Genomic DNA, 286,262 nt, shown 5'->3' with positions numbered 1-286,262 from the left:
ACTCCTGAACTTAATTAGATTTCCCATAACAATAGGGTTGAATATTTACTGACTCAAGACATTTCAGCTTTTCATTTTTTATTGATTTGTAAACTTTTTGAAAAACATAATTCCACTTTGACATTATGGGATATTGTGTGTAAGCCAGTGACCAAAAAATCTAAATGTAATCTATTTTAAATTCAGGCTGTTGTAACACATCAAAATGTAGAAAAAGTCAAGGGGTGTGAATACTTTCTGAAAGCACTGTAATTACTGAACATGTCATTTGCGGCGTGCATGATCATGGGCAAAGTCATTGTAGTCTATAATTTAACTTCCCCTGTATGAACCATGCAAGCATGGGCTTGCTTGGTCCTGTGTTGCTCAGTTAGTAGAGTATGGTGCTTGCAACGCCAGGGGTGTGGGTTCGATTCCCACAGGGACCAGTACGAAGATGTATGCACTCACTATTATAAGTTGCTCTGGATTAAAGTGTCTACTAAAGTATAAAATGCTTTACTGCAGCCTACCTACAGCCTAAGGTTGCACCATGTCCATTACAATGTAGAAAACACATATCTTTCAATAGTTATCAATATGCCCAGAGTTTCATCTTATTCTTTTTAACTCTTTCAATGGCAGATTCACGGCTACAATTTATGGAGGATGCCAAAACTTAAAATAGCAATAGATGGCAAAGACAAAGATAGACCAGTGGTTTCCATCTGTGGGAAGTTTTCCCCATGACAAATCCAGCTCCAGAACCAGTCATAGAGCCAGCTGGCTAATCCTTTGAATATGGTGTAGTAAAACAAAAACAACAAAACACAGCGACAACAGATAGCATTCGCTAGCTAGATAAGATTAGCAAGATAGCTAGCTAGCTAGGTTTAGATTTAATTTATTTGCACCAAAGAAAATAAGTGATAAACAACAATACAGATAAAAACAAATAAATAAAAAACGGTGTGCGGGTGGGTTTGGAAGCCCAAAGGCTTAAGTAAAAACCACAAAACAATATACAATACATAAGTACAAAGATAAAACAGATAACAAAACCCACCAATCATAAATGTACAAATAAACCGATCAGCAATCACAAAAAATAATAAACAGTATGTGTTTTGTTGAAATGTGTCTGTGTATGTGTGTGTGTGGTGGTGTGAGTTTGTGAGAGTTGGGCTATATGGAGGAGATTACTGAGTAGTTTGGTTCATCAGGCTGACCCCCAGTCTTCGTTATTGAGGGAATTCTGGCAATGTGAAGATAAGAATTCCAGAGTATGGTACCTCTGTATCTGATAGAGAATTGACTACGTGAGGTCCGACAGAGGGGAAGGTGAAGGTTATCTCAGCGGCTTGTGTTTTATAGATGGATTTCAAAATGAATCTTGAAGAATCCATGGAAGGGTTTAGGTAAACTATTTTTGAGGCATGAGTATTTGTAGACGAAAATGCATAATTGGCGTACATTGATGTCGGATATAGACAATATTTTGAGTTTCCTAAACAAAGGTGCAGATAGAGCCAGGTAATTATAGGAGATGGCTAGTCTTGCAAATGTATTTTGTATGATGAGTAATTTTTATATGTAGGAGGCATATTTACTGGCCCAGACAATATAACAGTAAATGAGATATGGGTCAATTAAGCTATAGTAAAGAGTAAGGAAGCAAGACTGATGAACCAAACCACTAATCTTCCTGATGACACCAACAGATTTCATCACTTTGCTGCAGACCAACTGAATATGATCTTTCCAGGACAACTTTTCATCAATAAGAACTATGAGTAATCTAGTGGATGTGACTTGATTCATATCAGTCCCACCAATTGGGATTCTGGCTTTATCTTTTTTACATTTCTTGTTCTTATTAGTGAATACAATAAAGCTAGATTTTTTTTAACATTTAAAGATAATTAGTTTATCTGAAAGCATTCAGGAAATTTGGTCATGCCTGAGTTGGCTTCATTAATTAGTGAATCAAAATTCTTGTCTGATAAAATCTAATTGGTATCATCAGCAAAGAGAATGGGAAGTAAGACATTTATTTTGTATGATTTTTTTATTGAAACTTTATTTAACTAGGCATGTCATTCTTATTTAAAATGACGGCCTACCCCAGCCAAACCCAGACGGCGCTGGGTCAATTGCACGCCGCTCTATGGGAAATAACTATATAACCAATTATATGTATAATCAGCTATATACGGTTAGCATGCTAGCTAGCTACACTGACAGCTGTCAGTGCCCTATTTGTTGATGTTTATCAACTACACATGAAAATTCCAACAACTAATTTGTGAATATGTATAAGTAGCCTTCGTCATTCTTCGGAGATGAAACCTAAACCTGCCTTTCCTCTCTAGGACAGGACATTACATTGAAATACTGGCGTCCACCCTATCCTATCCAATGCCGTAGAGAAAGAGATAGGTGAAGTCAAACTAGCCCGGTTCATTGGAAAAGGTACATTGTTAATATTTTGTGGTAGCCAGGCTCGGCAAGGGAAGATTCTGCAAATGGAAAAGCTTATTTGGAAGAAGATTAAAAGTCATGTCCCTGGTGCTTATGCTAGGTTGAGGATAGTCATCACTGGGGTCCCAATATCTATGTCCATAGATGATATTAAAAAACATGTGAAGGGACGAAGAGTGATAGAGGCCAAAAGGTTGATCCGTAGAAAAGAGGATCAAAGAAGTGAAAGCTTATCAGTGCTGCTGAGGTTTGAAAAGGTTTTACCTGGAAAAGTACAGATTGTTTCAATGTCAGAGAATTTGTCCCATCCCCATGGCAGTGTTTGAATGCCAAAGAATGGGTCATGTAGCTGTTCAGTGTAAAAGAAAGAAGAGATGTGCCAAGTGTGGAGGGGAACATGATTATGGTGAATGGGGAAGCAATATGAAGGTCAAGTGTTGTAATTGTGGGGGAGGGGGGGGGACATAGTGCAGCATTTGGTGGATGCCAGGTGCAGAGAGAGGCTCAGAGATATAGAATCATTCATGATGTATCATATGCAGAGTCTGTAAAACAGATTGGTGGAATGAATGTGCTGTGTCTCTTTGACACTTTGATAGCGAACATAGTTTTCATTGGTAAGGTTATCAACACGACTCGGTTTGTGGAAAGCACAAATGCCAGGTTGAAGGTTATAGTGGATACGACAAAATAGTTATTGGGGGTAACATATGTTACTGTTGAAATGGTAGAAGTTAGTAGGGATTTATTTGGTCTTTTAATGTTATTTTCTTAGTAGTACAGAATTAAGCAGACCATGATTGATTGCACACTCCAGCAAAGTAGGTGGCGGCATGCACCTTGAACGTTCGTTTGCGGACCGTGATGTCAACTTCCTCTGGGGGGGTCTATAATAGTTCAACTACTCAAATGAAGACAATGACATTCATAGGCTGCTGTAATTATTTTTTAGAAAATAAAAAATAATATGACTGCACTGTTATGTTTCCTGGCATTTTGATTGTGTAGATTTGTTTCTCTGTTGTGATAATTGCTTAGTATTGTACTAGTCCAGTAGGCATATTTACAAAAAACATGAGTGTTGACAAGTTGGCTAGTTTTGTATTGTGTCCTTAATTAACTTTAGGTTACTTGAGGTCATCTCTGTGCATACAGATCCAAGCCCAGCTGTATTTCCAATGCAGTGTGTAATGCAGTGTAGCTTAGTTTTATTCACCATCCCAGCAGCGCAAATGACTCGCTGTTGAGACAAAATCATTTGGGTCGAAAGCTCCGAAAGCCAGGTTCTGGTGACACCACAAAATTTTCCACACTGTATTCTTGTGAAAAATGCACCAGAAGCTGTTTGCAGTTATTGTATGTGTTTCAATTGCACAATTTACAACTCCTTTCAGCTCACAACAAAGTACAGTGTTTTTACTGTGTTAAATCTCCATCAATGCCATAACTATTTCTCCAGTTCTGCTTTTAATACAGGCTTACCTGATAGTGTAATTGACATATTGATGACATTGCTTTACATCTGCTGTCCCTGACAGTGATCATATATCCCACAGAGAGGGGATCCGCTGTGCTGAGATGGCTATGGTATGTCTCACAGACTTTGAGGAGTATGCCAAAGAGCACCTCTCCAAGGCAACCTGGGACTACTACGCAGCCGGAGCAGATGAGTGCTGCACCAGGGACGACAATCTGCTGGCCTACAAACGGTAGGTACCTCTCCCTGTCCTGTAAACTACAAGATATACAATTTTATGTCACAAAAACCACTCAACAACACCACACGTCAAACTAGAGTGCTAGGAAGAACTGGTAACAATGTGACTCAAAAAAATCAATTTGTCTCTGTCCCAGGATCCGTCTGCGACCACGGATTCTACGGGACGTGTCGGTGAGTGACACCAGGACCACGGTGCAGGGCACAGAGATCAGCTTTCCTGTGGGCATCGCCCCCACTGCCTTCCACTGCCTGGCCTGGCACGAGGGCGAAATGGCTACTGCCAGGGGTGAGCACTAGGAGGGGTTTAACAGCTGTAGAGGTTGAGCTCTGCAGATCAATAGCTTTGTTGTCACTGAGTATCCTAGGGGTGATCAACTCAAAATCTCTCTCTCTCTTTCCTCAGGTACGGAGGCAGTGAACACCTGTTACATCACCAGTACCTACTCCACCTGCTCTGTGGAGGAGATCGTGGCTGCAGCACCTAACGGCTACCGCTGGTTCCAGCTCTATGTGTACCGGGACAGGAAGCTGTCTGAGTCAATCGTTCACCGTGTGGAGGCCCTAGGCTACAAAGCCTTGGTCCTCACCGTCGACGTGCCCTACACTGGGAAGCGCCGCAACGATATACGCAACCAGTTCAAGCTCCCGCCGCACCTCAAGGTCAAAAACTTTGACGGGGTCATCCAGGTAATGGTAAAATAAACATATTTTTTGCTTTCTTTTCTAGATCAAATATTTTTAACAGTAATGATTTAACCGTAAAATCATATTGGGACTATTTCTCAGACAAAGATTAATCATAATTTTGGACTAAGAAGCACTTTCAATGAAGAATCTCTATTGAACATTTAGTCCTTTTTAGTCCAGGACTAGGCTTAATCTGTGTCCAGGAAACTAGCCCGTAGTGCGCATAGCAGAGAGACAGTAGCTGCTTTTAAATGATTTAATAAATCCAACGAATGCATTTCCCCTGCGTCCTTCTGTGTGTATATGTTACTGGGCTGTATATGTTTGTGTACTGCATTTTATGTCTGTAGGAGGCTGCGAGTTCTGAAGAGTATGGTATCCCTTCCAACACCCTGGACCCCTCCATCAGCTGGAAGGACGTATACTGGCTGCAGTCTCTCACCCGCCTGCCCATCATCATCAAGGGCATCCTGACCAAGGAGGATGCTGAGCTGGCCGTGGAGCACGGCGTCCAGGGCATCATCGTGTCCAACCACGGAGGACGCCAGCTGGACGGAGGGCCCGCCACGGTAAGAACGGGGACAAATTACACCGCCTCGTCCTCATGTCCCCTCTATTTCACTCTACAATCAGCAAGCCAAACAATCTTTAGTTAATGAAATGGTGATATTAAAGGACAGTACATTTGAGGACTCCTACTGTACAACAATGGAGGTTGAACTCTAAGGGAAGATCTCAATTGCATACTTCTCGCATTCTCTCTCCTTGTCTCCTTCTCAACACCCATTGGATGAAATGCCAGTTCCTCCTCTCTGACCTTCTTCAATGGGTTTTGAGAAGGAGGCTAGGAGACTAGGAAAGAGGACGCGAGGAGTATGCAATTGAGATCTTCCCCTAGAGCTTAACCTCCATTGTTGTACAGTAGGAGTCCTCAAATGAACTGTCCTCTATGTCATGGCTAAGTAAGCTTTTCTTCTCTACCTCCCTCTGCTCTCTCTATCTACCACACAGATAGATGCCCTATCTGAGATCGTGGATACGGTGCAAGGGCGTATCGAGGTGTATCTGGACGGGGGGATTCGCACCGGTAGTGACGTGCTGAAGGCCGTGGCTCTGGGAGCCAAGTGTGTGTTCATCGGGAGGCCAGCCGTGTGGGGCCTTGCCTATAAAGTAACTATTAACGTTGTGTGTCATTGACCTATTAAGTTTAGATACTGAGAGTAACGACTGTCTTGCTGCCTGTGTTTGTTTACTCAGGGTGAGGAGGGGGTAAGGGAGGTACTACAGATCCTCAACGATGAGTTCCGTCTGTCAATGGCTCTGTCTGGTGAGTGAGGAACAAAACTTCTTACATATAATTGAAGGATAATAATTTGAGCCAGTTTGCTACAACAGGAAAATAATTCTACAGCAATAGGAAATGTGAATTATTATGTGGATTATAATTAATGGACATTGTTGTAGGGATTGATACATTTTTCGTTGGAGGAAATCAAGTCAGAATTTTCAAAGTGGAAATGACAAACTTTAGAAGCCTTTTTAAACCTCAAATACACTACACATTTGCATTTCCTGCTGTGCAAGAAAATTCTTAGCAACAAATTAAGATTCTACATCTGTAATTATATTTTTTCCAGTCTGAGATTAAAAACCCTTAGCTATCATTACATCAACCTCATAACAATGCAACACTAATGTTTTGTTGATCTTTCCTCCCCCAGGGTGCAGGAACGTGGCTGAGATCAACAGGAACCTCATCCAGTTCTCTAAACTGTGACTTGACAGCAGGGGTTGCCAGAACCAGCCAGACAACTATGACGACGCAGCAAAACGGAGCTATCTTCTCAATCAGTATAACTTCGAAATAAACCGGAATTTGGGACAACAAAACAATACCTGTCACATGAATCATAATGAACTTAAACTGAATCTGACATCAATCTAAAACATCCTCAACTTTAATAGTGGAATCCAATGTGGCTGCCCGAGTTCTTGTGGGGAAATAACTGGACATTGCAATACAAGCAGCTTCCATATGATATAACCAGCAAAATATGGTTATCACTCAGCTGAGATATGTTGACATGATATAGATCATGCCGTTTACCCTATTCCTAACTCTCAATGGCTGCAGGCCCAGTGTTAACGCATGTATGAGTGAGAGAGGCCTGATATTGTGTCTCTGATATGGTGACTAAAGTTTAGTGAATTGTGAAGGTGGTCTGCCTTTAGATCAATGTCTAACAGAGATCCCTCAGTCAAAGCAGATCTGAGGGTGAAATGATTGATCCCTTCTGGTTTGATTGTAATAACTGTTCTGGATGGTGAGGTGGAATACGGTTGTGAATGCAGCAGTGAGGAGTGTGGTTGATTGGTAGATAGAGTGATGTAACATGGCCGTTTGGCATTCCAGTTCCTAATCCTCTGAGAGCAACAGTGTGATTTGATTCAGAACCCTGGAGACACAATGACATGATCATAGAAATAAGAATTAATAGAATGGACTTGGAAACGCTAACCCTGGCAATTGACTGGTAAACTCATGGGTACACTCGCAATGGCTGCCTGGTGTTATGATACAATAATTTCCATGGTATTTTGGAATGTTCCATCAACTGATTCTGGAGTGCCATGGTAATGTAGAATGTTCATTAAAATTATGCTAACTGATGTGGCTCATGCAATGGAGTGTGTTTTTATAATGTCATTTGAATTGACTCAACAAATCATAGCACAGATTGAAGTGATTCTTCCTGATTTTACATCCTGGCATGGGTACACTCAAAATGGCTGCCAGTCCACCCATTATGCCATCATTGACTTGAATTGAGATGCCCTTTTAATTTATTCTTATTTCTGTGAGAACTACTGTAAAACCACATTGAGAGTAAAATATCATATTTTAGAAGACTTTATGCCTCGTATCTTTCATTCAGTTTGATTTGATACAAAAAAATGTTATGGTGTTTGTTTGTTATTTGTTTCCCCCGTACAATTGAACTCACATTTCTTTAGATGCAAATTATTTGAAACATGATATTATAATTTTAAAAAATATAAAAAATAAACTTATGACACTGTAGTGCCACATTTGACACTAAATAAGTATAGTATAGGAGTCTCTGGAGTTTGAAAGGATGAGCAACAAGTCATTGTATACATCTGTCAAATATGGTGGTTAAATGAAGATGTCCCACCCAGGTCGTTTACCATGAAAAAAAAAAATCAGTTTTGGTCTGCTTAGGGGGGTGGCTCTCCCATAGGCACCAATGCATTAGCAGCTGAGTCTGGTCTGCTTAGTTCATTGTCTGTATATGAACCAGAAAAAAATTGCATGTGGGATGTCTCGCTTTCTCTTCCATCTCTGCATCTGTCTTTACAACACCTAATGTGTCAAAATAAGGGTGGGGAGGGTTAAACGAAATGAGCAAGAAAGAGAACTGACACAGGAAGTGGCTGAGCTCTCGGTTTGCTGTGAGAAACTGACTGTGCTGCTGTTTACCACGCTCTACATAACGGTTCCACTTTGCATCCAGCTGCTGCAGGAAGACATTTAGTGATCTGTAAAGCATTAAACAGATTGCTGTATGTTGGTTATGTGTGTATGCCGGAAGAAGGCCGTCCGGTTAGGGAGAACCTGTTGAAAATAATAACTTCAAGGTAGGTTCCTTCCTTTCCTCTCATGTTTGTTAATGCAAGTGTAAAGTGTGTACACTTGATATAGAGCACAAAGTCTTGCACAGAAACATCCATGATGCAAAAATAGAATATAAACAGAAATTATGAATATGTAGTGAGGTGTAAGTTCAGAGTTCAGAGGCTACTGTTAGATGTAAAAAAAATACTATTGTAATCCACTAGAAACATCAGAAAATGTATTGAAGCATTGAAGTTACACTATAGCAACATACTGCAACATAAATGTTGTGTGAAGTTACAGGAATGTCTTAACATTTACAGCGTACACGTACATGTATACACTAACACAGAGACAGTATGGTAACGATATGATCAAGAAAGCCCCACATTGCAAACATACACCTCTAGCCCTGGGCCTGTTCTGATGAAGTGAGTCATACTATAGAGCATTGAGTACCAGACAACCTATGTATGAAACAAAGACATACTCAACTGTTTCATTTCCCAAATTGTAGTTTGTTCAGAGTGAAGAGGCTCTGAAAGAGAGAATAGAAAAGTATATTGTACTGACAGACTAAACATCAATTTAATCCTGCCCTGTTTTAGTTTTGTCTCATCTCTCTGTTTCTAAGGAACCTTTCACAGAGGGGCAGCAGGAAATCCAGCAAGACACCAACAGAGATGGGGTAGGCTGATCCGAATATTTGTCATTTTTAGGTTTAAGTATTTTGTCAGGGGCACAAATTTCACTGGGGACGGGAGACATGTCCCCACCACATTCTGAAATTGCATTTTTGTCCCCCCCCCCCCCCCCCCCCCCCCCCCAGTTTTATAACTGGAATGTGATACAAAATGAGGAAACGGTGTGCTTTAGGGCCATGCAGACGCCTCCGAGCGGTCGGGTAGACTGTTTGGAGTGTTTATCCGACTGGATAAAATAATTATAATTATGCCCCCCCCCCCACTTCTAAAACCAAAGTTGCACCCCTGATTTTTGTATATGAATCAATGTGAGAATACAAAAGACGATCCACTGTAAACCTTAATGTAAACGGACAAAAATCCAATATATGCACTTTTCAGCACTGAAGATATGAGTTTATGGGAAAAACAATGTCATAGAAAGATGAATGTGATAAAGGGTGGAGTTAATTTACTGTAGCTGAGGATGATACAGCAGCTCTCAGACCCCTGTCGTTGTGTTCCAGGGGCAGTGGAGAGGAGAAAGAGAGTGTGCAGGGGAGGTTTCACAGGAGATTGTCTCGTCTGGGGAGCAGAGGCTCTCTTAGAGAGCCACCCAGACCTCCACCACAGCCTGTCCAACCCTCAGCCACATCTCCGCCCCCAGCCCCGGCCCCAGTCACGGCCACAGTTGACAGTCCCACTCCCCCAGCAGCGAAACCTCCAACCCCTACAGCCCCAGCCCCTAAACCCTTGGAGCTTCCCCCGAAACCCACTGATATAAGCCTGAAGCCAAGCCTCCCTCCAAGGCCTCTAACCAGGTGGTTCAGCAGCAATGAGCATGGCACTACAGTCCTACAGGTACAACCCAACCAGCCCTCATACACCAGGCAGAGATATTAAAGGTGTAATAGGGTTATCCCACATAACAAATACTACATTTTACTATAGAATACTATCGTACTTACTATAGAATTCTATAGTGTCCTGTAGTAAACTGTAGTATACTGTGAAATACTATATACTATACACTGTCGTATCCCTCGATCGTGTAGTGCTTACTGTAGAATTGTGTTGCATACTGTAGAATACTATACTACACACTGTACTGATACGCAAATATTTAATATGCATATACCCCGCCCATTTCCCTCCCCAATATCCATATCCCAACAAATACACTACAGTATACTACAGTCATATCTGCAAAAACACTGCAGTAAATACTACGTATAAAAATATTTTAGTATACTATAGTCATTTTTTTGTAGGATTATTTAGCTGTGAGGGTTGCCAAGATGTATAAGAATCATAGGACGATTATTTCAGTAATCTATCTGAATGGTTGCCAACACCATTTAACATGGAGCGGATCGAGACCATTGATGGAAGATGAATGTTATTCTTCCTTCCAGGGGTTTGAGTTGTTCCGTGGTGATGAGACTCTCTGTGATGTCATCCTGGTGCCTGGGGACAGCAGTGACACCTTCCCCGTGCACAGAGTCATTATGGCCTCTGCCAGCGACTACTTCAAAGCCATGTTCACTGGTTAGTCTGTGATAAATAACATTCAAAGAGGGCTTTCAATTTATGCAATATGTCAATATATTTTTATATGTCAAATTATTTCACTGGTGATTGTTTTAAAATGAGAAAAAAGAAGGAACCGCACACTGCTCTTGATAGTATCACTGCTCTTTAATAAGCTTAATGGCCTCACGTACTTCTCAGAGATTTTGTGAGTTTTTTAAATTAGCACACTCAACCTAGCCCCACCCACATCCGTTCCACGCATCGAATGGGGTTGGAGTCGGAGGAAAACAAATAAGTGCTACCAAATATCACAATATGCATTTCATAAATATTCTTATAAAGTGTGGACATAAAACATGTCTGTAAAACCACAATGAGGACATCGACCTACCAAGCAAGTTTTCATAAATCATTGGGTACAGCGCGAGAAAAACGTCAGAGTAATCTGAAAGCAGCACAACAAGGCTCCACGAAGGGAAAGATGTGGGAGAGGCAAGTGGTCAAAGAGGGGACCAGGAACACAGGCTGTGGACACGGAGCTACAGCAGGACGCGGTAATTAACCTCTCCAAAAAAGTCTGACACGCAAATCTCAGTCTTATCTAAGGACCTCTCTTTTGTACCTACATGTACAGACCAACCATTTGATACGAAAGTAGATCGGTTTATATTCTTTCGCAAGAAGTAAACTTAAGCATGGGTTTTCTCAAAACACTGTTTCGTGCCTAGAAACTCAACAAAGAACTGGTACCCATTTTAAGCCCAAAAGTAAATTCTGTCCTATGGTTAACAAGCAATGTAACAGTTTAGCTTCCGTCCCTCTCCTCGCCCCGAACCAGGGACCCTCTGCTCTGCACACGCCGACAACAGCCACCCTCGAAGCATCCTTACCCATCGCGCCACAAAAGCCACGTCCCTTGCAGAGCAAGGGGAACAACTACTTCAAGGTCTCAGAGCGAGTGACGTCACCGATTGAAATGCTATTAGCGCGCACCCGCTAACTAGCTAGCGATTTCACATTGGTTACATCAGTATGTACGAGAAAAACAAACTACATTCAGAAGAACCTCACTAGAACAGAAGAACAGGCACTTAATGAACTAATGAAAGATTCATCTTTGGTTATTAAACCTGCAGATAAGGGGGTGCTGGGGTTGTTTTAGACTATGAAAAATACAAAGAGATTCAGAGACAACTCAGTAGTGAACGTTTCTATAGAAAACGGAGTGTTGATTCCACACAGGTGTTCGAAAGGGATATATGCTCTAATCTGGAGCAAGCCCTATTAAATAACCTTATCTCAAAACCTGAATATGAATATCTTTGCTGTAAATGTGCCACACATGCCTGTACATTTTGTCAAAATTACACAAACCTAAAACACAACAAGGCAATTATCCAGGCAGACCAGTGGTTGCAGGAATGGACTCAATGGTAGAGCCATTGTCGAACTTCGTAGACTCTTTTTTTTTTTATGTGCAAGCATTGCCATCATATGTGAAAGACTGTAGACTTCATAAACAAGATTTCACTAATAACGGGTTTAACAGAAGACTGTATTTTGGTCACATTAGATGTCGAGAGTCTTACTATTTCAGGTCTGATGATGAACACTATCTCCAAACGAATGGAACATAGATGGGCTCCACAGTCGCTCCGAGCTATGCTAACCTTTATGTACCGAGGTAAAGACAGTTTCAGGTTGGATATTCAACGGATATTTGTGCTTTCAACCCTGAATAGCTCTCAAACCACTTGAGCCACAGACTCCAAATAAGTGTCATGATGTTGGAAAAATTGCACACAACATTGCACAGGTCTTATTTTCACTATTTGACCCTTAATTAGCTTTGAAAAGCTAATAAACATGTGGAAATGTGAGCAACATTTTCTATTCCTAGTTGAATTAGAGAACGTAAACGAAGTACAAACCTTTTTATATTTGAATTTCAATAGCTCCTTGGTCATGTGACCTACTGACTTCAAACATGGTTCAGAATGTACACTCAGTGGGCCTGCACACCCTTAAGTTTGTCCATTTTCATCTCACACGTTTTTACATGATTTGTTTTACTTTAGAGTTTCAATAGCTTATTGGTCATGTGACTTACTGGACTCAATCAAGGTTCAGAATGTACACTCAGTGGGCCTACATATTTCACACCCTTTAGTTTGTCCATTTTCATCTCAAGCAATTTTTCATGAATTTTCTATCTTTTTCAATGTTTCTAATTTCAATAGCTCCTTGGTCATGTGACCTACTGACCTCAAACAAGGTTCAGAATGTCCACTGATCCCCCTTCTATATTACACACCCTTTAGTTAGTCCATTTTTATCTCACACGTTTTTACATGATTTTTTATCTTTAGAATTTCAATAGCTTCTTGATATTGTGACCTGCTGGACTCAAACAAGGTTCAGAATGTACATCAGTGGGCCTACACATTGCACACCCTTTAGTTTGTCCATTTTCATCTCACATGAGTTTACATTAGTTTTCAAAATGTTAAATTTCAATAGCTCCTTGGTCATGTGACCTACTGACTTCAAACAAGGTTCAGAATGTCCACTGACTAGCCTTTTATATTGCACACTCTTTAGTTTGTCCATTTTCATCTCACAAGTTTTTACATGAATGTTTTTAACTTTCTAATTTCAATAGCTCCTTGGTCATATGACTTACTGACTTCAACCAAGGTTCAGAATGTCCACTGACTACCCTTCTATATTGCACACCCTTGAGTTTGTCCATTTTCATCTTGCCCGTTTTTACATTCAATTTTTTAGTTTCTAATTTCAATAGCTCCTTGGTCATGTGACCTACTGACTTCAAACAATATTCAGAATGTACACTCAGTGGGCCTACACATTGCACACCCTTTTGTTTGTCAATTTTCATCTCACACGATTTTACATTAATTTGCCTGCTCTGCCCCCGTGAAGCACAGTGTCACTCACACACCTATTCACTTGGGACTTCTCCCTGGGGCCTTCCTGACCTCCAGGCAGGCCCCCATTGACCTGGTGACCTCTGACTCCTGGCCTCTAGGCCTACACTCCCTGCATGCCTGCCTGCCCTCTCCTTGGGCCTGAGAGTGTATAGCTTTCTCCCTGGAACTACAGCCCTTCAGGCCTCCACACCTACTCTCCTTACCTGGTCAACACCCCTCTCCCTTGGCAGAGTATAGCTTACTCCCTGGAATTACTAAAACGTCTATTGTCCCGCTGTCAGGAACCACGTGCACCCGGTAACCCGTAACGGGCTCTGTGCTCCTGGTGACCCACCCTCTTTTTTCTGGTCACAGACTAAGTCCCCACTCCAACATCCATGGCCTGAGTGCTGCCCCCAACCCCTGAGTCCGGGCCGCCCCTACTCGGACTCTGAGTGCCCCCCAACTTGGGGGAGGCCTCCTCGTGCACCTGGTGACCTTTTGACTTCCACAGCGAGTTCCAACCTGACTCACTGTCCCACCAGAGGACTGCGCATCTCTAATTAGATGACGAGGCATTTGGCTACCTCGAGACTCTTAATTATGTCTCGCCGTTTTCCCCCGCTTCATCGAATTTACTCAATTTGACATAAGTGGGTCACAGCCACCCCGAAGGTGGTTTGAGTGCGAATGTGAAGGGTTGCATGCTACGGTCAGATATCATCAAATTTACATCCATTCAAGTCACGACCAGTGGTATCATCAGAGGCTTTTCTGTCTTACAAACTGGACATCAGTTGCCGCTATTAACCTTCAGCGGACTTTAACTGGGTTTTTACACCCAATCAACATCAAGTGCCAGCGCAATACTTATAGGCTTGAGAAGCAAATGCTCCTCGCAGTATCTAGCGGCACCATCGACCGGGTGTCGGAAGAAGCAACAAAAAATAATCATCCCCTTTAAATAATTTGCTTGCCCAGTCAGCCCTCCGGGACAGAGCCATAGGAACCACCTTTACCAGCGCTTCATCGCTATTCCTCACTTTGACATGAGGGGGTCACAGTCACCCCACGAGGGATTTGAGTGTGACCGCGTCATGTGGGTACGCTCCTTTGAGTTTCATCAAGTTGACATTCAGTGATCCGTGCCCAGTGGGAACCTAGGCTTCTTCCGGCTGTTTTATGGTTCCACAGCAAAGCAATGGGCGTGGATAGTACTACCCATATCAGATGTAGGCCTCCCTCCCCAGACAAGCTGGAGATACCTATCCCCACTTTGTAGGGCATGAGCCAGATCCATGCAATGCCCTATCACTGTGGGACCAATGGGTTTAGTCTCCGCCTCAAGTCTAGTGAGCGTAGAGGAGACCTCCCCACCTACAATGTGTGGGGCCCGCGAGCGTCGTAGCTAGGGAAATCTGCGAGAAGGGCCCGGCGTGTGTCCAGAGTTGCCGCCGCCGGACCCAACCCCCCACCGGTCCGCCTTCGGCCCGCCGACGGGCACCACCCTGACGAACCCCCGCACGCAGCCCCTTGCGAGACCACACGAGAGACCGTGAGATGGGCCGAACAACAAACTTCCAATGGTGCTGAGAGGAGGACGACGGAGCGACTGCTCCCCTAGCCGCGGCTCTAGCCCAGCCCTGCTTCGCACCCCAGCCCGACCAACCCAGCCCTTAGAGCCAATCCTTATCCCGGAGTTACAGACCTTTTTTGCCAACTTCCCTTACCTACATTGTTATAACATTCCAGAGGCTGTTCCCCTTGGAGACCTGCTGCGGATATAGGTACCGCCCGGCGTGAGATTTGCACCGTCTCCCCCGGATTTTCAAGGGCCAGGGAGAGTTCACCGGACACCGCCGAAACCGTGACGCTTTCCAGTGCTTGGGCCCCTCTCTCGGGGCGAACCCATTCCAGGGCGCCCTGTGTAACGGATGTGAAATGGCTAGCTAGTTAGCGGGTACGCGCTACTAGCATTTCAATCAGTTACGTCACTTGCTCTGAAACCTAGAAGTAGTGTTGCCCCTTGCTCTGCAAGGGCCGTGGCTTTTGTGGAGCGATGGGTAACGACGCTTCGTGGGTGCCTGTTGTTGATGTGTGCAGAGGGTCCCTGGTTCGCGCCCGTGTCGGGGCGAGGGGACGGTTTAAAGTTATATTGTTACATTGATTGTTACATCGATGCTGTTTTTTGCATATGGGGAGGAACGGGAAAAGAGCTGTCAGACTTTATGGCATTACTCATTGACATTGACCCCAATCGCAAATTCACTATTGAATGTGACACTAAACGTGTTCATTACCTCGATATGTGGATTGAGAAATCAAATGGAACCCTGTTTACAGCTATGTGTAGAAAAGAAACGGACATAAATACTATATTACAGGGGGACAGCTTCCATCCTGAGGCATTAAAAAGAGGACTTCCAAGACGCCAGTTTTTCAGACTGCTCGGGATATGCCACTCCACAGAGGACTATCTAGAAAAAGCAGCGGAGATGCGCAATACGTTTCTAAGAAGAGGCTATTCTCCACAATGTGTGGATGAAGCTCTTAATTTGGCATTGGGGAAAACGCGAGATGAACTGCTACAAAAAAATACCAACTAGAGCTAAAGAACACTGTAATGTTCACAACCACATATACTTTGAACTCGCGAAACGTGGGAGATGCTGTCAAGAAACACTGACATGTTTTATCATCGGACCCAGCTTTGCCTGCTGAATTTAAGAATCCACTACTTGTTGTATATAGGAGAGGTCGCAATTTACGCAATAAATTGGTCCATGCCAACTGAACTGCCAGCCACAAAAGAAAATCAGCCAGGCTCTTTTACGCCCTCTTCCGAATGGAAGCTATAAATGCAGAGGTTGCGCACAGTGCAACAATATGATGAAGTGTTAATATTTCTGCCACCCACACACGGGAAAACGGTTCCAAATAAATTACATTATTACGTGCTCCACCACCCATGCTATTTACATTATTAAATGTCAATGTGGGCTCTGCTATGCCGGTAAAACCTCTTGTTCTCTCAAAGAGAGAATCATTGAACATAAACGTTAAATTAGGAGAAACGACAGGGATTATCCAGTCGCAGTACATTTTAATGACCTAAAACATGACCTTTCTACCTTTTTAGATTTTGTGGCATAGAGAACGTTAAGATATCAGACAGGGGACGTCATATAAATAATACTCTGAGCAAAAGATAATGTTTTTGGATGTTCACCCCCTGGACATTATTTCCTAAAGGTCTTAATGATAAAATGCCAATGTATGTTATGCTGTAGATTTGAACATGAATTATGCCCCTATTTCAGATTACACTGACGTTTTTCTTGCGCTGTACCCAATGATTTATGAAAACTTGCTTGGTAGGTCGATGTCCTCATTGTGGTTTTACAGACGTGTTTTTATCTACACACTTTATAAGAATATTTATGAAATGCATATTGTTATATTTGGTAGAATTTATTTGTTTTCCTTCGACTTCAACCCCATTCGACGCGTGGAACGAATGTGGGTGGGACTAGATCTACATAAGGGCCCTAATTTAAAAAACTCACCAAAGCTCTGACGTAGACCGTGAGGCCGATACATACAGTTTATTAAAGATCAGTGATACTATCAAGAGCAGTGTGTGGGTTCCTTATTTTTTTCTAATTTTATTCAACTGTTACCATGCACCTGCAAAAAAGATAGCTCAGATGTGCGAGTGTCTTTTGAATTACTGGTGATTATTTTACAATGTGTGGTGGAGAGGATTTGTCGAGGGCATATGCTCCCAAAGGATCAATGATCCTAAGTATGTAAGATTGTTTCACAGACGAGTTCAGGGCTGAGCTAATGAAAGTCTCTCTCTTACTGTACTTGCACTCATCACGTCCACTCAGACCAACCACTATAAAGGTGAATGTGGTAAGGAACAAATTCCAGATAAGGACACTGACACCTTGACTTAAAACGTCCTCTTTTTACATCTCACAATGTTAAAATATACTTGCACTCTTACACCATTAACTGTAACAGCATCCACACTCTATATCTCTCCCTTTTCCTCGCTCCCTCTCTCTAGGGGGTATGAGAGAACAGGATATGAGGGAGATTAAGCTCCATGGGGTGAGTAAAACAGGTCTGAAGAACATCATAGAGTTCATCTACACATCCCGGCTGAGTCTGAGCATGGCCAACCTGCACGACACTCTGGAGGCTGCCAACTTCCTGCAGGTCCTCCCCGTCCTCGGCTTCTGCAACAAGCTGCTCAGCACTGAGGTTAGTGAATCCGGTTACCTACTGTTACTGAAACATATTTTTTTACATTTTTCATTTCACCTTTATTTAACTAGGCAAGTCAGCTAAGAACAAATTCTTATTTACAATGACCACCTACCGGTGAACAGTGGGTTAACTGCCTTGTTAACCCACTGGGGATTCGATCCAGCAATCTTTTGGTTACTGGCCCAACGCGCTAACCACCTGCCGCCCCATAAACAATGGGCAGGTGGATGGGTGGATTGAAGAGACAGTGGAAAGTTTGGCCAATGTAAAGACAGGAGACCCTTCACAAGTTCATCCAGTCTTGTCTGTTTACCTGTTTGTGTGGCAGATCACCATTGATAACTGTGTGGAGGTGGAGCGCATCGCCGGGGACCTGCTCCTGGAGGATGTACAGGCCCACATTGGGAAGTTTGTATGTCAGAACCTGTCAGCGCTGCTACAGTCTGGCCGCTACCTGAAGCTCTCTCAGCCCAGCCTGGCCAATGCCCTGGCCAGTGACAGCCTCAAGGGCTTCTCTGAGATGGAGCTGTACCGCATCGCCCGCTCCTGGCTGGACCACGACCCCCCCACCCGCCGCTCCGCCGCCTACTCCCTGATGCGGCAGGTCCGCTTCCCCCTCATGACCCCCACTGAGCTGCTCGAGATCTCCCAGGAGGATGAGGGACGCGATGACGGCCGAGCGGCCATGATGCGCTCGGACACGGCCTGCGTCAACCTCCTGCTAGAGGCCAGCAACTACCAGATGATGCCCTTCCTCCAGCCTTCCTTACAGACGGAGCGCACACGCATCCGGTCGGACGCCAAACACCTGCTGGCGCTGGGCGGGGTGATGAGGCAGCAGCTGGTGGTGAGCAGGGAGCTGAGACTGTATGATGAGGAGATCGGCCATTGGAGGGCGCTGAGGCCTATGGAGGTTCCCCGCTACCAGCACGGCGTGGCCCTGCTCGGGGGCTTTCTCTATATCGTAGGTGGCCAGAGCACCTACGACACCAAGGGCAAGACGGCGGTGGACAGCGCCTACCTCTACGACCCGCGCTTCGACCGGTGGCTTCAGGTGGCCTCGCTCAACGAGAAGAGAACCTTCTTCCACCTGAGCACCCTGAAAGGGAAGCTGTATGCTGTTGGGGGCCGGAACGCCTCAGGAGAGATCGGTGAGTCACTAAGTGTACTGGATAGGTTTTTACTGCAATCTGTTACACAGAAATATCAATCAATTCCAAGGGATTATGATCTTTAAGGTGCATCTTGAGTGAAGTTATGTTTTTTACTCCTTCAGACACCGTGGAGTGCTACAACCTCAGAAGGAACGAGTGGACATTCGTGTCGCCCATGGTCGACCCCCACTACGGGCATGCTGGGACAGTCCATGGTGACCTGATGTATGTCTCAGGTGAGTTTCTCAGACCACTGTTAGTTACATACAAACTTACCAAACTGTTTAAACCTACAATGTGAAGGCCTGAATTGACTGTGATTGTTGTCCTGATAAAATCAGCTTAGACTGGAGAGGTTTTGAGTTAATGAATTCAAACAAAGGCTGTGTTGTTTACATGTTTTAATCCACTCTTGTCAATTAACAACTTTGATAGACTTTAATAAAACATAGTAGTTCTGGAAGGTTCTCATTCTCATCTTGGTCGATTTCTATGTCGGTCTCCTAGCAACTATGAAGGCCAGGAAACACAAAGACCTTTGGTTGAAATGGGTCAGAGTAGACTTATTTTCCCGACGAGGTTAACCGCAGCTCTCTGAAGAGCAATTGTGTAAATGTCTTGCACACAGACAGCCAGAAAACAGCTTATTCTGAACACATGTTTTGAAAGTGCATGTAGAAAATGTATCATTTTTAATCTGCAATCATTTAAACAGTGGTTTAGTAGTTTGAGCCCAAAAAGCAGGTGGATTCCATTGGAGGTGTTATGGAACATATAGAGGAGGTTGTAATGTGCAGAAGAGGCTGGTGGGAGGAGCTATAGGAGTACGGGCTCATTGTAATGGCTGGAATGGAATAAATGGAATGTAGTCAAACGTGGTTTCCATATGTTTGATACTGTTCCCTTTATTCCCTTCCAGCCATTACAATGAGCATGTCCTCCTATAGCTCCTCCCACTAGCCTCCTCTGGCAATGGGTTAATGGCATAGACATTAAACCAGTAGATAGTGATAGCGCTGACGCCATCCATGTATTCCTATGGAAAACTCCCTTTTCGCATAAAGCCGGAAGTATTTGAATTTGAAGCCACCATATTGCTGAATGGGGCTGAATCAGTGGAGGCTGCTGAGGAGAGGTTGGCTCATAATAATGGCTGAAATGGAGCAAATCGAATAGCATCAAACAAATGGAAACCATGTGTTTGATGTTGTTAATACCTTTCCACTTATTACCTTTCCACTTATACCTTTCCAGCGATTACCACGAGCCCGTCCTCCCCAAATAAGGTGCCACCTACCTCATGTGGGCTGAATGGCACCAAAAAAATCGCAAAGGCACATGATGGAAGTGGCCCTAGCACGCAAAGGATCATGGTCAATGTAGTCGCTTTCATCCTGCCTGAGAGAGTCAACCGGGAGTCTCCTCGTAGCCTGCCTGCCCGTGATTGTTCTGTTTCAGCATGTGGACCTGTGTGACTACAAATGTAGTAGTCAGAATGGATCACCATTTAATTAAATATCTCGATTTCTAGCGAACTTTAAAATAATTCACAGTGGGGATCGAACTTGATCATAATAAACACATTTTAGAGACCAAAACGGTCGTCTACATTTTTTGTGTTTGGCCGTTCTGGCAATCATAATTTACATAGGCTTTCTAGGGTAGACTAGGGCTTTTGGCACTGCTACGTTGCTATACAGTAGCCGACCAGCAGAGCTCGTGACTTCACACTCCAGACCGGACACTGGGAGCCTGGGTAATGGCCACAGCTCTCTGCAGCTCGTAGCACCAGACCACGTCCTTCCTGTTCATACCCAAACATTTCTGGTTTTCACATTACTGCTCCTATCCCACTCTACGCTGGTGGTTGACAGTATGTGTAGGAAAACACCTGACCACCGGCTCACAGTTCAGTTCCCTACACCATCATTCTTTCCTTCTCATGGTCCATCCTTCACATTTACTACCAAAGTTACACTGCCTTCCCCTTGAACTCCATGGATCTGTTAAAGTCAGGGGAAGTGAGCTGGAGTCAACGACCTCGTTGGAACTTCACATGATTATGCATAGTATTGACGTCAGACGGAAGCAGCAAGGACACCGATCGTGTGAAACAGTGTGTCTTCCTAATGTTGTGAGATTTTCTGTTGTTTACAGAACACTGGTGCTGTGAGAATAGAATATCAGGGCCTGCTTAGAAAGTAGGAGAAAAAATGAATGGCTGCAGTATTGCCGTTAACATTGATGAGTATGAGCATATGATGCATGGAATGTTAAGGCATACTTATATGAATGTATTCTTATTTTACATTTATGTATTTCTGTCCTTAAGCTGTTCTTGTCTATTAATGCTCTGTATTATGTCCTGTTTAATGTTTTGTGTGGACCCCAAAAAGAGTAACTGCTGATTTAGCAGTAGCTAATAAACTCTCTCTGACCATGGTTTATGGATTGAAATTAAAATGTTTGTCTTATTAAAACCATAGTATACTAGTTTGTAGACATAAAATAGTATTTTAGTAAACATGTTGTCATAACGACAGTATCTACAGTATCTAATAATGAAACCAATGTCAATTCACTGATCCAACAGGCGGAATCACACGGGACACGTTCCAGAAGGAGCTGTTGTGTTATGACCCAGAGACTGACGCATGGAGTCGCCGTGCCGACATGATGGAACTTCGTGGCCTACACTGCATGTGCACAGTGGGCGACCGGCTCTATGTGATGGGAGGGAACCACTTCCGGGGCAGCAGCGACTATGATGACGTACTTAACTGTGAATTCTACAGCCCTGAGGTGAAACAAGGCAACGGCCCTGATTTTAGTCCCAACAATATGATAAGAAATTTACCACTTTCCCGAAACCTTACTCTAATCCTAACTGTTACTTAACTAAGTCCTATGTTTGATGGTCAGGTAGCCTAGTGGTTAGAGCATTGGGCCAGTAAACAAAAGGTTGCTGGATTGAATCCCCAAGCTGACAAGGTAAAAAATCTGTCATTCTGCCCCTGAGCAAGGCCGTTAACCCACTGTTCCCTGGGTGCCGACGACGTGGATGTCGATTAAGGCAGCCCCCCGCACCTCTCTGATTCAGAGGGGTTGGGTTAAATGCGGAAGTTGAATGCATTGTTGTACAACTGACTAGGTATCCCCCTTTCCCTTAAAGTTTTAGGAACTTTCTGGGTTGTGTGAAAATTACGACCTAACAAGGAACCAATGGCATTTGGAGAAATGCGGACTTCTGAGACCATTTAGAGCTCAGACCTGCGTTTTATATCTTCCCCCAGGTGGACCAGTGGACGGTGGTGGCGGCCATGCCACGGGGCCAGAGTGATGTAGGGGTGGCCGTGCTCCAGGGCCAGATCTACGTGGTTGGGGGCTACTCCTGGAACAGCCGCTGCATGGTGGACATCGTGCAGCGCTACGACCCAGAGAAGGACGAGTGGGACCGGGTGTTCAACGTGCTGGAACCCCTGGGCGGCATCCGGGCCTGCACCATGACCGTGCATCTGCCTGAGGGTGCCGTGGACGACGGCCAAATGCAGGAGTGCCCGCTGGACACTGCCACGAACTGAAAGCTGAGATCAAGAACATATAGATTTAGCTTCTCTGTGTTTGTGATGCTGGAAAATGTGACTTTTTTTGTGGGAGAAGTGGACAATGTGCAGTAGATTTTCTCAAATAGATCCCACAAGGGGTTGGAACCGGTTCAGGAAACACAACAGAAAACCGGAAAATAACAAAACATTTAAAAGAACAGAAATGGAACCGGGAACGAAAGTGATCCATATCCATACTGTTCCAGAACTGAACCGTTATTTTTTAAAGGCATGGCAACCGGTTAATAACGTTATTTTACTTTCCTGGCATTTTCTTCTTGTCCCACAAAAAAATGCAACAAAGTGTCTATGCAAAGCCCTCACTCTGTCACTAAGAAACATATTCCAGTGTCTCCCTGCAAGATAAATCTTTGCCTGTGATTTTGAGTGTTTAGGCTACCTGCCCCCCGTTATTTTTTAAAGGCATGGCAACCGGTTAATAACGTTATTTTACTTTCCTGGCATTTTCTTCTTGTCCCACAAAAAAATGCAACAAAGTGTCTATGCAAAGCCCTCACTCTGTCACTAAGAAACATATTCCAGTGTCTCCCTGCAAGATAAATCTTTGCCTGTGATTTTGAGTGTTTAGGCTACCTGCCCCCCCCCCCCCCCCCCCCCCCCCCCCCCTGACTTTACAAGCGTGATTCAGAAGTCAGGGAGAGATTGTTTTAAGTTAGAGAAGAATGGATTCTCTTTTTCAATGCTAGTTGAGGATACTATAGACCCAGTTATCAAGTTTCATGTTGAATTTATTAACTACAAAAATGTAAGATGTTTTTTATTCTGGTGTCGCTCTGCGCACACGAGTTTGTTAGCTATCTAGCTCAAAGGACAGTCAGTTTCTCCATACAAGCTGCTACTCATAGGTATAATTCTGTGGACCTAATTCAGATAATGCATGTCATAACAAGATGCCCAGATCTTCAAGCCTCCTCCTCAACCCTCTCTCCCCACCCGTAAAATATCAGTTGCATCTTCTGTTATAGGCTGCATTTCTGTCCATCACGCATGTAAACAACTAGTTTGCCTGTTCTATCCACACTGATTGGTGAAGTAATTTAATGAGCTAAATGTAAAAAAAAAAAAACTGTTGATTTCACAGGTTAAAAAAGAAACGAAAGGAATGATATAAACCAGGACTTTTGGGGGGGGTTAAAACCAGTTCAGAACTTTATTTTTCTGGTCAGAACAGTGTAACGGAACAACAACAAAGTGGTTCTCTTCAGGACAAAATGATTGGGAAATCATTTTGGTTCAAATCCCTAGGTCTCACTGCCTCCTTAGCTATGTGGTTGACTGACTGTACATGTAGTCGACTGACTATTAGTTTCCACTCCTTGAGTCTATTTTGTTGGAACTATCTTTGTATCTGAGTGACTTCTGCTATGCTCTTTAATATGAAACATTTATGTTTTTAACTTTTGGCATTGTATTTTCAAACTGTAAATGATGGCTTAAATTATGTTTGATTGATAAAATAGTATATTGTATTGTATATGAATGACTAGTGTATTTTAAGAAATTAAAATGCATACTATGAATTATCATTTTCAAGTCAAACCAAACACCACACAATCTAACATGTCATCCCACTAACTAGTCTAGAGGGGTTGATTGAGTTGAAGGGATGTGAGTTGAACATGGAGGTCTTTGCATGTTTCAGCTGTGACCTTGGCACAGTGACATTATCCTTCATCCTCCAGATAAGACAGCAGAGAGGGAGGCCCTAATACCAGACCAAGGTCTACTAACACGTCTGCTATCACAGGGAGATGGAGAGCTTGTGAAACTGGAAACAAACTCAACAGACACCTAAACCATCTTTTTAAAACCCTCCCATAACAGACATGTCCAGTATGTTACTCTAGAATCTTGAGCTGTTCAAAATGTCACAAAACCACCTGCAATCACATACACTAGGCAGTTTATGAGAGGATAAAACTACTTCAACATATGCTACTCATGACCAAGCTGATCCTAATGCAGATCCGGATTAGGTTTAAAATCTGGAATAAATGACACAGGATGAATATATAGATGTTTTATAGAGCATGTCGAGAATCAGTGGCCAAGCCTGTCAAAATAAACCAGCCAGAGCCACTAAACCTGATAAACTGACTCTGGTTTATCACTGTCAACAGGAGACAAAAACAAATTGTTAGTCAGACGTCGCCTTGACATTCAAGTCTTTTGTTATCCATGGCTGGTCTGGGACCTGTAGCCTTGGCGTCCGTCCTTGGCAGATACTGGGAAATAAAACGTCCCTGTCCTCCCTCCCTCTCTGCGTATGCCTGCCTGTAGACCTTGCCTCACTTCTCACCCCAGAGTGGCAGTTACCGGCACTTCTAGCACATTCCCTCAGGCTAGAAAAGGGGAGTTTTCAGAGAGGGGTGTTAAGTTAGTGTCTGCCATGCCCCCGGGATAGCAGAGGAGTTTTAGGACGGGACAAAGAGCATTGGTCATTCCCAGTGCCTAGGAAAGGGAGTTTTCTGAAAGGGGTAGTAGGTTCAGAGTTTGGACTGGGCCATGTCTCTGCAAGGTGATGTGTGTGTGGTGACAGGAGCCTGTGGGTTCCTGGGAGAGAGGCTGGTCCGACTGCTGCTGGAGGAAGACAAGCTCACAGAGATCCGTATGCTGGACATACATGTCCGACCACAACTCATACAGTGTCTGGAAGGTAAATACTTTACCAGCTCTCCTTCTTTTCTCTCTCACTACTAGGGTTAGTGTAAATATTGATATTTTACAACTTTTCTTTGGTTTGTTTCTTCTCTGATTGGTTTGTTGTCAGAGATCAGAGGGGACACGCTGGTAAGTGTATTTGAGGGGGACATTAGTGATAGTGAGCTGCTGAGGAGAGCGTGCAAGGGAGCATCGCTAGTCTTCCACACTGCGTCCCTCATAGACGTCACCGGGAAGGTGGTCTACAGTGAGCTTCACAGGGTCAACGTCAAAGGTATGATCAGATTTTACTGAAGCTTTGGGTTGGGATTGGCAGCAGACCTGAGTGAAATACACATGTCCAATACTTTCAAATACTTGAGCTGCGCTTGAAAATAGAATTGACCCTGCTGATGTATTCATTCATCTGATATCTTCCTCAGGAACCCAGCTCCTTCTGGAGACATGCGTCCAGGAGAATGTGGTGTCCTTCATCTACACCAGCAGCATCGAGGTGGCCGGCCCCAACGCCAACGGAGACCCCATCATCAACGGTGATGAGAACACACCCTACACATGCTCCCTAAAGTTCCCCTACAGCAAGACCAAGAAGGAGGCCGAGCAGGTCACACTGCAAGCCCAGGGTGAGGTGCTCCAGAATGGGGGACGGCTGGCCACCTGCGCCCTCCGACCCATGTACATCTATGGAGAGGGCTGCCGTTTCCTGTTGGGCCATATGGGAGACGGGATTCGGAACGGGGATATGTTGTACCGGACCTCCCGCCCGGAGGCCCAGGTGAACCCTGTATACGTGGGGAATGCGGCCCTGGCCCACCTCCAGGCCGCCCGCGCTCTGCGAGACCCCCAGCGGAGAGCCGCCATCGGAGGGAACTTCTACTACATCTCAGACGACACGCCGCCTGTCAGCTACTCTGACTTCAACCATGCTGTGTTGTCGCCGCTGGGCTTCAGCATCCAGGAGAAGCCTATCCTGCCCATCCCAGTCCTCTACCTCTTCTGTTTCCTCATGGAGATGCTGCAGATACTGCTCTGCCCCTTCAAGCGCTTCACACCGCCCATAAACCGGCAGCTCCTCACCATGCTGAACACGCCCTTCAGCTTCTCCTATCGGAGGGCTCAGAGGGACATGGGGTACGCCCCACGGTACAGCTGGGAGGAGGCACGCAAGCGGACCATGGATTGGGTGGCTTCCCAGTTACCCAAGGAAAGAGAGAGAAGTAAGGCAAAATAATTGCCCCACGATCTGCTAATAACACATAGCATATAGCTCACCATCCCCAGTCCAAGTGTCTAATCCTCATTACTGCACTCTGTAAAAGTTTATATTAAAGTTGTGTGAAAACCAATCTCTGAACATGTTCTTTCCCGGTCTGTTCTCACTTATGACCACTCAGCCTGACACATTTGATTTCATCAGAAATAGATGGAGACTGACACTGTATTCTCAATCCCAGACACAATAGGCCTACATGTCCTTGACCTAGTTCTCCAGAGAGGAGGATTATTTTCTTAAATAAAAGCTGAACTACTACAGTCTGATTAGAGTTGCAGGTCCATCTCTATAGTCACATGGATGAGTATAAGGGTAGACTAGTATGAATCCATTGCTGAAATGAACTCACCATGAGACACAGTGGGATTGTCACCCTCAGACAGCGGAGTTTTATTATTAAAACAAACAGGCATTGATCACCAGCGAGGTCATGGATCCACGACCCCCCATATAGACTAAGCACTGGGTCCTAAACAACACACTGACGAACGACTGGAGCAGGAGAGGTATGTGGGTACATTTTCATAAGGCTAGTTTACTGTGCCAGCTGAGCTTTGCAAGAAGGAAGGGAAGGAAATTCTCCCAACTCCCATCTCTGTTATTGTGTAACTAACTATTTCAATGCCAGGCATTGTGAAATAACGTTGTGTTCAACTTCATTATTTGAAGTAGATTCCTGCCCTTTTGTGGCCACTGTTGACCAGTAGAGGGTTGAATGACATTTCTAGAACCAAAGTGAGTTATTGCATAGTTATTGCATAGTTATTGCATAGCTACAAGGACTGCTGAAAGGGAAAAGAGAGTTTCCAAAGATAAGGATCTGAGGCACAGTTCACCAACCTAACTGGTAAAGCCAAGTTACCATTCTTGATACTCTTCTTTCAAGACAATGGGCTGGAAACTGAAAACAGTGCAAACTATTCTCAGTATTCTAGCCTTCTACATTACATCTGCAGTAGGTAAGTACAACTCATCTCTATTGCAGAAGCTTTTTCCTAATACATTTCTATTAAATTAATATACTAACCTTCCTCTAAGCATATTTATTATAGCATATGCCATGTTACTGTAGATGTAAAGAATTGTAAAAAATTGTGCAAATGGTGCATCTGTCATTGTTGTTGTTGGTGTTGTTCTCAAGGTTCTTTATGGACATTTCTCCTCTGAACCTGCAGGGGAAGATGAGGAGCCCAGATCAGAATGTGCTGACTTCAACAACACGACCTGGCTGGAGTACCATCAGCAGGGCAGCAAGCTACAGGTGCAGTACCTGCTCTTGACACGCAAGAATACAGACTGTGCCAGCCTCTTCAGTCAGGACTTCCTCAGCAACAACACCTCCTACTTCAACTCCTCCCAACCCACCAAAATAATTGTCCATGGATACAGGTAAGGAGAAAGGGAGGGAGGTCAAAAACTTGCCAAGGTATATTCATACTCTACACATAAAACATATAAGTTATCCCTCCCTCCCTCCACCTCCCCTTTCCTCCCTCCCTCCCAGTGCTCTGGGCAGTAAGCCGTCCTGGGTGAAGCAGCTGGCCCAGGCTCTGCTGCGGGTGCAGGATGCCAACGTGGTGGTGGTGGACTGGGTCTATGGGGCCTCACTCGCCTAGAACATGGTGGTGGAGAACTACAAGGAGGTGGCCATCCAGATCTCTGTCCTCATCAACCAGCTCCAGGTCAGGGCCTCCTCATTTGTTTATGTTTACTCTGACAGCAAATTAAGTTAAAAGTAATGAAAATAAAGGAGGTGTGATGTCGGTCCCACAGAACCATGGATGCAAACTGGAGTCATTTCACTTCATTGGGGTTAGTCTTGGGGCACATGTGTCTGGATTCGTGGGGACCCTGTTCAAGGGCAAGATAGGAAGAATTACAGGTGAGCTCCATCTGTGTCTGACCCATTAACAGTTCCACAGGGCACCTTCTGTCTGCAGAACAAAGCTCAACAGGGCCAGACAGAGACTGGTCACCACAAAGCAGGCTAGTCACTCACAGACCGTCTCATCTCTGGCAATCTGACTGAATTAGGTTTTCAAAGAGAGAGACAGCTCTGGAAAACAACAACAGCTGATATATCTCCTGCTGTAGGTCTGGACCCGGCTGGACCCATGTTTAAAAGAGCCGACACGTTTGACTGTCTTGACCCCTCAGATGCACTGTTTGTGGAGGCCATCCACACTGACTCCGACTGTGAGAGAATAGGCTACACACAAACAATCATTGTTATTGCAAAGAGATTTCTGCTATCATTCCATCTTTTCCTCTTAGGCCTACTCTATTTCAAAAGTCTCACTGTTCACTGGAATGACAACATGACAATGTCCTGGTATCAGCCATTCGACATCAATTATCATCCTTTTCTCTCAGATTTCGGCATCTCCATCCCTGTCGGCCATGCAGACTTCTTTCTAAACGGCGGGATGGACCAAGCAGGTTGCTCGCGCTCCAGGTTTTTGTCAAGTAAGTACGTGTTTTTGCCGCCAAAAATGCTTCATTGGCAAAGAGGCCTAACCTAAGTGTGTATGAATTTCAATATTAAACTTCAGACATAAAATGCTTCATTGGCAAAGAGGCCTAACCTAAGTGTGTATGAATTTCAATATTAAACTTCAGACATAAAATGCTTCATTGGCAAAGAGGCCTAACCTAAGTGTGTATGAATTTCAATATTAAACTTCAGACATAAAATGCTTCATTGGCAAAGAGGCCTAACCTAAGTGTGTATGAATTTCAATATTAAACTTCAGACATAAAATGCTTCATTGACAAAGAGGCCTAACCTAAGTGTGTATGAATTTCAATATAAACTTCAGACATATCAACTTCAGACATGTCTTTCAACTTGTTTCAACTGTTGATGTTATTTGATTATTCACTAACTAAACAGTAAGCACTATGTTTACTAGCCTATAGGCTATTTAGTGGTAAGCTTCTGGCTACCTGAGAATCTTCGTTTGTGATCAGTTCTTGTCTACTTTCCAGTGTATGGCTATGTGATCTGTGACCACATGAGGGCGCTCCACGTCTACATAAGCGCACTGAACGGGACCTGCCCACTGACTGGCATCCCTTGTTCCAGCTATGAGGACTTCCTCAAGGGGCGCTGTTTAGGCTGCCCAGGCAGATGTCCACAAATAGGTAAGGACGTCATCAACATTACACTATTTCCCCAGATATGAAACCAACCTGCTGTCTGTGAGTACGTTGGTCATGCAAATGTAAATATTATAAATAGCCACCTTTTACATGTAGCCTAGAGTAGACTATGCACAAACGATTTTGATCACGTGAAACGTAGGATATTTTGGTAATATTCAAACTTTCCAGCACACTTTCCACGTTCACTTTAGTCAGGTTTCACTCAATGAGAGATAGGGCAACTGTCTGACCTAGCTAGTGTCATGTCTGGTCTGGGCGCACTGGCGCTGCTGATGCAGTGACAGATTGATACTGATAAACCAGTAAATGTACTCTGGAGGCCTTTCATCTGTCATAACTGTGATAGGAAGGGCTACTTTACATCTTACTCTCTCTGTCTTTTGTATGTGCATGTGTCCTTGTGTGTTTCAGGGTTATTGGAGAACAGTGGTTTAACAGTCTTTCCTCTTCCTCAACTAAAGAAGCTTTTCCTGCTGACAACCTCTGCACCTCCCTTCTGTAGTGAGTAGCCAACATTTACCTCTATGTAAAAACACAGACTGGCTGTCCATCAGACAATTGTTGGATGCTCATTATGACACATCCCCACTACTTTGACCTCACAGTTGAATGGTTAAATACAGCAATATCTCATGTAATGATGATCAAGTTACATCCCGTCCCCTCCTCCTCCTCCTCTTCCCCAGCCCATTACATCCTTGTGCAGCTGGAGGTGTTCCTCCTGGACAAGAGTGCTGAGGTGCAGGTGATCTTGAGGACTGGGGGACATCCTAAAACCAAGCAGAGACTCAGGCTGTAGGTACAACCACTAAGCCTCACTGTTAGAGACAAAAATGTATACGCAGCATGATTCACAGCTGTTCACAGTATGATACGTAAACATGGATTATATTCTCAGTCACAGGCATGCTGTGTCTGTCTGCATATCAGAATTCCCCTCTGTTGGGTATAAGTCCTTTCATCTATTTAACACACATGCTTTCACACACTTACCTACACCACACACAACATTCCTGTGCATGCATATGACACTGTAACTCATTTGTTTCTCTTTCAGAGAAGTGGTGCCATTGTGCGTGAACAAGATAGACGTAAGGCGAGGATCTCCATGGAACCATGATTTCGTACAGCTGTGTGAGAATTACTGATGTAGTAAACACACACAGAGCCTATGAACCAGCATGTTTCTTTCTCTCTGGCAACCTCCCAAAAGTCTGAAACTGTGTCCTTTCCTCATCTCCTTTCCTTCATCATCATTGATGTGGAATGCTTTGATAGGTCTAAGCAGTAAGGAGGAAGCCTATCCTTATAGTTATCATTGGGCATGAAGGAAAGGAAATTAGAAGAGTTTTACTGGGACTAGCTCACACAGAAACGCACATATGCAGCTAATAGCTCCCGTTGCAAACAGGTACACACAAACTTTGCCATCCTATAACCCTAGTCATATGTTACTGACGGACCACCTACAGCCAAACAGATTCCAGAACAGTTCCAAACTACTTCTTTACATTTCTTTAATATATTCTAACAGCATTAGTATTGATGTACATAATCATTCCGACGCATCTGAATGTTACTTTATTCAGAGCTTCTGTTGAAGCAAAACAATAAAAGGGGAACTCTGGAATGTGACTTTTGTCTGTACTCAAAGGCTTAACTCTCTGAGTTCTGATAAGCAGGGGTGAGCAACATATTCAGCAACAAATGTGCAACTGTGATAACTGATTTTGAGTGCCTCGTGATGATAAACTTGGAGACAATATTATTTCTGACAGAGGATGAAGGAGAGAAGAGATAGACAATAAAATGACAGGAATGCATTTTCACCAAGAGCTTTATCAAGAAACATTGGCCCCATGAAAATATATGTATATGTAGTCCCATTTTTTTAAACAAAAACATAACACTCTTGTTCTATGTTAATGACTAAATAAATGTACAATGTGTGAGACATCTCACATTCACATAAACAAATGCCTGTTCAATTTGGAATCATGTTTTGGAAAATGTGAGTATGAAGATAAATCCCTTTCTAGCATGCTGTCTGTCAAACTTTATTCTCTCAGATTATGTCTGCACAAACAAACACGATTAACGTGCCCCTAGCTAGCCAACCCAACCTCGGCTGTTAAAAAATAAAATACACATGATTGCTTTAATGTTGAATCATAATCCTATCTAACACAATATCCACATCAAAAGGCTTTCCATCCAGATGAATGGGAGACGTGAGTGACATAATAAAAAGAGGTCTGTGACCTTAACTAATAAATTCAGTTATATAACATAATTCTGTTCAGTGTCCAGGGTTTCACTCTTTCCTATATTGTCACGGACAGATGACACCAGAGGAAGTAAGGTAAGGTGAGAGAGTGGGATTTGGTGTTGGGTAGGTCTGATTCCACCCAGGGCAGTGATGTTTGTGTTCCAGGTCATCTTTTTTGCAGTCGCGCTGCTCATCTCAGAAGAATGCTATATGATATTAATGTGGTTCCTGAGATGTTAAACACTTTGCCAGGTGTTGTGACATCTGATAATCCGCATAGCCTGACTGTAAAAAGACCTGGAACGTGTCCACTGTTTCCAATCCGGTTGAAACCATCACAGCATAGAGGTGTCCGTGGGGGCCAAGTGAGCTCTCCCTCTCTGGTATCGCATTGGTAGACTCCCAGTGGTTTCCTCTCCTGTGGAATCAACTGAGAACACCGGTCATTGACAACTGGTCGGTCTATCATGAACTGTCAAGAAACACAAACTGAACTGTTACTACGGCAACATACCTAATGGCAGGCAGTTCATATTCACCTTGTCCAAGTATAGAGAGTGTTTAATCTTCCCCTAAATGTTATGTACACGTCTCACAGCTCAAATACAGTATAGTGTCGGGTTGCAAGATGATCTCACAACGAAAGCTCCCATTGGTCGAATTACATTTGCATAGTCTTCACATTCCTGACACCCGAACTGGTTAACAGTGAGAGATGAGGGATATATTGACCTGTGATGTGACACTTACCTGGTTTCCATCCAACCATTTAAAGCAAATGAATTACTTGACGCATGAAAAAAGTCACAACCTGGCTGATGGAAATAGGAAATGCCGATACAATTTTATAAATGTTGACAGAATTTGTTCGTTCGACATGGTGGGATCGTTTTGTGTAAGTAAAATTAATTATGCGAGAAATGGCTACAGATTAAATCCGTTATGAATTTCACAGCCAACTGGGCACAGACATCAGTTCAAAGTCTAGTTTTGATTTACATTTGGTTGAGTTGTCAACTAACATGAATTCAACATGAAATCAACAAAAAATATCACCATGTCATTGGGATTAAGGTTAAAAATTGGGTGAAAAAAAATATGAAATGTCCTCATGTTGATGACTTTTTGCAAATCTGATCAGTTTTCCACATTGATTTAATCTTTTTTTTTTTTTAAATGACGTGGAAATTAATTCAACCATTTTTTGCCCAGTGGGAGGGTGGTTAGATTGCACGGTGATGAGCTTAATGCTCCTTGCCAATAAATATCGAGGGTCTTATTCTGGTGACATAATGATCATGCTTGGCTGCCATTTGACAAAAAAATGATCTCGCTATTATCCATAATAATCTCATCATGTAAGTAGCCTGCCCGCTCTTTATCTGCTAGCTGCTGGATAGAGCACACGTGTCAAGACCAGAGTGGGCATATTTGCTATATAACACAACAGTTTTTGTGACAAAATCATCAGTAGAGATAAAAATACAATAGAAACCCATTTAACTTGCATTTTTTTTATTTAATACGAACAGCCTTTTATCCACAATAAGTTCGTTTGATGGAAACATCTCTGGTGGGAGAATCTTTTATGCAGATTTTAGAATATTCACATGAAAATCTGTCGCCAATTGGATGGAAACCTAGCTAATGATAGTGGAGTGATGGGCTGTTCTCTAAGCGTGTCTGGTCTCTGCTTTCCCATAATCCACATCCCTCTCCCCTCTTTCATACCTCACCCCTGTCGACCCTCACCCCTCTCGAAACCTTACCCCTCTGCTTGCCATAGCCACTGGCTAACTGACCATAGATTGTACATGAAGGTCAGCAGCTTTTACAATGACAGCAGAGCCAGAGCCCTCCACCCTCTACCCAGCAACTATCCTAGAATCCAACCCCCCTCTCCGCCCGAAACACGATCTGACCCACGATTGGGTCAGGGAGGATTTTGGGATAGCTAGGGAGGGGGCAGTGGGTAGGCACGTGGATTAAGTGCATTGCACTGGATCTCTGGCTGCCAGGATATCCCAAAAGTTTCCAGCAGGCTCTAATCCTTGTCAGACAAAAACACACAGCTGACTGCCAGCATCCCACCCCCACCCTGCTGTCTCCCCTTCCTGTTCCAAACTACAAACCTCCAACATACATACAGATGGTACCCCATCTGTCTGAACCAACATAAGCTATCAGGGTCACTGTGAGGTAAACGGCTTTGTAAACGGTTTCATAAACTGTAGCACAAAAGTATCTTTCATCTGGCCTGAATACAGGCGGAAAAGGGCAGTCTAACCTAGGAAAACGAACACAATCCAAACACACACACTCTCCACCCATCCTCAGAAGGACGTTAGCTACTAAGAGGGCAGGCCACACACTGGGAGAGGAGTGAGGGAGAAGCTGCAGTATATACTCCCCTACGTATTTATTTGGACAGTGAAGCTCAAACTTTTAATTTGGCTCTATATTCCAGCATTCTGGATTTGAGATCAAATGTTTTCTCCAGTGCATTCGGAAAGTATTCAGACCCCTTGACTTTTTCCACATTTTGTAACGTTACAGCCTTATTCTAAAATGAATTACATTGTTTTTTCCCTCGTCAATCTACACACAATACCCCATAATGATGGCAAAAAAAAGATTGTTTGATTTTTTTTTGCAAATGTATTAATGATAAAACTGAAATAATACATTCACATAAGTATTCAGACCCTTTACTCAGTACTTTGTTGAAACACCAATGCAGCAACTACCACCTCGAGTCTTCTTGGGTATGACGCTACAAGCTTTGCACACCTGTATTTGGAGAGTTTCTCACATTCTTCTCTGCAGATCCTCTCAAGCTCTGTCAGGTTGGATGGGAGCGTCGCTGCACAGCTATTTTCAGGTCTCTCCAGAGATGTTCGATCGGGTTCGACTCGGGGCTCTGGCAGGGCCACTCAAGGACATTCAGAGACTTGTCCCAAATCCACTTCTGTGTTGTCTTGGTTGTGTGCTTAGGGTTGTTGTCCTATTGGAAGGTGAGCCTTCGCCACAGTCTGAGGTCCTGGGAGCTCTGGAGAAGGTTTTCATAAGGATCTCTCTCTACTTTGCTCAGTTCATCTTTCCCTCGATCCTGAATAGTCTCCCAGTCCTTGCCGGTGAAAAACATCCCCAGAGCATGATGCTGCCACCACTATGCTTCACCGTAAGGATGGTGCCAGGTTTCCTCCAGACGTAACGCTTGGCATTCAGGCCCAAAATAGTTCAATCTTGGTTTCATCAGACCAGAGAATCATGTTTCTCATGGTCTGAGAGTCCTTTAGGTGCATTTTGGCAAACTCCAAGTGGGCTGTTATGTGCCTTTTACTGAGAAGTGGCTTCTGCCTGGCCACTCTACCATAAAGGCCTGATTGATGGAGTGCTGCAGAGATGGTTGTCCTTCTGGAAGGTTCTCCCATCGCCGCAGAGGAACTCTGGAGCTCTGTCAGAGTGACCATCGGGTTCTTGATCACCTCCCTGACCAAGGTCCTTCTCCCCCGATTGCTCAGTTTGGCCGAGCGGCCAGCTATAGGTAGAGTCTTGGTGGTAGCAAACTTCTTCCATTTAAAAATGATGGAGGCCACTGTGTTCTTGGGGACCTTCAATGCTGCAGAAATGTTTTTGTACCCTTCCCTAGATCTGTTCCTCGACACAATCCTGTCTCAGGGCTCCATGGACAATTCCTTTGACCTAATGGGTTGAGTTTTGCTCTGACAACTGTGGGACCTTATATAGACAGGTGTGTGGCTTTCCAAATCATGTCCAATCAATTGAATTTACCTCAGGTGGACTCCAAGTTGTAGAAACATAAAGGATGATCAATGGTGGCCTCCCAAGTGGCGCAGCGGTCTAAGGCGTTACTACAGATCCGGGTTCGATACCGACCTGTGACGCAACCGGGAGACCCATGAGGCTGTGCACAATTGGCTCAGCGTTGTACGTGTTAGGAGATGGTTTGGCTGGCCGGTATGTCCTTGTGCCATCGCGCTCTAGCGACTCCTTGTGGCGGCTGGGTGGATGCACGCTGACTTTGATCGCCAGCTGTATGGTGTTTCCTCCGATACATTGGTGCGGCTGGCTTCCGGGTTAAGAGAGCAGTGTGTCAAGATGTAGTGTGGCTTGGTGGGGTCGTGTTTCTGAGGACGCGTGGCTCTTGACCTTCGCCTTTTTCCGAGTCCGTACAGGAGTTGCAGCGATGGCACAAGACTGTAACTACCAATTGGATATCACAAAATCGGGGAGAAAAAGGTGTCAAATGTAAATATAAAAAATAAAGTTATAAGGATGATCAATGGAAACAGGATGCACCTGAGCTCAATTTCAAGTCTCATAGCAAAGGGTACTTACACTACCGTTCAAAAGTTTGAGGTCACTTAGAAATGTCCTTGTTTTTGAAAGAAAAGCAAAAAAAATGTGTCTATTAAAATATCATCAAATTGATCAGAAATACAGTGTAGACATTGTTAATGTTGTAAATGACTATTGTAGCTGGAAATTACTGAATTTGAATGGAATATCTACATAGGCGTACAGAGGTCCATTATCAGCAACCATCACTCCTGTGTTCCAATGGCACGTTGTGTTAGCTAATCCAAGCTGATCATTTTAAAAGGCTAATTGATCATTAGAAAAACCTTTTATGATTATGTTAGCACAGCTGAAAACTGTTGTCCTGGTAAAGAAGCAAGTGTGAAGCAAGTGTCTAGTTTGAGAAACAGACGTCTCACAAGTCCTCAACTGGCAGCTTCATTAAATAGTACCCGCAAAACACCAGTCTCAACGTCAACAGTGAAGAGGCGACTCCGGGATGCTGGCCTTCTAGGCAGAGTTCCTCTGTCCAGTGTCTGTGTTCTTTTGCCCATCATAATCTTTTATTTTTATTGGCCAGTCTGAGATATGGCTTTTTCTTTGCAACTCTGCCTAGAAGGCCAGCATCCCGGAGTCGCCTCTTCACTGTTGACATTGAGACTGGTGTTTTGCGGGTACTATTTAATGAATCTACCAGTTGAGGACTTGTGAGGTGTCTGTTTCTCAAACTAGACACTCTAATGTACTTGTCCACTTGCTCAGTTGTGCACCTGGGCCTCCCACTCCTCTTTCTATTCTGGTTAGAGCCACTTTGCGCTGTTCTGTGAAGGGAGGAGTACACAGTGTTGTACGAGCTCTTCAGTTTCTTGGCAACTTCTCGCATGGAATAGCTTTAATTTTGAGCCTAAAATCGAACACACAAATACTGATGCTCCAGATACTCAACTAGTCTAAAGAAGGCCAGTTTTATTGCTTCTTTAATCAGAACAACAGTTTTCAGCTGTGCTAACATATTTGCAAAAGGGTTTTCTAATGATCAATTAGCCATTTAAAATTATAAACTTGGATTAGCTAACACAACGTGCCATTGGAACACAGGAGTGATGGCTGCTGATAATGGACCTCTGTACGCCTATGTAGATATTCCATTCAAAATCAGCCATTTCCAGCTACAATAGTCATTTACAACATTAACAATGTCTACACTATATTTCTGATCAATTTGATGTTATTTTAAATGGACAAAAAAATGTGCTTTTCTTTCAAAACAAGGACATTTCTAAGTGACCCCAAACTTTTGAACGGTAGTGTATGTAAATAAGGTATTTCTGTTTTTACATTTTTTATATATTTGCAGACATTTCTAAACACCTGTTTTCACTTTTTCATTATGGGGTATTGTGTGTAGATTGATGAGGAAAAACAATTATTTTATACATTTTATAATAAGCCTGTAACGTAATAAAATGTGAAAAAAGTAAATTGGTATGAATAGTTTCAGAATGCACTGTATGAGGAGACAGTACAGAATGTCACCATTTATTGGAGGGTATTTTCATATGTATCTGTTTTACCGTTCAGAAATTACAGCACTTTATGAATCTTGTCCCCCCCCCCCCCCCCCCCCCCCCCCCTTTGAAGGTATCATAAGTATTTGGACAAATTCACTTATAGTGTATTAAATTTAGTCAAAAGTTTGGTATTTGATCCATATTCTGAGCACACAATGACTACATCAAGCTTGTGTCTCTACAAACTTGGATACATTTGCAGTTTGTTTTGGTTGTGTTCGGATTATGTTGTGCCCAATAGCAATGAATGGTAATAATGTATTTTGTCACTTTTATTGAAGCAAAACATGCTAACCTCTCACGGTTACCAATAACAGGGTCAGTTAGCATTTTGGGGGATTATATAGATTGTTTTCAGCCATCTACACACAATACCCCATAATAACAAAGTAATAACAAACAGGTTTTTAGAAATGTTTGAAGAAAATGTTTGAAGAAAATATCTTATTTACGTACGTATGCACACCCCTTTGCTATAACGCTCCAAATTGAGCTCAGGTGCATCAAATTTCCTTTGATCATCCTTGAGATGTCACTACAACTTGGAGTCCACCTGTGGCCAATTCAATTGTTTGGACATGATTTAGAAAGAAACACACCTGTCTATATAAGGTCCCACAGTTGATAGTGCATGTCAGAACAGAAACTATACCATGAAGTACAATGTCTGTACCTCTCCGAGATAGAATTGTGATGAGGCATAAATCTGGGGAAGAATATAAAACCATTTCTAGAGTCCTGAAAGGTTCCAAGAGCCCAGTGGTCTCCTTCATTGGGAATTTTTTTTTAAATATGGAACTATCCAGACTCTGGTTTGAGTTGGCCGTACGACCAAACTGAGCATCTGGGCAAGAAGTACCTTGGTCCTTGGATGAGATGGGAGAACCTGCCAGAAGGACAACAGTCTCTACAGCAATCTCTACAGCAATCTGGGCTTTATAGGAGTGGACAGACGGAAGCCACTCCTTAGAAAAAGGCATGTGAAAGTCTCGGAGTTCGCAAAAAGGCATGTGAAAGACTCGGAGCATAAGGCAAAAGTTTCTGTGGTCTGATCAGACAACTGAACTATTTGGCCTGAATGCAAAGTGCTATGTTTGGAGAAAACCAAGCACAGTTCATCACCAGTCTAACACCATCCCTACCGTGAAGCATGGTGGTGGCAGCATCATGCGATGGGGATGATTTTCAGCAGCAGGAACTGGGACACTGGTAAGGATAGAGGTGACAATGAATGGAGGCAAATCAGGCAAATCCTTGATGAGAACCTGCTTCAGAATGCAAATAACAGACTGGGGCAAGGATTTACGTTCCAACAGGACAAGGACCCCAAGTTTACAGCCCAAGCAATGCTGGAATGGCTTCAGAACAAGAATGTGAAAGTCCTTGAGCGGCCCAGCCAAAGCTCAGACTTAAATCCCCTTGAAAATCTTTGGAAAGACTAAGATTGCTGTTCACCGCCACTCCCCAACTATCTTAAGAGCTTGAGAAAATCTGCATGGAAGAATGGGAGAAAATCTCAAAATCAAGATGTGCAAAGCTGATAAGACACCCAAGACAACTCAAAACTGTAAACGTTGCCAAAGGTGCTTCTAAAAAGTATTGACTCAAGGGTGTGAATGCGTATGTAAATAAGATATTTCTGTCATTAATTTTTCTATATATTTGTAAACATTTCTTAAAACATGTTTTCACTTTGTCATTATGGGGCATTGTGTATAGATGGGTAAGGGGGAAAAATCTAACCCATTTTGAATTCTGGCTGTGACAAAATGTGGAACAAATCAAGGGGTATGAATACTTTCTGAATGCACTGTTTGCCACTAACTTTCTCACGAGTCATTTATGATTATCCGTAATCATGGTAGCATCCACATTAATGTAGAGGTGTTCACAAACATATTCTATTCTTATTTACACTAAAAGTGACTCAAATGACAACATTATTTATCATTCATTTCTATTGGGCACAACATAATCCAAAAACACAACCAAAACAAATTGCAAATGCAGCCAACAAGTTTGTAGGGTCATAAGCTTGATGTAGTCATTGCGTGCTAGGAATATGGGACCAAATTTAATACACAATAAGTGGATTTGTCCAAATACGTATGACACCTTCGAATGGGGAGACTAGATACATAAAGTTCTTTCATTTCTAAACGGTAAAACAGATATGTATGAAAATAGCCTCAAATAAAAGGCGACATTCTGTACTGTCACCTCATAAAACATTTGATCTCAAATCCAAAATGCTGGAGTATAGAGCCAAATAAAAAGTTGCGCTTCACTGTCCAAATAAATACGTAGGGGGTGTACATGTAAAGAATTATAACAGCTAAAGTTTTGGGGGTGGAGAGTTTGAGACTTAAGATCTACATTGAGATGGAGTGAAGGTAAACTTTAGAAACAAGAGACAGAGGCCTTTAGGGTTGGGTGGGTACCCAAGAGGCGAGGTGTCCCAGTTCTGCCAACTCTTTGATCAATCCAATGTTCTTCCTCTCAGGCTCATTAATTTTTACCAAAAAATGTATCGATTTTACTAACTCACTCTCTAAACTTTCATATAATTTTAGAAGGCGAAAGAGCAAGCAGTGCATAGCCTCTGTATAAGATAGATTGAATATGTAAGATAACAAACAGAAAATCATTGCAAAGTTTAAATGAGGTTCTTTACCACATGGCATGGCCAGACCAAAGCTGGATTAGTGAGTGGACACAGCAAGCAAAACACACACGCATCCCCTGCCCAGCCCACCCTCTCACTGCACGCAGGTGTACTTACATGTATCTTAAGTAGTGGCCCACTGTGTTAGCTCCAGCAACCTGCCATCTACCTCAAATAATCCCTCTCACTCCCATAATCCATTAAGGACCCGGTCATATCCGCAAAGTCTTCCAGGACCAGGCTGGTAGAGTCCTCACCAGATGGCATCTCCATGTCTGAGGGCTGGCGCTGGGATGGTTGACAGGGGGTTGGCAGAGATGGGGTGGGGGTCTTCTCTCGGATCTGCAGCCGGGGGGTCAGGGGTGTTGGAGGCTCTGACCTCTGGTAGGCTGGAACCGGGTCCACATCCACCACTGCTGCTTCCTGCTGCTCCACTGGGGCTACCTGGTCCCTGGCACTCCCACTACCACTATAGACCTCACCCTCGCTGCCCAGGGAGGAGGGGGCCAGGACATGGTAGAGGCTGGGCAAGCGGATGTCGAGGCGCACACCGCTCTTAGCGAAGAGCTTGTCGTTGAGTGAGTAGAGCTTGTCGGCGATGTCGCTGCCCAGCATGATGGAGAAGAGGCGGGCAATGTAGCGCTCCTTGGACAGAAGCATGTAAAGGCGGCACCGACGCCATGAGATGTAGCGGCAGTCCGTCTCCGCTGTCAGGGTCACCTGAGGTTCAGGGTGATAGATGGTCAGGGTGAGAGTGAAGGGAAAGGCTGAATGTTCATAAATTGATGAATGACTGGATGAATGAATGGCGAGCATTTGTCCAGTACCTGAAAGTTCCCCTCTTCGTTGGGTCGGAGAGACTCCCACTCAGGAGAGTCCAGGAACTTGTGGGGGAAGATGTAATGGAGGAACTGTCCATCCAGAGACACACGGATCCTACCAAGAAGAGCAGGAAAGGACAAGGTTAGTAAGAGAGAAGGAGAAGGGAGAAAGCATGAATAGGTGATGATAAGAGAAGAGAGAGAGGGAGAAGATACACATCACTAGACTTGATCCAAAACCTTGAAACAAGTTAACATGAATATCTCTGTCCTTAACCTCAAAACTCAAGGGAAGTGATCCTATAGAGAAAAACATCTATTCTTGGTTTACAAGTCACAGACATTCCCTCAGTGCTCTTTCAGGTATGACTTCACGTTTATGGCATTCGTTTGAAGTCAGTGAAACCTGGAATTGTTAGTCATAAAAATGGCATAAACAGACGTCATCTTATAACACCAAATGTTATTTGCGAACGATAGTTAGCTATCCCGGTGTATGAACATTTAATTTTAGAGGTCGTATAGGAGTTAGTTTACTGTGTTGGTACACAACCTCAGGAGAGCACCAAATATAAAGCTATCACAACAACTTAACAGCAGCCAACAGACCTGGGTGAAATACATCATATTGTTTAAATTACTTGAACAGCGCGTCATTTAATTTGCCTGGTACAATGGAACCAATGGAATAGTCCCAAATGAGCTAAATCAGGTACACCTCAAATACTTGAAAGTAAAGTATTTGACCCAGCTCTGGCACCTTGCCACTAAGGGGAGCAAGTACACTACAGTGAGTCAGTGACACAAATACTCTGTATTTTACAACGTCTGGGGCTCGGATAATATAACCACACCTTCCCAAACCCAACATACACACACTAAATTCAATCTTAGCCAACAAGCAACGGAGTCACTCCTTAGGACACATGATCTCTTGAAAGTGTTCCATGTTTAATTATATCGTTGGTAAGTAATATCCCTCTCTCAGGTTTCCATGAGCCCTAGTTTGGGTCATTGTCGTTGTTTGACAGACAGATCAAGAGATAAAGCACTATGCGGGGAACACTAACCACACTCAGAACATTAACTTTTTAGTGACAATTGCAATTGTCACTAGGAACACTCACAACAACATGCCAATTGCAATCTGACATCAGCAATTTAGCTAAACTACAATTTACTGTTACTCCAGCAACTTAACTAAAACAAGACTCCAGTCTTTTCCAATATCTACAGTAGCATACTACCAAGAATGAACACTGGAATTAGGACTTCCACTGGAATGTACACCTTTCCCTCACTCACCTCCCAGACAGCAGAAAGGAGAGCTGGTCAATGGGCGTCTTGCCCTCCACCGCATACGTCTCCTCTACCCCTAGTGCTAGCACTTTGTTCTCACAGGCACACACAATGTCTTTGAACACCTGTACGGGAACGTCCAGAGGCTGGTAGACGGCTGAGTAGAGTGCCAACAGCTCCTCGCTGGCCAGGCCATCCTGTTGCAGCCTGTATACAAGGTGGCAGATCTGGAGCACACAGGCCACCAGCAGTAGCAAGTTCCAGGTGCACACGTCCACCCCACACATGGTCATCCAGCCCCACAGGGCCAGGCAGGTGAAGGCAATTGTCAGGAAACCAAATATGAACAGGCAGCCATAGGCGCCGCTGCCTCCCATGTACCCAAGGAACAAGACTGTGTTGCCCAGGTGGTAGAAGGCCCCCTCAGTGTTGTTGGTCCAGCCATCGCATGGTGGATGGCCGAAGAGAACCGCCTCCAACAGGGTGGAGTTGTCTGCACACATGGTAAGGGAGGCTGTTATTCCAAACATCTAGTTGTTCAATAAGTTTTAAAAAGTGTGTTATATTCCAAAGTTTACAAAAGATACCAGAGGTCAAAGCTGGTAGAAAAAGGTTGTCCTCCACTGAAGCTTGAAGTTTTTGTTGCTTTATCAGTGAGACTGAACAATTGTCACTGGAGTTGGTCTACTTCTCAAAGGTTGTCAAAACTGAGAAAACGTTGAACAAATTATGTTCCCTTACATATAGCTGGAGTACACGATGTCTTTATTCAGTTATTACACCATAAATACAATTGGAATGGATTTATCACATTGTGCGTCTCTCCCTCCCTCTCATCCCTTCAATGATTTGTCAGTCTATAGATTTTCTTTCTATTTCTCCTCACCCATTTGTTTGCTCTGGAGTGCTCAGAGTTGGCAGCAGAGAGAGAGAGAGAGAGGAGAGACCCCTAGAAGGCTAACCATGTTTGGAATTGAAACCCAAGGAGTAGAGCCACAGACAGAACGCAGACCAGCTACTTAACATAACACTGCTGGAGAGAGGGAGGAGTGAGAAGTGACAGAGTTTATTAGTCACATGTGCAGAGCAGCAGATGTAATTGCAGGGTACAGTGAACATTTTATGCTCCGGGCTCTACTGGGTGCATATAGAGCAGCTCTGGTCATGCCTCCAGGTAAGTCACACCAAGAGGAACTCTCCCTTCTGCCAGACCTAAACAATGTTTTCACCAGAATCACTATTTGCCCCTAAACCTCACTGGGCCAGAGAGTGGGTACATATTTAGAGATTCTGAAATAGGTAGAATTACAGAGTAGATCAGGTTTACATAATGAACCCCCTTCCCCCATAGTTGACATACCATGCCCACCAGTCAGAGGACTAGTCCAAGTGTTACTGGAATAGGGGTTGTGGTGAAGTGAGTGGCTTTGATCATACCCCTTGGGATATCAAGACACAAAAAGCTGTCAGACTAGAACGTGCCTTCACACCACATAAGATGCGTGCATTTGCTCTGACCTCTGCTGTTAAAAAATAATAAATTTAAAGTTAAAGAATTTTCCAGAGTGGACTTTTCCTTTAAATATATGCCTTTTGGAATCCAGCACCCAAATACTTTCTACCACAAACATTTGAGCACACCAATTCCTTTTAAAAATTCAGATGTGCGAAGTGTTGGCTGGAGCAGAAGTTATTATAAGCCAAAGTGCATACCAGAGCAGTTGTCACCAGTCAGCCTTGAACAGTAAGAACATCAAAGGCCCGTCCTACCAGGACGGTTTTGCAGGGTGACAGGAAGTATAGCCGGCCTTTTCTCATGTCTAGTTATGTCTATGGTTCAGCATAAAATTAGGATAATATTGCATCCTTAACACTTCCTACCTGTACAATTCATTCAATTGCGTTTCATCCTGTCATATAAAATCAAGTACTCGAGTCAAATTGCATAGGATATTTATGTCACTTAAATCAGCAGAACATTCACATAATTCTGAAATTCAGAGCATTAAAAAAACATGTCACTCAGTGGAACATATCTTCCATCATGACCATCTGTGCAGCGATCACATCTTCCTTTCATGTTGAGGTATAAATAAAAACACGTGGAATATCCCAGGTCCCTTTAAGACAGCCAGCCAGCAACAACACTGCAAGAGGAGAACAGTAGTGTCAACTTTAACAGAAATAAACCAGGAAAGGTCATGAATACAGATCAGAATAGAGAAAAACAATGGTAATATACACAAGCCTGTCCCCAATCCTGATGCAAGCATCATTTATTTAATTACATTTAAGTCATTTAGTAGACACTAAGAGCGTCATACAGTAGTGAGTGCATACATTCACACTTTTTCCCCCTTCCATATTGGTCCCTGTGGGAATCGAACCCACAACCCTGGCGTTGGAAGCACCATGCTCCACCAACTGAGCTTCACGGGACCTCCTTCAAGTCAATCCCAGAGAAACAAGTTCTGCACCAACACCAAAAGTTCTTTACTGCCATCCATAAATAATAAACACAACAGCAGTTGTTCACATCAGCAGTTTGATCAACTTTAGCAGAAAAGACAGCAAAGGGTAACATGACCCTACAGAGGACAGTGAAAAACATGCAAAAGACAGGTCTGCAGTCATTGAGTCACTGCAAACTGAACTGCAGCATACAAGTAAAACCACTGGAGGATCCGTGATAAACCAGACAAGCTGAACTGCAGCATACAAGTAAAACCAGTGGAGGATCCATGATAAACCAGACAAGAAAATTCAATACATATTTCCCTCTAGTGCCACACCCACTCCTATTGCATTGAGCTGCATCTAGGACATAATGTTCTTTTCACAACACAAGAGACAAAATTAATATGACAGTTCTGCTCCAGGGCATGACACTTACCAGTGACTCATTATATAAAGTTAAATCTTGAATCCAAGTGCCCTCATACAATCCTTATGTGCCTCGATGAGATCTGTGCAACTTTCTTCGCCTTTCTCAATGATGCTGAAACATAGGAAATGGTCATCAGCAACTGCATACTCCAAAGACAAAGAGTCCACGAAAAAACGTTCACTTTACACGAATGCAATTCAAGTTCAAATAAATTGTAAACATACCACGCATCCCTAACTTTCTTAGTCTCTGGGCACGCACAACAGGGTTTCATTGGTTTCTTCTCCGTGCCCTCAATTGCAACGGGCTCGACGCTGGCAGCAGATATGGTGGACATTTTTCTGGCTGTAACAAAGTGAAAATGGGGGACAATAAACGGGGAAACAATGTAGCGAGTCAGCGTTGCACGAGGGGATACTAATAACGTTACATGCATTAAATTAACATTCCTAAATATATTATAGTAGCTCCCAATTTGATGGCAACATTGTAGCTAGCTATTAACTCAACACTAGCACTTTCCTATAGTAGCTGTCAGTTTGTGTTAGATGAACTATGTTAGATGAACTAGCTAGCTATAATATCACGTTGAAGTTAAAGTTCCAAAATTATAGGCAACTAAGTTAGCTCTTTGCTAGGCTCTGGCTTATAAAACAGCACACGTCAGGGATGCTAGCTATAGCCCACCAGCTAACAACTACTGTTAGCTAGATGTTGGAAAAATATCACTCATACTTAAAACTCTTACAGTTCTCCCACAACGTTTATTAACGAACAGCGCGCGATGAAACATTCACGAGAGAAACTATTTAACAACACACTAGTGGAAATAATACTTATGTAACATACTTAACTGGCTGGTAACCCTTCTTGCACAGCGACTCCGATTCACGTGTGTCCTACTCTGTCCTTCCTTTTCAACATGGCTGACCCAGGCATGTCTTTAAATGGTTGCGCTAAGTTTCTGGGACATGCAGTTTTAATTTCCGAGCTGCAACAAATTCAATTGACAAGTGTAGGCCATTCTACACTTACACTGAATAAATATCCCAAATGGAATTCCATGCAATTAGCGTGTATTATGTGGTGTTGACGTTTTCTCATGCACAAATATTGTGGAATGGTTTAGACTTCATTTTCCAAAGAGGAAATGTAATATAATTTAGGCCTACATGCTTTACCTGGATCGCGTTCAGCAGGACGCAACATTTTGTTACATTCAGATATAAATATGCTATGTAGAGTAAGGAATCACGTCCATAGCATTTATATCTGCAATGTTCCAAAACATTTTCGTACTGAACACGGCTCTGGCATGTGTGTGTGAGTGGCTGTGTTGGAAAGCATCAAAACTGTATAGAGCAGCACAGTGGAGGTGTCGTAATACCCATAAAACCTAGCGGTCAAACAGGGAAATGGTTCCAATCGTTTATACACCATTCATTTTTCCCATGGGCTATTTTAGAAGTACTTAAAATAAGGTCTGTGTTTTGTGTAGCCATACCCTGGCGTGAGGTTTTGATAACCATGTAAATCTCTCCCAGACAAGGTAACTTTTATCAATATATTCGGCTTCTATTTACTCTCATATTTGAAAATGATACTTAGCATTGAAGTAGACATCATGCAAGACTACAAATCCCTGCAAACTCCAAGCTCCAGCATGTCATCTCTAGCTAAAACCTTTGCTAAACAGGTATTGTGTCAATTTAAAACTGGCATAAGACAGTTAACAGAATTGTCAATTTAAAGACATTTTGCCAATTTATTAATTATTACATTTAGTTAACATTAGATTGTTAATCCAGAGATTCTAACCTTTGCGTCGCTTCAGCAGTCTCGTCCAGATCACCATGGTATTTGGAGTTCTTTATGATAGCCACATTAGCAGCTAAATAGCATAATTATTGGGAGGGTAAATACAGCTGAATATATTGATAAAAGTCACCTCGTCCTAGAGAGATTTACGCGGTTATCAAAACATCATGGCAGGGTAAGCCTACACAGCCCTTATTTGAAGTGTTTCTAAAGTCCCCTTTGGGAAAAATGAAAGGTGGAAAAACGATTTGAACCATTTCCCTGTTTGACTGCTAGGTATTATGACTCTATTATAAACTGGGTTTCGAGCCCTGAATCCTGATTGGCTGACAGACGTGTTATATCAGACGGGTATGACAAAACATATCATACCACGGGTATGACAAATAATATGAGACGAATAATATGATCTACAAATAAAAATGAGTAGTTATTTACGGTGCAAGGTGATTTGTAGATCAGTCAGTTGGCAGTTGCCTGCACTATCGGCTGCAATGTCGAACAAGCCGCGCGCGCGTGTGTGTGTGTGTGTGTACACCTTACTGGTAGCCAACGCTGCTGCCATGATTACACACGTAGATGCCTCTGCAAAGGCCTTCAAGGACAATGTGTTCTCTGAGGAAATAGTGTAAAACGAGGCGTGGACAGAACAATGATTTCAGTGGATTTATCAAGGGTTGTTGTCATGTCCTATCATATGCAGTATTTCACAGGTGAATCATCTGAAAGACTACCTGTCCTACAGAAAGCTTCCCAAGGCACTGAGGCTTCGCATCACTACTACATGCAGGGAAATGGTTTGACGAGAAGGACACGCTATTTGGTGTCCAAGTCTTTGAAAGAGGTAAAGGTGTACAGTATGTCTATACAGTATCAGTCAAACGTTTTGGACACACCTACTCATTCCAGGGTTTTTCTTTATTTTTACTATTTTCTACATTGAGAATAATAGTGAAGACATCAAAACTATGAAATAACACATATGTAATCATGTAGTAACCAAAAAAAGTGTTAAACAAATCAAAATATATTTGAGATTCTTCAAATAGCCACCCTTTGCCTTGATGACAGCTTTGCACACTCTTGGCATTCTCTCAACCAGTTTCACCTGGAATGCTTTTCCAACAGTCTTGAAGGGGTGGCAGGTAGCCTAGTCATTGGACTTGTAACCGAAAGGTTGCAAGATCGAATCCCCGGACTGACAAGGTAAAAATCTGTCGTTCTGCCCCTGAAAAAGGCAGTTAACCCACTGTTCCTAGGCTGTCAATGAAACTAAGAATTTGTTCATAACTGACTTGCCTAGTTAAATGAAGGTAAAATTGTACAAATTTAAAGGAGTTCCGGCACTGGCTGCTTTTCCTTCACTCTAAGGTCCAACTCATCCCAAACCATCTCAACTGGGTTGAGGTCGGGTGATAGTGGAAGCCAGGTGATGCAGCACTCCATCACTCTCCTTCTTGGTCAAATAGCCCTTACACAGCCTGGAGGTGTGTTGGGTCATTGTCCTGTTAAAAAACAAATGATAGTCCAACTAAGTGCATCCAGATGGCATGGCGTATTGCTGCAGAATGATGTGGTAGCCATGCTGGTTAAGTGTGCCTTGAATTCTAAATAAATCACTGACAGTGTCACCAGCAAAGCAACCCCACACCATCATACCTCCTCCTCCATGCTTCACAGTGGGAACCACACATGTGGAGATCATACGTTCACCTACTCTGCGTCTCACAAAGACATGGCGGTTGGAACCAAAAATCTCAAATTTGAACTCATCAGAGCAAAGGACAGATTTCCACTGGTCTAATGTCCATTGCTCATGTTTCTTGGCCCAAGCAAGTCTCTTCTTATTATTGTAGTCCTTTAGTAGTGGTTTCTTTGCAGCAATTCGACCATGAAGGCCTCATTCACGTAGTCTCCTCTGAACAGTTGATGTTCATATGTGTCTGTTACTTGAACTCTGTGATGCGTTTATTTGGGCTGCAATTTCTGAGGCTGGTAACTCTAATGAACTTGTCCTCTGCAGCAGACGTAACTCTGGGTCTTCCTTTCCTGTGGCAGTCCTCATGAGAACCAGTTCCATCATAGTGCTTGATGGTTTTTGTCTTAAAGTAATGATGGACTGTTGTTTCTCTTTGCTTATTTTAACTGTTCTTGCCATAATATGGACTTGGTCTTTTACCAAATAGGGGTATCTTCTGTTACCCACCCCTACCTTGTCACAATACAACTGATTGTCCACAAATTAACTTTTAACAAGGCACACCTGTTATTTGAAATGCATTCCACTTGACTACCTCATGAAGCTGGTTGAGAGAATGCCAAGAGTGTGCAAAGCTGTCATCAAGGCAAAGGGTGTCTACTTTGAAGAATCTCAAATATAAAATATATTTTGATTTGTTTAACACTTTTTTGGTTACTACATGATTCCATATGTGTTATTTCATAGTTTTGATGTCTTCGCTATTATTCTACAATGTAGAAAATAGTAAAAATAAAGAAAAACCCTGGAATGAGTAGGTGTGTACAAACTTTTGAATGGTACTGTATATAAGTATAAAATATTTTCTGGGTAATAATTAAGTATCTTACTGTAATAGTTTCCCATTAAAATTTACAAAAATTGTTTTATCAATACATAATTTTGCTAGGACTGACTGGGAGTGTTCTCAGTGGGGAGAGAAAACTGAAAACTAGCTGTTATTGCCAGAGAGTTTTGGAACACTCTTTGTTATTGGTCTGTTAACCAATTTACCACCTGGTTCCAAAACTCCTGCCCATGCAAACATGCTGATTAGAAGGTCCTGTGTAGATTGTATTTTCAACCAGCAGATATCAGGGAATAACACTGATTTTAAAAATGTAAATAATAATCAGCTGTTGTACAATATAATACAAAACACAGAAAAACTGAATTTTGACTGCACAGAGCCTTTAAATAAGGATGGAAAGTCATTGTGACGTTGTAAAGCTAATTGGCTTTTCTTGTTGTTTTGTGTTATCCAGGAGATCCTGATAGTGATGTGTGCAGCCTTGATGAACAACACGCTCATGTTGAAGAACCGAGATGTCAACTTCCTGAACGCCGTTCTCACCCAGCTGCAGTTCGAGGTCTTCCAGGAGGCTGACATCATCATCAGGCAGAACACGTCCAGAGACCGCATGTTCTTCATCGAGCACCGCCAGTTCCTGGTGAAGACCGACTTCTTCCAGAAGGAGCTTATTGAAGGAGACTACTTTGGAGGTGGGCTGGGAAAAGATCCCTGGCCATGTGTGTCTGTCTCTAGAGTTCAATTTTCTTCATAGAGGAAGACCATGATTAGCTGAACCAGGGCTGGAACAAAAGCCTGCACACTGTAGCTCTCCGGGACTAAAGTTGGTACAGCTGCTTTGAAATGTGAGTCAGACTGGTCTGACGGCAGCGACTCACAGCTTTGTCTGTCTCTGTCCCACAAAGATCTGCCTCCTGACCAAAGGAAGCGTTTGGCAACAGTGCGAGCTATGACCATCTGCCAGCTCTTATCCCTGCACACAGACAGCTTCCAGCAGGTCCTAAAGGCCTTCCCTAACGTCAGGAAAGATCTGGAGATGACTGCCCAATAGCGTCAGGAGGACCTAAAGAGTGAGAACATTTTGTCTTCATTAAAGCCCCTCTTCTGCTGCTTTATGTCTCAACAAATGTAATACTCACTCTTCATTCAAAGAATATATACCTTTCTTCTTTTCAGAGGCACAGCAACAGAGTGAATCCAAACGTAAAGATATGCAGAGTGAAAACTGAGGAGATAACTGAGTGAAGGGGCCTCGCACGACACCATTCACTAACACTTAGTTTAAAAAACAATGTAGAACCGGTTTACATTTTTTGTAAATAAGATGAACAGATGCGGGTATATTGTAAACTGTGGATTCATTTCTTACATTTATAATTTTTTTGACAATATAATAAAAACAATTTGAAGAAGAAAATGCTATATCCATTCATATTGTTATGGAATATTAAAACAAGAATGCATGTAAAACAAATCCAATATTCTTCTTGTATACTAAAATAACGTTTTCATAAAGGCAAACCAACATGAGAAAATCCAGTGTAACTTTGGATGTGGCATGTCCTGAAATAAATTTTTGATCTATTCAGCAGTGGAGGCTGCTGAGGGGAGGACGGCTCATAATAATGTCTGGAACAGAGTAAGGGAATGGCATCAAACACATGGAAACCATGTGTTTGATGAATTTGATACCATTCCACCGATTACGCACCAGCCATTACCACGAGCCAGTCCTCCCCTATTAAGGTGCCCCCAACATCCTGTGGCACTCAGGTTGCATCAAAAATAGAATGCATAAAAATACATTAGGCCAGTCGATTGATATCGACCATGTTATTTGGAATGAGTGTAATTTTGTCTTGTGTGACCTTTACTTAAATCGGATTGGCAGGAGTTAATTCCTTTTACCGGTTACACTAGTAAGCTTTCATTTCTGACAGCACTGTGACCCCATCTGACACTCATCAAGCATTTACTGGGAGCTTAGCCAGAAGAAATGGCATTGTAATATAATATACAGACATACACAGATCCCATGAGATAGCATCCCAGATTAGTAGGTGTGCACAAAATATGTTAAAATACCAAAACCAACAAAAAACAAGAAAGTTGTTAGCCTATTATTTATAACAAATTTGCTGTTATAGTTTTAACATGTAACTATTGTCCTGGTTAAATTACTATTTTAATTATTCAGTAGTCTACTGTTACCATTACTAAACCTCACCCTGTGCCCTGCTAGTTGTGTAGTTCAGATGACAATAATTGTGATATTCAAAACCACCCATTGTATTCAGTATTAATGTGATCCAGCCTTGTCTTTTGACTGGGCTTGATTCATGCTTGCATGAAGCGGAGATACTGAATAGTTGATGAGCCGGGAGGGAGAGAGAGAGAAAGGATGAGGGGGAGAGAGAGAGAGAGAGAGAGGGAGAGGAAAGTCTGGCATCCGCTCTCCTCCCACCACACGACTCAATAAGCCCCGTCCACAGGAGCTGTGATGGAAAATTACCCTGTGACCAAAAAGACAGGTCAGTTTAGAGCAAAGTTAGACTCTACTCTTCAGCAGCCCAGAGAAGGATGGCCAGCGCAGTCAGCTGAACAGAATAACCGTGTGCTGCTTCTGGCATGGAGAACTCCCAAGCCCCTGTCGGCAGACGCACAGCCAGCACCTGTGGTTGGAGAGCTGTCTTTCTGCCTCAGCTGAACAGGCAGTCTCTATCTGTGTACGGCAGCGAGATAGCTGTGGAGAAGGAATGTATACGCCAGCTGCAGAGTGGAGTCTGGGTCATCCACCCATTCAGCCCCATAAGGTATTCTTCTCCAGCTACTGTTTGTGCTGCCTTGGCATTTTGTCTGTCCTAGAACAACACAACAAAGTTAGACCTAAGGGAGGTCTTGGCATTTTTGTCTGTCAAAGAACAACACAGCAAAGTTAGCAAAAACAGCAAAGAGCTTAGGTATATGCCAAAGAAAACACTAAAGGGTGTTTCTAACAGTGATTCTAAGAAATGCGTGTGTGCATGACTTTAATCATGTACATACCCTTTGTTATTGTGTCTTGTAGGAGTTACTACATCATGTGTATGGTTGCCATCACATTCCTGAATTTGATTGGGATCCCCATGGAGATAGCTTTCTTAGACGGGTACAGTGGAGTGGGCTGGGAAGGTTTCAATGTCTTCTCAGACACTCTGTTTCTGATGGATGTGGCTCTGAATTTTCGCATGGGTATCATCTCTGAGGACAGTGAGGTAATGAGGCGCTGACTTTACTCTATTTTCAGACCAGACCCAATCTGCGATAGTTGTATAATCCCTTTCCACGAGCATGCAAACCCAATCTGCCCTTTCTGTATTCGTTTCAGTGCATGTAAAGGGACAGATTAATTGAAACCCTGGCCCATGCGCTAAACCTGCAGCTGTTATTTGCAAGAGCGAATTTTTTTTATTTTTAAGATAACGTTTCAGAGATAACTATTTATATAGATTAGGTTTGCTTTTGTGTTATATTCTTACATGAAAATAACAGGCGCAAACTTTACTGGGGAGCAAGATGCTTAGTAAATATGTTCTGAATTGCACTGTGCACAGATGATGAAACATGATGAAACGTGACTGTGGACTCTTTTTATTTCATAAGAAGGAAATACGCATGTAAGGAGGCTGATCAAGCACCAGGTTGTGTCTTATTCTGTTTCAATTTCATTCCAAACTGGTGTAAAATATTAATGTGAAAGTTTGGCCAATTGACGACCCTGTCAAGTTTATATTAATGCACTTCTCTATTAGTAGCTTCTGACGTACATTCTGGATGGCATCACCGTCTCCTTTCATTTTGGCCAGAATCCCCAAACATTTAGCTTCAGTTGCATTGTTGAAGTATTCATTCATTTGTCTGAGGAATGCTGCCAAGCACTAATAACAATCAACTGAAAATATACTGTCTATTTTTCAATTCCGTAGGTGGCTATACTGGATATCAAAAAGATCCGTGTGATTTACCTAAAGAGTTGGTTCATACCAGATGTGATTGCAGCATTCCCAATTGGCTACATACTATTAATCGCGGTAATGATAAATTATGATACATCCAGCATCACGCTATTATACAGTAGTTCCAGTCTATTGTAAGATCAATACATTTAAAAAATATTTGTTTATTTCTGTATTTTTATTGTGACAGGAGTTACAATCCCACAGTGACACCTCCACCTCAGGTTCCAAAGCCAGTAGAATGGTGCGGATCCTCATGTTTGTCCGAATCATCAGCCTTGTCAGGCTCCTCAGAGTCTCCAGGCTTGTCCGCTTCTTCAATGAAGTTGAAAAGGTAAATTATGTTATGCTACCATCTCCCAATGCTGAAAATACCACAAAGTCAAACCTCGTACTACAAATACATTTGGCTAAAAAGAATACAAAGAAGTACAGGAGAATAACTTTTGATTAGTGTACACATTACTTCTAGATTATCTTTGCAGTCTAATTAGTTCATTTTTATTTCCATCGTTTTAATTGAGTGCCTTTGTTTCTTTCTCCATAGGTTTCAAATGCCAACTTGGAGTATGTTCAGCTGTTCTTCCGCATACTGTCTTTGTTTATGATGATGTTTCTGCTGTGCCACTGGAACGGCTGTATCCAGTACTTTGTCCCGATGCTGGAGGAGTTCCCTTCTGACTGCTGGGTCAGACAAGAGAAGCTGATGGTAAGCCCCACACCTACTGAGAAGTGTAAGGGTTTGGCTACATTTAAAGGGTTAGTTCACCCTATATAAACAATGTAATATTTTCCAGAATGCCACGGTCGGTGAGAAGTATTCCTTTGGAGTGTTTCGGGCTCTCTCTCATATGATCCAAATTTCCTATGGCTCCAACGAGTCACCAACAAGTAAGGACTGCTGATAACCTCTTGATATTCTGTTGGCACAATAGAGCATGTCTTTCATATATACTCATACAGTATATTAGACCCGTGCTATTCCAAGACTGTAGTGCCCGGAGTTCAATAGCCAAGTATTACACTGTATTTATGTGTGTACCGGGTGTTTTGCTCCCTAGATGAGGTGGAGCTGTGGGTGGTCATGACCAGTATGCTGTCTGGGGCTCTAATGTACACTGTACTGGTGGCCAACGCTGCTGCCATCATAACCAACGTAGACCAAGCAGCAAAAGCCTACAAAGATAAGGTATACTACGTATAATGGAAATGTAAAGCCTTGGCTTTAACACCGACGACTCGGCTTCAAACTCGATCACATAAGCAAGGAACTCTATTGATATGTCACTTTTGATTGTAATGGCATGTTATTCAAAGTCCACCACGTCTGATAATCCACAGATGAATCATCTAGACGACTACATGACCTTCTTGAAGCTTCCTAACGACCTTCGTCTTCGAATCCAGAAGTACTACGGGGCCCGCTATGGGGGGAGATGGTTTGACGAAAAGAACTTTCTAATTTCAGTCTCCTCAGCTTTGAGAGAGGTACTTGAATCAATCATATTCTATTCTATTTTATTCTATACAATTTAGGTCCTACTGTACATTACACAGACCTTATACAATAGTTACACAAATGTACCGCTATAAGTATAAGTACATAACTACATGAAGTACGTAACTACATTCTACTTACCTATGGTTTCCTTTGGTTAAGACACCTTTGTTTAGTAGTGGGACCTGCCTGTCTATTTGTGGAACTTCTGTTTGTCAAAGTTCTATTTGTGGAACTTTATTATGAAACGATCTGAAAAAAAGCTCTGTGTGTGTGATACAGGAGATTCTGACAGTGATGTGTTTGAGCCTGCTGAACAACGTACCCATGTTCCAGAACCGAGACGTCAACTTCCTGAACACAGTTCTCCTCCAGTTTCAGCATGAAGTCTTCCAGGAGGATGATGTCATCTTCCTACAGAACGCGCCCGGAGACCGCATGTTCTTCATCGAGCATGGCCAGGTCCTGGTGGAGACAGACTCCTTCTCGCAGGAACTGGCTGACGGAGACTACTTTGGAGGTCAGGCTCAGATCCGAGTAGCTCAATCCAGCATCATTCATTTATTCCTTCATTCATTTGTTCAGACTATCATTCTTTTCATCACACAAGAGATTGGGTAATCTAGAAATTCTGATTGTCAAACCTCATCCCCCATCCGTTTTCTTACATAATTGAAAAAGACCCAATCCCCCACACTTGTTATTCTTATTCTCCTGTTCTACATTGTTTTGCTGATTTCATCTCTTGGGACTATGCAGGATATGACAAGGAACAGTGGGCTTAGCTGATATGCTGTGTAATAAATTGAAATTGTGTTGTTCTATGCCGTACTGGTTTACAGAGACCTGCCTCATGACCAAAGGAAAGCGTTTGGCCACGGTTCAAGCTCTGACCACCTGCCAGCTCTTCTCCCTGTCCTCAGAACGCTTCCAGATGGTTCTACAGGGCTTCCCTGATATCAGGAGAGACATGGAAAAGTTTTCACAGCAGGACAAGGAATATGTGCTACATCTCTAGTACAGTGCGGCCATTTATCAACAGTAGTGGTCACTAAGCCTGGTTCTGGAGAGGTACAGGATGTGCAGGCTTATGTTCCAGCCCAGCACTAACACATCTGATTCTGTTAGTAGAACTAGGTGTTTTAGTCCTGCGCAGCCTGGAGCTCTCCATGACCAGGATTTGTGACCACTTATGTATTGTGTAGCTCAGACTTGGTATTGTGTAGACTGGTCTAAAATTGTATTATACTTTATATATATATAAAGATTTCATTGTTATTTATTTGTTCAACTGTGCATCATACAACCCTTAGTCTGGATTACTAATAGTTATACTCTAGATCCTCTCTGGGTGGATCCAAAACAGTATATGATATTGTTGCTTTAACTAAGAGTGTATTTCAGGACATGTAATGATTAAAATATTTTTTGGGTTTTTGAAAATGTATTTATTGTGAAGAAATATTATTAGAACTGTTTTTTGTTTTTCTAATTTCCTTTATCGTGAAGAAATGTCAATTACATAATACAAGGGCAAGTCAGTTATGAAACTACCGGTATGAAACAGCAGAAATAAAGAGGAAAGCATGGTTTCAGTTGACTGTGAACATCTGGAGTTTTTTTAAAGTAGTGCATTCATGTGTGTCCAGCCTCAGCAGATGTAGCACTGCAGCAGCTGAGCCTCAGCCCGCAGGCCTAGCCAGACACCCTTTCTCTTATCCAAACACACACACGGTGCCCGAGGCCAGCCTGTGTTTGTACCCGTACAGGTAGTAGGATGCTTGGGGGAAGTTACACTTCATCTCCATATTGTCTGGCACCACGTGGATGTCCACCGCGGAGCACAGCCCCTCCCGCAGCTTCTTCAGCATGCGAGAGGCCATGTACCGTCGGGCCTTCCCCGGGTCTTCCTCAATAGAGGCGTACACCTTTGGAGGCAGGTTGGGGATCTTTCACTCCAGGTCCACGATCAGCTGGTGGATGCGGCTCTTATCCAGCGAGCTGGGCATGTCACGGTAGCAGGGTGCCTCAGACAACACGGACAGGACGTGATTGGGCTGTAGAGTGGTCCCCCGGACCTGCCCCCGTCCTCATCCAAGGGCCCCACGGCAGAGTGCACCATGACAGCCCAGCGCAGCCAGTCGTATTTCTTCTCCAGGATCTTAAAGATGCCGGCTGCTGCCTCCTCGGGGGCTGAACGCCTCTGCATGACCTCCTGCAGCTGCTGACGCACATCCTTCTCTGCCTGCTGCAGGAAGTAGCCCGAACAGCGCCCCCAGTAGTCTTCACCTTCCCGTAGAGGGCGCCAATGCGATCAGACCAGGTCTTCATCAGCAGGGCCTGGTCTCGGCCTGTCAGCAAGGCCTGGGTGAAGAGGCACAGCAGACCCGTGCCCAGGACAAAGTTCACCTGCAAGGAAAGGGAAGAGAGGCTGATAGAACAAAACCCATGTTCTATGCTGTGACTATATGACTCGTGTTCAGTAGATTCAAAAAATGGTAGAGTGTTGGCCCACTTGGATGATTGGTGCTCTACTATACTGAACAGACTGCATTTTGTAGAATCAGCATTTGGAGAAGCATAGCACAAAGCTATTTATGATTTGAAAAATCTGCTGCAACCGCAGTGGCTGGGATGATTCTTCAAGATCATAGAGTGCCCAAAATAGCAGGTATTTAATCAGTATCATACATCATACATTTTGCTGCTATGTTTGTGCCTGATAAGTTATCCAAGGTTAACATAACAGATGTGGTTGTATTTTTACCAAGGTGAAATAAGGTTTTCTCTCTACACACATTTTCTGCTCGCTAGGAGAGGAATGCAAACAGACATCTGACCTAATTTTGCGGTGTGACGTACCAAGTGTTGGACGAGATAGGGGTGAGCTTTGGATATGCAACTGCATTACAATTACCACTATATATTTTGAATAACAACACAACCTGTAACTATTTTAGTGTAAAACATTTAGGGTTAAAATCATTAGCCTGAGTACCAGTCTGTTTGTGCTATCATGCCAAAAATGTTTGGCTTGACAATGACAGCAATGGAGTTGGCAAGAGAACAAACATATTTGGGACCAGGCTAGAAAATCATTAACTTCATGTCTATTTTACAAACTATTTTAGTCTGACAGTTGGATAAAGCATGGCTCCCAGGCAAACAATTTTGTTCTTTGAACGTCATGTCTAATTTTGTTGAACTCCATACACTGTGTGCAAATGATTTACACATTCAATGGATAGAGATATTGAGAGTTGAACATAATGATAACTGTTGCCTGTTGGACATTGTGTGATGGCTGACCACGCCCTGACCCCCACTGACCTGGACACAGAACTCCCTCATCTCCCAGCGGTTTAGCCTGCTGTGGAGCATTGTCAACTGCCTCTCCAGCCGGTGCTCCAGGATGTACTGGAGGACACCTCTGTCTCCCGCTTGGTGAACTCCTGCTGTGCCCTGACGGCCACGCCCAGCTGGTAGTAGACCACGGCCAGGTCGTCCTCCAGGAGATGGACCTCTTGGCCAGTCAGAAGGCCCTGCCCTACAGCACCCAGCTCCTGGTCTATGTAGTCCAGGTTCTTCATGGCCAGGTCTGTCTCGTTGGCTAAGGCACTGCCACCCAGGTAGGTACAGATGCTCTCCACAAGGGTCTTCATGGTCTGCATTACTCATCTGTCAGAATGATTCTTAGTGCATGTCTGTAGTGACCTTCACTGTTTCCTAAGTATTTATACACTCTCCAGCATAATCAGGGATCTGATAAGGTCCCTCCACCTCCCAGCTCTAACCTTCCTCTGCACTCATCCCCATATTGTTTTTATTTACTTTTCTGCTCTTTTGCACACCAGTATTTCTACTTGCACATCATCATCTGCACATCTATCACTCCAGTGTTAATTTGCTAAATTGTAATTACTTGCTACTATGGCCTATTTATTGCCTTACCTCCTCACGCCATTTGCACACACTGTATATAGACTTTTCTATTGTGTTATTGACTGTACACCCCAGTATCTCTACTTGCACATTCATATTCTGCACATCCATCAATACAGTGTTTAATTGCTAAATTGTAATTATTTCTCCACTATGGCCTTTTTTTGCTTTACCTCCCTTATCTTACCTCATTTGCACATACTGTATATAGACTTTTTCCATTCTGTTATTGACTGTATGTTTGTTTATTCCATGTGTAACTGTGTTGTTGTTTGTGTCGGACTGCTTTGCTTTATCTTGGCCAGTTCGCAGTTGTAAATGAGAACTTGTTTTCAACTAGCCTACCTGGTTAAATAAAGGTGAAATAAAAAATGAAAAAAATAAATAAGCAAAGGAAGTGAGTCTAATGTAAATTTAAAGAGGTATAGAAAAATTGTTACTCATGGATGTTACAAATGTTAATTTGGAAGTGTATTACAAACTCTTGGCTTTGAAGTTTGCTTATTGATTATTTTGTGAGTCCACCACACAATTATTCTAAAATTATCTCTTGACCATATCGTTAAAAAAAAGATACTGTATATATCGAAGTCGTCAAGGACGGCAGGTGGCAGAATTGCATTTAGCTCGAGATGCTTTCTCTTCTTCTGTCTTGAGAGCCCTGAATAAACCTACTTCCGTTAGATTCCGGATGTGGCGCCAAATTTGAAAAATATTCCTGTTTCAACTTGTATGAATTTAAACAGACAGCGAAAATTGATTAAATTGCCGTTCAAGATAATACTACTTTTAGAAACATATCTGCAAACAAATGGACTCGTCGGCACGTTTTTTCTCTAAGTTGCGAAACCTAGCCGTGAATTTGGAGACCGAAACTGCCAGTCTTCAACAGGCACACCAGAACTACGACGATGAAGGTAACGTTATGAAACAGACTTCCACTCAAATTTTATTTCGGCTAACGTGTCTAGTCAGTCAATGAACCACCAGTGACTAGTGTATTCCTGTATACTGTAAAATTGTGTTTCAGATCATAGCACTGAGGGTGCGGTGCGAGTTCTGCAAGAGCTGCACTCCGAGGTCAGGGGACTCAAGGTGACTGTCAATTTAACACCTGCTGAGCTGTTTGAACAGCGCTGTGTAGCTTATATAGCTATGTGATTCATTAGTATACAGATATTTACATAACTGGCTTGTTTTGCATGCCTAGGGCCAGGTGAAGGAGCAGCTGGTGCGCCAGCAGGCAGGGGAGAATGATGTGAGGAGCTTTATAAAGACGTGTATGGTGCTGAAGCAGAGGACCACAGAGGACATCCAGAGACTGAGGAGACACTATGAAAAATATGGCTACAGAGCGCCTAAGAGCACACAGAAACAGTCAGGTAGGAAAGTATCTCTATTTAACACTTCACGTAGTATGTCAATCATTCAGTATTTGGTTTGGTTTACTTGATATGCACTCAGTGTACAAAACATTAAGGACACCTCCTCTTTCTATGACAGACTAACCAGGTTGAAGCTATGATTCCTTATTGATGTCACTTGTTAAATTCACTTCAATCAGTGTAGATGAAGGGGAAGAGATGTTAACGAAGGATTTTTAAGCCTTGAGACAACTGACCCATGGATTGTGTATGTGTGCCATTCAGAGGGTGGATGGGCAAGACAAAATATTTAAGTGCCTTTAAACAGGGTGATAATAGGTGCAAGGCGCGCCGGTTTGAGTGTGTCAAGAACTGCAACGCTAGTGGGTTTTTCACGCTCAACCAGTTTCCTGCATGTATCAAGAATGATCCACCACCCAAAGGACATCCAGCCAACTTGACACAACTGTGGGAAGCATTGGAGTCAACATGGGCCAGCATCCCTGTGGAACGCTTTCGACATGTTGTAGTCCATGCCTGACGAATTGAGGCTGTTCTATGCACCAGGACTTGTAACAATTTCCACATAAAATTTGACATAAACATATTTACTTGAACAGTGCAGATGCAAAGTTTGGTAACAGAATGACGGCACAAATTAGTCCTTATGCGTAGAGTTGTATGGTTTTTAACTTTGCAATCACTGGTCTTTGTTTGATGCTGACTCAGATTTTACACGTTAAAATGTCAATCTGTTACTGTGGAATTGCCCATTTCTATCTGAATGTTCTCCTCCTGACCTGTTGGTTTATCTAGATATCTTGTCTTTCTCCCACAGAGTCGAACGGCCAGGAGGCAGAAGCTTCAGAGAAAGAGGACGAGGATGAGACCGATGGAGGAGAGGAGGACCAGGAGGAAGGAGAGGGATACCTCACCTCAGTGACCCCTCTGAAGATGCCGCCTCCGCCCTTCATTGACCCCTTGCGCACCCCCCAGCTCTCTGACTTCGGCCTGTCGGAGATCCACCTGAAGAGGGTGTTGGGTGGCACAGTGTTTTCCAGCGCTGAGGCCCCCATGCCTCTCCCTCTGCCGTCTCTAGTCCTAGCCATGCAGCCGCCCATGCCCAAAACGCCCAAGTGCACCTTGCGTATGGATGAAGATGACGACCTCTTGACCCCCCGCATGGTCGACTTTGGCCTCACGGAACACACTGTGTGTCTCAACAATGACTTCACCATGGACCTGCAGCGCAAGAAGCCCACAAAACCTCTCAGGTGTGTAGTATAATACTGTTCTGTCTGGCTCTGATTGACTCTCAAATCCACTACTTGGCTGGTTAACAGCTTCCAAAGTTTCACCCAAGTTCCTACAAAAATGAATACCGTAAGTAGAATGTCCTGTGCTTTTAGTATTATGAATGGTGCTGTTTTGTTAACAGCACAGCAGTGTCCTTGGGCTTGGGAGCCATGTCACAGAGACCGGCACATGTCCTCTCCACCCCACCATCAAACTCCATGATGTACAGCCTGGCTACCATGGAGTCCCCCGAGCCGCCTGTGTTTTGCACCCCAGGTCTGAAGATCACAAAGTCTCAGCGACACGCTCTGTCCCCTCCTCTGCGGGGAGAGATTGACCCAGAGTCCCCCTGTTGCCTTGGCAACCACCAAGCCACCCCTGAGGTCCCAGCATTTGAGACACCATACATCAACAGACTCCTTAGCACCAGAAAGGTGTGTGTTACTGTCAGTTGGTCAACGTGTCTGTTTGTTTATGCATTTATCTATTTATGGAGGCATATGGACCATAGACAATAAACTACAAATTGCACTCAAATATAGTGAGTAACTGTCATGTTGTTACAGGGTGAGAGAAACACACAGGCAGATGAAGACCAAGATCACTCAGAACTTCCAACCTCCAATAGAGGTTCCAATCAAGCCTGGTCATATAATGTGTCAGAGATATCAATCATTGGATGTACAGAGGAAAAACTTACACCGGAGATGCCAAGCCTAGAGTCCTTTCTGAGCAGCTCTCTACCCTATGTAAGCTGAAACCGCTATAAAGGCTTACTTTCCCCCTGTTGCTGAGGATGTTGGTATAGTTAAGTTTGAGAGCATATATTTTGCCTCACTGTCTCCCATCTCCCTGACTGTAGAGGGGTGGTGGTGGAACCAGTGGAGAGCAGACTATGGGGTCAGGAGAGCCCCCTCTCTCTGTCCTGGATCAGGATGGTCCCACCCAGACATTCAACCTGGGGACCCCACGGGTCAGAGGGGACTACCCCGAGCCATCCACTCCTGAGATGCCGGACCTAAGCTCTGTCACACAGGACATCTTTAAGGTGAGTGGACTGGAGACTTGTGGGATTCAGAGTATGGCGTAGATATTGGAACTGTGCCTTCTCTGTCCACAGACAGTGGAGAAAAATGCTTTGTCTGTACTACTAAGTGTGAGTGTTTGAAACTTTTAGATAGCGTTGTGATTATAACTACTGTGCTGACTGGTTCTGATGGGTTTGTCTTTCATCTTGCAGCTCATTTCCCAGAGCAAGAAGCTCCCCACAGCAGTAGTTCAGCCACACCTCAAGCCTTCAACCCTCCACACTGCAACAGGGAAAGAGAACAGGTCAAATCTTACTGTGTCAACAAAGAATGTAGAATATGGTTATTATTAGCGTATCTTCAAAAGCTAAACTGTCACCAAAATCAATAGATTACTTGACATGAAATTACTAGTCATACCTCTGCTCTCTCTGTGTCGTTCCTCCAGGACTCAGAGTCTGGCTGTGGTGTCAGAGAGGGAGTTCCTGAGTCTTCCAAGCTACCTGAGACAGATTCCTCTGTCCAGCCTCAACCAGGCCATTCAGAAAATCAACGGTGCCAAAGAGGAGCGAGGCCACAGTCAGTCACGGCTTACTGCTTTTGTAAACCATTAAAACTTAACTCACTGAAATTATGTTTTCATATCTCAAGTGGAGACACACAACTATGCCCTCTCAGGATGCCGTTTTAATCTTTTTTCATTGCATTCCATGCCACTCTCAGGAACTTAAGTGACTGTCCTTCTGAAATTCATCTTATTGTGACGCTGTTGCTCCTCCTTCAGGTGGTGATGCGGGCCATGCATGGTTTCTGATGGAGGAGCTGAAGAGGATCACGGGGGTGGGCACCAAGGCCCCCATGTACTTCCTTTGTCTGACTGAGTTAAAGAGGCTGGAGCATGTGCAGGGAGTAGGAACCAGCGCCATGTACAAAGTCCTGTCAAAGACACGTACCTGATCTGAAGTACAATGACATTCCCTACCTTCTTAAACCTCCCAAAGGGCTCAACACTACTGAGTGAGGTCCTATGTATTGACTCCCCTTAATAGGCCTGGGTGCCAGTCTGTTTAGCTATCATTCACTCCTTGTCACTCCTGTCATGCTAAACATTGGCATATGACAGAGTACAAGGAGTGAAATGTTAGAGAAACAGACTGGTACTCAGGCTAGAATAGGCCCAAAATGGATTCATTATTTTATTTTCATCTTTGAGAACTGTACAAATGTTTTGTCTTGGTCTTTTTAATTGTGTAGGTCCTTCTGCTCACAATGCATGAATACTCAGTCCATTTAGCATTTTCGTAGTTTTCTATGTGTATAATTGGTCTGTATGTAATCTCACTAATAAATACATAATTATGAACATGATGGCTTAGTTCAGGATTGAGTGATCTTTTTAACAATGTAGCAATCAATTATAACAAGTGAGACATTTGAGCATTATAAAATGCATACACAAACTACAAAAAATCCCAAAGAAAGACATGGTAGTATGGTTAATTTCTACATAACAATTTGATGATTTAAAAAAACGTCAGTAAATAAAATAACACTGATCTCCTACTTCTATGCAATTGGGGGACATGTTGAACCCCAGGCAGGCCTTCTGGTATCAATAGGGTCTCGTGTCCCAGGAGAAGGGTGCTCTGTTAGGAGGGGTGACGGTGATGTCCAGGTAGTCTCCAATCTGAAGTCACTGGGACTGTAAGGTCATGGCATCATCTGGACCCTTCCATCTGGACAGTGCGTTGCCTATATCCTTCAACCTGAAACAAATCAATAGTAACAATATTTACAGTGTTGTCTGTGGCTGTTCATTGATATTACAGGGCAGGTCTGAATGACAATCATCAATTACCTGTAACCTTGTTGTTTTAGGGTCTGTGTAGACTATAGCAAAGCCAAAATATGCTCTGTTTTTTTGCTTCAGGGTTAGACCTTTCACAAGACTTTCAGTGTGGCGTCCAACCTGAATTAAATGAAATACAGTTTCATAAGCATACAAGGGAGGGACAGATTCTGAATGTAATTTAAGGTTTTCTGACTGACCTTTTCTAGTGTCTATTCTGTACAGCTGGAGTGTATTCATTCCGCCAAACAGTTGCAACTAAAATTAGTTTCTATTGGACATTAGGTAGGTCCCTCTGTTTCGTTCTGCTTGCTTAAGAAATGTTTTGCAACAGAATTGGCTGAATGAATACAGCCCTGGAGATAGTTAGTCTTACCAGGTATAAATCTGGAGCTCACTCGAAGGAATGTTCCCATATGGCGGATGGCGTTGGAGAGGTTGTCCAGGGAGAAATGTTTGGAGAACGGGAGCGATTTGGAGAAGATGGCGGATAAGGAAGAAAGTGGAGCATATTATGAATAAACATGGAGTTTGGGATTACACAGGCCTTCTGAAAGATCTGGTGAAGGAGAAGATAATGGAAAAGGAAAAAAAAGAAACTGGAAATGGTTGAGGGAATATGGAATGAGGGATTTTACAGAACTTTTGGTAGAACTTGAGGAAATGGAGAGTGAGGATGAATTAGATGCAGTGGCAGGTGCAGTGATAACTGTTGAGAAGAAGTTGAGTGTAGAGGGAAGCAGTGTGTAGAGGAAGGTTGCAAAAAGAGGGATACGTGTTCCAGTAGCTCAGAGATGGAACCTGACTAGAGAGTGGATGAAGTTCCTGCAGTGAGAACCGCCGAGGTCGGGCCTTGGTCCGAGGATGTAAAGGATGATTCTGGCCTAGTGGGAGTACAATTTGTGGAGAGAATGGATCCTTGAATTTTGGCTGATCCATATGTGGTGGTTGGGTAGAGAAGAGGTTGGGAACTGTTGAGTTGGTGAAGGTAATTAGGAGTGGACTAGTGATGATTTATTGTGTTTCTTCAGCCCAGAGGGAGCGGGCGCTCCAGAACACGCAATTGGGGACAAGAAATGTGACTTGTTTTGCTCACCAGAGCTGGACACCGTTGAAAGGAGTGATAACGTAGGTGGCATTAAATGTTGAGGAAAATCAGTTGAAAGTGAAGATTCCCGGTGTCTGTGACGATTCCCAGTGTGCGGAGCGTAGGTGTTGGTAATGTTCTCTAGTGCTGTGATTGGCTCAGTGTTCTGTCCAGTGGCAATTTAAGAATGTTAATCTTGGTGGGGCAAACATAACAAATATGTGGGATGCATGCCAGCAAAGCCACTACACAACACAACACTAAACAATACATTAATTGCACTATAACGGTGACAAACGGTGCCCACAAACTGTTAGGGCCTTCATAAAGCTGTCCCAACAGCAGAGTCCCAACAGCAGTCCCAACACCTTACCACTGCTACACCTGGCTATCAGCAGAGCCTTGTCTGGCAGCGAAACAGTTCATTCAGCCTCATTTACTGCCTTTAAAAAAAACATAGCTGATATGGCTGACTTGCTTAAACAAATATGGTTTCTACTGACAATTGAAATGTACAAACTATGGCATAAGGGGACGACACGTGGATAAGAGGCAATCCTTAATTTCGATTAAGACATTAATGAGCGAGCTAGGACGGACGTAGTCATTACAACTATTTGTTCAGAACTTTTTAAATGTACAGCGACAGAATTCAGAACATGGGCCGTTCTTACAGTGTTCTCCCTGTACACCAAGTCAGAACCGTAGGATAAATAAAGGGAGCATTTAAGCAGACAATGAAAGCTCTTACAATATTCACTGATTACATTTCTCAAAAACAAGTTGTAGGCTACATGTGCACCACCAAGTCAGAACAGTAGGTGAAATTAAGAGGTGAAAATAGACCAAATTATTAGGGTGAGGCACATGGGCTATTAACAGCTTACTACACAACATACACAATTGATTGGACATGATTTGGAAAGACACACACCTGTCTATATAAGGTCCCACAGTTGACAATGCATATCAGAGCAAAAACCAAGCGATGAGGTCGAAGGAATTGTCCGTAGAGCTCCGAGACAGGATTGTGTCGAGGCACAGATCTGGGGCAGGGTACCAAAACATTTCTGCAGCATTGAAGGTCCCGAAGAACACAGTGGTCTCCATCATTCTTAAATGGAAGAAGTTTGGAACCACCAAGACTCTTCCTGGAGCTGGCTGCCCGGCCAAACTGAACAATCGCTTCCTATTTCCAAAAGCTTCCTATTTCGCAACAAAGCATCCTTCACTCATGTTGCCAAACACACCCTCGTAAAACTGACTATCCTACCGATCATTGACTTCGGCGATGTTATTTACAAAATAGCCTCCAACATTCTACTCAGCAAATTGGATGCAGTCTATCACAGTGCCATCCATTTAGTCACCAAAGCCCCATATACTACCCACCACTGCGACCTGTATACTCTCATTGGCTGGCCCTCGCTTCATACTCGTCGCCAACCCCACTGGCTCCAGGTCATCTATAAGTCTCTGCTAGGTAAAGCCCCGCCTTATCTCAGCTCACTGGTCACTATAGCTGCACACACCCGTAGCACGTGCTCCAGCAGGTATATTTCACTGGTCACCCCCAAAGCCAATTCCTCGTTTGGCTGCCTTTCCTTCCAGTTCTCTGCTGCCAATGACTGGAACGAATTGCAAAACTGAAGCTGGAGACTCATATCTCCCTCACTAACTTTAAGCACCAGCTGTCAGAGCAGCTCACAGATCACTGCACCTATACAAAGCGCATCTGTAAATAGCCCATCCAACTACCTCATCCCCATACTGTTATTTATTTATTTTGCTCCTTTGCACCCCAGTATCTCTACTTGCACATTCATATTCTGCACATCCATCAATCCAGTGTTTAATTGCTAAATTGTAATTATTTCTCCACTATGGCCTTTTTTTGCTTTACCTCCCTTATCTTACCTCATTTGCACACACTGTATATATACTTTTTCTATTGTGTTATTGACTGTATGTTTGTTTATTCCATGTGTAACTCTGTGTTGTTGTTTGTCACACTGCTTTGCTTTATCTTGGCCAGGCCGCAGTTGTAAATGAGAACTTGTTCTCAACTAGCCTACCTGGTTAAATAAAGGTGAAATAAATAAAAAATTAAAAAGGGCCTTGGTCAGGAGGTGTCCAAGAACCCAATGGCCACTCAGAGTGAACTTCAGAGTTCCTCTGTGGAGATGGGAGAACCTTCCAGAAGGACAACCATCTCTGCTACCTTTATTGTAGAGTGGCCAGACGGAAGCCACTCCTCAGTAAAAGGCACATGACAGCCCGTTTGGAGTTTGCCAAAAGGCACCTAAAGGACTCTCAGACCATGAGAAACATGATTCTCTGGTCTGATGAAACCAAGATTGAACTCTTTGGCCTGAATGCCAAGCATCACGTCTGGAAGAAACTTAGCACCATCCCTACGGTGAAGAATGGTGGTGGCAGCCTCATGCTGTGGGGATTTTTTTCAGCGGCACGGACTGGGAGAGGATCGAGGGAAAATTCATGGAACAAAGTACAGAGAGTTCCTTGATAAAAACCTGTTCCTATCAGGTATGAAGGTAAGACCCAGATGCAGACAACATCTGCCTCGGCGCACACCTGGTTGACCGGGGTGCCGGCGGTGGAAGTTGGCGATGAGGGCTGGGTCCAGGATGTCTCTAGCGGGGACCCAGCACCTCTCCACCGGGCCATAACCCTCCCAGCCAACCAGGTACGGGAAACCCCTCGTGATCCAACACTCAGGAGGCGTTTCACCGTGTATGCTGGATGGCCATCGATGACACATGGAGGGGTGGGCCTGGAAAGAGAAAACAAAGGGCTGTGAGACACGGGCTTAATCCTAGACACATGGAAAGTAGGGTGAATGTGGAGGGTATGGGGTAACAAAAGATGAACAGCAGTGGGGCTAATGACTCTAGAGATGGGGAACGGGCTGATGAAACAGTGGAAAAGTTTACGGGACTCCACCCGAAGGAGCAAGTCCCGGGTGGAGAGTCATACCCTCTGCCCGATCCGATAGCATGGAGCAGGGGTCCGGTGGTCCGGTGGCGATCCGCTTGTCGCTTATACCTGGAAGTGGTCTTCAACAGAGAGGCCTGGGCTCTCTGCCAGGTACGGCGACAGTGACGGATGAATATCTGGGCAGAGGGATTGCTGACTTCCTCCTCTTGCTCGAGGAAGAGCAGAAGCTGATATCCCAAGGAACACTCCAAGGGCGAGAGACCTGTGGCAGAGCAAGGAAGGGTGGTGCTAGCGTACTCAACCCATACCAATTGCTGACTCCAGGTGGTAAGGTAGCGAAGCGTTGTCTCTATGTCCTGGTTGGCTCGCTCCGACTGGCCGTTGGACTGGGGGTGGAATCCAGGGGGACAGGCTGGCGGACGACCAAATGAGCGTGCAGAGCGCGTTCCAGATCCGGGACGAGAACTGTGGAACCCGGTTGGAAACCATGTTCACCGGGAGTCCGTGGATCTGAAAGACGTGCTGTACCATAAGCGGTGCCGTCTCCTTGGCCGAGGGTAGTTTGGGGAGAGGACTGAAGTGGGCGGCTTTGGAAAATCAGTCGACCACTGTCAGGATGACAGTGTTGCCCGCAGACGGGGGGAGACTCGAAATCCATGGACATATGGGACCAGAGACGGTGAGGGACAGGCAGTGGTTGGAGAAGACCAGCCGGAGAATGCCGAGGAGTCTTGTTCTGTGCGCAGACCGTGCAGGTGGCGACAAACACGGCAACATCTTGGACCCCAGCCGGTAGGAGAGGGAAAGGTTGAACCTGGGAAAACAGCAGGGCCCATCTCGCTTGCCTGGTGCTTGGTGGTGCGGAGATACTCCAGGTTTTTGTGGTCGGTCCACACAATGAACGGATGTTCCGCCCCTTCTAGCCCCTTCCGCCCCATTCCTCCAACACTATTTCACCGCGAGAAGCTCCCGATTCCCCACATTTTAGTTCCTCTCCGTGTCATTGAGGCGGTGGGAAAAGAAGGTGCGGGGATGCAGCTTAAGGTCCAGGGCAGAACGTTGGGGCAGAACAGCCCCCACTCCAACATCCGAAGCATCGGCCTTCACCACGAACTGACGGGAAGGGGTGCGAGTAAGGGAAGCAGAAAAGTTCTCCATATGGCCCACCAGAGTACTTGCTCCTACCAGTGAGCCTGGTCTTTTACCGGGCAAGAGGACACAAAATGACCAAAAGCCCCCAATACAGACAGCTCCTTGTGTTGATCCTGTGTTACCGTTCCGCTGGCGACAGCCCAGCTCTGCCTAGTTGTATAGGCTCGGGAATCAGCGCCTCTGCCGTCTTCGGTGACTCCCAAGGAAGGTCGGGAAACCTCGAGTGCTCTTGGCAACGGAACCGTCTGGGACTTCCGGGATGACTCGGAGGCGAGGTGGAATCCCTGGACGTGCAAGCGAAATTGAATTTCCTCTCCATCCGTCATTCCCACAATCGCACATCGATGCAGATGGTCAAAGCGATGAAGGAGTCAAGATCCGTGGGTAACTCCCGAGCTGCAAGCTCGTCCTTAACCTTCTCCAAGACGTCATGTCGAACAGTGCTTCCTGGTTCCACGCACTCTCCACTGCCAACGTGCGGAAAGCCACCGCATAGTCGACCACTCTGCAGGTGTTCATTATTCATTTTGTTCATTGCGCTCAGCCATGTTTGGACCCCCTCCATAAGACCACGAAGCAATTCCTCGTGCCTACCAATTGAGGCTCCTTGGGAGGAGATGGCGTTGCGCAGCTGGCCCGGGTCTGCTTGGTCAGTCATGGCCAGTTCGTACTATCAGGTATGAAGGTCAGACCCAGATGCAGACAACGTCGAATTAACAATGGTTTAATCATCCAACAGGGGCAGGCAATAGACAGGTCAAGTCAGGCAGGGGTCAGTAAACCAGAGGTGACGCAACGGTACCGGACGGCAGGCAGAGTGGTCAGGCATGCATGCTCAGAGTCAGAACAGGCAAGGGTCAAAACCAGGAGGGCGAGAAAAAGCGAGACTGAAAAAAGCAGGAGCTGAGACACAAAACGCTGTTTGACTTGACAAACAAGACGAACTGGCAACAGACAAACAGAGAACACCAGTATAAATACACAGGAGATAATGGGAAAGATGGGTGACATCTGGAGGGGGGTGGAGACAATCACAAAGACAGGTGAAACAGATCAGGGTGTGACAGCTCCAGAGCGCTCAGAACCTCAGACTGGGGCAAATGTTCACCTTCCAACAGGACAACGACCCTAAGCACACAGCCAAGACAACGCAGGAGTGGCTTTGGAACAAGTCTCTGAATGTCATTGAGTGGCCCAGCCAGAGCCCGGACTTGAACCCGATCAAACATCTCTGGAGAGGCCTGAAAACAGCTGTACAGCGATGCTCCCCATCCAACCTGACAGAGCTTGAGAGGATCTGCAGAGAAGAATGGGAGAAACTCCCCAAATGCAGGTGTGCCAAGCTTGTAGCGTCATACCCAAGAAGACTCGAGGCTGTAATCACTGCCAAAAGCGCTACAACAAAGTACTGAGTAAAGGGTCTGAATGCTTATGTAAATGTGATATTTCTATTTCTAAAAACCTGTTTTTGCTTTGTCATTATGGGGTATTGTGTGTAGATTTATTAGGACAAAAAACGATTTAATCCATTTTAGAATAGGGCTGTAATGTAACAAAATGTGGAAAAATACATGGGGTCAGGACTTTCCGAATGAACTGTTTGTGTATGTGCATATACCTGTATATGCAGTTGAAGTCATACACCTTAGCCAAATACATTTAAACTCAGTTTTCACAATTCCTGACAATCCCTGTCTTAGGTCAGTTAGGATCACAACTTTATTTTAAGAATGTGAAATGTCAGAATAATAGTAGAGAGAATGATTTATTTCAGCTTTTATTTCTTTCATCACATTCCCAGTGGGTCAGAAGTTTACACACACTCAATTAGTATTTGGTAGCATTGCCTTTAAATTGGTTAACTTGGGTCAAACGTGTCCGGTAGCCTTCCACAAGCTTCCCACAATAAATTGGGTGAATTTTGGCCCATTCCTCCAGACAGAGCTGGTGTAACCGAGTCAGGTTTGTAGGCCTCCTTGCTCGCACACACTTCTTCAGTTCTGCCCACAAATTGTCTATAGGATTGAGGTCAGGGCTTTGTGACGGCCAATACCAATACCTTGACTTTGTTGTCCTTAAAACTTCTTATGGGTAGGTGGGTATTATACATCGGCTTAAAGATTAACTTCTTGTTAATCCAGCCGCTGTGTCAGATTTCAAAAAAGGCTTTACGGTGAAAGCATACCATGCGATTATCTGAGGACAGCGCCCCGCTTACAAAAGCATACAAACATTTTCCAGCCAAGTAGAGGAGTCACAAAAGTCAGAAATAGCGATAAAATTAATCACCTTTGATGATCTTCATATGGTTGCACTAACAAGACTCTCTGTTACAAAATGAACATTTATTGTGTTCGATAAAGTCCCTCTTTATGTCCCAAAAACTCTGTTTTGTTGGCGCGTTTTGTTCAGTAATCGACTGGTTCCAGGGCGGTCAAAACATGCAGACGAATACATCCTAATAGCACCGGTAAAGTTTGTCGAAACATGTCAAAAGATATTTATAATTCATCCTCAGGTTGTCTATTGTCTAAATAATCAATAATATTTCAACCGGACAATAGCGTTTTCAATACAAAGGAAAAACAACGAACGACGTGCTCACGGTCATGCGCCCACTCCAGCTCTGCATACTTCCCCTGTCCACTGACCAAAAGGTATTTTTACTCGTTGTTTATCAAAATACAAGCCTGAAAGCATGTCTAAAGACAGTTGACATCTAGTGGAAGCCATAGGAACTGCAATCTGGGCCCTAACCCATAAAATAGTCAATAGGCATTCAATGGAAAACAACTCACTTCAAAGAAAATAAAATTTCCTGGATGGATTTTCCTCGGGTTTTCGCCTGCCGTATCAGTTATGTTATTACACAGACATTATTTTAACAGTTTTAGATACTTCAGAGTGTTTTCTATCCAATACTACCATGAATATGCAAATCCTAGCTTCTGGGCCTGAGTAACAGGCAGTTTACTTTGGGCACGTTTGTTATCCAAACTTCAAAATACTGCCCCCTACCCAAGAGAGGTTAAGCCATTTTACCACAACTTTGGAAGTATGCTTGGGGTCATTGGCCATTTGGAAGACCCATTTGCGACCAAGCTTTAACTTCCTGACTGATGTCTTGAGATGTTGCTTCAATATATCCACATAATTTTCCTTTCTCATGATGCCATATATTTTGTGAAGTGCACCAGTCCCTCCTGCAGCAAAGCACCCCCACAACATGAGGCTGCTACCCCCGTGCTTCACAGTTGGGATGGTGTTCTTTGGCTTGCAAGCCTCTCCCTTTTTGCTCCAAACATAATGATGGTCATTATAGCCAAACAGTTATATTTTTGTTTCATCAGACAAGAAGACATTTCTCCAAAAAGTACAATTTTTGTCCCCATGTGCAGTTGCAAACCGTAGTCTGGCTTTTTATTGCAGTTTTGGAGCAGTGGCTTCTTCCTTGCTGAGCGGCCTTTCAGGTTATGACGATATAGGACTCGTTTTACTGTGGATATAGATACTTTTGTACTTGTTTCCTCCAGCATCTTCACAAGGTTTTGTGCTGTTGTTCTGGGATTGATTTGCACTTTTCGCACCAAAGTACGTTCATCTCTAGGAGACAGATCACGTCTCCTTCCTGAGCGGTATGACGGCTGCGTGGTCCCATGATGTTAATACTTGCATACTATTGTTTGTACAGATGAACGTGGTACCTTCAGGCGTTTGGAAATTGCTCCCAAAGATGAACCAGACTTGTGGAGGTCTACAATTTTTTTTCTGAGGTCTTGGCTGATTTCTTTTGATTTTCCCATGATGTCAAGCAAAGAGACACTGAGTTTGAAGGTAGGCCTTGAAATACATCCACAGGCACACCTCCAATTGACTCCAATGATGTCAATTAGCCTATCAGAAGCTTCTAAAGCCATGACATAATTTTCTGGAATTTTCCAAGCTGTTTAAAGGCACAGTCAACATAGTGTATGTAAACTTCTGACGCACTGGAATTGTGATGCAGTGAATTATAAGTGAAATAATCTGTCTGTAAACAATTGTTGGAAAAATTATTTGTTGTATGCACAAAGTAAATGTCCTAACCAACTTGCCAAAACTATAGTTTGTCAATCATCAAGTTTGCAGACGACACTACAGTGGTAGGCTTGATTACCAACAACGACGAGACGGCCTACAGGGAGGAGGTGAGGGCCCTCGGAGTGTGGTGTCAGGAAAATAACCTCACACTCAACGTCAACAAAACAAAGGAGATGATTGTGGACTTCAGAAAACAGCGGGAGCACCCCCCTATCCACATCGGGACAGTAGTGGAGAGGGTAGTAAGTTTTAAGTTCCTCGGCGTACACATCACGGACAAACTGAATTGGTCTGCCCACACAGACAGCGTGGTGAAGAAGGCGGCGCAGCGCCTCTTCAACCTCAGGAGGCTGAAGAAATTCGGCTTGTCACCAAAAGCACTCACAAACTTTTACAGATGCACAATCGAGAGCATCCTGTCGGGCTGTATCACCGCCTGGTACAGCAATTGCTCCGCCCACAACCGTAAGGCTCTCCAGAGGGTAGTGAGGTCTGCACAACGCATCACCGGGGGCAAAATATCTGCCCTCCAAGACACCTACACCACCCGATGTCACAGGAAGGCCATAAAGATCATCAAGGATAACAACCACCCGAGCCACTGCCTGTTTACCCCGCTATCATCCAGAAGGCGAGGTCAGTACAGGTGCATCAAAGCAGGGACTGAGAGACTGAAAAACAGCTTCTATCTCAAGGCCATCAGACTGTTAAACAGCCACCACTAACATTGAGTGGCTGCTGCCAACATACTGACTCAACTCCACCCACTTTAATAATGTAAAAATGTATGTAAAAAAAAAATTCACTAGCCACTTTAAACAATGCCATTTTATATAATGTTTACATATCCTACATTACTCATCTCATATGTATATACTGTACTCGATACCATCTACTGCACCTTGCCTATGCTGTTCTGTACCATCACTCATTCATATATTTTTATGTACATATTCTTCATCCCTTTACACTTGTGTGTATAAGGTAGTTGTTGTGAAATTGTTAGGTTAGATTACTCGTTGGTTATTACTGCATTGTCGGAACTAGAAGCACAAGCATTTCGCTACACTCGTATTAACATCTGCTAACCATGTGTATGTGACAAATAAAATTTGATTTGATTTGATTTAACAAGAAATTTGTGGAGTTGTTGAAAAATTAGTTTTAATGACTCCAACCTATGTGTATGTAAACTTCCGACTTCAACTGTATATACGTATATATCTATACATTTTTGTTGTTCGACATAACACTATAAAATTACCAGGAACTTAGTGATTTTAATTGAGGAAATCTGTTCCCAAGTATCTGTTCCCAAGAGGGATATGTGTACGTATCCCAATGTAATCAAGGTTTTGTCAACTACTATATCTGTTTTTTTGGGCTTCTTGCAGTCAATTTGCAGTGTAGGCCTACAAATGATTTATAATTATATTCCAGCCCGACCATCCTCTCAAGAAAATATTTGGGACACTTGCCCTAGAGGCACAAATTCCTCCAATTTTAAAGTGCATTGGACATTCCACACATAAGTTGCAAAAAAAAACAAAAAAAAAAAAAAAAAACAAACATCTACCCAACTCCAATTGAAGGGATCTCTAGAGTTAGCCATCCCTGAGACCAGGTACCAGATCTGGTACATCTAAATTGAAACTCTGAAACAGCCTGGTCGACCTTGGGGGAAATAGCATACACAATGTTTTGCAGATAGACCAACATTGTTTATATAGACAGTAAAATGTACAGGACCTAAAACCGAACCCTGTGGGACACCTTTCACCTCGTCCATACCGATTGCAGACAATCTTTGAATCAATAAAAAGTGATTAACAGTATCGAAAGGCATTCCATGATGCAAACTGTCAGCATCCTGGCCTTTGATGTCAAGGGTTATTGGTTGTGTTTATTTGCCTATGAAAATAAAATATATATATTGAATGGTTTTGAGTGTTCGGATTCTCCTTGGAAATGTACACATTTTGTTTTACAGTGGTTTTGCAAAAGACATTAAAACCAGGGTTTTTAATGGATGCAAGAATCAATGGCAAGTTTTATTAGGAAGCCCCGCCTAGAATATGTGCGGTGCTGACGTGCATTGGTCCCTCACGTGACTCCAGGAATGTTAACAATGCAGTAAGTGTCCAACTTTGTACTGCATTCTAATTCTGCCTGTAGTTGGGAGAAAATGGAGTCTATTCTCATGATATTTACTCGAGCCTACCGTTGAAAAAGTTCGATACATTATCGTATGGATTGTGCAACAAAGGATTGGATATAAAGTTTTCCCGAAAAGCGTATTTGGTTGGATTCTTTCTCGGATTAAAGCTGAATGATACTTCTATCACATGGTAAGTTCAAATCTTCATCATATTTTGGGAAAGCCTAACTATTTTGATGAAAACACAAAGATAAATGTTCTTTTCAGTACTGACATTTATGTAAATTGAAGATAAAGCCTCGGATTTCTTCCAACGCGACTAGCTTTCGGCCAGAGGAAGAGACTGCTGGGACTGAAATTCTCCCTACATTGGAATGTCGGGCTGCTCCAGGCTGCAGAGTTGCGCTCAGATCGGCCGATAGATCTTAAAACTTCCAGCGCAAAGTTGAGAAGGCCCCACAATCTTTTTCAGTCTCGAAATGTTCTAATTAATCACAACCTCGACAAGAAAACCCATGACGTGATCAATGTGTTTAGGATATTGAAACAAATGTCATTTTACAATGGTTTTGTTTTCACTAAAGGCTAGGGTGGGAGGGGGTCTTAAGCGTGGCAAAATAATATTTAAATGACGTGTTAAAAGTGTTGAAATGTACCTTTGAAACACGAATGTGTCTTAAAATGTTTCTTTGAGGTGAATATGGATTCTTAGGATGTTTCTGGTTGCATTAAATGTTTGGTGAATTATTTAATTCCATAATGGTCTCTCATTCTGTAAACAGGCTGCAAATAGTCTGTATTTTTGTGTGATGTGCACCATTGTCCTTAATGTCCAGATTTTTTTATGATGCTGTTTGATAAACTTTTGAATAGCAGAAACTTCTCACTGATTGTTTATTAAGTTTGGACATTTTATTTCTGTAACTTATAATGGAATAACTTTCTATATAAATACTTGTTTTAAACTGCCACAATTTAACTGTTTAAGAGTAGTTTGCGTAGTGTATGCCAAATTATCAGTCTAGTACAGCAGGCTAATAGATTGGCACTGATGCAACCATGCGTTTCATTCAGGTGTGCAATAACACACGAGGTTCAAGGTAGGAACCTTGTTCTAGCTCTACCTTTAAACAACATAACAGGCACACAAATAATGTTACAAAAATGTTAATATAGGCTAGATAATAAAAAATTACAATTATGCAGGTATTACAATGAATAGCCCATTTGTTTAATTGTGACTGTAGCATACATTTTAAAAGTCATATTCTAACCGGATCAGATGTTATCTATTGATAAAAGCCTGTGAGTATTGATTGTATTGATAAGACTGGCTTATTGTATTATGTGCATTATGTGTTACTGCCTGGGAATCTGACTTGAATTCAGTACAATTAATGTGTAACATTCATTGCAAACCTACATCTCGCATCAGGAGATCAGATATTAGCCGACTGTATTTGACTTCTTGATTAAAATAACTTGAATCAAAGTCATCTCGTCAAAATAAATATACTTTCATTCCAACCTAAATCTAGGTTGGATCTACAGCAACAGCTTCAATGTGATGAATGGTAGCATTCAAGTTAACTTGTTTATGTTTTACATGTTTGAAAGGATCTCTGTACTTTTCTGTTACCGTTGTGTGACTTGTGTCTCCACATGTAATCAAATATTGGATCCCAACCACAACCACTCAGACATTATTATCAGGCATTGCAGACTGAGGACCTCATTGGTAAAGACAGGCCAGGGCATTTCCATCCCAAAGGACCTGTGAGCACCAATGTGACGTTCATAGGAGCATGTCCAATTGGGTGTCAAATGAAAGCTAAGAGTATATTTTTGAGAAATTCAATTATATTTACATTTTTCAACCATGTTCCATCCCAAACATTAGGAAAATGCAAAGGCTTTGATTTCTGGTAAAACATGTGTAAAGGGGATCTTAGACAACATCTACCAGAAAGAGTCTTAAAAGGCATCATACATACATCAACACACAATAATGTTGAAGTAAAGACCCCTGTCAACAAATATCAACTCTTATATTTCGTTTTGGAAAAATGATTTGCCTTCTGTAAGTTTAAGAATCATTGCTTTGTGCCTTGTAATTTTGTCACAAAAACCCACATCTTTAAGATGGTTTCTAATTTCTCTCCCCCATAAGGATGTTGACATTTTACAGAAGTAACAATTAAAGGTAGGCCTACCAATTTGTTAGTGTTTTATTTACATTACCAGTCAAAAGTTTGTACACACCCTACTCATTCAAGGGTTTTTCTTTATGTTTACTATTTTCTACATTGTAGAATAATAGTGAAGACATCAAAACTATGAAATAACACATATGGAATCATGTAGTAACCAAAAAAGTGTTAAACAAATCAAAATATATTTTATATTTGAGATTCTTCAAAGTAGCCACCCTTTGCCTTGATGACAGCTTTGCACACTCTTGCCATTCTCTCAACCAGCTTCATGAGGAATGCTTTTGCAAAAGTCTTGAAGGAGTTCCCACATATGCTGAGCACATGTTGGCTGCTTTTCCTTCACTCTAAGGTCCAACTCATCCCAAACCATCTCAATTGGGTTGAGGTCCAGTGATTGTGGAGGCCAGGTCATCTGATGCAGCACTCCATCACTCTCCTTCTTGGTCAAATAGCCCTTACACAGACTGGAAGTGTGTTCGGTCATTGTCCTGTTGAAAAACAAATGATAGTCCCACTAAGTGCAAACCAGATGGGATGGCTTATCGTTACAGAATGCTGTGGTAGCCATGCTGGTTAAGTGTGCCTTGAATTCTAAATAAATCACTGACAGTGTCACCAACAAAGCACCATCACACCTCCTTGTCCATGTTTCACGGTGGGAACCACACATGCAGAGATCATCCGTTCATCTACTCTGCATCTCACAAAGACATGGTGGTTGGAACCAAGAATCTCAAATTTGGACTCATTAGACCAAAAGGACAGATTTCCACTGCTCGTCCATTGCTCGTGTTTCTTGGGCCAATCAAGTCTCTTCTTCTTATTGGTGTCCTTTAGTAGTGGTTTCTTTCCAGAAATTTGACCATAAAGGCCTGATTCAGGCATTCTCCTCTGAACAGTTGAAGTGGAGATATGTCTGTTACTTGAACTCTGTGAAGCATTTATTTGGGCTGCAATCTGAGGTGCAGTTATCTCTAAATAACTTATCCTCTACAGCAGAGGTAACTCTGGGTCTTCTTTTCCTGTGGCGGTCCTCATGAGAGCCAGTTTCATCATTAGCGCTTGATGGTTTTTGCGACTGCACTTGAAGAAACTTTCAAAGTTCTTGAAATGTTCCGTATTGACTGACCTTCATGTCTTAAAGGAATAATGAACTGTCATTTCACTTTGCTTGTTTGAGCTGTTCTTGCCGTAATATGGACTTGGTCATTTACCAAATATGGCTATCTTCTGTATACCACCTCTACCTTATCACAACACAACTGATTGTCTCAAACACACTAAGAAGGAAAGAAATTCCACAAATTAACTTTTAACAAGGCACACCTGTTAATTGAAATGCATTCCAGGTGACTACCTCATGAAGCTGTTTGAGAGAATGCCAAGAGTGTGCAAAGCTGTCATCAAGGCAAGGGTGGCTTCTTTGAAGAATCTCAAATATAAAATATATAACACTTTTTTGTTTTGGTAACTACATGATTCCATATGTGTTATTCCATGGTGTTGATGTCTTCCCTATTATTCTACAATGCAGAAAATAGTAAAAATAAAGAAAAACCCTTGAATGAGTAGGTGCGTCCAAACTTTTGACTGGTACTGTATATCAAGTTTGTTTATGAATTATTAAGTGATTAAAACTCATAATTCTGTTAACAAATCGGTAACGGAATTACCAAAATATCAGTATCAGATTTAATGCAATTGAATTGGCTACAATGGGAAATCATGGTAGTCACAAACCACAGTTGGGTCACCTGTTAATGTCCTCCCTTCCACTGGCATGCTGTTGTGTTCAGCTCATCGCTGTTTTCTTACTCTTTCTGTCGTCTGGTGGTAAAAGCAAGACTAAAAACAGTCTGGACAACCTCTTTCTCTCCCTCTGTGTTAATGTCACCTCCGGCTCATACTGACACCTACCACCTACCCTCTATCCATTTACTGTAACAAGCATCCTCACTTACTGATCACCGACCGACATGGACATTGAAAAGTGGTTAAAATTTGGTCGTTCTGCCCTGGCCGGACCAAATCTGAACCATTCATAGACATCTATGTTTTACAAGTTTGGACAGCAGAGTACAGTAGAGAATAGTACAGTCAAGAAAAGTAGAGTAGATTTCTCTACGGTACAGTAGAGCACACTAGAGTAGAGTACAGGGTAGCACTTTATTTGAATAGTTCATTTGTAGATGCTCTACAGACTATCAGTTACATTTCAGCATCTACTAACCCTTAACCTTAACCCTTATCCTAAACCTACACTTGACTTAACCCTTACCCTAGTCCTAACCTTAACCCTTATCCTAACCCTACACTTGACTTAACCCTTACCCTAGCCCTAACCTTAACCCTTATCCTTATTCTATACCTAACCGTAACCTTAGCAAACAGTTGCATATCAACAGATAGTTTGTTGACAGTATGACCATCTGTAAAGCATCTACAAATGGACTATCCGGACTATCCAAATAAAGTGTGACTGAGTACTGTATAATGTACTGTACTGTACATATCTACTGTACTGTATGTTTGTAATGTCCAAACTTGTGAAACACAGATGTCAATGATTGATTCAGATTTGGTCTGGTGCGGAGTAACCAAAGGTGATCTTCTTTGGTGGGAGAGCTCATTAGAATAATATCCAGTGTGTAGAATAATACCAAAACATGCAATAAGGATATTACATATTTCTACCTTTCTGTACCTAGTTAGCATACATCACCATGAAGAGAATGATATTCATATCCATAATTATGCATTTCTGTATAGTACAGATCAGGGACCCATGATGGAATTTCGTTACCGGATGTAAATCCACTTCACCCACTGTAGTTAAATAACCAGAATATTATTTTTTTTTTAAACTGGAGGTGACATCATAGTTGACACCATGTTCTTTCTGCAGATATATTTGAATCCTAGTCAGTGTTCACAGTCAGTCTCTGTCCAGACGGTCCAGAAACAGAACCCAAACCTTGAGATATCTGCTGGAGGAGTTGCTCCTAAAAAAATATACATTTTCCAAGTGAATGGTGTTAATCATTTCTGCTAGCCATCTACTGAAGCAAGGGGGGTGGGTGACTTCCATTCTGTGAGGATCATTTTTTTTGCAGCCACCATTCCAAACATCAGAGCCAGTTGTTTCCCATAGGAGATCCTGTGTGATTAACAGTACAGGTGTCTCTAATCAGTCCGTGCCACAAAGGCCTTTTGCTTCACAAATTTTGTTTGTGGCACTGTGCATACATAAAAACACATAATCAAGCATAGAGGAGGACATATACAGGTAGAAAAGTGCAGTTCATGAGTGATCAATGATTCATCTGTACACTATATATACACTATACACAACAGTACTATGTCAACTACCATTCCAACTGCTGGCCAGAAGCTGCTCCGACTAGTGTTTTTTAAACATTCAGGAGACCATGTCTCTACCCTCCTCTGTCTGTTGTTCTTTAGGGGAAATCCATGTTTCTGTTGTTTATTTTGGTCCTCTCTGCCCCGTGATGGAATGATATGAGCTTTCTTGTCTTTACTTGTGGAATGGAATGCTCTATGGGTGGACGCGGCGCTCAAAGCATCACAACAATGGGAACTGAGGCTAAAGATTCTGGAGATTGGGCAACTTGTTGTGGAGCTTGGCACTACCGTCCCAAATATGTGTTTGTTTCAGAAAACTCTCTAGACTCACAGTGAGTGCTGTGATTGTGTCAGAAAACGCCTCAAACATCCAAACCCCCAAAATGCCTTTTTCAACCCATGATGAGAGAGTGTGTGTGAGAGTAGTGTCCTGATTTAGATGGACCAAGGGGATGCCACTGTTCAAAGCTATCCCAGGCCTCAAGGACTACCAAGCATACTGGTCTGGTGGTCTCTCAGTCCAAGCTAAACAACTATATTTTAGTCATTGTCATAATTGAACATGTGTAATACGGTGTTTTACACCACAAAAGCTGTTACACGATTACACAGTGATAATACATGGTTGTTGCCGCTTATTCTACGTGATTGTGAACAGAGACATACTTCATTCACACCTCCTATATTCTGCCCCGGAGAGTAGCATTGCCACGATAGAATGTAGACAATGTTCTTGAAGATAAAACCGTAAAGGGGTGTTAATATTAGATCACACAGGAGCATTTCACACACAGTGGATGAGACGTGTGTAACTAATATGACCCTATGCCACCATGACCACAACCCGACCACACACACCGTACCCTTACAGTGACATTTCAGTAACATTTTCTGTTCTGATCTTGCTCCACAGGCGCAGATGGGAGCCAGAACGGTTTGGGGCAAGAGTACCCTTGTCACCCCTCACATGACTTGGAATAAGGAGGAATGTGACCCCTAAAACACACACACCATGGCACGCCAGTGGGATTCCTATCAGTAGGAGCCAGCCACACAGAGACAAACAAAAACAGTAATACAGAGAGAGAAAGAGGAATCCCAATCTCACATATCTTTGCACAGCTTCGGAGTGTGTGTGTGTGTGTCAGTTTTTGGGTGAGAATTTGAGTGTGTGTTCCATAGACTAAAACGGGAGTGTCATGAGGCCCAAGACGTTTCCCGCTGCTCCGTACATGGGCAACACGCGCCAGCGCCTCCAGGAGATCAAGGAGGGGCTGAAGCAGCCGGCCAAGCTGATGAGCCAGGCCCTCCACGGGGGCAGCTCCCGGGGCGAGGGGGGCCGCGGGGCCGAAAGCAAGAGCAAAGACCCCGGCAGTCGCCAGCAGCAGCACCGGCCCCCTCAGAAGTTCAACAATTACCAGAATGCTCTGAGGGAGATCCAAAAGTCCCTCAGGCCGTTTGAATACAAGTCTGGACCCTCTTCTGGCTCTGCCCACCCCGCTGGAGACGTCAACCGACAGATGCTGCAGGAGCTGGTCAATGCTGGCTGTGACCAGGTGAGGACTGGGGAGTGTGTGTGTGTGCGCTTGCTCTCAAGTGGAAGAAACTGCTCTGGTCTGTATTAATGTCTTTGCTTGAATGCTGGTTCTATAGTCACGTGTGTTAGTGGTTAACATACAGTAACTCACTAATGTGGCGGTAGAAAGCCCCATTCACTGTCATAATAATTCAATGATACACTACAACCTTTCTCTGCCAAGAGTACAGTACAATGGTTACATAATAGAGATCGACCGATTAATCGGAATGGCCGATTTAATTAGGGCCGATTTCAAGTTTTCATAACAATCGGTAATTGGCATTTTTGGACACCGATTATGGCCGATTACATTGCACTCCACGAGGAGACTGCGTGGCAGGCTGACTACCTGTTATGCGAGTGCAGCAAGGAGCCAAGGTAAGGTGCCAGCTATTTTTAAACCTGCATATTTAGTTAATATTGCCTGCTAACATGAATTTCTTTTAACTAGGGAAATTGTATCACTTCTCTTGCATTCTGTGCAACAGAGTCAGGGTGTATGCAGCAGTTTGGGCCTCCTGACTCGTTGCGAACTGTGAAGACAATTTCTTCTTAACAAAGACAGCCAACTTCGCCAAATGGGGGATGATTTAACAAAAGCGCAATTGCGAAAAAAGCATAATCGTTGCACGAATGTACCTAACCATAAACATCAATGCCTTTCTTAAAATCAATACACAGAAGTATATATTTTTAAACCTGCATATTTAGGTAAAATAAATTCCTGTTAGCAGGCAATATTAAACCAGGGAAATTGTGTCACTTCTCTTGCGTTCATTGCACGCAGTCAGGGTATATGCAACAGTTTGGGCCGCCTGGCTCATTGCGAACTTATTTGCCAGAATTTTATGTAATTATGACACAACATTGAAGGTTGTGCAATGTAACAGGAATATTTTGACTTATGGATGCCACCCGTTAGATAAAATACGGAACGTTTCTTTATTTCAATGAAAGAATAATCGTTTTATTTTCTAAATGATAGTTTCCGGATTTGACCATATTAATGACCTAAGGCTCGTATTTCTGTGTGTTATTATGTTATAATTAGGTCTATGATTTGATATTTGATAGAGTAGTCTGACTGAGTGGTGGTAGGCAGCAGCATGCTCGTAAGAATTCATTCAAACAGCACTTTCGTGCATTTGCCAGCAGCTCTTCGCTGTGCTTCAAGCATTGCGCCGTTTATGACTTCAAGCCTATCAACTCCCGAGATTAGGCTGGTGTAACCGATGTGAAATGGCTAGCTAGTTAGCGGGGTGCGCGCTAATAGCGTTTCAAACATCACTCGCTCTGAGACTTGGAGTAGTTGGGCCACGGCTTTTGTGGTGCGATGGGTAACGATGCTTCGAGGGTGGCTGTTGTCGATGTGTTCCTGGTTCGAGCCCAGGTAGGGGCCAGGAGAGGGACGGAAGCTATACTGTTACACTGGCAATACTAAAGTGCCTATAAGAACAACCAATAGTCAAAGGTATATGAAATACAAATGGTATAGAGAGAAATAGTCCTATAATTCCAATAATAACCTCAACCTAAACTTCTTACCTGGGAATATTGAAGACTCATGTTAAAAGGAACCACCAGCTTTTATATGTTCTCATGTTCTGAGCAAGGAATTTAAACGTTAGATTTTTTACATGGCACATATTGCACTTTTACTTTCTTCTCCAACACTTTGTTTTTGCATTATTTAAACCAAATTGAACATGTTTCATTATTTATTTGAGGCTAAATTGATTTGATTGATGTATTATATTAAGTTAAAATAAAAGTGTTCATTCAGTATTGTGGTAATTGTCATTATTTCAAATATTATTTTTTTTTTAAATCGGCCGATTAATCGGTATTGGATTTTTTTGGTCCTCCAATATTCGGTATCGGCGTTGAAAAATCATAATCGGTCGACCTTTATTACATCCTTCGGAGTGCAGAAATATCCGGCGAATTGAACAATCCGCTTGGCGCTGGTTTCTTTATCCTCTTTCGGAACGAGCGAGTGAACATCTTCACACCTGAGAGAGAATAGGAGAGGAAAAAAGAGAGAAGGAGAGGTTAGGAGATGGAAGAAGAGGACAGGTAGTGTTTCTGCAGGAAATGATGTCAGCTCATACATGCTCACCTTTCACCTATAGAAATAAAGACTTTACTATACTACTATAGTTCAGATATGGAAAGCCTTATTACAGGAAAATAAGCATATTCTATCACTAATATATATCAGAGTATTTCTGAATAATACGGATCAGACTGTGCAACATAGTTCAATCGCTCTTTAAACACTCATAACTGGCCTAAGATCAGGCCATTGTCAAGTGTCAGTTGTGCAGAGGTGAGGACGGAATCAGGCGCAGGACACAGAACTGAGTAAAATAACGTCGAAAAATAATCAGCCAATAAATCCACACAGGGATAACAAACCCTAACACAAAAGACTAACACAAAACCAGGAACAATCACGCACAAAACATAATGAGAACCAGAGGGTTAAATAGGGAAATAATAATAACGTAATGGGAACCAGGTGTGTACAATCAAGACATAACAAATGGAAAAAAGAAACGTGGATCAGTGGTAGCTAGAAAGCCGGTGACGACGACCGCCAAACGCTGCCCGAACAAGGAGAGGCACCAATTTCGGCGGAAGTCGTGACAGTCATTTTTAAAGGGCTCAGTTTTGACTCTGTGTTTTATAGCTCTTGGATTGGCCAGAGACAGGTCACTATAACCAGACTCAGTACTATGCCTTTGTGGTTGAAGGCTTTAGGACAGGTCTGAGTACAGGCCCTGGGATTGCAGCACTCAGCATCTAAAGAATGCTTAACTCAAGCCTGTGCACAAAACTACTGAGAAAATTACTGAGAGAGGGAGAGCGAGAGAGATGCAAGCCACATCAATAAACATATCGATTTAAGTTATCAGAAAGCTGTTGTGTGCTTGCATGTGTCCTTTGGTACGGCTTGTTCTTGTTAGTACACACAGATTTTTACTGATCCTGTAGGACTAGGAATGTGTAGTTAGTTTGTGTATAGTTAGTGTGTAGTTAGCATATAGTAATAGTGTAGTTAGTGTGTAGTTACTGTGTAGTAAGTGTGGTTTGACCTCTAGTTCCTCTGAATGGCTCAGACCAGAGAGAGAGAGAGAGAGGGAGCACTGTCAATACAAACAGGAAGTGGCGATTCAATGGTATCAGGGTGGAACAGTTCCATCTGCTTCCATCGCGTCGCCACAGACAATCTGGCCTCTCTCTCTCTCTGTATTCTATATCCCATTTATTCTCCTCTCATTAGCTTTAAATATTTATTTGTTGCATTTATAGACACAAGCAGAAGGATAAACTGACAATGAAAATAATTGGACAAGTTTATATTGTACAGGCAAAACATTTCTCTCTTTTCCTGCCTACTGATTTTGACACTGATGGATTATAGGTAATGGTGTCTCAATGAGCGATGCGGCAGTCACCTGTCACTGTGAGTATGTGTTTGTCCTAGGGCTGTGTCCACTGAGCAGACCACTGAGCGTGGGCCCTTGTTTTCCCTACATTCCACAGCTGTAATGGCCGCTGTAGTGAGTGGCCCATTTGGTCTCAACCCACCTCCACCCCCACGGGCCCGCTGGCCTGATTCTTACCAGACGCGCCGCCTCCTCTCCTCCTCCAGCCACAAGTTACACAGCGATGCGGCGCGTTACATAATCACTGTAAAGGAGGGAATGTTTTGGTGGGGAAGCGAGGGGGAACCGCCGGAGTGTGGAGGAGCTCTTTCCTCTCCTCTGCCACCTTCCTTCCTTCATGTGTACAGCGGCTCCAGTATTACTGTATTATAGGCCGTCCAAAATGGAATGGAGACAGGAATCTTATGCACGCTAAGCGTATTAAACCGCCGACGTATGAAACGACGTGGCTGCCGCGTTTATTTAACGATGAGGTTAACCTCTAACGCCTACCATATTTCAGGTATAAATCATAGTTTACAATTGCACCCACCATCACAACTCGACTAGAAAAAATACAGAGAGCAACGTGTATTACCTAATTACTAATCATAAAACATTTCTTAAAAATACACAGCGTACACTAATTGAAAGACACAGATCCTGTGAATCCAGACAATATTTCAGATTTTCTAAGTGTCTTACAGTGAAAACACAATAAATCGTTATATTACCATAGCACGTGCAAACATTACCCCAGCATTGATTCACGGCAAAAAGAGCGATAGCATTATCACCACCAAAATGTATTAATTTTTTCACTAACCTTCTCAGAATTCTTCAGATGACACTCCTGTAACATCATATTACAACATACATATAGAGTTTGTTCGAAAATGTGCATATTTAGCCACCAAAATCATGGTTAGACAATGAGAAAAGTAGCCCAGCTGGTCAGAAAATGTCTTGCGCCATATTAGACAGTGATCTAGTCTTATACATAAATACTCATAAACTTGACTAAAAAATACAGGGTGGACAGCGATTGATAGACAATTTAATTCTTAATGCAATCGCTGAATTACATTTTTTAAATTATCCTTACTTTTCAATACAGGTTGCGCCAAGCGAAGCTATACCAAACAAAATGGCGGCATAAGCGTTTAACATTTTTCGACAGAAACACGATTTATCATCATAAATAGTTCTTACTATGAGCTGTTCTTCCATCAGAATCTTGGGCAAGGAATCCTTTCTCCGGTCTAATCGTCTTTTGGTCGAAAGATCTCCTCTTGTCCCGTCGAAATGGCCAATAACGTTCACCATGCACTCAAAGTGCCCAGCGCTTCAAAGTGCATTACACAGAAATGCCATAAAATCGAACTAAACGGATATAAATTGCTATAAAACGGTTCAAATTAACTACCTTATGATGTTTTTAACACCTATAACGAGTAAAAACATGACCGGAGAAATATTACTGGCTAAACAACAGCTTGGAAGAAGGCAAGTCCGATGTCCATCGTGCGTCAGGCGCGGGCAGGAAAAGAAAGCTACTTCCGGTCTTTGGTGTTTTATAGAGGCCCTGATTGCGCAATCGACTCCATTCAAAGCGTCACCACGTACTGACATCCAGAGGAAGACGTAGGCAGTGTGTGTTTCTCCATAGCATTTACAGGGACTTTACAACCGACCTGGGAACAGCGGCCAAGATGTCTGAAATCTCACTCCCTGTCATGAAAAGTGCTGTAGAAGGAGTTCTGTTTCACTCAGAGACAAAATTCCAACGGCTATAGAAACTAGAGAGTGTTTTCTATCCAATAATAATAATAATATGCATATTGTACGAGCAAGAATTGAGTAGGAAGCCGTTTAATCTGGAGCCCGATTTATGCTAAGTCGAAACAGCACCCCCTATATTCGCAAGAAGTTAACAGGACGTGACATAGGCCTTGTGTGTGTGTTTGATTAATAGAAGGAGAAGATGGCGGAGCACTATCTGTTGTTCCACAGGCCTATTGATGTCACTCTCTCTCGGCCTGTCCATCCAGACTCCGCTCTCTAAAGGTCTCCCATATGGGTTTCATTTCCCATAGTGGAATGTGTTGCAGAATTAGGTCAAAGATAAAACAAATATTTTAAAAAAAAAGCCTTCCTCTCAGAGTAAGAGTTGAGTGTGTGTGCCTACTGTCAGTGCTGTCCGAGATGTTTTGGCATGTGATTGTGTTTGGGATAACTCCTTGGCTTGTGGCTGTAACCATTATGACAAGGGTGCAAATGTGGCGGAGGATATTGTAGGCTGGAAGCCACATAAGAGTCAAGAAGACAAACATACAGAGAGGAGAGAGTAAGCGAGAGACCGAGAAAGAGAGGGGGAAGAGAAATGGTAGGCTGGACAATAGAACGAGTCAAAATTCACCCAAGGCTGAAAAATGGCAAAAGAACGTTGGCTAAGTTGAAACACTAGTGCAAACCCATAGCAAATTAATGGAATGAAACGTTTGCAGAGCCTCTTCTGACTTCTGATGCTTAGAATTCCATTTTGCCTAAATGGCACCAAAACATTTATCCCTTTTTATTTTACCACTACAATCTGTTCTTAGGACGAAACTGAAAAATAACACCTTGTGTAGAAAGTAAACATCCGCACCTCGATGGTGCAAGTGTGCTTATGTCTACATAACGAGGAAGTATGTAAAAAAATTCTGTATGCTGCCGAGCCTTACATAATTAGAAAAAAGAGATTCTCACGATTAAAATGGTGTCCAATTTGAAAGAATCTAAATATACACATTGCGAGATATACCTATATTTCCCTATAGGAAACAATGGGACGATCTCAGAGTTCCAGGAGTAATTTTTTGATGTTTACATTTTAACTACCAGCAACTTGGGCAGGTCTCATTGCCAACAATAGCAAAGCAGACATTGCGACGTAGAACAATAAGCTGGGAATAGAACGTTCGGAAGGTGAGTTGGTGCCACGGTGCTCAATAGAACTAATAGGAGCTGGCAGGGTGAAAAATGCCCTAAAATAAGGCCTGTTTTTCGTGATTACTTCAAAACTACGGCAAGCAGCTGGGACATATGGTAATATTATGAAACTGGGCTCCACGGCGGATGCAATGAACTAATTTTGATCTGAAAAAGCATTGTTGAAAATGTAATATGTCCAGCCTAGAAATGGTAAATCAGACACCGAAAAATACAGATTTCCAAATATCTGGAATTCTTTGCTTCCTGGCTTGTGGAATGTTGGGAACATCTGTCACCATGACATTGGAGGTCAGAGTTGGAACGCAACGCACCACCAGGCTGTCCACAGCAGTCAGCCTCCACCCAGTTTCAGTCTCGGCACAGAGTAGAGAGGGAGGGGGAGAGAGAATGGGAAAGAAAAGGATGGGAGGGGGCGAGAAAAGCAATAGACAGAGAGGAAGGGCGAGAGAGTGAGCAAGAGAGAAATAAACTTAGGAAAGGATAAGGGGGAGAGAAAAAGAGATGGAGGTTTCTGAGGGAGTAAAGCTTCCACATTAGCATGGAAACCAGGCATCTATTCAGCACTCTCCTTTAGCTATGGTGGAATCCAACACACAGACCCAGGCCAGTCACCATAGAGTGACCATAAACAGACATGAATGTTTATATTTGGTTTCCTGTGTGTGCGAGTGCATGCATGTGTGTGTGTGTGCTAGTATGTGAGCAGCGCTAATGGGGGTGTGCAAATGTGTGTTTCTTATGAGTGAGGGAGAGGGAGGGAGGGAAAGAGTGTATTTTGGTTCAGTCGTATTGGCAGGCCCACTCTCAGATGGACACACACACACACACACACACACACACACACACACACACACACACACACACACACAAACACACAGAATGTGTACAACATCTGTGGCTCCAGCGTTTCCTGGCTCTGAGAGCTGAATGTGCCCACTGTTGCTATGCAGCCCTTTTTTAAAACACATTTATGTTTGACTAAGTTTCCTCCCTGCAAATGAAAGCACCCGGTCGGTCTCAGAATCTGTGGACACGGAATGGCTGCATTACACCGTTTAAACTAGTTTAAAGTCCACTTCAGTTCACTTTTGAAAATTGCCTTGGCACTAGTTTATTTCCTTGATTTAATGTATATATTTTAAACAACAACGTTAGGTAGCCATTTCAGATGAGCAGTAGTATTTGGTTTGAGTTCTCTAACTGACCAGTGGAGGCGGTGTGGGCTGAATGCCTGTCTTGACTGAGGGTCATTTCGAGTGAGGTCATATGCTATTCAGGGATATTTCCTCATGTAGGTGTCTGTCGCCTAGTTAAAGAACGGTCACAGCGTTTGTCATGTTTATTTTCACCTCTCACTCACTGATGTAGAATGCCTGTTGTTATTTGTACTCTGGCTATCAGCCAGTGTGAAAATAGCAGGATAACCTGCATGATCATTATACAAAAGCTAAAATAAGTACTGGAGTATGGTGCTGAACTATCACTGTAGAGGTCCTTGTCATAAAAATATCCTACTATTGGAATGTTGAAAGAATGTTAAAGGTTGTATGTTCTCAGTTCTCTGTGTTCTTTGTTGTTGTGTGTGTGTGTGTGAGGCAGGCTCAGGAAGTGGCTGGTGCATGACCCCAGGAGAAGAGGATGCAGGTGCAATGCCTGCTGGGGGGCTGTTTTTATCGTCACCTGATGTGTGCGTGGGTTACAATAGAAGAGACAATGACAATAGAAGACACTATACACTGTTTAGCTCTAAAATAATAGAGACAATGCAATCTGATCCCCAAAATGAGATGGACGATCTTCATCAGTCACATTGATTTACTTAATTAAGCAATAAGGCCCGAGGGTGCGGTATATGGCCAATATACCACTGCTAAGGGCGGTTCTTTGGATACAGCCCTTTGTCGTGGTATATTGGCCATATACCACAAATCCCTGAGGTGCCTTATTGCTATTATAAACTGGTTACCAACGTAATTAGAGCAGTAAAAATAAATGTTTTGTCATAACCGTGGTATATCCGTGATATACCACGGCTGTCAGCCAATCAGCATTGAGGGCTCGAACCACCCAGTTTTATAATGTCTGTTAGACACCATTATTTGTTGTTTTGCCACCAGGAAATGGCGGTGCGGGCTCTGAAGCAGACGGGCAGCAGAAACATTGAGGCTGCTCTGGAATACATCAGTAAGATGGGATACCTGGACCCACGCAATGAACTCATCGTCCGGATTATCAGGCAGACCTCGCCAGGTAACACAACCCATGCACATATATTCTAAATATATGCACAGAGAGTTTAAATTGCAATAAGCATATGAACTCAAATCAAATTGTATTGGTCACATACACATGGTTAGCAGATGTTATTGTGAGTCTTGCGAAATGCTTATGCTTCTAGATCCGACAGTGCAGCTGTATTTAACAGGTAATATCTAACAATTCCACAACAAAACCTAATACACACAATCTAGTAAAGGAATGGGATGAGAATATATAAGTATAAAATATATGGATGAGCAGTGACAGAGCAGCTAAGATGCAATAGATAGTAAAGAATAGATAGTTCCATTTATTAAAGTGACCAACGATTTCAAGTCTGTAGGTAGGCAGCAGCCTCTGTGCTAGTGATGGCTGTTTAACAATCTGATGGCCGCTTTGGGAAAGTGGTATTCCTGGTTGTAGTGCTGGTTAGTTGATGTCTATCTGATATCCAATAGTTATTCCCGGCTGTATGTTATAACACTTAAGGTTTATCTGGGCTAACAATGTAAGAAATAATACATTAAAAAACAACAGTTTCCTAAGGACTTCAAGTGAAGCTGCCATCTCTATCGGCGCCATCTTGCCAGACAACTCACTCACCACTATAATTTCTGTCCACAGGCAAAGGGGGCATGCCAAACTCAATGGACCACAGACCACCATTGGAGGGAACAAGTGAGGGTGCCATGCCTCCCTACCACCAGATGGGGGCACCGATGTATGAGGGTGCTGGCTATGGGCCAGAGGGGCCCTACATGGGTGCCCCTCCTGTCATGAACTACATGATCCCCCCCTCGGGCACAGCACAGGGCCCTGCCATGGTTAACCCCATGGGACGCCCGCCCAGTATTGGAGCCTACCCTCCATCCATGGCCGCCCAGAACAATCCAGGGAACCCCATGTACCCCCCAGGTGCCCCGCAAAAGGCCTACCCAGGCAGCATGGAGCAGGCCATGATTGGCTACAGCGTCCCTGGCCAGCCTCTGCAGCCCCAGGCACCAGGAGGCCCCATCCCCGTACCCCACTACGACTACAGCCACGGCCGGCCTCACATGATGGAGCCCTCGGGCTACGGCATCAAGAGGAGCGCATCCTTCCAGAACAAGATGCCACCGCTGGCGCCCGACAACTACGTCAACATGCAGGTTAAAGGGGCCATGGGCCAGAATGGGGGAGGGTACACCCCTAACCTGTACCTACCGCCCCACTCACACCCCCGGCAGTCCAGCCCCACCTCAAACCAGGTCCACATGATGTCCCGCTCGCCCGGTGGAGCTGCCGCTGCCATGGGGCCAGACTTCTCTGACCTCCCCCAGGGCCTGCTCACGCCCTCCAGAGCCAGTCTCAACCTGGACCTGTACGAGCAGCACCAACACCACTGGGCCGGGCCCCAGGGGCCTGAGGGGGCCCCTCCAGCCAGGCAGCCCCAGCCTCAGGGGCCCTTCCGGGGAGAGGTGCGGGTCCCCAGCAGGACCAACTCCTTTAACAACCGCTCAGCGCCCCCCAACAACATCCGGCCCACTTTGGTACCTCCAGCTCCCGGCAAGCAGGACCCATCCCTGGGTCCACCCAACACCATCACGGCGGTGACGTCGCCCCCCATCCAGCAGCCGGTGAAGAGCATCCGGGTGATGAGGCCCGAGCCAAAGACAGCTGTGGGGCCGTGTCACCCTGGCTGGTTGGCTGCTCAGGAAGCATCTGAGCCCCTCGCTTACATGCCTGAAGAGGCCTACGCTCTGGAGCCTGCCCAGGAGCCCCGCTGTCCACCACCCCCCTACCCCAAAACCCTGCTCATATCTGGGGCTTCTTCAGAGGCAGGGCCCCTGGAGGCCTCAGACCTCAACACCCCTGCTAGGCCTCACGGTGGCAGTGGAGGAGGAGGGGGAAAGGCAGAAGAGAGCCAGGTGAAAGAGAAGACCAAGTCTGGAAAAGGAGAGAAGGCAGTGAAGGACAAGAAGCAGATCCAGACATCGCCGGTGCCGGTGAGGAAGAACGGGCGTGATCAGGAGAAGAGGGAATCGCGCATTAAAAGCTACTCACCCTTCGCCTTCAAGTTCTACATGGAGCAGCATGTGGAGAATGTGATGAAGACCCACCAGGAAAAACTGAACCGCAGGCTACAGCTGGAGCAGGAGATGTCCAAGGTGAGACAGGAAGAGACCTAAAGATTATGAATCTGAAGAATTATCCCTGAGGACCTGTGTTGTAGACAACAGCTAGATTACCCTAAATACCTAGAACAGCTTGTCCAAAACATTTAGAAAAACATTTACTATATTATACACTAATATATTAGTGACTTATATTAACAGTTGATGGAGACATTCAAAACATAAAACACTTCAAGATATATAAAATATAATATCATTGTAGTAAGGCACATATATACAGGATTTTACCAGGGCGACGTATCCTCTTTATTTCTACATTCTTCCCCTTCCTCCAGGCTGGCCTATCAGAGGCCGAGCAGGAGCAGATGAGGAAGATGCTGAACCAGAAGGAGTCCAACTACAACCGTCTGCGCCGTGCCAAAATGGACAAGGCCATGTTTGTCAAGATCAAGACACTGGGCATCGGGGCCTTCGGCGAGGTGTGCCTGACCCGCAAGGTGGACACGGGAGCCCTGTACGCCATGAAGACGCTGCGCAAGAAGGACGTGCTCAATCGCAACCAGGTGGCCCATGTCAAGGTAAGATGAATCCAAATGATCATGCTGAAGAGATGCTCCTGATGATGTTTCCATGATATGTCAATATTATTGTGACACCAAAGGCACATTTCCACATTTTGTGTGGACTGGACAATAAAGTGTTTCTAACCCTAAGGCTGAGCGTGACATCCTGGCGGAGGCAGACAACGAGTGGGTGGTGCGTCTGTACTACTCGTTCCAGGATCGTGACAGCCTCTACTTCGTCATGGACTACATCCCCGGAGGAGACATGATGAGCCTGCTGATCCGCATGGGCGTCTTCCCCGAGCCGCTGGCATGCTTCTACGTGGCTGAGCTGACCCTGGCCATCGAGAGTGTCCACAAGATGGGCTTCATCCACCGCGACATCAAGCCTGACAACATCCTCATCGACCTGGACGGACACATCAAGTTGACTGACTTTGGCCTCTGCACTGGCTTCCGCTGGACACACAACTCCAAGTACTATCAGAAAGGTGAGCAGGAGAAAGACAAAGGACAAGTTTTTGCACTGTGTATGTGCTGTTGTATAGACAGCTTTTACTTGATATGATATGATCGATATGTAATGTCCTTTCCTTTCTCCAGGGAGCCACATCAGGCAGGACAGCATGGAGCCCAGTGACTTCTGGGATGACGTGTCCAACTGTCGTTGTGGCGACCGGCTGCAGACCCTGGAGCAGCGGGCAACACGACAACACCAGCGCTGCCTGGCACACTCCCTGGTGGGCACGCCCAACTACATCGCTCCTGAGGTGCTGCTGCGCAAAGGTGAGGGCAATACTGGACATGAACGAATGGAGTGGTCATACATTTGATAAATAAAGAAGCACATTGTGGTCTTGTTAGTGAGCGGTTGTGGTCTTGTCCCTGCAGGGTACACCCAGCTGTGTGACTGGTGGAGTGTGGGAGTGATCCTCTTTGAGATGCTGGTGGGACACCCACCCTTCCTGGCCCCGACACCCACCGAGACACAGATAAAGGTTAGTAGTCTGTCGACTCACGGCTCAGCTAAACTACAGAATGTGGAAATGCCATATAACTAATCAATTGTAGCTCTGAAACATACTGTTTCCTCACAGTCTCCCCCTTCCCTTTCTTATTTAGGTGATAAACTGGGAGAGCACGCTGCAGGTGCCCCCGCAGGTTAAGCTCAGCTCAGAGGCTGTCGACATCATCGGCCATCTCTGCTGCTCCCCTGAGGAGCGTCTTGGGAGCAACGGCGCCGGCGAGATCAAGACTCACCCCTTCTTCGACCAGATGGACTTCTCCAGCAACCTGCGCACCCAGCCCGCCCCCTACCAGCCCAAGATAGCCCACCCCATGGACACATCCAACTTCGACCCAGTGGAGGAGGAGGGGGGTCCCGGGGCATGGAGTGACAGCGGTGACAGCACACGGGCCTGGGAGACCCTCTGCACACCACACGGGAAACACCCGGAGCACGCCTTCTACGAGTTCACCTTTCGCAGGTTTTTTGACGACAACGGCTGCCCCTTCCGCTACCCCAAGCCCCCTGAGATCAGCCACAGCCAGGGGCCTCCCAGCAGTAGCGGAGCCAGCAGCATGGGCCCTGAGGAGGAAGAGGATGAGGAAGAGGAGGAGGAAGAGCAGGGGGAGCCTGTGTATGTGTAGAAGAGCCCAGACTGTTGGCTTTCTGAACAATGATTCCCCCCCCCCCCCTCTTCTCTCTCGCTCCAACAATCAACACTTAGCACCTGGGGCCCTGGCTGCCATTTTTTTATCTACCGCTGTTCTTCTCAGAGGTGTGTGTGTGTGTGTGTGTGTGTGTGTGTGTGTGTGTGCCTCTATACTTGTGTGTGTGTGTGTTTGAGAGACTGAGAACAGGACGACCTGACATCTGTTTAACAATTCAGACACTACTGTGTGGAATTTCCAGCATGAGCAAAGACTACAATAAGAATCCCTGATCTGGGACCAATAACAACTAACTGTACAAGGGCTAGGGATGGGATAATGAAGCCAGAGGACAGTTCTGAAAGCAAACTAATCAGAACAGGAACAGATAGGTCTTCTATGGAAATTAAAGTATCTGCTGCGCTGTGGAGGTTTACAAAAGTGTTCAGATAAGAGTTTGACACTAGGACCGTGACCATGCGTGGCCCTAGTGCTCTATCCCATTCCTTCGCCTTGGGTCTTAGAGATCTCTTCTTCCAGGTTAGCCTTACCCCAGGAAGTAAACACAAACACTTCCTGGACTTCAGGTTGGTCTGGACTGAATTAGCTGGTGGTAGAGGGGAAGAGTGCAACACTTCTCACACAGCTGTGACAAAGTAAGTTACCAAAATACAAATTCACATGCGCACATGAACACTTTAAAAGATGGTTGAACTACACAATTTAGGAGGAAGCAATGAGGTTGTCCTCTGCAGCTAACCCACATAAAGCCTTGTGCATACCGATTGTGTAAAATGTATGCGTTCCGACAGAAGTCCATTCATTTCAATGGGAGGCAATCCTCACCTCTGAGACTCATCTGCCGGACTCGGTTGCGATGCTTGTCGCTGCGTGTAGTGTGTTGCATGCCTGTGTTGGATTTTTCCAACTTGTGCTGTTGCTTTGCCGTGCGGTATCAGGAACGGAAGTAGATAATCCACCGAAGAAGTTGCTAATATGTAGCTAATGTGTAGCATGATTATTTTTGTTATGATGCGGTGCATGGATTGCGAAGACTACGTAAAATTTACCGTTCGGCAATGTAATAATGCAACCTGTGTGCACACGGCGTAAGTCGCGGCATTTTTCAAAGTTAGTCTGACATGTAAGTCTAGGCATACCCCAGCTGTGACTCCTACCTTTAGCTTCACACTCACTGTTTTTCCAAATAGGAGATGTGGTATAAAGCCCACTTTTGTTGTTCCCACTCACCCCTAAATGTCTTCAGGATTCTGTTTTGAGTATCAGACCTAAGGGAATGTTTGTGACGGGTAAGTACTCGTAGCAACAACAACAAATTCCTTTGGTTGAAGTGCCAGCTGCCAGATACATGGATGACATTGTTAATCGAGTCAGTCAATTCCACTCTCAATATTATTATGATGACTATGTTTTATTGAGCTAATTTTGCAGAGTCCTGAGGAAGGTGGACTGCAAGTGTGTAATCATTGCTTTGTTACAGATATGGATCTCATGATTACATACATATTTGCTAAGCAGTCACGGCTATCCATGTCTTCACACAACACATACATTACACCTGCTCAATGACTGTCATGTACAGTGACATTACTGGCACCAAGAGCAGTGCATTTTAGCCTCCTTGACAAAAGCCCTACCTGCTAATCCACCACTTACAAACACACGCTCAGTATTATACAGTTAACACATTGGAGTGTCCACACAGTCTCCTCTGTCCATATGGAGACAGATGTGAAAACTCTGTCAGAAACATATGTAATAGTATGACTATGTGCAATACAGAAAATACGATATATAGTTTTCTAAACACTTACAATTACCATTTTGACCTTGTAATACTGAAACACGCTATGTACAAATATACATTATATTGGTTTATATATTTTCCTTATAGTTACATGACCCAATGCTGCTTATTATTGTGATTTAATATTATTATTATTATTTACATTATTTCATTTATACGTACTTCTTTCCTTTTATGCAAGTGTGGGTTTGATTGCCAGTGTGTTTGGTTTGGAAAGTGACGAACTGTGTGCCTTCTAGAGGAATGTTGGTATGTATCTATCCACCGCAAGATGATGATGATGAGGATGATGATGATCAGTGTTTGTGCAGAATAACGACAGCAGCGTTCCTACTCTGCAACCAGGCTGGTCCTGTGTATAGGAGACTAGGGCGGAAGAGACAGACATAGTGATAGAGAAAGAAAGATGCGTTTCAGAGACAAAACGAAAGCAAGGCAGGATTGGCTATAAAATGAAAAATATATGAATGAATAGCTTTCTCTATGTTACAAGAACAGGTGGCAAATGACAAAAACGTACACTACCAGTCAAAAGTTTGAACACACCTACTCATTCAAGTTTTTTTTTTTTTACTATTTTCTATATTGTGGAATAATAGTGAAGACATCAAAACTATTAAATAACTACTTTGAAGAATCATCTAGTAACCAAAAAAGTGTTAAACAAATCAAAATATATTTCAGATTTTCAAAGTAAACACCCACTGCTTTGATGACAGCTTTGCACATGCTTGTCATTCTCTCACCCAGCTTCACCTGGAATGCTTTTCCAACCGTCATGAAGGAGTTCCCTCATATGCTGAGCACTTCTTGGCTGCTTATCCTTCACTCTGCGGTCCAACTCATCTCAAACCATCTCAATTGGGTTGATGTCGGGGTATTGTGGAGGCCAGGTCATGTGATGCAGCACTCCATCACTCTCCTTATGGTCAAATAGCCCGTACACAGCCTGGAGGTGTGTTGGGTCATTGTCCTGTTGAAAAACAAAATGATAGTTCCACTAAGCGCAAACCAGATGGGATGGCGTATCGCTGCAGAATACTGTGGTAGCCATGCTGCTTAAGTGTGCCTTGAATTCTAAATAAATCACTGACGGTGTCACCAGCAAGCACCATCACACCTCCTCTTCCATGCTTCACGGTGGGAACCACATATTCGGAGATCCTCCGTTCACCTACTCTGCATCTCACAAAGACATTGCGGTTAGAACCAAGAATCTAAAATTTGGACTCATCAGACCAAAGGACAGATTTCCACTGGTCTTATGTCCATTGCTCGTGTTTCTTGGCCCAAGTAAGTCTCTTCTTATTATTTGTGTCCTTTAGTAGTGGTTTATTTGCAGCAATTCGACCATGCCTAGTTAAATAAAGGTTCAATAAAATAAAATAAACTAACAAATGAAAGCCTGATTCACAAAGTCTCCTCTGAACAGTTGATGTGTCTGTTACTTGAACTCTGTGAAGAATTTATTTGGGTTGCAATTCCTGAGGCTGTTAACTTAAATGAATTCATCCTCTGCAGCAGAGATAACTCTGGGTCTTCTTTTCCTGTATCGGTCCTCATGAGAGCCAGTTTCATCATAGCACCTGATGGTTTTTGTGACTGCACTTGAAGAAACTTTCAAAGTTCTTGAAATGTTTCGTATTGACTGACCTTCATGTCTTAAAGTAATAATGAACTGTCATTTCACTTTGCTTGTTTGAGCTGTTCTTGCCGTAATATGGACTTGGTCTTTTACCAACTATGGCTATCTTCTGTATACCACCCCTACCTTGTCACAACCCAACTGATTGGCTCAAACACATTAAGAAGGAAAGAAATTCCACAAATTAACTTTTAACAAGGCACACCTGTTAATTGAAATGCATTCTAGGTGACTACCTCATGAAGCTGGTTGAGAGAATGCCAAGAGTGTGCAAAGCTGTCATCAAGGGAAGGGTGGCTACTTTGAAGAATCTCAAATATAAAATATATTTAGATTTGTTTAACACTTATTTGGGCACTACATGATTCCATATGTGTTATTTCATAGTTTTGATGTCTGCACTATCATTCTAAAATGTAGAAAATAGTACAAATAAAGAAAAACCCTTGAATGAAAGTTGTGTCCAAACTTTTGACTGGTACTGTATGTATTATTGGTACATTTTAATGCATCCTAATGACCACGTGTTCATTTGACCATTTGATATTATGCTTGTGTTACTTAATTGTGTTGTGTTATGCAGTGGAGCACTGCTCAATGCAGGAAATGCTTTATTTTCTCCAATATCTCTAAAACTATATGCTTTTTGACAATCAGCTATTGATGCAGTCTTGTGTGTCCAACTGAATAACTGTACAACAGTATTCCATATTTGATTGTTGTACTGACTAGGAAGGATTAGGAAGTAGCAAGTTCTGCCTTATGTCAATTCCTATACATTGAGTGCACTCATATCTCAAAGATCAAATTTGTGACATGTGAGGGGAATATTTTAAACAATTACAATTGTTATTTAAATGTGGCAATAGTGTTTTTGCTCACTTGCATGACAAAAATGAATTGAAATTGACATTTTTAGAATGTGTCTCATGTCTTTAGGATTGGGCTGCAAATTCACTTAATTTGATCGTCGTTGTCAACGCAAGTAGGATTGCCAATCCACATTCACCGGGATGGACTACTCAGTGAAATAGCTTTATGGAGAAACTGCTCACCAAGTTAGTTTTCTAGTGTTTGTGTGTGAGGTGTGCCCTGGATGACGTGTGTTTTCCCTGTATCTAAGTTTTGAAAGTGATGACTGACAATCTTTGACTGATTTGAGATCTAATGTGGTGACTCATGATGTAACTTACTTGTACCTTTTTGTATTTTTACCCTTGGGAGTTTCTCATGTCTTCGATCCTCCTTAATGTATAATACAATTCTGTTACTCTTGAATATATATATTTATACAGATATACATACTTTAAAAAAATCTTTATTCATTTGAATTTCCTCTGAGCTAATGTTCAAACATCCTTGTCTGCAGTATTATAGACAGTATAATTTTGACAACATATATATCTCCTTTTTTACATATGTATGAATTGAGAAATTTGTAAAAATGCTTTCACTGTCCTCACATGTAAAATATATGTATAAATTAAATTAACCAGTTTCCACTTGTGTTGTAATTTCTAAGCCCCATAACAATGTTATGTCTAAATGAATAATACAATTGATTCTTGTTGGCTTTGAATATTAGGCTTATACAATTTTTTCAGAAAATGTAGATGTGGTTATTACACTGTGTACAAAACATTAGGAACACCTGCTATTTTCATGACATAGACTGACCAGGTGAATCCAGGTGAAAGCAATGATTTCTTATTGATGTCACCTGTTAAATCCACTTCAATCAGTGTAGATGAATGGGAGGAGACAGGTTATTTTTAAGCCTTGAGACAATTGAGACATGGATTGTGTATGTGTGCCACTCAAATGGTGAATGGGCAAGAAAAAAGGACATGCAGCCAACTTGACAAACTGTGTGAAACATTGGAGTCAAAATGGTCCAGCATCCCTGTGGAATGCTTTCGACACTTTCTAGAGTCCATGCCCCGACAAATTGGAAGCTGTTCTGAGGGTGTTCCTAATGGTTTGTACGCTCAGTGTATGTCTGCTGATTTGACAAAAGTGAAACACACTGATCAGTTCATTTATTTTTTACTTTTACAGGAATTTGTCTTGCATTCAGGAGCACTGAGATTAAACAACAGAGCTATATACACAAACAAGCTGTGGGTTTACAGTAGTTATAGCACATACAGTACATGATAAATACAGTGCAAAGTCACAATGTCCACATGACTCTTCTTTCAGTCCCAGGCTACTTAAAAGTGCCGATTGCATGTTGTGCAGTTTACTGCTCCTAGGGATAAAAGGGTTCAGAGTCGTTTGTCCTAGCCATGGGGATACGGACACTAGGACTAGTTCTTCATTGGCTTTGCAGTTCTGCATTGGGGTCTACGTGAGCGGGGTGTGTGTGTGGAGTGTGACAGGTCCACGCACATCAGCAAGATTGACAGGCCATACTGTATGTGCAAAAGAAAATAAGACAATATTAAGGGTAGAGTTTAGTGTTGTTTTGGGTAGTTTGGTGTTCTTTTGGGTTTTGTAGTTGCTTGGTTGCTTGAAAAGGCACAACCCCTTCATTATCGACCCTTTGTGCCTACAACATCAAGGAGCCTTTCCAGACTCTGAAGTCAGGAAAACTGAGTTTGGTGTCAGCCAGACTAGTTCTGTAGGGTTGTTTGATGTAGCTGTTTTTGGGTAGTTGTGCATTTTGGGGGTATTTGGGGGGTAATTATGTGTTGTTTTGGGTAGTTATTGTTGTTTTGGGTGGTACTTTTGTTTTTTGGGGGAGCGTTGTGGGTAGTTGTGGGTTGTTTTGGGTAGTTTGTGTTGTTTTGGATCATTAGAATGACCCCTGAGAGTTTGAATTGGGATAGGAACATGTATACAGGGAGCTATACAAATACTGTATCAATATTGTGTCTGTCTCCAATATTATTAATTATTATTTTTCATACGTTGAATGTGTTGGAATTGGTGCCAAACGTTAATATCCACAGAGAACAACTAGTTGATAGGATCTATTTTTCAACTCTACTGATCGTACTGTTCATTTCCAGCAGATAGAGACATAGACTGTGACATGCATTTTTTTCTCACCATAATATTTATTTAGAAAATACAAACAATACATTGACGAGAGTGTTCAAATATAGACCTGAGCATTATTTTATTCAGTATCAGATTATAATGAAATGCAACAAGATATTTTCACACAGAGAACACCTAGAAAGTGGTTTGGTATCAGTTGTAATTTTGTAATTTCATTGTGTGGGCTACCTCTCTGAAGGTGTTATAAAGGTTGAGCAATATTTTTTGATGAAACATGGTTTCCATTTAATCAATGGTAAGATGATCAATACAGTCAAATATTCAAATGGGTGTTGATTACAACTTAAATCTATGCAGGTTATTCATCTTGGTTGAAAAAGGTTTATGTGTGGTAGATGGATAGAAATTCAGATAAATGTAATTGCAATTTTTTACCAGCAGAGGAAGTCCAGCACACAGCCTGTCCTATGCCACACAGGCATTATATTCAGGGAGAACTAGTTATCACCAACAATAATTATGTACGAATTGATGACAATGTCAAAAATAAATATATTTAGCCTACTATGAGGTATCAAATACTTATTTTACAGAAGGAAACAATGAGATAGAACAATCAGAAGTCATACAATAGATAACAGGCTGAAATCAAATGGCAACAGATGATGTTGCGGGCTCAGATTAGGACATGCACACTCCATTTTGGACATAGGTTTATAACTGTCACATAGTTCAAAGATATGTGGTATTTGGACATAAGCCTATTGCTGTTACATAGTTGTAAAAAACGTGGCCACGTATTTTATAATAATTTACATACCTCATTGAAATAATTTACATCATAATTTGAAGCTATAAAATCACATGTAACAAAATATATTTTCTATGATAGGCTAGTGGGGCAAGGAATGACATTTCCATAAGGGCAACATGACTTTTCTTCCATAAGAATATCATTTGTGTCCTATGCTATGACAACCATAACAAAAACAACAGATTAGGTCCTCTGGGTATATGATCAATCATCCAATAATTGATCATAAATGCAGAGGACCTATAATTTATGATAAGGTAAAGGTAGTAACATAGATCTCTGGTAAGTAATTTATACATTCTTAATAAATAGGCCTAATGGGATATAGTTTAGTAGTTCAAGTTACCACCTTTATCAATATTGTACAAATCATTTTCTAGTCAAAAGTTGAGTAAAAAGCTTTCAATCAGACATTTTGAGATGAGGATTCAAATGATTTGTGTTAAGTTTTTTGGTGAGATCTATGGTGGTAGGAATAGTCACTAAAAATGTAGGTATCACGTTTGCAAGCGTCCTTGGCTTGTAAAAACGAAGACCCTTACTCTAAATCTTTTATGGCTATCTATTTCGATTACATAACCTCCAACGAGGCACGCACCATCCTTAAACAGCCTGACAAGAGAGTCTGTCCATGAACTCATTGGCTAAGAGTACCGCTTAATCCCACAATGCAGCGCATGGCGCGTCATTGAAGAGGGACCATGATGGCGGCGGTCGGTTCACCAGAAGTGATTTCACAGCTGGAAAGCGCTGCCAAAGTTTTAATGGTGAGAAATATAATCTCATTTTTGTGTGTTTTTTTGTATGTGCTTTGTTCTGGGTTTTACTTAGAGTTATGAGACGGCGAGAGATTTAGCGGGCACAGTTATTTCTCTGAGAAAGGATCGCGATGCGTGGCGCAGTGATGTCTCCATCCCGCAAAAAATATAGGATAGCCATCATCCCCCAAAAGCCACCAGCGATGTGTGACAGTGTCTTGTGACTATTTTTTCCTAAAAACTTAACTAGTAGAATACACATGTTTACAGGGACCCACACACTTGTTCAGTTAGTTTGATACAATATGTAGTTGTATTTCTTCCACAATAGACAGTTCGGTGAGCATTCCCATTGCACGGCGTCGTTAGACACTGTTGATTCTCCATGTTCCATAGCTAGTAGTTATTGACTTTACCCTCGATTTGTGGCCAACGTGATGCATCAGTCAAGTAGGGCGCTGTCTCAACTCCCTGAATAAATTATAAAACCCAGTTTTAGTAAAATATAAAAGTCATATATTGGAAACAATTAGCTAACCAGGTGTTGGCTAAAAGTTCTTGGATCACACACTTGGTCAAGCACCATGCTTGGGGGTGGGTATAATTTGCGGAACGTTCCAACAGGAATCTATTCTAAAAACGTAAATAACAAGGGTGCCAACAAACAACGCATACAAAGTTGTATAGCAGCCGAATAATATACTGGGTAGGGAGTGGGCTGTTTCATTAAGTTTTCACTCACCACGTTTATTCCGAAAAATGTATCTGGTAGCCTATGGACAAACATTAAGAATAAGCTACGTGGTGAGTTGATGCCTATTCGGCAGCTAGTTAGCTAACGTTAGGTGAATTGATCGTGCTACTTTGTATGCGTTGTTTGTTGGCAACATTGTACTTTACGAAGTTTTTGGTACAGATTCCTGATGGAACGTTCCACAAATAATACTCACCCCCATGCTTGGTGACTGAAGTGCTCTGGGGAGCTCGTGCCCATTACCTTGATTCCCTCATTCGAAGAAATCATAACTATTTGGCCAAGTTAATTATATTCGATACGTATTTATTTATTACTACTATTATAATCAGGCCTCACTAATAGTGTTTTGTTATGTTTCTGCTCTCCAGAAATAGGCTGATGTTTTATTAGACATGAGTTAATGACAAAGTGCATCGAAACTCCAGTCTTTTACCCTTATGCACCTTTACGGTGCGCTCGACTATTCCCCTATAACACCTTCCAGGTTAAAATTGAGTTTCTAAACAAATGTCAGCTCTAGTGTGTGTGTGTGTGTGTGTGTGTGTGTGTGGTAGGGGGAAGGGTTGGGCATGGGAAGGAGGGTTGGGGGAAGGAAGGCCCTGTCGTGCCTGTGGTCAGGACAGATAAAGGGTCTTTTTCTCCTGCTGGCTGCCGAGTCAGAGCTGCTTTTACTGCAATTAGGCTTTACCTGGAATGTGATTTTCCTGTAGAGCTGAATTATAGCCACACTCCTTGGCTGACTGCTTGTGTATGCTTAGCTGTCCATCTGTGGGAATAATTTAAAGTGGTGTGTGTGAGACTTACTGTACGTAGTTTAGATGTGGTGTAATAATTGACTGTACACTAATGTGGTGTGTGTGTGTGTGTGTGTGTGTTTAGGCACCGCCGTCCATGGTCAATGCAGAACAGAGGCAGCATGCAGAGCACATATTTCTCTCCTTCAGGAAGTCTAAATCACCCTTCGCTGTCTGCAAGCACATCTTAGGTAAGAATCACTATACAAACGCTTCAAAACACTCAATGTTTGTTTGTGTGTTACTTAGTGTTTGTGTTATCTGCTGTATCTCCTGAGATTGGTTAGTAGTTTCACTGTTTTTTGTTTTGTGAACTCATTAACTTATGTTTGAGTGCTGTGTTTTCCCACAGATACATGTGATACTGTGTGTGTGCTATGTGCATGTGTGTCCAGAGACCTGTAATTCTGTCTTTCTGTTGATTAATCTCTCCCTTCACGGCCTTCACAGAGACCTGTAATTCTGTCTGATTAATTTCTCTCCCTCCACAGAGACCTGTAATTCTGTCTCTGTGATTCATTTCTCTCCCTCCACAGAGACCTGTAATTCTGTCTCTGTGATTCATTTCTCTCCCTCCACAGAGACCTGTAATTCAGTCTCTGTGATTCATCTTTCCCTTCACAGAGACCAGTCATTCTGTCTGTCTCTGATTCATTTCTTTCCCTCCACAGAGACCTGTAATTCTGTCTGTCGCTGTGATTAATGTCTCTCCCTCCACAGAGACCTGTCATTCTGTCTGTCTCTGTGATTAATTTGTCTCTCCCCCCAGAGACCTGTAATTCAGTCTCTCTGTGATTAATTTGTCTCTCCCTACACAGAGACCAGTAAGGTAGACTATGTGCTGTTCCAGGCAGCCACAGCCGTGATGGAGGCGGTGGTACGGGAGTGGATCCTGCTGGAGAAGGCCAGCATCGAGTCGCTCCGAACATTCCTCCTCACCTACGTCTTACAGAGACCCAAGTAGGCGTGTGTGTGTGTGTAAGGGGGGGGGGGGGGGGGGGTGTATGAGTCAGTGTAGAGGCAGCATTCATTCGATTCTCAAGTATGTCGCAATCTCACCTCATGCAGTCTCTCCTCTCTCCCTCCCCCAGTCTGCAGAAGTATGTCCGGGAGCAGATCTTGCTGGCTGTAGCCGTCATAGTAAAGAGAGGTTCTCTGGACAAGTCCATCAACTGTAAAGGCATCTTCCACGAAGTCAGCCAGCTCATCAGCAGCGGCAACCCCACAGTGGTAAGAAACACAGGCCTGATTCGTGAACTCATCCCCGGCGCAAGCGAGACATGTATTCTTGACTCCACTATGATTATCAAAGTCCTGTCACGTAATATGTCAAACATAGAAAATATAATTTCCGGTATGGTGACCGTGAGGTAGTCAGTTGAAGGTGATCCGTTTGGCATTCCATTTCTTTACTAAAATATGCCTCTTAAATAGGAACTCAACTCTAAAGTCAAGAAATAACTGAAACGTTATGTTGGTAACTGCATGTTATGGAAAATACTATATAGAGAAATAGAGACAAACAGCGAAACAACACAACCATGGACCAAGTAGCTGACGACTCAACTAAAGTGAGTTTAGAGGCAATACCAACAGACATTTGCACTGCCAATGACGAAACTGTCAAAGCAGATTAAGAAAATATCCAATGTCAAAAAATTCTAAACTGTTATGACTGGACTGGGCAAACAAGGAGGGGACAGAAATCAGGTTAACCCTGGAGAAAATCTCACAAGAAAATCTCCAGAAAACCGTGGCTGAACAAAAATACATCATCGCGAGGCTTACTGAAAGATTAAACGGGATGGAGGAATTCAGTCGCCGTTCAAATCTTAGTTTTGTAAATTTCCCAGAAATCTGTGGAACAACCGGAACGGAAACATTCCTGGAAAAGGTAAAGCTACAACTACAGGGCCAGGAGAACTTCACATGGGCTCCCACAATCGAACAAGCACATCGAACAGGTGGGCCGAAAGGGGACACGAGCAGCAAACAAAGGGCCATCATTGCAAAGTTCCTTAAATATAGGAACAAAGAAAGTTCTACCACTGGCCTTCCAAGCCAAAACGTCAGGAGTCGGACCTTTGATGTATGAGGGCTATTGGATCAACGTCGACATGAGAGGAGACCTCTACATGAAGTGCAGAGAATTCAACCTTTGAAAGAAAAAGCAATGGGAAAAACGAATCACTTTCTTTCTGGTGTACCCCGCACAACTATGGGTCAAATGGAAGAAAATAAACATCACACTGAAATTAGCAAAAGAAGCTACCCGATTCCTGGATAACCTGGACAAGGAGAACGGTGGAAATGTCAATGAATGAACTCAAATCAAATTGTGTCACATGCGCCGAGTACAACAGGTGTAGTAGACCTTACAATGAAATGCTTACTTACAAGCCCTTAACCAACAATGCAGTTCAAGTATTTTTTTATATATATTTTTTACTATTTCTAAATAAAGTAACAAAATCAAAAAGTAACACAAGAAAATTACATAACAATAACGTGACTATATACAGGGGGTACGAGTCAATGTGCGAGGGTACAGGTTAGTCGAGGTAATTTATAAAGTGACTATGCATAGATAATAAACAGTGAGTGGCAGCAATGTAAATAGTCCGGATGGCCTTTTGATTAGTTGTTCAGCAGTCTTATGGCTTGGGGGTAGAAGCTGTTAAGGAGCCTTTTTGTCCTGAACTTGGTGCTCCGGTACCGCTTGCCGTGTAGTAGCAGAGAGAACAGTCTATGACTTGGGTGACTGGAGTCTTTGGCAATTTTTTTAGGCCTTCCTCTGACACCGCCTAGTATATAGTTCCTGGATGTCAGGAAGTTTGGCCCCAGTGATGTGCTGGGCCGTACACATTACCCTCTGTAGCGCCCTGCGGTCAGATGCTGAGCAGTTGCCATACCAGGCGGTGATGCAACCGGTCAGGATGCTCTCAATGGTGCAGCTGTAGAACTTTCTGGGGACCCATGCCAAATCTTAAAATCAAATTTTATTGGTCACATACACATGATTAGCAGATGCTAATGCGAGTGTAGCGAAATGCCTGTGAGTGTAGTGAAATGTTTTCAGTCTCCTGAGGGGGGAAAGGGTGTTGTCGTGCCCTCTTTACAACAGTCTTGGTGTGTTTGGACCATGGTAGTTCGTTAGTGATGTGGAGACCAAGGAACTTGAAACTCTCGACCCGCTCCACTTCAACCCCGTTGATGTTAATGGGGGCCTGTTCGGCCTGCCTTTTCCTGTAGTCCACGATCTGCTCCTTTGTCTTGCCAACATTGAGGGAGAGGTTGTTGTAATGGCACCACACTGCCAGGTCTCTGACCTGCTCCCTATAGGCTGTCTCATCGTTGTCAGTGGTCAGGCCTACCACAGTTGTCGTCAGCAAACTTAATGATGGTGTTGGAGTCGTGCTTGGCCACAGCAGTCGTGGGCGAACAGGGAGTTACGGAGGGGACTAAGCACGCACCCCTGAGAGGCCCCAGTGTTGAGGATCAGTGTGGCAGATGTGTTGTTGCCTACCCTTACCACTGTATAGACTACAGGACAGCCTCCCAACAGACAATGTATGGCAGATAGGGCACTGGACTATTGAACTGCTTAGGCGACTGAAATTAGGTGAATGATGGACTATTACACACCAAAACACAAAAAAATAAAGGCATGTGTTGTTAATGCCTTCACTCACACACCTATTGAAAAGACAATCACAGCACCACTCAAGCGATCTGTCTAAATGAATAACACTTTAATGACTGTTGGCTATTGAGTCTAAATGACAACCCATTAATTGGTAGGCTATAGCCATAATCTATTTGTTTAAGTAATGAACTGACAAGTGAACAAGACTACAAAATAATTTCTATGATCTGGAGGATTAGTTTTTTAATTGCTCCCCAGCTAATAGGCTACAAAGACCTGAGTGGATGGGAAGAATTTAAATGGCCCACATGTTAAAACATTTTTTTTTAAAGGAGCTGAAATTGTAAACACAGTATTTTTATTTTTGTTGCTCTCTCCCTTTTTTTAAATGGATTTGACTTTTGCCCGAATTAACGTATGATAACAGGGAAATGTATATATTAATTGAAAAATGTGTTATTAATGTGGGCAACATGATATCACCTTGTGTTGATTATATTTTTATTCTCCCATAGAAAGTACAATGAATAATGGTAATGAATTAGTTAAAGTGGAACTGACAGCGTTTTAACTACTTTGCAGATATGAAAAAGTCAATCATAATATAATAAAAAAAAAAATCCCACTTTATGCTACAAAAACAACTTTAGAAGAGGTTTTAAAAATAGGTTTTATTTGAGTCAACATTCCATGACGTACACTAAGGCATTGTTGGCAGAACAGATGGATACAGTTCAATGCATGATTAATACAATTCACCATTACATTTCTTAGCAGTTCGAAAAAATATTGATTTCAGGTTGTAAATCACAGCTGGTCGTTTACATTGTTAACTGCCTCCACCCTTTCGGGATGCAATGTTTCATTTACAATGCCTCAATATTTTGAACAAAAACGGACGACTGTAACTAAGGCAGGGAATGTCTATACAATCAAGCTAGCAAGGGCAATGATCACAAGTCAGTCATAACGAGGCTAATAGGCTAGGGCACACGTGTCAAGGCCCGTGGGCCGAATAGGACACACAAGCGAGTATAAATGAGTCAACAGTTGAGTGAGTCATCACCCTTATGAAATTACAGCCTGCGCTCGCATCCGTGAATTCAACTTCAATTGCGTTGCTTTTGTGTGTCCTGTTTACAGCGAGCAGCGGAGGGAACGTGTACAGACACATTCCACATTCCTAGCTAGGCTACTAAAATGTTGCAGTCTAGCTTCGGTTTGCAAAGCTTGACAATGACTAACCCCCCCCCCCCCAAAAAACCCTGCAACAAAACACCATGCAAAGGAGAAACACGTAGACCTATTACAGCAACATTTGAACAGTAGCCTAGGCTGGCTACTCAACTACAATACATTTTAAGTGCATCATACAGCAATGCTGCATTCAACCGCAGCTGTGATCCATGCAGTGCAAAAAAATGAAAACCGTTGAAATGTAAAATCAACCTATAGCTCCGTTTTGTTGTTTGGAGTTATTAAATACTTTTTGATTATGGTAGCAGCATATTATGCACATATGCAATCATAGCAGCAAATACTGATAAGTAATATTTATGTTTTAATATGTTAAAATGTTATACATCATTTACTAGTGGACATTTATAAAGGGACAAATTTTTTCTAATAATAATGGCCAGTTTGGGTCCCAGTTATGCTTTATTTATATTTTAAATAAACAAATAGGCTATGCCTGGCCCGCAAATTTGTTGACTACTTTTTAGCTAGTTTGCAACTACTTAGCATGTTAGCTAACTATTCCCTTAACCCAAACCGCTAACCCCTAGCTTAGCTAAGGTTGGCAAATTCGTAACATATTGAACGCTTTGCAAATTCCTAACGTATAATACGAATTGTAATTCGTAACATCATACGAAATGGGTGATGGACATCCACAAATGAATACATATCATAACATATCATAATAAATGTAGTGTCCTGGATGTATGTACAGAATAATACAAAATGCTGAGAGGCGTTTGGAGTGACACATTTTTCCCCCGTATCATTTTTCGTGGCTACAGCTAGAAATACAGGTGTCATTTGTTTGCTAGCAAGAAATATAAATCGCTTTGCTTTCTAGCTAACTATGCTGAACTTGAATGACTTATCAACAGTTATCATATTTCTTTTAGTTGTCAATCCAATGTATTTGGCATCGATCAAATGGGTGGGCAGGCAAGTTCCCATTCAGTTGTCAAAACTTGGGTTGGGACAAGCATGCATTGGCAGACACTGCATAAGGATGAGCAGGTTACTATTCCCCATTTGTTTATCAGTACAATTTTGAAGGCCAACTAGCTGAAAAAGTTTGAGAGTGTTTATCTAACGTTCCCTCATTAGATTTTTAGCTCATCTTGCTCTGCCTAATATAGGCTTGCTCTGCCTAATATAGGTTGTGCATAGGCAGCTGAGGGAGGGATAGCAACTTTTCATAGTTGTTTGATCAATATGACTGTGAAGTTCCCAAATGTAAGAGGACTCTTTTTGCATTTACATATTTGCAGGAATCCATTCAGGTGTATTTTGTGTTTGAATTATCTACATTTGCGCTGTTGCTACTGCCTGTAAACACCGTCCAGGTTATAGTGAATGATGGCAGGCCCATGTGGCAAAAAGCCTATATACAAATAACTTTTTTGCCTATATTATTTGTATGTAGGCAAGTAGGCCTATATACAAATATATTAATTGTGTGTATATAGGCCTACTGTAGCTCTGATTGGCTATGCCGCAACGGTCTGCGTAGACTCCAGTCCTGGACAAGACAGATGTTTTATTTACTGCAGTGTCTTAATTGTTCACACGCAAGGCTGGTTTCCCACTCTATATTATTATAGAATTTTCACAACTGCCTTACTATATGTAATTCCCAAACATTCTATGAATTTATGAAAATGTGAAAATGACCATACCTAAGTGTTCGCTTGTCAGAAAATGTTTTAAAAAAGGTGTCATTCTTCCTGGGGGTGTATATGAACAGATTTTAATACGATTTAATGTTGCTAAATCGCTGTCAGTTCCACTTTAAATGAATGTTGAAGAAACATGGGCAATTGCCGAGTTTATAAACGAGACAGTTTATATGCGCGAAGCCCACAATTATGCACCTTTCAATTATTATTTCCAGCTCTTTGTTGAACAATTACAGTATGCATACCCATTGACTTATTCCTATTTTGTTGTTATAGCCTGAATTCAAATGGATTAAAAGAAAAATAATTCTCACTCATATACACACAATACCTTATAATGACAAAGTGAAAACATGTTTTTAGAAATGTTGGCTAATTTATTGAAAATTTAAATGCAGAAATATCTATTTTACATAAGTATTCACACCCCTGAGCTGTGAGTCTTTCTGGGTAAGTCTCTAAGAGCTTTCCACACTTGGATTGTACAACATTTGCCCATATTTCTTTTCAAAAATGTTGGAGCTCAGTGAAATTGGTTGTTGATAATTTCTAGACAAGCTTTTTCAGGTCTTGCCATAGCTTTTCAAGTAGATTTAAGTAAACATTTGAACTTGGCCACTCAGGAACGTTCACTGTCTTTTTGGTAAGCAATTCCAGCGTACATTAGGCCTTGTGTTTTAGGATATTGTCCTGCTAAAAGGAGAATTTGTCTCCCAGTGCTTGTTGGAAAGCAGACTGAACCAGGTTTTCCTCAAGGATTTTGCCTGTACTTATCTCTATTCTGCTTATTATTATCCTAAAAAACTGAAAATATGAAGAGTGATACTCAGTGATGTGATGTGTTGGATTTGCCCCAAACATTACACTTTGTATTCAGGACATGAAGTTTTTTGTTGAAGTTTTACTTTAGTACCTTATTGCAAACAGGATGTTGTGGAATATTTTTTATTCTGTACATGCTTCCTTTTTTTCACTCTGTCATGTAGGTTAGTATTGTGGAGTAAGTACAATGTTGATCCATCTTCAGTTTTCTCCTATCACAGCCATTAAACTCTGTAACTGTTTAAAAGTTACCTTTGGCCTCATGGTGAAATCCCTGAGCGGTTTCCTTCCTCTCCGGCAACTGAGTTAAGGAAGATGCCTATTTTTGTAGTGATTGTGTTTATTGATACACCATCCAAAGTGTAATTTATAACTTGCTCAAAGGAATATTCAATGCCTCCTTTTTGTATTTTTACCCATCTACCAATAGCTGCCCTTTGCGAGGCATTGGGAAACCTCCCTGGTCTTTGTGGTTGAATCTGTGTTTGAAATTCACTGCTCGGCTGAGGGACCTTACAATTATCTGTATGTGTGGGGTACAGAGAAGAGCTAGTCATAAAAAATTTTTAAACACTTATTGCACACAGTGAGCCCATGCTACTTATTTTGTGACTTGTTAAGCGCATTTTTACACCTGAATGTATTTATTCTTGCCGTAACAAAGGGGTTGACTACTTATTGACTCAAGACAGTTCAGCTGTACATTTTTTATTAATTTACTTTGACATTGTGTGTGTAGGCCAGTGACAAAAACATTGAAATATAATCCATTTTAAATTCCGGTTTAAATACCTATGTAAATGTGATCAGTTTAAATAAAATGTGCAACAAAAAAAAGTGCAGCTATTTTTTGATTTGTCATAATGGGGTTGAGTGTAGATTGAAGGGGGGGGGACAATTTAATCAATTTTAGAATACAGCTGTAATGTAACAAAATGTGGAAAAAGTCAAGGGGTGTGAATACTTTTTGAAGACACTGTACACTGACAGCCCAACACAGTACATACTCCCACACACAACATGCACACACACTGATGCCACACACACCACATGCTGCTACTGGTCGCTTTACCCCTACCTATACAGTGTGTTTGGAAAGTATTCAGACCCCTTGACTTTTCCACATTTTGTTACATAACAGCCTTATTCTAAAATTAATTAAAGTGTTTTTTTCCCCCTCAATCTCCACTCAACCCTATTATGACAAATCAAAAAGGTTTTAATAATTCTTTTTGCACATTTTATTAAAACTGATCACATTTACGTAAGTATTCAGACCCTTTCCTTCATACTTTGTTGAAGCACCTTTGGCAGCGATTACAGCCTTGGGTCTTCTTGGGTATGACACTACAAGCTTGGCACACCTGTATTTGGGGAGTTTCTCCCATTCTCTGCAGATCCTCTCAAGCTCTGTCAGGTTGGATGGGGAGCGTCACTGCACAGCTATTTTCAGGTCTCTCCAGAGATGTTCAGTTGGGTTCAATACTGGGCTCTGGCTGGGCCACACAAGGACATTCAGAGACTTCTCTCGAAGCCACTCCTGCGTTGTCTTGGCTGTGTGCTTAGGGTTGTTGTCCTGTTGGAAGTTTAACCTTTGTCCCAGGCTGAGGCCCTGAGCGCTCTGGAGCAGATTTTAATCAAGGATCTCTATGTACTTTGCTCTGTTCATCTTTCCCTCGATCTTGACTAGTGTCTGCCACTGAAAAACATCCCCACAGCATGGTGCTGCCACCACCATGCTTCACCGTCGGGATGGTGCCAGGTTTCCCCCATACGTGACGCTTGGCATTCAGGCCCAAAATAGTTCAATCTTGGTTTCATCAGATCAGACAATCTTGTTTCTCATGGTCTGAGAGTGCTTTAGGTGCCTTTTGGAAAACTCCAAGCGGGTTGTCATGTGCCTTTTACTGAGGAGTGGCTTCTGTCTCACCACTGTACCATAAAGGCATGATTGGTGAAGTGCTGCAGAGATGGTTGTCCTTCTGGAAGGTTCTCCCATCTCCACAGAGGAACTCTGGAGCCCTGTCAAAGTGACCATCAGGTTCTTGGTCACCTCCCTGACCACTGACCAAGGCGCTTCTCCCCCGATTGCTCAGTTTGGCCGGGCGTCCAGCTCTAGGAAGAGTCTTGGTGTTTCCAAACTTCTTCCATTTAAGAATAATGTAGGCTACTGTGTTCTTGGGGTACCTTGAATGCTGCAGACATTTTTTTGGTACCCTTCCCCAGATTTGTGCCTCGACACAATCCTGTCTCGGAGATCTACGAACAATTCCTTCGATCTCATGGCTTGGTTTTTTTCTCTGACATGCACTGTCAACTGTGGGACCTTATAGATAGGTGTTTGCCTTTCCAAATCATGTCCAGAAACATCTTAAGGATGATCAATGGAAACAGGATGCACCTGAGCTCAATTTTGAGTCTCTTAGCAAAGGGTCTGAGTAATACTTATAGATATTTCACTTTTTTTTCTTCAATAAATTTGCAAAAATGTCTAGACCTGTTTTTACATTGTCATTAGGGGGTATTATGTGGTGTGAATACTTTCTGAATGCACTGTATGTACAGTACATGGCTACCTCAATTACCTCATACCCCTGCACATTGACTCGGTACTGGTCTGCCTGTATATGGCCATATTATTTTTACTCCCTAAATAGCCATGTTATATTTACTTGTTATTTCTATTTGTTATTCACTGTGCCAATATTTCTATTTTTTAAATATAATTTAGTATCTTTAACTCTGCCTTGTTGGAAAATGCCCGTAAGTAAGCATTTCGCTGTTGTCTACGAAGCATGTGACAATTAAAATTTGATGGCAGGTTTTTTTTCTCCCCAATTTCCTGATTACAATCTTGTCTGATCGCTGCAACTCCCTAATGGGCTCGGGAGAGGTGAAGGTCGAGTAATGTGTCCTCCGAAACATGACTCGCCAAGCCATGCTTCTTAACACCCGCTCGCTTAACCCGGAAGCCAGCTGCATTAATGTGTTGGAGGAAACACCATTCAAGTGACGCCCGAAGTCAGCCTCCAGGCGCCTGGCCCGCCACAAGGAGTCACTAGGGTTAGGTCAATCCCTAACCCGGACAATGCTGGCCCAATTGTACTCCGCCCTATGGGAAGGCTGGTTATGTAACAGCCTGGAATCGAACCCCCGGCTGTAGTGACGCCGCAACACTGCGATGGAGTGCCTTAGACTGCTGGGCCACTCGGGAGGCCGGCAAGTGCTTTTTATGCTGTTTTTCTCTCGTTATTGACCCTGAGGGGATGACCTATCACGCTGGCCAGGACTAATTATCAATATATACTTAATAAGTGTCTCATCTATCTCAAAAGGCAGAACCAGCCCAAGACAAGACACCTTAATAATAATCACTATATTTACTTTACAAACAGTAATTAGCCTAGTTGATTGCACATAGCATGGACACATAGTACTGTCACTCACTCCACGGTGGTTGGAAATGGGTATGGGAGCTGAACACGCAGCGACCCAGATCCCTCTACTGTCGTAGATTACACATACTGAAAAAAATAGGTGTCTCATTTAGTCCTATGGAATCATTAGTCATATTATAGATCCATTTTTTCCCCTTCTTCATAATGCACCTTACTTAAAATAGGTGGTTGACTAGAGCGCATTTATATATAGGCTACCAGTCAAAGTTTGGACACGTACTCATTCCAGGGTTTTTCTATATTTGTACTATATTCTACATTGTAGAATAATAGTGAAGACATCAAAACTATGAAATATCATATAGTAACCAAAAAAGTGTTAAACAAATGTATTTGAGATTCTTCAAATTAGCCACCCTTTGCCTTGATGACAGCTTTGCACACTCTTGGCATTCTCTCAACCAGCTTCATGAGGTAGTCCCCTGGAATGCATTTCAATTAACAGGTGTGCCTTGTTAATTTGTGGAATTTATATTTTGATTTGTTTAACACTTGTTTGGTTACTACATGATTCCATGTGTTATTTCATAATTTTGATGTCTTCAGTATTATTCTACAATGGAGAGAATAATAAAAAAATAAAGAAAATCCCTTGCATGAGTCGGTGTGTCCAAACTTTTGACTGGTTCTGTGTATGTATGTATGTATGTATGTATGTATGTATGTATGTATGTGTGTATATATATATATATGTGTGTGTATATATTGTTTGTATTGCATAGAGACATTAGCCAATGACCAGTAACCTGCATTAAAGGGAATGACCACTACGAAGGCACCGACAAGGTCATTCTCTCACTTGTGCAACAGTACAGGACAGATTCATTCATGAAACATCAAAGGGGAGGAGGGGAAAGAGGAATATGAGAGATTTAATGTTTTGTTTCGTTTTTTATGTCTTGTTAATACATGCCCACTAAGAAGCATGAGGTTTGGCCAATACTATTTTTATTGTAGCTGTTCATGTATAGTGCCCACCACTAATATTGGCACCCTTGGTAAATGAGCAAAACGGGCTGTGAAAAAAATGTTTTTGCTGTTTATACTCTAGGTCTTTCATTCAAAATATTCACAAAAATCGAACCTTTATTTGAAGTGAAATTATTGAAAAAAATATGTGAAATAAATATTTTTCTCCGAAACATGTGCCACAATAATTGGCACCCCTAGAAATTCTTATGAGTAAAATCTAACTGAAGTATATTCCCAATATGAGCTAAACGGGCTGTGAATTAAAAAAAATATTTATCCTCTTGGTCTTTTCATTCAAAATATTCACAAAAATCAAACCTTTTAATTAAAGTAAAATAATTGAAAGAAAAAATACATTCTCATCATAAAACAAATATTTTTCTCATATGTGTGCCACAATTATTGGCACCCCTTCATTCAATACTTTGTGCAAACTCCCTTTGCCAAGATAACAGCTATGAGTCCTCCTATAATGCATAATGAGGTTGGCGAACACATGGCAAGGGATCTGAGACCATTCCTCCATACAGAATCTCTCTAGATCCTTCCGAGGTCCACGTTTGTGAACTCTCCTCCTCAGCTCATCACACATGTTTTCTATGGGGTTTAGGTCAGGGGACTTTGACGGCCATGACAAAACCATGATTCTGTGGTCAGTGAACCATTTTTGTGTTGATTTTGAGGTGTGCTTTAGAGCATTGTCCTGCTGGAAGATCCAACCATGGCCCAGTTTAAGCTTCCTAGCAGAGGCAGTCAGGTTTTGATTTAATATCGGCTGGTAGTTGGAGTCCATGATGCCACGTGTCCTAACAGCCCCACAACATCAAAGATCCACCACCATCATTCACAATGTGGGATGAGGTACTTTTCTTTATGGCTATCTTTCGGTCTACGCCAAACCCACCTCTGGTGTTTTTTTCTCTCCAAAAAGCTCTATTTTGGTCTCATCTGACCATAGAAACCGGTCCTATTGAAAGTTCCAGTAACGTTTGGCAAACTGTAGGCGCTTGAGTTTGTTGTTTGATGACAGCAAAGGCTTTTATATGGCAACCCTCCCACACAACTTGTGGTTATGTAGGTGGCATCTGATCAGAGTTTTGGAGACTTTCTGACCCCAAGACCCAACTAACGTCTGCAATTCTTGGCCTGTGTGTCACCTCATATTTATATCCCAGTGAAACAGGAAGTCATGTTCTAACACTTAAGTGTTCCTAATCACTCAGGTGGCCTTAACTTAAAATATGAATGGGAATATACTTCAGTAAGATTTTACTCAATCATTTCAAGGGGTGCCAATAATTGTGGCACATGTTTCGGAGAAAAATATTTTTACACATGTATTTTTTTCAATAATTTCACTTCAAATAAAGGTTTGATTTTTGTGAATATTTTGAATGAAAGACCTAGAGTATAAACAGCAAAGAGATTTTTTTTCACAGCCTGTTTTGCTCATATTTACCAAAGGTGCCAATATTAGTGGAGGGCACTAAACATATTTTTTTAAAGATCCATCTCAATATCACGTGTTGTGGATAATACATAAGAAATTAATACATTAAATGGATACTTAGGGATTTTGGCAATGCTAGCAGATACCCATAGATTTCCAGTCATTTCGTTAACGCTAGTTAGCATTGGCTCTCGAAAATACACATGTGACACAGAGACATAAAAATGGTATCCATGAGTTCATCTGACTCTGGGGAAGTAGATAAAGGGCCACATTGGCATCCAAATATAATATAATACTCCTACTACTCTCATGTCCACAACTAATTTTCAAGAATTTACTTTTGTATTGTAACTGTTTATTTTAATTGACCGTGTTTCTGCATGTAAATGCCTTCCTAGAATAATTACAGACGACAGCCTATTGTACATTTAAGCTCAAACTTCCTTTGACAATAACAAAGACATGGCGATTCAACACAATGTTACTTGGGACCCTGAAACTGTAAGCTAAGAACACTGACTGAACACCTCCCTCTGCAACTGTATCCTGGACTTCCTTCCTGACTTCCTGCCCCCAAGTGGTCAGAGTAGGCAACAACAAATCCGCATCGCTGACCCTAATCACGGGGTCCCCTCGGGTGCGTGCTTAGTCCCCTCCTGTACTCCCTGTTCACCCACGACTGTGTGGTAGCACACAACTCCATCACCATCAAGTTTTCCAAAGACCTGACGGTGGTAGGCCTGATCACAGACGAAGATGAGACGTCCTGGCACCACACTGCCAGGTCTCTGACCTGCTCCCTATAGGCTAACAACCTCTCCCTCAACATCAGCCAGACAAAGTATCTGATCGTGGACTACAGGAAATGGTGGGCCGAGCATGCCCTCATTCACATCAACGGGGCTGTAGAGGAGAGGGTTGAGAGCTTCAAGTTCCTCTGTGTCCACATCACCAAGGACCTACCAAACATACCAGCACAGTTGAAGGGGGCACAACAACGCCTCATCCCCCTCAGGAGGCTGAAAAGATTTGGCATGAGCCCACAGATCCTCAAAAAGTGATACAGCTACATCATTGAGAGCATCTTGACTGGCTGCATCACCGCATGCTATGGTAACTGCTTGGCATCCGACCGTAAGGCATTACAGAAGGTAGTGCATACAGGTCGAGCTCCCTGCCGTCCAGGACCTCTATACCAGGCGACGTCAGCGGAAGGCCCTAAAGATTGTCAAAGACTCCAGCCATCAAAATCTCAGGCTGTTTTTCTCTACCACACGGCAAGTGGTACCGGAGCGCGAAGTCTGGGGACCAAATGGCTCCTGAACAGCTTCCGCACCCAAGCCATAAGACTGCTGAACAGTTAATTAATTGGCAGCCCTGACTATTTGCATTGACACGCTTTTTATTTGCAATGGCTCTATGCACACTCACTGGACTCTACCTATAGTTGAAGTCGGAAGTTTACATACACCTTAGCCAAATACATTTAAACTCAGTTTTCACTATTCCTGACATTTAATCCCAGTAAAAATTCCCTGTCTTAGGTCAGTTAGGATCACCACTTTATTTTAAGAATGTGAAATGTCAGAATAATAGTGGAGAGAATGATTTATTTCAGCTTTTAGTTCTTTCATCACATTCCCAGTGGGTCAGAAGTTTACATACACTCAATTCATATTTGGTAGCGTTGCCTTTAAATTGTTTAACTTGGGTCAAACGTTTCGGGTAGCCTTCCACAAGCTTTCCACAATAAGTTGGGTGAATTTTGGCCCATTCCTCCTGCGAGTCAGGTTTGTAGGCCTCCTTGCTCGCACATGCTTTTTCAGTTCTGCCCACAATTTTTTTATAGGATTGAAGTCAGGGATTTTTGATGGCCACTCCAATACATTGACTCTGTTGTCCTTAGCCATTTTGCCACAAATTTGGAAGTATGTTTGGGGTCATTGTCCATTTGGAAGACCCATTTGCGTCCAAGCTTTAACTTCTTGGCTGATGTCTTGAGATGTTGCTTCAATATATCCATATCATTTTCCTCCCTCATGATGCCATCTATTTTGTGAAGTGCACCAGTCCCTCCTGCAGCAAAGCACCCCCACCACATGATGCTGCCCCCCCCCATGCTTCACGGTTGGGATGGTGTTCTTCGGCTTGCAAGCATCCCCCTTTTTGCTCCAAACATAACGATGGTCATTATTGCCAAACAGTTATATTTTTGTTTCATCAGACCAGAGGACATTTCTCCAAAAAGTACAATCTTTGTCCCCATGTGCAGTTACACACCGTAGTCTGGCTTTTTTTATGGCGGTTTTGGAGCAATGGCTTCTTCCTTGCTGAGCGGCCTTTCAGGTTATGACGATATAGGACTCGATTTACTGTGGATATAGATACTTTTGTACCCGTTTCCTCCAGCATCTTCACAAGGTCCTTTCCTGTTCTGGGATTGATTTGCACTTTTCACACCAAAGAACGCGTCTCATTCCTGAGCGGGATGATGGCTGCGTGGTCCCATGATGTTTATATTTGCGTACTATTGTTTGTACAGATGAACGTGGTACCTTAATGCGTTTGGAAATTGTTCCCAAGGATGAACCAGACTTCTGGAGGTCTACAATTTTTTTGCTTATTTATTTATTTAATAAATAAAAAAAAGAAGAAAAAAAAATCTTCCCCCATGATGTCAAGCAAAGAGGCACCGAGTTTGAAGGTAGGCCTTGAAATACATCCACAGCTACACCTCCAATTGACTCAAATTATGTCAATTAGCCTATCAGAAGCTTTAAAGCCATGACATAATTTTCTGGAATTTCCCAAGCTGTTTAAAAGCACAGTCAATTTAGTGTATGTAAACTTCTAACCCACTGGAATTGTGATACAGTGACTTATAAGTGAAATATTTTGTCTCTAAAATATTACTTGTGTCATGCAGAAAGATGTCCTAACCGACTTGACAAAACTATAGTTTGTTAACAAGAAATTTGTGGAGTGGTTGAAAAACGAGTTTTAATGACTCCAATCTAAGTATATGTAAACTTCCAACTTCAAATGTACATACTCACACACTACACTGACACTCTAACGCACAGACTACATTCATTCATTCACACACACACAAACACATAGACACACTCTTTCAAACTCTTCACATACGCTGCTACCCTGTTTATTTTCTATCCTGATTGCCTAGTCACTTGTACTTCTACCTACATGTACCTCAACTACCTTGTAACCCTGCACATTGACTCGGTACCGGTACTCCTTGTAAATAGTCTCGTTATTTTTTTGGGGTTAATCTTTTTCTTTATTTTTTTAACTCTGCATCGCGAAAGGGCTCGCAAGTAAGCATTTCAGTCAATTCTACCTGTTGTATTCGGCGCATGTGACATAACATTTGATTTGAGATGAGGAGTTTACCTCATCTCAATACACAGAGACATGTTTTTGGAAATAAATGTAGATAATGAAGTATGCACAACTGTTGTCTGGGAAACTCTTAAAGCATATATGAGAGGATGTATCATGTCTTACTCTTAACTTAAGATAAAGAACCAATAAAAAATGTGAAATACTAGAACAGAAAATCAACGCCTTAGAAAACACAGCTTAGATAGACATGTTGACACCCATCAACAGTTGAACACTTTTGAAGCTTGAATATAATTTAATAAACACCTGCTCTGCAGAGACTGCTGCCCTGAAATCCAAACAATATGTTGAGCAAGGTGAAAGTGCAGGGGAAAAGCTTGGTCACAGATATGTGAACATTTTCATATTTGATCCTACGACCTTAGAAATAAATGATTGCAAATAAAGATAATCCATAGGATTTACTAAATTCCTGACAGAATGCATGTAATGCACCCAGAAATGTCATATCTCTGTTGGAGATTCAAAAAACTAAAAGGAACCCTATTACATATGCTGTGGACCTGTGACAAACTGACACCATTTTGGGATAATGTCTGTGCTATCACATCATTGTGTTTAGGAATGTATATCCGTCCATCTCCATGATTTATGTCTTTTGGGAAATGTAAATATTGGTGACAAAAATCAAAAAGTTTTGTAACCTCGGTCTAATTGCTGCCCCCCAAAAATTCTAGCTACAGTGCATTCGGAAAGTATTCAGACCCCTTCCCTTTTTCCACATTTTGTTTCATCACAGCCTTATTCTAAAATTGAAGTGTTTCATTTAATCCATATACACAATACCCCATAATGACAAAGCAAAAACAGGTTTTTAGACGCCTTTCTAATCGACCTGTCCCGGGTTTCTTGGAAGGATATTGACCTCATTCCATCAGTAGAGGATGCCTGGTTATTTTTTTTAAATGCCTTCCTCACCATCTCAAATAAGCATGCCCCATTCAAAAAATTTAGAACCAGGAACAGATATAGCCCTTGGTTCTCTCCAGACCTGACTGCCCTTAACCAACACAAAAACATCCTATGGCGTTCTGCATTAGCATCGAACAGCCCCCGTGATATGCAACTTTTCAGGGAAGTTAGAAACCAATATACACAGGCGGTTAGAAAAGCCAAGGCTAGCTTTTTCAAGCAGAAATTTGCTTCCTGCAACACAAACTCCAAAAAAAGTTATGGGACACTGTAAAGTCCATGGAGAATAAGAACACCTCCTCCCAGCTGCCCACTGCACTGAGGATAGGAAACACTGTCACCACCGATAAATCCACTATAATTGAGTATTTCAATAAGCATTTTTCTACAGCTGGCCATGCTTTCCACCTGGCTACCCCTACCCCGGTCAACAGCACTGCACCCCCCCACAGCAACTTGCCCAAGCCTTCCCCATTTCTCCTTCTCCCAAATCCAGTCAACTGATGTTCTGAAAGAGCTGCAAAATCTGGCTGAAATTGTTGCAACCCCTATTACTAGCCTGTTCAACCTCTCTTTCGTGTTGTCTGAGATTCCCAAAGATTGGAAAGCAGCTGCGGTCATCTCCCTCTTCAAAGGGGGGGACACTCTTGACCAAAACTGCTACAGACCTATATCTATCCTACCCTGCCTTTCTAAGGTCTTCGAAAGCCAAGTCAACAAACAGATTACCGACCATTTCGAATCCCACCGCACCTTCTCCACTATGCAATCTGGTTTCAGAGCTGGTCATGGGTGCACCTCAGCCACGCTCAAGGTCCTAAACGATATCTTAACCGCCATCGATAAGAAACAATACTGTGCAGCCGTATTCATTGACCTGGCCAAGGCTTTCGACTCTGTCAATCACCACATCCTCATCGGCAGACTCGATAGCCTTGGTTTCTCAAATGATTGCCTCGCCTGGTTCACCAACTACTTCTCAGACAGAGCTCAGTGTGTCAAATCGGAGGGCCTGTTGTCCGGACCTCTGGCAGTCTCTATGGGGGTGCCACAGGGTTCAGTTCTTGGGCCGACTCTCTTCTCTGTATACATCAATGATGTCACTCTTGCTGCTGGTGTGTCTCTGATCCACCTCTACGCAGATGACACCATTCTGTATACTTCTGGCCCTTCTTTAGACACTGTGTTAACAACCCTCCAGACGAGCTTCAATGCCATACAACTCTCCTTACGTGGCCTCCAACTGCTCTTAAATACAAGTAAAACTAAATGCATGCTCTTCAACCGATCGCTGCCTGCACCTGCCCGCCTGTCCAGCATCGTTACTCTGGACGGTTCTGACTTAGAATATGTGGACAACTACAAATACCTAGGTGTCCGGTTAGACTGTAAACTCTCCTTCCAGACTCACATTAAGCATCTCCAATCCAAAGTTAAATCTAGAATTGGCTTCCTATTTCGCAACGAAGCATCCTTCACTCATGCTGTCAAATATACCCTCGTAAAACTGACCATCCTACCGATCCTCGACTTCGGCGATGTAATTTACAAAATAGCCTCCAATACCCTACTCAATAAATTGGATGCAGTCTATCACAGTGCCATCCGTTTTGTCACCAAAGCCCCATATACTACCCACCACTGCGACCTGTACCCTCTCATTGGCTGGCCCTCGCTTCATACTCGTCGCCAAACCCACTGGCTCCAGGTCATCTACAAGACCCTGCTAAGTAAAGTCCCCCCTTATCTCAGCTCGCTGGTCACCATAGCAGCACCCACCTGTAGCACGCGCTCCAGCAGGTATATCTCTCTGGTCACCCCCAAAACCAATTCCTCCTTTGGCCGCTTCTCCTTCCAGTTCTCTGCTGCATCTACAAGACCCTGCTAAGTAAAGTCCCCCCTTATCTCAGCTCGCTGGTCACCATAGCAGCACCCACCTGTAGCACGCGCTCCAGCAGGTATATCTCTCTGGTCACCCCCAAAACCAATTCCTCCTTTGGCCGCTTCTCCTTCCAGTTCTCTGCTGCCAATGACTGGAACGAACTACAAAAATCACTGAAACTGGAAACACTTATCTCCCTCACTAGCTTTATGCACCAGCTGTCAGAACAGCTCACAGATTACTGAACCTGTACATAGCCCATCTATAATTTAGCCCCCTATTTATTTATTTATTTATTTTGCTCCTTTGCACCCCATTATTTCTATTTCTACTTTGCACATTCTTCCACTGCAAATCTACCATTCCAGTGTTTTACTTGCTATATTGTATTGACTTCGCCACCATGGCCTTTTTTTGCCTTTACCTCCCTTATCTCACCTCATTTGCTCACATTGTATATAGACTTACTTTTCTACTGTATTACTGACTGTATGTTTGTTTTACTCCATGTGTAACTCTGTGTTGTATGTGTCAAACTGCTTTGCTTTATGTTGGCCAGGTCGCAATTGTAAATGAGGACTTGTTCTCAACATGCCTACCTGGTTAAATAAAGGTGAAATAAAATAAACTCCACCAATCAGGCCTTTATGGTAGAGTGGCGAGACCAAAGCCCCACTCCTCAGTAAAAGGCACATGACAGCCCACTTGGAGTTTGCCGAAAGGCACCTAAAGGACTCTTAGACGATGAGAAGCAAGATTCTTTGGTCTGATGAAACCAAGATTGAACTCTTTGGCCTGAATGCCAAGCATCGCATCTTGAGGAAACCTGGCACCATCCCTTCGGGGGAAGCATGGTGGTGGCAGCATCATGCTTTGTGGATGATTTTCAGCGGCAGGGAGTGGGAGACTAGTAAGGATCGAGAGAAAGATGAATGGAGCAAAGTGCAGAGAGATCCCTAATGAAAACCTGCTCAAGAGCGCTCAGGACGTCAGATTGGGGCAAATGTTCACCTTCCAACAGGACAATAACCCTAAGCACACAGCCAAGACAACGCAGGAGTGGCTTTGGGAGAAGTCTCTGAATGACCTTGAGTGGCCCAGCCAGAGCCCGGACTTGAGCCCGATGGAACACATCTGGAGAGACCTGAAAATAGCCAACCTGACAGAACTTGAGAGGATCTGCAGAGCAGAATGGGAGAAACTCCCCAAATACAGGTGTGCCAAGCTTATAACAATATGTTGATAAAGTCAAGGGGTCTGAATACTTTCTGTGTGTGTGTGTGTGTGTGTGTGGTGAACAAGTCCACTCCCTCAAATCCAATAGTGATAGTAGATTTTCACTGTGCTTCTGGCTTTAAAGAGCAACTGCCCCTAAAATCCATTTTCTAAATGAGAATATGGATATGTGGCATCTATGAGTCAAACATTTATTCTACTGTCAAAATTGACTTCAAAGTTTAAATAGGATAATTTTGATCATAGTCAGTCTTGTCCAAAACAAAGTTTTGTGAGACTGCATCAAAATGTAAATGAAGGTTGGGTTTGTTTCAATCCTGTCCACATGCTGGCAGCACATAAGTAATCATGAATTTGGAGTGCAGCTAGTGCAACCCAATCATAATGCCCATGGTCAATTCGGATGGACTTTGGATATCCCTATGGGGCTAGGTTAGGGACCATCAGTAAATTACATAATGTACATGGGACAATATGTTAAAATTCTAATAGCTCCAAATTTCAATGACTTAAACTCAAACCAACTATAAATTCGTATACAAATATTGAAAGCATTTAATGAGAACTAAAAGGTGTGCAACAGGAAAATAGTGTCATTTTACATTTTTATTTATTGACAGTCCCTAACCAGCCCCGGAGATATGCTGTCCAAAGTCAAATCAACTTTGCCACGGTTGCACAAGCTTATTGGCGAAATAATTTGGCAAACTTTTCCCACCTGTGAGCACACAAGACATCCCCATAAAAAAACGAGGCCAAATCAGGAAGTGCTGTTTCCCACTTTTTTTTTGAGATTTCAGGTCTCGCCAACCTGATATGAACTCTCCCAGTAGTAGAGCTCCCCTGTCTCCACTAGATGGCAGTCTGTGTCTTCAGGAGGCCAGGTAGAGTTTCAGGAGGCCAGGGAGAGGTTCAAAGCCTGGCTCTCTTTTAGATCAGGCCTCTGTAGTAAGCTGGCTGCTATTCTGTCAGCTACCCTCAATGTGAAATATGACCAGACGGTGTGTGTGACCTGTGTGTGTATGTTTGTGCACCTGCAGCAGACGCTGGCCTGCTCCATCCTGACGGCCCTCATCAGTGAGTTCTCCAGCTCCAGTAAGACCAGTAACATCGGCCTCAACATGGAGTTCCACGGCAGCTGCAAACGCATTTTTCAGGTCAGGGCTCTTCTCTTCCTCCTTCTCCTCTGTTCCTTTCTAAGTGAACAATATGTTATCTCTGACTTGGTAGGAGTGTGTTTGTTTGCTTGCAATGACAGTTTTGTGTATTTTTGCCCTAATGTGTGTGTTCAGGAGGATGACCTTCATCAGATTTTCATGTTGACCATGGAGGTGCTGCAGGAGTTCAGTCGCAGAGAGAACCTCAACGCTCAGATGTCCTCAGTGTTCCAGAGATACCTGGCCCTGGCCAATCAGGTCCTCAGCTGGAACTTCTTGCCGCCCAATCATATCCTTTCTCTAGTCTGTAGTGTTTCCCATTGGTGGATTAGGACCTGTGTTAACCCAGAACTAAAGTCTTACATAATTGGTCAGCTACTCAATTAAGTTCTGGGTCCATATGAGTTAAGAGAAGAGATGCTAGAACAAGGAACGGAACCGGCACTAGGAGCAGAATAGTCTCTTTGCAAGTTTGGGGCCGAATGTCCCACTGGAGGGTAGTAGTTTGGACAGAAACGTTGGTCTTGTTTGTTTTTATCATACGAACATTCAGGGGTCTTGGGTTCAGTGCAAAAGGTTTGGGGTGTGATATATGGTCGTACCATTAAGTTTTCATTTGTTGCTCTCATATTTGGCTGTGTTTTTGTTGGTGTGTTCTAAGTCGTGTGTGTGCGAGCGTGCATGTGGGTACATGTGTGTGTCATTGGCGCGTTAATCCTACTCAGACTGGCAGCCTCTCTCCCTCCCGCCTCTCTCAGTTTTTAAATGGATCTGAGGTGGCGTCGCTGCCAACCAGGGTTATGTATCACTTTCAAAGAGGCCTTGTGTGTCTGTGTCTGCCCATACCAGATAGCAGCCCAATAACCAGGCCTCTTTAAGGGGGGGGGGGCAGGCAAGGGGGTCAAGGGCCGCCAGCCTCTTTAAACCCCACTGCTTGTTGAGTGTCCGTCTGGAATACCAGACACCCTCGTGTGTGTCTCTGTGGGTGTGTTTCAAGTGGCAGTTAGTCAGTGTGGGTGCTGTCTGAATGATTGTTGGAACAGAGAACAGATTTATGAAGACTCCTGGGAAGGTAAAGTGGTGTGGCTTTCTGTCCACGTGTATCAGACATGTCTCTGTGTTTGAATGTGAGTGTGTGTGTGTCAAGGGGCTGCTCCTTAATTGCATGCTTGACAGCCGTAGCCTGGCTCAATCCTTCACAAACCAACCCGCGGCATGTGTGGCATCTGTCCGCGCCGCACTCCCCCTCTGGGCCATGGCGTGTGTCACCTCTGAGCCGCGCTCCCTGTGCGTTAGTACGACAGCGCATCTCCACACTGACATTAACCCTGAGGTCGGGTTGGGGTCTTGCTCAGGCTTCAGGCCTGCCCCTCGCCTTGACCCACTGGAGACCTTGACACACATACACCCCAAACAGTGAGTTATGCTGTCTTGGGGGCGGCTGTCCTAACACGGGCAGGAGAGGGGGGAATTGGGGAGAGCGAGGAGGGAGGGGGTGTGGGGCATTCCTCCAGTGTTATTTCACATGACAGGGCTGCAAGCGAGACTTAGTGGAGGATGTATCACTTAAACCCCCCCAACTCCTTAACATAGCTTTGTACTCTTAACACGTCCACTGCCAATGTACTGTATCTACAATGGCCAAAAAGTCATCTGGACAGAAAATACCTAGATGAGTTAAATATAGACTTAGAGGAGTATTTCTGCAGGGAAAAACTCATTTGGATTCTCTCTTGGCTGCGCCCATGCTCAGTCGTGAAATCCATAGATTAGGGCCTTATGAATTTTTAAATTTACTGATTTCCTTCTATGAACTAACTCTCAGCAAAAACTTTGAAATTGTTGCATGTTTTATTTATATTTTTGTTCGTTATAGAATTATATAACAACAAAGTCAAAAACATTTAGCTGTTAGCTAGTCAAGTTGCTGTATTTTTTTAGGTTAAAAACAGCTAAGTCGTTTTGTGGTTGGAATTGAGGTATTATTTAGTTTGAGAAATTTGACATGAGCTAGCAACTTTTGACAGATTGGTTTCGTCTGAACAAATGGTTTCGTCTGGACAAACTGTTGCTAGCAACCAAATGAATACCAATGTGTTCTGTGGAGGATAAAAAGTGATAGAGTTCCAGTATTTGCATAACCTTTTGATTTGATTATAGCTTGAAGGGTTATTGAATCTGGATCAAAAACCTCTTCTACTCAAGCTGATTAATGAATGTTCATATTTGAAGATTGAAGGCCAGGCTGTTTAGCGTGACATGGAGTGGTAAGAAGTTGAATGATAGCTAAACATACTGGCACCCAGACTAAAATCTGCTTCAGTATATACCCCAAAATCTTTGTTTTGTATTTGATACATGCATGGTTGTCAGTAAGGTAAATCTCTCACACATATGAACTCCAGTGGTTGGTCCCCGGAGTTAATACCCCGTCTCCAACACTTCCCAAGAGGCTTTTCACACTCTTTTTCTCTCCCTCTTCCTCTCTCTTCAGGTTCACTCAGAGTTCTGGTGGACCAGGGCTTTTTATAGAAGGTCATAAAGCCAAGGCTGCTGGAGGGAGTGCAGAGAGGGACACACACACACTCAAGCACAAAGCTGGCACCTGTCTCTTCAGCCTGACTGTTTGTGTTACTGTGTGTGTGCGCAGTGTGTGTGTGTGCACTGTGTGTGTGTATATATGGGAGTGGCTGTGGGTCCGGCCCAGTGGAATGCTTGGCCTGTGATGGCGACTGGCTTTGATCTGGCATTCCTGTGGGAGTTTCTTCACTGGGCCTCAGCATAGAGCGAGAGAGAGAAAAAGACACAGTGAAGGAAAGAGAGAGCCTTGAGTGTGAGAGAGAGGGCAACAGAGTCAGGAAGGTGAGTGGCAGACTTGATGAGAGAGAGCTAGTGGGTGAGTAACCACAAGTTTCCACGCCACTCAGACCGCAGAGAGGGAGCATGGCAGGCAGAGAGAGAGGGAGGGAGACAGACCAGATTCCACTGTGACTGACAGACAGGGCTCTAGTGACAGGGGCTTTTGTGTGTGTGTGAGCCAGAGAGTCAGCATTCCCCATGCTGTTGGCCTTAACTTGGGGGTCACTAGGGCGCCACTACATCGCCATGTTTGAGTCCACCCAGAACGTGATGCTGAAGCCCACAGAGACCTGGAGAGAAGCCCTGCTCGACACCTGCGTCATGGACCTCTTCTTCACCGTGAGTATTTCTCTCATCTCTCTATGTAGCTAGAACATCCTTCTGTCCTGCTGACTGTTCCTTGACTGTCTCCGTCTCCTCTTGTGGTTCTTACTACGGAGAGGGAGTGTTTGAACTATTTTATAATGAGGCATGTGAAACATGACATTTTATAGTGAAGCATTTATTACAATTAATCTTGATATTGCAATGTAGTATTTTTCCTAGTTGACGTGTAGATATGGCAGTGAAACGTGTGTGTGTGTGTGAAGCTGACGTTCTGGCTTAGTGTTGTGAGCGAGATGAAGTGTGGAAGAAATCCGTCAGCTCTCCCTCAACATCCAGGCTCTCTGTGTGCCTCTGTCAAATACTGCTCCACTACTCTCTCCTGTGTGTGTTTTCAAGTCCCAGTCTCCTGCCATATACTGCTCCCTTCTCTCTATTCTGCATCGCTCAGTTTCTACAACTGGCATGAGATATCATTTTGGATGAGTGAGGTTGAGAAGCCCATAGATGTTTTGAGCTGTTTGGAACAATAATATATATTTTCTATTGTAGAATTTTCTGTTTTGGATGTGTGTAAACCCCTCTCCTTGCATTGAGTGGTTTGGGACCAGAGAATCTCTATTGTATTGTGTCTGACCAGCCTAACAAGAGTTGTGGTGTTTCTTACCTCCACAATGTGGTATTTATGGTGAGTGAGATGTTTGTTAATATAAGAGTGTGGTCTGTCTGTGTGTGCAAAAGTTTGTTTTGTCCGTCTGTGTGTGGCTGTGTGCAACAGTTTGTTTTGTCTGTCTGTGTGTGTCTGAGTGCAAAAGTTTGTTTTGTCCGTCTGTGTGTGGCTGTGTGCAACAGTTTGTTTTGTCCGTCTGTGTGTGGCTGTGTGCAACAGTTTGTTTTGTCTGTCTGTGTGTGTCTGTGTGCAACAGTTTGTTTTGTCCGTCTGTGTGTGGCTGTGTGCAACAGTTTGTTTTGTCTGTCTGTGTGCAACAGTTTGTTTTGTCTGTCTGTGTGTGTCTGTGTGCAACAGTTTGTTTTGTCTGTCTGTGTGTCTGTGTGCAACAGTTTGTTTTGTCCGTCTGTGTGTGTCTGTGTGCAACAGTTTGTTTTGTCCGTCTGTGTGTGTCTGTGTGCAACAGTTTGTTTTGTCCGTCTGTGTGTGTCTGTGTGCAACAGTTTGTTTTGTCCGTCTGTGTGTGTCTGTGTGCAACAGTTTGTTTTGTCCGTCTGTGTGTGTCTGTGTGCAACAGTTTGTTTTGTCTGTCTGTGTGTGTCTGTGTGCAACAGTTTGTTTTGTCCGTCTGTGTGTGCAACAGTTTGTTTTGTCTGTCTGTGTGTGCAATAGTTTGTTTTGTCTGTCTGCGTGTTGGGGTGCTCAGCTGCTGCTTCTCAATCCTCAGCTGTGAGGGTGACGGCCCAGGAAGGGGGCTGTACAGGCACGCGCTGCCAGGGTCAGAGTTCAAAGAGAGCGATGGCAGGATTACACCCTAACCCTGGGATTAGGGGGCCCCGTTAACAGTACCCCCCCCACACACCCTCTTAAGGACCCTGAGGGGGTCCACTCCCCCCTCTGTGGGTGTCAGTCTTCCTTTAAACAACTCCACTCTGGAGGCTAAGTGGTCTAAGGAATGTTGAAGGTCAGAAGTCTCCCTCCAAGTACATACATTTACTCCTTTACATTATGAAGTTGAAGCTTCCAGTTCAGTGACTGAAGGAAACAGAAACAGATCTGAAAGAAATCAATGTTGGAGTTAGACTGTGAGAAGAGCGTTCTCAGTTACTCTGAGACAGTGGTCTAGGCCAGGGAGGATAACTTGGCTAGGGGCAAAAGAACGGGGAAATATGCCACTCTGTTCTTTTGACACCTAGTGAAATGAGTAAGATAACATTTTCCCTACCAGCTGTAATTTTGCCTTCTGCTGTTTTTGTTACTGGTTTGCTTTGGTTTTGGCATGTATTGGGTTTGGACTGATGAGAGGGTGGCTTTAATTTGTGATTCTGTTAGTGTCTCTGTGTGTACTGCTTCTCTTGCCCAGGGTTGCGTCTGCTTTAAGTCAGAACGTCTCAGCGTCTAGTACACACTCACACTAGAGCTCTGTTTGCCTAGTAAACACAATCAGGGCTGCGTCTGGAGCGCTGGACCTATAATGTTTTGACGATGGCTGATTCCACCCTGGGCGGCAGTAACTGGATCTGAATGAACGAGAGAGCGAAAAGGAGAGAGACAATCCGACGGAAGCGCTCAGTTGATGGAAAAAAAACCCAGAAAGGCCTCCAATCCCCTGAGGAAACAGACACCAGGCTTTGTCTCCTGCTATAAATAGGAGACTCATTCTCTCTCCCTCATTCTCTCTGCGCAGAGGAGTGCCCAGTCTTGTTTTGATTTACCCTCTACCCCCTGCCTGTCTCTAACTATAGTCGGACTCAAGGCGATTGGCATAGCTAGCGTTGTGCGGATGTTCATTGGTGCAGCTGTTTTTAGAGCGCGTGCGACATACAATCTTTGGCCTTGCACTCGCTTTCTCTCCTTCTCCTCCCTCCCTCACTCTCTCCTCCCCTTCACTTCTCTCCTTCTCCTCCCTCCCTCACTCTCCTCCCCTTCACTTCTCTCCTCCAGAGAATGACTTCACACTCTGGAGAGGGAAGCAGCAGCACTACCCAGCAGCAGTGAGGTCTCTCGGCTGCGCTGCGCTACGTTAGCATCAGAGCCCTCGGATCACCGTGGCTGACAACCAGCCACTACAGCTGGAGAAGAGAGGGAGAGCGAGAAAAAAAAGGGAGGTTGAGAGAGGGGGTCTCTCAGGAAGAAGGGAGAGTGGTGGGGAGCGTTCTGGAGCTGTTGGGTGGCATGCAAACGGTTGCGTTGGACTTGTGGGGCTAGCACTGGGTTTTTGTCAAGGGCAATAACAGTAAAAGAAAGCGAGAAAAAGCAGACTGAGAAAATAGACAGTTCTGAGCGTTCAGAGCCAAGCGTCCACATTGCGCTGCTTGTCAGTGAAAACACATGTTGCTCCACAGTAGAGCTGAAGCCTGCTCACCGCTCGGTGTCTACGCAGCCAATTCACCATGCAACCTCTGTGACAGAATAACAAGTGGACTCTGACTACCAATCCGTTTCTGAGAAGATCCACTCTGGGTTTGGTTGAGACTGCCTCGGAGAGATTCAGACGGGCTCTGTTATCGATTGGGATTGTTTGTGGTGACATCCAGGGTTACCGTGTCTGGGTTCGGGGACCAGCGCTTTGAGCATTGATTCTCTGTTCTTATCGCTTGAAAAGACGGTGAGTCTGTCATTTCAATTGGTCTTAAAATTCTGTCTATTGTTGTGGTCATCAGTGGCAGTCCTCAGACCCCGGTGTGATTTGACTCCCAGCTGGGATATATTCAACCCAGTTTCTGGTTGACCTTCATGGTCTCACAACCACCATCATTATTGTCATCATCATTAGGAAAAACTCTTCTGAGGAGATAGCTGTATGTCGTCACTTGCTTAAAAACAACTATTTAACACAACCCTCTCCTCTTCTCGTCTCCTCAGGTGCACAGAAAGATCCGTGAGGACTCGGACATGGCCCAGGACTCCCTGCAGTGCCTGACACAGCTGGCCTCCATGCACGGCCCCATCTTCCCTGATGAGACCGCTCAGGTCTCCTACCTGGCCCACCTGATGGAGGGGCTTCTCAGCATGATCAATGGGTGAGTCTGTCAGGACCTTAGACTAACTGGTTGGTTTCAATAGACCCAATCCAGGGCTAGAAACACTGCTGCTCTCTGTGCGTGCAAGAAGCTCTAAATTAGTTTTTCTACTTGGGCAGTTGTTTTAAGATGACACGTAGATTCATCTGTACTGCATGTTGATCATTATGGGCTGTGTGTGATTGTAAGTGATTATTTGGACTGGAGGCTGGTAGAGTAATGAGTAATGTGATTTTGTGTGTAATCAACTCGTCTGTCCGTTAAAGTAGTTCTTATCTGAATCAAGAGGACTCAGCTCTAATGTATAAATAAAACACACATACACACTTGTGTGCTCGGAACTTGTGACTTGCTAGGCTGAGTGAGTAAGGGTCTCTCTCTCCCTCTCCCTTCTCCGTAATCACCTATTCCTGGAGCTTTTTTCCAGTTGCATCATCGGGAAACCATGCGGGCAGGATGGCCAATCTGCAGTGATTGAACAGCTCTGCTTGCAATTTAAATCCATCTGATGGGGGTTAGCGAGCCGCACGGTGCTAGGCAGTAGGCTAACGACAGTAGGCAGGCCTCTAGTCAGTGCTCTAACTGGGGCTGTGGAAACATGGCCCTAACCCCAAGGCAACAGGTACTGCTCAGTGCTCACACACTGGGCAGCAGAGCACAGTGTCTGGTTTAGTACCATACCTGGTTCAAAAACATTTGTGAAATACTTTCAAAAACTATGTCTGATTTGGAATCAAATTGGCCAACATTCCTCTAAGGTTGTGTTTTGTTTGTGTCCCAGGATAGAGATTGAGGACTCTGAGGCAGTAGGTATCTCTAACATCATCTCCAACCTGATCAGCACGTTCCCCCGTGTCATCCTGACCGCCCTGCCCAGCGAGCTCTTCACCTCCTTCATCAACTGTCTCACCCTCCTCACCTGCTCCTTTGGACGCAGCGCAGCCCTGGAGGAAGTGGTCAGCATTACACCGCTAACCTTACAGCAGGAAAATTACACCTCGAACATTACTGCAAGGAACATAGTTGATCCATGGAGAAAATGTTTCACGTATTGTTGTTGCATTGAAAAGGCCCATTCAATGAGTCTCTGTCTCTCTCCCCCTGCCCAGCTGGATAAGGATGACATGGTATACATGGAGGCGTATGACAAGCTGTTAGAGTCATGGCTGACCCTGGTTCAGGATGATGAACATTTCCCCCGCGGTTGCTTCGTCCAACCCGCCGTTCAGGTCTTCAACTCCTATATCCAGTGTCACCTGGCTGCCCCCGACGGCACCCGCAATCTGGTGAGAGACACACACACCTGTCAACCTACCCTACATTACTCATCTCATATGTATATACTGTACTCTATACCATCTACTGCATCTTGACTATGCCGTTCGGCCATCGCTCATCCATATATTTATATGTACATATTCTTATTGATTCCTTTCCACTTGTGTGTATAAGGTAGTTGTTGTGAAATTGTTAGATATTACTGCATGGTCGGAACTAGAAGCACAAGCATTTCGCTACACTCGCATTAACATTTGCTAACCATGTGTATGTGACCAATCAAATTTGATTTGACCTAGACTCATATAATCAGTCAGTCAATTGTTGTTATGGTTAATTGATATGTTAATGCTTGTAAACAGTCGATCCACGTTCTCACTCCTTTGTCGCATATTCCTTCACGCTCTCTTTTTCTGTTATTCTTTCTTTCTTTTTCTCCTGTCCTCTCCAGACAGCAAATGGTGTGGCATCTCATGAGGAGGATGAGATTAACGAGTTACAGGAGGATGACAGAGAGCTGTTCTCAGACCAGCTGGCCAGCATCGGCATGTTGGGACGCATTGCAGCCAACCACTGTATCCCCCTTCTGACCAGGTACATACACACACCTCTTGCTTTTAGACTATCCCCTAGCTCTGTAAGTGACTTTCATGATTCTGACGTGTGTGTGTGTGGTCAGTCTGTTGGAAGACCGGGTGACGCGGCTCCACGGCCAGCTCCAGAGGACCCAGCAGCACCTCATGAACTCGTCTAACCCCGGCTCAGTGGACCGCAAGGTCCTGGACGACCTCTACGAAGACATCCATTGGCTCATACTGGTCTCAGGTCAGTGGATAACTATAAGGGATGATTTATTCATGCTGGGAATCACCCCATGTTGGATACATGGCTCAATTCCATCAGTGGTCCCTTGTTGTTTTAGTTATGGTTTTATTATGTAACAATTATTTTAGCATTCAGTCAATTATGTTCTGTTAGCATAAAATGAAACCTCTAACTGCACTCTGGGGGGCATAGACTTTGTCCTTAGATCTCCTTAGTTGTTTTTAGGGACTACATTTAGGCTGGGAGGCAGGCTGCACTGGTGTATTGGTGCATGGCAGGAATGTTGTTTCGGGAAGGGCCAGGCCACCAGTTGTACAACTGCTGCTGTTTAGTACATTTTAGCATTCTCAGTGGCCACAGAATTCCCCTTTGGTGCCTAACTTCATTTGGAGTCATACACCCTTAGTTGGTTCTCTCTCTTAGTGTGCTTAGAGTTTTTCTAGGGGATCCTAGCAGTGCTTTGCGTAACACTGGTGAAGAATGACATTGGCTGTAATGAATCAGTGGAAAGCTCCACTATAGGAGTTTTGCTGTGATGGAAAATGTTGTCTTCCAAAAGTACCTCCTTAATGGATTGTTTCTGGCTAGTCCTAGTTGTCAGAGTGTAGTTGTGAATGCTAATTATTGTATGTGTGTGTGTGTGGGGGGGGGGTTCCAGGCTACGTTCTGGCAGATGACCCTCAGGGTGAGACTCCTCTGATCCCAGCGGAGGTGATGGAGTATTCTATTAACCACTCTACTGATGTGGACATCAACACCACCCTGCAGATACTGGGCTCCCCTGGGGAGAAGGCCTCCTCTATCCCAGGGTGCAACAGGACAGACTCTGTCATCAGGTAGGGGAGGGACTATGATTGGTCAAAAGCCTTTGTACAGTACATGCTGAATGTCTGCTGATTTGCTGTCTGGCACTTAATTGCAAACACCTGGATTCCCACATCTAAATGAGATGTCTGGTTTGAAAGAAAGTACTAAAACCAACCGATACTCTGGCTTCTGTCAGTGGACCAGAGTTGCCCGTCGCTGCTATAAATCCATCAACAAATGGGTCCGAAATTAGTGCTGCGCGATTAGGGCTTTTTGAGGTCGGTTCGATTATTAAAAATAATCGTGGTTTCGGTTTTATAAAAAAAAAAGAAGAAATGCCCTCGCTATGCGTTGTGGGTTGAATGCTGTAAAAACGCAGAATAAAACATTGAATAAAAGTCCCATGATGGTAGTCTGATTATCCCTTATTAAACACATCTTTTTTACTTTACTTTTTCATTTACTTTTATTTTAATATTTCAGTTGTTGTGTATATTACATTTGTTTTATTTGATGACTTTATTATTTCATTCCAAGTCATCATCTCATCTCTATAGAGCTGCTGCCTATGCTGTCTGACAAAATCACTATTTTAGTAGTTCTTCAACATAAATAAGGTATGTGTTTATGACTGCTGAATTCCAACTATCAATCACTTAGATCATGTATTTTCAGGTAGAGATAGCTTGCGATGCAAATGCTCTCTATCCCTCTCGATCACACATTCTTCTCTCTTATGTAGCAGGCGTAAAAGAAACAGACCGGACAAGCAGGCGCGCAATGGATTATGATCATTGTAGTTAATTACCATGTTTTCTGCGCTAAACTATTTAGACTATTTGCCTGTTGGAAACTACAACTCCCTACGACATAAATCAGATCAAGCCCGAACTGTGCTATATCTAGAGAAACTGCACAATGTGCACATTGAGCCAACAGAAGAAGGAAAAAACTAAAACAAAATGGAATTCAAGTAATTGAACCAAAGTCAGTCAATTAGTTGTTTCAAAACCAAAAAATAACAGACATTTCGGTCAATCTCTTAGCACTATCTGAAATGCACTGTCTCAGTCACTGATCTAATGGACAGTCTACCCTCACTGTCTCTGATCTAATGGACAGTCTACCCTCACTGTCTCTGATCTAATGGACAGTCTACCCTCACTGTCTCTGATCTAATGGACAGTCTACCCTCACTGTCTCTGATCTAATGGACAGTCTACCCTCACTGTCTCTGATCTAATGGACAGTCTACCCTCACTGTCTCTGATCTAATGGACAGTCTACCCTCACTGTCTCTGATCTAATGGACAGTCTACCCTCACTGTCTCTGATCTAATGGACAGTCTACCCTCACTGTCTCTGATCTAATGGACAGTCTACCCTCACTGTCTCTGATCTAATGGACAGTCTACCCTCACTGTCTCTGATCTAATGGACAGTCTACCCTCACTGTCTCTGATCTAATGGACAGTCTACCCTCACTGTCTCTGATCTAATGGACAGTCTACCCTCACTGTCTGTCTCTGATCTAATGGACAGTCTACCCTCACTGTCTGTCTCTGATCTAATGGACAGTCTACCCTCACTGTCTGTCTCTGATCTAATGGACAGTCTACCCTCACTGTCTGTCTCTGATCTAATGGACAGCTTGGACAGTCTCTCCACACTGTCTACAGCAGCTGAGCTTTAAGCTGTGGACTTGTTCACTAAGCCCTTGTTGTAGAGCTCTGTCACGTTCACACCAGTGCTCTGTCTGTCTGGAGTGTGCCTCATAAAACCCTCTGCCCCGTGGCATGGCGGCAGCCTTTCCCTTAGATTATTTTCCAGGCAGGGCACAACGGCCCACATAACACTACACAGGCCATCTGGCATGGAAACTGTCCATAGAAACCAACAGAAGCCAAACTTTTTTTTAGATCTAGGTAGGGGGTCCTCGCCCCTACATTACAGTACAATGTTAGGGGAAATATTACGTACAGTGCGAGGCTAATGATCCACCCGCGTGCGTGTGTGATCACTCTGGTCCCCAGCGATGCGGGTGTGGCTCCCTGGGGGTGTGGTGCCAGTGCCGCAGAGGGGGAATGCCCTGGCACAGACCCAGCCATGCCAGCTGCTAACACATACACAGGCCGTGGGAGACACACACACACACACACACACACACACACACACACAGGCCCTTGGATACATGATGGCGTAGCGACCTAGCCAGCCTTAGAGCAGACCCCGGCGCCAGCCCTCCCAGCCCCGGACCAGACCACCACTCTCTAACATGTTATTCAATTAGGGCAGGGCCAGGTGCTGCTAAGACTAGGAGGGGGCTGTGGTCATGTGGGGTTGGGGGGTACATGCAATCATATAGGGAATTTTGGAGGTGGTTGTGGAAAGGGCCTCTGGATTGTTCTCTATGGGGGTGAGGAGGCACAGGGACAGAGGATTGTTTTGTGGGGGTGAGGGGGCACGGGGACAGAGGATTGTTCTGTGGGGGTGAGGGGGCACGGGGACAGAGGATTGTTCTGTGGGGGTGAGGGGGCACGGGGACAGAGGATTGTTCTGTGGGGGTGAGGGGGCACGGGGACAGAGGATTGTTCTGTGGGGGTGAGGGGGCACGGGGACAGAGGATTGTTCTGAGGGGGCACGGGGACAGAGGATTGTTCTGTGGGGGTGAGGGGGCACGGGGACAGAGGATTGGGAAAAACAAGAGGCAGCATCGGGTTTCCTAATTACACTGTGCGACCCCGACGCTGTTAATGTCAATGGGCTTTTGTTTTTGCAAACAATGTGAAACAGTGCACTGTGGTGCTGCATGGGCATGTACTGAGGCCCATCTCTCACATACAGAACACTAAGATGCACTAAGCCTTATGTCTCTCTGGCCTTTAGCAGAGGTGCGTGTGTCAATGTGGTCATTTGTTGTCTGAGTGACTGATTTAAACAGACACTGAATTCCCACCTCTTTCTTTTGTTCTTCCCCTCATCCTGGCCTTGGCTTCTTATCACTTCCTTCGTTATCTCTCTCTCCTCTTCCTCTTTTTATTCTCTCTATCCGTCTCTCTCTCATCTTCCTCTTTCTCTATTTCTTTTTTTTTTTTACCTTTCACTTCTCTCCCTTCTTCCCTCCCACCCTCTCCTTCCCTCCCGCCCTCTCTCTCCCACCGTCTCTCCCTCCTTCCCTCCCACCCTCTCTCTCCCACCCTCTCTCCCTCCTTCCCTCCCTCTCCCTCCTTCCCTCCCACCCTCTCTCTCTCCCTCCTTCCCTCCCACCCACCCTCTCTCTCTCCCTCCCTCCCACCCTCTCTCTCTCCCTCCTTCTCTCTCTCCCTCCCACCCTCTCTCTCTCCCTCCCACCCTCTCTCTCCCTCCTTCCCTCCCACCCTCTCTCTCCCTCCTTCTATCCCACCCTCTCTCCCTCCTTCTATCCCACCCTCTCTCCCTCCTTCTCTCCCACCCTCTCTCCCTCCTTCTCTCCCACCCTCTCTCCCTCCTTCTCTCCCACCCTCTCTCCCTCCTTCCCTCCCACCCTGTCTCTGTCAGGTTGTTGTCAGCGGTGTTGAGGACATCAGAGGTGGAGTCCAGGGCTACGAGGGCCAGTCTGACAGAACTGCTCAGCCCTCAGATGGGGAAGGACATTGTGTGGTTCCTCAGACGCTGGGCCAAGACTTACCTACTGGTGGATGAGAAACTCTACGAACAGGTACAACTAACACCAGACACCACTGTCTGATTTGTCTTAAAATGGCATCCATAATACAATTCTTCTCACTACAACCCTCTCTAAGTGCCTAAGGCCCACAGAACACTGGCATGGTAATGTACCGTGCATGGATTTGATAGATGACTTCATAAATAGTCTTTGATAGTCACTGAACCCTAATGGACCATTGAGGTGATGAGGAGGTGGCTACTGGAAACTTGAGGTGGTGAAAATGCTAGGGATGGTCTTCCAACACTTTCATGTTTACACCACCAGTTCGATCACGTTTAAACCACCCGTGCTCTGTCACCTTGATACCAGTGTACTCTCTGGAAGTGTGTGTTGTAGAAGCTGGTTCCCTGTGGATCATGGCATTGTGAGGAGGAGTGCAGTATATCACTGGACTGGACAATGGCTATTTATGACATCTGATCTTTTAAAGTGTTGCAGGGATTTTCATCTATCCCTCCACCATTTCATACCACTTTTTCACTCTTTTCATCCCTCCTTTAGATCAGTATCCCCCTGAGTATGGCATTCGGGGCGGACACGGAGGGGGCCCAGTGGATTGTGGGATACCTGCTGGAGAAGGTGATCAACAACCTGTCTGTCTGGAGCTCTGAACCTGAACTGGCCAACGACACGGTGGAGCTACTGGTCTGTCTGGTGGAGAAGAGGGAGAGGTGAGACACTGGCTGACTGACTGACTGGCTGACTGACTGATCAGGTGGAGAAGAGGTGAGACACTGGCTGACTGACTGACTGGCTGACTGATCAGGTGGAGTAGAGGTGAGACACTGGCTGACTGACTGACTGGCTGACTGATCAGGTGGATCTACTGGTCTGTCTGGTGGAGAAGAGGGAGAGGTGAGACACTGACTCAATTCTGTATCCTGACTTGAAATATGCACACACATAAATCTAGATAGGATATGAGCCTAAGCTTTGGCGCTTGAAACAACGCCCCCTTGTGGTGGAATGATATTTTTTTAGTTTTTCATTATCTCGCCAATGATATCCAATGCCAATGAACCTTTCTCCATCCCTCCTTTCTCAGGGCCAACATTGTGGTACAGTGTGAGAACTGGTGGAACTTGGCAAAGCAGTTTGCCAGCCGCAGCCCCCCCCTGGACCTGCTGTCCAGCTCAGTACAGAGGTCCCTGATGAAGGCCCTGGTTCTAGGGGGCTTTGCACACATGGACTCAGACACCAAACAGCAGTACTGGACAGAGGTGGGGAACCCTATAGAAGCCAGAGACAACACACACACACGGAATCCCCCACTCTGAATGGCTGAATGGAACTAACTCACACACATCCCTCAAAGGACAATACCTGACAGCTCTCAAGTGTCATTTCCCTTCAGATTTCCTATATATAGTCTCTCTTTCCAAATGGACTTCAGCTGGTAGCACATTGTGAGATCTCAATGGTCTTTTCCCTGTATCACCCTACTGTGGCGATTCTGTTTAACCACTCTCCACATAGACTTCAGTAGTAACAAACGGTGAAGCCAAATTATTTAACCAAAACCATTAGATCTCCCTAGAGTCTATGGTGTGATAATGATCCTCATAATGATCTTGAAGGCCTTTGTATAGTAATGCAAGATGACTCCAAAGCCATTGGGAGAGATCTAAGAATGAGATGGCAGCTGTCTTGACTTCCAGCTGCTCTGACTGTAGAGTGTGTACAGTACAGTAGACCATTAGACAAGAGTTGGGAATGAAAATAGCCTGATCTTTCTCTCTTCATCCCCTCTCTCCTTTGGGGGTTGGAGCCATGTTACTGTAAAGCACTTTGTGACAAATGTTGTTGATTGATTGGATGTGATTTGATTGATCACCTCTCTGTTCCTCTCCCTCCAGGTGCTGCACCCCCTCCAGCAGCGCTTCCTCAACCTGATCAACCAGGAGAACTTTCCTCAGATCTGTCAGGAGGAGAGTGTGAAGCGGGAGATCGTTGCCACCCTGGAGGCGCTGTGTGGCATCGCCGAGGCAACGCAGATCGACAACGTGGCGTCTCTCTTCAGCTTCCTCATGGACTTCCTGTCCAGCTGCATCGGCCTGATGGAGGTGTACCGCAACACGCCCGAGACGGTCAACCTCATCATCGAGGTGTTCGTGGAGGTCGCCCACAAACAGATTTGCTACCTGGGAGAGGTGAGGATCACTTTAATAATTATCACACACTTTATTACAAATCCCTCTACTTGTATTCTGTGTAAAGCAATTTAATCGGATAGGTTTCAAGTTTTATTAGTCGTATGTACAGGATACACATGGTGTACTCTGTACATACTTACAGATTCCTTCTAGACAATAAGAAATGATAAAATATAAGAATATGAACAAAGTAAATAGCTCAGTAGAATAGAATAAACATTTTATCATAAGTATAATACAGGAAGACAGTTTATAGTCCAATATTTACACGTGAATAAGAGAAAGGGGGAATTGGGGGGCAAGTGTTTAAATTGTGCAGTATTAGCCATTGTAAATAAGAGTCTGGTAGCTGTGTGTGTGGGAGATTTCACTGGGAAGACGAGTCAACAGCTACCTCTTCTCCCTCTCTGCCTCCCCAGTCGAAGTCTATGAAGCTGTACGAGGCGTGCCTGACTCTGCTGCAGGTCTACTCTAAGAACAACCTGGGCAGGAAGAGGGCTGATGTGGCTGCTGAGGAGGACCAGTACCAGGACCTGCTGCTCATCATGGAGCTGCTCACCAACCTGCTCTCTAAGGAGTTCATTGACTTCTCAGACACAGGTGTGTGTCGTCTTCTCCAAAATCAGTCAATGTTTATGTATGATATTTTAGGTTCCTAGTTAATTGTCGATACTTACCAAGTCCTCTCTTGTGTTTGCGTGTTGATGTTGGAATAGATGAGGTGTTCCGGGGGCAGGAGCAGGGTTCGGGAGCGGCAGGTCGGTCGGTGTCGGCTGCAGACGTAGTTCTGTTTGGGGTCAACATCATTCTGCCTCTCATGTCTCAGGACCTGCTCAAGGTAAGACCCAGGGCCAATTCATGTACAATGCTGCCTTCCTTGAAGTAGTTTTGAAGTAGTGATCTACATAGTCACTGTACTACAAACGGTTGTTTAACTGGTTTGTCGCTGTGTGCTTCCAGTTCCCGTCTCTGTGTAACCAGTACTACAAGCTCATCACGTTCATCTGTGAGATTTTTCCTGAGAAGATCCCCCAGCTACCAGAGGAGCTGTTCAAGAGTCTCATGTACTCCCTAGAGCTGGGCATGACATCCATGAGTTCAGAGGTCAGCCAGCTGTGTCTGGAGGCTCTGTCCCCCCTGGCCGAGCAGTGTGCCAAGACCCAGGAGAAAGACACGCCCCTCTTCATCGCTACACGCCACTTCCTCAAGGTGAGGCACCCCCTCCTGGGATTTCCTCCTAACTACAGAGTCTGCCTCATTTAATTGTGCTCAAAAAGAGGAAATGTTTTGTAATGGAAAATCTTTCTCTCTCCCTTCCTAGTTGGTGTTTGACATGCTGGTACTGCAAAAACACAACACAGAGATCACAGTGGCAGCGGGAGAAGCTCTCTATACACTAGTGTGCCTGCATCAAGTGAGTATCCTTTGTTTTTATACTTCCCACGCATATGTATCTTAGATCACCATAGCCAATCAAAAGACTATGTGGACGTTGTACCTCCTGTCGGCCTCATATGATGACGTAATTCCCTATCCTCTCTCCAGGCGGAGTACAAGGAGCTGGTGGAGTCTCTGCTCGCCACCCAGCGAGACGCCGTCATCTACCAGCGACTGGCCGACGCCTTTAACAAGCTGACAGCCAGCAGCACGCCCCCGAGCATGGACCGCAAGCAGAAGGTGGACTTCCTCAAGAGCCTAGAGGAGTTTGTGTCCAACGTAGGTGGGCTGCTCTGTGTCAAATAACCACTAGCCCCCAAACACTCCTCCTCCCTAGCACCTATTTCTATGTCCAACCCGCTCACAGACGATCTACCTATCTACCTTGACCACGCCAAACCATGAAACAGAGACTGACAGAGCTGAGGAGCTGCACTGTTAGACTGTGACATAAAGGGGAAAGGTTGAGACACTGAAGGGAGCAGGGGTGTGGACTGGACTATGGTGTCGTTTGGGCAGGTTTCCACGCCTGCTCCTCCCCCGTCCTCTCCTTTTTCATCAGAGGCCCCCAGCGCACATATACAGTGGGGGAGGGGGGATCAGAGAGGGATGGACTCATCCCCTCATCCAATCATTTTTTGAGTTTGCCAGTGGGAGGGTTGGGATGAACACAACAGGAGTAGGTGCCAATCTGTTCTGAGAACGCTATTCTTCTCCCTCTCTCCCTGCCTCTACACCCTCGCCCCCCCCTCCCAGAGTGCCTTTGTTTTCTTGTTTGTGTCGTGTGTCGACTCCTGTGTGGCCAAGCTGAGACGTGTCTTACATACAGCAACGACTGTGCCTGTCACATACCAAGAACACGGTGGAAGCACACACACACAGATCTCCATGACAATGAGAGTCTCGATCCCGCCACCTTCGGGCTGCTGAATCTTTTAAATGGGAGGGCCGATGACAAAAAAAACAAATCACTTCATGTTCATCAAGGGTGTATATATGTTTTCAAAAAAAGTGGAAAAAATATATGTTTAAAACAATGACTGAGAAGTTTTATAAGATAGATGGCAGAGAAGCTGCATTTTTATGGTTATGATGAGTTCACTTTAAGAAAGAGGGCGAAATTGAAAACGTTTTATTAGATTTCTTTATCATTCTGGATTGTAGTTCTATTCTCTGCCACCCTCTGTCTCCCTAGAACCATTTCAGTCCTGACTGCCAAGACACAGACAATTATTGGAGGCCTTAGGCCCTTAGAAAGGTTGGGCCCCTGAAGTTTAGCATACTCTCTCTAGTTGTATTTTTCTATGTCACAGCCACTCTTTCCACTTCAAAACACACTGGATGGAAGTTCAAGTCCCTATAACTGAAGCAATAATGAACCAAAAAAGGAACATAGAGCCTTCAGAACGTTCAGACCCCTTGACTTTTTCCACATTTTGTTATGTTACAGCCTTATTCTAAAATGGATCAAATAAAACAATTTCCTCAGCAATCAACACACAATACCTCATAATGACAAAGCGAAAACAGTTTTTTTGAAATGTTTGCTAATTTATTAAAAACGAAACAAATACCTTATTTACATAGGTATTCTGACCCTTTGCTATGAGACTCGAAATGGAGCTCAGGTGCGTCCTGTTTCCATTGATCATCCCTGATGTTTCTACAACTTGATTGGAGTCCACCTGTGGTAAATTCAATTGATTGGACATGATTTGGAAAGGCACACACCTGTCTATAAGGTCCCACAGTTGACAGTGCATGTCAGAGCTGACCGCCCGGCCAAACTGAGCAATCGGGGGTGAAGGGCATTGGTCTGGGAGGTGAACAAGAACCCAATGGTCACTGACAGAGCTCCTCTGTGGAGATGGGAGAACCTTCCACTCGGGGTTTGCCTAAAGGCACCTAAAGACTCTGACCATGAGAAACCAGATTCTCTGGTCTGATGAAACCAAGATTGAACTATTTGTCCTGAATGCCAAGCGTACGTCTGGCGGAAACCTGGCACCATCCCTACGGTGAAGCATAGGGGTGGCAGCCTCATGCTGTGGGGATGTTTTTCAGCGACGGAGACTGGTCATGATCGAGGCAAAGGTGAACGGAAAAAAATATTGAGGGATCCTTGATGAAAACCTCCAGAGTGCTCAGGACCTCAGACTGGGGTGAAGGTCGACCCTAAGCACACAGCCAAGACAACGCAGGAGTGGCTTCGGGACAAGTCTCTGCATGTCATTGAGTGGCCCAGCCAGAGCCTGGACTTGAACCCGATCAAACATCTCTTGAGAAGCCTGAAAATAGTTATGTAGCAATGCTCCCCATCCAACCTGACAGAGCTTGAGAAGATCTGCAGAGAAGAATGGGAGATACTCCCCAAATGCAGGTGTGCCAAGCTTGTAGCGTCATACCCAAGAAGACTTGAAGCTGTAATCGCTGCCAAAGGTGCTTCAACAAAGTACTTTATTAAAGGGTTTGAAAAATAAAGTAAATGTGACATTACATTTTTTTTTTGTAAATTTGAAAAAAATTCTATAAACCAGTTTTTGCTTTGTCGTTATGGGGTATTGTGTGTCAATTTATGGGGGGGGATGACAATTTAATCAATTTTAGAATAAGGCTGTAATTTAACAATGTGGAAAAAGTCAAGGGGTCTGAATACTTTCTGAAGGCACTGTAAACACTTGTTTTAACAATGCATTTGAGACTGACTCACTGCCCTTCCTCTGTTTAGAGCACAACCCTGGTTATCTTGGAATGCCTGAATGAATTGTATTGAAATGTAAAAGTGTACATAAACGTATTATGTAAAATACTTAGTTTTTCCTTTTCTTTTTACATTGTTTTCATTTTTGTCCATCTCAATTTCCTGTTATACAGAATATGGAAAAAGTTCAATTTTGATCGTGTTTGTTGAAAACATAAAATCCCAAATAAAAATGATTGAAATTAATGTAGAAATTATTTTAATGTATTTAATTATACAAATCATTTTGGCTGTCATTCATGCACAGTAGTGATGGGAAGTGAGGCTTTTTTTTTTATGAATCTTTCATTTCGTTAATCGGCGAACGATGAACTGAACTCGAAAGAGCCATGATTCTATGGGTTTATGGGAGCTTTCAATTTTTTACAGACGTGTAAACGTGTGCGTTAAACTATGTATTGTTACATTTGTTGATTGCTAGGCATACAAATATTATTTGATACATTTCAAACGAGGCCTAGTGGCCGCAACCAGACGAGATTGTGAACGACTTGACGGAATACATTGCTTGACTCCCATGAGGGTGATGAGCAGTCGTTCGTGAACTACAGCCCACCAAACGATTCGTTTTAGGGGTGGAGTTTGTTGAGCTGTGTCCATCTCATAACATTCAATAATCAATTAATTGCAGTCATTCTTGTAGCATGCGATCAATTATCAGTTCTAAACATGTATTTTTATTCTCTATGCTCATTATCTATTTTTCTATGAGCATAGTCGGAGCACGTCTCTGGAGCAGCTGATCCGGAGGAACGTGTATTAATACTACCGTAGGATTATATTATACCTCGGTGTGTATGACACATTGCAGCTAGCACTACTAGCATGTAAAACGAACGATTACAATGAACGAGTCACTCAGAAAATTGAATCACGAATCTAGAGTCGGTAAAAAGAGTTGTTCAAAAATAACGAATCGTTCGCTAACAGCATATCACTAGTGCGCAGCCTGACAAAATCGCTCATGTAGAATACCATATGTCCTTCCTCGGACACCGTAACTGTAGTGTATGTTATTATTTCTTGACACGTGTTGTAAGCGATTAATCAGTAGCGACAGTTAATATTTATTTTCAGAAACCAGCAACACACCGCGCAACGGTATTATACTATTTTACAGTAGGCAAATATGTCGGTCTTGCACGTTCTGGCTAACTAGCTAGCATTGCTGTTTTCAGTAATGCTAGCGCGTTTCAGTAACCGTTAGCGCGTTTAGATCGCAACACACTGACGCTAACTAGCCACAGTATTTAAGTTACAGCTCACTAGCTAGCTTTCCAGTTTGTGTTACGTGTAGGTGGTTGTCATCGACCTTCCAGCAAGTTTGAAGCCATGAGTGACAGCGACGACGATATCCCCCAGCTGTCCGCGGCCACCCTTGCTGCCCTGCAGGAGTTTTACAGAGAGGAGAGAGACGGGCTTGTGCAGAGCACAGCACTGGTGGACAAGTACTCGGTGGGGGCGGTGGAAGAGGACTGGGTATGTTGACCGTGATGCTATATAATGCTGCTAAACTTATCAGCTGGTCTACTGGCTATTCTCCATCCACTTCCCTCTATTGCTACATTATGGCTGTATTTACATTGCTTGATATAACGTTATCTGTCCACCAGCGTATGAGCCAATTCTGGTACAGCGATGAGACAGCAACACGGCTAGTTGAAGAGGTTATTCAGGAAGCTGGGAAAGGTGGCAGGTGAGAGGGATATGTACTATGCATCTACACAGTCAGGTGTCTGCCATGGCTGGGGTGTAATTCACTACAGACTGCCCTTCTAAAGCTTGTGATGTTACGTTCCAGGATAGCCTGTCTGAGCGCACCCAGCGTGTACCAGAAGCTGAAGCAGGGAGTGGTGGAGGGCTCTGACGGTGTGTCAGCTGTGGTTCTAGAGTACGACCGCCGTTTCGCCACCTACGGCCAAGAGTTCATCTTCTATGACTACAACGAGCCCCTTGCTCTCCCAGAGGATGTGGCCCCACAGAGTTTCGACATTGTCCTAGCTGACCCCCCCTACTTGTCTGAGGAGTGCCTCAATAAGGTCGCCCAGACTGTGAAGTACCTGGCCAAGGGCAAGGTGCTGCTCTGCACAGGTGAGCCTCACATTGCTGTGTCTGTCCTCAGGCTTGTGCCCTTCTCCATACCGCACACAACACTGAATACGGGCATTTTTACACATACCAGAATGACATGCCGCTCTCTAGCTTTTTTAAATCTAATATCCTTTGTTTTATCTACCACTCTTATCAGGAGCCATCATGGAGGAGCATGCAGAGAAGTTGATGGGTCTGAAGATATGCAGCTTCCTCCCCAAACACAACAAAAACCTGGCCAATGAGTTCCGCTGTTTCACTAACTACCCCTCAAACCTCATGTCCTGAGGCTCTACAACCCTTCATGTATGGCCTTGTTGACTTATGATGTCTGACGTCCATCAATGCCTCAGTTCTGACTTGACCGATGTCTGTGATAGTCGCAAGGAAGGCCCATCTTGTTGGGCAATTTCCATTGCCTGTCAGATAAGGTTTCATTTTGGGGACCAATGGTATCGGACTCTGTAGGTTGTTTTTAAAATGATTTCTTATCCCATAACATAATTATGAAGTGAATAATGGTATTAATATTTGACTTCCGTGTAAATAATATTTCATATACACAGCAAATAAATATGTCTAAACTGTTGTAAAAAATCTGTCAGATTTCATTTGCACGGCCTGGGAACATGCTTAGAGTATCATGTAATACCAGCAGTGTCAATTTGTATATTACTGTGTTGAAATCCTCCTGGGTTCAAAACTACTGCTGCTTACACAGCCAACCATGCATTTTCATACATATTACACAGCCCTTTTCTATTGCCTTGCTGCCCGTGGATAGTTTGTTCTTGTCATTGGAGCAGAGACTGCTCTCTTCAAACTTGGGGATGCTCAGAGCAGCAACCAGTCTTTCTCCAGCAGTGGAACATGGGTGGACCCCATGGCCACAGATACATAGCTCTATGCATGAGTAGTAGGTTTATGACAAGAATACATCCACCTGTGCTCAGGCAAACCCCTCTTCTCTTTCAAGTAAAGATCAAATCCTTTCGAGATGGATTTGTGTGTTATAATGAATCTGTAAAGGAAGTCACAGTGCTTGCTTAGCAAGCACCACTTCTTGATTTGAACCATATCTGGCACAAACTAGGGACCTCTGCCTTGCTAGCACACCTGACCACCCTCCTGAAGCAGCTTACCTGTTGGCGCCACACGAAAAGCTAGCTATTTGCTGGCGCAAGTGGGGACAATTCAGGCTGAGAAGTAAGTTTCACATCCCCACCCCTCAAATTCACTCAACAGCAACCCCAGCGTGAGCTGAGTGCAACTGTAGATCCGAGACACAACACCACTGTAAAGGACCTCAAGCTGCTTTGTTGAGGACAGGGTGTCCCACTGACAGGCAGGTGAGATTCTGCCACTCCTAGGGTGCAAGTTGCAGAGTGATGCTTACTAAGCAGTACCACTTCCCATAGCCGCGGGAAGTAGGTTGGGGGTGCTGCGATTCTTTTTTGTTGTTGCCCAATTTGTTTTCTTAATGGTGCTGAAGACAATGTACACTGAACAAAAATATAAATGCAACATGTAAAGTGTTGGTCCCATGTTTCATGAGCTGAAATAAAAGATCCCAGACAATTTCCATATGCACGAAAAGCTTACTTCAAATGTTGTGCACTAATTTGTTTACATGTCTGTTAGTGAGTATTTCTCCTTTGCCAAGATAATCCATCCACCTGACAGGTTTGGCATATCAAGAAGCTGATTAAAGAGCATGATCATTACACACGTGCACCTTGTGCTGGGGACAAAATCCCACTAAAATGTGGTTGTCACAATGCCACGGATGTCTCAAGTTGAGGGAGTGTGCAATTGGCATGCTGACAGCAGGAATGTCCACCATAGCTGTTGCCAGTTAATTGGATGTTAATTTCTCTACCATAAGCCTCCGACCTCAACCAAATTGAGATGGTTTGGGATAAGTCGGACCGCAGAGTGAAGGAAAAGCCACCAACAAGTGCTCATATGTGGGGACTCTTAAGACTGTTGGAAAAGCATTCCAGGTAAAGCTGGTTGAGAGAATGCCAAGTGTGCAAAGCCGTCATCAAGGCAAAAGCTGGCTATTTGAAGAATCAAAAATATATTTTGATTTGTTTAACACTTTTTTTGGTTAGTACATGATTCCATGTGTTATTTCATAGTTGATTTATTCACTATTATTCTACAATGTAGAAAATAGTACAAATAAAGAAAAACCCTTGAAAGAGTAAATTCTCAAACCTTTGACCGGTAGTGTAGAATTCTCTCATAAAATTTTTTCAGGGGGTGTTGAAGCAACCTTACTATGCCACTTCCTCATTATTGGGCCCATACCTGGTGCAAACTTGGGACCTCTGCCTTGCTAGCACGTGACCATACTCCTGAAGCGTCTTACCAAGTGGGGACACCAGGCTGAGGAGTAAGTTTCACACATCCCCATGTGCTACACAGCCACAATTAACAAGGGCAAAATGTATGGTGAAAAAACATTTAATAATTTTCAAGTCATTTGAAAATAGTTCACAAGACAAAGAGAGATACATGTGCTTCTTTACCTCAATCAGAACACAGAATCTGCCTGTAGCAAATTACAATAAATATTATGTTGCAAAAAATGTAAACATCTGTAGCCTATAAAGTATTAATTTAAATGAAGAGCCTCTAAATTCTGTTAACTTTATTACTATCCTGAAGGTAGCATAGAGTTAATGACAATGGAATTTCCACAAAGTTTCCAGTTGATAAACGCATCGACACGCATATGGGAAAATAATCATCTCAGTTTACGCCATAGGTTTGTCTGAATGTATAAGGGAGGCTCGAGTCACACACATAGTTTCCATTTGTAAATATATATATTTTTTTTAAGAATACCCAACTCATTTAATCTTCAAGGAAGAGGGGAGGAGAAAAGCAGGGGAACTGCAGCTGGCTACTCCGGTAGTAGGTCATCTCCCAGCTCTTCATCAGCAAAGTCGTCATCTTCATTGCGCTTCTTAGCTGCAGTCTTTGGTCTCTCCATCGGAGCCCCCAGTGGATCCACGTAGGAGGCATCTACACACAGGGACATATGGTTATTATTCATTATTATATTGCACACATGGGACAAAGGTGTACTACACTCCCTGCAGATACTGTGTTCCACATTGACACCCACACTAGAACACCACTGTAAGTGAAAAGTACAAACTGTCGTAGCAGCACACTCAAAATATTGTAAGGGGAACAACACCAATCCCCTGAAGAGTAATGTTAGGAAAGAGAGGGAGGGTGAGTGACTTCATGATGCTACCAGAGTGCCAAGTCTAGGTCCAAAAGGCTCCAGCTTCTACCCCCAAGCCATAAGACAGCTGAACAGTTAATCAAATGGCTACCCGGACTATGCATTAACAATGCTGCCACTCGCTGTTTATTATCTATGCAGTCACTTTACTCTTACCTACATGTACAAATTACATCAACTAACCTGTACTCCCGCACATTGACTCGGTACCGGTACCCCCAGTATATAACCTCGTTATTGTTACTTTTTTGACTTTAGTTTATTTAGTAAATAATTGATTAACTCTTATTTTCGTAAAACTGAATTGTTGGTTAAGGGCATGTAAGTAAGCAGTTCACGCTAAGGTCTACACCTATTTTAATCGGCGCATGTGACAAGTAACATTTGATTTGAGCTGTGTTAGTGCTGATGAAGAGGTAGAGAGGGTGGTCTATGGTCCACTGCCTATAGACAGTGGATGGTATACTGCTTTTCTCTATTAGGTCTGTTTAGTCCGGGCCTTTGTCATGCATCATTCCACTAGAGGGAGTCCTTTAGACACCTCGTAACAGATTGGAGAGAATGATACACTGACTGAATCACATACTTAATTTTCATTTCAACCACTTGATTTACTAAGTGCTTCGCTAAAGATGGATTTTGTTTTTAACATCAATAGGTGCTGATTCACTTGATCCCTTTTTACTGCAGCTCTCTGCCCCACTTATTGCAGAACCCTTGACCTACATTTATTTTTACTTTACAATTGTTTCTGCTGTTATCCCTAAGATCTTGAAAGGAGGAGATCTTTCCGACTTAGATATTTACCATCCAATTTCCAAATGATTTTGCCTTTCCAAAGTTTTAGAATCCCTGGCCAACTCTCAGCTTTTAAAAACTTTTCACTCTATTCTTAATTGCTATAGTAAAGCCCCACCTTATCTCAGCTCACTGGTCACCATAGCAGCACCCACCCTTAACACGGGCTCCAGCAGGTATATGTCACTGGTCACCCCCAAAGCTACCTTTCCTTCCAGTTCTCTGCTGCCAATGACTGGAACGAATTGCAAAAAAAAAAAAAAAAAATCACTGAAGCTGGAGACTCATATCTCCCTCACTAACTTTAAGCACCAGCTGTCAGAGCAGCTCACAGATCACTGCACATAGCCAATCTGTAAATAGCCCATCCAACTACCTCATTCCCATACTGTTATTTTTTGCTCCTTTGCACCCCAGTATCTCTACTTGCACATTCATCTTCCGCACATCTATCACTCCAGTGTTTGATTGCTAAATTGTAATTATTTCGCCACTATGGCCTATTTATTGCCTTACCTCCCTTATCTTACCTCATTTGCACACACTGTATATAGACTTTTTCCATTGTGTTATTGACTGTATGTTTGTTTATTCCATGTGTAACTGTGTTGTTGTTTGTGTCACACTGCTATGCTTTATCTTGGCCAGGTCGCAGTTGTAAATTAGAACTTGTTCTCAACTAGCCTACCTGGTTAAATAAAGGTGAAAAAAAAATGTTAAAAATAAAACAGTCTGGTTTTAGACCTGGAAACAGCACAGTTTTAGATGTGTTAAAATTGCTTAGATCATAAAAATGATATTTGTTAAAACGTGTAATATTCATCTGTATGCAGACGATACTGTTATGTATGCCAGGCGTTGTTAGAGATGCAATCTGACTTTGCTGCCTTACAGAAAGCCCCGATGGTTTAAAACTTGTACTTAATGTGGGCAAGACTAAATATATGTTGTTCTCTCATACTCGCAAAACATTTTCAGATGGACTACATATATATTAGTTGAATGGTTATCCCATCGATCGGGTTCCCGCCTACAAATATCTAGGCATTTGGATTGACAAGGATTTAACATTTAAAAAGCATACTGATGAGCTAGTTAAAAAGCAAAGGCTTTAAAAAAAATAAAAAATAATCTTGCCTCTCCCTAAACAGCAAGAAGCAGATTGTACAGTCAACTTTCCCATCAGTTCTTGACTATGGTGACACCATTTACCAGATTGCAGCAGCAACTACTCTTAAAGAACGACGGAATACACCGATTGTCACGTGTTTTTCTGTTGCTCATTAGAAAAACGAGATTTCAGTCTTGGAGGTGTTTCCTGGCCGATTCCGCGTTTGGTTAATGATGTTTGCCCCCAATGAGACACTGTAGACACGGAAGCCGATTTCACTTCTTCAAAATAGCCAGAATGAATCTTAGAACTCAAGAAATCTGTAATTTTTATGTTTTTGCCAAGGATGTTTTAGTTGCGCAATTTTACATCTAACTAAAAGGTGTTTGGTGCAGTATTTCTTAAGTAAAAAACATGTGCAACGTGCTGTCTTATGTAAACAAAGTCGGAGCTGCTGGGCCGGTCTGTCTCATTTTCTATACTATTGGATAGAGCACAATCACCGCAGCTGTTCACCCCATGTTAGTGGGTAAATGGACATCGTCAAATCAAAACTCAACCTTCATTTAACCATTGTGATGCACGGATGTTCCAAACTCCGTTTTAGACGAGACTGACTTCATGACCAAATTGATCCTATTCAACCTTATAGTACATTTTGACACTACAATAACTGTTTGACTCCTATCGATGCCACATAGGTCATTTTCAAAGGGATTAATTGCCTTTTAAAAGTCAGTTGCTCTTTAAACCTTTGTATGCCATCTACCATCGTGCTATATCACAGTTGACAGTTTTAATACGCTTCACTGCATCCTGTATCAAAAGGTTGGCTGGTCCTCATAAAAGTCCCGTAGATCACTTCACTATTCCCGTTTTGTTTACAAAGCTCAACAACTCAAGCTTCCGATTTACCTAAGTATGAAAACATGAGTTACTAAACTCGTTCACAGGGTTGGTTAACTCGAGGTTCCTCGGGTCTCCACGGAATTAGGTAAATCTGCCTTCGGTTTTAATGTCCCTCGTTTTTTGAATAACCTGCAGAACTCCCTGCGTCTTGATTCCCTGGTGTTGCTATGGTAATTTAGGAGTCCAATGTTGAATGTTACAATTTTTTTATTGGATGTTCGTGTAGATTTTTTCTTCCTAAGGGCACCATTGAAAATGAGACCCTGGTGTCAATGGGCTCCCCTGATGAAATACAAGTGTAATAAAACATGATTTTGTCCACAACGTGTTAAGATGGATCAGGGGCCTGAGATAGAGTTGTACAATTGAAGACAAAAAACCTACACTGCAAGTCTAAACTGTTGAAAGTGGAGGGAGGGAGTGTGTGTGTGTGTCTCACCAATGTCTCGCTGGCTGCTGGCCTCGTAGGGTTCGTTGGAGCCAGGCAGTGCCCTCATCTTGGCGCTCAGCCTCTCCCCCTTGGCGCTGGTGCCATGGCTGCTGTGTCCACTGTCTGAGAACCGACACAGGATTAACCTGCTTGCTTACTGTTGGGACCGGCCCATTCATTACCCTGTATCTGCATGGTTCACATTTAGCAGTGATTGTTTATCCCTCTCTAACAGAGGGTAACAATGAGAGGCTGGTTAATACCAAACACACTCCTCTGTGTGTGTTTGAGAGAAAGAAGGAGAGAGAAGGAAAGAGATAGGCAGAATGTGTGTGTGACAGCTCTAGGCTCAGATGTCAGGTCCGCATGGCAGTCCAGAAAGGTGGGGAACAGGCAAGAGACAACCACACTCCACATCTGGCAACTATGTAGTTATGGGAAAAAAAATCCAACCATGAAAACAGGAAGAGGCCCAATTCTGTTGTACCTTATAATCCTCAAATCCCAGCCTTCCCCAGGGCCAACTCCCTCAAAAATGCAGTGAGATTTCCAGTGGAAAAGCAATCCCTTTTTTTGCCTCAAAACCGAAGAAAAAAATGTATTGCACATACCATGAGTGTCTAGCTATACGTTTCCCTGTCCGAGAGTCAGCTCTCGCCTTTTGGGCCAATCTGACCTCCCTGCACAAGAAGAGGGCAGCTTACACTCTAGATCAAAGAGTGTCAGCATGGATTTGGAAGTATCTGTGAAATGCTTTTCAACCATACTGGATCCTCAGTGAGAGTAGTCATAAGTAGATGATGTCTTTGCTGAAGTAACATAACAGTAACAACAACTCCAGTTTTTAAATAACCACTATGTATAATTTTTTTGTAGTCAACAGGGTCAACAGAGTGACAACTCTTAGATGTGTATTGAAGAAGGGAGGTTTTCACTCTTTGCAATGTGTTCAGTGCAACCATTCTCTGGAGGGGGTGAGTTGCAGGAAGGAGTCAATCCTGGCATACAGTGCTAACAGAAGATTTCTGGGACACAGTGAATTGTAAAGCTAGACTGTAGAGAGTTTAGTCATTTGACAATAGTATATTGAAATGGTGGCGTTTCTTTTTACTAACAATGTAAAACCTTTTTTCTCTCACTTAAATAAACGTAATGTCACCCTTTTCTTCATTGACAAATTACTGTGACAAATATGATTGATAGATAGCTTTCCATTCTGTAGTACAGTACATACCTCTCCCCTGGTCCAGCAGAGGACTGTGTTTAGGCTCAGGGTGAGAGACTGAACAGATCCAGAAGAAAGACATGTGGAAAGAGAAGAAGGAAAGTATGCAATAAAAGAGAGTGACCAGAGAGGACAGGGATAGTTGAGGATCAAGTTAGAACAGCATAGTTAAAGAAAAAAGGACATGTAAAATGGCAAGAGGAGAGTAAAGAGTTGTCTGTGTTAAAAGCACACGTTTGTGTGATCTGCCACAAACACATAATATAACACTGTCCTGCTCACCTGCTTTGATATCCACCTCTGAAGTGCCATAAGAGAATAAAGAGTAAATTAATTGTAAGACGAAGTGTGTGCAGACATTTGTACAGTAAATCAGTGGTTCCCAGGAACTCTCAGGAGTGTCGTGAAACGTTTCCTAATCTTCATTATTTTCAGAACACTCGCTTATAAACGTGATCGGAGGAATGTTGTTACATTTGTATAATTTGAGGGGCCACATCACTGGATGCTGTTAAAGGGCTACATACAAATGAACCACCATGAGTAAGGATCTATGAAAAGTACGGAAATATTTCAAAGAAACCCTATTTAAATCTATAAAAAAACATTTGTCACCGAAAATAGATGATTTACAGTTGTGTCAAGTTGGCTGGATGTCATTTGGGTGGTGGACCATTCTTGATACATACGGGAAACTGGTGAGGTTGAAAACCCAGCAGCGTTGCAGTTCTTTACACAAACTGGTGCGCCTGACACCTACTACCATAACCCATTCAAAGGCACTTCAATCTTTTGTCTTACCCATTCACCCATCTGAATGGCACACAAACAAACACAATCCATGTCTCAATTGTCTCGAGGCATAAAAATCCTTCTTTAACCTGTCTCCTCCTCCCCTTCATCTACATTGATTGAAGTGGATTTAACAAGTGACATCAATAAAGGATCATAGCTTTCACCTGGATTCACCTGGTTAGTCTATGTCATGGAAAGAGCAGGTGTTCATAATGTTTTGTACACTCCGTGTATGGGTTCATCAGAATTGTATAACCCATCAAGGTATGCCACGGTTCAAAAAAGGTTGGGAAACACTACACTACCGAATGATCATTGTTGTGGCTATAAGGGGAGTTGTTTGAAGCAACTGTACTATGGTACACAATTACTTCAACGAAAACATCAGCATGTATACTGGTCTGGATACTGTATAACTAAGCCATTACTGTTATAACATTAGCTGACAGAGCATATCAAGTCTAAGAAACTACATAATAGCCTGGGCATGGACACAGACTTCAGATATTCTTTGGGAGGAATAGTTTGCAGTCTTCTCTTACCACATAATCCAAATAATTGTCCTTGAAGGCAAACACCTGACTCTTAATGTGCTGATGACTACAACGGATACGATGTAATAATAGTTTTCCAATGGCCAAGGCAGAATCCTGTAGCAATGGAACAACTACTGGAATAAAAGTATTGGAACGGGACCCAGCTCTATTCTACAGAGGAGGCTCGTACCGCTGTCCTTCTTTGGCAGGTGGCGAATAGGGTCTGTAGTGCCGACTGTCGAGACACACATATTAACAGCAGGGGAGGACAGAGAGATTATATAGGTTAACTGAATTTCTAAAGTTAGAAAGGGTTAGTATGAGAATAAAGGAACTCGGGGTCAGAGATCTAATGGTGATGTACAGAGGTAGGAGGTTGCTATCAAGCTTCTACAGGCTCGTACCGATGGCCTTAGGCGGGGTACGGACAAGGTTTGGGGTGCCCACTGTTGAGACACACCCATGGACAGCAGTTAGGAGTAAAGATATGATAATGGTGAACTTAATTTCGCAAGGGATTACCATCTAAATAGAAGAAGTCAGAGACAGAGTGTGTTTAGGTGTATAGAGGTGTTCAGGGTCATCACTCACCACTGCTGGCGCTGCCCTCTCTCCGGGTGCCTCTAGTGCTGCCCTCCCTCGCCGACTTCACCCGCTAGAGAGGAGAGAGAAATGATGTCTCTGTTAAAATCCAATATCCACAAAAACAATAATACAGAGTACCGCACAGACACACTGATTTATCTAACTCGGGTTGGTTTCTATGGTGAAAACAAAAGACACTTGCAGGGAGCAAAACCAGCCAGAGACACTGGAGTTGATCTGTGACGATGATGTCAGCAAAGCCTGGGCCAGTTAACAACAGAGTAGGAATTAGAGTCACTCCTTAGGAAGACGGTTCTGATCCAAGAACATCTCAGCACTGATTTAGGAGCAGATGGTTCTGATTCATTGAGAAGTCTGTATTCTGTCTGTTTTCCATAGGAAAAACACAATGAAGCCAACGCCTCCAGTGGCCTCAGATGGTGCTGTTGTCACTATCAGTAGCCTTAAACAAGAGTGTAGTTTTTTATTTTTTTATTTCACCTTTATTTAACCAGGTAGGCTAGTTGAGAACAAGTTCTCATTTGCAACTGCGACCTGGCCAAGATAAAGCATAGCAGTGTGAACAGACAACAACACAGAGTTACACATGGAGTAAACAATAAACAAGTCAATAACATGGTAGAAAAAAGGAGAATCTATATACAATGTGTGCAAAAGGCATGAGGTAGGCAATAAATCGAATAATTACAATTTAGCAGATTAACACTGGAGTGATAAATCATCAGATGATCATGTGCAAGAAGAGATACTGGTGTGCAAAAGAGCAGAAAAGTAAATAAATAAAAGCAGTATGGGGGTGAGGTAGGTAAATTGGGTGGGTAGTTTACAGATGGACTATGTACAGCTGCAGCGATCGGTTAGCTGCTCGGATAGCAGATTTTTAAAGTTGTTGAGGGAGATAAAAGTCTCCAACTTCAGAGATTTTTGCAATTCGTTCCAGTCGCAGGCAGCAGAGAACTGGAAGGAAAGGCGTCCAAATTAGGTTTTGGCTTTAGGGATGATCAGTGAGATACACCTGCTGGAGCGCGTGCTACGGGTGGGTGTAGCCATCGTGACCAGTGAACTGAGATAAGGCGGCACTTTCCCTAGCATAGCCTTGTAGATGACCTGGAGCCAGTGGGTCTGACGACGAACATGTAGCGAGGGCCAGCCGACTAGAGCATACAGGTCGCAGTGGTGGGTCGTATAAGGTGCTTTAGTAACAAAACGGATGGCACTGTGATAAACTGCATCCAGTTTGCTGAGTAGAGTATTGGAAGCTATTTTGTAGATGACATCGCCGAAGTCGAGGATCGGTAGGATAGTCAGTTTTACTAGGGTAAGTTTGGCGGCGTGAGTGAAGGAGGCTTTGTTCCGGAATAGAAAGCCGACTCTAGATTTGATTTTGGATTGGAGATGTTTGATATGAGTCTGGAAGGAGAGTTTGCAGTCTAGCCAGACACCTAGGTACTTATAGATGTCCACATATTCTAGGTCGGAACCGTCCAGGGTGGTATGGCTAGTCGGGCGTGCGGGTGCAGGCAGCGAACGGTTGAAAAGCATGCATTTGGTTTTACTAGCGTTTAAGAGCAGTTGGAGGCCACGGAAGGAGTGTTGTATGGCATTGAAGCTCGTTTGGAGGTTAGATAGCACAGTGTCCAGGGAAGGGCCGGAAGTATACAGAATGGTGTCGTCTGCGTAGAGGTGGATCAGGGAATCGCCCGCAGCAAGAGCAACATCATTGATGTATACAGAGAAAAGAGTCGGCCCGAGAATTGAACCCTGTGGTACCCCCATAGAGACTGCCAGAGGACCGGACAACATGCCCTCCGATTTGACACACTGAACTCTGTCTGCAAAGTAGTTGGTGAACCAGGCAAGGCAGTCATTAGAAAAACCGAGGCTATTGAGTCTGCCGATAAGAATATGGTGATTGACAGAGTCGAAAGCCTTGGCCAGGTCGATGAAGACGGCTGCACAGTAATGTCTTTTATCGATGGCGGTTATGATATCGTTTAGTACCTTGAGCGTGGCTGAGGTGCACCCGTGACCGGCTCGGAAACCGGATTGCACAGCGGAGAAGGTACGGTGGGATTCGAGATGGTCAGTGATCTGTTTGTTGACTTGGCTTTCGAAGACCTTAGATAGGCAGGGCAAGGTGGATATAGGTATGTAACAGTTTGGGTCCAGGGTGTCTCCCCCTTTGAAGAGGGGGATGACAGCGGCAGCTTTCCAATCCTTGGGGATCTCAGATGATACGAAGGAGAGGTTGAACAGGCTGGTAATAGGGGGTGCGACAATGGCGGCGGACAGTTTCAGAAATAGGGGGTCCAGATTGTCAAGCCCAGCTGATTTGTATGGGTCCAGGTTTTCCAGCTCTTTCAGAACATCTGCTATCTGGATATGGGTAAAGGAGAAGCCGGGGAGGCTTGGGCGAGTAGCAGCGGGGGGGGGGGGGGGGGGGGGGGGGGGCGGGGCTGTTGGCCAAGGTTGGAGTCGCCAGGTGGAAGGCATGGCCAGCCATTGAGAAATGTTTGTTGAAGTTTTCGATTATCACAGACTTATCAGTGGTGACCGTGTTATCTAGCCTCAGTGCAGTGGGCAGCTGGGAGGAGGTGCTCTTGTTTTCCATGGACTTTACAGTATCCCAGAACTTTTTGGAGTTAGAGCTACAGGATGCAAATTTCTGCTTGAAAAAGCTGGCCTTTGCTTTCCTGACTGACTGCGTGTATTGGTTCCTGACTTCCCTGAACAGTTGCATATCGCGGGGGCTCTTCGATGCTATTGCAGTTCGCCACAGGATGTTTTTGTGCTGGTCGAGGGCAGTCAGGTCTGGAGTGAACCAAGGGCTATATCTGTTCTTGGTTCTGCATTTTTTGAACGGAGCATGCTTGTCTAATATGGTGAGGAAGTAACTTTTAAAGAATGACCAGGCATCCTCAACTGACGGGATGAGGTCAATATCCTTCCAGGGTACCCGGGCTAGGTCGATTAGAAAGGCCTGCTCGCAGAAGTGTTTTAGGGAGCGTTTGACAGTGATGAGGGGTGGTCGTTTGACCGTGGACCCGTGGCGGATACAGGCAATGAGGCAGTGATCGCTGAGATCTTGATTGAAGACAGCAGAGGTGTATTTGGAGGGCAAGTTGGTCAGGATAATGTCTATTAGGGTGCCCATGTTTACGGATTTAGGGTTGTACCTGGTGGGTTCCTTGATGATTTGTGTGAGATTGAGGGCATCAAGCTTAGATTGTAGGACTGCCGGGGTGTTAAGCATATCCCAGTTTAGGTCACCTAACAGAACAAACTCTGAAGCTAGATTGGGAGCGATCAATTCACAGATGGTGTCCAGGGCACAGCTGGGAGCTGAGGGGAGTCGGTAGCAGGCGGCAACAGTGAGAGACTTATTTCTGGAGAGATTAATTTTTTGAATTAGAAGTTCGAACTGTTTGGGCATAGACCTGGAAAGTATGACAGAACTTTGCAGGCTATCTCTGCAGTAGATTGCAACTCCTCCCCCTTTGGCAGTTCTATCTCGATGGAAAGTGTTATAGTTGGGTATGGAAATCTCCGAATTTTTGGTGGCCTTCCTAAGCCAGGATTCAGACACGGCAAGGACATCAGGGTTGGCAGAGTGTGCTAAAGCGGTGAGTAATCCAAACTTAGGGAGGAGGCTTCTGATGTTGACATGCATGAGGCCAAGGCTTTTTCGATCACAGAAGTCAACAAATGAGGGTGCCTGGGGACATGCAGGGCCTGGGTTTACCTCCACATCACCCGAGGAACAGAGGAGTAGTAGGATGAGGGTGCGGCTAAAGGCTATCAAAACTGGTTGCCTAGAGCGTTGGGGACAAGGAATAAAAGGAGCAGATTTATGGGCGTGGTAGAATAGATTCTGGGCATAATGTGCAGACAGGGGTATGGTGGGGCACGGGTACAGCGGAGGCAAGCCCAGGCACTGGGTGATGATAAGAGAGGTTGTATCTCTGGACATGCTGGTCTCAATGGGTGAGGTCACCGCATGTGTGGGAGGTGGGACAAAGGAGGTATCAGAGGTACGGAGAGTGGAACTACGGGGTCCATTGCAAACCAAAACAATGATAACTAGCCTGAACAAGAGTATACAAGGCATATTGATATTTGAGAGAGACATACAGTAAGGCATAAAGTGATTGCAGGTCTTGATTGGGAGAGCTAGCTAAAACAACAGGTGAGATAACAGCAGCTAGTCAGCTAACACAGCAACAGCAGGTAAAAATGGCGACGACTAGGCAGAGAGGGTCGGATTAACTACACACAGATCCTGAGTTAAAACACAGAGCCGACAGATAAAACACAAATAAACAGAATGGAGTACCGTGAATTAATGGACAGTCCGGCAGGCATCAGCTATGTAGCCAAGTGATCATAGTGTCCAGGGGGCAGCTGTAGATGGAGCAGGGAAGCCACCACTAAGCTAGCACGCGGCGTTTAAAGTTAGTAGCCCGGGGGGTGGTCTGTTCAGACTGAGGGGGTCTGCTCAGACGGAGGCCGGTTGAGGGCACAGCGGATGGGGTATTCGTCTGCAGACCAGACGTGGTCGTGTCGACAGAGAATCCAAGCCGGATGGCGATGGCGAAAGAGAGGTTGCGATTGTAGAATTGTGTTTGCTAACTGGTGCTAGCTTCGTGGCAGTGGCGCTAGCTGCAAGCTAGCTGTGAGGATCAGAAGTAGTGGCTCAGGGATTACGGCAGGAATCCGGCGTTGTTGTCGAGAGACAGTCCGATGCTGGTAAATTGGTGAGTAATATCCAGGCTAATAACAGGGCTGGTGTCTGTGCAGAAGGTAAAAGCTGCTAGCAGCGGCTAAAAATGGCTAAATTAGCTTGTAGCTGATTAGCTGGTTAGCTACTGGGGGTTCTTGAATGTGTTCCAAAGTTAAAAAATAATAGCGATTCCGTATCACATTGGGTGAGGTAGGTTACCGGAAGGTATAATCAAATTAAAAATCTTTTTTTTAATTTTTTTAATTTTAAATATATACAAGAAATACGAAAAATACAAACGTACACGAGAGGACTAAACAAACACGTCTACACTGCTACGCCATCTTGGAAGTGAGTGAGTAAGTAGTGAGTAAGTAGAGTACCTGTTCTCTGATCTCTTTCATCTTCTCCACCTTCTTCAGTTTGGTGGCGTAGTCCTGGACCTCTTTCATCCCCATGTCTGTGCACAGCCTCACCAGGAAACGCAGGCCTGGAGGGGGACAGGGGGGGGAAACACACCTATAGAGTCAGTATCAGTATATATATTTTTAATAAACCATTACATTAGAGCAGTAATGCTGAGAGGACAAGAAGGGATCGGGTGGATTACATTCAACGTTTTCCGGGAATTTCCGATGGATGTCTTTGTAAGTCTCCAGAGCTTTCTGGTAGTTTCCTGAGGATGAAGGAACAAAGAGCAGCAGTGTTCAGGTCATTGCACATGGAATAATTCACATCTCTTGTCATGACTCTCCTGTGAGGATCCAAAGAGCAGGTTTACAATGGATCTGCCTTCCACCAGACCGCTCTCACCCACAGAGGGAAGGAGGGATTGGTGTGGGGGTTTGATGACACCTCACGCCAATAGTAAATTGTATACAGCAGACAACTCTTTTTGGTCTTCAGTAGTGGTGATTGGAATCGGTCTTTGTTCCAGAGACATTTTGCCGCCCAAAAACTCTAACGTCCAAAAGTGAACACGGACAATATTTCTAACATTCAGATGTGGGGAAGGATGAGAGATGGAGTATGGGACATTAATGTCTATTTTGTGATGTCATGATGAAAATATTGTAACTTGAAGAGCTTTCACACTGTGTATGTCAGGTTTACATCCTTGACATTGTGTAGGAAATATCAAGGATGAAGAGAAAATATTTGGTAAGATAGGAATGTGATTTTAGTTTTCTAACGAGATCATAGTTTTGATAATACTTTGCCCAGTAAGTAGCCACGCTCGAGGGAGCTGAGAGAGCGTGTCCCTTTGTGCGAGAGTGTAAAGGATGAGTTGAGAATTAACATACCAGACCAGAAGGACTCAAGCTGCAGCTTAGGTCTCCATTGGTTACGACCCTGAAAATCAACACGTGGTGAAGACGACAAAGTAGCCTCTCTCACAATCCATGTTACGGCTGAGTAGCTATTCTAAGTACTGTATCTAAGAAAGTTAATTTAAGTAGAACCATCCTGTTACTCTCTTCAAAACATCGTCGAGTACACTGCTCTTATCACCCCACTGGGATCATTGACACGGCAGATTAGCGGTCTTAAGAGGACCACTCTTCTAGGACGGGAGAAGGATCCTGTTAGTCCTGCCTAAGACTACAGGACAAGGCATTGAAGCCACGGACAACTAAGAAGAAGGACCACTTGTGGACAATCAGAGCCTTACACTTGAGCTCGGGAGAAGGCCCAATGGAACCCTTTTCATGAAGGCCTGGGTCCAACAGAGATACACAATGAAGGAAGACATTCAACACGTAAATACATTCATTATTGCTTACCCAAATGGGCGGTGGTTCGGGGCAAAGTATTAGGATTACTATGAGCATAGTTACAAGTGTATAAGTGTTGTCTCCCTTTCTTCTCTTTCCTCTTTTGATAAACAAGCAGTCATGTTGTCGTTAGTCCACTAGGGACCTGTTTTCATCACATTAAGTTTCTAATCAATAACCTATACCGAGTGTGTGTGTGTCCTGTGTTATCATTTAGTTAGTTAGTAAATAAAAAAATGTATCAATTTGTGTGGTATGGAATGATCAGTAAAGCTGAGGTTTGTGCAGATGCAAGGAGTTTGCGACGGAAGAATTATGAGACTGATATGAGGTAATGATTAATAAATGACTGTTATCGATAGATATCTTATATATCATCTAGAGTTTAATTCAGGAGATGGTAATTCATTAAACAACTTCTTCCGTGGTGCCCCAAAATCCTAATGAGTAAATTGTTACATGATTAATTGAATCGAGTAACAATTAAACATAGTTAGTTGAATCGATGCCTAACAGTCATTAGATTAATATAAGTCATGTCACGACACTATAAAAGGCCAGGACCAAATCATTTGGACAATAAAATCAATCAGTCATCATTAGCCATAATTGAGGTGGATGATAAACTCACCACTTCTTCTGTAGCAGCTGGCCACCATAAGCTGCCATTTCACCTGAGTTGGCCTGAAACCACATGACAAGTTATCAATACTGTAGGGGCATGATACAATATAACCGTGTCCCTAGGCTATTGGGTGGAAGTGGCGGAATAGAGGCTCAATGAACAAAGGATATTACTTGTTACACACATTATGATGTACAAACTCATACATATTGATATTATTGTGAGATGAGGACTAGAGACTTACTGGATTAGTGTGGCTCTCTCAAAGTATTGGATGGCCTTCTCACAGAACTGAGTGTCAATGTAGTAGGCCCCCAGCCACTCAATAACGTCAATGTTGGAGGGGAAATATCTGAAGGACTGAACAAGGGACCACATTGAGAATGTTCAGATTTAGCACAAAGTCAACTTCTTTTTGGGACACAATGGCGCTGGCATGTAAAGCGTCCATTTTACAAGCTCCTGCCCAATTATGCTACTTCAAATGTTATTGCGCTGATAACTTTTTTGGTACATAATGATTCAGCCATTGTTTCCAATGACCAAAAAAAGCTTCTGGACATCAGAACAGCGATCACTAACCTCGACTTGGATTAAGTGTTTTACTTCAATGACTCGACCGCACAGGACATACTACTCACCCGGCACCAGGCCCTAATCCCGACCCTCGGAAGAGGAAAAGACTACGATATAGAGTTACGTCGGGGCACTATGATGAAACTATGGTGGCGAGTGAATAAACCGCCTCTTCTCTCTGTTCTATTGGCGAATGTACAACCACTGGAGAATAAACTAGACAAGCTCCATTCGAGACTATCCTATCAACGGGACCTGAAGAACTGTAATATCCTGTTTCACTGAGTCGTGGCTTAACGAGGACATGGTTAATATAAATCTAGCTGTTTTTTCTATGAATCGGCAGGACAGAACCGCAGTGTCTCGTGAAATCAGGGGCAGGGGTGTGTGTCTCTTTGTTAACAACATGCAGTGCCGGTCTCTAATGTTAATGTTCTCGCTATACACCAAGTCACTTGGCTCTGTCATAACCTCACATGGTCTCTCCTATCATTGCTATGCAGACGACACACAATTAATCTTCTCCTTTCCCCCTTCTGATGACCAGGTGGCGAATCGCATCTCTGCATGTCTGGCAGACATATCAGTGTGGATGACGGATCACCACCTCAAGCTGAACCTCGGCAAGACGGAGCTGCTCTTCCTCCCGGGGAAGGACTGCCCGTTCCATGATCTCGCCATCACGGTTGACAACTCCATTGTGTCCTCCTCCCAGAGCGCTAAGAACCTTGGCGTGATCCTGGACAACACCCTGTCGTTCTCAACTAACATCAAGGCGGTGGCCCGTTCCTGTAGGTTCATGCTCTACAACATCCGCAGAGTACGACCCTGCCTCACACAGGAAGCGGCGCAGGTCCTAATCCAGGCACTTGTCATCTCCCGTCTGGATTACTGCAACTCGCTGTTGGCTGGGCTCCCTGCCTGTGCCATCAAACCCCTACAACTCATCCAGAACGCCGCAGCCCGTCTGGTGTTCAACCTTCCCAAGTTCTCTCACGTCACCCCGCTCCTCCGCTCTCTCCACTGGCTTCCAGTTGAAGCTCGCATCCGCTACAAGACCATGGTGCTTGCCTACGGAGCTGTGAGGGGAACGGCACCTCAGTACCTTCAGGCTCTGATCAGGCCCTACACCCAAACAAGGGCACTGCGTTCATCCACCTCTGGCCTGCTCGCCTCCCTACCACTGAGGAAGTACAGTTCCCGCTCAGCCCAGTCAAAACTGTTCGCTGCTCTGGCACCCCAATGGTGGAACAAACTCCCTCCCCCAGGACAGCGGAGTCAATCACCACCTTCCGGAGACACCTGAAACCCCACCTCTTCAAGGAATACCTAGGATAAAGCAATCCTTCTGCCCCCCCCCCCCCTTAAAAGATTTAGATGCACTATTGTAAAGTGGCTGTTCCACTGAAAGCCATAAGGTGAATGCACCAATTTGTAAGTCGCTCTGGATAAGAGCGTCTGCTAAATGACTTAAATGTAATGTAAATGTTAAGGAAGTCTCGAGGTTCTGCTCGCCTGAGTTAGAATACCTCATAATAAACTGTAGACCATACTCTGTAACAAAATAGTTTATCTAGATTTTTCACAGCTGTCTACTTACCACAACAAACCGACGCTGGCACTAAGACTGCATGCAACGAGCTATATAGGGCAATAAGCCAACAAGAAAATGCTAATCCGGAGGCAGTGCTCCTAGCGGCCTGTGATTTTCACGCAGGTAAAAGTGAAACCCGTTTTGCCTAATTTCTACCAGCATGTCCCCTGTGCAACTAGAGGACGGAGACGGACGGACGGGATAAATAATAATAAATACTCTAGATCACTTTTATTCCACACACAGAGATGTGTACAAAGCTCTCCCTCACCCTCCATTTGGCAAATCTGACCATAACTCTGTCCTCCTGATTTCTGCTTACAAGCAAAACCTCAAATAGGAAGCACCAGTTACACGCTCATTTCGGAAGTGGTCTGATGAAGCGGATGCTAAACTACAGGACTGTTTTGCAAGCACAGACTGGAATATGTCCTGGGATTCAGCCAATGGCATTGAGGAGTTTACCACACCGGCTCCATTAATAAGTGCATCGATGACATCGTCCCCACAGTGACGTATGTATATATCCCAACCAGAAGCCATGGATTACAGGCAACCTCCACACTGAGCTAAAGGCTAGAGCTGACGCTTTCAATGAGCGGGACACTAATCCGGAGGCTTATAAGAAATCCCGCTACACCCCCCGAAGAACAATCAAGCAGGCAAAGCGTCAATACCAGGGACCGGTTCAGGGAACAGAACTGATTTTTTAAAATTTATTTTTAATTTTTCAAGGAACAGAAACAAAATCTGGAACAAAAGTAATCCATACGGTTCCGGAACAGAACTTATTTTAAAAGCATGGAAACCGGTTAATAACATTTTACATTCCAGGCATTTTGTCTAGTCCCACAATAAAAAACTCAAAGTGCCTATGCAAAGCTCGCACTCTGTCACTCAAACATATTCCAGTGTCTGCCTGCAAGATGGAAATCTTTGCCAGTGTGTGCGCGCGTTTAGGCTACCTGCCCCTCCCCAATCCAAAGCATAGGCTACTGTACTGACGTTACAATCGTGATTCAGAAGATGGGAAGAGAGATTTTTTTATTAGCTAGGAAGAGAGATTGTTTTATTAGGTAGAGAAGAATGACATAACTTTTTCAATGCTAGTTAAGGATACTAGATTATATGACTACTTATCACGTTTCAAGTTGAATTTATTAACACCCTTGAATCGACTGAAGCACCAGTGCGTCAATCTAAGTAACACAAGAAAATCCATCAAAATCCGTCAATTTAAGCTAGAGGTATATTTTTTGTTGTTGCATTGGACGCGTCTCAATCCACCGCATCCGGCAATGTTGCACTTCCACACCTGCGGTGAAAAGTGGCAGAGCTAGAGCGGTGTTTGTCAGACCATGAGACATCGGTCTTCTCACAAAAACGTCTGTAGAGTCCGAACGGTTTGACCTACAAACTATTATGTTTGGCCTGCCATCCAGGACATCTATACCAGTCTGTGTTAGATGAAGGACCAAAATTGTCAAAGACTCCAGCCCCAGACTGTTCTCTCTGCTACCGCATGGCTAGCGGTACCAACACACCAAGTCTGGAACAAACAGGACCCTGAACAGCTTCAACCCCCAAGGCATTAAACTTTTAAACAACTGATAAATAGCTAATCAAATGGCTTCCCGGACTACCTGCATTTACACTAACTATTGCACTGATTTTACATACACACACACACACACACACACACACACACACACACACACACAGCTACTGTCTATTATCTATCCTGTTTCCTAGTCCCTTCACCCCTACCTTCACTACAGTTCAAAAGTGTGGTCACTTAAAAATGTCCCTGTTTTGAAAAAAAAATCAAATTTTTGTCCATTAAAATAACATCAAATTGATCAGAAATACAGTGTAGACATTGTTAATGTTGTAAATGACTATTGTAGCTGGAAATGGCTGATTTTGAATGGAATATCTACATAGGCGTACAGAGGTCCATTATCAGCAACCATCACTCCTGTGTTCCATTGGCACGTTGTGTTAGCTAATCCAAGTTGATCATTTTAAAAAGGCTAATTGATCACTAGAAAACCCTTTTGGAATTATGTTAGCACAGCTGGAAACTGTTGTTCTGATTAAATAAGCAATACAACTGGCCTTCTTTAGACTAGTTGAGTACCTGGAGCATCAGCATTTGTGGGTTCGATTACAGGCTCAAAATGGCCAGACAAAAAGACCTTTCTTCTGAAAGTCATCAGTCTATTCCTGTTCTGAGAAATGAAGGCTATTCCATGCGAGAAATTGCCAAGAAACTGAAGAGCTCGTACAACACTGTGTACTCCTCCCTTCACAGGACAGCGGAAACTGGCTCTAACCAGAATAGAAAGAGGAGTGGGAGGCCACGGTGCACAACTGAGCAAGAGGACAAGTACATTAGAGTGTCTAGTTTGAGAAACAGACGCCTCACAAGTCCTCAACTGGCAGCTTCATTAAATAGTACCCGCAAAACACCAGTCTCAACGTCAACAGTGAAGAGGCGACTCCGGGATGCTGGCCTTCTAGGCAGAGTTGCAAAGAAAAAGCCACATCTCAGACTGGCCAATAAAAATAAAAGATTAAGATGAGCAAAAGAACACAGACACTGGACAGAGGAACTATGCCTAGAAGGTTTCTCAAACTAGACACTCTTGCACTGTTCTGTGAAGGGAGTAGTACACATCGTTGCCGAGAATGGGCCTCTGTACGCCTATGTAGATATTCCATTAAAAATCAGCCGTTTCCAGCTACAATAGTCATTTACAACATTAACAATGTCTACACTCTATTTCTGATCAATTAGATGATATTTAAAAAAATGGACAAAAATGTGCTTTTCTTTCAAAAACAAGGACATTTCTAAGTGATCCCAAACTTTTGAACGGTAGTGTATATGTACAGTACATAGCTACCTCAATTACCTCGTACTCCTCCACATCGACTCGGTACTGGTACTCCCTGTGTATAGCCATGTTATTTTTACTAATTTTTATTCGTTATTCACTGTGTATTTATTCCTTGTGTCACTATTTATATTTTATACATCTTATCTTTAACTCTGCATTGTTGGAAATGGACCCATAAGTAAGCATTTCACTAATAGTCTACATCTGTTGCATATCAAGCACGTAACAAATAAGATTTGATTTGCACTCTAACTTTGATTCAATACCATCTACTACTCACAATGTTGTTTGAATCCATACAGTTAGATACATTAACACAACTGACAGAAACATAATGATACTAGGATTCTCTTGATAGATAGATCAGTGGTGTGGTGGGAATGACTGACCTCTTGGTAGTACTGGAACGCCTGAGACTTGTCTCCCTCGCTGTCGTAGAGCTCTCCCAGTTTGGCCAACACCTGGGGGTCTGTGGGCGTCACAGTGATCAGTTGCATCAACCACTCTATGGCTTGGTGGGGATCCTCCAACATCTCAAAGCTGAGCTTCAGTCAAGGATCACACTTTCTAAGTTGTAGACAAGTGCTCCTATTAGAACATTGTTTTTAGGCAACGCTTAATGACCCAGTATTCTGTGAGGATACAGGTTGGCTAGCTGCCACATGACCTGGGCGCTGTTCCTCAGGATGGCGTGGAGCTTCAGGAAACAGTCCAGAGACTCCTCCAGACGCCCCAGACGCTTATAGGTAAGACCTAAGGAAAAAGGACATACTGTGAGAATAGGAAGACTACTGTACATGATTAATAACAGCATAGTAGACAGATCCCTGAGCTCCCAACAATGATCTTGCTGAATTAAGCTCTGACGGTTTAGTTTACCTAAGTTATATAGGGCCTCAGTGCAGGACGAGTCGTTCCGGAGAGCCTCCTTGTAGAACTCTGCAGCTTTCTCATAGTCCTTCTTCACAAACACTGTGTTGCCCTTGTTGATGAGCGCCGCTGGGTTGTAGCGGTCGGCTGTCATGGCCAGGTCGGCATAGCGGTCAGCCTGGTCGTAGTCTTTCTCCTGATGGGGTCACAGGTCATCGCACCAAGAGAGATACGCCATACAGTTCAAGGAAGTATGCTAATGTGATTGAACAAAGGAGGATCTCCCTAATATGACTATATAATATCATTAAATCAGAAAGAGAGTCTTACCAGGAAGTAGAGGAAGGAGAGGTTAGTGGCTGCAGCACTCTTCACTCTGCTGTCTTTCTTCTCAAACGTCTTCAGAGTCTCCACAGCCTGTTGGAGGAACCCCATCACTTAGCATCACTATAACATGACACGCTCAAATAGTACACACACACACACACCACACACACACACACACACACACACACACACCAGACAAGGACATTACACATACAAATGAAAGAGCAGACCACATACCTCGAGCTTAAGAGCCATGCAGATGGAGAAAAGGAAAACAAACAAAATGGAGAGAGTGAAGAGGAGAAAAGCTTTGGTGAAAGTAAACCGCTGAATGGAGAATCTGATACATATGCAGACAATATAGCAGAGATGTACACACATACATACATAATGGAGTGAAAAGGAAAAAGTACATACATTCCCTCATGTGGTACAGGTGAAGACTGTTTAGACTCGGTGACACACTCACACCAACCTGGTTGAAGTCCCTCTGTCTCAGGTAGGTGATGGCTTTGTTGATTTCTAGGTCGTTGGCCAGTTCTACGTACTGGGAACTCTTCACCATGTCCACACACCTACAGAAACAACCACACAGTATTACCATTACTTGCCTGGGGGGACTCCAGCCCACATTTACCCTGTATCGCCCTCTGATGTTCAGGTTTGAAAAACACACCAGTCAAATCCTGCAGCGAACGTCGCCTCGATGGCTGGGGCGATGAGCTTGGCTGATGTCATGATGAATTTCTCAGCCAGGGCTTTACTGCAGTCAAGAGAACAGGTTCCAGCAGGCACAAACATGTCATACCGATGTGAAAACGCTGAACAGTGATGTTTTATATAATGTACGGATAAGACAGTTACCGTTCTCTCTCCATCTGGTGAAGCTTGTCGTTCTTGATGGCTTCAATAACCAGGTTGGCATGGGTGTCATCCTGAAAACAAAACTAATGTGGATGACTTGTGAAGCATAACATGCAGTAAGTGCTACTACAATAAAGCCTAAAATGTTCCATGTTCTGAAGAGTGCACACTGGAGTGCTCTGCTAAGGACTTCACTGTGCTGACTATGTTAAGTTTGAGAACAGAATAGAAGTGCTCACGTTGGGTGGGATGTACTTGTCCTCCTCGTCGATCCCCAGAGGAACACAGATGAGCTTCTGAAAGGCCTTCTTCATCCTCTCTCGGTCTCCAATGGCGTAGTAACACAGGATCAGGTTAAAGCCTGTCTTAATGTTGGGGCACTCGCTCATGATGTGTTCAAAGGAGGTGATGGCGTCAGAGTACTGGCCCATGCGGATGAAGACCACACCGATGTTCTGCATGATCTTGATCCTCATCTCCTTGTGGGAGTTGGAGATCTGGTCCAGGGCCATGCGGTACAACTTGATGGCCTTGGGGTAGTTTTTCTGCTTGAAGTGGATGTTGGCCATGTTCACTTTTAACCTTCCTGGAAAGAAAGTAAAACATTGTTTTACTGTCATTTCAGTGGCTAATCTAAAATATGACATCCTTCTCCCACCCACCTGCATTACTGAACATCTTGTTCTTTACGATGACCTGGTAAGTGTTCAGGGCCTCCGCGTACATGTCATTGTTGGCGTACTGAGTTGCCAAGTTAAACAAGACCTGGAAAAGAAAATAAAAATATAAACTCAAATCACATCTGACCAACATTGACCTCAAAAGACAATGTCTGTCACAAGTAGGTGAGGTCCAAGTGATGTGGACAGATTAGTATTTCTATTGACTGTTGTTATTGTTCTCACAGAGTATGTGAGGTCCAGGTTGATGTGGTCTGCATTGCCTGACTGCTCCCTCTGTCTCACCAGCGCTCTCTCCTTCCGCCCTGCCTCTTTGGCTCTATCAAGGGACTGTAATAACAATGGTAGAAAACACACACAGTCAGAGGTAAAGCATCACACATCCCTAAGTGTGTGATGTCTGTAAGTTATTCAGTATAGATAAGAGGCAGGGGGAGACTGACCAACTGTAGGTCTCCATGGCCGTGTGCCAGGCAGCTCTCTTCTATCAGGTCGTTCACCTTCTTCTCCAGGATCTTCACCTTTTCATCCGGCCTGAAAACAACAAATCGTCCTAACCTTCATTATCCTACAGAATCATAGGAGAAAACCTGAGAATTGCATATTGAAATGAGGATAAGCAGCAGAGACAGAAACAAACTCTTACGTATCTTCACTTTTGCCCTCCAATGGAGGAGCCGGTCCTTTGGACTGACCCAGTGGGTCAAATGTAGACCCTGGGAACATCAGAAACATTTTTTGTAACAACCTGCGCATGAGAAGTTCTGTACTTGCTGTCTCATTTTAACAAGCAGCTTTTTTTCTGGATCAAAAAAGGGGCTTAGGTTGTGGGCGTAGGAATGAGCACAATCACGGCTGGCAGTCAGCGAGGCTACTTTTTAGAGGCCCTCATCTTGGCGCTGTAGAGACATTTTAGTATTTTCAAGCCAATTTCTTACGGTTCTACAATTTTCTCTATGGAGCTGAGGATTTTTTGGGGAGTTAAAGCTAATTTCCTGCGATTCTACATATTCTGCTATGCAGCTGAGCAAAAATGTTGCAGTTTAAAAGCTAGTTTTCTGCAAATCTATGCAGGAAATCTATGCATTTTGCCATGGATAATGCTGTGTTCTTTTACTTAAACATAATAACAAAATGAATACTGCTAAATTCATTGTTTTTGTAATTTTAAATTCTCCCCAACTGTCTAGCTTTAATTTTGGCGATTGTTAGGTCTCAAAGATGTCAAGGCAAAGGGTGGCTACTTTGAAGAATCTAAAATCTAAAATATATTTTGATTTGTTTAACACTTTTTTGGTTGTTATTTCACAGTTTTGATATCTTCACTATTATTCTACAATGTAGATAATAGTAAAAATAAATAAAAACCTTTGAAAGAGTAGGTGTGTCCAAACCTTTGACTGGTACTGTATATACAGTTGAAGTTAACATAAACTGAGTTTAAATGTATTTACCTAAGGTGTATCACAATTCCTGATATTTTATCCTGGTAAAAAGTTAGGATCACCACTTTATTTTAAGAATGTAAAATATCAGAATAATAGTAGAGAGAATGATTATTTTCAGCTTTTACTTCTTTCATCACATTCCCAGTGGGTCAGAAGTTTACACACACTCAATTAGTATTTGGTAGCACTGCCTTTATATTGTTTAACTTGGGTCAAATGTGTAGGGTAGCCTTCCACAAGCTTCCCACAATAAGTTGGGTGAATTTTGGTCCATTCCTCCTGACAGAGCTGGTGTAACTGAGTCAGGTTTGTAGGCCTCCTTGCTCGCACACACTTTTTCAGTTTTGCCCACAAATCTTCAATAGGATTGAGGTCAGGGCTTTGTGATGGCCACTCCAATACCTTGACTTTCTTGTCCTTAAGCCACAACTTTGAAAGTATGCTTGGGGTCATTGTCCATTGGGAAGACCCAATTGCAACCAAGCTTTAACTTCCTGACTGATGTCTTGAGATGTTGCTTCAATATATCCACATAATTTCCCTTCCTCATGATGCCATCTATTTTGGGAAGTGCACCAGTCCCTCCTGCAGCAAAGCACCCCCACAACATGATGCTGCGACCCCCGTGCTTCACGGTTGGGATGGTGTTCTTCGGCTTGCAAGCATCCCCCTTTTTCCTCCAAACATAATGATGGTCATTATGGCCAAACAGTTCTATTTTTGTTTCATCAGATTAGAGGACATTTCTCCAAAAAGTACGATCTTTGTCCCCATGTGCAGTTGCAAACCGTAGTCTGGCTTTTTTATGGCGGTTTTGGATCAGTGGTTTCCTCCTTCTTCCTGAGCGGCCTTTCAGGTTATGTCGATATAGGACTCGTTTTACTGTGGAAATAGAAACTTTGTACCTGTTTCCTCCAGCATCTTCACAAGGTCCTTTGCTGCTGTTCTGGGATTGATTTGCACTTTTCGCACCAAAGTACGTCCATCTCTAGGAGACAGAACGCGTCTCCTTCCTGAGCGGTCTGACGGCTGTGTGGTCCCATGGTGTTTAAACTTGTGTACTATTGTTTGTACAGATGAACATGGTACCTTCAGGCATTTGGAAAATGCTCCTAGGGATGAACCAGACTTGTGGAGGTCTACAATAATTTTTTCTGAGGTCTTGGCTGATTTCTTTTGATTTTCCCATGATGTCAAGCAAAGAGGCACTGAGTAGGCCTTGAAATACATCCACAGGTACACCTCCAACTGACTCAAATTATGTCAATTAGCCTATCAGAAGCTTCTAAAGCCATCATTTTCTGGAATTTTCCAAGCTGTTTAGAGGCACAGTCAACTTAAGTGTATGTAAACCTCTGACCCACTGGAATTGCGATACAGTGAATTATAAGTGAAATAATCTGTCTGTAAACAATTGTTGAAAAAATTACTTGTGTCATGCACAAAGTAGATGTCCTAACCGACTTGCCAAAACTATAGTTTCTTAACAAGAAATTGTTGGCAACCAAGATAACGGGTCACGGGTAAACTATGCAAAGAGTTGACAACAGCTCCAGCCACATAGGCGTTTACATTTATTGTCAGAGAATATACAGTCTAGAATAGGATTTATGCAACATTGGAATATCATCTGGCCATTTACAACAACAAAATAGTTTGGGACTGAAATATTCAGGTTGCTCATGCTCCTTTTCAGAGTGCCACATACATAGTGCCTTATGGGCTGTATCATATTGGCTCTCTATCGGCTGATATGAACAGGATTTAAAAACACTTACAATGTTTGGATTTAGGAGACCTGAAAAAAATGCTTAGGCAGCTCGCCCAAGGATTACAATTAGAGGTCGACCGATTATGATTTTTCAACGCCGATACCGATACCGATTATTGGAGGACCAAAAAAGGCAGATACCGATTAATCGGCCGATTTTTTAAAATGTATTTGTAATAATGACAATTACAACAATACAGAATAAACACTTATTTTAACTCAATATAATACATCAATAAAATCAATTTAGCCTCAAATAATGAAACATGTTCAATTTGGTTTAAATAATGCAAAAACAAAGTGTTGGAGAAGAAAGTAAAAGTGCAATATGTGCCATGTAAGAAAGCTAACGTTTAAGTTCCTTGCTCAGAACATGAGAACATATAAAAGCTGGTGGTTCCTTTTAACATGAGTCTTCAATATTCCCAGGTAAGAAGTTTTAGGTTGTAGTTATTATAGGAATTATAGGACTATTTCTCTATATACGATTTGTATTTCATATACCTTTGACTATTGGATGTTCTTATAGGTACTTTAGTATTGCCAGTGTAACAGTATAGCTTCCATCGCTCTCCTCGCCGCTACCTGGGCTCGAACCAGGAACACATCGACAACAGCCACCCTCAAAGCAGCGTTACCCATGCAGAGCAAGGGGACAACTACTCCCAAGTCTCAGAGCGAGTGACGTTTGAAACGCTATTAGCGCACACCCCGCTAACTAGCTAGCCATTTCACATCGGTTACACCAGCCTAATCTCGGGAGTTGTTAGGCTTGAATTCATAAACAGCAGAGCTGCTGGCAAAACACACAAAAGTGCTGTTTGAATGAATGCTTACGAGCCTGCTGGTGCCCACCATCGCTCAGTCAGACTGCTCTATCAAATCATAGACTTAATTATAACATAATAACACACAGAAATACGAGCCTTAGGTCATTAATATGGTCAAATCCGGAAACTATCATCTCGAAAACAAAACATTTATTCTTTCAGTGAAATACAGAACCGTTCCGTATTTTATCTAACGGGTGGCATCCATCAGTCTAAATATTCCTGTTACATTGCACAACCTTCAATGTTATGTCATAATTACATAAAATTCTGGCAAATTAGTTCGCAATGAGCCAGGCGGCCCAAACTGTTGCATATACCTTGACTCTGCGTGCAATGAACGCAAGAGAAGTGACACAATTTCATCTGGTTAATATTGCCTGCTAACCTGGATTTCTTTAAGCTAAATATGCAGGTTTAAAAATATATATTTCTGTGTATTGATTTTAAGAAAGGCATTGATGTTTATGGTTAGGTACACGTTGGAGCAACGACAGTCCTTTTTCGCAAATGCGCACTGTATCGATTATATGCAACGCAGGACACGCTAGATAAACTAGTAATATCATCAACCATGTGTAGTTATAACTAGTGATTAAGATTGATTGATTGTTTTTTATAAGATAAGTTTAATGCTAGCTAGCAACTTACCTTGGCTTCTTACTGCATTCGCGTAACAGGCGGGCTCCTCGTGAGGCAGGTGGTTAGAGCGTTGGACTAGTTAACCGTAAGGTTGCAAGATTGAATCCCTGAGCTGACAAGGTAAAAATCTGTTGTTCTGCCCCTGAACAAGGCAGTTAACCCACCGTTCCTAGGCCGTCATTGAAAATAAGAATGTGTTCTTAACTGACTTGCCTAGTTAAATAAAGGTGTAAAAAAAATAATGAAAAAAAATATTTAAAAAATAGGCAAAATCGTCATCCAAAATTACCGATTTCCGATTGTTATGAAAACTTGAAATCGGCCCTAATTAATCGGCCATTCCGATTAGTCGGTTGACCTCTAATTACAATGGCAGAAAAATCCCTGACAAGGTCTGCATACTTAAGTCTATTGAGAGTGTATGAGACCACCACAACCCTCTCCCTCCCTCCTGCCCTCCCCAGTAAGCTCACCTCTGGTCATGGCAGAAGAGTAGCCTGCTGCTCTGACTGCAGTCATAGGCCTAGCTGCTCCATCCTGTCACAACAAATGACACACACAGTTCAGCACATACATCAGATGTCCATGTTATTGAGCATCATCTTTCTCCACATAGTACTGGATACGAATCCAATGGGACAACTAGAGAAAGTGATCAGTATTGATGCTCTCACCTGTACAGCTCCAGTCATGGGTCTGCCCATAGATGAGGCCATCGGCATCCTAGACTGCAAGTCACAGCATTAAAGACAGACATTCATAAAAAAAATTAAACATCAATGACGTCTTGAACAGATAAAACACCATCAACCGATTCCGTCAATACTAAATTATCATATTGATTTTTTTAGACAAGGGTTCTATTGAAAATGTTCACATAACTTGCTACCAAGTATGCCATGACTGCTCTCTCACCTTCAGAAGCCTGCTCTCACTGCCAAAACTGCTCTCTACCTGAGTGTCAAATATCAAACATGCTCAAATACAATACTCTAAGCTATATCTTCTGAATTATCATTGGCTCTATGTGCCTCCTCTTCACTCTGAACAATTTGTTTGAATCCCATACTTAGAACAACAGTAACACTTACAGTAATTCCTTCTCAACCCTACTTTATAGCCTACCCATCATTGAAACGTTGATTTACAATCAACATGTAACAAGTAAACCAAATCTTACACAATCCATAGACTTACTCCAAAAGAGGTCCCCAAAGCCCGTCCTCCAATGGCAGTGCCAGGAAACTTGGCAGTCATCTTAGAAAATGAACACAAAGAATGTATAACTCGATTCAGTTGTCATTAGCACATTGCTTTAATCATGCCATATCTTGAGTAACTGTCAAGACACTGTTATAACACTTACGGGGGGCCTTCTCCCATGGCTTGTTCTGACTGCTTGCTGAAAACCAGCATCATTGTCAAGTTCCTGTTAAACACAAGACATGAATTCAACAATACTATAATTAATCACAAATTCAGTATGAAACAAGAGTGAAGATGAGGTAGTACTCTAATTCAAAAGAAAACACTAGGCTAGCTATAGCTACCTCTGAATCAAATGTTGGATTGTAGTCGTTGTAGCCAGAGTACAGGTCATCTTCCTCAGCAGCAAGATGTACATGTTCCATCTCCTCTGCGATTCTGTTAGGCCCAGGAGGAGGACAACAACACAGGTTTTAGATTTGATAAATTGCATCAAAACACACCCTGAGTGTCTTGCTACTACTATAGTACGCATGAACATAGACAGACATTAGCTACAAAGAATCCGAATGTCATTGACTCACAAGGCAAACTAACTTAGCTAGCCTAGCTAGCTACATGTTGGGCAGTTCATTAGCATTACATTAGCAAAAAAAAAAAAAAAAGCATTACATTGCCTAAGGTAACTAGCTAAGCTGCTAACTCATTAACACTAACGTTAGCTACAAAAAAAGAAAATTACGAACGGATACTGACTACTTACGGCCAACACTTCTATGGAGTGGAGTAGATGCGGTCTTCTCTAACTAGATAATATATTGATATTATATTGCTCGGACAGTAGTCATTTCTGAGTGTTCCGATCCCACAATGCAAAGCTATATGGGCGGTATTGAATTGGTTTTGAAGCCTCGATTGTTTTGAATGTACGTCAATCATAGAAGGGTTTGGTTTTACGCAATACAATTGGATAAGGGCGCCCAATTCTGTTGCTAGGATACAGTACGTGAGGAAGCTGCGACACCGCTTTCATACAACAACAAAAAAATGAAATGTTCTCAGCTTAGAATGTAAAAAGTAAGGTTATCGCTAAACAAGACCATCACCACATGATTAATAAAATAATGCAAATTGGTGAATGTACATTTTCATATGATGAATTTTCTTCGCTCGTTTTATTTTGAACATTTGGGGCACCGTACAATCAAGTGACTAGTAGGGGCGTTGCAGGATTTGCATGCAGAATATTCTTGGAAAAACAGTGACTGTTTTCAATGCTGCAATAACTTACTGCTAATCAAAACTGCAAAATGAGTTCCTCTGAGAGGAAGACCATTACCGTTATTGGCAGGTGAGCAGAAGCCTCACATTTCACGAGCTTTATCTGTCTAAAAAATATTGCTCCAACAACTAACGTTAGCTAGCTAGCTAACGTTGTGTGCTTATGCATGTGAACTTCGAGCTGAGTAGGGTCAGCTGATCATTAACTAAACTTCTCTAAGTAAAGAAATTAGTTTATTTTCATGACACTGAACGTTTGTTGTTAAATATATTGTATTCATATTTGTTGTGCATGTGTCAAGACAAGAGAGAATAGCCTCTGTGTTTTTTATTTTAGCCTATAACGTAACTCACTGAATTTGTCATATCAGGTCAGGATGTTGTGCTCGTAGTCATGTGATGTTATCTTAATTAAAATGTATTTTTTGTCTAGATGAAAATGTAGAATCTAGTACAATAGTTTTTCCAAACGTATATGGTCATCATGTGGTTATTTTGATGGTGGCGACGGTTTCTTTCAAGAACAGGCATCACTTTTATTTGCCTTTGCGTTCTTATTCCTGCCTCCTCTAGTCACCATTTCTGTACAATCCTGAAGGATGTTGAGGGCACAAAAAAAATGTCTGCTCTGTCACTGTTGAACCTTACCACCCTTTTTTGGGGAATTTGAGCCAGAAAAGTCTTGTCATACAACACGGTTTACATTTTAACTTCATTATGGTTTATGATTAAATTAACATGTGTATGTTCACCTTTGGACTGACCCCCAAATCGAGGATCACTCCTATTATATGATATATATACTAATATATATCATGTTATAATAATTTAGTCATACATTTGCAATTTAGCAGGTGCTTTTATCCAAAGCAATTTACATAGTGCAATGGGTGGCCCCAGAGGGAATCAAACCCACCACCCTGGTGTTGCAAGCGCCATGCTCTAACAACTGAGCCATACTGGACTATTTGGTCGTTAGGGATTTAATTTCTCATCAAAAGCATATAGCCATTCCGGGGCAAACCAAATTTCCCTCTGGGGACAGTAAAGATTGATTGATTGATAAATGTTGGCTCTGTTGTTCTGTGTGTGTTTCAGTGGGCTGATTGGGCGCTCCTGGGCCATGGTGTTTATAAGTGGGGGCTACAGAGTGAAGATCTATGACAACCAGCCAGGCCAGGCTGCCAGGGCCATCCAGGAGGTCAGGTGAGTCCTAGAAAACAAGGCAAAACATGACCAAAATATCTCATGACTGCATCGACTCATACATAATATGCATGACCAAAATACCCCTCAGTCTTCTTTTGCACTCACACCAAAGACACACCAAAACAACTTGATCAGTGAGTCCGTTTAACTTTACAAACCCACCAACAACCATATAGTGTACTTTGTTGAAAACATGGACAAATTATGATTAGTTGAACATTAGGAGGCGACACATCGCTTTAGGTGAACATGGTCCTCTCCCCTGTGGTGTTTCTATTATATGTAAAGAATTTAACTTTAACCGAGTGTATTTTGAGCTCAAGGCTCTGGAAGATGGGAAAATGTTCTTAGTGACATTTGTAATAATAATGAATCGTGGTTTGGATAATATTATTTCTACCAACTGAGGTACTCAAAGCGCTTTACATAGTAAGGGGGAAACGCACTTCATCCACCACCAATGCGGCGACCATTTTTCTGCCAGAACGCGCACCGCACATCAGCTATTAGGTGTAGAGGTGAGGAGTGATATATGCCAATTAGGAATGAGGGGCATGATTAAGTGGCCATGATGGAATGGGGCCAGGTTGGGAATTTAGCCATGACATTGGGGTTAACACCCCATTTTGTAGGGAGAGGACTACTAGCCTAGTCCAGATATCTCCTGTTATGATTAATTTAGAAGGGTTTCACATCTAGCATCATACAGACACTTTGAGGTTGGCCTCTAAAAATATCACAAACAACCTGCTAGTCGAATAAATAGCTATTTGCTACCGTATAGCCTAACTGAGCCATTGTATGTCTTGTTTGCTTCAAGTCTCTATACCAGTACTTCCCCAAAAATATGTCAAACATCTGGTGGTCCCAGAGGAGAGCGTTTGGAAACCTTGCTCTATATACCATGCTGTTTTGAAATGTATAATGAGATTTGCTCAACTGCACATTGGTTAAAATAAATAAACCTATTGGACTGTAGGGGGCATTATTGATCTTTTATTTTTTACAGGTAACTGCCAAAATAAAGCAAACACCAGTATTAAAGCCTTTTTCACATTTGCGGTTTGAAGTGACTCAATCCTACTTATTTGCGTGTTGGGCAGCCATCATTCACTTTGAACTGGACTGAGTGTTTACAGGCAGTAACAACAGTGCGACTTTAGATGATTAGAACGCATTCGCCAAAAGTCACAAAATACACCTGAATGGATTTCTGCAAATATGTAAATACCACAGGAGTCCTCTTACATTTCGGAACTTTACAGTCTTATTTATCAAACAACCATGAACAGGTAGGCTCTCTCTCCCTCAGTTATGCACATAAACAACAAGATCAACAACTAATGCTAACTAGAGCGATATTAGCTCAAATCTAACGAGGGAACATTAGATAAACCCTCTAAAACTTTTTCAGCCAATTGGCCGTCAAAATTGCACTTATAAACGATGGGGAATAGTAGCCTACTCGTCCTTCTACAGCTTGCCTGCCAATGCATGCTTGTTAGCTAGCTACTTACAGACACAAATGAGAGAACACCTCACTCTGACCATTTTACCCGGCCTAGCAGAGCTGGTTAGGCTGTTTACATGTTATCTGGAGATAGCTAACAAAGCAATTCACATTTCTTGCTAGCTAACCAAATGACACCTACATCTCTAGCTGTGTAGCAAATATTTTTATACCTAACCCAAGATAGACCACAACCTGTCATTTCCAATGGAAACAAATTAGTCATAGTGGGCAGAACTAGCAAGGAAGTGGGCAGAGCCAAGCTCAAGCTAGCAAGATCCTATTTCTAGCAAACATTTGCATATTTCCGTTAGGGAATGCCTACTCTGTGAATTGTACATTTGCAATAACTCAGTTCACCTTTGCACTCTTTCTAAACAATGCAATTTCATTTACACTTTGGCAAAGGGTAAAGTCTACAAAACTTTGTCGACTCTGTTCATAACACTTTCTAGTTTTGGGAACAAAAAACTGTATTGAGATCAAATGTTTCATCAATGAGAAAATTAGCAGAATTTTGGCTAAAATCCATCTCGTTCCATCTTCTCCCACTGCCGGCCACAGGTCTGCCTCTCTCTACCATATTTGGTAGTGATTGGAAACGCCAAGCGGATGCTTCACATTTATACACCTGGTGAAATATCTCTCATTGTTCTATCTGTGTAGCCACCGAAAAACTATATGTGGGGGAAAGAATTCAGTCACTCACCCACTCCTCCAATGACATGACATCCTCCTAGCAGCTATCTAGTTAACGCTAGGCTCAATGTTTTTAGATTGCTACATAAATAGATACGCTAGCCTATTAGCCACGTGACTTGTGATCATTGCCCTTGTTAGTTTGATTGTATTGACATTCCCAGCCTTAGTTACATTTGTCAGTTTTTGTCCCAAATATTGGAGCAGTGCATCTCAAATGGAGGCAGCAAACAATGTACCAGGCCAGCTGTGATTTACAACCTGATAGCAAAATAGTTTTGGCCTACCAAGAAGTGTATTGCAAATTATATGAATCATGCATTGAACTGCATCCATCTATTCTGCCAACAATGCCTTAGTGTACGTCATGGAATATTGAGTCAAGTAGAAACTATTTTTAAAACCTCTTCTAAAGTTGTTTTTGTAGCATAAAGTGGGAATTTGATATTTTTGATTGATATTTTTGATTATCTGTTTGTTTCATACCTGAAAAGTTGTTAAAAAGCTGTCAATTCTACTTTAAATATCTTAATAGGGCTTTGGGCCACCAGAACAGCTTCAATGTGCCTTGGCATAGATTCTACAAGTGTCTGGAACTCTATTGGAGGGATGCAACACCATTCTTCAACAAGAAATTCCATGATTTGGTGTTTTGTTGATGGTCTCAGGCACTGCTCCAGAATCTCCCATAAGTCTTCAATTGGGTTAAGACCTGGTGACTGAGACACAGAGAGACACACACCCTTTAAACCCCATATGCTCCTTTGAGACCCCTATTTCAAAGTCACTAACCAGGTTTCCATCCAATGTCTTTATGCAAGTAAAGTACATGTCGGATAAAAAAATGTAATAACAGGTCTAATTAAAACAGAACATTTGTTGGTAAACTTTCCAAATGTCGACAAAACAAAATATGCTAGACAAGGTGGGATCTTTTTGTCTCAGTAAAATGTATTATGCAACAAATGTTGGTGGAAGCGCTTTTATGCGCAAATATTAATATAATAACCATCATATCGAAGTAAACTTGGAGTCATGCAATGACATGTTGTGTGGTCCTGCAGTTTACATGTAAATCTTTCACCAACTGGATGGAAACCTAGCTACTGAGATCTCTTCTTTTAGCCATGGTAGCCAAAATAATGGGCAGCTGGCCATTTTTATACATGACCCTATGCATGATGGGATGTTAATTGCTTAATTAACTCAGAAACCACACCTGTGTTTAAGCAGCTGCTAACAATATATTTTGTATCCCTCATTTATTCAAGTGTTTTCATTATTTTGGCAGTTACCTGTGTCTTGCTTTCTGGTTACCTTTTTAAACAAGCTTTCACACACCACTGAAACAACTACACATTTAATTCCTCATACCACAGGCCTCACCATAGAGCTACCGGGAAGATATGTTATTTACATAAAAAAAGGTTTTCATTTAATTCACTTTGAAAAACAGATGCCTGTTTATTGAGTGATTTGAACACTATTCAAAGCCCGAGAAACCATAGCATAGGGAATGCACCGTTGCATTTGGTATTGGCTAGAAAACCAAGCTGTCAACATTTAGCCTCACAGTATATTCATTATGTACTAAGGTGGCACTTCATATTCCACAGGTCACTGAGTTATCTGTGTAGTTATTGAAAAAGCTTTTGGGGTTTATGTGTGTATGTGTGCACACTTGCTTGCGTGTATGTTAGTTAACCCCTTCTCCCTCTCTCTGCTGGCCTAGGAAACAGCTTGAGGATCTGCAGGAAGAGTGCATGCTGAGGGGGGATCGAAGTGCCTCAGAGCAGCTAGCCCTACTGAGCAGCCACAATGACCTCTGCCAGGCACTAGAGGGAGCCTTCTTCGTCCAGGTACATTAGGATGACTGGTATGAGTATCATCTATGAGAAAAATAGCAATAACACTTACCTAGGGTGCACAGGGCCGTAGCCAGGAATTCTTTTGGGGCGAGGAGTTTAAGAAAGTAACATCTCATTTACTGCATTTCTATTCAATTTAAAAACTCTAAAATGCCATTTGGAGAACAGCAAAAACAAGCAAAAATGACCCTAGCCATATCACATTTGTTGCTGTAGCTTCATTCACCTCAGTCGATCTACAAACACATAGCCTATTAGCAATACAATTAGCCGCTACACATTTACTCACATTAACTCCGAGCCAGGATTTAAAACTATAATTTAATACGTACAGAGGGATCTGTTAGCAGAAAAATTATTTTTATTAACAAAAGGTAAACAAATATGTTTGCTTTACCTAACATTTTGTTGTTGCTGTTTTACAGCTAATTTCCTGCAATTCTAAACATTTTGCCATTGGGTGGGGATAATTCTTTGCAGTTTTAAAAGCTAATTTCCTCCAATTCTACACATGACTTATACCATCTTAACTTCTTATGGCTGCAGGGGCAGTATTGAGTAGCTTGGATGAAAGGTGCACAGAGGTGCCCATAGTAAACTGCCTGCTCCTCAGTCCCAGTTGCTAATATATGCATATTATTATTCGTATTGGGTAGAAAACACTCTGAAGTTTCTAAAACTGTTTGAATGATGTCTGTGAGTATAACAGAACTCATATGGCAGGCAAAAACCTGAGAAAAAATCCAAACAGGAAGTGGGAATTCTGAGGCTGGTCGATTTTCAACCAAGATCCTATTGAATTCACAGCGAGATATGGATGAGTTTGCACTTCCTACGGCTTCCACTAGATGTCAACAGTCTGTAGAACCTTGTCTGATGCCTCAACTGTGAAGGGGGGCCGAATGAGAGGGAAATTGACCTGACCATGCCATGACCTGACCATGCTCTGACCATGTACGTTCACATGAGAGGGAGCTCTGTTCCATCGCTCATCTGAAGTCAATGTAATTCTCCGGTTGGAACGTTATTCAAGATTTATGTTAAAAGCATTCTAAAGATTGATTCAACACATAGTTCGACATGTTTCTACTGACTGTTACGGAACTTTTGGACATTTCGTCAGCTTTTAGTGAATGCGCTTCCTGACGTTGGATTTGTTTACCAAACACGCTAAAAAAATAGCTATTTGGACATAAATGATGGACGTTACCGAACAAAACAAAAATTTATTGTGGGAGTCCTGGGAGTGCATTCCGACGAAGATCAGCAAAGGTAAGTGAAGATTTACAATGCTTTTTATGAGTTTTGTTGACTGCAAATTTGGCGGGTAACTGTATGTCTTGCTTTTGTGGCTGAATGCTGTTTTCAGATTATTGAATATTGTGTTTTGCCGTAAACCTTTTTGAAATCTGACACAGCGGTTGCATTAAGAACAAGTGTATCTTTAATTCTATGTAAAATATGTATCTTTCATCAAAGTTTATGATGAGTATATATGTTATTTGACTCTTTGGCTCTCTGCAATTTCTCCAAATATTTTGGAGGCATTTCTGAACATGGCGCCAATGTAAACTGAGGTTTTTGGATATAAATTGTGTAACATGAAGTCCTATGAGTATCATCTGATGAAGTTAGTGATTCATTTTATCTCTATTTCTGCTTTTTGTGACTCCTGTCTTTGGCTGGAAAAATGACTGTGTTTGTCTGTGATTTTGCGGTGATCTAACATAATTGTTTGTGGTGCTTTTGCTGAAAAGCCTATTTGAAATCGGACGCTTTGGTGGGATTAACAACAAGATTACCTTTAAAATGGTATAAGATACATGTATGTTTGAGGAATTTTAATTATGAGATTTCTGGTGTTTGAATTTGGCGCCCTGCACTTTCACTGGCTGTTGTCATATCGATCCCATTAACGGGTTTGCAGCCATAAGAAGTTTTAATATTTGCCCAGTCGGTAATTTGGCCATGACTACTACAAGTTCAGATAGCTGTCTAGACTAACTAGACTAATTTACCAATCTAAAACATTTTCACTTACATGGGCTAATTGAGTGACTGTCACTGAGTGACATATAACAAGAGGAAATCTGCTGATGCACAACCACATTTCGAAATTACACCTTGTGTATTACCTTTCTAACTCTCAGTAGTAAGTTGAGACCCCAATTGAGTTCCCCCAAAAAGTTGATATATATACACTACCGTTCAAAAGTTTGGGGTCACTTAGAAATGTCCTTGTTTTTGAAGGAAAGCGAATATTTTGTCCATTAAAATAACATCAAATTGATCAGAAATACAATATAGACATTGTTAATGTTGTAAATGACTATTGTAGCTGGAAATGGCAGATTGGCAAAACCTTTTGTAATTATGTTAGCACAGCTGAAAACTTGTGCTGATTTAAAGAAGCAGTACAACTGGCCTTCTTTAGACCAGTTGAGTATCTGGAGCATCAGCATTTGTGGGTTCGATTACAGGCTCAAAATGGCCAGACACAAAGACCTTTCTTCTGAAAGTCATCAGTCTATTCCTGTTCTGAAAAATGAAGGCTATTCCATGTGAGAAATTGCCAAGAAACTGAAGATCTCATACCACACTGTGTACTACTCCCTTCACAGAACAGCGCAAACTGTCTCTAACCAGAATAGAAAGAGGAGTGGGAGGCCCTGGTGCACAACTGAGCAAGTGGACAAGTACATTGGAGTGTCTAGTTTGAGACACTCCCAAGTCCTCAACTGGCAGCTTCATTAAATAGTACCCGCAAAACACCAGTTTCAACGTCAACAGTGAAGAGGCGACTCCGGGATGCTGGCCTTCTAGGCAGAGTTGCAAAGAAAAAGCCACATCTCAGACTAGCCAATAAAAATAAATTATTAATATGGGCAAAAGAACACAGACACTGGACAAAGGAAGATTGGAAAAAAGTGTTATGAACAGACAAATCTAAGTTTGAGGTGTTCGGATCACAAAGAAGATGATGGAGTGACGCCATCTGTCAATCATGGTGGAGGCATTGTGATGGTCTGGGGGTGCTTTGGTGGTGGGAGATTTGTACAGGGTAAAAGGGATATTGAAGAAGGACGGCTATTACTCCATTTTGCAACGCCATGCCATACCCTGTGGATGGCGCTTAATTGGAGCCAATTTCCACCTACAACAAGATAATGACCCAAAGCACAGCTCCAAACTATGCAAGAACTATTTAGGGAAGAAGCAGTCAGCTGGTATTCTGTCTATAATGGAGTGGCCAGCACAGTCACCGGATCACAACCCTATTGAGCTGTTGTGGGAGAAGCTTGACCGTATGGTACGTAAGAAGTGCCATCAAGCCAATCCAACTTGTAGGAAGTGCTTCAGGAAGCATGGGGTGAAATCTCTTCAGATTACCTCAACAAATTGACAACTACAATGCCAAAGGTCTACAAGGCTGTAATTGCTGCAAATGGAGGATGCTTTGACGAAAGCAAAGTTTGAAGGACACAATTGTTTCAATTAAAAATCATTATTTATAACCTTGTCAACATCTCGACTATATTTCCTATTCATTTTGCAACTCATTTCATGTATGTTTTCATGGTAAACAAGGACATTTCTAAGTGACCCCAAACTTTTGAACGGTAGTGTGTTATTTTTCTTAATTCAAAAACATTACAGAGGCCCTGAGGGTGCGTCTCAATAGTCTAGAACAAAAGCCAGGTTTGCCAGATTTGCCCATCCCCTCCCAAGAAAGGTTGGCTTTCCTGTAATGGAAGGTGTAGGAGGATGTCAATAGGAGACAATAGGAGAAGCCACATGACAGTTGAATTCCTTACAGTGTGGTTAACCATCTCATCACTCATCTGGTCTTAGTCCCGCTTTACACACGCTCACAAACACACCACGTGAGCCAGGAAGTGTGGTCTTTTAGCCAAAGACAGGAGTCACATTCCATCCGACACACCAGTATAGACAACACTGTCTCTCTTTGAGGGGAAGGAATGCCTGCTCAGTGGGCACATGGGAGATAGGTATATGGTATTACACAGGTTTAATCATTACAGTGTATCGATTGAAATCATCAAGTAATACTGTGGCGGAGAACAAAAGAAGGGGTTTTAGAGAGTTACAGGGAAATGCTGCTGGGAAATATTCAGAGTATCTTTTCCTGGTTCAGATACGTTTCCTCACTGACTGCAGTTCACTCAGTGTTTCCCTAGTTTTGTTTTTGGAAACACTGTCAAATCAAATGTTTTTGTCACATGCTTCGTAAAGAACAGGTGTAGTTAAACAATGAAATGCTTACTTACGGACCCTTCCCAATAATGCAGAGAATTTTTTTTGATAAATAGAAAAATAATAAGACAAGAAATAAATACACAGTGAGGAATAAATACACAATGAGTAATGATAACTTGGCTATATACACGGGGTACCAGTACTGAGTTGATGTGCAGGGGTATGAAGTAATTCAGGTAGATATGTACATATAGGTAGGGAGGAAGTGACTAGGCAAGAGAACAGATAATAAACATTAGCAGCAGCTTATGTGATGAGTCAAAAGTGTTGGTGTAGCCTCCCGGGTGGGGCAGTGGTCTACGGCACTGCATCGCAGTGCTAGCTGCACCACCAGAGTCTCTGGGTTCGCGCCCAGGCTCTGTCGTAGCCGGCCGCAACCGGGAGGTCCGTGGGGCGACACACAATTGGCATAGCGTCGTCCGGGTTAGGGAGGGTTTGGCCGGTAGGGATATCCTTTTCTCATCGCGCTCCAGCAACTCCTGTGGCAGGCCGGGCGCAGTACGCGCTAACCAAGGGGGCCAGGTAGACGGTGTTTCCTCCGACACATTGGTGCGGCTGGCTTCCGGGTTGTAGGCGCGCTGTGTTAAGAAGCAGTGCGGCTTGGTTGGGTTGTGCTTCGGAGGACGCATGGCTTTCGACCTTCGTCTCTCCCGAGCCCGTACGGGAGTTGTAGCGATGAGACAAGATAGTAATTACTAGCGATTGGATACCACACAAATTGGGGAGAAAATGAGATTACATTTTTTATTTTTTATTTTTTTTAAGTGTTGGTGTAAAAGGGTCAATGCAGATAGTTAAATAGTAAAGCAATAGCTACCCGGACTAACTATTTATCAGTCTTATGGCTTGGGGATAGATGCTGTTCAGGGTTCTGTTGATTCCAGACTTGGTACACCGGTACCGCTTGCCGTTCGGTGGCAGACAGAACACTCTATGACTTGAGTCTTTGACTATTTTTAGGGCTTTCCTCTGACACTGCCTGGTATAGAGGGCCTGGATGGCAGGGAGCTTGGCCCCAGTGATGCACTCGGCCGTACACACTACCCTCTGTAACGCCTTGCGGTCGGATGCCAAGCAGTTGCCATACCAAGGGGTGATGCAGCCAGTCAAGATGCTCTCAAAGGTGCAGCTATAGAACTTTTTGAGGATCAGAGGGGCCCATTCCGAATCTTTTCAGTCTCCTGAGTGGGAAGAGGTGTTGTCGTGCCTTCTTCACAACTGTGTTGGTGTGTATAAACCGTGATAATTCCTTAGAGATGAGGACACAGTGGAACTAGAAGCTCTCGACCTGCTCCTCTACAGCCCCGTCGATGTGGATCGTGCCGTGCTCGACTCGATGTCCTGTAATCTACAACCAGCTCCTTTGTCTTGTTGAGGGAGTGGTTGTTGCCCTAGTACCACACTGCCAGGTCACTGACCACCTCCCTACAGGCTGTCTCATTGTCATCGGTGATCAGGCCAACCTCTGTCGTGTTGTCAGCAAACTTAATGATGGTATTGGAGTCGCGCTTGGCCATGCAGTCATGGTTGAACAAGGACTACAGGAGTGGACTAAGCACGCACCCCTGAGAGGCCCCTGTGTTGAGGGTCAGCGTGACGAATGTGGTGTTGCCTACCCTCAGCACAAGTCCAGGATCCAATTCCAAAGGGAGGGGTTAAGTCGCAGGGTACTGAGCATAGTGATGAGCGTGAAGGGCACAATGGTGTTGAATGCTGAGCTATAGTCAATGAACAGCATTCTCACGTAGGTGTTCCTCTTGCTCAGGTGGGAGAGGGCAGTGTGGAGTGCAATATCAATTGCGTCATCTGTGGATCTGTTGGAGTGGGTCCAGGGTATCTGGGATGATGGTGTTGATGTGAGCTATGACCAGCCTTTCAAAGCATTTCAAGGCTACAGGGTGATAGTCTTTTTTTCCCTTTTTTTTCTTGTACATTTTTTATTTAACCAGGTAAGCTAGTTGAGAATAAGTTCTCATTTACAACTGCGACCTGGCCAAGATAAAGCAAAGCAGTGCGACACAAACAACAACACAGAGTTACACATGGAATAAACAAGCGTACAGTCAATAACACAATAGAGAAAAAAACAGTCTATATACAGTGTGTGCAAATGGCGTGAGGAGGTAAGGAAATAAATAGGCTGTAGTAGCGAAGTAATTACAATTTAGCAAATTAACACTGGAGTCATAGATGAGCAGATGATGATGTGCAAGTAGAAATACTGGTGTGCAAAAGAGCAGAAAAGTAAATAAAAACAAAATGAGGTAGGTAGATTGGGTGGGCTATTTACAGATGGGCTATGTACAGCTGCAGCTATCGGTTAGCTGCTCAGATAGCGTATGTTTAAAGTTAGTGAGGGAAATATAAGTCTCCAGCTTCAGCTTTTTGCAATTCGTTCCAGTCATTGGCAGCAGAGAACTGGAAGGAAAGGCGGTCTCAAAGGAGGTTTTGGCTTTGGGGATGACCAGTGAGATACACCTGCTGGAAAGCGTGCTACGGGTGGGTGTTATTGTGACCAGTGAGCTGAGATAAGGCGGAGCTTTACCTAGCAAAGACTTATAGATGACCTGGAGCCAGTGGGTCTGGCGACGAATATGTAGGGAGGGCCAGCCGACTAGAGCATACAGGTCGCAGTGGTGGGTAGTATATGGGGCTTTGGTGACAAAACGGATGGCACTATGATAGACTGCATCCATTTTGCTGAGTAGAGTATTGGAAGCTATATTGTAAATGACATCGCCAAAGTCACGGATCGGTAGGATAGTCAGATTTACGAGGGTATGTTTGGTGGTGTGTGTGAAGGAGGCTTTCTTGCGAAATAGGAAGCCGATTCTAGATGTAATTTTGGATTGGAGATGTTTAATATGAGTCTGGAAGGAGAGTTTAGTCTAGCCAGACACCTAGGTATTTGTAGTTGTCCACATATTCTAAGTCAGAACCGTCCAGAGTAGTGATGGTAGGTGGGTGCGGGCAGCGAATGGTTGAAAAGCATGCATTTAGTTTTACTAGCGTTTAAGAGCAGTTGAAGGCCACGGAAGGAGAGTTGTATGACAATTGAAGCTCATTTGGAGGTTAGTTAACACCGTGTCCAAAGAAGGGCCGGAAGTATACAGAATGGTGTCGTCTGCGTAGAGGTGGATCAGGGAATCACCAGCAGCAAGAGCGACATCGTTGATATATACAGAGAAAAGAGTCGGCCCGAGAATTGAACCCTGTGGTACCCCCATAGAGACTGCCAGAGGTCCGGACAACAGGCCCTCCGATTTGACACACTGATCTCTGTCTGAGAAGTAGTTGGTGAACCAGGCGAGGCAGTCATTTGAGAAACCAAGGCTGTTGAGTCTGCCGATAAGAATACGGTGATTGACAGAGTCAAATGCCTTGGCCAGATCGATGAAGACGGCTGCACAGTACTGTCTTTTATCAATGGCGGTTATGATATCGTTTAGTACCTTGAGCGTGGCTGAGGTGCATTCGTGACCAGCTCGGAAAACGGATTGCACAGCGGAGAAGGTACGGTGGGATTCGAAATGGTCAGTGATCTGTTTATTACCTTGGCTTTCAAAGACTTTAGAAAGGCAGGGCAGGATGGATATAGGTCTATAACATTTTGGGTCTAGAGTGTCACCCCCTTTTGAAGAGGGGGATGACCGCGGCAGCTTTCCAAACTTTAGGGATCTCGGATTATACAAAAGAGGTTGAACAGACTGGTAATAGGGGTAGCAACAATGGCGGTGGATAATTTTAGAAAGAGAGGGTACAGATTGTCTAACCCAGCTGATTTGTACGGGTCCAGGTTTTGCAGCTCTTTCAGAACATCTGCTATCTGGATTTGGCTGAAGGAGAAGCTGGGGAGGCTTGGGCAAGTAGCTGCGGGGGGTGTGGAGCTGTTGGCCGGGGTTGGGGTAGCCAGGTAGAAAGCATGGCCAGCCGTAGAAATTCTCAATTATCGTGGATTTATCGGTGGAAAAGCATGCATTTAGACAGGTTACCTTTGCGTTCTTGGGCACAGGGACTATGGTGGTCTGCTTGAAACATGTAGGTATTACAGACTAGGTCAGGGAGAGGTTGAAAGTGTCAGTGAAGAGTACGCGTCCTGTTAATCCGTCACGGACTTGTGAATGTTAAAAACTTCTTATGGCTGCAATCCCGGTAACGGAATGATATGATAACAGCCAGTGAAAGTGCAGGGCGCCAAATTCAAAACAACAGAAATCTCATAATTAAAATTCCTCAGACATACATGTTTCTTATACCATTTTAAAGGTAATCTTGTTGTTAATCCCACCAAGTGTCCGATTTCAAATATGCTTTTCAGCGAATGCACTACAAACGATTATGTTAGGTCACACCAAACCACAATAAGTACAGCCATTTTTCCAGCGAAAGATAGCAGGCACAAAAAGCAGAAATATAGCTAAAATGAATCACTAACCTTTGATGATCTTCATCAGATGACACTCATAGGACTTTATGTTACACAATACATGCATGTTTTGTTTGATAAAGTTCATATTTATATTTTAAAAAATCTGAGTTTACATTGGCGCGTTACATTCACTAGTTCCAAAAACATCCAGTGATAGTGCATAGCCACATCGTTTCAACAGAAATACTCATCATAAATGTAGATGATAATACAAGTTATATACATGGAATTATAGATATACCTCTTCTTAATGCAACTGCTGTGTCAGATTTTTTTTTTTACTTACGGAAAATGCAAACCATGCAATAATCTGAGACGGAGCTCAGAACAAGAGTCAAAGTAGCCGCCATGTTGGAGTCAACAGAAACCAGAAATTACATGATAAATATTACCTTTTGATCTTCATCAGAATGCACTCCCAGGAATCCCAGGTCCACAATAAATGCTTGATTTGTTCGATAATGTCCGTTATTTATGTCCAATTAGCTACTTTGGTTAGCGCCTTTGGTAAACAATTCCAAAGTCACAAAGCGCGTTCACTAAAACGTGACAATGTCCAAAAGTTCCGTAACGGTCAGTAGAAACATGTCAAACGATGTATTGAATCAATCTTTAGAATGTTGTTCAAATAAATCTTGAATAACGTTCCAACCGGAGAATTACATTGACTTCAGATGAGCGATGGAACGGAGCTGCCTCATGTGAACGCCGTGGTCAAATAATGTTCACCTCATGGCAGTGGTGACTCATTCCTGTCTCCTTCGGCCCCCCTTAACAGTAGAGTGATCAGACATAGTTCTACAGATTGTTGACATCTAGTGGAAGCCGTAGGAAGTGAATACTCATTCATATCTCGCTGTGATTTCAATGGGATCTTGGTTGAAACTCGACCAATGGTCGTCTCAGAATTTCCACTTCCTGTTTGGATTTTTTCTCGGGTTTTTGCCTGCCATATGAGTTCTGTTATACTCACAGACATAATTCAAACAGTTTTAGAAACTTCAGAGTGTTTTCTATCCAATACTAATAATATGCATATATTAGTAACTGGGACTGAGGAGCAGACCGTTTACTTTGGGCACCTTTCATCCAAGCTACTCAATACTTCCCCTGCAGCCATAAGAAGTTAACCTGTATAAAGGTCTTACTCACATCGGTTACGGAGAGTGAGATCACACTGTCGTCCGGAACAGTTGGTGCTCTTATGCGTCATTCTTTCATTTATGCTAACCTCATTCTGAATCAATAGGCTTTATAATTGTTTTCCCACTTAAGACTTATGATTTATATGCAGAATATCTTCTCCTTTTAGGCAAAATGTGTCCCGCCTCAGTTGGTAATTGTTGATTTTTGTCTCTTTATGTGAGCGAGCGTCACAAGTTTAATCTGGTGACGTGCAACTTTGTCATGAAGTTATTATTTATTCTACTGTTAAAGACATAGTAACCATTGCAAGGGTGACTGACAGACACACCTTACCGCCACCTTACATTATTGACCCACAACACATCCCTGCAGCCAATGTCCCCTCAAATATTTTTCCGCAATGAGCAAATTTCAGGTCTGCAGAGCACAAACTTGAATGTTGTGAAAATAAATTCTGTGCAACTTCCAGCATGCGTTTGCTGTGAACACTGAGGCTGTAGCTGCTTTAAGTTACAGTTTCAAGAAGTGGTCAAGTAGGCTACTGTGCCTACTTGATCATCATGTAGGCCTACCAGATGTTTGAAGGTTTTGTTTGAAGGTTTTCAAAGGAAAACAATATTCGCTTTCAGTCTTAAGAAATAGGCAGACTTATAGGAAGATGTCATGACATGTCTTATAACTATGTGTTCAAGACATGAAATCTCATATCATGTGCCATAGTGTAGTTAACGACAGAACCATATAGCTGGGAAAGTAGTTTTCCCCTTTTTTCATTTACCCAAATAAAAATGGTGTGAAATAGAACAATACAATTTTCCCAGCAGAAAATGTTTCATTTTAAAGTACACCATGTTTGTTCTCATCAGTCTTTACATTGTATTTCTGTATGTCCTAATATTTTTAAATAATTTTGCACTGAATGTCCCTGTTCCCACTGCGATGACCTTAAATATGTTAAATGTATTAACTTTCCTGTCACATTTTCTCTGCTAAACAAACGTCTGTGTACAGGAGTGTGTGTTTGAGGAGATCGAGGCCAAGCGGAGTGTCTTCCAGGCGGTGGAGAGTCGTGTGGGAGAGGGGGTGATCTTCAGTAGCTCCACCTCCTGCCTGTTGCCTAGCAACATCTTCTCCCAGGTCCAGAACCAGAAGCGCTGCATCATATCTCACCCGGTCAGTACTGCGCTACCACAAACACCAAGGCTGTGTCCAATATGGCACCCTATACAGGGCACTACTTTTGGCCAAAACCCTGCACAGCATAGGGAACAGGATGCCATTTCAGATTTGCACAAGCTCTCTTTCTCCCTGCCCGAGCCAGAACTTTTTATATTTGCACAAGCTCTCTTTCTCCCTGCCCGAGCCAGAACTTTTTATATTTGCACAAGCTCTCTTTCTCCCTGCCCGAGCCAGAACTTTTTATATTTGCACAAGCTCTCTTTCTCCCTGCCCGAGCCAGAACTGTTTATATTTGCACAAGCTCTCTTTCTCCCTGCCCGAGCCAGAACTTTTTGTATTTGCACAAGGGAATGACCCATCCATTCCAGTTGTGGCATTTGTAACCTTCATGTTCTAACCCTTCTGTTGCAACACTACATTTTATTGCACTCCAGTCCTTGTCTAGTCTTCCCCCAGTCTCCTAACAACTGGCTAAACACAGAAATTCCACCCTTATCATCACCTTGACGCTGAAACACAAACACGTGCAGTCCTTCTATGGCCGGAGAGAGACGAGTTCACCTTTACCTGGGAAAGTGCGCGTATGTGCATGTGTATGGTGAATGTTTAGCCTAATCCCCCAATGGTTTTACCTCAGTGCCACTCCTATCAGAGAGGCCTTCACAGAGGACAATGTGAGATAATCCCTGCTCATCGATAGCCCCTGTGTGTATAATGGCTTACAGAGTAATGCGGTCCAACACATTAGCTTCCTCCCCCTTGTCTCTTCTCCCTCATCTGCACTGATTTGAGGAAGCTGTACTAGTCTATGTCCACATATTTTTTTATACATTTTTAATCATTTCAAATAAAGAAAATAGCAGGGTTCTCCAACTGGTGGACTGCGAGCCGAATTTGGCATGGCGGGTGGATTTATTTGCCCCCCCCCCCCAAGTTTTCTGCGCAAAAACAAACATTTTATTATTTATTTTTATTGTTGGACATAAGAGACTGTAAAAATGCTCCAAGAAAATCAGCTCCAAGTGATTTTAATTTAAGAAATCTGCTCCCAAGTATTCCCACGCATAATAAAGAGACACGTGATCGTATACAAATGTAAGCAAGGTTTGAAATTATTATGTTTTAGTCAAATCTGTTTGGGCATCTTGCAGTTAATTTGCAGTCTACAAATTATTTGTAATAATTATGTTTCGGCCCACAGCTGAATCTAGTTGATGATCCCTGGAATAGAGGAAATTAAGAGATGGTCTATTGATATGGAGACGTTCTCTCTGTTGTTGTTTTGAGCTGACGAGTTTCGCCCCCTACAGGTGAACCCGCCCTACTACGTGCGTCTGGTGGAGCTGGTGCCACACCCAGAGACGTTGGCGGAGGTGATGGACACCACCCATGCCCTGATGACTGCCGTGGGCCAGGCTCCCGTCAGGCTGAAGAAAGAGATTGACGGCTTCGCCCTAAACCGTGTGCAGTACGCCATCATCGCCGAGTCCTGGAGGCTGGTCAAGGTGGGAGGCAGACTGAATACTGTGCAACATACCCTCCTCTCTTATCACTGTATTGGTCTCTTAGGTAGTTTAGAACCAAGGGATTATGTATCATGAGTGGAGGTGGATTTGGCTGATGTTGACACTGGCAGTCCTTGTAGACAAGAGTCCATCAGACCTTGCAACTTTGAACTTTGGATCCTTAATACCGGTAGTTCTGCTGATGGTCGTGTTTAAATAGGAGTGGAGGGGGAAGTGTCTGTCAGCTGCCTTCACGTCTCCATGCTGTCTATCTAAAACTGTAACAATGGGGCTAAATTAACCTCCAGCTCTATATACCACCACACGGATGGAGGATGTGAGCAGATGAATCCTTCCTGGAGACACAGGCACTCAACTTAATTGATTGATTGATTTCATTGGGAGATGTGTTTGAGTTACATGTGCGCATCTCAAGTCGAGATTCGTCCCGATGTGTTTTATATCCTAGTGCTTATTTAAAGAGCTGAACTCTTAGGGCTGGTTTTCAGATCTGAGATTTAGCCTAGTCCTGGACTAAAAACAAGCTCAATGGAGAATATCTATTGAAAGAGATTTTTAGTCCAGGAATAAGCTGAATCACCATCACCGAATCACTCTGGTTTAACAGGCCTACTGTATGGAGAGCCAACAATGTCCGTTTGATTTTCTATCTACAATCCCACCCCGATAGACTATTGAACAGGTCATATCACTGTACCACCCTGATACTGAGGCTAATGCCTTGAATGGTACACCACTGTATTCTGCCCTGCTGCACTGTTCACCCCTTCAGACATGAATTGTCTCAGCCACATGGCAGCAGGGAGGATAATGTGTAAGAAATCCCATCACTCATCCCAGTGTTGACAGAAAAAAGGGCTAATGGCAGCAATCTAGAGCTTACGTCAATCAGTGAGCTCTATTATCTCAGACAGAAGATCAACCACAGTCCCTCTGTCTTTGTCAGCACACAAATATAATGGAGCATTTACAATCCACTGATTACAAAATTTATTTTTTCTGTCTTTTTTGGGGGGGGGGGGGTAGATTTACAATAGACTCCCCACATTCAGCTGCCTGACACAGTACGCCTTGTCTCTGCAGTACAGTTACAGTACACCTGTATCAGATGCTCCCGGACCGGTCTGAACTGGTCTCCCAGACCCATCCAGCCCTCACGGCTAGGGTACTGCTATCATGATAAAAAAACAGTAGCTAACCAGGACAAGAGAAGCACTTACAGCAGGAGCTGCTTTTGCCACAACAGCAGTCTAGGAATCAGCCAAAATATACATTTTTACAAAAACCACAGGTGTTTATGTAACCTTTACACTCAATACAGTTAACGAGGCGTCATGGATTATGTTTATGTCTTGGTATGCAATAGCCTACCAACTTCCTCTCATTTTCACTCAAATGGACTGTGGGTAGAGTGAGCCAAGAGTGAGAAAGCTGTGGAAACTGTCTTAGTAGGTGGGTGTGGGGGCAGTAAGGGGAAGATGTGTCCTTGTGAAAAGCCTGGTCATTGAAGGGACAGAACTAGAGACCATCTCAAGGTGACCAGTCAGTCAGTCAGTCACCCTGCTTGCCTTAATCTCTACTCTGTCAACACAGGCACCGACACCATGAGTGTTTTTCCACTGGCTGGCCTGGGCAGATGATAAGAAAATGAGAGAGCAGAGTGGTTGTGTGTGTGTATGAAGATGTGACGGGTGCCTAGTTTTGGTAAGGCTGTGGTTGAGTTGAGAGTTGCACAGATTGAAGATGAAGCCTTTGAGGGCAGCGATGTCTGCAGGCTTCAGCCATCACCTGGTTCAACAAACTTTCTCCATTCCTGTTAGCCTCCTGTCATCTCCTCGTGGTTATTACAGTAGCGTCTTTGTAAAGTGAAGTATTTATTGATGTGAACCCTAGACTGTATGATGTGAAGATTTTCCATGAGGTGACAGTGTCACTTCCCTATCCTGGTCATCCATATCAGCAGAAAAAGAGCTAAGGTTTCCCAATAATATCATTTCAACATTCTTAAAGGAAGTGAAAGCACAAATCCTTGTATATGTATGTTACAAAAAGCAAAGATCGGAATCACATGGTAAGAAGGAGTGCTGAAGTCACTTTGTCAGGTCACTGTCACTCATTTGGCGACTCAAATTAGCATTGATCTTCATGACCGTTACACACACATTTAGTGTTACATGACCGGACCCCTACCCAAGAGGAGAATTCTTCTACTTCCATGGTCTTCCTTGACCTGAAGCATACAACAACAGGGTTTACATCCCAGTTGAATTCACACAGACAGTCAGAACAGGCCGACCTACTCCACTCAGTTTGGATGTGCATTAGCGTGTTACACTGAAGTTTCTTTAAAGAGTTAAGTGAGCCTTCAGAGTGAAAAATCACAGCTCTCGTGAGCTCAGTCAGTCCACTCAACAAAGCGGTGTGGTCACGCTCCAATGGAAATCCAATGGAGTCTGTTACTGAGAATACCGGTGTGGTTTTTAGTTCAGAGAAACGGTGCAGGGAACTGAGCGTCTTCACCTTGCATCCATTCCCCACGCCATATACATCCCGTCTATGTGTACATATTTACGTCTTTACACTGCCCTGTAGAAACTCAGACGCATGTCTTTATGACATTCCTTACTAAAACAGTGCCAGGCAGTGATTTGTACTTCCTTCTGGTTAAGGCTGGTTACCATGTAGGTGAACCAGATTACCTACTCTGCATTAGGCCTAAGAGCCTGTCCTCTAGCTAGTGATTTATATGGGGTAATGTTTAGTATCCCAGTATTGACTGAACATGAATGGTAGTTAAAGAAGTTGTATGGAACCTTTGTGGAGGAATAGTGCAATACTTAAGCAATACGCCCTGATGAGGTATGGTTAATGGCCAATATACCACGGCTAAAGGGCTGTTCTTAAGCATGATGCAACACGGAGTAAAGCCAGCATCAACTCAGCCTTTACCTAGATACACACACCTCGTGCATGACAATGTACTGTAAGCTCACTGAGTGCGGCTCACTGTGATTTCACAGTTTGGGAATCTGGTCTATCCTGCATGGTTTGTCCTCTCATTTCGTCATAAGCACTCAGACAGAGGAAGTTGGAAACTTGTTATACTGTACTGTTAACACCAGGGGTTGGGCTACCTGGTAACTAATAGGAAATGATATGGCATCTATAGAAATGTACTAGTCACATAGCCTACGTAGAATAATTCTACTTAGGTGGTAACTACCTGGTATCTAGTGGTGCCCTCCCCAAAGAAAAATTCTTAATATGTTATAATTTTATCTTGTAAGTACATAGGCCTACCTGGTCATTGCTGTAAAATTTTCAGAAAGCTGAGTGTTATGGTCTTAATAATGGAGAGTTCAAGTGAAGTGTCACTGATATTAATATTACATAGACAGACACACAGAAGTTGGCCTTTGAGTCCAAGCCAGCGTGGGAAAGCGGAGTGGCTGAGAACGCAGCCGGTACCTCCCGGTGATTACAGCAGAGGAAAGGCCCCTTTTCACAGCTGCCCCCCCCACCTGGACGCCGCCTCGCGATGCCAAGATAACGGGCCCGTTGTTGGCCCGCAGGATGCGAACAAAGACAATCCTGTCCCCGTTCCCCTCTACTCTCGAGATCTGTGTGCAAGCTTTGATTTCCCCCTGGTTAGCCAACAGGTATCTGTTGAGCAGTAATCTGAGTGGAGAACAGCAGGCCCTGTCCCAGGCCTGGCACTGCCCTCACAGCTTCCTCTGTACCCTCCCATTATCCTGGGACACAGAATGGGATGATTGGGGAAACCCAATCTGGTGGGAGTAGCCTTAGTTCTGCTCTGGTGGGATGAAATAAGAAGGGTCTTCTAGTCTACTGCTCCCTCAGCCCTCCTGACAGACAGACAGACAGACCAGTCGTTGGTGGGCAAGTGGGCAGGTAGAGCACTTCTGAGGGGGGGGGGGGGGCGGGTCTTGAGTCTTTTGTTGAATCTGTGTTCATTGCTTCCTCTCGTTTCAGGACGGTGTCATTTCAGTCAAGGACATTGACCTGGTGATGTCAGAGGGGCTAGGAATGCGTTACGCTTTTATTGGTCCCATGGAAACCATGCACCTCAACGCACCTGAAGGTAAGTTTCTCCTTTTGACTTACACAAAGAGAGAACGTCCCCAAAGAATAAATATTTACATACTGTCCTCTTTGTCCTGTGTGATTGTGACATTAACAATGTGCGATGGTCAGATGGTTGTGTGAAGGGCAGAGTGTATGACCAGACCGTGATATTAGGGTTCAAAGAGGTTGCTCTGCCAGACCCTGAACAGCTGATAAAAGGAGGGGGAACCTTGGCTACCATCACGTCTCAGTACCCTTTTACCATATTATTTCACCACCAATCCAAGATGGCGTAGCAGTCAGGCATCTTTGTCTTCGTCTTGTCGTGTCCCGTGTATATCTTTTTTCTTTTCTTTTTAAAAATATTTTTCTTAACTTCAACATACTCTCCTGCAACCTGCTTCACCCAATGTGGTATGGATCTGCTATTTTCTTTACTTTAGAACCGGAACGCTCAACAGAAGCTAGCCAGCTAACTAGCTAGTAGTCAGCTAGCCACTGCTAGCGGTCATCAGCTAACTTTTAGCCCGGACAACTACTGCCAGTCTACACAGTGCGATTCAACCCAGAGCATATCGGACTTCTTCTTCTCCATATCTCCAGACTCCTACCTCAAGCTCTGAACCTTTTCACCTGGATCATTGCAGCTAGCTAGCTGCTATCTGAGTGTTTACTCCTGGCTAACGTTTCTGTCCCGACGCAAGCGCCAATTAGCCTGGAGCTAGCCTATGCTAGGCCCATCTAGCTGAAGAGGTCCATCAGCCAATTTCTTGGGCTACTATACCTATTTTGCCAATTGGCCTGGACCCTTTTACTACACGGAGCCCTTCTGATCCATCACGACTGGTCTGCCGATGTAACCGCTTCGTCGCGATGTCCCTCTAAGGCCCTTCTGCTAGCCCCGGGCCCGCTAACTGTCTGAATCGCCGTGCCTCCAGCTCGCCTAGCTACTCACTGGACCCTATGATCACTCGGCTACGCATGCCTCTCCCTAATGTCAATATGCCTTGTCTATTGCTGTTTTTTATTTCACTGTAGAGCCTCCAGCCCTGCTCAATATGCCTTAGCTAACCCATTTGTGCCACCTCCCACACATGCGGTGACCTCACTTGGTTTAAATGGTGTCTCTAGAGACAATACCTCTCTCATTGCCACTCAATGCCTAGGTTTACCTCCACTGTATTCACATCCTACCATACCTTTTGTCTGTACATTATGCCTTGAATCAATTCTACCGCGCCCAGAAACCTGCTCCTTTTACTCTCTGTTCCGAATGTACTAGACGACCAATTCTTATAGCCGTTAGCCGTACCCTTATCCTACTCTTCCTCTGGTGATGTAGAGGTTAATCCAGGCCCTGCAGTGCCTAGCTCCTCTCCCATTCCCCAGGTGCTTTCATTTGTTGACTTCTGTAACCGTAAAAGCCTTGGTTTCATGCATGTTAACATTAGAAACCTCCTCCCTAAATTTGTTTTATTCACTGCCAACCCGGATGTCCTAGCCGTGTCTGAATCCTGGCTTAGGAAGTCCAACAATAACCCTTACATTTCCATCCCTTACTAACATTTTCCGACAAGATAGAACTGCCAAAGGGGGCGGAGTTGCAATCTACTGCAGAAATAGCCTGCAGAGTTCTGTCTTACTATCCAGGTCTGTGCCCAAACAATTTGAGCTTCTACTTTTAAAAATCCACCTTTCCAGAAACAAGTCTCTCACCGTTGCCGCTTGCTATAGACCACTTTCTACCCCCAGCTGTGCCCTGGACACCATGTGTGAATTGATTGTCCCCCATCTATCTTCAGAGCTCGTGCTGTTAGGTGACCTAAACTGGGACATGCTTCACACCCCGGCCATCCAACAATCTAAATCTCACACAAGTTATCAATGAACCTACCAGGTACAACCCCAAATCCGTAAACACGGGCACGCTCATAAATATCATCCTAACCAACCTGCCCTCCAAATACACCTCTGCTGTCTTCAACCAGGATCTCAGCGATCATTGCCTGCATCCGTAATGGGTCTGCAGTCAAACGACCACCCCTCATCACTGTCAAACGCTCCCTAAAACACTTCAGCACGCAGGCCTTTATAATCGACCTGGCCTGGGTATCCTGGAAGGATATTGACCTCATTCCATCAGTAGAGGATGCCTGGTTATTCTTTAAAAGTGCTTTCCTCACCATCTTAAATAAGCATGCCCATTCATAAAATGTAGAACCAGGAACAGATATAGCCCTTGGTTCACTCCAGACCTGACTGCCCTTGACCAGCACAAAAACATCCTATGGTGTACTGCATTAGCATTGAATAGCCCCCGCGATATGCAACTTTTCAGGGAATTTAGGAACCAATATACACAGGCAGTTAAGAAAGCAACGGCTAGCTTTTTCAAACAGAAATTTGCATCCTGTAGCACAAACTCCAAAAAGTTCTGGGACACTGTAAAGTCCATGGAGAATAAGAGCACCTCCTCCCAGCTGCTTACTGCACTGAGGCTAGGTAACACTGTCACCACGATAAATCCACGATAATTGAGAATTTCAAAAAGCATTTTTCTACAGCTGGCCATGCTTTTTACCTGGCTACCCCTACCCCGGTCAACAGCCCTGCACCCCCCACAGCAACATGCCCAAGCCTCCCCCATTTCTCCTTCACCCAAATCCAGACAGCTGATGTTCTGAAAGAGCGGCAAAATCTGGACCCCTACAAATCAGCCGGCCTGGACAATCTGGACCCTCTTTCTGAAATGATCCGCCAAAATTGTTGCAACCCCTATTACTAGCCTGTTCCAGCCTCTTTCGTATCGTCTGAGATCCCCAAAGATTGGAAAGCTGCCGCGGTCATCCCCCTCAAAGGGGGAGACACTCTAGACCCAAACTGCTACAGACCTATATCTATCCTACCCTGCCTTTCTAAGGTCTTTGAAAGCCAAGTTAACAAACAGATCACCGACCATTTCGAATCCCACCGTACCTTCTCCGAGCTGGTTTCCGAGCTGGTCATGGGTGCACCTCAGCCACGCTCAAGGTCCTAAACAATATCTTAACCGCCATCGATAAGAGACAGTACTGTGCAGCCGTCTTCATAAACCTGGCCAAGGCTTTCGACTCTGTCAATCACCACATTCTTATCGGCAGACTCAACAGCCTTGGTTTCTCAAATGACTGCCTTGCCTGGTTCACCAACTACTTCTCAGACAGAGCTCAGTGTGTCAAATCGGAGGGCATGTTGTCCGGACCTCTGGCAGTCTCTATGGGGGTGCCACAGGGTTCAATTCTTGGGCCGACTCTCTTCTCTGTATACATCAATGATGTCGCTCTTGCTGCTGGTGATTCTCTGATCCACCTTTACGCAGACGACACAATTCTGTATACTTCTGGCCCTTCTTTGGACACTGTGTTAACTAACCTCCAGATGAGCTTCAATGCCATACGACTCTGCTTCTGTGGCCTCCAACTGCTCTTAAATGCAAGTAAAACTAAATGTATGCTCTTTAACCGATCGCTGCCCGCACCTGCCCGCCCGTCCAGCATCGTTACTCTGGACGGTTCTGACTTAGAATATGTGGACAACTACAAATACCTGGGTGTCTGCTTAGACTGTAAACTCTCCTTCCAGACTCACATTAAGCATCTCCAATCTAAAATTAAATCTAGAATCGGCTTCCTATTTTGCAACAAAGCATCCTTCACTCATGCTGCCAAACACACCCTCGTTAAACTGACTATCCTGCCGATCCTTGACTTCGGCGATGTCATGTACAAAATAGCCTCCAACACTCTACTCAGCAAATTGGATGCAGTCTATCACAGTGCCATCCGTTTTGTCACCAAAGCCCCATATACTACCCACCACTGCATTCTGTATGCTCTCGTTGGCTGGCCCTCGCTTCATATTCGTCGCCAAACCCCACTGGCTCCAGGTCATCTATAAGGCGGGGCTTTACCTAGCAAATACTTATCTCAGCTCACTGGTCACTATAGCAGCACCCACCCGTAGCACGCGATCCAGCAGGTATATTTCACTGGTCATCCCCAAAGCCAATTCCTCCTTTGGCTGCCTTTCCTTCCAGTTCTCTGGTGCCAATGACTGGAACGAATTGCAAAAATCACTGAAGCTGGAGACTTATATCTCCCTCACTAACTTTAAGCACCAGCTGTCAGAGCAGCTCACAGATCATTGCACCTGTACATACCCCATCTGTAAATAGCCCAACAAACTACCTCATCCCCATACTGTTATTTTTGTTTTTATTTTTTCTCCTTTGCACCCCGGTATCTCTACTTGCACATTCATCTTCTGCACATCTATCACTCGTGTTTAACTGCTATATTGTAATTATTTCACCACTATGGCCTTTTTTTGCCTTATTTATTGCCTATGGCCTATTTATTGCCTTACCTCCATTATCTTACCTCATTTGCACACACTGTATATAGACTTTGTCTATTGTATTATTGACTGCATGTTTGTTTATTCTTAGTATAACTCTGTGTTGTTGTTTGCGTCGCACCTCTTTGCTTTATCTTGGCCAGGTCGCAGTTGTAAATGAGAACTTGTTCTCAACTAGCCTACCTGGTTAAATAAAGGTGAAATATAAATAAATAAAAATATATTGGGGGATGACGTGGGTGTGTGTTTTACAGAAAGAGTGTGTGGTTGCGCGTGTGTGTGTGTGTGCGCGCACACGCGTGATTCTCTGAGAGTCTGAAACATCAAGTAGATGGAGAATATGAAATGGCATTGTGAACACTAGAAGTTGACCCTGCTCTAGCAGCACCACCGTGCTCAGAGAGAGAGAGAACAGTTTGACAGGACAGAGAGAGAGAACGCGTTTGACAGGACAGAGAGAGAGAGAACAGTTTGACAGGACAGAGAGAGAGAGAGAACAGTTTGACAGAGAGAGAGAGAACAGTTTGACAGAACAGAGAGAGAGAACGCGTTTGACAGAACAGAGAGAGAGAACGCGTTTGACAGAACAGAGAGAGAGAACGCGTTTGACAGAACAGAGAGAGAGAACGCGTTTGACAGAACAGAGAGAGAGAACGCGTTTGACAGAACAGAGAGAGAGAACGCGTTTGACAGAACAGAGAGAGAGAACGCGTTTGACAGAACAGAGAGAGAGAACGCGTTTGACAGAACAGAGAGAGAGAACGCGTTTGACAGAACAGAGAGAGAGAACGCGTTTGACAGAACAGAGAGAGAACGCGTTTGACAGAACAGAGAGAGAACGCGTTTGACAGAACAGAGAGAGAGAACGCGTTTGACAGAACAGAGAGAGAACGCGTTTGACAGAACAGAGAGAGAGAACGCGTTTGACAGAACAGAGAGAGAGAACGCGTTTGACAGAACAGAGAGAGAGAACGCGTTTGACAGAACAGAGAGAGAGAACGCGTTTGACAGAACAGAGAGAGAGAACGCGTTTGACAGAACAGAGAGAGAGAACGCGTTTGACAGAACAGAGAGAGAACGCGTTTGACAGAACAGAGAGAGGACGCGTTTGACAGAACAGAGAGAGGACGCGTTTGACAGAACAGAGAGAGGACGCGTTTGACAGAACAGAGAGAGGACGCGTTTGACAGAACAGAGAGAGGACGCGTTTGACAGAACAGAGAGAGGACGCGTTTGACAGGAGAGAGGACGCGTTGACAGAAGAGAGAGAGAACACATTGAGAACGCGTTGACAGAAGAGACAGAGAACACATTGAGAGAACGCGTTGACAGAAGAGACAGAACACATTGAGAGAACGCGTTGACAGAACAAAGCTGAACAAAGCTTTTGATCAACACAAATGAAGGAACTCCCTCACACCAGTCATCTAAAACCACTGTCACCAGGGGAGAATACATGTTGTACAGTACTCACACATTCTACTTTATTTTTATACCAGTTCTCTGGTGTTAGTCCATGGTCATATTCCCAAGTGGCAAAATAAGAGGCCTTTTAACCACATTCTAACAGTGGTACTTCAGTGAAGCATGTCGTTTCTAAGTTAACTGTGTGTTTTCATATCTCCCTTTGCATGCAATAAACATTCAATAAAAACAACAGTGGCATGTGTTACATTATGTTGCTCAGTTCCTCCAAAGGTCACTCAGGTCCACTCCTGTTATCACTGTAGGTCACCTAGTCCAACCAGTCCAATCAGATAGTAAAACACTCAGGTCCACTCCTGTTATCACTGTAGGTCACCTAGTCCAACCAGTCTAATCAGATAGTAAAACACTCAGGTCCACTCCTGTTATCACTGTAGGTCACCTAGTCCAACCAGTCCAATCAGATAGTAAAACACTCAGGTCCACTCCTGTTATCACTGTAGGTCACCTAGTCCAACCAGTCCAATCAGATAGTAAAACACTCAGGTCCACTCCTGTTATCACTGTAGGTCACTAGTCCAACCAGTCCAATCAGATAGTAAAACACTCAGGTCTACTCCTGTTATCACTGTAGGTCACCTAGTCCAACCAGTCCAATCAGATAGTAAAACACTCAGGTCCACTCCTGTTATCACTGTAGGTCCAGTGGTTCCGAACCAGGTGTACTAGGACCCCTGGGGGTACTTGAGAACACTCATGAGACAATAGGTAAAATGCACATGAGGGGATACTTCAGGGGTACTCTGGGCAGAGCAAAATTCAGTTGTTGGTACAGTAACCCAAAAGGGTTGGGAACCACTGGTCTAGTACAACTAGTCTAATCAGATAGTAAAACACTCAACAGTTCTCTCTGATTGACTATCATTTCCAAACAGAGCACAGAAGAGCCCTTACACCCAGAAAGCTGAGTCATTTGATCAGACAGAAGAGCCCTTACACCCAGAAAGCTGAGTCATTTGATCAGACAGAAGAGCCCTTACACTTATTTTGTTCAGACTATTGAAGCAGACAGTGGTGGAAAAAGTACCCTATTCTCATACTTGAGTAAAAGTATAGATACCTTTTAATAGAAAGTTACTGAAATAAGTCACAAATTAAAATAGTAAAATACTACTTGAGTAAAAGTCTAAATGTGTTTGGTTTTAAATATACTTAAGTATCAAAAGTAAATTGAATTGCTAAAATATACTTAAGTATCAAAGTAAAAGTATAAATAATTTCAAATTCCTTATATTAAGCAAACCAGACGGAACCATTTTCTTGTTTTAAAATGTATGGATTGCCAGGGTCACACTCCAACACTGATATTATTTACAAAAGATGCATGTGTTTAGTGAGACCGTCAGAACATAGGCAGTAGGGATGACCACGTGTTCTCTTGATAAGTGTGTGAATTTCACAGTTTTCCTGTTCTGTTAAGTATTAAAAATGTAACAAATACTTTTGAGTGTCATGGGAAATGTATGGAGTAAAAAGTACAATATTTTCTTTAGGAATATAGTGAAGTAAAAGTTGTCAAAAACATAAATAATAGGGCTCCCGGGTGGCGCAGTGGTCTAGGGCACTGCCAGAGACTCTGGTTCGCGCCCAGGCTCTGTCGCGACCGGGAGGTCCGTGGGGCGACGCACAATTGGCCTAGCGTCGTCCTACCGGTTTGGCCGGTAGGGATATTCTTGTCTCATCGCGCTCTAGCGGCTCCTGTGGCGGGCCGGGCACAGTGCATGCTAACCAGGTCGCCAGGTGCACTGTTTCCTCCGACACATTGGTGCGGCTGGCTTCCGGGTTGGATTAAGAAGCAGTGCGGTTGGGTTGGGTTTCGGAGGACACATGGCTTTCGACCTTCGTCTCTCCCGAGCCCATACGGGAGTTGTAACGATGAGACAAGATAGTAACTACTAACAATTGGATACCACGAAATTGGGGAGAAAAAGGGGGTAAAAATTCAACAACAACAAAAAATATATATATATAAATGATAAAGTACAGATACTACTTAAATATTACTTTAAAGTATTTTTACTTAAGTAGTGGAAGTAGAGGAGAGAAAGAGTCTTTGAAAACAGCCCGTCAGGTGAGGTCTCTCCCTCCAAAAACAAAACTCTGTGAGAGAGCTTAGTTGGACGTAGCTGCCAGTTATCACACTGAAGTGTTAGCTTTAGTCTGTCCCTGTAATGTTCATGTACACATTCAGTGTTCAACTTGGAAGTAAGAAACAAATTAACAAGCTTTTTACACCTAAGAAAGAAGTTGACTAGTTTTAATGCTTAAACCCACTTACTAAATTCATTCAAATACACTGAACAAAAATATAAATGCAACATGTAACGTGTTGGTCCCATGTTTCATGAGCTGAAATAAAAGATCCAAGAAATGTTCAATACCCACAAAAATACTATTTCTCTCATTGTGTGCAGAAATTTGTTCACATCCCTGCGCATTTCTTCTTTGTCAAGATAATCCATCCATCTGACAGGTGTGGCACATCAAGAAACTGATTAAACAGCATGATCATTACACAGGGGCACCTTGTACTGGGGACAATAAGGCCACACTAAAATGTGCAGTTTTGTCACACAACACAATGCCACAGATGTCTCAAGTTTCTAGGGAGCGCGCAATTGGCATGCTGACTGCAGCAATGTCCAACAGAGCTGTTGCCAGATAATTGAATGTTCATTTCTCTACCATAAGCCTGCTTCCAGCATCATTTTAGAGAATTTGGCAGTACGTCCAACCGGCCTCACACCCGCAGACCACGTATAATCATGCCAGCCCAGGACACCACATCCGTCTTCTTCACCTGAGGGATCGTCTGAGACCAGTCACCCGGACAGTTTATGAAACTATGGGTTTGCACACCCAAAGAATTTCTGCACAAATTGTCAGAAACCATATAAGGGAAGATCATCTGCGTGCTTGTCGTCCTCACCAGGGTCTTGACCTGACTGCAGTTCAGCGTCGTAACCAACTTTAGTGGGCAAATGCTCACCTTCGATGGCCACTGGCACATAGGAGAAGTGTGCTCTTCATGGATGAATCCTGGTTTCAACTGTACCGGGCAAATGGCAGACAGCGTATATGGCATTGTGTGGGCAGGCGCGGTTTCAACGTTGTGAACATAGTGCCCCATGGTGGCGGTGGGATTATGGTATGGCCAAGCATTAGCAACAGACAACGAACACGATTGCATTTCATCAATGGCAATTTTAATGCACAGAGATACCGTGATGAGATCCTGAGGCCCATTGTCGTGCCATTCATCAGCCGCCATCACCTCATGTTTCAGCATGATAATGCACGGCCCCATGTCGCAAGGATCTGTACACAATTCCTGAAAATGTCCCAGTTCTTCTATGGCCTGCAGACTTACCAGACATGTCACCCATTGAGCACGTTTGGGATGCTCTGGATCTATATGTACCACAGCTTGTTCCAGTTCTCGCCAATGTCTAGCAACTTCGCACAGCCATTGAAGAGGAGTGGGACAACATTACACAGGCCACAATCAACAGCCTGATCAACTCCATGCAAAGGAGATGTGTCAAGCTGCATGAGGCAAATGGTGGTCATACCAGATACTGACTGGTTTTCTGATCCTACCTTTTTTTTTTGTTATCTGTGACCAAACAGATGCACATTTGTATTCCCAGTCATGTGAAATCCATATATTTATTTAAATTGACTGATTTCCTTATATGAACTGTAACTCAGTAACATCTTTGAAATTGTTGCATGTTGCTTTTTTATATTTTTGTTCAATGTAGAATACAACTAGGCCTAAATGACTGAGTACTTTCATTCTTGGTCATGGTGAGACGATACCAATCTGTTTTGTTACTCTATACTGAACCAAATACAGTAAGATCTGCCTTTGGCCTTAAAGTCTACCCATCCCTCTCTATCCGGTCCACTCCCCCAGGTCTGGAGGAATATCTCCAGCGCTACAGAGAGGGCATGAAGAGGGTTCTGAACGCCTTTGGACCTGTTCCTGAATTCTCTGGGGAGGCAGCCGAGCGCATCAACAAAGTAAGCTTATGTGTTTGTGTGTTGTACTGTTTGTACCAACGCCTCTATATTCTAGGACTAGGTCAAATGTCTTCAGATTTTGCTCATCAAGTACAAGAAGGTATGAAAAACTGGGTTAGTTCAATGAGGGCAATGGAACATTAAGTCCAGCGAGCTCAAGGGCGAGCATTCAAAAGTTTTTGTGTAACCAAGGAAATATTTCTCTAGGATAACACCGAAATGAAATCCTAGCAGTTAAAACTATACTGAACAAAAATATAAATGCAACATTTAAGTGTTGGTCCCATTTTTCATGAGCTGAAATAAAAGATCCCAGAAATGTTCCATAAGCACGAAAAGCTTATTTCTCTCAAAAGTGCACAAATATGTTTACACCCCAGTTAGTAAGCATTTCTCCTTTGCCAAGGTGTATTTATTTATTTATTTATTTATTTATTTATTTGTATTTCAACTTTATTTAACCAGGTAGGCTGGTTGAGAACAAGTTCTCATTTGCAACTGCGACCTGGCCAAGATAAAGCAAAGCAGTTCGACACATACAAAAACACAGAGTTACACATGGAATTAACAAACATACAATCAATAATACAGTAGAAAAATCTATATACAGCATGTGCAAATGAGGTAGGATAAGAGAGGTAAGGCTATAAGTAGGCCATGGTGGCGAAGTAATTACAATATAGCAAATAAGCACTTGAACGGTAGAATGTGCAGAAGATGAATGTGCAAGTAGAGATACTGGGGTGCAAAGGAGCAAGATAAATAAATAAATACAGTATGGGGATGAGGTAGATTGGATGGGCTAATTTACAGATGAGCTATGTACAGGTGCAGTGATCTGTGAGCTGCTCTGACAGCTGGTGCTTAAAGCTAGTGAGGGAGGTAAGAGTCTCCAGCTTTAGTGATTTTTGCAGTTCATTCCAGCCATTGGCAGCAGAGACCTGGAAGGAGAGGCGGCAAAGGAAGAATTGGCTTTGCAGGTGACCAGTGAAAAATACCTGCCGGAGCGCGTGCTACGGGTGGGTGCTGCTATGGTGACCAGTGAGCTGAGATAAGGCGGGGCTTTACCTAGCAGAGACTTGTAGATGACCTGGAGCCAGTGGGTTTGGCGAGTATGAAGCGAGGGCCAGCCAACGAGAGAGTACAGGTCGCAGTGGTGGGTAGTATATGGGGCTTTGGTGACAAAACGGATGGCACTGTGATAGACTGCATCCAATTTGTTGAGTAGAGTATTGGAGGCTATTTTGTAAATGACATCACCGAAGTCGAGGATCGGTAGGATGGTCACTAGGGTATGTTTGGCAGCATGATCGAAGGATGCTTTGTTGCGAAATAGGAAGCCGATTCTAGATTTCATTTTGGATTGGAGATGTATTCCCAGAGGGCCTAAGAATATATTTCAATTGACTGATTTCCTTGTAACTCAGTAAAACCTTTTGAAATTGTTGCATTTTATTTTTGTTCAGTGTACAATTCAGAGAAGAAACAATGCATTCTCTCTACTCATCTTATTTCCCTCTCCCCCCCCTTCTTCTTCTGATGTGTCCCTCCAGGAGATGTGTGAGCTGATCCCAGCTGACCAGCAGCACCTGTCTGCCAGGAGAGAGAGAAGGGACCAGCTTCTCATGGGCCTGGCCAAGCTCAAGAAGTGACCCCAGGACTATCACCACCACTGATGAACAGGGTGGGCTGAGGTCTGGGACTCTGCTGTCCATCCCTCAGCCAAATAGCATGGTGATGAGGATGATCTGATCTCTCAGTAGGGCCTACACTGGGGATGTTACTGAATACTGTAGCCCTGAGTCCTCACACACAATCAATCAACCAATCTGGGATGTTACTGTAGCCCTCACACACAATAAACCAATCTAGGGATTGATTGCCATGCCATCTCAGAAATCTAACCACCACATGTTCTACAGACAAGGAAATTATTGGTTTGGTCATACCACAATGGCTTCTTGAATTATGAATATGAAATGTTAATGTGAAAACCTTATGGGAGATTTTTTTATTAAAATGTTGAGATTGTCATTTTTTCCTTCACAATAACAGAGATGCACAACAAACAGTATTATGTACTATATCTGGTATTTTCCTATGGTCTCTCAAAATATCATAATCGCTAGATAGATCTTCAGTCTGCATGAGGTCATGCCTACTTTGTTGTGGTAATCTTGATTTCACAGAGGAAGTCTCCATCATCATGTGACTATACTGACTGTCTCATGACGACTTAGGCCTTGACCATGACTCTCAGTTCAGTTACATTACACAGAAGAGTCATTGGAGGAAGGCCTCTTCTGTAGAGGGGAGTTTTGTTAAGAGCCGCAATGCTCGGTCTGAACATTAACACGAGTCCCTTGCAGTATTGGAAGCATAAGGACATTTCATATCGTAAATAATAATAAAACAAAGTTACATTGATACACACCTTTTTATAGGGTTAGGGTTCCCACACGGACATATTTCCATGTTACAGCGCTTGTTTACGGGAGACAGTGGACTGACTACCTGTGCTAATTAGCCATCTGCGTCTCTGAACACCTGTGTGTAAATGGAAGACCGAAGCCAAACACGTCACTGAAACGTGCTGCAACTGTGTTAACACGGTTAAAACAGTGTACACTAAGTGTGTATTCTGCATTTGTGAAATTATTTTGATGTGATATGAAAGTAAAGGGATTTATGTTTCTAGAACCGTACTGCAATTGAGAATCTAGTCACGTTTATATGGTCTATTTAGTGTTTTACCTTTCAGGGCCAATTCGCCCCTTAAACAACATGTAAGGTCCTTGGACTACGGAGTAACGTTAGGCGCTTTTAGTCTAATATTGGGCAAATGATGACTGCGTGCTTTATAGCTCGTACCGTAAATGAAGACCGAATTCAAGTGTATCTCTCTGAATTGTCTATAAACAGTCAATGTGAAAAGAATGTGATTGTGTTTGATTCAAATAAACAAATCAGTGTATTTCAGTGAAATCAGGTAAAACTCTACACGGCTGACACTTTAATCTAAAAGTTACACACTCCTGAACTGATGAGCGCTCTTTTTCTTCGTCCCGCCCCCTAGCAGGTGGATCGTCCTCAAGTGAAGATCGTAAAAACTCAGGTACATCTCATCAGAGCGCAGACTTCACAGTCGGACCTACTTCCAAACAACTAAATTTCCCCCTCAGCTTCGTTTGGAGTTGCTCTCTCCGTCTTTGCTGTTTCTTGAAACGACGGCATTAAAGAGCACCGAAAAGTGAAATTAATGGACGTTTGCTGAAGTTCCGAGAAAGTGAGGTGAGTGCTGTGATTTGTGAATCATACTCACCTGTCTTATTCGTCTTTATGTAATGATATAGCCACTTGTGATTTTTTTTTTGTTGCTGATGTTTAGGATTTTATTAAAGAAATGATTGTTCCTTGTTTTTTTCCCAAATATACAGGTTAGAATTAACAGATTAGAAACTCGACAGGGAAACCTAACGAGATATGATTATTAATTGGCAAATTATGGACAGTTTACATTTTGAATAAAATGCAGGTAAACTCACCACTAATAATGCAGTCTTAGTAACTAGCAGCAGCCAATTTTAGTAAGTGTATATTTAAGCAACCACGCACGAGGAGGTGTAGTATATGGCCAATATACCACGGGTAATGACTTCTACACACGACTCAACGCGGGGTGCCTGGATGTATACCAAAACCCCCCGAGGTGCCTTATTGCGACTATAAACGGGTTGCCAACGTAATTAGAAAAGTAAAAACATGTTTTTATGTGGTCTGATATACCACGGCTGTCAGCCAATCAGCATTCAGGGCTCGAACCACCCGGTTTATAATGTATAATAAACAAATGCTAATTTATTGTTTTGTCTTAAGTTAATGGAAATTAACTTTCTTGTGTACTGTTTGATTATTCATTGTTTTACTACACTGTTTTCTGTCAATATAGCCTCACTTTTGATAGCCAGTGTTGTGTGAAAGTAATTACTTGAATGACAACACACATTATTATATAGTTTGATTAAGTTGTAGTTTGATTAAATTGTATTGGAAAGAAACACCACCTAGTGTTCAATTGAATACTTCATGTTTGTACATTTTTGGTTAGGTTTTTCAAATGTCTAATTGTGAAAGACAAAAGGAAACGGCAGTGATGTAGGCCTACTGGTCTCCTTCCCAGTGTACTGTTTGGGTTTCTGAACATGAAACCTTTTTGAAGTTCACTAAGAACTGACATTAATTTGTACAGTTTCCATTCTTGTGTTCTCCAGGTGGTCTAAGCCAAAGCTGCTGTAGAGATGAGTTGGGTGGCTCTGTACGCCCAGCTGGGCGGGGTGAACAAACACTCCACCAGCCTGGGGAAGATATGGCTGTCTGTCCTATTCATCTTCCGTATCACCATCCTAGTACTGGCTGCAGAGAGCGTGTGGGGAGACGAGCAGTCTGACTTCATCTGCAACACCCAGCAGCCTGGCTGTAAGAACGTCTGCTATGACCACTTCTTCCCTGTGTCGCACATCCGTCTCTGGTGCCTGCAGCTGATCTTTGTGTCTACACCGGCCCTGTTGGTGGCCATGCACGTGACTTACAGGAAGCGTGGGGACAAGAGGCACATCATCTCGACGGCCTTGCACAGCGGTGGTGATGACAAGACTAGGCAGGTGGACCTAGAGGCCCTGAAGAGGAGTCGTCTGCCCATCACAGGGCCTCTGTGGTGGACGTACACCTGCAGCCTGTTCTTCCGCCTGATTTTTGAGGCTGGCTTTATGTACGCCCTCTACTTTGTTTACGATGGCTTCGCGATGCCTCGTCTGGTGAAGTGTGAGCAGTGGCCCTGCCCCAACAAGGTGGACTGCTTCATCTCACGACCCACAGAGAAGACCATCTTCACCATCTTCATGGTGGCTTCGTCTGCCATCTGCATGGTTCTCAATGTAGCCGAGCTGGCCTACCTCATCGTCAAGGCCCTGATGAGGTGCTCCACCAGGATGTCCAAGAAGAGCCCTGCCTACGTTCACCCCGATCACAAAACCACAGACAAGTCCCTACTACAGAATAAAAAGAACGAGATGCTGCTGTCCTCTCTTACAGATTCCTCCAGCAACAAGACTGTGTGAGCCCAGCATAGTGGCCATGTTCTTCCCCATTTAGACTAAAGAGAACTAGGGAGTAGAAACGTATCAGTGTTTTGTTACCATGAGAAGAGAACATACTTGTGAGGACATACCTGTAGCAGCTGAGAGGATTGGCCTAACCCTAAGTCTGCTTTTCTAGAGCAGTTTGCCAATTCCAGTCCTCGAGTACCCCCAACAGCAGACGTTATTGTTGTAGCCCTGGACAAACATGCCCGATTCAACTCATTGAGGGATTGATAATTAGTTGACAAGTTGAATCAGATGTGCTTGTCCAATGTGTATTTTTGGGGGTACTCGAGGACTGGAGTTGGGGAACACTGTCGTAGAGGATATTTCTCTCTCTGTGCCTTCCACTATGACTGACCCATGGGGTAATGTTTTAGCATTTTTTAAATGTATTTTTTTATTTATCTTGGTGCTTGTATGTTTGAGCTACATGTCTGTTTGGGAGGTTGAACAGCAGTGACAAATGGGTCTAGATCGCCACCTTCTGGTTTACAATGAGCTTGCAGGAGTTTAATGTTTGTGGAGCGCAACCAGAATTGGTTAATGTTACTTCTACAGCTTTTGTAGGAAACTTTACCAAAGCAGAAACTCACAAGTGTGCAGTTTAGCTCCAAGTTCTATTTTTAGGCTCACACCGGCGAAGGAAATGTATTGAGTACCAAAGCAATTTTAAAACAGTGCCTTAGTCTATTAGCGGTGTCAAATAGTATGATGTAGATGATGCTGTATATTGAGCATTTACATTTGAGTAATTTAGCAGATGCTCTTATCCAGAGAAATGTACAGTAGTGAATGCATACCTTTTCACATTTGTTCGTACCGGTCCCCTGTGGAATTGAACCCACAAGCCTGGCATTGTAAGTGCCACACTACCAACTGAGCCACACAGAGCACAATGTTTTTAGGTAGCATGGCTGATACGCTTGAACATTCTGGACAGATTTCCTGGACCCAAATGAGGCCTATTCCTGTACTTAAAAATCATGCTCAATGGGGAATATCCATTGGAAGTGCTTCTTGGTCCAGGAGTAGGCTTAAGCTGGGTACTGGAAACTGACCCTCTGAGCATTATGCCAACTGAGACTGACATCTAGCCTATTGTTGTCAAGACTGATTGTAAACCTGGCTTCAGAGCCTATCATCTTTCAGCTTGTTCCTTATTTTAGGCACTTAACTTATCACTGCACCTATTTCAATGTGAGTTAGCGGGCTGATCTATAGGCAAATTGGCCTAATGTGCTTTGTCCAAAAATGCATGTAGAAGTTGGACCATAATAACTTGTATCACTGTAGTGACAATCTGACTGTTACCTGTGAAAAGGTAAAGACAGTTTTAGCAATGAGATGCATCACACACATTTGTGAAAGCACTTTGTGGGCTTACTTTCTCTCACAATCTTTACATATGTATGGGGGCTTTTTGTCTGTTTTATACTGACTGTGTGGAGGAAATGCAAAATTCAGTAGTACAAATCATTCTTGGACATTTTTGAAAGCCTCAACATTGTCACTTGCTTCTTTACAGCAGCTAGAGCCTAGCTGATAATGTACAGATTTCTAAACTGCATGTCTTTTGAAAGAAGGTTGTTTTGTATGTTTTATTAGATCTGCACTTTGACCCTGGGTCTTGACTTTTAATTAAAAAAAACTGAAATGATACTGCAGGTTTACTTATTGCTTTCACAGTATCTGTTGTAATACCACTGTTATCAACCTCCAGCCACGGGGATGCGCTTCTCTGGACAACCAAGAGAGGGCAGGAGGTTACATGGGTTTGCGGTGGGTGACTGGATTTGCAGTGTAACTTTTGATAGCCATGTATCACAAGTAAATTGTATTCTAGTGAGGTGTAGAATCACAAATTGAAGACAATTTTATCTCACAGGCCTATGTTCTCTTCAGCATTCCAAATGAACTATTTCTCACAGATGGGCTACCTTATTGTCAGAAATGGCCAGCTCCCGTCACTAAAGGCCGAAGGTCAGATGTAAAACTATGAAAGCAGAACTGACTTTTCCCGGATGGTAATATGCACCACCCAGACTGCATAGCCTATTTGAAGCTTGATGTTTTATAGGGGCGTGGCGTGCATCGGTCCAGGGTGATGACTTTCTGAATTCACTCATGCATGGTCACACAATGTGACAGTCGCGATGGCTGGGAATGGGAGTGAGCTGCGCTTCGCGGAAACCTATCTTCAGGTTCAATTCGTCTCGAAAAACTAACTTTTCTTGCTCAAATTTGGCGGCGAATCCACGTGTGAAGTTTGAATGAATAACTTGGCCTGGCTGCGTTTAAAAGAGTTTGGTAAACTGGCAGAGGTGCCAGGATTTGGTGAAGTAGGGAGGGCACCAGCTTCCCTGGGAGGTCTGTAGGCTATCCGACGCACTCAATATGGCACCAATGGCAGATGGATATTGCTTTCCATATTTAAATTGGGCATCTCCTGTCTAAGGTATGATTGAAATGAGGTGCGAGTTTTTTTCCTGGCACTCGTACTGATGTGATGCTGGTAACTCGTATCAATGGCCATTTTATTTAATGAACATTTAAATGTTGAGTATTTAATTATTAGAAATTACAGTAGTGACCTATTATAATCGGTCAAACAATACGATAACAAAGGTATAGGGGAGCTAAAAATAAAGCCAGTGGACACAAAGCCTATCTGGCACCCTCTGTATTGTCGATTTGTGAGGCAGCACACTTTGTAGGTTACTGTTGGCTACCTGAACTTGATCGAGTTAATTATTGACTTATTTAATGGTCATCAAAACCTTCAAAAATCATCTGATATTCAATCTATTCGATTTGTATAATATGATGGGATATTTTCTGGACTGATACACGTGTTTAAACAAAACAAATGTTGAGACAACAAAGAACATACAACATTCCAACCTTATCAGATAGGCTATTATAATACTGTAGTCCTTATAATAGCAGTAATAATGACAATACAAATAATAATACAAATAACTTTTAAAGCATTTCGATTTTTGTATTTGTATTTTTGACTGTGTTTTATACGGTCATGTATTTATCCAATCTTTAGGCGCGCATTTCTTTTAGATCAAAGTATTTCTCTTGATCAGCACTTAAAATTCTGATGAGATAAGCATTCATTTGGGGTATGGCACTTTTAATATGTTTATAATGTTAACACTTTTAATATATACATTTCATATGTATTTGCCGTGAAGGGAAAAAAATCCCACAATATTTTCATCAGGATACAAACTATGCGGTGGGATGTTGATATGGAGAGAGAAATAGGTTAAAACATCTCTCAACTCTAGAGATTAACATTTCTTTGCATATCAATTCTGTGTCAAAATGCCTTCTTTTTCCAATCTAATTAATATCTTAATTTATGACGACAATTAATATTTATGAATCAGGGCATGGTCATTTTCACTTCAATAAGAGTTTTTTAAAAAATAACAGTAAACCAAAAAAATACCTATCACGTGTGTCAGTCTGCTTAAAGATAAGGGAATACACTTTTGATGTAAATAAACCAATTAACATATTCATTCATCTTTTTTTCTTTACAGGTGTCATATTTATTCTGAACCCTAGTCGATGGATTTATTACCCTCAATACAAGAACATTTGAGTATGTTCCAACTATTTTATGTTTCTGCTTGCGTTTTGCTTTTGGTGTGAATAGTAGATTGATAGGCCTCTACTGGCAAGTTCATGTGCACAAAGCTAACCAAGCACTATACATATATAACAAATAAAATACTATCTTATTTGTCACATGTGCGGAATACAACAGGTGTAGACCTTACAGTGAAATGCTTACTTACAAGCCCTTAACCAACAATGCAGTTTTAAGAAAATACCTCCAAAAAATTATGAGTATTTGGCTTCATTCTCCTATATTCAACAGTATTTTTTGTGACTAGGGCTGGTAAATGTTGTGCAATGTCTTAGTTTCAAAAGTATTTTTCAGAGGTTAGTTAAAAATCATTCTCATAGCTTGTTTTTGAGGATCACATATGGGGAAAGTGTAATCTGATTATTCTGTTTGGTTTTAACTTGTACAGTATGACAGTATACATTGTTAGATGTAGCTTAGTCAATATATGTAATTAGCTTAGTCAATATATGTAATTGTGAATATGGTGTCTTTGCATTTATTGGCTGCAATATCTTATATAATTGACCATTAAATTGCCATGAAAATAGCACAATATTTTTTACAAGTGTGTTACAGATGTATTAGATTTAGCTAATGATTTATCAGCATGTTAAAAGAGGCCTATAGCTGCCCCTGTTCTCAATGAAAATGTCATTCTGTACATCACAGGATATAAAGGCCTATTAGATGTTGAAGATTGTATGTTATATCTTGGACTTGACACCTAAGGCTCTGTTGGATCTGTAACAGTGGGAGTCGTGTGTGTCAGGGCCTACACACCGCAGTCCAACCTCTGCTCACTGCTGTTTTTGAACATTATAATGTTGATCTCAGCAAATGCCTGCTGGGCAGTGGAGCGAGCAGGTGAGAGAGAGAGAAAGAGAGAGGGAGTGCGTGTGTGTGTGTGTGTGTGTGTGTGTGTGTGTGTGTATGTGTGACAGTGACCAAGAGAAAGATTTAGAGAGAGAGAACAGGAGAGTGAAAGAGTGTTAGCATAAATGTCAGGTTCATAGTTAATGCTAAATAGTGAAATAGGGGGCTTCACAAAATTCTGTGGCATTACAGAACATTTCTATACCGTTCACTTGCTTTGACCGATTGTTCGATTAAAACAATTGATTTAGCAGTTAACGCCAATGAATTCTTCAAGGCCATTTTATGGAAGTAATTTTAATAAGCGCTTAATGCGTTGTGCCGATGTGAAGTGTGATTAACTCTTTGTATGTTTGTGGGTGACGCGACCATTACTTGCTCTCTCTAGGTTTGTAGTGTTTCTCTGTCCTTTATCCCCCTGCAGTTTATGCTGGGGTATTCATGCTTTATGTTACATGGTATCACTTTAACAGGTAACTGACAATCTCTTTCCCCCTCTCTATCTTTTCATCCCGTCATCCTTCTCTCCTCCCTCTGTTCACTCCAGACTGTACTTTCTCCCTAGGCTAGAAATCTTGAAGCATGGGTGACTGGAGCTTTCTGGGGCGTCTGTTGGAGAATGCACAGGAACACTCAACAGTAATCGGCAAGGTCTGGCTGACTGTCCTCTTCATCTTTAGGATCCTGGTGCTGGGAGCGGCAGCCGAGGACGTGTGGGGCGACGAGCAGTCTGACTTCACCTGCAACACACAGCAGCCTGGGTGTGAGAACGTCTGCTATGATGAGGCTTTCCCCATCTCGCACATCCGCTTCTGGGTGCTGCAGATCATCTTTGTGTCCACGCCCACCCTCATCTACCTGGGTCACGTACTGCACATCGTCCGCATGGAGGAGAAGCGGAAAGAGAAGGAAGAGGAGCTGCGAAAGGCCAACAGACTCCAGGAGGAAAAGGAACTCCTTTACAATGAAGGAGGGGATGCAGGGGGAGGAGGAGGTGGTAAAAAAGAGAAGCCACCTATCAGGGATGAGCATGGCAAGATCCGCATTAGGGGTGCCCTGCTGCGCACCTATGTGTTCAACATCATTTTCAAGACCCTTTTTGAAGTGGGGTTCATTTTAGGTCAATATTTTCTTTATGGCTTCCAGCTGAGGCCGCTATACAAGTGTGCACGGTGGCCCTGCCCCAACACTGTGGACTGCTTCATATCTAGGCCCACTGAAAAGACGATTTTCATCATATTTATGCTTGTGGTGGCTTGCGTGTCTCTTTTGCTGAATTTGTTAGAGATCTATCACCTTGGGTGGAAGAAAGTTAAACAGGGAATGGCCACCCCTGATCATGTGTTGTTGCCCCGCTCTAATGGTGTGGGGCCGGAGTCCATAACTTCTGCCTCCAGAACTGCCCTTCCCAACCTCAGCTACCCACCGACGTACACGGACGTGACAGCTGGGAGTGGTGCGTTCCTGCGGCCCAAGGTAGAGGCCTCCCCGGCAGAGTTCAAGATGGACCCCCTGCAGGAGGGGCCCTCGTCCTCCTACTACATGAGCAGCAACAACAACCAAAGGCTGACCACGCAGCAGAACTGGGCCAACCTGGCCACCGAGCAGCAGACTCGGGAGATGAAGGCCACATCCCCCTCGTTCTCCCCTTCCTCCGCACCCTCCTCTGATAGTAAGCAGCAGCCTTGTAATGCTGCTCCCCCCACCACCACCAGCCCCAGCTCCAGTGGGGGCAGTTTGAGTGGGGGGAATGTTGATCAGGAGGAAGGCCACGTCACCACCACAGTGGAAATGCATGAGCCCCCCATCATGGTCACAGACCCTCGCCGACTCAGCAGGGCCAGCAAGAGCAGCAGCATCAGAGCCAGGCCCAACGACTTGGCAGTATAGTCAGTCCCCCTAAATACACCAACCTTCTAAAGTCCTCCCAATCACCCCAATAATAATAATAATTGGAGGCAATGTGAGGAAAGGGTCTGGGATCTGGAGTTGTTGCCTAATATATATATTAACAGCAGTTAATATCAGTGCAATTGGTGAGTTGTAGCATATGCATTATGATACAAAAACATGTGCAGTGTGATTGTGCAATGTGCGTTAAAATGGTCTCACAGGCCGAAGGCTTCAATATACTGGACATCAGGGGACTTTAGGGTTCTCATTCCAGTTTAAAATGGCCAAGTAACTTTTTTGTTTGAATTCGGTTTCAATGGCCTGGTATGTGTCAATGTGCTCTTGTCAACAGTGGTTGTTGTTGTTGTGTTTATTTGATGAACATAAAAGCCTATTTATTCCAATTAGGAATGATACTGTACATTCATCAAGTTGTTGAGTTCGATTGGCAAATTGCTGAGAACCAATTTCGAATAAAACTGTAATGTGGAACAAGTACAGGGTGTTTTGAGACTAGTTGTTTGTTTAGTATATTTTCTCTTTTGCTGTTATAGAAGTTGAACCTTTCTTAAAGATCCAAGGCAGCCGTTTTTATCTCAATATCAAATTATTATTAACAACCTGTGATTTTTTTCAATTAAAATGGTGAAGAAAAAAAATTTGCTTCTTAGCAAAGAGCAAATTCTCCAAGCAAGAATGTTCTTAGAACTGTCTGGGAGTGGTCTGAGTGGGGAGGGGGAAACTGAAAACTAGCTGTTATTGGCAGAGAGATTTGCAACGCTCTTTCTTATTGGTCTATTAACTATATCACCAGGCAGGTAAAAACTCCATCCCACCAAAACAGGCAGAAATTTCAGGCAGTCTTTTAAAACAGCTCAACAATAAAGGGCCATTATGATCATGTTCACAATTTTACAGTATTATTCCAACCTCATAGTGTGGAAATATAAAACACAGGAAAAACACATTTTTAATAGCACTGGGCTTTTAAAATACGTTTTTTTAAACAATTGGTTTGGTGTATCATAGAAAGTCCATTGCAAGACAAACTAAATCAGCAGCATGTATGCTCTCATCCTTTCTCTAGGATTCAGAATACTGTACAATGTCAGCAATGACACAGATATGGGGATAATAACATTTGCTTGTTCATTATAGAACTTTTATCTTGTACTTTATGACACTGCCTGAATTTCACAGTCTAAATTACTTTTAGAATATTCAGGAAATAGCTCAGTGTTTGGAAATACATTTTTTGTATTATGTGTTGGAAGAGTAATGGTGGAATCTGTAAATGCAAAACTACAACTCACTGATTCACTAACAGGTCTGCAGGTGCATTTCTCTGTCTTAGTTTTACCCAGGATCCACTTACTGAACACATCATTTACACAAAAACTATAAGAAAATGATGGGTCAAAACTAGGAGTTGAAAGTATTCTTGTAGTCCACAGCTGTTATTACTGCAGGTTCCATAGTTCCAGACCCTGCTCTTACATTTGATTCTCCAATGCAGAAATCAAGCAAATAACGTACTTTTTTTTTGCCTGAAATTAGAAAGGATACTGACATATGCACAATGAAAAGTTAACATCCAATTTTCAAGAGGTTGAAAACAAAATAAACCCAAATGCTTTAAATTAAGAGGGTAAATAAACCAATCACAGGATATTTAAGTATCACACATCTTGCAAATGTGATGAAACTAGATTAACAACACCATCTAAAAAGCTGACACGTTGAAGATTTCCAAATAGTTTTCCCAGATGTTAATTTCAATCAAAAGTAACAAAGCGCTTTGATTTTACTGGAAAGATTTGTTTATATTTACAAAACCAGTCAAAAGTTTGGACACACCTACTCATTCAAGGGTTTTTCTTTATTTGTATTATTTTCTACAGTGAAAACATCAAAACTATGAAATAACACATGGAATAATGTAGTAACCAAAAAAGTGTTATACAAATCAAAATATATTTTATATTTGAGATTCTTCAAAGTAGCCACCCTTTGACTTGATGACAGCTTTGCACACTCTTGGCATTCTCTCAACCTGCTTCAATTTTCAGGTCGCCTTGTTAAAAAGTTAATTTGTGGAATTTCTTTCCTTCTTAAAGCGTTTGAGCCAATCAGTTGTGTTGTGACAAGGTAGGGTTAGTATACAGAAGATAGACCTATTTGGTAAAAGACCAAGTCCATATTATGGCAAGAACAGCTCAAATAAGCAAAGAGAAACGCTAGTCAGTCAATCTGAAAAATGTCAAGAACTTTGAAAGTTTCTTCAAGTGCAGTCGCAAAAACAATCTAGCGCTATGATGAAACTGGCTCTCATGAGGACCGCCACAGGAAAGGAAGACCCAGAGTTACCTCTGCTGCAAAGGATAAGTTCATTAGTGTTACCAGCCCCAGAAATTGGCAATTAACTGCACCTCAGATTGCAGCCCAAATAAACGCTTCACAGAGTTCAAGTAACAGACACATCTCAACATCAACTGTTCAGAGGAGACTTTGTGAATCAGGCCTTCATGGTCGAATTGCTGCAAAGAAACCACTACTAAAGGACAACAATAATAAGAAGAGACTTGCCTAGACCAAGAAACATGAGCAATGGACATTAGACCAGTGGAAATCTGTCCTTTGGTCTGATGAGTCCAAATTTGAGATTTTTGGTTCCAACCGCCGTGTCTTTGTGAGACGCAGAGTAAGTGAACGGATGATCTCCGCATCTGTGGTTCCCACCGTGAAGCATGGAGGAGGATGATGTGTGATGGTGTGGGGGTGCTTTGTTGGTGACACTGTCATTGATTTATTTAGAATTCAAGGCACACTAAAGCAGCATGTTTACCACAGCATTCTGAAGCGATACGCCATCCCATCTAGTTTGCGCTTAGTGGGACTATCATTTGTTTTTCAACAGGACAATGACCCCAAACACACCTCCAGGCTGTGTAAGGTCTAATTGACCAAGAACTAGAGTGATGGAGTGCTGCATCAGATAAGCTGACCTCCACAATGACCCGATCTCAACCCAATTGAGATGGTTTTGGATGAGTTGGACCGCAGAGTGAAGGAAAAGCAGCCAACAAGTGCTCAGCATATGTGAGAACTTCAAGACTGTTGGAAAAGCATTCCAGGTGACTACCTCATGAAGCTGGTTGAGAGAATGCCAAGAGTGTACAAAGCTGTCATCAAGGCAAAGGGAGGTTACTTTGAAAAATCTCAAATCTCAAATATATTTTGGTTTGTTTAACACTTTTTTGGTTACTACATGATTTCATATGTGTTATTTCATAGTTTTGATGTCTTCACTATTATTCTACAATGTAGAAAATAGTAAAAATAAAGAAAAACTCTTGAATGAGTAAGTGTGTCTAAACTTTTGACTGGTACTGTGTGTGTATATATACACTGCTCAAAAAATAAAGGGAACACTAAAATAACACATCCTAGATCTGAATGAATGAAATATTCTTATTAAATACTTTTTTCTTTACATAGTTGAATGTGCTGACAACAAAATCACACAAAAATTATCAATGGAAATCAAATTTATCAACCCATGGAGGTCTGGATTTGGAGTCACACTCAAAATTAAAGTGGAAAACCACACTACAGGCTGATCCAATTTTGATGTAATGTCCTTAAAACAAGTCAAAATGAGGCTCAGTAGTGTGTGTGGCCTCCACGTGCCTGTATGACCTCCCTACAATGCCTGGGCATGCTCCTGATGAGGTGGCGGATGGTCTCCTGAGGGATCTCCTCCCAGACCTGGACTAAAGCATCCGCCAACTCCTGGACAGTCTGTGGTGCAACGTGGCATTGGTGGATGGAGCGAGACATGATGTCCCAGATGTGCTCAATTGGATTCAGGTCTGGGGAACGGGCGGGCCAGTCCATAGCATCAATGCCTTCCTCTTGCAGGAACTGCTGACACACTCCAGCCACATGAGGTCTAGCATTGTCTTGCATTAGGAGGAACCCAGGGCCAACCGCACCAGCATATGGTCTCACAAGGGGTCTGAGGATCTCATCTCGGTACCTAATGGCAGTCAGGCTACCTCTGGCGAGCACATGGAGGGCTGTGCGGCCCCCCAAAGAAATGCCACCACACACCATGACTGACCCACCGCCAAACCGGTCATGCTGGAGGATGTTGCAGGCAGCAGAACGTTCTCCACGGCGTCTCCAGACTGTCACGTCTGTCACATGTGCTCAGTGTGAACCTGCTTTCATCTGTGAAGAGCACAGGGCGCCAGTGGCGAATTTGCCAATCTTGGTGTTCTCTGGCAAATGCCAAATGTCCTGCACGGTGTTGGGCTGTAAGCACAACCCCCACCTGTGGACGTCGGGCCCTCATACCACCCTCATGGAGTCTGTTTCTGACCGTTTGAGCAGACACATGCAAATTTGTGGCCTGCTGAAGGTCATTTTGCAGGGCTATGGCAGTGCTCCCCCTGCTCCTCCTTGCACAAAGGCGGAGGTAGCGGTCCTGCTGCTGGGTTGTTGCCCTCCTACGGCCTCCTCCACGTCTCCTGATGTACTGGCCTGTCTCCTGGTAGCGCCTCCATGCTCTGGACACTATGCTGACAGACACAGCAAACCTTCTTGCCACAGTTCGCATTGATGTGCCATCCTGGATGAGCTGCACTACCTGAGCCACTTGTGTGGGTTGTAGACTCCGTCTCATGCTACCACTAGAGTGAAAGCACCGCCAGCATTCAAAAGTGACCAAAACATCAGCCAGGAAGCATAGGAACTGAGAAGTGGTCTGTGGTCACCACCTGCAGAACCACTCCTTTATTGGGGGTGTCTTGCTAATTGCCTATAATTTCCACCTGTTGTCTATTCCATTTGCACAACAGCATGTGACATTTATTGTCAATCAGTGTTGCTTCCTAAGTGGACAGTTTGATTTCACATAAGTGTGATTGACTTGGAGTTACATTGTGTTGTTTAAGTGTTCCCTTTATTTTTTTGAGCAGTGTATATACACACACACACACAATATCACTTTTTAATCATTGCATCTTCATGTTGAGGGTAACTCACTCTCATACATCATGTGATACTTTATTGGTTTTTCTTAAAAGGGTTGTTTTTTTTGTAAAACATAATTAAATTATAATGGCATCTAATTTCTTAACTGTAGTCAGTTTGTGACAACCAAAACACTTATTTGGTACAAAACAGACAAAGGCAATGATGTTGCAAGTTACATAATGCCAGAATGAAAAGTGAATTCCCATTTGATTTTTTTGTGTTTCAATTAACATCTTGATAGAACCTCAACTATTTCTACTACACCTGTTGTAAGCAATGGCATGCACAGTCTTCCGTCTAGTTAGTATAAATGTAATATTTCACCCTGTAGATTACCTGAACCATCTTGAATAACTGAAAAACTATGCAAGTCAATGCACGACATGACCACTCACTTAAAATAGGCCTTTTCATAAAGGACTTAGGCTACATGTGAAACATGATTGGTATGGTACAACACCTGTACCAAAATATATGTATTTCTTATACCTCAAATTACCATATGTTAATAGTTTATAGTTAGAGAAGGATCTGAAATAAACACAATAACAAACAATGCAAAGTAAAAACCATAATTACAACAGTGGTGAGACGACCAGAGGAGACTATGTAATGCTTTGCTTATAACAGTGTTACTCTTATTGGAACAATCCATTTTCCCCCAATGTATGTTACCTTTTCATTGAAACTATTTCAATGCATCAAACCACAAAAAAATCTGTGTTATTGCATTTTGGTTCTTAAAGTTTACATTTTAGTAAAAAGATCAAAGATTTGCACATTAAGACAAAACATGCTGTTCTATGAATCATATATCTATGTATAGGAGAGAGAAGTAAAGACACCAGACTGCCAATGTTTATAATCCTTAAAGGAAAATGTCTTAACCGTTAAACACAGCGGCTCTTTGCGTTAAAGACATCGTTTCATAAAATGACATCAAATGTGAATATAGGATACATCTATAAGTTAACTCATGGTCTAAGATGATTGCAGAAAGTTTGGATTTTCAAATATAGAAAAAAGTGGGCTGTGAGTATTTTCTGTGTGCTCACTCAGTGCTTTCACTGTGTTTTCTTCTCACAACATTCATGTGGCTCTGTAGATAGCTTGTAACACAATGTCACACTAATGTTGATAGAATGTCAGTTGGGTAGCTGGCCCTTCCTCTCTTCTACACACAGCAATGTGTGTATTGTTTTGAGTTGCCCGCAAGCCCCTCATCCAATAGGTTAACATACAGTAGCTTTCTTCAAACTCTTGATGTGTGTCATGCAGAGCGTTATTTCTCTGGCCAGTCAGTGAGTAGGAACCATCTACTGTATGCTCAGAACAGCAGCCTGTTTCAATTCTGTCTTAAGAGAAGTGCCGTGTGTATGACATTTTGTAAGAACAAGTTGATGTAAATGTTAATTTACCTCAAATGTTTACAAAACTGTTATTAAATAAACTTTTTTGTACCATATTTCTGGAGTATGTGGTGGTCAATAAAATTGAGACAGTGTGTGGCCCTTCTGTACTTGAGTATACATTTGCAACACGCACGCACGCACGCACGCACGCACGCACGCACGCACGCACACACACACACACACACACACACACACACACACACACACACCTGCTCGTGGAACATCTCATTCCAAAATCATGGGCATTAATATGGAGTTGGTCCCCACTTTGGTGCTATAACAGCCTCCACTGCGTGGACTTACTTCCATTCAGCCACAAGAGCATCAGTGAGGTTGGCCACTGATGTTGGGTGATTAGGCCTGGCTCGCAGTCGGCGTTCCAATTTATCACAAAGGTGTTCAGTGAAGTTCTTCCACACTGATCTTGACAAACCATTTCTGTATAGACCTCGCTTTGTGCACGGGGGCATTGTCATTCTGAAACAAGAACTTCCCAAACCTGTTGCCACAAAGTTGGAAGTACAAAATCATCTACAATGTCACTGTATGCTGTAGCCTAGCCCAAACCATGAAAAACAGCCCCAGACCGTTATTCCTCCTCCACCAAACTTTACAGTTGGCATTATGCATTCGGGCAGGTAGCGCCAAAACCAGATTCATCCGTCGGACTGCCAGATGGTGAAGCGTGATTCATCACTCCAGAGAACACATTCCAATGCTTCAGAGTCCAATGGCGGTGAGCTTTACACCACTCCAGCCAACACTTGGCATTGTGCATGGTGATCATAGGCATGTGTGCGGCTGCTCGGCCAAGGAAACCCATTTCATGAAACTCTCGACTAACTGTTCTTGTGCTGACGTTGCTTCCAGAGGCAGTTTGGAACTCGGTAGCGAGTGTTGCAACCGAGGACAGATGATTTTTACATGCTACACGCTTCAGCATTCTGCGGTCCCGTTCTGAGGCCTACCACTTCACGGCTGAGCCGATGTTGCCCCTAGACGTTTCCACTTCAGAATAACAGCACTTACAGTTGACCGGGGAAGCTCTAGTCTAGCAGGACAGAAAAATGACTTTTGTATATATAGGGTATATCACGTCTTGGGGAAGCTGGGGTGGATTTTGTACAAGAAGAGCTCGCACTCATTGACCTACTCAACCCTTATACTTATCGCTCCCTCTCTTCACATTCCAAGAGGGGATGTGAGAATGTGATAGTGAGCTGGAAGGGAGGAGTGACACATCCCTCCCCACCGTGCTGACTACCCTGCGTACACACATCCACACGTATAACTAAAGTTAGACCAGCGTGTCAGTCTCACACGTTGGAGACAAACATTTATCACTAACCCATTTAGCACTGTCACACAGACCCAGCAACAATTTACAACACCCTGCTGTACAAGATGCCAGTGAGCCAACTTCCAAACATTAAACGTCCAGGAAAGTTAATATGAGTTTGGCACAGAGGTGGCATTTAACAAGTAGGATAATATCAGAGACAATCAACAGTATTATAGTAAACTGCAACCTAAGAAAACTGAAGGGAATTGAGGTCAAGGTAGCCAGCTAGCTTATGAATAAGAATTGAAACATCCATGTGGGAACCCCATAAGTGTCAAAAATATCTATATTGGGCACTCACAGGAGTCAGTGTGTGATTTGTAATCTTCCTAAAAGAACAATGACCAGGCTGAGGGGTGTCTAGTGTACTAGAAGGGCTTAGAGTAGCACCTGGATCAGGAGCACCGGAGGCATGAGAATGAGGAAGGAATGACCCTTCAAGCTGTTCCTGGAACTCAGGGGTACAAATGACATTGACATCTGTTTTGTACTTGTGGACATGTTTGAGAGTCGAGAAGAACAGAGGCTAGCAGCAGATGTGACATTTAGGGAGATTGACAATGGAAAAATAAATGTGAGTAGGTCCCGTAGGAGGAGGAGAGAGATGGGGAATATTGAGTGCATAGATCAGGGCCGACCAGACAGGCAGAGGGACAGGCAAGCACAGAGCGACAGGAGATATGTGCGGGGTTACAGGGCCCAATGGCAAGGACTGTTGGTAGATTGCTGGTGTGTTGGCAGGGGGATGCAGTGTGAAGGCTGCTCTGCATAGAGCCAGGCAGGGCCGGATTACCGGATGGGGATGCAGGGCCCCCCTGGAGGTCGGGGGCCCCCCAGATAGCAGATAAAAATGTCATAAGCAGCGGCAAAATGTGTAGAATTCCAGGAAATTAGCTTAAAAACTGCAACATTTTCTCTCATCCTCATGGCAAAATGTGAAGAATAGCATGAGATGAGCTGTTTTTTGGGGGGGGACCTGGAGGTATTTGCCGGGGGGTCCCAACTGCAGTTGTCCGGCCCTGCAGCCAGGGCCCAGGGCCTAAAACAGACAGCAGTTATTTATAGCCTTTAATCACCTAACAAATTCACACTGGCCCCAGAGTCCAAATACCTCAGTAAGCCAGTCAGTCAGTACACCCGTTGTTTATTTCGCTAGTGCCCTGAATGTTTTTATTGGACGTAGTATAGCCTTCATACAGACATCATCTTCTAATACAAGGCCTCAAAATTCAGTGACAGGGGGTGCGTGGGTATGCATGTGTGAGAATGAGTGATATACAGTGATGTTAATTAAACCTACAGCAAAGACATTGAAACATTTGGAACAGTGTGGCGGCTGTGGCCAAATAGTACATTCCTTTTTTGATTGTCAAATCAGCAAGCTAATTGAAATTTGATTAATGAATCGTATCCACATTGAAATAGAGTGAATTGAAAATGGAATTGACCCTAACCCTGGAATTGAGTACTTCATGTCCTGTGATTTTCCTACAGTGTGGCCAAACAGTGCATCCAACAGGGAGCCTGTGTTTTGACTGTCCATGAGAAAGAGGGGCTTGTCATGAGAAAGTGAGGTATGGGCCGCGTTCCCCTGCTCAGACGTTGCATGCATCAACCAATGTTTGCGTGCCACGTCATTGACTGTGACATCGACTGACAGATTGCTATATCATATGATGTGGTTAGTTTATATGTTAAATACTTATCTAGGCATTGTAAGATCTGCCAGGTGTCAGCAATGTCTGGGCAGAGGAACGCGCCCAAAGCTGACAGCATATCCCAGCAACAGGAATGTGGGGACACGGGGTTGAAAAGAGGGAGGCTAGTCTCAACAGAGACACCTATAGGCAAAGCCAGGGCCCAGTTTTTCAAAAATGATCTATCTGGATTTTGCATATCGGATAGGATTATAAGCATATAAATATAATGAATAGAACAGACAAATCAGTGACTTGAATGGGGACTTCCGTTCTCTTCATTCGATTTCTATGGATTTAATCCTATCCAATAAGCGAAATCTGAATAGATAACTTTAGAAAAACTCCCTGTTAGAGCGAGAGAGCTGTGTGTGTTTGTCAGAGGGTTACACCCACTGCTTCCAGAAGTCCCCCAAATAAAGATAGGTCATCCTAAATGTAACTTAATCCACCCCCAACAACCTTTTGTTGAGAGCCAGCCTTTAATGCCAGCTTCTCAGGGTTACAGGGCTTTGTGATGAAGGTGGACACTGTCCTGTCCATCAAAGATAATGTAGGTATTTGCAGCACCTCTTTGGGCCAATGAGAAGGACAAACTAAACCCTCCAAAATGTACACAGGGAGCAAAGAAGGCTGAGAAATCAGCTACTGTCAGATACACCATTATTGAGTATTGACAATGAGAACCAAAAGCTCAACAAGATGTCATGTGTTTAAATTTAATCTTTCTCCCTGGGCTTTTAAAAATATTTCTTCACTGGGGTCTGAGCCATGTGTTGGGAGCACAAAACGTTAGAAATGCAGTTGTCATCCATTCCACCCCCCCATGGTCTGGTGCAGGTGTACGCTCTGCACCCCCTCCCACTCTGTTGTTTTAGAATTAAATGGCGACATTAGTTCATATCATGTGATTCGAAAAGAATTCATCACATTAGAGGACCTAATCACCACCTATAGTCTGCCCGTCGCCTGGGGCGCAGGGTTCACCCACATGACCCTGCTGAGCGCAGCTCTTCCTTTATGCCCCCTGAAAGAACCGGGGATTGAGCCCAAACAAAAAAAAAACACTAGGGTGAAAAATGTTTTTACACCCAATCCGCTCTCTCTCAGGGCTGGCTGTGTGCGCGCAGGGCCGTTTCAGCTTTAGATCAATGGGACAAGTTACTGGAGTCTGGCCAACTCTAACCGATAGAAAATAAAGAAAAAAGCTGACACTTCCCAACAAAAAAAAGACAAAAAAAAAAGAAAAAAAAGAGGGGTTTATCATACATTTTTCATAAATGCTCATGATGAAATTGTCTGTCTTTTTTAAACACCTTAAGTTTTATGCTTGACCTTTTAAAATATATCTAGATACATTTTACACTGATAATGTTGAGGCCTACACTCTTTGAGGCCTATACACTTTTAAAGTCACACACACAGGGGAAACACTGCAGCATCTTTCAGACACACTGTCGTGGGGCTCAGCATAGCAGCGCTCAGGTGTGGAATGATGGGTATTATTTTAACGCAGTTCTTTGCTGTGATGTTAATAAATCAAGAGTTTATGCACCGTACGGGCCTCTATGAATGGGGGGCGCTATTGCCATGAGCGCATGTGTGCATGGCAATAGCGCCCCCCATTGGTAACATATATTCAATACCATTGTTCAGAATACTTTTCAAAACAATATGAACACTGAACAGGAATAAGAATAACATGTTTCAGAAATCAATGGACAATTTTGAGTTGAATTTAAATTCACTTCCTGAGTCGACCCCAATCACTTTACATCCAACAATGGATAATTTACCAGAATGTCATCCTCATGATGATACTGTGTGGCAAGACATTAACATTTCAATCCAGTGAGAGAAAATAGGAATGGAAAACCAAGCTTTTCATGGAAAGTCCTTACTGAACTTGAAACTTTTCATAACTTTACATCATCGTTTCCTGTCATGTGATCCCCCAGCCTCTTCTCCTGGGCGAGTCTCAATAGTCTAACATGGCTTCCACTAACTGGCTCCTCAGGTGTTGTTTTTAGACTATTGAGATGCACCCCCAGAGTTGTCGACATGCAACACCCCTTTATGACTTCTGTCTGCCACCTAACAGATATAGGCCTTCGTCAGTAGCCCGTGTTTGCCTGTCACCTTGGTACCCAGGAAACGGGTTGCCCCCACTACAGGCGAGGGCCCCTGTGTTACGCCACAGACAGAGCCAGCGAGGTCTCACTCACATGGACACATCACACAGCTTCACAACTGTGCACGTAAGAGATATATAAGCAATGTAAAACATCTAAGAAATTAAATTATTTATTTTTATCAATTTGGCAGATCAGCCCACACACTGAATTAACCTGGCAAGAAGTTACACACACTTTCAGTACACACAGGCACATTCACATTAGGCTTTGGAGCCAGCCGGCTAGTCAGAGAACCAATTGTGACTCCTTTCCTTGATAGGCTCCATCCAGACATCCTCCAGCCTTGAAGCGTAGTCCACAGACAGTACATGGAAGGCAAGGTAGGTGCCATTCAAAGAAAATCCGATTCAGAAGTCAACGTAAAAACGAGGTATTTGCATGTCATTTATTGATAGAAAATAATACAAATAAAATTTAAAAGGGTAACAATAAAAAAAAAACATAAATAAGTTCAGGAGATGCAGAGCTTTCTAGTGTAATTTGGATGCCTGGAGATGGAGTGAATTTGGAAAACGTCACCAGGCATGTTTATAATGTGCTAATCCTGAAAGAGATCTGTCCACCCTAGTTACAACACAAACAGTTTCAGTTGCCATGTTAACAGAATATAACTCATCAGCTGGGAGTAATACAACACCCATTATCAAGTGCTACGTTTACAACTAAATAATCAACATCAAATAGCTTCAATGAGACAAAACAAAATGCACAGGGATTAAAACAGACAAAATATGTAGTCTTTAGGCAGTATACCATCTCCTTCATACTTGTACCGGCAACTTGGTCATGTAGATGGGATACAGCTTTTGTCAAATTTGCTAACCCTAACCATTTTCAAAACCTTAACCTAATTCTCCTAACATGCTACGAAAAGTCAATTTTGATAAAAGCTGTCTCCCCTCTAGACAAAACCCTGCAGGTCTTCTGAAGCACCAGACAATAACCCTGCAGCCACCCCTACCTCCACCCTCAGAACAAAGAAACGGGAAAGACAGAGACACAGGAGAGCTCCAGGCTGCAGCAGGTTTAATTAATCAACTAATTAATGCTCTTAACGGAGGAGAGAAAAATGGCACACGCATCACAATGGAACACGCATCCCATCCCGGCGTACAAAGAACAAACATACAATAGAACCAAGACCAATCAATCAACCGCAATAAATAAATGTCTTATCTTTAAAAGGCTTCTGGGGGTCAAAGCTGAGGAGGATTCAGTGGGATGGATTCTGGTGGATGTCTGTCTCTTCCCATCCCCTACTTAACTTTCAGAAATATTTACACAGCATAGCAGCCCAATCTGGGCTTAGTAAGTAATGCTACATCACGTGAACGGACTTCCCCTACGGAAGGAAGAGCAGCAGTTCATGGGGAATTTGCTTTTCATACAACACACTCCCAATATCACCCCTAGCTACTTGCAGACTGAGTCCCCTTCCTTGGCCGTTCAGGGAAATGCTTTCCTCCGATCAGCTCTGGGCATGTGCAGCATAGAAATAGAATGAATAGAACAGGCTTGGAACCTCTAACCCTAACAATTTGACTGGTAAACACCACCAGCTCACCCATTAAGCCATTATTGACTTAAATGGGTATGCCCGTTCTATACATTCTATTTCTACGATGTGTAGTTCCTTCTCACCTGACATCCACTGTACGCTCACAGCTGGCCTGAGATCGGTGAGTAATGGTGGAGTAATGGTGTAAAAGATAGAGAATGCAGCAACCCAGTTGTAATGTTGTTGAGGATGGGACTGGATGGAAGAAAAGAGGACCCTAATCCTCCTCTTCTCTGAGATGGAGAGGAAGAGTGGACTCTATTCCACACCTCCCTCCTTCTCCTCTTCTAGATGGCGTTCTCTGTAGATGTCTTTGACCAGGAGGAGAGGGGTGAGGATGCTCTCCAGGACACTGCGTTCCAGAGGAGTAGAGGAGAACCACAGGGAGCTGTCACTGTCACTGCTGCAGCCCGATGCCTCTGGCTGCACATAGAACACATCCATACGCTGCCTCAACAACCCCGGGCTGCAGAGAGAGGAATGACCACATTAACCACAAATGAAATTATAGCTCCGGAGCTACATTTGGGCCAATACATTTGTTGCAGGTTGACGTTGATTGGAATGAATCTTGTCCTGGAGGCAGAACTGAGCGATTTCCGCTAGATGGACCAGCTGCAAAGTCAAAATTCATATAAACAAAAATGTGCTTTTTGGTCTTAATTTAAATCTAAGTTAATTTAACTTCTTATGGCTGCAGGGGCAGTATTGAGTAGCTTGGATGAAAGGTGCACAGAGGTGCCCATAGTAAACTGCCTGCTCCTCAGTCCCAGTTGCTAATATATGCATATTATTATTCGTATTGGATAGAAAACACTCTGAAGTTTCTAAAACTGTTTGAATTATGTCTGTGAGTATAACATAACTCATATGGCAGGCAAAAACCTGAGAAGTTCCACTTCCTGTTTGAATTTTTTCTGAGGTGGCAGATTTTCAACCAAGCTCTCAATTACAGCCAAGCTCTCATGCAATTACAACCAAGCTCTCAATTACAGCGAGATATGGATGAGCTTTCACTTCCTACGGTTTCCACTAGATGTCAACAGTCAATAGAACTTTGCCTGATGACTCTAATGTGAAAGGGAGCCGAAGGAGACAGGAATGAGTAATCACTGCCACGAGCTGAGCATGCTTTCACCATGCGCCTTCACATGAGGAGGACCTCCGTTCCACCGCTCTTCTGAAGTCAATCTAATTCTCCGGTTGGAACGTTATTCAAGACGTATGTTAACAACATTCTAAAGATTGATTCAGTACATCGTTTGACATGTTTCTACTGACTGTTACGGAACTTTTGGACATTTCATCACGTTATAGTGGAGGCGCTTTGTGACTTTGGAATTGTTTACCGAAGGCGCTAACCAAAGTAGCTAATTGGACATAAATAACGGACATTATCGAACAAATCAAGCATTTATTGTGGACCTGGGATTCCTAGGACTGCATTCTGATGAAGCTCATCAAAGGTAAGGAAACATTTATCATGTATTTTCTGGTTTCTGTTGACCCCAACATGGCGGCTAATTTGGCTATTGTTCTAAACTCTGTCTCAGATTATTGCATGATTTGCTTTTTCCAAAAAGTGTTTTTGAAATCTGACACAGCGGTTGCATTAAGGAGAGGTATATCTATAATTCCATGTGTTTAACTTGTATTATCATCTACATTTATGATGAGTATTTCTGTTGAAACGATGTGGCTATGCAAAATTACTTGATGTTTTGGAACTAGTGAATGTAACGCGCCAATGTAAACTTTTTTGTTATAAATATGAACTTTATCAAACAAAACATGCATGTATTGTGTAACATTAAGTCCTATGAGTGTCATCTGATGAAGATAATCAAAGGTTAGTGATTCATTTTATCTCTATTTCTGCTTTTTCTGACTGCTATCTTTCGCTGGAAAAATGGCTGTGCTTATTGTGGTTTTGTGGTAACCTAACATAATCGCTTGTAGTGTTTTCGCTGAAAGCATATTTGAAATCGGACACTTTGGTGGGATTAACAACAAGATGACCTTTAAAATGATATAAAACACATGTATGTTTGAGGAATTTTAAGTATGAGATTTCTGCTGTTTGTATTTGGCACGTTCACTGGCTGTTGTCATATTGATCCCGGTAGCGGGATGCAGCCATAATAAATTAAGGTTAGGATTAGCAGTGTGGTTAAGGTTAGGTTTAAATTCAGATTTTATGACTTTGTGGCTGTACCAGTTAGTGACCACTCTGCAGACCTGCCTCCAGAACAAGATTCATAACGAATGATTCATGATGAAAAACACGAACCTGCATATTTGCTGTGCAGTGGTCCCTGACAATCAACACATAAATGATCACAATGTAGTAAGGTAAATTGACCACTTGAGAAAGTCGAGGTCATAGAAGAGAAAAGGGACACACCACTTGGAACGGTAGAGCTCGTAGAGTCTACCCTCGTGCTTCTTGACTGGACAGTGGCTGGAGCTTCCTGAGCCGTCATCTGGCTCATAGGCCGGGTCACTGTCCTCTTTACGTTTCCTCTTCCTGGACCCTGTTTGTACTACTCACAGACACAAACAGACAGGGAGGATTAACAACATGACAGGAGCCCTGGCACAAAAATAGGCACATCTAAAGAAATACTGATAAAATGATGCACTTGACCACAACAGTGTGTGTGTTTTGTGTGGTGTGTGTGTAAGTGTGTCTTAGTGGTCAGACTCACAGGGGTGGTCCTGTGAGGAGATGGAGGGGACTCGGATGCAGACAGTGGTTTCCTGTGTGGCTGGGTCTGTGTGGTCTGGCCCGTAGACGTTACTAAAGGAGAGGCACAGGTGCTGCTCCACGGTGCGCAGGCCAAAGTACTTGGTGTTGAGATAGACCAGGGAGCGCAGCAATGCCGCAGGACTCTGCTCCCCCAGCAGCTTACAGCTCCACAGGCACTGCTCCTCCACACAGCCCCACCGAGCACCTGGGGGCACAGACAGACAGATAGCTGTTAACAACACTGATCATAATACAGTCCCCCTGGACATAACATTAACACAAACACTGATCCACACAAAAGCTGTTACAAATTAATGTGGTTTTAGACTGATCATGTCTACAGTGTCCTCATATCATAAATATAGTGCAATCAATATTGTTTCAGAATGTGAACAGCAAAAATAGTTCTAATCATTGGACACTGCGGGTAGGTCTTCTACGGAGTTGCCGTTAAAAACAAACACTTCCAGGTCTAAAACCTTACCGTAAAGAGCATAGATGGAGTGTGTGCTGAAGATAATTCAGTTGATAGATGTGAATTGAGCAGTGATAAAGTGTAAGTGTATTTATTTACCATCTGGCATCACGCTGGGCTGCCAGTCTTTGAGGACCTTGTTGAGCTCCTCTCCAAACGGCTCGAAACACGGGTCACTGAACAGTTCATCTTTCCTGCCTTTGGCCTGCAGATGCTACAGACAAACAGAGAATAACTGGACTAGGGGAAAATCTTGTGGAAAGCTAAACTTAGACCTGGTTATGAGATTGTGAAGAATATAGATGTTGTCCTCATATTATAAATAGTCAACACCATGTTTCAGGATGTGAACAGCAAAAGTTCTAATCTTTGGACACGTCTTAAAAAATATGAAAGGAGAGTGGTGAGAAATAGAGGGGTCTCTTCCAAATAAAGCAACGCTTGTCTAATGAGAATGAGAACCCGCATGCCACATCGCCATGGTTACACTGTAAATGTATAATTCAGAATCAAGGCCTCTTCCATCAATCATAACTGCAGCCCTATGAAACTATGACATCCTCAGCCAGTCTGACTGACTCCCAGTCCCAACCCTGCATCTCGTTACAAACACCTAGCGCTGCCTGTGGCTATAACAGCCCTCTTCTTTCATGACTGCAGAGAGAGAGAGATATAGGGGGGCCTGGAGCCATTCTGATCCCTTGCAACTATTCAGTCAATGTTCATAGATTTGTATAGTAGTATAGTAGCCTTACAACAGAAGCTCCATCACCATATTGCTTTCACCTATACAAGTCTTGTCAGATCTGTGAACACTGTCTGATGGGGGAGGAGCAAAGGGCTGAAAACTGAAATGGAACCAGGCTACAGAAGGTGACCGAGGAGGGGAAACTAAACAGGGAGGTGACTGACCTGCTGGATTCCCAGGCAGAGGTAGAGGATGCTGTCGGGGGCGTAGCGCTCTCCGTTGGGCCGCCGAACCTCACGGACGAATCGGGACAGGGCCAGGCTGAGCTCTGACGCTTTCAGAGAGAGCAGGTTACTCTTCGACCGGGCCAGTGGAGATTCTGAGGACAAATAATTATAATCTCTTACCAATTTAATTATATAGCACCTTTCATACAGAATGTCCAGTGGTTCCAAGTGCTGTACGATAATAGTTTCTATGGCGGCGCTTACTCACCCTGCTTGAGGCGGTCTTTCCCTTTAGCGTCACCTGATTGGTCAGCCGAGGACAGCGCCCACCGTTTCCAGGCGTTGACCCCGTAGTGAGACCTCAGGGGTAGCGAGCGCCTCTCTGTCATAGGGGGAGAGGGGTCTCCCTCTACAGCTCGCCTCTTATGTCCCTGAAACAAACACACAGCCCTATGAATGAGACTTGTAATGTCTCGGTTGAAGCCTTTTGTGTGGGAGATCTTATCCACTCCACCATTCTATATGTTCATCTTCATAAGAACATCATTCATGGTTTATTATTCCATGTTCTCATACGAAAAATAACAATCACAGAGTTTATTTTTACAGGGACAGTGGACATGAATCAACATTTCAGTAAAAGTGCTGGTTTTAGCCAGCCGGCTCATTTTCAACTGCAGTCCCTGGGCAGGTTGTGAACAGCACTAGAGTTCTAATCGTTGGACACACTTCTGCTTCCAACTGGAGCTAAATGAAATGTTAGGTAGATGAAAGGGGTCAGGGTGGGTAGAGTAGTGTACCTGTCTCCTGGCTCTGGGTACCTCCTCCTTCTCCTCAGCCAGGAGAGGGGGCAGGGTGAACCCCATATCCACGTCCAGGCTCTCGAGCGTAGGAAAAGGGTCTGGGGTTAAAACAGGACAGACAGACAGGACAAACGGACACAGGTAAGGGATGAGCCAATTCAAACCCCACCAGACTGGAGTTCGACAGAGGTAGGCAGAGCTAAAGTGAGCCGGGCTGAGCTGAACCAATCTGGACCGAACTGTGCTGTGCCAAAGCAAGCCAGACAGATGGAGAGGGAGGTGAATGAGTGAATTAGCAACTGCCTTTACAAGTAGGGGTTGGGGTGAATTGAATCATCAAACAGCTGTTGTTACATAACTACCTTCTCTCTAATGAACACGTAGTCCAGAGCTGCTGGTCACGGGCTCAGTTGGCCAGGTTCTTAGTTGTATGATTATTGTATTCCTATATTACGTATGATTTTTATTGTATTATTCCTGTATTAGCTAAGTTCTTTATTGTATTATTATTGTATTCCTGTATTAGCTAGGTCTTTTATTGTATTATTGTATTAGCTAGGTTCTCTATTGTATTCCTGTATTAGCTAGCTTCTCTATTGTATTATTATTGTATTCCTGTATTAGCTAGGTGCTCTATTGTATTCCTGTATCAGCTAGGTTCTTTATTGTATTCCTGTTGTATTCCTGTATTAGCTAGGTACTTTATTGTATTATTATTGTATTCCTGTATTAGCTAGGTTCTTTATTGTATTCCTGTATTAGCTAGGTTCGTTATTTTATTCCTGTATTAGCTAGGTTCTTTAATGTATTATTATTGTACTCCTGTATTAGCTAATTATCTATTGTATTATTATTGTATTCCTGTATTAGCTAGGTTCTTTATTGTATTATTATTGTATTCCTGTACTAGCTAGGTTCTTTATTGTATCCCTGTATTAGCTAGGTTCTTTATTGTATTCCTGTATTAGCTAGGTTTGTAATTGTATTCCTGTATTAGCTAGGTTCTTTAATGTATTATTATTGTACTCCTGTACTAGCTAGATTATTTATTGTATTATTATTGTATTCCTGTACTAGCTAGGTTCTTTATTGTATCCCTGTATTAGCTAGGTTCTTTATTGTATTCCTGTATTAGCTAGGTTTGTAATTGTATTCCTGTATTAGCTAGGTTCTTTAATGTATTATTATTGTACTCCTGTACTAGCTAGATTATTTATTGTATTATTATTGTATTCCTGTATTAACTAGGTTCTCTATTGTATTATAATTGTTTTCCTGTGTTAGCTACGTTCTTTATTGTATTCCTGTATTAGCTAGGTTCTCTATTGTATTATAATTGTATTCTTGTATTGTATTAGCTAGATTATTTAATGTATTATTATAATTGTATTCTTGTATTGTATTAGCTAGATTATTTAATGTATTATTATTGTATTCCTGTATTAGCTAGGTTCTTTATTGTATTATTATTGTATTAGCAAGGTTCTTTATTGTATTATTATTGTATTAGCAAGGTTCTTTATTGTATTATTATTGTATTAGCGAGGTTCTTTATTGTATTATTATTGTATTAGCGAGGTTCTTTATTGTATTATTGTATTTCTGTATTAGCAAGGTTCTTTATTGTATTATTGTATTCCTGTATTAGCTCGGTTCTTTATTGTATTATTATTGTATTCCTGTATTATCTAGGTATTTTAATGTAATTCTACACCTGGCCTTCTGAATACCCTTCTGATTAGAAATACACCTAAATAAATCCCTTTGTCCGATATGCCATAATATAAAAAAACACACCCATGTCACCTGGTGATATTGTTTAGCACCTTTCCACTGTACTGAGAGACAGAGAGCAGTCAAATAATATCCTTTTCGACAATAGAGGACAGGACTAGAAGTGTCTCACAGTGTCAGGGTGGTCAAATGTTGCTCAGTAGTCGTACCTTGAGGAAAGTCGTTCTCCAGGTCCAGATCTGGTTCATACTTCTCCTCCTCAGCCTCCGATTCAGAGCTGCTGTTACTGGAGCTGCTGCTGCTGGACCTGCCCCCCCCCTCTCCTTGCTCCCTCTTCACCTTCACATCTGAAACAGTCACACAACACAACAATCAACATTTCATCTGTGGCTGCTTGCAGTGATGAGGCAGAGAGGTACATCCCATTCAGCTAGACAAAGATGCCTACCGGTAGCCATGGATAAAGAAGCGCCATGGTTTGTTTCATGTCCTCATATAACAAAATACCAATCACAGAGTTTCAGGATGTGAACAGCAATAGAGTTCTAATCATTGGACACGCTTAAAAGTATTTGAGTCACGCTTGATTTAATTTTGAGTTTGCACTTTTGGAACTGTAGATGTGAAGTCCTTTGTAGCTCAGTTGGTAGAGCATGGTGCTTGTAACGCCAGGGTAGTTGATTCGATTCCTGGGACCACCCATAAGCAAAATGTGGTCACGCATGATTCTAAGTCGCAGAGTTTGCTAAATGGAATATATTAAGTCGGTACCCGGCTTTCTTTCTTTCTGTGTGTGTACCTGGCTTCTGGTCCTCTGCAATCATCTCAGCCATGGAGAGGTCCGCCTCATGGGGGTCAGTGGGGACTTTGGCATTCAGCTTGTTGATGGTCTGGACAATCTGCTCTGTGCCCTGCAGTGTGGTGGGTAGGAACACTGGCACTGGAACCTGGGGTAGGAGGGAGAGACAGGGACCACTGGCTGGTTAGGGACTGTTTATGTGTTAAATACTTGAAAGACTCATTCGAGAATAAATATCCACTCCACCTTATCCATGGTTGTCCTCATATTTACAAAATACCAAATCACAGAGTTTCAAGATGTAAACAGCAATAGAGTTCTAATCATCGGACACACTTCTGCATAAAATTATTCTGGATTTGTACTTTTGGGACTATTCCATTGGTTCCATGGAGCCCAGGGTGTTTCTTACCGGGACGGGTAGTGTGATGGGAATGGGTGTGATCTGGGCGTAGAGGTTCATGGGGACTGGGATGAACACAGGTACAGGGATGGGCACGGGAATGTACTCCCTCTTCACCCAGTCATCCTCATCTGGAGACAGACACACAGATCAAAAGGTCAAACCAAGGACATACTACTTCGTGAGAGACATAATGTGTCGCACAGTTTGACCTTCAATTTCCCAAACAGTAATATTGAGGTGTCGACCTGTCTGTAGGAGCTTGCTCTGCATGTGTGGTTTGCAGTAGGTGGCCTTGGTCATAGTGAGAGGCTTGCAGAGTACAGCTTTATTCTTCACATCCTTTAGGATCCCTCCACCGGTGTACGGCTGACTCAACATCTAGTAGATAACAGATGATACAAGGATAACAGATGATACTTGTTAAAGAAGGAGAATAATATTCTTTACTTTACAGTCAGCTGTGCTGTAACGATTATAGGGTTGTAACATTAAGTACTTTTTTCTCACCGCAATGTTGGTTGCCTCAGTTTGTATTCCAAATCCTGTCAATAGAAAACATGGTTCAGTAAGTCAACCGCACAGATGCACTTGTTTTAAAAAAGTCTAAATGCACACAAATTAGTACCAAGTCTGGTGTTCTCTGGGCCCTTCTGCGTTGCCAGGTTGGGTTCGTTCTGCTGGCAGTAAAAGCGGAGGAGACACTGCTGGTCACAGAAGTGCTTCATCTCTGCTCTCCACTGCACCGACTCAGTCAGGTTCCCTTGCACCTTACAGCAGTCACAGCGCGCCGCCTGGTGGACATAACAGGAAACACACAAATCCCCTCCTGGACGCACAATTTTGAGAAATATGATTTTTCATTGTGAAACTGATTTAGGTACGCGCTCTGACCTTGTAGTACCACTCGTGGAACTTCTTGGCGCAGGTTTCACTGCAGAAGTCCCTGGACACCCCAGCCAACTGCCTGGTCACTCCTCTCTTACACAGCTGAGTGCAGTAGTTACAGGTGACACACTTCAGACCCAGCCGCTTGGCAAAGTCCTGCTTGAACAGCAGCTTACAACCTGAGGGGAAATAGGGAAAACAACGTTTAGAGGTTATACAATGTCAATGCTCAAGTGATAAACATACTGTAGCTCAACTCATGTGTTGTCTGGGTAAAGTAGGGCTGGGCAATACGGCCTGAAAATATATTCCCCCACCCCCCCAAACTTCTGGGCAATTCACGATATATACACACATTTTTTTTTCTTCTCTAAATAAGCTTTGTTGTACAAGTAAAGGTCAAATCCACTGCATTAAAAACAGTCAGCAATAATCTAATGAATTCAGGTCTTGTGAATATATCGAATATACCTGGATATCATAAGGTGAATGCACCAATTTGTAAGTCGCTCTGGATAAGAGCGTCTGCTAAATGACGTAAATGTAAATGTGAAGTTATATCTAGGCTGAATATAAGTCTTCCACAACCATAAGACCCACTCATTTTTTATTGAACCTTTATTTAACTAGGCAAGTCAGTTAAGAACAAATTCTTCTTTTCAATGACGGCCTAGGAACAGTGGGTTAACTGCCTTGTTCAGGGGCAGAACGACAGATTTTTACTAATAATGTAATTATTTTATCAAAATAGATCAACCTGCTTTTTTGCAATAATCACTGATTTGGCTTTCAAGTCTGTCCATTAAAATGCAATTTTTATTACAAATTTAACCCATAATGCACATTCACTTCTGGCAGGCATTAAACTATAGAAAATTAACCCAGATCTCAAACAATCTCTCAAGCACAAGCCTGCATGCTAGTGAGTAGCCATCTAATCTTTATATTTCAAGTTTAGCCAACTTGGATCTATTTGCTAGCTAGCTTGAATGGTTATGAACACACCCTTCTGTTCATCTTCAACTGTAAGCATGTCCACTTTGTTCAGATGTTGAAATCTAGTGGCCTGCCTTATTTCTCAGAATGAGAATGAGTGACAATTCTTTATATGATTGTGTTTTATGCTTATTGCACATTTGTAAAACACAGACTAGACAGCTAGTATAACAGACTTCGGCTAAAATGCTGCTAGCAGTACTTGGTACCACAATGCCACGCGCGACAACCTTAGCATTCCTTTTCCAGAGTCAATGTTCATTGATACTCTCGTTTTAGTAGTGTCTGCTCTGCGCTCAATCTGAATCAATGTTCATTGATACTCTCGTTTTAGTAGTGTCTGCTCTGCGCTCAATCTGAATCATTGTTCATTGATACTCTCGTTTTAGTAGTGTCTGCTCTGCGCTCAATCTGAATCATTGTTCATTGATACTCTCGTTTTAGTAGTGTCTGCTCTGCGCTCAATCTGAATCAATGTTCATTGATACTCTCGTTTTAGTAGTGTCTGCTCTGCGCTCAATCTGAATCAATGTTCATTGATACTCTCGTTTTAGTAGTGTCTGCTCTGCGCTCAATCTGAATCAATGTTCATTGATACTCTCGTTTTAGTAGTGTCTGCTCTGCGCTCAATCTGAATCATTGTTCATTGATACTCTCGTTTTAGTAGTGTCTGCTCTGCGCTCAATCTGAATCATTATTCATTGATACTCTCGTTTTAGTACTGTCTGCTCTGCGCTCAATCTGAATCATTAGAAAGGTTAACTTCTCCTCTATTACAGTAAAATAATGTCTCAATGTGTTTCAGTCTCCATATGACCCATTCTGTTGGACCAAAACCTCAAATACAAATAGCGAGTTGAAACCACTTGCCAGAGAGGAAGAAGTGATCTCTCATCTTTGTTGTTGTGAGAAGCAGGGGGAGGGGCTTGGTGTGTTTGTGTAAACTAAAGAAAGAGGCAAAGCGAGATGTTTCACTCTCGCTAAAATCTTTTTAAAATAAGCCCAATGAGTTTCTATGGTCTTATTTTGGACCTAATCTTGTCGCTTGCCTTCCCGCCTTTGGGACAATGACTGCCATTGTTAGGACAGAAGCATGAGCATCTCATCATTATATACAGATCTCTGGTGTAAATGGGAAGGTGCGTGCAGCACAAAAGGAGAGAAGGAGACAAGACCAAAGAGACAAAATGAGAACAAGCGGACATAAAACGAAAAATACAACAAAACTTGATTCTTGCGATATAGGCATTTGGAACATCACGCAAAAAAAACATAAATGAGAATGAACCGAATTCCTTCGCTATATCACCCAGCACTAGGCTAAAGTGCCCAGGCTAGTGGCAGAACATGTCAGGGACATGTAGAAATATGGGATGAGGACAAGTATTATTGTCACGCCCTGACCTTAGTTCCTTTGTTATGTCTCTATTTTTGGTTTGGTCAGGAAGTGAGTTGGGGTGGGCATTTTATGTTTTGTTCTATGTTTTATATTTCTACGTGTTTGGCCGAGTGTGGTTCTCAGAGGCAGCTGTCTATCGTTGTCTCTGATTGAGAACCATACTTAGGTAGCCTCATCCCACCTGTGTTTTGTGGGTTGTTGTTTCCTGTTGTGTGTCTACACCAGCCAGAACTGTTTCGATCGTTATTCTTTGTTATTTCAGTGTTCATTTACTAAATATGGACACGTACCAGCCTGCACCTTGGTCCTCTCCTTCCAACAGCCGTTACAATTATTCACTCTGGGTTCTCTCACTCTCCCAATCAAAACAGACTAGCTGACAAGGACACAGATTTGGGGAGTGAGGGCATTGTCAGACCTTCGCTGCAGAAGGGCCTCTTGACCCCAGAAAACTTGACCGTCTCGTGGAGCGTCTTCTCCTCCTGGCAGTACTCGCAGAAGGTGACGATGCAGTGCAGCTTCTTGTAGTCCTCACAACATATCTTACTGCAGAACTGGTACACTTTATCCTGGGGGGAAAATACATACCCACACAATGTTGAATGCTCCTGCATATTTAGTTGAGGCTTGACCACTTGATATATATCCTGGACACAGAGGGAGAGGTTGAGCATGTACACTCACAGACTTCGACAGAAAAGGTGTACAATTAACTTTAATGATCAATTTTCTGAAGAAAAAAAAACCTCAAACTAAAAATATAATATAATTGTGTTATATAAACCAAGTTCATGACCACAAAGTGAATGTACCTCCCACTCCAGGGTTTCAGGCTTCAGGCTGAATGCTCCTCGACAGTAATTACATTTGAGCTGGATGTTGTGGTTCGTTGTAGACAGGGGAGCCTGTCCATTGGTTACTGTTTGAATGTTTGCATTCTGAAGAGAGAGAAAGAAACATTTCCTTGAGCTGCAGGAAACTAGATAAGGTAACCAGAAAGTGAGGGACTTTTTAATTGTTTAGTTGCACTGCACTAGACATGTTCTTTCTAATTTTAAAAACATTTTTACTCCTTTTTCTCCCCAATTTCGTGGTATCCAATTGGTAGTCTTGTCTCATTGCTGCACTCCCGTACGGACTTGGGAGAGGCGAGGTTCGTGAGCCGTGCATCCCGAAACACGACCCCGCCAAGCTGTACTGCTTCTTGACACAATGCCTGCTTAACCCGGAAGCCATCCGCACCAATGCGCCACCCGGGAGGCTAGACATGTTCTTTCTAACGTGAAACCTAACTGTCAGTAGGCTTTAATAATTCTTATTCAAATGTTTTGTCCTGGTTAACAAGGTGATATTTTTTTAAAGAAAGAAAGGAGTCAGTACACACCTGAAACTTGGTAACACACGTTGAGCTGCAGAAGTTTAGGACATTCCCCTCAAGCAGCGTGGCCTGGTACTGAGGTAACGATGTCTTCTTACAGAAGTGGCATGCGGGCTCCGAGTCTGCAAAGGAACAAAAACACCCCTTGACACATAACCTTCCTACACACGGTATGATCAAATGTAGGTACTGTAAGTACCAGCACCTTTATAATTGTACTTTCTGTACTGCACCCACACACCAACGCATATGTACACAGAAGAAAATGATACAACTTCAACTACCACATCCCACACATCAAAGAAACCACACCAACAGTCAGTGTGAATGACGTAAGATGTGGGCTCACTGGAGAGTGAGAGTGGCAGTGCACTAATATGTGGCAGGTAGCCTAGCGGTTAAGAGTGTTGGGCCAGCAACTGAAAAGTTGCTGGTTCAAATCCCTGAGCAGACTAGGTGAAAAATTAGTCAATGTTCCTTTGAGCACTTAACCCTAATTGCTCCTGTAAGTCACTCTGGATAAGTGCTTGCTAAATGACTAACATGTAAATGTGTGAGACAGGGTTCAAGTTAAACTATATTCCAAGTAAAAAAGTGAAAATTGAGGACAGTGATGCACTGATGGTGAGGTATAAACAAATACTAACCGAGGACAGTGGTAATGGGTCTGGCGATCTTGGTCTTGTTCATGCAGGCTGTGGAGCAGTATGGTTCCATGGTGCCGCTGGCCCCGATGCAGTGAGTGACTTCACTAGACCTGACCATGGCACTACAGCCAGTACACATTGTCATTTTAGAGTGGGGCTAGAGGAATGAGGGAATACAAATACATTGCCTTCAGAAAGTATTCATACCCCTTGAATTTTTCCACATTTTGTTGTGTTCCAGCCTGAATTTTAAATGGATTAAATTGAGATGTTGTGGTCACTGGCCTATATACAATACCCCATAATGTCAAATTAATAATTAACTTAACAAGCCACATAATAAATTGCATGGACTTACTCTGTGTGCAAATAATAGTGTTAAACATGATTTTTGACATAGAATTATCTGTAAGGTCCCTCAGTCGAGCAGTGAATTTCAAACACAGATTCAACCACAAAGACCATGGAGATTTTCCAATGTCTTGCAAAAAAGGGCACCTATTGGTAGATGGGCAAAAAAAAAAGATATTGAATATTCCTTTGAGCATGGTGAAGTTATTCATTACACTTTGGATGATTTATCAATACACCCAGTCACTACAAAGTGGCAGGTGTCCTTCCTAACTTAGTTGCTGGATAGGAAGGAAACCGCTCAGGGATTTCACCATGAGGCCAATTGTGACTTTAAAACAGTTACAGAGTTCAATGGCTGTGATAGGAGAAAACTGAGGATGGACCAACAACATCGTAGTTACGCCACGAAAGTGATCTAATTGACAGAATGAATGACGGAAGCCTGTACAGAATAAAAAATATTCCAAAACATACATCCTGTTTGCAACAAGGCACTAAAGTAATACTGCAAAAAAACGTGACAAAGCAATTCACTTTTTGTCCTGAATACAAAGTGTTATGTTTGGGGCAAATCCAATACAACACATTACTGAGTACCACTCTCCATATTGTCAAGCATAGTGGGGACTGCATCATCTTATGGGTATGCTTGTCATCATTTAGGACTGGGTAGATTTTCAGAATAAAAAATTAAAGGAATGGAGCTCAGCACAGGCAAAATCCTAGAGGAAAACCTGGTTCAGTCTGTTTTCCACCAGACACTGGGAGATGAATTCACCTTTCAGCAGGACAATAACCTAAAACACAAGGACAAATCTACACTGGAGTTGCTTACCAAGAAGACAGTGAATGTTCCTGAGTGGCCAAGTTAGAGTTGACTCTTAAATCTACTTTAAAATATATGTCAAAACCTGAAAATGGTTGTTGAGCAATGATCAACAACCAATTTGACAGAGCTTGAAGAATTTTGAAAAGAATAATGGGCAAATGTTGCACATTCCAGGTTTTGAAAGGTCTTAAGAGACTTACCCAGAAAGACTCACAGCTGTAATCACCGCCAAAGGTGCTTCTACAAAGTATTGACTCAGGGGTGTGAATACTTATGTAAATGAGATATTTCTGTATTTCATCTTCAATACATTTGCCAAAAAAAATATTAAGCATGTTTTCACTTTGTCATTATGGGGTATTGTGTGTAGATGGATAAAACATATATATACACTACTGTTCAAAAGTTTGGGGTCACTTAAAAATGTCCTTGTTTTTGAAAGAAAAGCAATTTTTTGGTCCATTAAAATAACAGCAAAATTGATCAGAAATACAGTGTAGACATGGTTAATGTTGTAAATGACTATTGTAACTGGAAACGGAAGATTTTTTATGGAATCTCTACATAGGCGTACAGAGGCCCATTATCAGCAACCATCACTCCTGTGTTCCAATGGCACGTTGTGTTAGCTAATCCAAGTTGATCATTTTAAAAGGCTAATTGATCATTAGAAAACCCTTTTGCAATTATGTTAGCACAGCTGAAAACTGTTGTCCTGATAAAAGAAGCAATAAAACTGGCCATCTTTAGGCTATTTGAGTATCTGGATCATCAGCATTTCTAAAGTTCTGACTCTCTGTTATGTGCTTGTAGTCCCTGACATATTCTATCTATTACCTGCTTGTAATCCCTGATACAGTTCTGACTGGCTGTTACCTGCTTGTAATCCCTGAAACACTTCTGACTGTCTGTTATGTGCTTGTAATCCCTGATACATTTTAGCAGTTACCTGTTTGTAATCCCGCATACAGTTCTGACTGGTTGTTACCCGCTTGTAATTCCAGATACAGTTCTGACTGTCTGTTACCTGCTTGTAATCCCTGATACATTCTAGCGGTTACCTGTTTGTAATCCTGCATACAGTTCTGACTGGCTGTTACCTGCTTGTAATCCCTGATACACTTCTGACTGGCTGTTACCGGCTTGTAATCCTTGATACACTTCTGACTGGCTGTTACCTGCTTGTAATCCCGGATACATTCTAGCGGTTACCAGTTTGTAATCCCTGATACAATTCTGACTGTCTGTTACCTGCTTGTAATCCCTGATACACTTCTGACTGGCTGTTACCTGTTTGTAATCCCTGATACAGTTCTGACTGGCTGTTATGTGCTTGTAATCCCTGATACATTCTAGCGGATACCAGTTTGTAATCCCTGAAACAATTCTGACTGTCTGTTACCTGCTTGTAATCCCTGATACACTTCTGACTGGCTGTTATGTGCTTGTAATCCCTGATACATTCTAGCGGTTACCAGTTTGTAATCCCTGATACACTTCTGACTGGCTGTTACCTGCTTGTAATCCCTGATACACTTCTGACTGGCTGTTACCTGCTTGTAATCCCGGATACAGTTCTGACTGGCTGTTACCTGCTTGTAATCCCGGATACAGTTCTGACTGGCTGTTACCTGCTTGTAATCCCTGATACATTTCTGACTGGCTGTTACCTGCTTGTAATCCCGGATACAGTTCTGACTGGCTGTTACCTGCTTGTAATCCCTGATACAGTTCTGACTGGCTGTTACGTGCTTGTAATCCCTGATACAGTTCTGACTGGCTGTTATGTGCTTGTAATCCCTGATACATTCTAGCGGTTACCTGCGTGTAATCCCTGATACATTCTAGCGGTTACCAGTTTGTAATCCCTGATACAGTTCTGACTCACTGTTATCTGCTTGTAATCCTGCATACAGTTCTGGCAGCAGAAGCGTTTCTGCTTGCCGTCGATGATGAGAAAGTGGTTGGCAGTGGCGCGGCTGGGCAGATATTCACCACACTGCTCACAGCAGTTCACGATGAGCCCGTTGGCCATGCGGTAACGGTTGAAACAGGCATCGCTGCATATTTTATGGGTGACCGTCTTGAAGCTCACCTCATGGCGGATCTGATATGAGGAAAAGGAATAGAAAGAACGATTTATAATAACGTGTGAAAATTCAATCATATTGAATGAATACACAGGCAATGGGTGAGATCGGTATGAGATTCTAGCTGGTGGGTGGCTGATGTTGTTGTGGTTGTTTATAAACTGTTCCATGGTCAGATGGGAACCACCCTCCATTTTGATGCCAACTGTTTTCCATGCAGTAACCATGGACACCAGGCTCAAGGCTTGGACAGACACAGTGGCTGAGAAACTGTGCCGTCGGCAGCCATGTTGGAGGGAGAGTGAGTGGAATATACTCTGTCCAAATCGACCCCTACCCACTTCTTTTGATCTAAGACATTGATGGGCCCCCTTTTTTAGGCCTGTGGATCAATTTCCACCCCGTCAAAAAATGTGTATTTTTTATTTTTAGTTACTCAGTCAGTGTCTCAACTTACTGTTGAGAGTTAGAATAGTAGAATACACAAGGTGCAATTTCAACATTTGGTTGTGCATCAGTAGTTTTTCTTAGGAGTGTGCCGAGTACACCGACAAAACGAGTATCATAACGCATATGGAGAATTTTCCAAATGACACAAGAATACATTTAAAAAAAAATCATTGATCACAAAAAAGTTATTTTCAGCTGCCAGCACACATCTTTCTTCCAGTCAAACAGTGTGAAGCGCTGTGTGCTGTAAACCACTAAAGATACGGTAGGGGTATCGGTTGAGAAACAACATTTCACTTAGGGGCAGGCCTGGAATTTTGTGATTTTAGGGGCAAGGCCATTTGGCCTTCAAGAGGTGCCCAATCTGCCAGCGCACCAAGGCCATCTGCTAGGGCACCATGGCCATCTGCTACGGCACCAAGGCCATCTGCTAGGGCACCAAGGCCATCTGCTAGGTCACCATGGCCATCTGCTAGGGCACCATGGCCATCTGCTAGGGCACCAAGGCCATCTGCTACGGCACCAAGGCCATCTGCTACGGCACCATGGCCATCTGCTACGGCACCAAGGCCATCTGCTAGGGCACCATGGCCATCTGCTAGGGCACCATGGCCATCTGCTAGGGCACCATGGCCATCTGCTAGGGCACCATGGCCATCTGCTAGGGTACCAAGGCCATCTGCTAGGGCACCAAAGCCATCTGCTAGGGTACCAAGGCCATTAACCAAAATAGCCAATTCAATTGATTTGAAAACCACAAGCTATTCTGTTTAGAAAAACATAAAAGTGAATGTAAATGTATATAAATAATTTGCCTACATGTCAAAGTCTAGGTGATAGCCTATGTGTATTGGCTACAGTTTGTAATGTCCAGACCGGTGCTAACAGGAGGGAGTTGCCAGAAAATGTAGCCAAACTTTAATGAGACTTTTAATTACATATACACTGAACAAAAATATAAACTCAACATGGACTACAGGAAAAGGAGGACCAAGCACGCCCCCATTTTCATCAACAGGGCTGTAGTGGAGCAGGTTGAGAGCTTTAAGTTCCTTGGTGTCCACATCACCAACAAACTATCATGGTCCAAACACACCAAGACAGTTGTGAAGAGGGCACGACAATGCCTATTCCCCCTCAGGAGACTGAAAAGATTTGGCATGGGTCCTCAGATCCTCAAAAAGTTCTACAGCTGAACCATCGAGAGCATCCTGACTGGTTGCATCACTGCCTGGTATGGTAACTGCTCGGCCTCGGACCGCAAGGCACTACAGGGGGTAGTGCATACGGCCCAGTACATCACTGGGGCCAGGTTTCCTGCCATCCAGAACCTCTATCCCAGGCGGTGTCAGAGGAAGGCCCTAAAAATGGACAAAGACTCCAGCCACCCCAGTCATAGATTGTTCTCTCTGTTACCGCACGGTAAGTGGTACCGGAGTGCCAAGTCTAGGTCCAAAAGGTTTCTTAAAAGTTTCTACCCCCAAGCCATAAGACTCCTGAACAGCTAATCAAATGGCTACCTGGACTATTAGCATTATCCCCCCCATTTTTATGCTGCTGCTACTCTCTGTTTATTATCCATGCATAGTCACTTACCTCTACAACTTACCATAATTACCTCAACTAACTTGTGCACATTGACTCTGTACAGGCACCCCCTCACTACTGTCATTTTTTTTGTTGCTCCTTAATTATTATTTATTTATCTTTTTTTTTTTAATCTTTTTTTTTTACTTCAGTTTATTTTAGTCAATACTTTCTTAGCACTTTTCTTTTTTTACTGCATTGTTGGTTTAGGGCTTGTAAGTAAGCATAGGTTGTATTTGGCGCATGTGACAAATAAAATGTGTTTTGATTTGATGTGTTGGTCCCATGTTTCATGAGTTGAAATAAAAGATCCCAGAAATGTTCCATGTGCTTTAAAAGCTTATTTTTTCTAAAATGTGGTGTACAAATTTGTTTACATCCCTGTTAGTGAGCATTTATCCTTTGCCAATATAATCCATCCAGCTGACAGGTGTGGCATATCAAGAAGCTGATTAAACATAAAGCTTATTACACAGGGGACAATAAAAGGCCACTCTAAAATGTGCAGTTTTGTCACACAACACAATGTCACAGATGTCTGACTGCAGTTCGGCATCGTAACCGACTCAGTGGGAAAATGCTCACCTTCGATGGCCACTGGCACACTGTGTCAAAAGGGCACTGCACATGCAATCCGTTAGAACATTTTAAAGAGGGGAGATCTAATATGCAACAACTAGCATTGGTTGCTAATATGACTAGGATTGTGCCTTCAGCTACAGGACAATGAAAGAAAGTTGATATAAAATAATTTCCTCCTCGGATATGGTCTGATTTTGGCTATGCTACTTTGAAGAAAGGTAAGACATACCTTATAATATATATAATAACATTCAGATTTCAAACAATTAAGTATATGTTTTCTAAATGTTTTATTCTTCTCCCAGACAATTGGCTGGCGCCAAGTTAATTTATTGGATTTTCATACATTCTTTATTATTATAAAAAAAAGAAATTTAAAATCGGCCAAAAGCCAGCTATTACCGGCTAATGAAAACCCTGCTACCGCACGAAAACCCTAGTTGAGGTAATTATGGTAAGTTGTAGAGGTAAAGTGACTATGCATGGATAATAAACAGAGAGTAGCAGCAGCGTAAAAATGGGGGGGGGGGCAATGCTAATAGTCCAGGTAGCCATTTGATTAGCTGTTCAGGAGTCTTATGGCTTGGGGGTAGAAACTGGGTGGAGCAGTGGTCTATAGCTGCGCCACCAGAGTCTCTGGGTTCGCGCCCAGGCTCTGTCGCAGCCGGCCGCGACCGGGAGGTCCGTGGGGCGACGCACAATTGGCATAGCGTCGTCCGGTTTAGGGAGGGTTTGGCCGGTAGGGATATCCTTGTCTCAGTATGTAAATGTAATAAAATGTATGCACTCTACTGTAAGTCGCTCTGGATAAGAGCGTCTGCTAAATGACTAAAATGTAAATGTAAATGTAAACTTTTAAGAGCCACTGCGGCCCCTAATAATGAGTTCAGAATTTTTGTGGCCCCCGCCCCCATCAAATTTGCCCATCCCTAATCTAAGTAATCATGGTCAAATTCCCGGGCCGGGGACCACATTCATTTTGTTAGTCAGTCTCACTCAGATATCATATTAACTCTAAAGAGAGGGGCAGCTAAAATGTTTTGCTCGCAATGTGGTGGGGGGGTACGCACATGTGGGTACGCAGATTTTTTGTGGCCCCCGCTCCCATCAAAGTTGCCCATCCCTGGTGTAGTGTGTTGCACTGACCTCAGTGAGCTTTCCGCACACAGTGCACTTGGTTTTGAGAGAGGACTTGGGTGGGTTCTGTTTGTTCTCGTAGGCTCCCAGACAGCCTGTACTGCAGAACTCCTGGAACGACTCACTGGAGTCCACCTGTGCCACTATCGTGCCCTTCATTGTAGTGATGTCCCTGGAAGACACACGTTAACACACACTAGAAATAAAGTAGAAAATTAGATATATCAACACACACACAGTGACACTTCTTCTTACTTTTTGCACATGGTGCAGCTCTTCTTGGGGGTGGGCTTGTGTGAAAAGGCAGAGAGGCAGGTGGTGGAACAGAACAGGTGAGTGGATCCTTTCCGCTGGTAGGCCGTCTGGCCTTTCTTCAGAGGCTTCTTACAATTGGCGCAGGTCACCTTGACAGTGCGAGGGGGGTTCTGGGAGCCAGAGGGGGAGGGCCCGGGCGGTTTGGGCAGAGAGGCGGTTGGTGACGGAGAGTCCACCCCCGTCTGTTTTTGGTTCCGTGGGAACGAGGCCGACTGGGATATCCACGAATCTGTGGAGAATAAACACAAACAAACAAAGTTTAGCAGACCTGAAGAAACAACGTAACAGGTGCAATGTGAAAAGAAGCTGTAAGCCAGCATAGAATGGTTCAGCACAATAGTGTTAAAACCATATGAGTTTGTGTTTACTACCAGGCCTCTGGTGGGTTCCTGTGTCTCCGTTCTGTACAGGCTGGCTAGTGGTGGAGGTGTTGCTGACTCTGCCAGGGTTGAAAGTGGCCGGGGGCCTGGTAGTGCTGATGGAGCTCCGGGCCTCAGGGTTCAGACTGAAGGTGCTGCTAATCTGCAAGCCCTTCTCCACTACACCCGACCCCCCGACCCCCACCCCGCCTTGCAGCGACGTCACACTGGTGATCATCAGGTTCATGTCCCTCTCAGGCTCTGCCACTGACTCGGCTGCTGTGGCGACGGCAGAGGGCCCCAGCGTTGTGACGTTGCCAATCTTTATCTCAGAGTCCGGCTCCGTGCTGCTCAGGATACCTCCGCTGTACGAAGAGGAGGGGCCTCCGGCTGTGGCCAGTAAAGAAGAGTCTCTGTGCCCGGGATCCTCCTCATCGTCAATGACGATGGGCTCTGTGGATGGTGCTGATGAGGTGGCAGGTGGACTGTTTTTTTTTAAGGGGGCTGCTGCTGCGACGGTTGTCGTGTTTACCGTTGCCGTGGTTTCTGTTTCTGAGGGGCGTGGCTCAGTGTAGTCTGCGGGGGTGCCAGCATGGGAAGGAGGAGTAGCAGAGGGGGTGGGGGGCTGTTTCCCTGAGGGAGATGGGGCCTCTTCCACCAGCACCACATCATCATCATTGTTCTCCGGAACCCTGGAGGGTTCCTCTGTTACCGTGGTGACGGGAGCCTGGGATCCAGTGGGGGGTGTGGTTTTCTCTGAGGAGCGAGTGGTGTCTGTGTCCATGGGTTCCTCTTCTGGGGCTGGGGTTGTGCTCCCCTCCACTACCCCAGGCTTGGGCTCCAATTCCCCATCCATCATTTAGGCTGCTACCACCTGTCCTGCACCTACACAAACACAGCACATGTTATTAGGAGTAACCTACCATAAGCCTAGTCTATGATAAACATGTTGAGTGCAGATATCTCAGGTACAAGCTGTATGTATGTGAAGAAATAGGAACACTGCCAACCTCTGTTTAGGCTACCTAGTTGATTACAAAATAATCATTAACGAGCTCAGGTAAAACCCAGGTAATATTTGTGTGTATATTTGTGTTTTCGGTTATTGTCCTGCTGAAAGGTGAATTTGTCTCCCAGTGTCTGGTGGAAAGCAGACGGGACCAGGTTTTTCTCTAGGATTTTTCCTGTGCTTAGCTCTATCCTCCCTAGTTCTTGCCGATGACAAGCATAATCATTTCACGATGCAGCCACCACCATGCCTGAAAATATCAAGAGTGGTAGTGATGGGTTGTGTTGGATTTGCTCCAAACATAACACTTTGTATTCATGACATAAAGCACATTTCTCTCGGTTTTACTTTAGTGACTTTAAAAAGATAGATTTTTATTCTGTACAGGCTTCCTTCTTTTCACTCTGTCAATTAGGTTAGTATTGTGGAGTAACTACAATGTTGTTGATCCATCCTCAGTTTTCTACTATCACAGCCATTAAACTCTGTAACTATTTAAAATAACCATTGGCCTCAATGTGAAATCCCTGAGAGGTTTTCTTCCTCTCCGGCAACTGAGTTAGGAAGGACACCTGCATCTTTGTAGTGACTGGGTGTATTGATACATCATCAAAAGTGTAATTAATAACTTCACCATGCTCAAAGGTATATTCAATGTTTTTTTTTTACCCATCTACCAATAGATTCCCTTCTTTGCGAGGCATTGGAAAACCTCCCTGGTCTTTGTGGTTGAATCTGTGTTTGAAATTTACTGCTCGACCGAGGGACCATACAGATAATTGTATATGTGGGATACAGAAATTAGGCAGTCATTAAAAAAATCTAGTTAAGGGGGCCTCCCGAGTGGGGCAGCGGTCTAAGGCACTGCATTGCAGTGCTAGAAGTGTCACTACAGACCCGGGTTCGATCCTGGGCTATCACAACTGGCTGTGATCGGGAGTCCCATAGGGTGGAGCACAATTGGCTGGCTTCCGGGTTAAGCAGGCAGGTGTTAAGAAGCGCGGTTCGGCGGGTCATGTTTCAGGGGGCGCATGACTCGACCTTCGCCTCCCAAACCCATTGGGGAGTTGCAGTGATGAGACGAGATCAAAATTGGGAAGAAGAAGAGGGTAAAACACAAAAAAGATATATATAATTGTTAAACATTATTATTGCACACAGAGTGAATCCATGCAACTTATTATGTGACTTTAGCAAATTTTTACTCCTGAACTTATTTAGGCTTGCCAAAACAAAGGGGTTGAATATTTATTGACCCCCCACAAAGTAAAATATTGCACTGACATTTCAGCTTTTCATTTTTCATTAATTTGTAAAAATGTCTAAAAACATAATTCCACTGACATTATGGGGTATTGTATGTAGGCCAGTGAAAAAAAAATAATCTAATTTTAAATTCAGGCTGTAACACAACAAAATGTGGAAAAACTCAAGGGGTGTGAATACTTTCTGAAGGCACAGAGTAAATCACTGCTTTACAAGTACTAACGCGACTACACCGTTTTCATGTTACAAAACATGAAGCTGTCTCTAAAACGGCAAGTTGTCTCCACAGTAATAAACATAGCTATCAAAGGGAATGTGTGCTTGCTGGCCAATGTGACACAAAATACTGAAAAGTAATATAAAAACTACAGTTCAGGTAAAGTTGTAAGGACAAAACATAGTTATGTTTTAATTAGCAAGCTAGCTTGCTATCAATGATGAGAGATTGGGTGTATATAGCTGGTGAAATTAGTTAATCCCGCAATGTTGCACTTCTGTGTTTAGCAGAATAACATTCCAACAGCAACCAAAATGTGAGAACTAATATTGTTGCTGCCTATGTGCCATTTTATCTTAGGCTACCCATCCCCAACCCCCCTCTGCTATGCATGGCCACAGAAGTGAAACCATGGGGCGGCAGGTAGCCTAGTAATTAGAGCTTTGGGCCAGTAACCAAAAGGATGCTAAATCGAATCCCTGAGCCCCTGAACAAGGCAGTTAACCCACTGTTCTTAGGCTGTCATTGTAAATAAGAATTTGTTCTTAACTGACTTGCCTAGTTAAATAAAGGTAAAATGGCCAGACACCTTCCTCTCCACAGAGAATGCTTGAGTATGTCATTGTCAAATTCATAGAACTTAGGATATACATTGATCCATGACTGACAGACTATGTGACTATTCACTAACTCCACCTTTGTGTCTGTGTTTCAGGAGTCAACAGCCTCACTGAAGTTTGTCCAGAGTGCAGGCCTGCCACTGAAAATAACATCATAACTCAAGTAAAGCAGAATCAGGACAAGAACAAAACTGGACAATCATGGGTGGCTTGACCCAGGTGTTGATGTGCACAGTGGGTAATGTATGGACCAGACTATATGTGTTTCATGTGTCTTACAGGACTGAGTCCTCCCGGGCTGTGTGATGCAGACCTAGGACAGGGGCTGAGCAAGCAGCAATATTGTAATATTGACAAAGTGAGGAAGTGGATGAAATTGTTTTTGAAAAATATCACAGAATGGTACCACGTTTTGTTCTGTTTATCATTCAATGCCTGTTCTAATAATGTTTACATAACCAACTAAAATCATGCAAGCTAACAGTCGGGCCACAAACATACAAAATAATGGCACAGTATAACAGTGGTGCACAGAATGGCATCACGGAACGCACAACTCTTCGATCCTTGTCACGGATGGGCTATTGCAGCAGACAACCATACCGGGTTCCACTCCTATCAGCTAAGCGGCTTCACCAACACTGGACAATAGACGAGTGGAAAAACATTGCCTGGGCCGACGAATCCCGGTTCCTGTTGCGTCATGCTGACGGCAGAGTCAGGATTTGGCATAAGCAGCATGAGTCCATGGACCCATCCTGCCTGGTGTCAACGGTACAGGCTGGTGGTGGTGGTGTACTGGTGTGTGGAATGTTTTCCTGGCACATGTTAGGTCCCTTGATACCAATTAAGCAACGAATGAACGCCATAGCGTATCTGAACATTGTTGCTGACCAAACCCAATAGAGTATCTTTGGCATCTTTGGATGGAACGGGCTGTTCGCAGCATGATGCCGTCGTAACTTCATGATACCATCGCATCAGCATGGACCAACATCCCTGTGGAACATTTCCAACACCTTACAGAATCCATGTCCAAAGAATTCAGGCTGTTCTGGGGGCAAAGGGGGTCCAACCAGGTACTAGATGGGTGTACCTAATAAACTATATATATTTTTCTAACGCCTTAATGCAAGGGGCGCTGCTGCTTTGTAACCAAATATCCACAGTTGCTAATAGTTATCAGTAGCTAGCTAGCTAGCTTTTTTGGTCCAGGGAGTAGCTAGGTTAGCTAACCTCTAGCTTTGCTGGTAAAACTCCAGTATTACTGCAAACTCTGTATTCATCCTTGATCATTAAATTCAGACGAGGGAGGAGGAGAGTGGATGGTCATTCACCATGTCAAAGCTAACGTTACCATTAACAGTGCTGTGCTCCATAGCTAAGCTTCCCTGAGCCTGGCTGTTTGGTTTGTTTACAAATCACGGAGTGTTGGCTGTGTCAGAGACCGCATGGGCTGTGCACATGTTGAAAGGTGGAGATGTGCACGCCCGATTAATCAATATTTATAAGGGGCCATACGTCCGTGTTCCGAGGGTGGAACTAAATCCACCTTTACCAACTCTGTTGCCAAGAGATGCAACACCTTTGGTTACTGACCCGTAGTGATCAGGAGAATACCATGGAGGTTGGTTTTACTGTGTAGACATCAGGGTCACGTTCAGTACTAGGCACTAGGCGCCAAACCCGGAGGAGAAATGCAGCACTACCTGGCTACATTCATTCTCCAGTTTGGGTACATGTACAGAGTATACCAAATATTAGGAAAAACCTTCCTAATACTGAGTTGCACACGGCCCCTTTTCCCTCACAACAGCTTCAATTCGTTGGGGCATGGACTCCACAAGGTGTCGAAAACGTTCCATTGGGTTCCTGGCCCATGTTGACTCCAATGCTTCCCACAGTTGTTTCAAGTTGGCTGGATGTCCTTTGGGTGGTGGACCATTCCTGATACACATGGGAAATTGTTGAGTTGTAGTTCTTGACACAAACCGGTGTGCCTGGCCACCATTCCCCCTTCAAAGGCACTTACATTTTTTGTATCTGTGCCATTCAGAGGGTGAATGGGCAAGACATAATCCATCTCTCAATTGTCTCATGGCTTAAAAATCCTTCTTTAACCCGTCTCCTCTCCTTCATCTACACTGATTGACGTGGATTTAACAAGTGACATCAATAAGGGATCATAGCGTTCACCTGGATTCCTCTGGTAAGTCTATGTCATGGGAAAAGCAGGCGTTCTTAATGTTTTGTATACGCAGTGCATAATCCAGTCCACTATATCAAATATGATTGTAGACTGCAACTGATTGTAGTTGCCACGGCAGGGCTCGATATTAACGTTTGTCCGCTTGCCTGGGGCAAGTAAAAAAAAATGTTGGACACCAGATTTAAGTTGTCTGAATGAACAAGAAAATAATTCATGCAAAAACAAATCACAATATCAAACAAATAGGCTACTCCGATCATAATTGGATCAGAATTGATGCAATGTTTTGCTCACTGTTCTCCCAATCTCTGCAGAGCACATCGGAGTATAATTATTATAGGCCTGCATTGGCAGGCACCAGCAGTCTTTCAATCATGCAGTCGCGAGATGTGTTTGAGATCAAAGTGAGCCACGTTGGCACATTTGTTGATAATAATTACTAGCGAGTTATTTGCCCAGTTTGAGCAAATTTTTGGTAAATGAAAATCTTAGAAAAGTCATGGTGTGTGCATCACCTGCATGTGTGCCAGCGGGAGGTTACCAGAGGAGAGTATTTGTGGTCCAGTTGCCAGGACCATAAATACAAATTCCATCTAGACACCATTGCCCTAGAGCACACAAAAAACAAAACATACCTCAGCCTAAACATCAGCGCCACAGGTAACTTCCACAAAGCTGTGAACGAGCTGAGAGACAAGGCAAGAAGGGCCTTCTATGCCATCAAAAGGAACATAAAATTTGACATACCAATTAGGATCTGGCTAAAAATACTTGAATCAGTTATAGAGCCCATTGCCCTTTATGGTTGTGAGGTCTGGGGTCCGCTCACCAACCAAGAATTCACAAAATGGGACAAACACCAAATTGAGACTGCATGCAGAATTCTGCAAAAATATCCTCAGTGTACAACATAAACACCAAATAATGCATGCAGAGCAGAATTAGGCCGATACCCGCTAATTATCAAAATCCAGAAAAGAGACGTTAAATTCTACAACCACCTAAAAGGAAGCGATTCCCAAATCTTCCATAACAAAGCCATCACCTGCAGAGAGATAAACATGGAGAAGAGTCCCCTAAGCAAGCTGGTCCTGGGGCTCTGTTCACAAACATAAACAGACCCCACAGAGCCCCAGGACAGCAACACAATTAGACCCAACCAAATCATGAGAAAACAAAAAGATAATTACTTGACACATTGGAAAGAATTAACAAAAAAACAGAGCAAACTAGAATGCTATTTGGCCCTAAACAGAGAGTACACCGTGGCAGAATACCTGACCACTGTGACTGACCCAAACTTAAGGAAAACTTTGACTATGTACAGACTCAGTGAGCATAGCCTTGCTATTGAGAAAGGCCGCCGTAGGTACACTTGGCTCTCAAGAGAAGACAGGCTATGTGCACACCGCCCACAAAATGAGATGGAAACTGAGCTGCATTTCCTAACCTCCTGCCAAATGTATGACCATATTAGAGACACATATTTCCCTCAGATTACACAATCCAAAGAATTTGAAAACAAACCCAATTTTGATAAACTCCCATATCTACTGGGTGAAATACCAGTGTGCCATCACAGCAGCAATATTTGTGACCTGTTGCCACAAGAAAACAGCAACCAGTGAAGAACAAACAACATTGTAAATACAACCCATATTTATTTCCCCCTTGAACATCGTTACAACACTGTATATAGACATAATATGTCATTTGAAATGTCTTTATTCTTTTGGAACTTCTGTGAGTGTAATGTTTACTGTTAATTTTTACTGTTTATTTCACTTTTGTTTATTATCTACTTCACTTGCTTTGGCCATGTTAACATATGTTTCCCATGCCAATAAAGCCCTTGAATTGAATTGCGAGAGAGAGAGAGAGAGAGATAGAGAGAGACATTGCGCAGCAGGTAAAACAAAGATATACAACCGACTAACTAGACAACAAATTCAAAACATAGTGTAGTTTGGCTGGTTATCTTTAGAGTTAATGCATGTTAATAGCTAAATAGTTAAGGTCATTGTCATGTCTGATGTCCTAAAATATCTTTCTACCGCACTCCTGTATAACTGTAAATGGACAAAACGCAGTTGATGAAACCAATAGTGGATACTAGTCCGGTTGTAAAACAGTCTCTCAAGTGCTCAAAATTGGCTAGGATTCTCCTCTCTTCAATACTGGCCATGTATTTCTGACCAAGTTAAAAAATATTATTTGAATAGCCTGATTGACAAGTAACTCCTATGCTGCCAAGATCTCCCCTGAACATTGAATATTTTCACTTTACAAATAGATAAACATCTTAATTAACTACCTTGCCCACCTTATTAATTTGATCCCTGATTCATTGAATGGGGGAATTATTTAATAAAAACATATTTGGTTGTAATTGTAATGTTGCAGGGTGGCCAACATTCCTGGAGAGTCCAGGCTTTTGCTCCAGCCCTGCTCGAACACACCACATTGTAAAAAAATAAAATAAAATCAGCTGCTCAACAGGACGAGCAGGATGGATCAAAAGCCTGCACACCCAGTAGCTCTCCAGATGGAGGGTTGACGGACCACATGTGTTTTGTACAGTAGCCTATCAGTGCAATATTTTACTTTGTGGGGGGTTAAGTACCTTGCTCAAGGCCATAACGGCAGGAGATATAATACATGGGATCAGAGACCAGTAGCCTTTCATTGTGTCAATAACAGTGATAATAATGAAGGTTATTTTCTGAAGTGGTTCCTTGCATCATACAACACAATTTTCAGTCAGAGTTTTGGCCCATGGTGTAACGGACCATTTTTATTTTTGGACAAGTGACTTGAGCTTTCGGATAAGTAAAAACATCAGTCCTACTTACCCGAAGAACAAGTGGCTAAAAAAGTTTATGTCAAGCCATGTTATACAGCCTTTTATGATTGTGATTGACACCCCCAAAGACCAAAGCTGAACACAACTGAATGGCCATTCTGTTATGACAACATAAACTCTGCAAAAAAACAAATGTCCTCTCACTGTTAACAGCATTATTTTCAGCAAACTTAACATGTATAAATATTTGTATGAACATAACAAGATTCAACAACTGAGTCAGAGACATAAACTGAACAAGGTCCACAGACAAGTGACTAACAGAAATTTAATAATGTGTCCTTGAACAAAGGGGGGGGGGGTCAAAATAAAAAGTAACAGTCAGTATCTGGTGTGGCCACCAGCTGCATTAAGTACAGCAGAGAATTTCCTCTTCACGGACTGCACCAGATTTGCCAGTTCTTGCTGTGAGATGTTACCCCACTCTTCCACCAAGACACCTGCAAGTTCCCGGACATTTCTGGGGGGAATGGTCCTAGCCCTCACCCTCCGATCCAACAGGTCCCATACGGGCTCAATGGGATTGAGATCCGGGCTCTTCGCTGGCCATGGCAGAACACTGACATTCCTGTCTTGCAGGAAATTATGCACAGAACGAGCAGTATGGCTGGTGGCTTTGTCATGCTGGAGGTTCATGTCAGGATGAGCCGGCAGGAAGGGTACCACATGAGGGAGGAGGATGTCTTCCCTGTAACTCACAGCGTTGAGATTGCCTGCAATGACAACAAGCTTAGTCCGATGATGCTGTGACACATCGCCCCGCAGACCATGACGGTCCCTCCACCTCCAAATAGATCCCGTTCCAGAGTACAGGCCTCGGTGTAACGCTCATTCCTTCGACAATAAACGTGAATCCCTGTCCCACCCCTGGTGAGACAAAACCGTGACTCGTCAGTAAAGAGCACTTTTTGCCAGTTCTGTCTGGTCCAGCGACGGTGGGTTTGTGCCCATAGGTGACGTTGTTGCCGGTGATGTCTGGTGAGGACCTGCCTTACAACAAGCCTACAAGCCCTCAGTCCAGCCTCTCTCAGCCTATTGCGAATAGTCTGAGTACTGACGGAGGATTGTGTGTTCCTGGTGTAACTCGGGCAGTTGTTGTTGCCATCCTGTACTTGTCCCGCAGGTGTGATGTTCAGATGTACCGATCCTGTGCAGGTGTTTAAACCCTTTATAATGAAGATCTGTGAAGCTATTTGGATTTTTACGAATTATCTATGAAAGACGGGGTCCTGAAAAAGGGACGTTTCTTTTTTTGCTGAGTTTAGTAAACATCAGTGTTTTCGCTGCAGTCATTTAGCTGTGGCACTGCGCCACCCCAAAGAAAGTATAGAATATGGAAAAATATTTATACCGTCGCGCACTTTGAAGATGCTGGAACAGTCTACATTTACTTTTCCTCTGCAAACAAAATGAGTAATGAATCGAAAAATCATACAACCCCATAGTAGAATAGTTTATCTATTTGCCTAGCCGGCTTGTTGTGTGTTCTATGTGAGATAAATATTCCTCTCGAGGTTAAGAGAATCAAATATAGGCTTCAAAAATAGGCTACATTTATTTAGTATGCCACTCAAACTTTTACCAGCAGTAGCGGTTTACACTTTATATGGCCTGCGTTTGGTCTAATGAATGAAAGCCTGAATTAATGTAATAAACAACTGATAATTAACTGAATTATCAAAAACTTTGTGCAGGCTGTGTATTTATCTACCCCGTTAATGTCCTTCCAAACGGGGGATTTTACTCACGCAGCATGTTTCAACGATGGTGTTGCAGTCTATTCCCTTATCATAACCTTTCTTTTTATTTCTCTGGATAGGGAAAGTGAACTTGGCAATGTGTCATATTCTCACGTGGGGAGAGGGAACATAAGCTCTGCGCGTGGACAAATTAGACACGTTTTAGCACCACACAAATAGGGGACAGTTCCTGGCTCCACATCTCAATGTGTGCATGGCTGGTAGCATGCTGACCAAACCGGACGCGCGTGTGCGCCATCACGCGCAAGTTGATTTTGTTCACCCACACCAGAAGCGATCAGGACACGCAGGTTGAAATATCAAAACAAACTCTGAACCAATTATATTAATTTGGGGACAGGTCAAAAAGCATTAAACATTTATGGCATTTTAGCTAGCTAGCTTGCTGTTGCTAGCTAATTTGCCCTGGGATATAAACATTGGGTTGTTATTTGACCTGAAATGCACAAGGTCCTCTACTCTGACAATAAATCCGCAGATGAGAAAGGAATTCGGTTTACCGTTTTGTCATCTCTCCTCCTTCCTCAGGCTTCTTTTTTACTTCTTTGGACTTTATATGGTGGTTGGCAACCAACTTTACGGTGCATTACTACAACGACTGGAGTGTGGATGTCAGTTCATCTTTCAATCACCTATGTGGGTATATGCTCTTAAAAACCAATGAGGCGATGGGAGAGGGCGGACTTGCAGCGCATTGAGGATCACAAATAGAACCGATTTCTATTGCAGCACCTGGCCACACAGACGATCGCTGAGGCGCGCAAGCAGTGTGGGTGCAATGATTGAATAACACGTATGTGTACATTTATTTGGCAACGCACGCACACGCGACACGACCGTTGTGGTCAGCATGTTTTGTCTGCCTTGCACAGAATAGAATTCGCATCACAATGCAAAACAACAAGCTGCTGCATTTAAAACAAAGTGTATTATCTTGATTTAAAATGTAATTATTCTAAACTGCTAGCCAACCCAAGGGTTGAAAGAATGTTTTAATTCCACCCGCCAGGTGATTTTTTTGTGGCTCACCCATGGGTATCTGACCCAATGCAGGACTCTACTAATGATTAGCCCAACAGGGTAAATGCAGATAGGCAATCCCATGCTTCAGCCTATTTATTTATAGCCACTATGCTGATTCAGTTGGGTTACAGGTCATCATGCTTATTGCTAATAACATATCTGATAATATGGACCACGTCCTTTTAAAAAGTTACCAATTGGGTGCTAAATCAAGTAGCCTAGTTGAATCTAATGTGACACGTTGAGAAAAATCCCATTTAATTAATACCCAGGAAAAAAGTTGTTTCCTTTCCATTTGATAAATTAAATTCCAAGATTTGTTTGTTTGCATGCTTGATGAAATCAGAAGTTCTGACCAATCTCTCTGCTGTAATTCTTCTTCTCACACTTATGTGACAGAAAATGCAACAGGAAAATGAAGTGGGGTGGTGTTCAAGATCCCTAATCGGTTTATTCATGTTTTGAAAAAAGGCTTCTACAAATGTCATATAGGACAGTGGGGGCTCTACTCCACATCCTTATAAAGCCAATCTGCCAGCTATGCTCAATACTTTTGCAATAGTGGTTGAAGGGGGGTGGACAGGTGTTAAATAGTATCCATATGGTTGTTGTGGGTTCTATACATTAAAAGTAACAACATGCATTATTCATATCAAAATGGCAAAAATAAATAGCAAAACAACCCATATGTTGATATGTGCTAGAACCAAGTCACTGATACAGCAAGGAGCAAATAGACTCCAGACTGCAGTGCAGCACTGTGAATGTGGTCTTCATTCACGTGTCTACTTCCTGCAAAGAGCTTGGACAGTCAACGTTCTGCCAACAAGACTTATCAGATGATGCCTCTACCCTCATAATAGAGGTGTGGTTAGAGACATTCAGAATTCGAACTGAACACTGAAGCACTGCATTAGACAGACTGTACACAGGCCACAGTGTCATACATTATCTGCAAACTGGCAGCACAGCATACAGCTAAAACGGCACAATTTCCATTAAATCATGGGGAGTGACTTAGGTATGATGTAATTACGACAAGCACATGCCCATGCCATCATCATACCCCGGGTGGTCCCTGGTACTCTTCTACGCTCAACATAATTACCATTTGGTCATATTATATAACGCTCAAGCCACTGTTTATGACTGATGCATGATGCACAGTGAAGCAGCTACCAGACACCTGGATATGCCATATTACAAACTATTCTATTCCTGCTGCTAGACTGCGAATGCAACTCAAATCATTTATATAATTTATTGCCACCAAGACCCATGTTTGGGGCTACTAATAGTTGATGCTCCCTAATGATGTGACTCAGTACATGAAAAGCCTACCACATTTGGCCCAAAGCTCTCCCTCTCTCCCCATCAGGCCGTGCCCTTGACTACACAAGCCGGGTAAAACCTCTGTTCAATCGCGAGGACCACAGCTCCTCCGGCTCCACTCAAGACAACTGGATAACGATGTCAACCCGCCATGCTATCATTTTTATTCAGAAAACTTAGAGCAAATGTTCCAAAACTTTAGGTGGACAATAGACCGATGACAAATATAATTAATTGATTCCCGATAACAGAGGAGCGGGGGAGATGGGGTCTGTGAGCTAACTTGAGGACCACAAAACGTGGTTCAATTCCGTTCCCACCCCTGCTGCCCCGGCCTTCCACGGAATGGATTAGCGGCGAACTTGGTGTCGAGCCAACGAGACTGCGCCATTGTTATTACAGAAAAAAATATCACAAGTTCTTCGCGACCCATGTGATGTTTAGCAGCATAAGCAACGTATTATTCACGTTTCTACAGTACCACTCAACCCTGCTTCAAATGTCAATGTGATGATAGGCTAACGTTACATAGCTAGCTAGAAGGGGGGGGGGGGGGGGATCACCGTGCTCAGACGCTATCACACATTATTATTTAGTGGACATTACTTGTTTTCACAACACAGACTGAAAACCAAAACAAATGTATTGTTTTTGTGATACCTGTGTAACGTAAACGTTTAATTGGAAAGTTGCCCCAGAGACTATCCGGGGCAATCACAGAAAATACACGTTCAGTTGCCACCCGAAAGGGGGCGCTATACTGTTACATATCTAGAAACTGCCCTGTTTGTGTCAATAAAATAGTTGACAGACCTAAAAACATATGTACTCTCAGTATGTCCTTTTTAGAACACTGATCCAAACCTGAGGGGGTAACTAAACATTTTCAACAAGGCAAGGGCAAAAATGTGCCCCCCTTCCGTCAGCAAGCAGCACTGCCTCACGTCCGCCATTAGAGAGCGAGCGAAACAATACGAGAGAGCGGAGGCAATATAACTAGTACCCTGCCACGGCAGAGAGGGGGAGGAAATCTCAAGCGGGGTAAAAATGTACTGCTAAATCGTCACAAATGCTGACTTTATAGCATAGCAGGGGACTCAATGGAGCCCGTGGACATATAGCTTGTTGCTGAAACTTTGACTAACTAACCGTAACATTTGAATAAAAAGTATCTGAAATTCTTACCAGAGTAGAGCTTGAAACGATATAGCGCCACTTTTGTGCCTTGACATAAATCGGGGAACGCATGCGCCTCAATGTAAAGACCAAAGATGGTGGATAAATGAAGATATCCCATAAAGGCCGTTTACAATTGAGAAAAATGGCCACAGTTCCGGTCTACTTAAGGGGTGGCTCTCCCATAGGCAACAATGCGATAGCAGCTGGGTCTGGTCTACTTAGGTAATTGACTGTATATGAACCAGAAAAAAGGAACCTATGAAATGTCTCGATTTCTCTTCCGTCTCTGGTAAAGACGCTCTAGTCCGCGCGTGGGAGGATACTGCCAACGGGATCCTTCTCGCTTCTCATCGTCGCGCAAGCGCACAATGTTCAATCAGAAGTGGTGCGGTTGACAATTCAATTGGTCTAGAATAATTCATCTACCTGAAACTCATATACAAATACCTGCACATTAACATAAACCACCCGCATAATGAATGTGGCAATGATTACGCATTTTACTTTGCCATCTGGCGTGTTTTCGTTTGGACAGCAATCGAGGTCGCATTGACCGCTCTAGTGAGATCCAATCAGCATTCAGTCCGGTCACGGTTGCGTTCAGGTCTAACACACGTCTACCTACCGGTGGTTCAATGCATTACATCCTACTTTTCCAATAGGAGAATACGATGTGTAACATTTTTCATTTATTTAACCATTATTTATTTAGGCAAGTCAGTTAAGAACAAATTCTCATTTACAATGACGGCCTATTAATAAAATACATGTTTAAACGGTCGAATATAACGTCAAACACCACCCTTGAAATGTTGTAGCATATGTGGAGATATGAAAAACCGAGTCATATGCTCTTGAACATCTGGTTGCTAAAAAAAAATCCTATGAATTGGTTCAAACCACACTTTGGTCAGTGTGTCTGTGCTCACTGAGCTGTACGGTAGACAAAACAATGTTCTCTACAACAAATTCGGAACCGCCTTTTGGTAGGCCATCAATGTAAATAAGAATTTGGTCTTAACTGACTTGCCTAGTTGAATAAAGGTTCAATAAAATTAAAATAAAAACCGTCTTGCGACGCAGTGGGACCATCCTCACATGTTGAGAGAGAGAGCACAGGCACCTTTCATAAAAAAGTACACAGGACTAGAGGGCGTCTAAAAATGTTGAATCAGGTGCGTTTACTTTAATTAAAATGTGGTCCTGAGTCAAGTATGGGCTAATAAAAAATACTAACTTACATCTGCAAACTTACCGCATTAAGACAACTCAAGGACATTACATTCATGTTGATGATGCTATAACGGTGATATCTGCGCATGTGTTGAATGATTCAGGTTCAGCTTGCTCTGACCTACCTCTAAAACTTATTAATAACACGAAAAAAAAAAACTGTTCCTAGACTTGTACTGTGTGATATTTGAACAACATCCCTTTATTGGGCTAACTCCACCTACCGGCGAATTTAGGCTATTACAGTGATTGCGTGCGTGTGCACTGACATATTAGCTATACATTATTGTTGAAGACAGGACTGTTGATGCTTATAGTATATGTGTGTGTGTGTTTGTGAATCACATGTGCATGGGTAACCTTCCTGTGATCTGACAACTTGTATAAGTATTGATAATGCCTAGCCTTTAGCTCAGCAGGCAAACCCAACCTTTTAGCGCAGACATGATTTCGACCCCAGTTGGTCACACAAGGCGCATCCTTAATCAGTGCTTATTATACAATTATGACCCTTTATAGTCGATAGGCCATTAATATACATACATTATCAATAGAGATTTGATAGACCTATTAAAAAATACTCTCTATAGATGTACATGGGTGTATGGTGTATATCGAACCTAATTCCAAACCATTCACAAGCACGTGTACCTTATTTTGCAGTTCGTTGTTCTTACTAGATATGTTTATTTATATTTACTTAGTTTTAACTGTTAGTTTGTTTTGCCAATATCTCACTTGTTGTCAGGTTAAGGTTTCTTTTATTTTCAAAAATCAGTTTTAAGTAATTTTCTTGTTACTTACAACCTTATGCCAATCGCATTAGCCTACGCTAACCGTCCCAAATGGGTGACTTGAATGGTTGGTCAACATTGTGATGTAATCTGCCTTGTGTAGTTCATCAACAGGATTTGCATTCTAAAAACTTCCACTCAAGCAGGGACAAATGCCTTGTTTCAAAATACTGCAATCCAGTTCTTTACTCCTCTCTTTACTCTTCATGGATTTAAAAGCATTGGATTGGTATGAGAATGAGCCAGAGGGTGTTTCCACCATAATTCTTAGTCCATTTCTTTTTAATCCATGTGGGGGAGTGAACAAGTGCACAAGAAGGGGAGAGATTGGACCAGTGCACTCTTGAGTCTTGCAACTGTCACTCAATTCACTCCAGCCCTTTTGTTCTTCCCCAATTGACTCTCCGCACATGATGTTAACTTAAGGATCCGCCCCTTCTTATCAATTTTCGCCAAAAATGACATACCCAAATCTAACTACTGTAGCTCAGGGCCTGAAGCAAGGATATGCATATTCTTCGTACCATTTGAAAGGAAACGTTTTGAAGTTTGTGGAAATGTGAAAGGAATGTAGGAGAATATAACACAATAAATCTGGTAGAATATAATACAAAGAAAAAAACAACCGTTCTTTTGTATTTTTTGTACCATCATCTTTGAAATGCAAGAGAAAGACCATAATGTATTATTCCAGCCCAGGTGCAATTTAGATTTTGGCCACTAGATGGCAGCAGTGTATGTGCAACGTTTTTAGACTGATCCAAGGAAACATTGCATTTCTGTTCAAAATTGTGTATCAAGACAGCCCAAATGTGCCTAATTTGTTTTTTAATAACTTTTCACGTTCAAAATTGGGCACTCTCGAAAACAATAGCATGGTATTCTTTCACTGTAATAGCACCTGTAAATTGAGTAGTGCAATTAGATTAACAAGAATTGAATCTTTCTGCCAATATCAGATATGTCTATGTCCTGGGAAATGTTCTTGTTACTTACAACCTCATGCCAATCGCATTAGCCTATGCTAACCGTCCCATGAAAGGGACACCGATCCCGAAGAAGTGATGTTAAGATAAAGGATCGTCCAGGGGCCTGTACAGGACATTGAACCGGTACAAGACGTTCAGATAGAAATATATTGTGTAGGAAAGATGATTTCGTGTCATTTGGAAGTCGCTCTGGATAAGAGCGTCTGCTAAATGACTTAAATGTAAATGTATTAGAATAGGATATAGAATCCTGTGTCAACTCTATACATTACGTTTCTATCAGCAACAATCTGATTGAACGTGTCACCTTAGAGAATAGGACCCTGCTCAGCATTCAGATGACACTTGATTAGACAGGATGGGTTTAACATTATTAGGGGGTACATTGATAAACTAGTCACCAATATACAACAAGTGCATGGCTTTCTATGGCACTAGTCTTTTCTGCTTCCATGCCTACCATACAGTATGGCGTTGGGTGAGATTTCATCCAGATATACCAACTGTGTGAATAATGGTATAAGCTTTCCTTTGTGTGAGGGAAACAGAAACTAGTCTTCTCATGTTTAGGGACTTTCTATTGGTGACTTGACATTCAGGATATAAAGGAAAACATTCTTATCCTGTTTGTCTGACAGCTTTGTTATCTCTTCAAAACACCTTCAATCCCCATTGCATTTAGTCATTTAACAATAATTAAAAAAATGAAATGATTTTATATGGAAACATATGTACACTTTATTTATCATAGGCACAGACATAGCCTCAAGGTGTCAGGTGTATCAGACTGCAGCAGGGTCAGGAGAGGAACACACACACAGAGGAGTGAAAATAATTATCAACGAACCGGCAGATATAGACAGAAATAAAACCTGACTATTTTCTTGAACTAGGCCTACAGTGTTCATTCAGTATTATGCATGGGTTACAGATGTCATATGCACATGCTTGTAAAAAGGCACTGTTTGAAATTAAACTTAACTGAATGTATCGACATTAGACAAAGACAATGTCTGGAAAATGTTGACAGGCCAGTAATGTAATCAACTTACAAAAGGACATATCTTCAGAATAAACTACATGTCACGCCCTGACCATAGAGAGCCATTGTTTCTCTATGGTGAAGTGGGTCCGGGCGTGACTGGTGGTGATCTAGTTTATTTATTTCTATGTGGTGTTCTAGTTTATTTTCTATGTTGGTGATTTGTATGATTCCCAATTAGAGGCAGCTGGTAATCGTTGGCTCTAATTGGGGATCATATTTAAGTAGCTGTTTTTCCCACCTGTGTTTATGGGATATTGTTTTGAGTTAGTGCACGTAGCATCTCTGTAGTCACGGTTAGTTTATTGTTTAGCTAAGTTTCACTTTATTATTCAATTATGTGGAACTCAACATCCACTGCGCCTTGGTCTGATATTTATTCCAGCGAATGTGACACAACAGACATGGGTAGGTATCCTTGGTGAATTTCACCCTGTTTAAATTCAATGCCACAATTTGAACAGCAGTTGACAAAAATGGGGAAAAGAATTCAATAATGTGTCTAAGGCAGAAGGAATTGTCACAAATTCATTCCCACATCTTATAAAACAAGGATGGCAATACCTTCATATTACAGTAGATTATCATTAATAAATGTTTGTCCAATATCTGTTGTGTCAACAATGGCATGTTGTTGCCGGGATGTGCTCTGCATTATCATCATCGCAACAAGTGATCTGGATTTCTATTTTGACCAGGTAGTTAAGTCATGCATTCTTGAAAGCTCTCATGTAGTTAAAGTAGGTTAGGTTATAGAATCCGGTGTGGCAAATGTGTCTAAAACAGCCATTATTCAAACTTATGACACCTCACATGTCTATGTACAGACCATAAAATATAGACAACTCCAGAAAGGCAAAATGCATAAACTCTAAATGGTATATATTTTTTGTAATTGTATAATTGGGCAAAGCTGTAGCTTGGTCCAAAGAATCCGACACTAACTCAATCTAATTTTATTCTTCACATGCTTCGTAAACAACAGGTGTGGAAAAGAGAAATAATAGAATAGTAAAACATGTAGTAACAAAAGTAATACAATACACATAAGTAACGATAACTTGGCTATATACAGTGGGGAGAACAAGTATTTGATACACTGCCGATTTTGCAGGTTTTCCTACTTACAAAGCATGTAGAGGTCTGTAATTTTTTATCATAGGTACACTTCAACGGTGAGAGACGGAATCTAAAACAAAAATCCAGAAAATCACATTGTATGATTTAAGTAATTAATTTGCATTTTATTGCATGAATTGCTGCAAAGAAACCACTACTAAAGGACACCAATAATAAGAGACTTGCTTGGGCCAAGAAACACGAGCAATGGACATTAGACCGGTGGAAATCTGTCCTTTGGTCTGATGAAACCATAAATCTCAAATTTGGACTCAACCGCATTGTCCTTGTGAGACACAGTAGGTGAACAGATTATCTCTGCATGTGTGGTTCCCATCGTGAAGCATGGAGGTGTGATGGTGTGGGGGTGCTTTGCTGGTGACACTGTCAGTGATTTATTTAGAATACAAGGCACACTTAACCAGCATGGCTACCACAGCATTCTGCAGCGAAATGCCATTCCCATCTGATTTGTGCTTAGTGGGACTATCATTTATTTTTCAACAGGACAATGACCCAATGGACAATGACCACCAGGCTGTGTAAAGGCTATTTGACCAAGAAGGAGAGTGGAGTGCTCCATCAGATGAACTGGCCTCCACAATCATTCGACCTCAACCCAATTGAGATGGTTTGGGATGAGTTGGACCCGCAGAGTGAAGGAAAAGCAGCAAACAAGGCAACTAGGCAAGTCAATTAAGAACAAATTCTTATTTACGAGAGCCTACACAGGTCAAACCCGGAAGACGCTGGGCCGATTGGGAGTACCATAGGGCGTTGCACAATCACGGCCGGGTGTGATAGTCTGTAATCAGACCAGGGTGTCTGCAGTGATGCCTCAAGCACTGAGATGCAGTGCCTTAGACCGCTGCGCCACTCGGGAGCCCACCGAGTGGGAACTCCTTATGTGGGAACTCTTTCAAGACTGTTGGAAAAGCATTCCACATGAAGCTGGTTGAGAGAATGCCAACAGTGAGCAAAGCTGTCATCAACTTAAAGGGTGGCTACTTCGAAGAATATCAAATATATTTAGATTTTTAAAAACACTTTAGGTTACTACATGATTCCATATGCGTTATTTCATAGTTTTGATATATTCACTATTATTCTACAATGTAGAAAATAGGCAAAATAAAGAAACACTTGGAAGAGTAGGTGTGACTGGTCCTGTGTGTGTATATATATATATATAACTAGGAATAAAGAGATAGTAAACAGTAGCAGCAGCGTATGTGATGAGTCAAAAAACTGAGTGCAAAAAGGTCAATGCAGATAGTTAAATAGTTAACCAAATAGCTACCCGGACTAACTATTAAGCAGTATCATGGCTTGGGGGTACGAGCTGTTCAGGGTCCCGTTGGTTCCAGACTTGATGCATTGGTATTACTTTCCATGCAGGAGCAGAGAGAAGAGTCTATGACTTGGGTGGCTGGAGTCTTTGACAATTTTTAGGGCCTTCCTCTGACATCGCCTGGTATAGAGGTCCTGGCTTTGCGGAAGAATGCCAAGCAGTTGCCATACCAAGCGATGATGCAGCCAGTCAAGATGCTCTCAATGGTGCAGTTGTAGAACCTTCTGAGGATCTGAGAGCCATGCCAAATATTTTCATTTTTCATTTTTTTTCATTTTTGTTGATGTTGAGGGAAAGGTTGTTGTCCTGGCACCACACTGCCAGGTCTCTGACCTCCCTATAGGCACTCTCATTGTCGTCGGTGATCAGCCCCTACCACTGTCGTGTCGTTGGCAAACTTATTGATGGTGTTGGAGTCGTGCACGGTCACACAGTTGTGGGTGAACAGAGAGTAAGGGAGGGGACTAAGCACGTACCCTTGAGGGGCACCCCATGTTGAGGATGAGCGTGGCAGATGTGTTGTTGCCTACCCTCACCACCTGGAGGCGTCCCATCAGGAAGTCCAGGATCCAGGTACAGAGGGAGCTGTTAAGTCCCAGGGTCATTAGCTTAGTAATGAACTGCGAGGGCACTATGATGTTGAATGCTGAGCTGTAGTCAATGAACAGCATTCTCACGTACAGTTGAAGTCGGAAGTTTACATACACTTAGGTTGGAGTAATTAACTTGTTTTTCAACCACTCCACAAATTTCTTGTTTAAAACAAACTATAGTTTGCATGACAAGTAATTTTTCCAACAATTGTTTAGATTATTTCACTGTCTATCACAATTCCAATGGGTCAGAAGTTTACATACACTAAGTTGACTGCCTTTCAACAGCTTGGAAAATTCCAGAAAATTGTCATGGCTTTAGAAGTGTCTGATTGACTCAAATGATGTCAATTAGCCTATTGGAGGTGTACCTGTGGATGTATTTCAAGGCCTACCTTCAAACTCGGTGCCTCTTTGTTTGACATCATGGGAAAATCAAAAGAAATCAGCCAAGACCTCAGAAAAGAAAATTGTAGACCTCCACAAGTCTGGTTCATCCTTGGGAGCAATTTCCAAACTCCTCAAGGTACCACGTTCATCTGTACAACCAATAGTACGCAAGTATAAACACCATAGGACCACACAGCCGGCATACAGCCTGTCACATCTGCTCCTGCTACGCCCTCTGGTGTTCATCCGGTGTCTTCTTGACCTGCAGTTACTCCCCCTGTACACTCTCTCTCTCTCTCTCTCTCTCTCCCTCTCTGTGTGATTGTGTAGTTGGAGACAGGTGTGCTGGAGTCAGAGCAGATCCCTACCAGCTGCAATTCGTTCCATAATCAAGACTTCTACAAATACTCAGTCCTGCCACTTCCACTCCGCCAGATCGTAATCTCTGCTCAGACAGTTTATGATTATAGCCATTTATGATTATTCAAGATCCTGTTACTCTGCTGTGCCTGTTTCCCTGCCTGACACCGTTTATCCTCTCATTGCAGTTACTGCGCTGTCTCTGGCTCCTGTCTCCTGTTCCACATCTCACCACCCAACTACCTTGCTCTGGATTTTACTCACCACCACTACCTTGGATTCCCCTCAGGACTTGTTTACCCTGTTCTACTCAGCTAACTCCAACACCAGTCTATTCCAGAACCCCCAGACCTGTCTTCTGTTCCTCCAGAATATCACTGTCTAGCTCCTGTATTCAGTAAGCACCACACCCCATCTCAGCCGCCTCATTGGCCGTACGACTGTGTTATCGAGCTTCAGCCTGGAGCTCCTCTCCCTAGTAGCAGGTTGTCTAAGCCCTGAGCAAGAATCCATGGAAGAATATGCCCAGGACTCCCTGGCTGTCAGGCATATCAGGCCTTCTTCCCCTCTGGTGGGAACCGGGTTTTTCTTTGTCAAGAAGGATGGGTCACTGAGGCCATGCATAGACTTCCGTGGGTTGATTAGTATCACTGTCAGGAACAAGCATCCCTTGCCACTTATCAGTGCTACTTTTGCCCCCCTCCATGGTTCCACAGTGTTTACTAAACTCGACCTCCGGAAGGCCTACCACCTTGTCCGCATCAGAGAAGGGGACGAGTGGAAAACGGCGTTCAACACACCACTGAGTGAGACACTGCTGTTTTTCAGAGCCTCGTTAATGATGTCCTGAGGGATGTCATTGGGCGTTTTGTCTGTGGATGACATTCTTATTTTTTCAAAGGACCTTGAGGCTCACAAGAAACACGTTCTCCATTGACTATTGGAGAATAAGCTATTTGTTAAGGCTGAGAAATGTGAGTTTCATGTTTCCTCTGTGTCCTCCTTGGGTTACATTATTGCTCAAGGACCGCTACGGATGGACCCTGCCAAGGTTAGGGCAGTCAGAGGGGCCTGTGCCCACGTATCTGAAGCAGTTAGTGTTTCCTGGGGTTTTCCAGTTAAAAAAAAAAAAGATTCATCTGTGACTACAGTTTGTCAGCTCCTCTCACCTCCACTCCATTCCACTGGTCCCCTGAGGCAGAGGCAGCGTTCTGGGAACTCACGTACCGCTTCACTTCTGCTCCGCCAGACCCAGAACTCCAGTTTGTCCTCGAGGTGGATGCTTCAGACACCGGGGTAGGTGCAGTCCTGTCTCAACGTTCTCCCTTGGATCAGAAGCTCCCTCCTTGTGCCTTGTCCCGCAAGCTCTCGCCTGCAGAGAGAAATTGACATAGGTAACTGGGACCTCCTGGCTGTTAAGCTGGCGCTTGAGGAGTTGCGTCACTGCTTACAGGATTCGATCCTTCCCTTCATTGTGTGGACAGATCACAAATCTAGCCTACATCCAGACCGCCAAACGTCTGAACTCTCGGCAGGCCAGGTGGGCATTGTTTTTTGGAAGATTCAACTTCACACTCCCTTATCGCCCCGGATCTAAGAATACCAACCCTGACGCCCTCTCCCGTCAGTTCACCGCAGACAACACAATTTCCGAGCTAGAAACCATTATGCCATCATCCTGCATCGTTGTTGCTCTTTCCTGGGAAATTGAGTCCCGTGTTCGTCAGGCTCTTCTGAACCAGCCTGATCCTAGAAACAGTCCTTGTAAGGTTCTGTTTGTGCCAGATTCAGTTAATCTGATGTTCTTCAATGGAGCCATTCTACTCACCTCACCTGTCACCCTGGCATGAACCGGACTGTCGCCTTCCTGCGTCAGCGATTGTGGCCCACCATGTAGAAAGACGCTCGGGAATTCATCTCAGCCTGCACGGTCTGTGCTCGGCGCAAAACCTACATGTGGTCTGCTTTATCCTCTTCCCATAACCAGTCGCCCCTGGTCACACACAGCTTTGGACTTCGTCCCTGGGTTTCCCCCATCGAATGGTAACTCAGTCATCCTCACTATTATTGACCGATTTTCCAAAGCGGCTCACTTCATTCCCCTCCAAGCTTCCTTCCTCCCGGGAGACTGCAGACCTGCTGGAATCCCATGTTTTGTGGCTGCTTGGCATCCCTAGTGACATTGTTTCTGACAGAGGACCCCAGTTTACATCCCAGGTATGGAGAGCCTTCTGCACAGCTCTGGGCATTAATGTCAGCCTTTCGTTTGGATATCACCTCCAGACCAACGGCCAGACCGAGCGGGCCAACCAGGAGTTGGAAACTGAAATACACTGACTTCGGCTAACCCTTCCTCCTGGAGTTCCCAGCTACCCTGGGTGGAATATGCCCACAACATCCTCATCAACGCCTCATCAGGAATGTCTCCCTTTGCGTGTGCTCTGGGTTACCAACCTCCCTTGTTCCCTGCCCAAGAGGTCGATGTAGCGGTGCCCTCAGTCCAGGACCACATTCGCCGTTGTCGTCGCACCTGGAGGAGGGCCCGGGCTGCCCTTCTTCGTGCCTCCGTCGGTTGCTTCAGCCCCAGTCTACACTCCAGGCCAAAAGGTATGGCTTTCATCTAAGGACTTGCCCCTGAAAGTGGTTTCCACTTATCCTCTCATTGCAGTTACCGCTCTGTCTCTGGCTCCTGTCTCCTGTTCCACAACTCACCACCCAACTACCGTGCGCTGGATTTTACTCACCACCACTACCTTGGATTCCCCTCAGGACCCGTTTACCCTGTTCTACTCAGCTAACTCCAACCTCAGTCTCCACATCTGTTTTTTCTGCAACTCATCTGAGCTTCCCCGGATCTGCACTCCTTATCTCTGTGTAACAATAAATATTTGGTTCATTCATCCCTGTTTCCTCATCTGAGTCTGCTCTTGGGTTCCCATGTGTCGCTCCGCATAACACCGCTCAGGAAGGAGACTCGTTCGGTCTCCTAGAGATGAACGTACTTTGGTGCAAATCAATCCCAGAACAACAGCAAAGGACCTTGTGAAGATACTTTTGTACCTGTGTACCTGAGTACAAAAAAAAAAGTATGAATGTATGTACTTGTAAGTCGCTCTGGATAAGAGCGTCTGCTAAATTACTTAAATGTAAATGTACTCCAGCATCTATAGCCACAGTAAAATGAGTCCTATATCGACATAATCTGAAAGGCCGCTCAGAAAGGAAGAAGCCAATGCTCCAAAACCACCATTAAAAAAAGCCAGACTACAGTTTGCAACTGCACATGGGGACAAATATTGTACTTTTTGGAGAAATGTCCCCTGGTCTGACGAAAAAAAAATAGAACTGTTTGGCCATAATGACCATTGTTATGTTTGGAGGAAAAGGGGGGGTGGCTTGCAAGCCGAAGAACACTATCCCAATCGTGAAGCACGGGGGTGGCAGCATCATGTTGTGGGGGTGCTTTGCTGCAGGTGAGACTGGTGCACTTTACAAAATAGATGGCATCATGAGGAGGGAAGTGATGTGGATATATTGACGCAACATCTCAAGACATCAGTCAGGAAGTTAAAGCTTGGTCACAAATGTTTCTTCCAAATGGATAATGACCCCAAGCATACTTACAAAGTTGTGGCAAAATGGCTTAAGGACAACAAAGTCAAGGTATTGGAGTGGCCATCACAAAGCCCTGAACTCAATCCTATAGACAATTTGTGTGCAGAACTGAGAAAGCGTGTGCGAGCAAGGAGGCCTACAAACCTGACTCAGTTACACCAGCTCTGTCAGGAGGAATGGGCCAAAATTCACCCAACTTATTTTGGGAAGCTTGTGGAAGGCTAACTAAAACATTTGACCCAAGTTAAACAATATAAAGGCAATGCTACCAAATACTAATTGAGTGTATGTCAACTTCTGACACACTGGGAATGTAATAAAAGCTGAAATAAATCACTCTCTACTATTATTCTGACATTTCACATTCTTAAAATAAAGTGGTGAACCTAACTGACCTAAAACAGGGAATTTTTACTAGGATTAAATGTCAGAAATTGTGAAACTGAGTTAAAATTTATTTGGCTAAGGTGTATGTAAACTTCTGACTTCAACTGTAGGTGTTCCTTTTGTCCAAGTGGGAAAGGGCAGTGTGGAGTGCGATATAGACTGTCATCTGTGGATCTGTTGGTGAAGTATGTGAATCGGAGTGGGTCCTGGGTGTCTGGGATGATGGTGTTGATGTGAGCCGTGACCAGCCTTTCAAAGCTACAGATGTGAATGCTACGGGGCGATAGTAATTTAGAGTAGTTACCTTGGCGTTCTTGGGCACAGGGACTATGGTGATCTGCGTTTCTGTTCTTGTCCTTTAATCCTCTGCCACAGAAACAGTGTCTCAAACTCTGTGTGGATGCTGAATGTCCAACAACTTTATCTGAAGGTAGCCTGGAGTGTGGCTCAAACGGTTCTTCATGTTTTGTGATTGTGCATGTATCTACACAGTGCACAAAACATTAGGAACACCTTCCTAATATTGAGTTGCAACCCCTGTTGCCTTCAGAACAGCATCAATTCATCGGAGCATGGACTTTACAAGGTGTCGAAAGCGTTTCACAGGGATATTGGCCCATGGTGACTCCCATGCTTTCCACAGTTATGCACCAGGCTGCTAGTCATTTTAGATACACACACAGGAAACTTGAATGTGAACAACCCAACAGCGTTGCAGTTATTGACCCTGCTCAAAGCACTTAGATTTTTCTGCCTTGCCCATTCACCCTCTGAATGCCACACATACACAATCCATGTCTCGACGGATCATAGCTTTCACCTGGATTCACCTGGTCAGTTTACGTTATGTAAACTCAGTGTTTCTGTGTGTTTTATCTCCCATTCTATGCTTGGGGTCCACACAGCTTGTGAACTCACTGTAGCTGTCCATGGTATGCACAGACGAGAAGCTTCACTTGGAGAGAGAGGAGTCCATCAATCAAATGTTATTTATATAGCCCTTTTAACAACTTGTCAGTCTTTTACAGTAACTTGGACTAGAGCCCCTCTCACCATGGCTATGAGTTACGGTGTGTGTGTGTATGTGCACCTTGGCTGTAGGTGACTATGCCAGGCGAATGAACAGTTTGTTGATGCTGGCACTGGGCTGAATGAGTAGATGAAGTGACTATCCTGTGGGGTGTAATTGAAAGAGGAAAAGATCAGTGACATTAATCAATCAACTAACTATGAGGTAGAACAACAACAAAAAATCAACCGTTCTCCAGACCAGGAGTACTCCTGATCGAGTGAGACTCACCAGGAAGATGGGCAGCTGGAACATGTCTTTCAGCACAATGGCATGAACACTGTAGTGCCCGCACAGCCTGGCTGTGATCTCACTCAGGAAGTTAGAAAGGAAAAGTAAGAGCAAGATACCAGAGCCTGGAAGGAGAAAGGAAGGAGAGGAAGACTGAGATTATGATGAAAAGCTTTCCCCAAACAAGTGCAGCAATCCAAATGTACTGCATCTGTATAATTGTTTAAAGTATTAAAGGGACAGATCACTTTTGAAGGTTTAGCTTATTTTCAACTTACCTAGGGTGTTGTGGAAGTCTG

At 43.2% G+C, this 286,262-nt stretch overlaps 16 protein-coding genes, 1 non-coding gene and 1 pseudogene across 27 annotated transcripts; 13 read left to right on the top strand and 5 right to left on the bottom strand.

Annotated features, from left to right (window-relative positions):
• The first annotated feature begins 4,020 nt into the window (after positions 1–4,020).
• On the top strand, positions 4,021–6,736 carry LOC129821519 (2-Hydroxyacid oxidase 2-like). The gene is made up of 7 exons (XM_055879191.1): positions 4,021–4,169; positions 4,315–4,466; positions 4,584–4,867; positions 5,218–5,436; positions 5,879–6,037; positions 6,125–6,194; positions 6,589–6,736. The coding sequence occupies exons 1-7, from the start codon at positions 4,039–4,041 to the stop codon at positions 6,642–6,644; spliced, it is 1,071 nt and encodes a 356-aa protein (XP_055735166.1). The 5' UTR covers positions 4,021–4,038; the 3' UTR covers positions 6,645–6,736.
• Positions 6,737–8,349: 1,613 nt separating this feature from the next.
• On the top strand, positions 8,350–24,199 carry si:rp71-68n21.9 (kelch-like protein 9). The gene is made up of 9 exons (XM_055878169.1): positions 8,350–8,527; positions 9,139–9,192; positions 9,715–10,048; positions 10,603–10,735; positions 17,726–17,922; positions 18,257–19,079; positions 19,205–19,318; positions 21,676–21,884; positions 22,376–24,199. The coding sequence occupies exons 1-9, from the start codon at positions 8,472–8,474 to the stop codon at positions 22,661–22,663; spliced, it is 2,208 nt and encodes a 735-aa protein (XP_055734144.1). The 5' UTR covers positions 8,350–8,471; the 3' UTR covers positions 22,664–24,199.
• A 787-nt stretch (positions 24,200–24,986) lies between these two features.
• Positions 24,987–26,715, top strand: hsd3b1 (hydroxy-delta-5-steroid dehydrogenase, 3 beta- and steroid delta-isomerase 1). Its single transcript, XM_055878165.1, has 3 exons — positions 24,987–25,364; positions 25,479–25,643; positions 25,792–26,715. The coding sequence occupies exons 1-3, from the start codon at positions 25,214–25,216 to the stop codon at positions 26,598–26,600; spliced, it is 1,125 nt and encodes a 374-aa protein (XP_055734140.1). The 5' UTR covers positions 24,987–25,213; the 3' UTR covers positions 26,601–26,715.
• Positions 26,716–27,357: 642 nt separating this feature from the next.
• On the top strand, positions 27,358–31,848 carry LOC129821584 (phospholipase A1 member A-like; annotated as a pseudogene).
• A 569-nt stretch (positions 31,849–32,417) lies between these two features.
• Positions 32,418–44,593, bottom strand: LOC129820980 (popeye domain-containing 2-like). Of its 2 annotated transcripts, XM_055878164.1 has the most exons (4): positions 42,762–44,593; positions 41,463–41,571; positions 40,753–41,355; positions 32,418–32,506 (listed from the first exon to the last, which is right to left on the bottom strand). In XM_055878164.1, the coding sequence occupies exons 1-3, from the start codon at positions 43,283–43,285 to the stop codon at positions 40,801–40,803; spliced, it is 1,188 nt and encodes a 395-aa protein (XP_055734139.1). In that variant the 5' UTR covers positions 43,286–44,593; the 3' UTR covers positions 32,418–32,506; positions 40,753–40,800. The 2 variants fall into 2 exon arrangements, with proteins under 2 accessions (XP_055734139.1, XP_055734138.1); XM_055878163.1 differs by lacking the exon at positions 32,418–32,506 and having other exon boundaries at positions 38,037–41,355.
• A 98-nt stretch (positions 44,594–44,691) lies between these two features.
• LOC129820983 (cytochrome c oxidase copper chaperone-like) lies at positions 44,692–46,601 on the bottom strand. The gene is made up of 4 exons (XM_055878168.1): positions 46,492–46,601; positions 45,867–45,987; positions 45,649–45,753; positions 44,692–44,902 (listed from the first exon to the last, which is right to left on the bottom strand). The coding sequence occupies exons 2-3, from the start codon at positions 45,977–45,979 to the stop codon at positions 45,669–45,671; spliced, it is 198 nt and encodes a 65-aa protein (XP_055734143.1). The 5' UTR covers positions 45,980–45,987; positions 46,492–46,601; the 3' UTR covers positions 44,692–44,902; positions 45,649–45,668.
• On the bottom strand, positions 45,122–45,196 carry trnag-ucc (transfer RNA glycine (anticodon UCC)). The gene has a single exon. It is a non-coding gene; the product is annotated as a tRNA-Gly (tRNA).
• Positions 46,602–47,183: 582 nt separating the features above from the next.
• On the top strand, positions 47,184–51,415 carry LOC129820982 (potassium/sodium hyperpolarization-activated cyclic nucleotide-gated channel 2-like). The gene is made up of 4 exons (XM_055878166.1): positions 47,184–48,304; positions 50,464–50,701; positions 50,915–51,079; positions 51,186–51,415. The coding sequence occupies exons 1-3, from the start codon at positions 48,113–48,115 to the stop codon at positions 51,058–51,060; spliced, it is 576 nt and encodes a 191-aa protein (XP_055734141.1). The 5' UTR covers positions 47,184–48,112; the 3' UTR covers positions 51,061–51,079; positions 51,186–51,415.
• A 1,002-nt stretch (positions 51,416–52,417) lies between these two features.
• LOC129820979 (potassium/sodium hyperpolarization-activated cyclic nucleotide-gated channel 1-like) lies at positions 52,418–57,100 on the top strand. Of its 2 annotated transcripts, XM_055878161.1 has the most exons (10): positions 52,419–52,822; positions 53,077–53,263; positions 53,975–54,079; positions 54,195–54,338; positions 54,552–54,713; positions 54,802–54,895; positions 55,066–55,193; positions 55,346–55,492; positions 55,785–56,022; positions 56,345–57,100. In XM_055878161.1, exons 1-10 carry the CDS (start codon positions 52,638–52,640, stop codon positions 56,518–56,520), a joined length of 1,566 nt encoding a protein of 521 aa, XP_055734136.1. In that variant the 5' UTR covers positions 52,419–52,637; the 3' UTR covers positions 56,521–57,100. The 2 variants fall into 2 exon arrangements, with proteins under 2 accessions (XP_055734137.1, XP_055734136.1); XM_055878162.1 differs by lacking the exon at positions 53,975–54,079 and having other exon boundaries at positions 52,418–52,822.
• A 697-nt stretch (positions 57,101–57,797) lies between these two features.
• ska3 (spindle and kinetochore associated complex subunit 3) lies at positions 57,798–64,500 on the top strand. The gene is made up of 12 exons (XM_055878160.1): positions 57,798–58,173; positions 58,317–58,385; positions 58,843–60,361; positions 60,475–60,539; positions 60,655–60,826; positions 61,647–62,082; positions 62,247–62,538; positions 62,671–62,853; positions 62,967–63,152; positions 63,345–63,436; positions 63,581–63,711; positions 63,917–64,500. Exons 3-12 carry the CDS (start codon positions 60,256–60,258, stop codon positions 64,087–64,089), a joined length of 1,836 nt encoding a protein of 611 aa, XP_055734135.1. The 5' UTR covers positions 57,798–58,173; positions 58,317–58,385; positions 58,843–60,255; the 3' UTR covers positions 64,090–64,500.
• An 11,878-nt stretch (positions 64,501–76,378) lies between these two features.
• LOC129820977 (serine/threonine-protein kinase LATS2-like) lies at positions 76,379–101,563 on the top strand. The gene is made up of 9 exons (XM_055878158.1): positions 76,379–76,606; positions 82,906–83,548; positions 92,117–92,249; positions 92,883–94,405; positions 94,708–94,950; positions 95,087–95,426; positions 95,539–95,721; positions 95,827–95,933; positions 96,058–101,563. The coding sequence occupies exons 2-9, from the start codon at positions 83,192–83,194 to the stop codon at positions 96,583–96,585; spliced, it is 3,414 nt and encodes a 1,137-aa protein (XP_055734133.1). The 5' UTR covers positions 76,379–76,606; positions 82,906–83,191; the 3' UTR covers positions 96,586–101,563.
• Positions 101,564–104,559: 2,996 nt separating this feature from the next.
• xpo4 (exportin 4) lies at positions 104,560–148,098 on the top strand. The gene is made up of 22 exons (XM_055878156.1): positions 104,560–104,648; positions 106,276–106,381; positions 107,009–107,150; positions 107,282–107,420; positions 127,950–128,066; positions 128,202–128,355; positions 131,152–131,264; positions 134,785–134,942; positions 135,724–135,898; positions 136,052–136,228; positions 136,672–136,814; positions 136,900–137,045; positions 137,704–137,881; positions 141,390–141,549; positions 142,063–142,232; positions 142,607–142,781; positions 143,418–143,711; positions 144,134–144,314; positions 144,431–144,552; positions 144,675–144,923; positions 145,036–145,128; positions 145,260–148,098. Exons 1-22 carry the CDS (start codon positions 104,583–104,585, stop codon positions 145,455–145,457), a joined length of 3,456 nt encoding a protein of 1,151 aa, XP_055734131.1. The 5' UTR covers positions 104,560–104,582; the 3' UTR covers positions 145,458–148,098.
• Positions 148,099–148,541: 443 nt separating this feature from the next.
• eef1akmt1 (EEF1A lysine methyltransferase 1) lies at positions 148,542–150,600 on the top strand. Its single transcript, XM_055878157.1, has 5 exons — positions 148,542–149,013; positions 149,194–149,391; positions 149,526–149,608; positions 149,714–150,003; positions 150,161–150,600. The coding sequence occupies exons 2-5, from the start codon at positions 149,245–149,247 to the stop codon at positions 150,289–150,291; spliced, it is 651 nt and encodes a 216-aa protein (XP_055734132.1). The 5' UTR covers positions 148,542–149,013; positions 149,194–149,244; the 3' UTR covers positions 150,292–150,600.
• A 1,856-nt stretch (positions 150,601–152,456) lies between these two features.
• ift88 (intraflagellar transport 88 homolog) lies at positions 152,457–181,404 on the bottom strand. Of its 7 annotated transcripts, none has more exons than XM_055878148.1 (27): positions 181,263–181,404; positions 180,851–180,944; positions 180,667–180,729; positions 180,498–180,557; positions 179,975–180,028; positions 179,774–179,837; positions 175,256–175,325; positions 175,053–175,143; positions 174,835–174,939; positions 174,592–174,694; positions 174,169–174,515; positions 173,930–174,000; positions 173,742–173,828; positions 173,535–173,640; positions 173,069–173,155; positions 172,748–172,934; positions 172,513–172,621; positions 172,258–172,408; positions 167,040–167,155; positions 166,802–166,854; positions 165,006–165,071; positions 164,779–164,885; positions 159,661–159,724; positions 158,021–158,038; positions 157,748–157,795; positions 156,523–156,636; positions 152,457–153,036 (listed from the first exon to the last, which is right to left on the bottom strand). In XM_055878148.1, the coding sequence occupies exons 2-27, from the start codon at positions 180,929–180,931 to the stop codon at positions 152,915–152,917; spliced, it is 2,544 nt and encodes an 847-aa protein (XP_055734123.1). In that variant the 5' UTR covers positions 180,932–180,944; positions 181,263–181,404; the 3' UTR covers positions 152,457–152,914. The 7 variants fall into 7 exon arrangements, with proteins under 7 accessions (XP_055734123.1, XP_055734122.1, XP_055734124.1 ...); XM_055878147.1 differs by having other exon boundaries at positions 181,270–181,404; XM_055878149.1 differs by having other exon boundaries at positions 173,541–173,640; positions 181,270–181,403.
• Positions 181,405–181,546: 142 nt separating this feature from the next.
• Positions 181,547–215,657, top strand: cryl1 (crystallin, lambda 1). The gene is made up of 8 exons (XM_055878154.1): positions 181,547–181,857; positions 182,886–182,993; positions 186,938–187,064; positions 197,938–198,099; positions 199,416–199,610; positions 203,625–203,733; positions 213,517–213,623; positions 215,177–215,657. The coding sequence occupies exons 1-8, from the start codon at positions 181,817–181,819 to the stop codon at positions 215,273–215,275; spliced, it is 948 nt and encodes a 315-aa protein (XP_055734129.1). The 5' UTR covers positions 181,547–181,816; the 3' UTR covers positions 215,276–215,657.
• Positions 215,658–215,757: 100 nt separating this feature from the next.
• LOC129820973 (gap junction beta-2 protein-like) lies at positions 215,758–220,423 on the top strand. Its single transcript, XM_055878155.1, has 2 exons — positions 215,758–216,914; positions 217,895–220,423. Exon 2 carries the CDS (start codon positions 217,922–217,924, stop codon positions 218,738–218,740), a length of 819 nt encoding a protein of 272 aa, XP_055734130.1. The 5' UTR covers positions 215,758–216,914; positions 217,895–217,921; the 3' UTR covers positions 218,741–220,423.
• A 466-nt stretch (positions 220,424–220,889) lies between these two features.
• LOC129820970 (gap junction alpha-3 protein-like) lies at positions 220,890–225,865 on the top strand. Its single transcript, XM_055878145.1, has 2 exons — positions 220,890–221,219; positions 222,322–225,865. Exon 2 carries the CDS (start codon positions 223,869–223,871, stop codon positions 225,174–225,176), a length of 1,308 nt encoding a protein of 435 aa, XP_055734120.1. The 5' UTR covers positions 220,890–221,219; positions 222,322–223,868; the 3' UTR covers positions 225,177–225,865.
• An 11,093-nt stretch (positions 225,866–236,958) lies between these two features.
• On the bottom strand, positions 236,959–273,150 carry LOC129820969 (zinc finger MYM-type protein 2-like). Of its 3 annotated transcripts, none has more exons than XM_055878142.1 (23): positions 272,797–273,150; positions 259,325–260,197; positions 258,894–259,182; positions 258,648–258,810; positions 254,681–254,899; positions 251,610–251,766; positions 250,969–251,084; positions 250,397–250,522; positions 250,003–250,231; positions 247,196–247,368; positions 246,930–247,095; positions 246,812–246,846; positions 246,550–246,682; positions 246,311–246,432; positions 245,899–246,046; positions 245,309–245,446; positions 243,363–243,463; positions 242,831–242,993; positions 242,560–242,714; positions 241,747–241,861; positions 241,132–241,377; positions 240,828–240,966; positions 236,959–238,889 (listed from the first exon to the last, which is right to left on the bottom strand). In XM_055878142.1, exons 2-23 carry the CDS (start codon positions 260,169–260,171, stop codon positions 238,682–238,684), a joined length of 4,188 nt encoding a protein of 1,395 aa, XP_055734117.1. In that variant the 5' UTR covers positions 260,172–260,197; positions 272,797–273,150; the 3' UTR covers positions 236,959–238,681. The 3 variants fall into 3 exon arrangements, with proteins under 3 accessions (XP_055734117.1, XP_055734119.1, XP_055734118.1); XM_055878144.1 differs by having other exon boundaries at positions 250,003–250,153; positions 272,797–273,149; XM_055878143.1 differs by lacking the exon at positions 272,797–273,150 and adding an exon at positions 261,219–272,781.
• Positions 273,151–286,262: the final 13,112 nt, after the last annotated feature.

Source organism: Salvelinus fontinalis, chromosome 23 (genome assembly GCF_029448725.1).
Source record: "Salvelinus fontinalis isolate EN_2023a chromosome 23, ASM2944872v1, whole genome shotgun sequence".
NCBI lineage: Eukaryota > Metazoa > Chordata > Actinopteri > Salmoniformes > Salmonidae > Salvelinus > Salvelinus fontinalis.
This window is presented reverse-complemented; position numbering and strand designations above follow the sequence as displayed.

Excerpts from the sequence above, each read along its gene's own strand:
- LOC129821519 (XM_055879191.1), top strand. The coding sequence starts at position 4,039 with ATGGCTATGGTATGTCTCACAGACTTTGAGGAGTATGCCAAAGAGCAC. Across the intron at positions 6,038-6,124 it reads TGTGGGGCCTTGCCTATAAA|GGTGAGGAGGGGGTAAGGGA; the intron begins GTAACTATTAAC and ends TTGTTTACTCAG. Across the intron at positions 6,195-6,588 it reads TCTGTCAATGGCTCTGTCTG|GGTGCAGGAACGTGGCTGAG; the intron begins GTGAGTGAGGAA and ends TTCCTCCCCCAG.
- si:rp71-68n21.9 (XM_055878169.1), top strand. The coding sequence starts at position 8,472 with ATGCCGGAAGAAGGCCGTCCGGTTAGGGAGAACCTGTTGAAAATAATA. Across the intron at positions 10,736-17,725 it reads CTTCAAAGCCATGTTCACTG|GGGGTATGAGAGAACAGGAT; the intron begins GTTAGTCTGTGA and ends CCCTCTCTCTAG. Across the intron at positions 19,080-19,204 it reads GAACGCCTCAGGAGAGATCG|ACACCGTGGAGTGCTACAAC; the intron begins GTGAGTCACTAA and ends TTACTCCTTCAG.
- hsd3b1 (XM_055878165.1), top strand. The coding sequence starts at position 25,214 with ATGTCTCTGCAAGGTGATGTGTGTGTGGTGACAGGAGCCTGTGGGTTC. Across the intron at positions 25,365-25,478 it reads ACTCATACAGTGTCTGGAAG|AGATCAGAGGGGACACGCTG; the intron begins GTAAATACTTTA and ends GTTTGTTGTCAG. Across the intron at positions 25,644-25,791 it reads TCACAGGGTCAACGTCAAAG|GAACCCAGCTCCTTCTGGAG; the intron begins GTATGATCAGAT and ends TATCTTCCTCAG.
- LOC129820980 (XM_055878164.1), bottom strand. The coding sequence starts at position 43,285 with ATGTTTGGAATAACAGCCTCCCTTACCATGTGTGCAGACAACTCCACC. Across the intron at positions 41,572-42,761 it reads TCCTTTCTGCTGTCTGGGAG|GATCCGTGTGTCTCTGGATG; the intron begins GTGAGTGAGGGA and ends TCTTCTTGGTAG. Across the intron at positions 41,356-41,462 it reads ACGAAGAGGGGAACTTTCAG|GTGACCCTGACAGCGGAGAC; the intron begins GTACTGGACAAA and ends CCTGAACCTCAG.
- LOC129820983 (XM_055878168.1), bottom strand. The coding sequence starts at position 45,979 with ATGTCCACCATATCTGCTGCCAGCGTCGAGCCCGTTGCAATTGAGGGC. Across the intron at positions 45,754-45,866 it reads AAGAAAGTTAGGGATGCGTG|CATCATTGAGAAAGGCGAAG; the intron begins GTATGTTTACAA and ends CCTATGTTTCAG.
- LOC129820982 (XM_055878166.1), top strand. The coding sequence starts at position 48,113 with ATGATTTCAGTGGATTTATCAAGGGTTGTTGTCATGTCCTATCATATG. Across the intron at positions 48,305-50,463 it reads TGTCCAAGTCTTTGAAAGAG|GAGATCCTGATAGTGATGTG; the intron begins GTAAAGGTGTAC and ends TGTGTTATCCAG. Across the intron at positions 50,702-50,914 it reads TGAAGGAGACTACTTTGGAG|ATCTGCCTCCTGACCAAAGG; the intron begins GTGGGCTGGGAA and ends TGTCCCACAAAG.
- LOC129820979 (XM_055878161.1), top strand. The coding sequence starts at position 52,638 with ATGGAGAACTCCCAAGCCCCTGTCGGCAGACGCACAGCCAGCACCTGT. Across the intron at positions 53,264-53,974 it reads TCATCTCTGAGGACAGTGAG|GTGGCTATACTGGATATCAA; the intron begins GTAATGAGGCGC and ends TCAATTCCGTAG. Across the intron at positions 54,896-55,065 it reads CTCCAACGAGTCACCAACAA|ATGAGGTGGAGCTGTGGGTG; the intron begins GTAAGGACTGCT and ends TTTGCTCCCTAG.
- ska3 (XM_055878160.1), top strand. The coding sequence starts at position 60,256 with ATGGACTCGTCGGCACGTTTTTTCTCTAAGTTGCGAAACCTAGCCGTG. Across the intron at positions 62,083-62,246 it reads AAGCCCACAAAACCTCTCAG|CACAGCAGTGTCCTTGGGCT; the intron begins GTGTGTAGTATA and ends TTTTGTTAACAG. Across the intron at positions 63,153-63,344 it reads TCACACAGGACATCTTTAAG|CTCATTTCCCAGAGCAAGAA; the intron begins GTGAGTGGACTG and ends TTCATCTTGCAG.
- LOC129820977 (XM_055878158.1), top strand. The coding sequence starts at position 83,192 with ATGAGGCCCAAGACGTTTCCCGCTGCTCCGTACATGGGCAACACGCGC. Across the intron at positions 95,427-95,538 it reads CTCCAAGTACTATCAGAAAG|GGAGCCACATCAGGCAGGAC; the intron begins GTGAGCAGGAGA and ends TCCTTTCTCCAG. Across the intron at positions 95,722-95,826 it reads TGAGGTGCTGCTGCGCAAAG|GGTACACCCAGCTGTGTGAC; the intron begins GTGAGGGCAATA and ends TTGTCCCTGCAG.
- xpo4 (XM_055878156.1), top strand. The coding sequence starts at position 104,583 with ATGATGGCGGCGGTCGGTTCACCAGAAGTGATTTCACAGCTGGAAAGC. Across the intron at positions 106,382-107,008 it reads TGTCTGCAAGCACATCTTAG|AGACCAGTAAGGTAGACTAT; the intron begins GTAAGAATCACT and ends CTCCCTACACAG. Across the intron at positions 134,943-135,723 it reads CTTCTCAGCATGATCAATGG|GATAGAGATTGAGGACTCTG; the intron begins GTGAGTCTGTCA and ends TTTGTGTCCCAG.
- eef1akmt1 (XM_055878157.1), top strand. The coding sequence starts at position 149,245 with ATGAGTGACAGCGACGACGATATCCCCCAGCTGTCCGCGGCCACCCTT. Across the intron at positions 149,392-149,525 it reads GGGCGGTGGAAGAGGACTGG|CGTATGAGCCAATTCTGGTA; the intron begins GTATGTTGACCG and ends TCTGTCCACCAG. Across the intron at positions 150,004-150,160 it reads CAAGGTGCTGCTCTGCACAG|GAGCCATCATGGAGGAGCAT; the intron begins GTGAGCCTCACA and ends CACTCTTATCAG.
- ift88 (XM_055878148.1), bottom strand. The coding sequence starts at position 180,931 with ATGGAACATGTACATCTTGCTGCTGAGGAAGATGACCTGTACTCTGGC. Across the intron at positions 179,838-179,974 it reads CCATGACTGGAGCTGTACAG|GATGGAGCAGCTAGGCCTAT; the intron begins GTGAGAGCATCA and ends TTGTTGTGACAG. Across the intron at positions 166,855-167,039 it reads GAGAGAGCCACACTAATCCA|GCCAACTCAGGTGAAATGGC; the intron begins GTAAGTCTCTAG and ends ATGTGGTTTCAG.
- cryl1 (XM_055878154.1), top strand. The coding sequence starts at position 181,817 with ATGAGTTCCTCTGAGAGGAAGACCATTACCGTTATTGGCAG. Across the intron at positions 187,065-197,937 it reads AGGGAGCCTTCTTCGTCCAG|GAGTGTGTGTTTGAGGAGAT; the intron begins GTACATTAGGAT and ends GTCTGTGTACAG. Across the intron at positions 198,100-199,415 it reads GCTGCATCATATCTCACCCG|GTGAACCCGCCCTACTACGT; the intron begins GTCAGTACTGCG and ends CGCCCCCTACAG.
- LOC129820973 (XM_055878155.1), top strand. The coding sequence starts at position 217,922 with ATGAGTTGGGTGGCTCTGTACGCCCAGCTGGGCGGGGTGAACAAACAC.
- LOC129820970 (XM_055878145.1), top strand. The coding sequence starts at position 223,869 with ATGGGTGACTGGAGCTTTCTGGGGCGTCTGTTGGAGAATGCACAGGAA.
- LOC129820969 (XM_055878142.1), bottom strand. The coding sequence starts at position 260,171 with ATGATGGATGGGGAATTGGAGCCCAAGCCTGGGGTAGTGGAGGGGAGC. Across the intron at positions 242,994-243,362 it reads TACCCAGAGCCAGGAGACAG|GGACATAAGAGGCGAGCTGT; the intron begins GTACACTACTCT and ends TGTTTGTTTCAG. Across the intron at positions 238,890-240,827 it reads GAGCTCTACCGTTCCAAGTG|CCCGGGGTTGTTGAGGCAGC; the intron begins GTGTGTCCCTTT and ends CTCTCTCTGCAG.